The sequence below is a fragment of the Amyelois transitella genome, chromosome 31, assembly GCF_032362555.1.
Source record: "Amyelois transitella isolate CPQ chromosome 31, ilAmyTran1.1, whole genome shotgun sequence".
NCBI lineage: Eukaryota > Metazoa > Arthropoda > Insecta > Lepidoptera > Pyralidae > Amyelois > Amyelois transitella.
Genome location: NC_083534.1, coordinates 3,358,250 through 3,602,042, shown reverse-complemented (window position 1 = coordinate 3,602,042; position 243,793 = coordinate 3,358,250). Strand labels below are relative to the sequence as shown.

At 36.5% G+C, this 243,793-nt stretch overlaps 16 protein-coding genes and 2 non-coding genes across 35 annotated transcripts; 9 read left to right on the top strand and 9 right to left on the bottom strand.

Moving 5' to 3' along the window:
- Positions 1–227: 227 nt before the first annotated feature.
- On the bottom strand, positions 228–43,394 carry LOC106138958 (protein neuralized). Of its 2 annotated transcripts, none has more exons than XM_013340266.2 (4): positions 43,007–43,394; positions 6,053–6,225; positions 4,246–5,358; positions 228–3,931 (listed from the first exon to the last, which is right to left on the bottom strand). In XM_013340266.2, the coding sequence occupies exons 1-4, from the start codon at positions 43,032–43,034 to the stop codon at positions 3,503–3,505; spliced, it is 1,743 nt and encodes a 580-aa protein (XP_013195720.2). In that variant the 5' UTR covers positions 43,035–43,394; the 3' UTR covers positions 228–3,502. The 2 variants fall into 2 exon arrangements, with proteins under 2 accessions (XP_013195720.2, XP_060809272.1); XM_060953289.1 differs by lacking the exon at positions 43,007–43,394 and adding an exon at positions 30,050–30,417.
- Positions 43,395–44,902: 1,508 nt separating this feature from the next.
- On the top strand, positions 44,903–53,482 carry LOC106138940 (putative uncharacterized protein DDB_G0282133). 2 transcript variants are annotated; one of them, XM_060953215.1, is made up of 10 exons: positions 44,903–45,484; positions 45,565–45,680; positions 46,150–46,320; positions 46,910–47,009; positions 47,464–47,586; positions 48,317–48,412; positions 49,142–49,262; positions 49,835–51,538; positions 52,008–52,082; positions 53,413–53,482. In XM_060953215.1, the coding sequence occupies exons 1-10, from the start codon at positions 45,479–45,481 to the stop codon at positions 53,442–53,444; spliced, it is 2,544 nt and encodes an 847-aa protein (XP_060809198.1). In that variant the 5' UTR covers positions 44,903–45,478; the 3' UTR covers positions 53,445–53,482. The 2 variants fall into 2 exon arrangements, with proteins under 2 accessions (XP_060809198.1, XP_060809197.1); XM_060953214.1 differs by lacking the exon at positions 44,903–45,484 and having other exon boundaries at positions 45,511–45,680.
- Positions 53,483–54,249: 767 nt separating this feature from the next.
- On the bottom strand, positions 54,250–71,237 carry LOC106138967 (titin). 8 transcript variants are annotated; one of them, XM_060953070.1, is made up of 13 exons: positions 71,118–71,226; positions 69,702–69,864; positions 69,096–69,369; positions 68,379–68,534; positions 66,716–67,735; positions 65,565–66,518; positions 63,552–63,764; positions 62,633–62,775; positions 59,888–60,029; positions 59,016–59,207; positions 57,810–58,012; positions 56,078–56,233; positions 54,250–55,627 (listed from the first exon to the last, which is right to left on the bottom strand). In XM_060953070.1, exons 2-13 carry the CDS (start codon positions 69,800–69,802, stop codon positions 55,573–55,575), a joined length of 3,609 nt encoding a protein of 1,202 aa, XP_060809053.1. In that variant the 5' UTR covers positions 69,803–69,864; positions 71,118–71,226; the 3' UTR covers positions 54,250–55,572. The 8 variants fall into 8 exon arrangements, with proteins under 8 accessions (XP_060809053.1, XP_013195740.2, XP_060809054.1 ...); XM_013340286.2 differs by lacking the exon at positions 71,118–71,226 and adding an exon at positions 70,778–71,106 and having other exon boundaries at positions 63,552–63,761; XM_060953071.1 differs by lacking the exon at positions 71,118–71,226 and adding an exon at positions 70,778–71,106 and having other exon boundaries at positions 69,702–69,803.
- Positions 60,477–60,548, top strand: Trnam-cau (transfer RNA methionine (anticodon CAU)). The gene has a single exon. It is a non-coding gene; the product is annotated as a tRNA-Met (tRNA).
- On the bottom strand, positions 61,389–61,460 carry Trnam-cau (transfer RNA methionine (anticodon CAU)). The gene has a single exon. It is a non-coding gene; the product is annotated as a tRNA-Met (tRNA).
- Positions 71,238–91,481: 20,244 nt separating the features above from the next.
- LOC106138955 (synaptic vesicular amine transporter) lies at positions 91,482–115,659 on the top strand. The gene is made up of 13 exons (XM_013340264.2): positions 91,482–91,572; positions 96,164–96,321; positions 102,843–102,998; positions 103,915–104,047; positions 104,735–104,793; positions 105,471–105,592; positions 106,351–106,495; positions 107,328–107,429; positions 110,166–110,300; positions 110,721–110,812; positions 111,082–111,265; positions 112,211–112,344; positions 113,494–115,659. The coding sequence occupies exons 2-13, from the start codon at positions 96,189–96,191 to the stop codon at positions 113,557–113,559; spliced, it is 1,461 nt and encodes a 486-aa protein (XP_013195718.1). The 5' UTR covers positions 91,482–91,572; positions 96,164–96,188; the 3' UTR covers positions 113,560–115,659.
- A 3,021-nt stretch (positions 115,660–118,680) lies between these two features.
- Positions 118,681–127,596, bottom strand: LOC106138941 (transcription factor SPT20 homolog). The gene is made up of 9 exons (XM_060953095.1): positions 127,591–127,596; positions 125,559–125,639; positions 123,013–123,130; positions 122,156–122,266; positions 121,472–121,626; positions 121,004–121,061; positions 120,546–120,649; positions 119,322–119,402; positions 118,681–118,835 (listed from the first exon to the last, which is right to left on the bottom strand). The coding sequence occupies exons 1-9, from the start codon at positions 127,594–127,596 to the stop codon at positions 118,761–118,763; spliced, it is 789 nt and encodes a 262-aa protein (XP_060809078.1). The 3' UTR covers positions 118,681–118,760.
- A 1,533-nt stretch (positions 127,597–129,129) lies between these two features.
- Positions 129,130–132,023, top strand: LOC106138952 (zinc finger and BTB domain-containing protein 41). The gene is made up of 2 exons (XM_013340261.2): positions 129,130–129,413; positions 129,865–132,023. Exons 1-2 carry the CDS (start codon positions 129,217–129,219, stop codon positions 130,868–130,870), a joined length of 1,203 nt encoding a protein of 400 aa, XP_013195715.2. The 5' UTR covers positions 129,130–129,216; the 3' UTR covers positions 130,871–132,023.
- Positions 132,024–132,384: 361 nt separating this feature from the next.
- LOC106138953 (large ribosomal subunit protein mL43) lies at positions 132,385–133,945 on the bottom strand. Its single transcript, XM_013340262.2, has 3 exons — positions 133,723–133,945; positions 133,459–133,565; positions 132,385–133,147 (listed from the first exon to the last, which is right to left on the bottom strand). Exons 1-3 carry the CDS (start codon positions 133,857–133,859, stop codon positions 132,834–132,836), a joined length of 558 nt encoding a protein of 185 aa, XP_013195716.2. The 5' UTR covers positions 133,860–133,945; the 3' UTR covers positions 132,385–132,833.
- Positions 133,946–134,386: 441 nt separating this feature from the next.
- Positions 134,387–181,541, bottom strand: LOC106138959 (dynactin subunit 1). Of its 7 annotated transcripts, none has more exons than XM_060953144.1 (29): positions 181,337–181,541; positions 180,562–180,707; positions 179,196–179,228; positions 175,086–175,194; positions 173,335–173,448; positions 171,837–172,034; positions 170,575–170,785; positions 166,859–167,001; positions 166,179–166,358; positions 163,433–163,567; positions 162,818–162,950; positions 160,658–160,867; positions 159,335–159,525; positions 158,670–158,832; positions 157,337–157,494; positions 155,962–156,102; positions 154,197–154,382; positions 153,244–153,375; positions 152,479–152,601; positions 147,489–147,628; positions 145,956–146,077; positions 144,886–144,918; positions 144,432–144,467; positions 140,775–140,856; positions 139,959–140,121; positions 138,435–138,554; positions 137,147–137,257; positions 136,337–136,437; positions 134,387–135,547 (listed from the first exon to the last, which is right to left on the bottom strand). In XM_060953144.1, the coding sequence occupies exons 1-29, from the start codon at positions 181,508–181,510 to the stop codon at positions 135,457–135,459; spliced, it is 3,879 nt and encodes a 1,292-aa protein (XP_060809127.1). In that variant the 5' UTR covers positions 181,511–181,541; the 3' UTR covers positions 134,387–135,456. The 7 variants fall into 7 exon arrangements, with proteins under 7 accessions (XP_060809127.1, XP_060809125.1, XP_060809126.1 ...); XM_060953142.1 differs by lacking the exon at positions 179,196–179,228 and adding an exon at positions 177,928–177,984; XM_060953143.1 differs by lacking the exon at positions 179,196–179,228 and adding an exon at positions 177,928–177,984 and having other exon boundaries at positions 166,859–166,986.
- A 2,456-nt stretch (positions 181,542–183,997) lies between these two features.
- On the bottom strand, positions 183,998–184,788 carry LOC106138948 (eukaryotic translation initiation factor eIF1). Its single transcript, XM_013340256.2, has one exon. It carries the CDS (start codon positions 184,627–184,629, stop codon positions 184,297–184,299), a length of 333 nt encoding a protein of 110 aa, XP_013195710.1. The 5' UTR covers positions 184,630–184,788; the 3' UTR covers positions 183,998–184,296.
- A 165-nt stretch (positions 184,789–184,953) lies between these two features.
- Positions 184,954–185,630, bottom strand: LOC106138949 (protein D2-like). The gene has a single exon (XM_013340258.2). It carries the CDS (start codon positions 185,512–185,514, stop codon positions 184,954–184,956), a length of 561 nt encoding a protein of 186 aa, XP_013195712.2. The 5' UTR covers positions 185,515–185,630.
- Positions 185,631–186,017: 387 nt separating this feature from the next.
- LOC106138950 (serine hydrolase-like protein 2) lies at positions 186,018–190,977 on the top strand. The gene is made up of 6 exons (XM_060953140.1): positions 186,018–186,707; positions 187,580–187,711; positions 188,191–188,328; positions 188,923–189,082; positions 189,437–189,565; positions 190,298–190,977. The coding sequence occupies exons 1-6, from the start codon at positions 186,650–186,652 to the stop codon at positions 190,587–190,589; spliced, it is 909 nt and encodes a 302-aa protein (XP_060809123.1). The 5' UTR covers positions 186,018–186,649; the 3' UTR covers positions 190,590–190,977.
- Positions 190,978–193,081: 2,104 nt separating this feature from the next.
- Positions 193,082–194,077, top strand: LOC106138954 (probable small nuclear ribonucleoprotein Sm D1). The gene has a single exon (XM_013340263.2). The coding sequence runs from the start codon at positions 193,196–193,198 to the stop codon at positions 193,571–193,573; it is 378 nt and encodes a 125-aa protein (XP_013195717.1). The 5' UTR covers positions 193,082–193,195; the 3' UTR covers positions 193,574–194,077.
- Positions 194,078–195,783: 1,706 nt separating this feature from the next.
- Positions 195,784–199,189, top strand: LOC132903833 (uncharacterized). Its single transcript, XM_060953094.1, has 4 exons — positions 195,784–195,829; positions 196,137–196,285; positions 197,386–197,544; positions 198,764–199,189. The coding sequence occupies exons 2-4, from the start codon at positions 196,145–196,147 to the stop codon at positions 199,187–199,189; spliced, it is 726 nt and encodes a 241-aa protein (XP_060809077.1). The 5' UTR covers positions 195,784–195,829; positions 196,137–196,144.
- Positions 199,190–200,292: 1,103 nt separating this feature from the next.
- On the top strand, positions 200,293–214,775 carry LOC106138969 (transferrin). The gene is made up of 11 exons (XM_060953139.1): positions 200,293–200,538; positions 205,484–205,592; positions 206,483–206,610; positions 207,545–207,696; positions 209,166–209,310; positions 209,812–209,960; positions 210,839–210,972; positions 211,721–211,933; positions 212,619–212,813; positions 213,255–213,670; positions 214,244–214,775. Exons 1-11 carry the CDS (start codon positions 200,454–200,456, stop codon positions 214,684–214,686), a joined length of 2,169 nt encoding a protein of 722 aa, XP_060809122.1. The 5' UTR covers positions 200,293–200,453; the 3' UTR covers positions 214,687–214,775.
- An 825-nt stretch (positions 214,776–215,600) lies between these two features.
- LOC106138961 (uncharacterized) lies at positions 215,601–242,482 on the top strand. 3 transcript variants are annotated; one of them, XM_060953216.1, is made up of 8 exons: positions 216,069–216,200; positions 218,891–219,091; positions 219,640–219,807; positions 220,769–221,005; positions 221,435–221,769; positions 223,242–223,307; positions 223,824–223,892; positions 224,416–225,282. In XM_060953216.1, the coding sequence occupies exons 3-8, from the start codon at positions 219,669–219,671 to the stop codon at positions 224,599–224,601; spliced, it is 1,032 nt and encodes a 343-aa protein (XP_060809199.1). In that variant the 5' UTR covers positions 216,069–216,200; positions 218,891–219,091; positions 219,640–219,668; the 3' UTR covers positions 224,602–225,282. The 3 variants fall into 3 exon arrangements, with proteins under 3 accessions (XP_013195725.2, XP_060809199.1, XP_013195729.2); XM_013340271.2 differs by lacking the exons at positions 218,891–219,091; positions 219,640–219,807; positions 220,769–221,005; ... (2 more) ...; positions 223,824–223,892; positions 224,416–225,282 and adding exons at positions 240,452–240,618; positions 241,974–242,482 and having other exon boundaries at positions 215,601–216,200; XM_013340275.2 differs by lacking the exons at positions 216,069–216,200; positions 218,891–219,091; positions 219,640–219,807; ... (3 more) ...; positions 223,824–223,892; positions 224,416–225,282 and adding exons at positions 238,204–238,663; positions 240,452–240,618; positions 241,974–242,482.
- On the bottom strand, positions 231,054–236,734 carry LOC106138960 (uncharacterized). The gene is made up of 8 exons (XM_013340270.2): positions 236,605–236,734; positions 236,240–236,326; positions 235,559–235,741; positions 235,080–235,163; positions 234,399–234,581; positions 233,099–233,276; positions 232,132–232,215; positions 231,054–231,479 (listed from the first exon to the last, which is right to left on the bottom strand). The coding sequence occupies exons 1-8, from the start codon at positions 236,670–236,672 to the stop codon at positions 231,075–231,077; spliced, it is 1,272 nt and encodes a 423-aa protein (XP_013195724.2). The 5' UTR covers positions 236,673–236,734; the 3' UTR covers positions 231,054–231,074.
- Positions 242,483–243,793: the final 1,311 nt, after the last annotated feature.

Sequence of the window (243,793 nt, the reverse complement as noted above, 5' to 3'; positions counted from 1 at the left end):
GCTTTTTGGCTTGATGATAGAATTGAGATTCATATAGTGACTGGTTGCTAGCCCGTCACCTAAAAGAAGATACCCAAGTTTATAAGCCTATCCCTTAGTTGCCTTTTACGACATCCATGCGAAAGAGGAGTAGCATAGGAAATTATAGTGTCTGCTTACAAAACTAATACCTACTTAATATGCAGCCTTTTTCAATTGGGATGATAAATAAAAAATATTACTACAAATATAGTTCAATAACCTTTTATTCGAAAACTTAATCTAAATTCCAACATCGTTACAAAGAATGCATTTTTTTCAAAATAATTAGGAAATAAATTACTAACGACTAGACAATAACGCTGTACACGGCTAAGAAATTCCAAATGAATATTTTTTTATCACACCCTCGGCCTAAGACGTGTTGATACAATAATGAAAAATCCTGTATCAAAATTGTAGTTAGTTTAAAAAAAACCAAAGAAATTTTTAATCTGTACGAAAATGTAAAAAATAAAGTTTTTGAAATTATGTTGAAACTTTGATGTGTATGATAAATTATGAACAGGTTAAATATGTATTTATATAATGAAAAACTTGGAAGCTAGAATGAAAGAAACGGTAAAAGACAAATACATACAGTTAGTTAAATAATAAATTTATATAATTCATTTTTTGTATCAACATATCGAAACTATTCCATATATATTTACAACTTTCCATAGAAAACTTACATTAAATTTGGCTTACAACTTTCGCGATGCTTATTATTTTGTAAAGTGGTCACACTGTTTTGGTATAAAATGTTAAAAATTAAATTAGGTAGGTACATAAAAACTAATAACGGGCACTGTATTTGTGTCTAAAAATTCAGTATTTTTTAACACCGAAGTCAATTAACTTAAATAAATTACGAAAATGTGTATGAAAAGTTTTAAAAAAAATCTTGTCACTTAAGTGTTACAAAATAAATACGATCAGATATTATTATGTTACTGTTTCAACTGGCCTCGCATTGATAATTTAGATTTACAAGTTTCGGATTTGGGCGTAGATTTGATAAAATAAAACTTTACTCGGATTTTTGTAGTGGTAACAAAATCATTAATGTCATATTTGTAAGGTCGGCAAAAAAAATCTTCTAAATTACACAAAAAACTGGCTACTTAGTTTGGTATAAGATATAATTATTGGTAAACATTATCAAAGGAATGATTAAAAATAAATAATATTTACAAAATAACGATGTTTTCAGTCAAACATTCAGAAGAAGTTATCATCATAGAAAAAAAAAACAAAGAACACAGATTTATAAAAAACCCTGTTTTAGGTTTTAAAAGAAAAAAAATACTTAACGAAAAATATTGAGCAAATAAAAATGGTAGCTTACGGATTGATTTTAAACGATCACCAGATATTTAACCAAAAATACATTCAGATATTTAGTTTATCTGGTTATTATAAAATCATTCCAAAGTCACCAAATTGAACTGTCGAAGAAATAATGGAATAATTCAAACCATAAAAAAATCATTGCTCGGGTCCAATGCACAATGGCGACAAATTACCATGTAGTGTAGTTAATATGTATGTTAAAAAATATTTTAAAATGATACTTCTTTTAAAATTCCTACAACTTTTTATGCGATCTGTAAAATTTAGCACGGGCAACATAGCGCAGTAGCTTGCATCTACCGGCATATTATAGCTAAATAATGGATCGATTTATTTGAGAAAATCATAATAAAATATTTTTTTAGAACTCTTCAAGCTAGCAAATGATGTGGTAACTTCTATATTTTTTTAAATATTGAAAATCGTTGGAAATCCTTCAAATAACAAATCTCATTTTATGCTGTCATAAATTTAACACATTGCACCTATGTTTTGCAGTTGATTGTCTGTTAAAATGTTCCAAATACACGTTTATTGCTTTTGGCGCCAATATACACCGACCTCTATCTTAAAAGAAATGAATATCTGCCTATCCCGTAGCAGATTAAAACATACAAAAGCGTCATTCCGTTTATACGAAGCACCTAAATAATCGATATGTAAGATACGATTAAATTGAATACAAATATTCTGAGGCGAAACCGCGAGTGATGTCACTCATTATTACGCCTTTTTTCAAATTGTATTTAATGCAACCGGATCTTATGTCTCAGCGTATACCTTATTATGTCAAGAAACTATCATCTATAAATTATGATATGATAATAAATTACTAAATGCACTATTTCTATCACCGATATACAATGGACGCATACATTTGCAAGGATTACGCATATAATTTGTATATTAATCCTTATAAAACACATCTCTCTTTCCAATCTATCATTCTGTCTCACTCATCTTGACTATACACGATAAAGACAGCACGATATGTTTACGTGGTCGAGATGTTAAGATAAATGTCAAAATTTTCAAAAATACGTCAGCAGATGCTAATGAGCTGTTTCTATTGGACGAATGACCGTCCAATCACAACGTCCGTTCCATCTGACGTCACCGTGTTACAATAGAGTGCTATATAATTTTGAAAACCCTCGTATTAGGAAACTTAAGACTTACAATATTCCTAGCAGTGTCTACTGTTAACTATATATACATTTTAAAATACCATAGCCTCTTGTTATGTTAAAAAAAGGCGGCGTGAAGATATTGTTCAAAATGAAAATAATTAACTTTTTTAGTGACGGAAGAAATCGTCGCTAAACGACCTCAACACACGAATGATATGGTCAATCCTTTAAACAAATATTAAATTAAAAAATAAGACCCGCTTACAAAATTTGAAAATTATTTTTAATATACCTACAATTTTTTTTTCTATTTCATTAGGTACTTTTAAATTTTATTATGTCAAATGGATTCATTTATTATTTAAACTATACCAAAATTATTACCGAAATTTCAAAAATAAATAACTAAATTTATAACATATGCAACACACTCCTTGTATACAATTCTAAATATATAAATTATAATGCCGTCCTTGTTTTTATTATATTAGCTATATATTAATTGCAATTAAAACTAAAGAGTTCTTCAATATAATATGTAAACGAGAACATATTTAGATATTTAGAATTATTCCAAATTTGAAAATTAACGTCTAAAATACAAACTAATTTATTCATAAGTTTATATATTATTTTCCCGCGCTAATCAACGTCGTTGATTCGAGGCTCTCGTGACGGTACTACTTAGTGTAAGCTTATCAATAAGTTATAATACATCGACTTTTAACCGCATTTTTGGCAAAATATAACAAAAGTTCAGTGTTGCCATTTTTCGAAAATGTAAAGTTCCATTTGTGAAAAAAAAAACGTCAGATTGATCCGCCATCTTTAACGAGAGTTTAACGCAAGACAATGACGTGAATACATACATCAATTCGATCATTGGATCTAAGAATAAAATATATTTTGCGAATAATACATGTGAATAGGAACATCAGAAATAGTAGAAACTTTGAATTCACGAACACGGCAACACTGTACTTGAACGCGCAAACACATCAAGACTTATACGTCCTAATTACATCTTTTATCTGTGCTCTACACAGCGGACATTGGCCGCCCCCCTTCCCCCTCCACTGCTGTACAGCACACCTATAACACATACACATATGTCCGCACATATACAAGACGCTATCAATAGGATTTTCATAACATATAGTACACTCCGTCCCGGTGAGATTACCCTCCCCAATTACGGAGTATATAGGCTGCGGTTGTCGACTTGTGGATGGCGCGTTTTGAATTCGGTCGGCTAACCTCAAAGGTTCTGGATGGCCGTTCGGTATAACTTGTTCGTTGCAAGAATTTTGGCTGGACGAAGAACATTGGGCATCCGTCCGCGGACGGGGGTAGGGAGCCGCCTGGCACGATGGGGTAGGCAGAGGCTGCAGGTTGGTCAAGCACAGCTGTGACGTCGCTTGGATCGGCTGTAACAATTGAAAATATTGGTCAATTCTTGCTTGTGTAATGCGAAATGTAGGTATAGGATTACGTTAAACAGTTATTGCTGTCCTAAAAGTAAGTTTTAATGTTATATGGATTTGGTTCTAATAAACATTAAGTAAAAAATACGAGTAAATATTAAATCCAGTCTTTTTAACCGACTTCAAAAAATGAGGAGTTTCTCAATTTGACCGTATTTTAAGACATTCAAATCCTCAAGAAATACGCAACTAATTTAAAATTCTCATTCTAAAATACAAACGTACGATGATTAAAAAAAAAATAAAAAAAAACTCACCTCAATATAATGCGCGCTGGCGAGAGTCAGCCCCTGCTGATGGCTGCCCACGTTCTGGGCACCGTTCTGCGGCGGCAGGCTCACCACCAGCACCGTCCCGCCGTTCCCGGTGGATATCGGCGCCGCTGACCCAGTTATAACCCTCAACTGCTGCGGGGGAGTCTGAGCCGGCTGAGGAACTTGGCTGCTCAACATCCTGACCTTCTGCGTAGCGCCATAAATGTCCACGAAAGCCCACAGACGCAACGTGTGGTCCACGTGCATGACAGTCACAGGCGTCGAACCGTTCCTGCTGACTCTCACTTCCCCGTCCATGGTCAAGGTCACGGCTAACTCATCGCCTCTCCTCAACCCGTTAGCCGCATCCCGTCTCACCACCCAGTACTCAGGTCTATCCAAAAGCAGCTCAGCGTCGTCAGGCAAATCGCAAGGCCTTAGTGTACCAGGGTCGCAGGAAGTCAGCCCTATAGCCAGACTGCCCGCGTAAGCTGCCTCAGTGGACAGTATTTGCACCACAATAGTCTGTCCCGGACGCATCGGCCTAGCTGTGAAAACGTATCCTTGACAGAACTCCGCCTCCGTCCTAGCCGCTACGCCTCTATCGCTGATAAATTGCACGTTCCTCCCTTTAGTCCTGTGTAGACTTAGAGGTACTAAAGGATTGGAGTATCTTGGCGGCGGCAAGGGCTCCTCAATGGCTAAGCTCCTCATGCTACCGACCAATCTGTCCTCCTCGACCGGACTTTGGGCAGGTCTTCTAATTTGGTTTGGCGCTCTCGGATCAGCGAACTGCACCGCTGTACAGTTTCCGTAAACGTCCACTAAGGCCCACAGTGGGTTTCTCGTGTCGACGCCGGAGAAGAACAGGCCTTTGTCCTCCCCGTTGATACCGAAATGTACGTCACCAGCCGAGTTGACGTAGTAGTACAAAATATTGTCTTTCTCGCAGAACCTCTCGCCCAGAGCCTTGGCCCAGTTGCCTGGTTTGTTGGTCAGGTCTGGGCAGGCGTATTTGGGTAATGCGTGGGCTAAGGTGGCCGGGTCGTGAGTGGTGAAGCCGAAGCGGATGACGCCGCTCCAACTGTTGGAGATTTCGACGAAGCGTATGCAGACCTGGAAAAGACGATGGAAAAGGTTAAGCGTTTGTGAAGGTAAACAGTAAAACTCTTTAATATAACAGAACTATTGAGACGAAAAGAATTAAGAGACATTCTTTGGTTTTATGTACAGTCTATCTCCTATTTTAAGACCGTCACTTCTGTGAAGGTTCTTTTACCACTTAACAGGAGACTAAGTGTCTAAGCCCTCAGGCTCTTTTGAACTACTTGGCTCTTCCTAAATTCCCACTATCTAACAGTCCTTGCAAATATGTACCAGGAAACCAGACGTCATTAAGAGTTTACCAACTTTCTCATTAACGGGCACTGGTCTCTCGCTGAACGCGACACCCTTGCAGAAAGATTCGACTCGTCTCGCAATGGATCCATCTCATCTGATCTCATTTACATACATACATATGGTCACGCCTATATCCCTTGCGGGGTAGACAGAGCCAACAATCTTGAAAAGACTGAATGGCCACGTTCAGCTATTTGGCTTAATGATAGAATTGAGATTCAAATAGTGACAGGTTGCTAGCCATCGTCTAAAAGAAGAAACTCAAGTTTTTAAGCCTATCCCTTAGTCTCCTTTTACAACATCCATGGGAAATAGATGGAGTGGTCCTATTCTTTTTTGTATTGGTGCCGGGAACCACACGGCACCTTACAAGTACCAGGACAACATAAGTTATAAAGAGTGCACCAACCTTCTCATTAACGCGCACTGGTCTCGCGCTGAACGCGACGCCCTTGCAGAACGATTCCACTCGTCTCGCGACAGAGCCATCTCTAGACACCCTCACGTTCTCCCCGTGGACGCTGTGAAAGCTCAGAGGCGGGAGGTTGTTCGGAGCCCCGCCGGTGCAAGAGGTGCGGGGCGCTGGAACAATAGAGAGGCAATTATTAATCTTAAGCCTTCAGTCTCATTACTACATACGAGTACATACGCTTTGGAAGCGGTAGTAGTTATAATTAGATTTAAGTGATGTGACGTCAATAAGTGATACCTTGTATCCAATTTTGAAAATAAATCTATTCTATTCATACATACATATAGTCACGTCTATATCCCTTACGTAGACAGAGCCAATAGTCACTAAAATACTGAATGGCCACGTTCAGCTGCTCGGCTTAGTGATTGAATTGAGATCCAAATAGTGACAGGTTGCTAGCCCATCGCCTAAAAAAGGATCGTAATTTTAAAATTAAGTCTTGTTACTATGTTCGTTAAATCAAAGATCAAGGCAAGAGTGAATAGGCATTTTTAACCGTACATACATAAAATCATGCCTCTTTCCCGGAGGGGTAGGCAGAGACTACTTCTTTCCACTTGCCACGATCTCTGCATACTTCTCTCTCTCTTCATGCAAGCTCGGCGGTTTCGGGTACCCTTGACCTGACCCTTTACCAGGAACGTTTTTTAACCATCTCAGATTATATCACATATTATCTTGTTTAACATTAAGAAGCAGATTGAACTCAAACTCACTCTTATTTGAATTTTAAGCTAACAATTGGTGCTATTACGATAAGGGAAAACATAGTGGGGTGACATATACAGACAACTCAGTAGTTTTCAAGCTGGTTTATATGATTTTAATAACAAAATAACATACGTAATTCAGAAAACGTTTGAAAAGTTTCTTTAAAAGAAATACAAATTCAGTTGTTCATAATTCAATGTTCGCTATTTGAAATTTCGATAATTCTAGTTCAGAAACTTGCAGTTCAAATATATCCTTTTGAAATCTACAAGAAACAACGTTTTCGATATTTAAAATTTCAAAATCCACCCCAAGAGAGAGGGCATTGTGCGTCCCCCTCGCAATCCAAGATGGCCACCTGCGCGGCAGCTGTCAGTGGCAGCTTGCGCGTACGCATATTTTCAAAGAATTTTAGCCATTATTACAATGGTTTACAGATCGTTATTAGATAAATAATGATAAGATAGGGATGGTGTGTGTAAGTACTACAGTAATAGTAAATTTAGAAGTTAAATGTCAAGATGTAAGGCGAGTGGTAACTTATTATATTCGGATCTGCCTTAATTATATAAAATTTAAATTTCATGAATTTAATTATATTATTATAGGTATATATAAAGGTTTGTGTAGACCATTTCCAATTCCTAACTTTAATTTTTTATTTAATTTATTTAACTAAATATTTACATTTCTCAGAAAACTTTTCACAATCTATCTTGACCAACCTTTCTTAATTAACAATCTTGAAATTTCGCAAATTTGTAAAAAAAACCACTGTTCCAGTGAGTTTTGCGATAAACGACTCCCTCTATATTTGCAAAAACTCAACTAATATTACAAATGCGAATGAAAGTTTATTTGTTTGTTTGTTGTCATTTCACACGTTATCTTCTAAACCAAACATGTTGAATTTTACGTTTATATAATTAAGAGTCTGGAAAACGCGCTAATCTCAGGAACTACTGGTTCGAATTGAAAAATTATTTTTGCGTTCAATATACCATTTATCGAGGAAAGCTTTAGACTATACTTATAACATCACGCTGCAACTATAAGGAAAGCAAAGAAATAATGGAATATGTGAAAAAAAACGGGGAAAATTATTCACCCTTGAGGGCTTCAATGATGCTCAAAATAACAATTCCACGCGGACGAAGTCGCGGGTACAGCTAGTTTCTTATACCCACATCACGGTAAGTGCTTGAACTTCCTCTAATTTTCTAAAAAGAGGAAACACGTGCGCATTGTACGGTTCCCCTTGGCCGGCGATGTGTTAACTTTAGGGGAGTTAGTGACAAAATAATAACGTTATAACTAGTACTTTTAACCGAGCGGTGTTAGTACAAAATCAGCGATTTACTTGATATTGATGGTGCCGTGTGGTTCCCGGCACTAATACAAAAAATTTCGGGAAAGAATAATTACGTGAGATGAACTTAAAATCCTAGTATTTTTCAAAACGAAGAGTGTAAGTTGGACCTAAATGTGGGCGGTCTGTGCAGGTGCTAGAATCACTATGTACCTACTCATATTTCACCACGCTGGGAATCGAACTTGGAAACTTCGGAATACCACTCCCTTTTAAAATTTCCCATCATTCGTAATTTATTGGCAAAAACTTTGTTTGCGAATTCATTTGAAATAAAATCATCTCAAATATCCGGTTTTGATGATCGGGTGAAAATCGGTCCTTCCGGCCGGATACGGGGGACCGAATCAAAATGGCGCCCACCCTCGGTTTTTTTTAACAGAACCACCTGGCTCTTACACCAACCCCTATTGTAATATTAATCACGCCCGCACATAAGATTCCGAAGAAAAGTATATTAATAATTTAGTTAAGGACGTCCTGGTAAAGGGTCAGGTCAAAAGTATCCAAATGAAGCGAAGGAAGTATGCAGAGATCGTGGCAAGTGGAAAGAGGTAGTCTCTGCCTACCCCTCCGGGAAAGAGGCGTGATTTTATGTATGTATGTATAATCAACATGAATCTCATTTCTTTCATTAGGTCATACAGTTGAACGTGGCCTGTCAGTCTTAAAAAGACTGCTGACTCTGTCTTCCCCGCAAGGGATTCAGACGTGATTGGATATGGACGGATTGATGGACCGCTAACTTATGCTTTATATCAGAGGTTTTCTATATATTTGTATTTTTTGGGTCAATGTCTCATCATTTAGGCCCACACCGGAAGCTCGCACGGTTAATCGATGTTAATTCCCTTCCTGCACGATAATTATACTAAACACTGTTTAAATTTTACGGTTTCAACATACTGTCGGACAAACGAGAAGAAATATTGTTTAAATGATTTGTTTTTTAGGCTGTAAACAAAAAAAAAGAAACTAGCTACCCATTACCTAATAAAACATTAGATAATGGGTCCAGCAGGTATTAAATAAGTCATTGTCACGAGGAGTAGCCGATAATGATGGATAGCTAAAGGTATTGTCTTCATTATATCAATACTGCTTGTCATACAGTACTTAATTTACTTATAATCTTTGTAAATCATTGACAGTATCGAATTTGAATCGAAATTGTCATAAATTTCGAAATAACCGACACATCCGCCATTTTGCTAGACAATTAAACCGCCATATTGTCTTGAAAGTAGCAGTTAATAGTCTCGGCTGTTGCATATAAACGTTCTATTCGGATATCTAGATCAACTTTGACGTCAACTGGTCTAAACTTAGCCATAGGGACTGCACCAGGAAGCCTGTGACGCAGGCAGTGACATTTAAAATTCGAATCGTTCTTTTTGGCATCTGTCATCGAACGCAGCCATAGATGAAACATCCTGCTTTTTGTCGCGCGCAGATATAAAGGTATGATGCCATGTTCGTGACGTATCTAAAATGTTATTAAAGGTGAGACAATGAGGAAACGTCACTGTTCAAATATTCTGATTGTTTTATGACGACAATGAGTTTTAGAACAATCGAGTGTTTTGCAATTTCTTCGCCCGAAGCCAAAATGTTTTTGTTTACATGACTGGCCACATAGAAATTGTTATACTTTGAGGTCAAATGAAACGAATCTCTGATTCAAAGGTTATCTTTAAGGTACTCGTATATTCAAAAATGGAACATCTGCTACCATGGGTGCCTTTAAACCAGTTACAAATTGATATTAGATCTATTTGAGACTGCTGGCCACTAAAAAAGTAGAATCGTACTAAACGTCAAATAGTCAAATTATAATTTAAAAACAATATAAGGACGATATGCTGGTGGTGAAACTCTAGTTTATACCGCGGAGATGCGCCCCGTTGCGTCAGCGCATCCTCAATAGGAAATCTGATAATTACAGGAGGGTGACCAGTGATTCGTTTCAAACCAGTTGATGCGTTGAAACTGTTTATTCCTTTGCTAGTTTTAGAAAAGATTTTACATTAAGACGTTTAAAAAAAGAAAATGTGTGCCCATAGAGCAGAAAAGAAAAAAATTCTTTATTTAAAGTTTAAAATACGAATAACTTACACGCAATGGAACGCCCGACCCGCGTCGTAACTACCCTCAAATTTGAATGTGTAGTATATTCTCGGAGTTTTGCGAGGGGAACAAATTGTCCTCTCATTAGTTCCGATGTTTCACTAAATAATGGCGAGCACGTGCCATTTTGGGATATTTTTACAGACACCGCGTGTTAGGAATCTACGCTATATTTAGATTCACTTAAAGTTTTTGTGGTAGCCAACTTTAGATCTGTAATTTGATAGTAAGCTGCGAGATTTTTTTCTATGCCTGGTTTTTGTAAACGTTCTTAAACTGCATACATGTCATGTTGTACGCAGGGCCACGTCTAGCCGACTGGATTAAAAAATAATTAAATTCAGATAATATTTACTTTTAAATTAGATTAACTTACAGATTTTTACAAAAAGTTTTATTTTTTTTTAAACTTATATTCTCTCAACTTAAGCTTGTTTTGTGTCGGCCGATTGTCACGTTTTGATGGATAGCTTACTAATGGAATTGAGATTCAAATAGTGACAGGTTGCTAGCCTATCGTCTTATAAGCAACTTTGTACCAATCGGGTGAAAACGCTCGACCCACTAACCCAGAACATCACAGACAAAATCCTCAGTGCTCTGACACAAATTAAAAGGGGGACGACACACCCTTGACGAGTTATCGCATTTCGCTAATCCTTAAGGGAATTGCGGGGGTGGGCGCCCTAATAAATAGCTTCGTATGAAATTATTATAAGCTAGTTACAGACACCCTTCGGTATATATAGATATATAAAAAAAAAGCTAGATGTTTCCACTTGATTGACTGTTAGAAAAAGTTGGAAGAAAAATACCTAAGTTCGCCGTTAACTTGTTATTGTACACCAACTGTGTACCGCGACTTCGTCCGCGTGGAATAGTTATTTTGGGCATCATTGAAGCCCTCAAGATGAATAATTTTCCCGGTTTTTTTTTCACATTTTCCATTATTTATTTGCTCCTTATAGTTGCAGCGTGATATTATATAGCCTAAAGCCTCCTCGATAAATGGTCTATTCAACGCAAAAATAATTTTTCATTTCGAACCAGTACTTCCTGAGATAAGCGCGTTCATTCAAACAAACAAACTCTTCAGCTTTATAATATTAATATAGATATAATTTTATGTTATAACTTCAGTTCGTTAATATTTTTCCACATTCATTTCAAGCAAACTCGTCAGTTTATGGGATTATTTTATGAAATGCTCTCAACAATAAAACAACAGTGGGGGTAACCGTTGTAATATTTATAATATCTGACGTAGAACAGATATTTATATTTAAAAATAACCATGTTTATTCCTGTGCATTAACGCTCCAACTGAAATCATCTCTTTGATGAGTTTACGGTTCACGACTTTGAAGGGTGAGGTTTTTATAGTACCTACACACCGACAGATATAAATGAAAAGGCCTGTCATTTGTTTTAGTGAAAAAAAAATTAAAATTATAATGATAATATCACATACTAAATTAATTTACAAATAAACACGACAGAATTAAAAAAAAAGTCATAATAAATGTTAAGAATAATTTTCTTTAATAAAATTTTAAAAAAAAAACGGAGAAATTATGGGACATAAATTTTAATGTGAGAAAAAAATTTAATCTAACAAAGAATAGAACTAATTCTAATTTTCAATCTAAAAAAATTACTAAACGTAAGTTAAGAACGCATCATTGAAATTTAGAACTAGTTCAGTATGTGTTGCTAGCGTAATAAATAATAAATATAAAAGTAAAAAAAAAAAATGCCTAGAGATTACATCGGCTTAAGACTGGGTCATATTTGGGGGAAAATTAAAGATATATCCGAAGGGTCGCGGCCCGAGGGATCCATTCGATTAAGTTTAAATGGATGCGCAGATGTCCAAATTTGGAGCAAGGTATGAGTTAGTCGCCCAAATTTACAAAACATATACTCACGTCTCTATATACCCTTGCGGGGTAGACAGTGCCAACAGTCTTGAAAAGACTGATGGACCAGGCTCAGCCGCTTGGCTCAATGATAGAATTGAGATTTAAATAGTGAAAGGTCGCTAGCCCTAACCCTAAAAGAGGAATCCCAAGTATATAATAAGCCTATCCCTTAGTCGCCTTTTACGACATCCATGGGAAAGAGATGATGTGGTCCTTTTCTTTTTTTCTATTGGTGCCAGGAACCACACGGCACTTATTTTTTTTTTCTTTAGATTTTCTTTGGCCAGGTTACAAAATTCTCGGACATAATAACATTTTTACCGTGTAGCACATTTATTTGGCTTGTTTATATTGTTTTGTTTAAATTTTGGAGCTCACTGCCACAGGTTTAGCCATTTAATTTCCTATCTCACCAATTTCTTCACTTATACTCTGATAAATCAATGCTTTTAACATTCGATTAATGTTGGCAACCTTCTTGTAGGTACGCAACGGTTGCCATGATTTTGTTTAGTTAGGATAAACTTAACTAACAAATAAATATATACGGGACAAATAACACTGATTGAGTTAGCCTCAAAATAAGTTCGAGACTTGTGTTACGAGATACTAACTCAACGATACTATATTTTTATAATAAATACTTATATACATAGATAAACATCCAAGACCCAGACCAATCAGAAGAAGTTCATTTCTCATCATGGCCCTGGCCGGGATTCGAACCCGGGACCTCCGGTGTCACAGACAAGCGTTCCACCGCTGCGCCACAGAGGCCTTCAAATACATACGTCAATAACGAGGATTACCGGGATATACAGCCATAAAATAATGACGATGCAGACAATGACCCCAGAGCAGCAGCCGTGACTAAACACGAGACGTGAACGAGGCCATTTTGAAATTAAACACGCGATTTTTATTGTTACAGATTATATTTCAATCAATTCAACGATTCGTGATGGAATCTTTGGAGATTTTATTGAAGGCAATATAAGGTATAGTAAAGATCATCTATGTAGGTAGGTAGGTACAGTTGCTGATGTCACTTTGCGTTGCAAAAAACAACTTTTATCAAACATACATACATACATACTAGTAAAATCACGCCTCTTTCCCGGAGGGGTAGGCAGAGACTACCTCTTTCCACTCGCCACGATCTCTGCATACTTCCTTCGCTTCATACTATACCTACATCTATCAAAACAACAAATAAAGACAAAGCAATGATAAAAGTAAATACGAATTTGAAAGAAAAGCTAAATACCTACATGTTTTACCCTAAATTTTACTTACAGTCCAGTTTTAAAAATTAATAAATTCTAATTTTGAAATAAAAGTGAATACATATTGAATAAAGGCATACTTCTCTCTCAATTGGTAAATTAAAAAAAGAACCAAAAACGATCGGAACTTCGCGGTAATTTTATCCGAAGCGAAGAGGACCGAGAAAGATTTTATAGCGTTTAGAAATGTTTCAAATGTAACTTGTTCTAAATTCAAACTTAAATTATCGCCTTGAAAAGAGACAAAGACAACAATCAACGTCTTGTAAGGCAAAGAAATAACTACGTATACGGCTTGAGACAAATATAGTGAGTACAAATAAAAGATCATTCAACATTTATACACAAAGGGTTTTTGTTCGAGACAAGTGAATCATTTAATTAATTGAGCCTTACAAATAAATATGCCGTGTGGTTCCCGGCACTAATATAAAAAATAATAGGACCACTTCATCTCATTCACATGGATGACGTAAAAGGCGACTAAGGGATAGGCTTATTAACTTGGTATTCTACTTTTAGGCGATGGGCTAGCAACTTGAATTGATGAGGGGCCTATCAGTCTTTCAAGACCACTGGCTTTGTCTTACTGTTGTTTAAAAGGATACAAGTTTGAAAATTAAAGATGTTGGTCACATTTCAAAACTATATTGTACGATGGAAAGATTTTTTTCGAAGTTACTAGGATGTTACCATCTAAATTTGACAATATTATGACTAATGGGCTCTTTGAAATATTTAATTTATACTAATATTATAAAGCTGAAGAGTTTGTTCGTTTGAAAGCGCTTATCTGGAACTACAGGTTCAAATAGAAAAATTATTTTTGCGCTGAATAGACCATTTATCGAGGAAGGCTTTAGGCTATATAACATCACGCTGCAACTATAAGGAGCAAAGAAATAATGGAAAATGTGAAAAAATCGGAGAAAATTATTCATCCTTGAGGGCTTCAATGATGCCCTTAATAACACACAGCTAGTTAGGTATAAGTTTCGCCCTGTGAAAATTATTGTAGATGAGTGTAAATGGAAATGAAGGTATAACGTATAAGATAAAATGACACCTAATCAAAATTGAATAACATTGCGTTTAATGAGAACTACATGCATCTACAAAACGTAGTGAATCTCTCTTTGGTTTCTACCATCACCAAAGATTTAGCTTTAAACGTATATAGATGAGATATAGGTTGAAAATCTTTTGTGCAATAGAAAAACGATTCGAAATCTTATTACAAAAGCTTAGGGTTCATAATTTATGAAACAAAAGTGAAGCAAAGAAGCTTCATCAAGTATAACGATCTAAAAAATCGTGGTGCGTGACACGCTGCAAGCGATTACTACACACGTTAAACAGGGATAGACGTATGTTTTTATATGAGAAGGAAAGAGAGAGAGAGTGCGAATGTAATTTTCTCTGCTTTGTATCAGTGGTTCTTGCATGATTGTATAGTTACGTTTTCAAACGGCTTAAACATGATGAATCTTATGAGAAACTTTTTTAATTTTTCACACAACGTTGTTTCATATACATACATATGGTCACGTCTATATCCCTTGTGGGGTAGACAGAGTCAACAGTCTCGAAAAGACTGATAGGCCACGCTCAGCTATTTGGCTTAATGATAGAATTGAGATTCAAAAAGTGACAGGTCGCTAGCCCATCGCCTAAAAAAAGGAATCCCAAGTTTGTAAGCCTACCCCTTAGTCGGCTTTTACGACATCCGTGGGAAAGCGATGGAGTGGTCCTTCTTTGTACTGGTGCCGGGAACCACACGGCATAGTTGTTTCATATAAGTCATGGTTTCGCTCACGCTAAAATCTGTTCCAACACTTCTAAAATAAACTTGTTGTTGAAACCTTTGGATAAAGTGTCACAAATTATCGTCTAAAAAACCAAAAAATGTCCCCCAACACACTTTACTTCAATAAAGACTGAAGAGTTTCAAACAACATGTAATCCTTAAAACCCTAGGTGCCAGAGACGTAACAAAAACAACAATGGAGACCATAGAGAATTACAAATGGCGCACAGATGGCGCCACACGCGGGGATATGCGGGGGTCGTTGGGAATATCTTCTCTTGGCGCACATGTTCTTGTTTATTAATAATAGTTAAATAAATTAAGACAACGATATAATGAATAGATATAAAATTTAATAGAAGTAGGTATGAGTGCTCAAAATTTAGTTACTCCATAATTTAGACTACTTTAACAGACTTGAAATAAATCCTATCAATATTATAAATGCGAAAGTTTGTATGTCAGGATGTCAGTATGAATGTTTGTTACCCTTTCACGCAAAAACTACTGAAGCGATTACGATGAAATTTGGTATGTAGGTAGCTGAAGACCCAGAATAACAGGTTGCTAGCCCATCGCCTAAAAGAGGAATCCCAAGTTTATAAGCCTATCACTTAGTCGCGTTTTACGAAATCCTTGAGAAAGAGATGGAGTGGTCCTATTCTTTTTTGTAAATGTGCCGGGAACCACACGGCACATCATTGAATACACCAGTGTATGTTAAAAAACAAACAAACCCGACTGTTATTGACCAGTTTTCAATGAAAAAGTTACCTACACTCAACCACAGACAGGATGGGCGGGCGACGGAAACAGTAGAAACTTGACTCCTCCGGTCCGCCGCGGTCCAGGTTTCGATTCCGGAGGTACTTTTCAATCGATTTGTTTATTCATTCACTATATTGACGGCCTCTGTGGCGCAGCAGTAATACGCTTGTCTGTGACACCGGAGGTCCCGGGTTCGAATCCCGGTCAGTGCATGATGAGAAACGAACTTTCTCTGATTGGTCTGGATCTTGGATGTTTATCTATCTAAGTACATATTTATTATAAAACATAGTATCGTTGAGTTAGTATCTCGTAACACAAGTCTCGAACTTACTTCGAGGCTAACTCAATCTGTGTTATTTGTCCCGTATATATTTATTTTTTTATTATCTATTTATTTATATTTCACTCGTGGCTCCACCCGCAATTATAAAATTTCGATTTTGGTACGATACAAAAATGGAAAAATACGATGACGAGACGTTAAAATAACTTTATAGTTAAATGGGAATAACGTTTTTTTTAAATAACGTTACAATCGCGCTAGTCAAACCACACCTTCGCCCGCTGCGTTCTCACGGTTACACACTGCGTTTAAACGTGGGCCATTCGTAAACCAATGTTATACGTTTGGCCAGTCAATTGAAAACTAACCCCAAGTCTGCGTTTATATTTGTTTATTTTATTTTTGTTTATATTTTTGTTTATATTTGTTTATTTAACTACCAGCTGGTAACCACATCTTCGCCCGCGTATAATTTGCATTATCGTTTTTCCCGTTTCCAAGGGAATTTACAGAAAATACCACCTATATACTTACAGGGGAATAATTGGTAATTATTTCGACTTGGATTCAGAAACTGATTAGTATTTGTGTGGCTCCTCTACTAAAGAAACAGTTTTTTGTCATTAAATTCACACACGTTCAGTATTTTTTAATTAATTCGATAATAAAATTATAAAAGAGCATGACGACACTGTTGCTTTTAAAATTTAAGTATCCCAGTTTAAATGCTACGATATATTTTATTACAAATTGGCTGTAACCCTTGGTTCAACATCTACGGCCAACGTAGAAACGACAAGCCCTCTACTGGCCCAGAATCTGTGCCAGTAACTCGCCCAATGTGTAGATAGATCTTAAATTGTACTTACGTCATTTTCTTTAATGAGTGAAGCACGAATTATTGTCTGTGTATGATTAGTAGCATTATAGGGATTACAGGTTAAACGTTATAAATTTGAGCGTTTGTTACGGCCTTTTGGTGGGCGGTATATTCATTCATAATCGAGCGTGTGGATTTGTTGTTGAAACTTGACTTCAAAAATCTTCCGATGTTTTATATAAAAAAAATGCAAAAACTTTGATAACTTGCTACCAAATTAACAAAAGAATCCAGAGGATTGTGTTGTTTTTCAAATTAGGCAATTATCATATCTGTGCAGTTGATTTTCGACTACTATAACATAATAAATTAACATACAATATCTATTATTTTATAATGTTGGCAATGCTCCATTACTCTTATTTGTTGGTCGCAATGTCCAGTTATCCTGTCAACGAATATCAGCAATAATATTAAAAAGTGAAACCGGTCTGGTTTACTGATCCCTAAAGAAGAACAACGGATAGATCCGCACATTAAGTTAACGGTACCACATCCCGCTTCCCACGTAATTCTTATTAACTCTTATTGCTTATTGGCGCGCCATTTTCTTTTCTTTTTCTTTTTTTTCCGCCGCTGCGCTACCAAGACAATTTTTTCTCTATGATCTTGAGACGGCCAGTGTCGTGCGAAAATTGTTTTTCTTTTAATTGTTCCTTTTTTAAATAAGTTTACGAGAATTGGAACGGATATTGAAATGTATACTTTGCAGGTTGAATTAATAAAGAATTGCTTTACGTTATGGCCACTGACTTTAATTGTATTTTTATTACTTATATTATCTGCTTGTTTTATTCCCCAATGTGGTAAACAGAACTTCGGGATGTCCATTCGTTTAGTAGTTAGATTATAATAATGAATTTACGGTAATATTCCGACTTTACCTGAAGAACATACACGAGTTTGTCAAATACTTTAAATAGGTACGCAGATAACATTTTTGTTTTGGTGTTAGTTGGATATTAACAGGTTATCTGTGTTTATCACAAGTAAATAGTTTTTATTGATAAATAAATCAACCCGGAACACAACTTTATCTCGTATGTGTAACGTTTCAGTTTTACTAAACAAAATCTGCGTATATAATTTATGCAAATTTTCAACCACAGACACAACGATGAGAATTTGGCTAAAAGATCTCTAACACGATATTGTAAGCTTTCTCGACCATTTTGAATCATTATTAAACTGAAGAACAAGCTATAGATGAGAAAATAAATAACTACGTATCGAAGGAAACAGGCTAACCACCATTTACTTGTTATGGTGATGTCAACCGAATCAATAACTTGTTTTAAAAATAGCACCACTTAAGTTAATCGTGGCCATGATACTAGGGCACCAGGAGCAAGTGGGAGAGCCGCTCAATGAAACTAGTATTTTCGCGCCAATCCCGTGTGACAGGATGACTTTTTATTTTTTAATCGGCGCGTCGATCGTGGGATAAATTGTAGAGTTTTTATTGTTTTACCGGTAAATACGCTTATATACATAAATTGTTCATGTCTTTAAGTTTAATTGTTTTTCATTTTCTAACAAAATATTAATCCATTTTTTAAGAGTGTTTAAGTCAATTAGTGAATCATGAAATCGTATATATACATACATAAAGTTACGCCTTTTTCCCGGAGGTGTAGGCAGAGACTACATCTTTCCACTTGCCACGATCTCTGCATACTTCCTTCGCTTCATCCACATTCGTAAATCTTTCGGGTACCCTTGATCTGACCCGTTGCCAGGACGTCCTTAATTTGATCAAAATACGTTCGATTAGGTCTTCCCACTCCGACCTTTCCTTTATTTCTGTATGAAACTGTATTATTGACATTATTTCTTAAGACGCAACATAATTGATACTTGAATCCAAACGTCGAAGCCATTTTAAATGTTAGGAAGCCAAGTAATCGATTTTGAAGTGGACATACTTCGAACACTTGATTCTCGAGTAGTCCGTATGCTTATGAGAACTGTCTTTGGAGTGGGGGCGTCTACAAGACTCTTGAAGTTGAATCGATGAGAATTTAAGCTTGCTTAAATGACAGAATATAAAAATTTGACACGGATTTGGAACTAGTTTAAGTACAGTTAATACAACCCTCCTATTAATTATAATCAAATTTGACATTGAATATGACATAGACAATGAAATTCACGCGGACAAAGAAAGAAAAAAGTTACAAGTTCGTCAGGAACTCTCTTCAAAAACCGAACGCACGTTTCGTAACTTCCATCTCGTTCTAACGCGTGCTGACGCAACACCATCTTGTATCCATCTCTTTCACCCACTCGCCGCTTCTCACGGACCGTGGGAACGTCACCTTTCGACGCGATCTATCGACTGCTATCGATTTGTCATCCGATAGCGTGGTATCGATACTAGAATCGATCGGTGTGTAAACACTAAACAACGTTTCGGAAGCATTGGGCATTCTAAATTTGAAAATATAAATTAGGTCATTGTTTGTAGATGATCTTTTGTTTATTTTTTTTTATGAATGAGTTTGTTTAGAATGTATTAATAAGTTCTTCATCATGAAACCATTTCTATTAATTTTTTATTATTAGGTCTATAAAAAAAAACCATATCGTGAATGATCGCTTTTTAAAATATGCATTTCATACATGAAATTACACAATTGCAAAAAAATATATATTGATACACAGTGGAAATTAAAGACTATACTATCCTAGTACTTCTACTACTTAGTTCTGTATTTGTAAATCACTGTCCCAATTCGTCTTAATTTCCAAGAAAAATATTGTCATCGTGTAGATGTTTCAAGTAGCTACCATGTGCGTTCTTACTTATTCCAAATAATTCAAATTGTATTCATGTCAAGTCTATAACACCGGTCACCCATCACATCAAGTACCAAACAGGTGCTTACCCTGTTTCCGATCCCAATGAATAATAGCAGGTGCAAATATCCCGGAAGCTATTGCCAATACATTGATTGAATTATAAAATTGCAAAAACGCTTTATATAAACTTTAAATCGATATGTTTAGAGTCAAAATTTGATTAACAAAACACCAGCTGAAGTTGGCAGTGTTCTCGTGAATTTTAAACATTCAAAATAAGAAGCGAATTCTGTTGTGTTGGCAGCATTAGTTGGTTCTCACGCGCGTTTCGAAGAACGCAAAATTTGGAGAATTTGGCGTCGTTGGCATTCTTAAGGTTCAAAAAAATTTTAATCGTAATTTAAAAAAATATGTAAACATTTTCATCAAAACTTTTATTGACAAATTTAATATATTGAATCAGATTGATGCCCGCATTCTTGGGGTTCCAAATTATTTAAAACCTAATTTAAAATAAACATGTAAACATTTTCATCAAAACTTTAATTAACAAATTTAAGATATTGAATCAGATTGATTTGTTTATTTGGAAAGATAAGCAAAAATTATAAATATCAATTTAATACAAACAAAAAATTTGCATTAATTAGTTGTTAACATAAACTATGAAGACAATATAATAAATTTATTCACTAACGAACAAATTTACATGATTTTTTTGCGTATTACAAAGCTGAAAATACAAGAAGAGACGTGTCAAAATTTGGTTAGACCTTTTTTCAACTAACACAACTGCGTGCGTTGTCAAACAACTTATTGTAAAAAGTCAACAATTCTCAAACTGTTAATTGTTACGACTCATCGCATTTATTTAGCATAATAACTATTTACACAAAGAGATAAACATCTGTCTAACAGATGTGTGCTGACTATTGTTTGTAAAAATGAGTTGTTCGTTAAATGTATTTACAATGTTTTTTTTTTTTACATGTTAAACGTGGGTGTTAGTTGAAATATCACGAAACGTTTTAAAAAAGTAAAGAGTGTATTTTTTTTATACAAGGATTAACTTCAAAGCATTTCTGGGAGCCGAAAACATAAGCATAAAACGTGCCAAATGCTTTTCTCACGCAGATCAAGGACCATACTAACGAGAAAATCCTTGTGCTTACTCACTGTGTGAATCATGATAGGTTAGGTTTAAAGACTTTTATTCTCATTAAGACATAATTTACATCACTTACATGAGAACTTAAAATTATGACATACATTATAATTTGTTCGTTGTCACACTAAAAAAGAACAATACACAATTACCGGTCAAGTTTAGTAAATGGAAACAATGTGTTTGGCTAACTGTTTCTTAAATACTTCGAACGAGTTAATTTTTTTAATGTCAGAGGGTATCTTATTAAAAAGGCGCGCACCTTCGGTTGTTATTGTCGACCGGCCGTAATATTTTGTCCGTGCCTTTGGCAAAATGATGAAGCTCGCGCGTCGAGTGCAGGGGCGCCCAACTTGTTTTCGCTCAGTAAAGTTTATGTTGGTGCGGACTTTATTGGTCATGATAGCAAAGTAGAAAGCTGATATCTGTTTTAGGTGTTACTTTAGACAGGATATCCGAATATTTCATCAGTATGGACGTTTGTTACTCTTTCACGCAAAAACTTCTGAACCGATTACGATGAAATTTGGTATGTGGGTAGCTGAAGACCCAGAAAAACACATAGGGTACTTTTTATCCCGGAGTTCCCGCGGGTTTGATAGGGTTTCCATGCGGACGCAGTCGCGGGCGGCCTCTAGTACTGAAATATACACATATAGCCAAAACACAACTTTCGACAATCAAAGCGAAATATCCGTTGAACATAAACATTACAAAACTGCCCTCGAAACACCTAACATTCAATTCACAACTTTATTAACCAGATGAAAAAAGTTCAAATTAATTTACAACAACTATATATAATTTAAGTTGGTGCGCGTTGAAATTGTCTGTTATTACTTGTTGTGTCGGATTAATGGATTCTGATCTTTATTACGTTGGAAATAGTGTTGTAATTAGAATCAAAGTGTATAAACCTCAAATCTTGTCACGTCTTAGATCTCTTGATAGATCACCGCTTTATGCAATGGCTCTCAAACTTCATAGTCTGAAACGGATGGATGATATACATATAAACACGTCCATATCCCTTGCGGGGTAGACAGAGCCAACAGTCTCTAAAAGACCGAAAGGCCACGTTCAGCTGTAGATGAAAGAATTGTAAGCCCTCCTGTTGCTTCTCAAAGAAGATGGTATTCACCATCAGTGGACTCCACAACCGATCGAAAAGAGGAAGATGAAAAAATTAATATCTTAATCAAAATCCATAAAAAATAAAAGTTACACGAAAAACAACAGAAAGAAGAAAAGATTGAAAGATCCATTTAATTCATTGAGAGTGGCATGAAATAATTAATTCAAAAATTAATTAACCCTCAAAGCTACAATAGTTTTCATTACAGTTTGGGTACAACTGCATACTGTCATTACGACGCGTCTGCGCCGCTCGTGATCCGAATAGAATCAGATTAGAGCGGTTAGCTTTGGTTGTTCTTTTTTTTTAAATCAGCCTATATTTTGTGAGAACAGCGGTAAGTGATCGAAAACTACCATCTTCACAAATAACTAGATTATAAAATCCCGTTAATATCAATTTTAAAATATGGAATCTACATGCTATAATATCAAAGTTTCAGACTAAGCGGCTGTTCGCTGTAAATCAGACAGTCACTACAAAACGGAAGAGTTTTACATAACAATGCTAATAGTATACCTAATCCTACCTCTTATCACGTGACGATATTTTTTTAAATAGTAAATTTGTTTATTTATATGAAGTTGTACATGGATTTATTTTTCACGGAAGGGACATTGACATAATTATATGTATGTACTTACCTATGTATGTTATTATTTTCAGAGTAGGTATTACAGAAAGATACAAATTATGTCTTGTATCTTTCTGTAATAATTAGACCTGTATGTTCTACACACTTTTGTACTACAATTAGGTATTTAGTACAAACGGAGCCACACAATCCTTTACATCGGCCCGAATAATTGGAAGCTTTACATCGGAGCATCTCTGCGTCCGCGCACCGTATTTATTGCGTACCCGCTCCCACGACCTTAGACCCGAACCTTTGCGGTTTGGTTACGTGTACACTCATTTAGACGTAGGTACTATTCGCTTTCAATGAGAAGCGCTCGTTTACCAAAGAGAGAATATCAACATTTGCCAATGTATCAAAGAAACTTTTATGGTAGATCGATTATAGAAGTTTCATAATTTAAAAAAAATATTATACTCGTAAATTTACATTATTATGGCTTATCGAATAGGTAAAGCGTGAATCACGCAGTTCAATAATATATATAATTAATTTACCTACTAAACATGTACTCAATAATTTTAATCTCGGCAACATTCAAAATTCGAACTTGCCCCGCTCGAGGCATTCCATGTTTGATTCCCACGATCATTAGTAGCGACGCGAGACGTTCAGAAATCGTGGATGGTCAGTTACAACACCATTGAAACTGAAATGACCATCTAAATTCAAATTTGGAACGAGATTGTGCCGAACGCGCGTTCCGTGCTCGTTGTCAATAGAATTTTACAATTTAGTAGAACGTTTCTTCCTTTTTCAAAATTTTTCGGTTGGCAACTGATAAATTATTAGGTTTGAAAAAAGAAAGATATGCAACCAGCATCTTTTATAGCCAAGCCGTACAAAAACGTCTTAGCACACATAAGATAGAAAAGGCATAATAGTTTGGAATCAGCTGTTGTTGAAAACACCTTTATGCCAGCATCTCTGTTACTCTTCATAGGAATATCTTTTCTCTCTTTCTACAAAGGACGTGGTTAAGCAGCTGGTTGTTAGTAGTAAATTATACTTATACCTTTACCTTAAGTCTAAAAATTAAAGTTAGTAAATTCTTACGACATTATATTCGACTACATGTTGACAAGGAAAAATAAATCTGAAAATCAATAAGTTCTGCCAATAACAAAGTAAATGTTTAACATTTGTAAACAATCACGGATTTAACATGTTAATGAGGAATCTTTAAAGTTGGTACTTCCATGTTTTTAAAGATTATGTCACGGTTAAAAGGTAATGACAAATATAATAACCCATTGTATGAAACTAACAAATCGTCTTTAGTGATACGAATATAATATAACGAAAGATTTTTTTTGTTTGTGACGAATAAGTTTTTACTGAAGACAAGAAATTACAGAAAATAGAAGTCTGACCTCAGTGACCTTGTTAACAAGGGAACGAGACCAGCATTGCTCAAAATGATATATAGAGTTAAGACTTAAAAAAAGCATTTTTTTTATTTAATTATAAATTTGCTTTAACATACACATTACAACACACAAAGAATTTTTTTATCAGCACCAGTGGCTTATCATACACATGTCCTGTTTGCATCCTGCTCTGACATTCTGTAATAATAGCCCATCTCTGTCGCTCACGTTTTCAAATGTTACCAGCTGTTTCGCAACGGGATTTTGGACGTGCGCTTAGGGTTGGCATATATGTATTTTGAAAAATATTTAATAATTTCTAGGTTCTCTTTTTAAATATTAAATTAATTAATAAATGATCATTTTCAATGACCATCGGCACAATTATGTTAGTAAAAAGTTTGTAGATCATAATACAAACCAATTTTTAATATAGGAAAGTAAAAATACGAAATCTTTTTTAAACAATATCAAAATATTATAGAAAATCTGTTCAAATAAAGTAATAAGAAGGAAATTAGAAAAAATTATAGAATTTATTTTCTGCTTTTAAAATAAATATTGCACAATCGACTTGAACATCTATTTTGAAGTTCTTAAAGACAGTTTAGAACGTCTTAAAAACTCATTTTTGGCGACCCTAGCTTCTATTGTAGGAGTCAGCTGCTCACAGCTGGTCCATTGTATTTTTTTCCTAAGACGACCTTCCAAAGCGATTGTAAAAAAAAAAATTGCGAATGCGCGGCCGTTACGCTTCGGGTTTCAAAATTCAAATTTTTTTTTAAAGTAGGTAAGAACTCTGATGTGCGATTAGTGTTGTACGGCAATAGAGTGCATCTCTTTCTCTCTTATATTTAAAAAAAAAACAATATAAGAGTCGAAATTTCATTCCTATTTTTTATTTTATTACCACTTCAATTAAAATCACTTTTTTTCATATTATTTTTAGTAACTAAGTAAATAATAATTTGAAAAATTCTAATCTCTTTTGGGACACCATACCAATATCATAAAATTTAAGCACTTAACAAATCACCAAATAATACGCTGATATTTATATTATTAAATCATGTAAAATTACTACTGTTAAACGCAAAAATGAAAATGTACCACCTAAAAAAAGTTTTTTTTTTTCAAAGAAAAGTCGTGCTAAAGTAAAAAAAAGGGGGAAAAAAATAATGTGACGAATATAAAAGATCTGAGTAGGTAGGAGTACCTATCTCACACATAATTGTCAAAGCGTGAAAGTAATTTAAACGAAGCCGAGTGAAGACGGTGTGAGGTTGTATGTATAGTATAATTATAGTAAAAATCGTGTCGAACATCACGCTTGTATAATAACACGAGGTATAATTGAATTCATTGGCAAGCTTTTAACAATACACATGTATTACGCAGCAATATTCATTATAAATTTATGAGTTATAGAAAAAAAGTTTACAGGGATCGTGGCGAATCGAAAGATGTAGTCTCTGCCTGCCACTCCGGGAAAAGGTGAGAATTTTTGTATGTAGGTACTAGAGGCCGCCCGCGGCTTCGTCCGCATGGAAACCCTATCAATCCCGCGGGAACTCTGGGATAAAAAGTAGCCTATGTGTTATTCTGGGTCTTCAGCTACCCACATACCAAATTTCATCGTAATCGGTTCAGTATTATTTGCGTGAAAGTGTAACAAATTTAGGCTTATAAACTTGGGATTCCTCTTTCAAATAGTGACAGGTTGCTAGCCCATCGCCTAGATGGGCTAACCTGTCACTTTTTGAATCTCAATTTTATCATTAAGCCAAATAAATGGCTGAACGTGGCCATTCAGTCTTTTCAAGACTGAACGGCCAATATTTTGCAAAATATCGTAAAATAATAAAGCCAATAATTTCAAAATCAAAAGAACAAAATCAAAATAATTATCTAAAAAAAGAAAAGTTTATCATCGAAAAATTTATATTTCTTTGAAACCATCAGTCGTGAGCGGTGTGTTAGATCTTTCTGTCTCGCTCACTCACGCCGCTCACGAACCAATCATCAATAATGCAACGTTCAAAGCTGTTTAACTTCAACTTAACACTAATATCAATAAACAAAGAAAATAAGTTTCTGAATCACATGAAATTTTACAAAATTTGTTTATTTTTTTATACAAAGTATAAATAAAATAAATGGCTAGTAACAAAGGCAAAGAGAAAGTTTTTTTTCTACATTATTAATTGGTCTAAACGGCATAGTGATACGAGAGAATCCAAATCATCAGTAGTAATTACGAAAAATTAAATTTATTAATCATTAAATTGAAGAGTGCTTACTATGTTTTTTAAATCATCATCGGTTAATTTAACCATCAAGAAAAGAACCATCAATTGTTTAAAAAAAATCGACCATAAACAATGCGCAACATTTGGAAGGCAACGGCGTATGATCATACAGCCAGGGGAGACTCTCATAAATGGTTGACATCTGTTGAAGGTGTGCTAAGAACCGCATCTGGCAGGCTATTGCCAACTTCCTCGGTTATTGTTAGTTCCGACCGGAACATCTGGCAGACTTAGAAACACCAATTTCGGGGGTGTAATGCTTTTGAATTTGGAATCGAGTAGGTTCCTTTGTAATTACACATTTCTTATTACTTCCTCTGTTTGGGATTGTTTAGTTAGACGACGTTGTGTTTTTATGTATCATCGTGAAAAAACGAAACGAAATAGAGTACTTACATAAATGTGTCTAACATGTGCTAAGCAGAAAGGACAGCAAAAATCAAGACGTACAAAATTAACATACATGCAAACATACATAAAGCACGCCTTTTTCCTGGAGGGGTAGGCAGAGACTACATCTTTCCACTTGCCACGATCTCTGCATACTTCCTTCGCTTCAACCACGCTCTCGTCATGCAAGCTCGGCGTTTTCGGGTACTCTTGACCTGACCCTTTGCCAGGACGTCCTTAATTTGATCAAGATACGTTCGTCTAACCTTCCCACTCCGACCTTTCCCACCACGCTCTCGTTGTATATCTGTTTAATCAACCTGCTTTCATTCATCCTCTCCACATTACAGAATTAACCTAGCACATTATTTTATAACTATACATTTCATGAGTATATATTTCATTTCAAAAAAAGGTAATTCAGGTTGAATTTAAGACTATAAATTGATAAATTACCCCTGGAAACTGTTCTCACCTTTATGAGACTAAAGAAAATACTATAATAGTTGACCAAAACTAACCAATAAGTCACTTCTCAGTTTATTGGTAATACTTAATAAAATCAAAGAATACATAGCATAGGTTACAACCGTAAGATAATTGCCAATGTTCGGTAGATGAAGAAAAAAAAAACTGCATTATGTGTCCCAAAACTTTAGTGATATTATACTCTAAATATTCTCAAACGTAAATTTTCATTATTTCGCTACTATATGTTTTAAATAACACAAGAAGAACGTGCTTTAAAACAGCACAAGGTGTAGATGCAGCTGTTTCTTAAATTACAAAAAATGTATCACTTTATAGGGCAGATGGCACGGGCTGGTTCCAAATTGGCTGTAGGTAGGTATACCAGCAAAGACGGACATACATGACACGGTTTTATGCAATTAATCGCATATAATTTTTAGAGCAGGTGTTCTTGTTTTCAAGTTTATGTTGTGACGCTTTATTGAAGACCTTTAATGATTAATTGAGAAAAAAAAGAAGGATATTATTGTTTTTCTCAAAATTTTAAAGCCTGACTTATCTTTCAACAAAATGATTAGATATCTGATGATTTGACCAGTCGTTTTGCTGAAATCATCATAAAAATGATGTAGACATTTGCAAAGGAATATAATATGTATGCGGTAACTACAATATAATTGTAAGTTCCCGTACAAAGGTTATAGATCACATGTAGAAGTAGCTTCATGTAAAATCACGACTCACCTTATACTAGAATCGTGGTCATCAATACTTGCTTATTTCCAAAGAAAGATACGACCATCAGTCAAAATACAATGATATTTAAATACTTAAAATTGTAAACTTATATGCAATTGCTTTAAAATACAGTTTTGGTACATGTTCTTACTACTGTAACAATACCACATTAGAGAAGAATTAAAGCAACGTCTAATCAACAAATGACCGTTTTAAGGTGATATGCTTTATTAATATTAACATAATTATATTTCAATTTATTAATTAGTTTTACGCTTTCTATTTTTATTGAATTTTTCAAGTGGATAATCTTATTGTACTCTCAGAATCCTTCTAGTATTAGTAAAAGTTGCGTTCTCACATCTCTAGCTAGAGGAGATCTTATTGCATTCTTATATACTCTAGCTGTGCCCGCTACTCCGTCCGCGTGTAATAGTTATTATGGGAATCATTGAAGCCCTCAAGGGAGAATAATTCTCCCCGTTTTTTCACATTTTCCATTATTTCTTCGCTCCTAATGGTTGAAGCGTGATGTTATATAGCCTAAAGACTTCCTCGATAAATGGTCTATTCGACTAAGAATTTTTCAATTTGAACCAGTATTTCCTGAGATTAGGGTGTTCAAACAAACAAACAAACTCTTCAGCTTTATAATATTAGTATAAACACTAGCTTTCATTTCTGAAAAAGTAGCCTAACTCCCGATGTTCTATTCCATATATGTGCCAAAATTCGTGTAATTCAGTCCACTAGTTTTCGAGTTTCTTCGTTAAGAACATACAAATATACAAATCTTTTTCTCTTCATTATTAGTGTGTGTTAACTTCTGACTGATATATTTTCATAGCTAGCCTCAATGTCAATTGTTTTGTCAGTAATTACAATTCAAATAAGAGATTCACATCACCGCCTACGCACGTACGACCCACGTATAATTTCGTGTGAGATTACCATCTAAAATTTTGTCCATTGAAGGCCAAAACATTATTTGTTTTTGCTAGGTAATTGTTTCTAGTAACATCATAATTTTTATTACAAACATACATGCATTCAGTCACGTCTATATCCTTTGCTGGGTAGACAAAGTCAACAGTCTTGAATAGAATAGAAACTACGTTCGGCAGTATGATGAAATTGAAATTCGAATAGTGACAGGTTGCAAGTTCATCGCCTACAAGAGGATTCTCAGCTTATCCTTTAGTTGTCTTTTACGACATCCATACGAAATATATGTAGTGGTTCTATTCAAAAGTGCCGGAAACCACACGGCACATTTTAATTACAATTTATAATTATCACATTCATACTCCAATGAAGTCTTGGTTATGTTTAAACTCATATTTTTCTTAAATGAGAATTTCGGAGAATCCTCCTTTAGATTAAATCACCTTTTTTGCCACAAGTTACATATATTTGCAAAATTTAAGTTTCTTTAAGTACTTACTTACAACTTAATTTTTTTCTTTCTTTCTTTCTAAGTAAGGCTAGGACGTAGCCAGCCAGCAATAAACTCAGTAACGGTCAGTCAAGAGTTCACAATTAATTATCCACAACTAACTTCGTATGAACAAAAACAACGGTAGGTATTTCTACAATATTCTATGATTCCTTGGTAATTTACAGTTTAAAAAATTATTTAAGTACATTTTTTTTGTCTTTTTGAAACATTAAAACTGACTGTTGTACCGTGATGTGTAGTAACGAAAAAAAAACCGTTGATATTTTAAATTTCGAATAAGAATTTAAAAATCAACTTACCCAGTCCTATTTTCTTCTTTATTTTCTTCAACACCTTCATTTTTGACCCTTTCTTGTCCTTTACAGGGGTCGTTTCTGGCTCTAGAGCCATTGGGGGCAGCACGAGCGTCTGGGGAGGCATAGGAGCCCCATGTCCAGAAGCCCTAGGGCACGCGGGACAGTGACAAGGGCCCCTAGCCTGCCTCACGCTCATGCAACTGCTTACGCCCATCATTTAAAAAAAAATATTATATTCCAAACTCAAAAAATTGAAAGACGCTAATACATTTCGAGCACAGATTAAAGAGTCACAATATTTTGACACACGAAACCTACACACGCGAGTTTTTTTTTTTAAAACGCAACGCGAAGACGTCCGCTCGCCACGGTTACTTGCGGCGGAGTGAAATGCTCGGAAAGAAAATTCAACTAGCGTTCACGGTGCAGTGCGCGCGCATATGCTCCTGTCCTGCTCGTTTCTAATATAGACTGATAGAGAGAGGCAATTGTTATTGCCGACATGTAGGGAGAACAAGGGTAGGTAAGGTATTTTCAGCTCGGCAGATGCTTTCGCAGACATAAGACTGAACAAAGGGTTTTTAGATCAGTCTAATTTCAGTAATTATGCAGTTGCATTATTGGAGATGAATATATTAACTTGATACTGAATTAAGTTTTAATTTAAGCAATTGAGATACCATAAAAAATAAGTTTGACAAGCGCTGGTTGTAATAAGTGATGTAAAAAAAAAATTAACATCACAATTATCACAAACAAAAAAATGTCTACCAACAATGAAAATTAATAATTTAAAAAAGTCAATATGTATTTTTTTACTTGTTAATGTTTATACCTACTTGAGATGTCCTTGTCTGAGACGTAATACATTTTCTGTTCATATAATTAAGAATCAGTTTTTCAAGCCTCCTGGCCCTGTCTATCCCGCAAGAAATATAGACGTGATTATATGTATGTATGTAATTGAGAATCCAGGGTATTCTGTATTCATATTTTCGCCATGGCAGCATGTCTGTCCGTCCGTAGCTCAGCTTAGAGAGTCGTTATGTTTTGTCAGTCACTTCTAATTAGTTACTATCATTGTTTGTAAATTAATTGTTAGTAAAATTATTGTGTTTGTGATTTGGTTACCTGCACCAATAGAAAAAAAGAATAGGACCACTCCGTCTCTTTCCCATGGATGTCTTAAAAGACGGCGAAGGGATAGGCATATATACCTACCTACTTGAGATTCCTCTTTTAGGCGATGGGCTAGCAACCTGCCACTATTTGAATCTCAATACTAGCATTGAGCCAAGCAGCTGAGCGTGGCCTATCAGTCTTTTGATGACCGTCGGCTCTGTCTACCCCGCAAGGGATATAGACGTGATTATATGTTATGATTTCAAATTTTTCTACATGTGTAGTATCTGACTAATAAGTTATTAGTCGGATAATACAAATGCAGAAAAATTTGATAATAACATTATACATACATACATACATAAAATCACGCCTCTTTCCCGGAGGGATAGGCAGAGACTACCTCTTTCCACTTGCCACGATCTCTGCATACTTCCTTCGCTTCATCCACATTCATAACTCTCTTCATGCAAGCTCGGCGGTTTCGGATACTTTTGACCTGACCCTTTACTAGGACGTCCTTAATTTGATCAAGATACGTTCGTCTTACCACTCCCACCTTTCCTTCCACATTAATAACATTATCTCATTAATTATCTATTGAATTATTGTTACACGTTGTAGTATAATAAAATAGATACAGTCATGGGAATTATAAACATATGCATAGAGTAGACTAAAATAAAACCGTGGGGCACGTCAATTGTCTACAATCGTTGATTAAAATGTTTGTTTTGTAATGTTACACTATAATTAGGCAGTTGTTCAACCGACAACGATGGACGTGTGATAAGTAGGGCTAGAATGTGGAAACAAGTTAGCAAGCTCGATTAAGCGAGTTTTAGGGTTTCATAATGTTGAGCGAGTAGTACTTTTATCATAAGTTTTGTCGATTAAAGACAAACTACGAGCAGTGAAACGATTCCTCGCTAGCCAGCAAAATAGTAAGTAATTTACGCACCGTCTGCGGGCCAACTGCCTAATGACGAATTAAACGATTCTTCTATCGCACATTAAGTCTATAATTTGTAGACAATTGACGTGCCCCACGGTTTTATTTTAGTCTACTCTATGCATATGTTTATAATTCCCATGACTGTATCTATTTTATTATTTTTTGGTTTTTAGTACATTTATATTAAACATTGCAATGTATGTTTAACATAAAACCGTTTAAATTAAAAAGTTTTTTTACCTATTTTTATTTTCTAGTTTTTAGTTTTTATTTCGCATTCTGTTTAATTCATTTAGTGCTTCATTATTGCAAGGTTTCTTGCCCGTTAGTTTATTGCAGTCCAACTCCTCTATACGTAGTCCCTGCAAAGATCTTACTCTACTAAGAGCCACGTAGGCTTGACCTTCTTCAAACAGTTTCGCACCTAAGTATACGACTGCGTGATCCACAGTGCTGCCCTGCATTTCATGTATTGTAGAAGCCCATGATAGTGACCTTTCATTTGATACCCATGTTGATGGGATTGATAAAACCTAAGTTATCCGCCATTTTGTAGAGGCCGCCATCTTGGATTTCAATTTTTTTTAGTATATTGTATTCTGCTTGTTGAGCCCTTTCATTTGATACCCATATTGATGGGATTGATAAAACCTAAGTTATCCGCCATTTTGTAGAGGCCGCCATCTTGGATTTCAATTTTTTATAGTATATTGTATTCTGCTTGTTGAGCCCTTTCATTTGATACCCATGTTGATGGGATTGATAAAACCTAAGTTATCCGCCATTTTGTAGAGGCCGCTATCTTGGATTTCAATTTTTTATAGTATATTGTATTCTGCTTGTTGAGCCCTTTCATTTGATACCCATATTGATGGGATTAATGAAACCTAAATTATCCGCCATTTTGTAACGGCGGCCATCTTGAATTTATAATGATAATGAATAAACATAATTATATTGTCACCAAAATCCAAAGTGTATACAAAATTTCAGATTAATCGGTTGACAGGAAAAGGGTGAAATTTGAATTACTAAATTTGACCCAAGAATGAATAAAACAAACGGGGTGAGCTAAATAAAACCGTTTAATAATAAATAAAACCGTTTAATAAATAGGTAAGTACATAGTTCATGCCATGACAAACATGACGGCAAAGTGATTAACATGAAAAATAACTTTTTTTTTCTCATGTACATATATTGTGATGTCGTCTGTGTCTATGATGTTAAACAAATAATTTAATTTTAGGCTGTTTTATACATACACTAGCTGTGCCCGCGACTTCGTCCGCGTGGAATAGTAATTTTGGGCATCATTGAAGCCCTCAAGGGTGAATAATTTTCCCCGTTTTTTTTCACATTTTCCATTGTTTCTTCGCTCCTTATAGTTGCAGCGTGATGTTATACATATATAGCCTAAAGCCTTCCTCGATAAATGGTCTATTCAACACAAAAATAATTTTTTTATTCCAACCAGTAGTTCCAGAGATTAGCGCGTTCAAACAAACAAACAAACAAACTCTTCAGCTTTATAATATTAGTATCAATTAATCAATACAAGAACTTCACTATAACTTCCCACTTTCCACGATCACTGTAAACTAAACTTTCTCTTTATTATAATTATTGATAATTTTAATTTATTAGTATGAAATTTTAATAAACCGAAAACAAAACAAAAATATTAAAAAAAATACCAAATTTTTTTTATAGTTTAACGCTTGTCGACTCTTATAAAGGAAAAAAAGAAAGAAAAAAATGTCTTACAACAATTATTAGCTTAATAGCTATGACGAACGACAATTACAAGACGGGTCAAGTTAATAAGTCAGTCAAATCCAAAGGTTAAATGTTTCCTCTTAAGACGAGAAGACTTAATTAGTCTCATTTCCACTTAAATAATCTGGGGGTACCCGAAACCGCCGAGCTTGCATGAAGAGAGTTATTAATGTGGATGAAGCGAAGGAAGTATGCAGAGATCGTGGCAAGTGGAAAGAGGTAGTCTCTGCCTACCCCTCCGGGAAAGAGGCGTGATTTTATGTATATATAATATGTATGTATAATCTTGGGGCACGGCAGTGCACCCTCCAAGTCGATCTATTTGTTTAAAACGTAAAATATTTTTTAAATATTGGCATGATAATAACTTATGTAATAACTTAAGGAAGAAAGTATTTTAAGTAGAGACTAAATAGATTAACCGACTTGGTATTACACGGATCTCAAAACTTTTTACGGGCGAGACTTGGGTTTTTTTACAGGATGTTTTTGATGGCAAAAAATTATGACTGAAATAAGTTACATACATATATCATCACGTCTATATCCCTTGCAGGCTAGTGGTTACCGGTACCAATACAAAAAAGAATAAGACCGTTCCATCTCTTTCCCATGGGTGTCGTAAAAGGCGACTAAGGTATAGGCTTACAAACTTGGGATTCTTTTTTAGGCGAAGTGCTAGCAACCTGTCACTATTTGGAATCTCAATTCCCTCATTAAGCCAAATAGCTGAACGTGGCCGATCAGTCTTCAATACTGTTGGCTCTGTCTACCCCAGAAGGGATATAGACGTGACCATATGTATGTATGTAAAGACTGAAAGGCCACGTTCAGCTGTATGGCTTAGTAATGGAATTGAAATACAAAGCCCATCCTGTCTGAAAGAAGAATCTCGAGTTTATTAGCCAACCCCCTTAGTCATCTTTTACAACATGCATGGCAAAGTTATGGATCGGTCCTATTCCACAGTGTCGGGAACCGCACGGCAAATGTGTGCAACACAATTGCATTTTTTAATTAACACCATGAAATGTCAATGGTCTAAGAAAGGGACAGATGGTTTGCCACCTTGCGCGGAGCCTGCGTACGCGCAGCGCATCTGCTAAGAGCAAAGATCCTATAGCTGTGCGGACGCGGCGTTGCTTGCATTTTTAAGGAAAAGAAAACCAAGGGTCGTTATAGTGAGTCAAGGGAACCGCAAGGGCACCATCTACCTTTTCCCGAAAGGATACATACATATGATTACGTCTATATCCCTTGTGAGGTAGACAGAGCCATCAGTCTTTAACAGACTGATAGGCCACGTTCAGCTGTTTGGCTAAATTATATAATTGAGATTTAAATAGTGACAGTAAGAGGTACACTCGAAAGGATTGAACGTTTTTTAATATACGTTCTTATAGTTACGTCTATATCCCTTGCGGGGTTGACTGAGCCAACAGTCTTGAAAATACTGATCGGCCACGTTCAGATGTTTGACATTATGATAGAATCAAGTAATAAACATAAATCCTACTATCCTACTAATATTATAAATGCGAAAGTTTGTGAATATGTCAGGATGTCAGTATGGATTTGATGATGATGTCAGTCAGTATGTTTGTTACTCTTTTTTACGCAAAAAATACTGAACCGATTACGATGAAATTTGGTATTTGGGTAGCTTAAGATCCAGAATAACACATAGGCTACTTTTTATTCCAGAGTTCCCGCGGGATTGGTAGGGTTTCCATGTGGGCGATGTCGCGGGCGGCCTCCAGTGTAAATATATATGGGACAAATTACACAAATTGAGTTAGCCGCAAAATATGTGCGACTTGTATTAAAAAAGAATATATAAGTATTCACTCATACATATAATAAAATATTAAGTGATTAATGTCTGTACTTAAAAAATATACAAACAAAATCTACTAATCTAATCTAGGTTTCTAGCCCATCAGAAGAATCCCAAGTTTATTAGCCTATCCCATAGTCGCCTTTTACGACATCCATGGGAAAGAGATGGAGTGATCCTACTGTATAGTGCACGGCATTTTAAGATCAGCAAATTTTTTTTTTATACAGTTTCTGCCGAAGGCGATTTTTCTTTTGTTGACCTATAGAAGCCTTTTTAACCTGTATCACTATCAGATGTCCATAAACGCATCTTGACATTATAATCATCAGCTGTACTGTTAATTCATACATATTTGTATGAAAGTAAAAAAAAAAGATGAACAGTAATTTACTAAAGGTGCAAAAATACATACGTCTACTACAGACAGCCCTTATCATAACGGCATAAGGTTAAAAGTATTTTGCAAAATAAGAATAAAGAATTGACGCTGACAGAATTATTGTACGCTCAATTTGAATTACATGCACTTTATTATAATTGACATAAGTACGAATTTCGTTTTTGCGATGCGTAAAATATTTGCAAAATTCAAACATCCGAAGCGGTGGTATTCCAAATTTGAAAATGAACTCTAAAGTATTCGATAAAGAGTTTAAATTGGTTTTACAAAATGGCTGGCAATTGTTTCATAGACCAACACATGTTTAGAAAGGTGAGCCAATTTTTTTTTTTTCACATAATTGAAGGGTTTTGAAAGTTCACGGCGGAGAGAGCTCGAAGGGCACGTGTCTCGGAGCAGGCGTATTTTTTTCTATTTACGGTCATCGTGCAGTTGGGAACACAGTTCATAGACAGATGAAGTTTTTTTTTTTTATAATGTTGATATTAACTTCAGCAATGTTGATGAAGTCGAGTAACGATAAAAATGTCGTATTAATCAACATTTTTCTAACTAATCATACATACATACATATGGTCACGTCTATATCCCTTGAGGGGTAGACAGAGCCAACAGTCTTGAAAAGACTGATATCTACCACGTTCATCTATTTGGCTTGATGATAGAATTGAGATTCAAATAGTGACAAGGCCAGTCGCCAAAAAAGTAGAATCCCAAGTTTATAAGCATATCCATAAGTAAATAGGTTCTGTTATTTAAGATCGCTTAACTTCGTAGTGATAAAGGCCCTTATAAGTTAACTTATGGGGATGTGGTATTCGGTGAGGCAACACCCACCAAACCGTGGGTTTTAGTTCAAGGTCAATTACTCGCCATCACTGCGTCACAGTGTTAACACGAGCAACGCTCGCTGACAACTGAATAAATAACATCGTCTAGGTAAGTGTACCTACATACCACGATCGATAAGTATGTATGTAATAATCATTTTTTTTTCTCTTTTCCGGCAAATGTCGCGGCATCTGTTGATTGAACAGGCGGCTTTATTTGACTTTGGATGAGGCCACGTGCCCTTTGTCACAGATTATAAAAACTGGTATTGTTTGTTTATATCGCAAATACTATTCAAAAAAATTCACAATTTTTATTCATTTTTATAGGATACTTCTTATCGCTTAATAATTGTCTAAACGTTTGGTTTAACAACATTGGTTGACATGAAATAAATTACTTAAAACTAAATTTACTGCCGCTTCCAAGGCGTCAGAAGAAGAAGTAAATTCATACAGCCGAAGCGATGGAAGGAAGCGGTAACAAACTGCACTGCAGCATTTTCTTCAACAACGTCAACTTTACAATTATCCAAACTTAGAATAGAATGTGGAACTATTTGTTAACAGTTCAACTCTTCGCCCTTCACACCTCCTAAATATATGTTGACGTCTTAAAGTGATGTTGTGCTGTGTGGTTCCCGAAGAATAGAAAAGAAGACTATAAAGATATGCTTGTAAATTTCGGATTCTTCTTTTAGGCGATGTGCTAGCAACCTGTCACTATTTGAATCCCAATTCTATATTCAAAACCAAACAGCTGAAAGTGGCCTTACAGTCTTTTGATGACTTTTGGCTCTGTCTACCCCGCAAGGGATATAGACGTTGGTACCTAACCTACCTACATCAATTACTCAAACTGGTGCCTCCTCCTTTTTCGAAGTCGGAAAACCCCGATGACGTATCTATTCTCGGCAAAGTCTATACTAAAAAAAATAATTAAAACTTAAAGAAAATAGAATATTCTCAAAGAAATCTGACTAATGTATTAAGTACATTTCTTTTCTATATTGTTTAGGATTGTACATGCAAAGTAATTTGATCACAATCGGTCCAGCTATTTGGCCGTGAAAGCGTAACAAACAGACACATAATCTTTGAAATTTTTAATATCAGCATGAAAAAGTGGATATTATTGTACTTAATACATAAAGTGACGAACTAGACGAACGTATCTTGATCAAATTAAGGACCTCCTGGCAAAGGGTCAGGTCAAGAGTAGGTACCCGAAACCGCCGAGCTTGCATGAAGAGAGTTATGAATGTGGATGAGCGAAGGAAGTATGCAGAGATCGTGGCAAGTGGAAAGGTGCAGTCTCTGCCTACCCCTCCAGGAAAAAGGCGTGATTTTATGTATGTATGTACATAAAGCGACCGAAATGTGCAGTATTTTCCAAAAACCTGGAGGCTGAACGAACTACGGTCCCTTGCACGAAATAAAAAAAATATACTTAAACGTACTGGCACATATTAAAAAAAAAATGCCACATCTGTCGTATAGGCACGCGCTCGTCGCTGCGAAGGTGCGCTGCGCGTGCATGGTGCGTTTTGAACTTTTGAAATTCGAACGCACGCCATATTGCGATTATTCTTTTTTTTTAAATTACTGCCAGCTTTCTGGCATTCTCAATTTTGTAAGCGTGCGTACGCGTGCATTGTACGCTTAGCTGATGGAATAGATTATAATTTCACTAGTGACCCGTCCCGGCTTTGCACGGGTAGCGTTTATACATATAAAACTTCCTTTTGAATCACTATCTATTAAAACTGCATCAAAATCCGTCGTGTAGTTATAAAGATCTAATCATAAATATATACATATACTAACAGTCATCACATATATACAGACAGACTACTACTTTGCTTTATACTATGTGATGCCCAGCACCATGCAGGGACAGAACACCAACTACACATGATCACGTCTTACGAGGTAGACAGAGCCAACAGTCTCGCAAAGATTGAAAGGCTACGTTCAGTTGTATAGCAATGACAGAATTGAGATACAAATACTACAAGAATAAACCCAAGTTTTTAAGTCTTCCTTTCTTGATTCCTTTCTTTTTCTTGATCGAGAAGTAGCCGGCGCGTTTTATTCTTTTTCTTCCTCGCTATCAGAGCTTCATAGAAGCTGACAGTAAGACGAATGAATGATTTGAATGAATTAATCATTTATTACGCAATGAATGAGTCATAATACAGTTGTTATATTTGTTTTAAGCACTTGTCATTCAGCCGCAGTTACTCGGTGTAGAAGGCTGAATTGGTATGTAAGCAAGGGGAACTACCTAGATGGGAGTAATACCTAAAAGTATATTCCAACCGTCTGTAGGTAGGTATGTATATTTTGCCTTACTGATTTACTGTATTATTTTAGTGCCATGGTTCCCGGCACCAATAGAAAAATAATAGGACCACTCCATCACGTTCCCATGTGTATCGTAAAAGGCGACTAAGGGATCGGATTATAAACTTGGGATTCTTCTTTTAGGCGATGGGCTAGCAACCTGTCACAATTTGAATCTCAATTCTATCATTAAACCAAACAGCTGAACGTGGCCTATCGGTCTTTTCAAGACTGTTGGCTCAGTCTGCAAAGGATATAGAGGTAATTATATGTATGTATGTATGTTCATCCAAACTGCTAGGTAGGTATAGGGATCAGGTACAAAATCTCACGAGAACCACCATGAGAAGTGTTCTTTCTTTATGAAACATATGATTTGTACCGTAGTTTGACAATAAGAAAGGTTGCACAAAGTACTGTCTTTGTCAAGTCAGCTGATCAAAAAAAAAACACAGGTAACGCGTAGGTGCCGCCATTCAATCAGCTGATTCAATGGTCATGAATAAGTTGTACAATTTTCTTCGCGATTAAGAAATGTACCTTATAACTAATTCGATAAGGTTCATATAAGCTCGAGTATTGAATTAGACATTCTCGTATTGTTATATTTTGAACATCGAATGTGGAACTTGCCAGTTCAACATAAAGATTAAAATATTTTTTCGAGACAGCCATGTCCATTTCGCATGGAGCCTATTAATGCTGAAATGCACGTAAATTAAAAAAAAAACGACAGGTAGAGTTGCGTCAAAGCCTCGCAGCTGTTCGTCAGCTGTTCGACAAAGAAATTTGAAAACGGGCAGAATTCGATCTTCTTATTTTAAACTTAACGAATTATTTTATTTGCTGGCATGCGTTAGTAGAGAATAATAATATGCATAAAGAAAGAAGGTTTCCCATTGGCAAAAATAGACTGTTCTACTTAGCAATAAAGGTCAAAACTAATTGTAACAAAATGTATTTTCTTTATACCAAAAAGGCATAATTTATGGTTTTCAAAGAAAGGACAAATGATGGTAATTTGAATGTCTTTAGACTAGTTTTCTTAAGGTTAAATTTACGTACAGGTATCTGCCATCATGACATTATGTTCTTATCTATACTAATATTATAAAGCTGAAGAGTTTGTTTGTTTGAATGCGCTAATCTCAGGAACTACTAGTTCGAATCTATACTAATATTACAAAGCTGAAGAGTTGGTTTGTTTGAACGCGCTAATCTTAGAAACTGCTAGTTCGAATTGAAAAATTTGTTGAATAGACCATTTATCGAGGAAGGCTTTAACATCACGCAGCAACTATTAGTAGTGAAGAAATAATGGAAAATGTGAAAAAAATCGAGGTAAATTATTTCATTCTTGAGGGCTTAAATGATGCCCAAGATAACTAATCCACGCGGACGAAGTCGCGGGCACAGCTAGTTCCAACTAATAGGTGTTACAAATGCGAAAGTAAGTTTACTATTTGCCTCTTCACGCGTTATCTACTGAACCAATCTACATACTTTTACATATATATAACTAGAGGCCGCCCGCGACTTCGTCCGCGTACAATCAATCCCGCGGGAACTCCGGGATAAAAAGGTAGGTACAGCTACCTACATCATATCATACATTCATCGTAATAGGTTCAGTTCACAAAACAAAAAAGTGACTGACCAATCAATCAATGACGGCCTCTGTGGCGCAGCGGCAGTACGCTTGTCTGTGACAGTGCAGTTTGTTACCGCTTCTTCTGCACTGACGCCTTGGAAGCGGCAGTAAACTTAGTTTTTAAGTAATTTATTTGACGTCAACCAAGTTGTTAAACCATACGACAATTATTAAGCGATATAATAATATCCTATAATAATGAATAAAAAATTTTGAATTTTTTGAATTTTGAATTTTTGACACTGGAGGTCCCGGGTTCGAATCCCGGCCAGGGCATGATGAGGAACGAACTTTCTCTGATTGGTCTGGGTCTTGGATGTTTATCTATATAAGTATTTATTATTATTATAAAATATAGCATCGTTGGGTTAGTATCTCGTAACACAAGTTTCGAACTTACTTCGAGGCTAACTCAATCTGTGTAATCTGTCCCGTATATATTTATTTATTTCATTTACCAGCCAACCACACACTAAACCAAAGTAAATATGGCATACAGATAATTAATATGACGAAGGCTGCCAAGAAGGGAATTTCCGTAATACCCACGGGAACCAAAAATTAGCGGAAATTTTCATTATTGTGCCATGTGGATCTCGGCACTTAAACAAAAAAGGATAGGACCACTCCATCTCTTTCTCATGGATGTCGTAAAAGGCGACTAAGGGATAGGCTTATAAACTTGGGATTCTTCTTTTAAGTAATAGGCTAGCAACCTGTCACTATTTGAATCTCAGTTCTATCATCAGCCAAGCAGCTGAACATGGCCTGTCAGTCATTTTAGGACTGTTGACTCTGTCTAACCCGTAAGGGATATAGACGTGACTATATGTACATGTGTGTTTCGTTTAACACTGTTGGAGCCCCGAACATACTCTATTATTTAACAAAATCATTTTAATAATAAAAAATAATTATATAACATGCATTGTTCATTATAATTATGCACATTCGTAAGAAGTTGCTAGATTGACAACTAAGTTGAATTGTTCATTATAATTAATGCACATTCATAAGAAATTATGTATTACCATGCAGATTTTTTTCTGGTAATACATATAATTAACATAAAATTTTTAGCAAGTTTTGACACTGATGTATTTAAAAATTTGTTTTTACATTTATCACAGCACAGTGGTTGAGTTATCGGACTTGTAAGTTAAGAGTAATGGGGTACAAATGCTGGATAAATTTTATACTTTAAATAAACTGGCTGTGTCCTGTGACTTTGTTCCTGGATAATCTCAATAAAAAAGCTGGTCCTCCGTATTTCTCTCTTAGAGATGCAGCGATAGAATATTATGTAAACCAGATGTTAAGTTTGAGAAAGACAAATAGCAGTTTTATCTGCTAAAATAGCCTTCCAATCAAGCCAAAAGTTTTGGCGTGATGCACACAGAAATGAATAGACAGGCAATTTTTTTTTTAAATGGCAATTTTGACTCCTATTGTTTTTAATTATGTCCCATGTTAATCCATTGGTACAATTATTACATATCTTCAAAGAACAGACATTGGTCTGTTAGTTTTTCTACAAAATGAAGAAACACTTAATTTTATGAAACTTTTAGTGGTTGCCAACATTATGTTATGACTGTTTTGTGTCTGGAATGAAAAAAATGGATATAAGCACCTATGTTTTACAAGAACGTGTGAATTTAACACATTCAAACTACACAAATTGCAGGATGGAAGCTTTGTTTAAATACAGAAAATCCTTAAGGAAATATTAAATATACTTTGAATGTAAATAATATATAATCAGTCTAACAATCACTAGGTATTGTTTATAGCCAGCCTGGCTTCAGGCTTGGAATTCAAGTTTTGAAAAAAGTTGTGTTAAAAAAAAGAACAAGTGTTCTTACCTGCCAGTGTTACTATTAATTTCATCATCTTCTTTTTGTAAAAGTCAAAACACTTCACTGAATCGAAGACTTTTTTTAGTTGCCAATTAAGATAATATTAATTGGTCAAAATGTGAAATAGAAGCCGACTTAATCCTCTTACATTCTATTTACAATATCAATAACTACTTACCGGGTATTGCGCTGCCCGTCTGCCCCATAGTCTCCGTTCACGTAGTAACGCGCGTGTCTAATTATCAATTAGGTATTTGTTGTATAAACACATTTGATTGACCCAAACACTAGTCGCAGTCACGGAACACGCGGAAAACGAACTATGATCTTTACAAACTCATGTTTACAGCAATTAGTACACTAAATTATGTTATTGAAACCGCTAGTTCAACTATAGTCTTCTTATTAGAATCTGATTGGCTTTTGCACTATTTAGGTTTAATATAAATTATGATAGTTAGACAGGAACAATTTCCTCATTTATGTAATTATATTGTATCGCAAATAATGACATAATTGTAATTATTATATTAATTTTTAAAGGTGAGGGTTCGACAGCACGTATTACTTTGACAGTTGATTTGATTAGGGCCATGACATGACATCAATGACATTTCATAAAACCGTTCAAAAATTAATTGGGCCCAGCATGGGCCCAGCCTCTGCGTAATGAATAAAAAAAAATGTTGTATTGTAAATACATGTATCAAATTTTCACTGGATGTCGTTTTTAAGGATATTAACGAATATTTTTACAACTCGAGAGACGTACAGCTCCACTTAAAGAGGTTTAAGATTCCTTAGCTCAGATGTTCTAAGTCTCAGATAAAATGAGACGGCACGCGCTTATCCTAGACCATGAGTAAAGATGCGATAACCCAGGGTTCCGTAACGCGAAAACATTTATAATTTCAACATGTTCTGCACTCTACCCGTCCTTCTAGTATTTTTTACTAGGTACTCATTATCTTAGTATACACTAACTTATAAATCATCGCAAAAAGAAATTGCCACACTCAGCCAACAGCAGCAAAGAATCTCAATCGTACAAACAACGATTTCACGGATTGGAGCATAAATACAACCTCCGACTCAACATCGTCGGAGCCGCGGTTCCCAAGGCATCACACCTAGCCTAGCGGGAATCTAGAAGGACAGGTAGACTGAGGCACGTATGTGGAATGGAATGGAATTCAAGGGGTATCTCCCACAAGATTTGTGATTTGATCAAGTGGAGAGGAAATAATATGTCTAAATTGAATAAAATCAAGTGCCGCACGCAAAAAGGCGGGGCACGGTCGAGCAAGCGTAGATGCGCGTAGCTGGGCGGTGCAGTGCGGTGCTCGCACTCCAAATTCGATATCGTGAGAGCGTTCGACTGAGTTTGAGCTCCCATAGCACACATCTCCGCTACCTACAGCTCACATATCTCCGATGTGGTGGAAACCGGGCTTTATGATTCGACTTGTGAATCTGAAAGCTTGGAAGATCAATGGGTGGTAGTGATGTTGAGAATGGAGCGAAAATACTACGGACCCTTTAAACCATTAGCCTGACTCGCACTTGGCCGGCAATTTTTTGTCTCTTGCTTGGTTCGGCAGCCGGTCAATGATCATGTTAATTATAGAAATACAAAACACACTAACCCATTGTATGTAGATAAGTTGATAACTATGAACAATACATAACCAAAGAATAAATGCTATTTTCATTACAAGTACCTCTTTAATATTTATTTTTATAACCGATAATATTTTTCATAGGTCTGTTTTTCTCATGTTTTTTGTATAAAATCAGTTTTTTTTTATAAAAAAAAATCATGTGTCAACGTCACGTTGACCTTTGACGCAGTCACGAGGACAGTTGTCGGGTTGTCGATCACTAACGTAGATGCCAGACTAAGCGTTTTCCACAAAATCTAGGGAGATGTAGTTTATTTATGAGGATAAAGTACAAATAGAAAATTGGTGTGATTTAATAACTTTTTGATTACAATTATATTGAAACTTCCAGTTTTATTTTGCTCTTTCAAAGAGATAGATGCTGCTTTTATAAATAACCCACTGGGTTAAAAATATTGGTCTTCCAAGTAGCATACATACATACATACATACATAAAATCACGCCTCTTTCCCGGAGGGGTAGGCAGAGACTACCTCTTTCCACTTGCCACGATCTCTGCATACTTCTTTCGCTTCGTCCACATTCATAACTCTCTTCATACAAGCTCGGCGGTTTCGGGTACTTTTGACCTGACCCTTTACCAGGACGTCCTTAATTTGATCAAGATACGTTCGTCTAGGTCTTCCCACTCCGACCTTTCCCTCCACACTCTCCTTGTATATCTGCTTAGTCAACCTGCTTTCATTCATCCTCTCCACATGACCGAGCAAGTTCCAAGTAGCAATGTTATTTATTAAGTATAAGTTGTTCGTCGTAAAAATAATAACCCTATAATTTTTTCCAAATCTATTGAGATATCGTTTATACTTTTTAAGTTTCATCAAAATCAGACCAATGGCTAGACTTATAAATTCTGTTGAGTTTTTATAAAGCTGCGCTTTTTCGCTAGTATTATGAGCAAGCAGGAGGGGAGACTTTTTGAATAAAGCATGGCAACATCGGCAAATTTGAAATCGTTTGAAAATAAATGGCGGTTTGTTTTGTTGTTGTTTTAATTGTATGTAAATGTAAATCTTTAATAAAATAACAATGTCTTATATAAATAATGAAAAGAAAAGATTGTTACTAGCCCGGAAGGACAAATTGTTACAAGAGCTTCAGTATTATGAGAAAAGGATAGCCGATTTTCACATCGAAAGGCGAACTAACACTACGATAGAAGATGATAGGTAAAATTTAATTTTCTGAGTTACGTGCACTAGTTTCAATGATAACTCGTGCTGTGCCGTTGTAGGAAAATATTATGAAGGCATCTGCAAATTTAGGCATGCTAACTCGTGCTCAAAAGTTATGGGAAAATATTATGAAGGCACCTGCAAATTCATCCAATTGGATGTGTAATCATGATCCAAGCTTGTTAGGTGTCTCTGTTATTAGAGTGACGAAGGCCAAACTGCAGTCTTTCGTCGTAAAAAAAGCACTCGGCATTTAAGTTGACCCTAGAACTTGATACCCCCGAGATGTGCAATAGCAATTTTTTATGTAAAAAATCTGTGCTGCATTCATAGAGTATAATTTTGGTTCCATATATTAACTGGGCACACACCTGACTTCCCATCATGTACTCTGGGCTTATTAACAGAGTGGAATTGACAAGAACAATATAAGAAGATTATTTATAACTTTAAAAAATTTCAGTTCCGACTCAGACACAGACCTTCACATCACGAATAATGGCCCGTCTACAACCCAGCTGAAGATACAGCAGTCCCATCTCAAGACATCGCTCCAAGCCACTCAGGAACTCACCAGCCTGCAAATACTCCAGTCGGAAGTCACCGTTTTGGTCACGGATCCAGTCATTGTTGAGTAAGTTACTTAATTACTACGCAAACCAGGACTAATATCAGGGGAGTAATTTAATTTCCACAAATTCTAATGTCTTATCAATAGTCTAGAACAGCTATACTCAACCTGCGGCCCACGGGCCGCATGCCTTTTTAATTGGCCGATTTTGAAGTTCCCATGTTTCGTTCTATTTTAAGAAGATTTAAAAGCTTTCAGCAAGAACTGGAAAGTCAGCAAAACGTCGTGCTAAAATCTACAAAGTAAATACACCGTTACCTCTGATTCACTTATTATTTAACACCTAATAATTTCTCGCTTGTGGCCCAGGATCCCATGACGGAAACGGGTTTTTGGCCCAAGTATTAAAAAGGTTGAGTATGGCTGGTCTAGTTTGTTAAAATTTTTAAGCTAATGAACTTTACATTCTTCTTCTGGCAATCGGCTAGCAGCCTGTCACTGTTTGAATCTCAATTCCATCATTAATCGGTACAGCTGTACATGGCCTTTCAGTCTTTTCGAGATGGCTCTGTCTACTCTGTAAGAGATAGACTTGATTTTATATGTAAAATTTTGATAGCTACAGAACTAATATTATTTCTTTACGTTACAGCGAACCCCAAGTTAGTGAACCGGGTGTGTGGAGGGAGGTTATAGCAGACTGCCGCATAGACCTGGTGCCATTTGTGATAAATTTTCACATACATAACCCTGTAAGTAAAGTTATCTTTTGTATTGTGTAAATTTATTGAGTTCCTTATCCTATCCTTTACTATTAAACAAGAATTTTAACTTATAATAAGCTTTCGCTATTACACTGCGCACCTCATTCTGTGAAGTATTATATATACTTTAAACACACTAGCAGCTCATTAAGCTGATGCGTGTGAATTTTGATGCTTTGAGATTTTTTAAAGTTTGTCTAGCCTAAAATTTATAAAATTACTAGCTGTCCCGTGTTTTGCCATATAAATATTTTTTATATGGCGAAACATGGTTTTTTTTAAGGGGTATGAAAAATAGATGTTGGCCGATTCTCAGACCTACTCAATATGCTCACAAAATTTCATGGGAATCGGTCAAGCCGTTCCGGAGAAGTACAGGAACGAACATCGTGATACGAGAATTTTATATACATATACGTAAGATAAACTGTTTTTATTCCAGAATGCCAAATTCGGCGCTCCATCCTTCAGGAATGTCAAGGTTTCTCTCGTGAAGAAACCCCACGAAGTTGAGCTGGTGAAGTCTGCTCTTGCTCATGTCACCACACCGAGCGACGCTGTGGAGGTATTACAATACATATATACATACATACATAATGTTCACGTCTATATCCTTAGCGGGGTAGACTGAGGCAACAGTCTTGACAAGACTGATAGGTCATGTTCAGCTGTTTGGCTTAATGATAGAATTGAGATACAAATAGTGCCTTAGTCGCCTTTTACGACACCCATGGGAACGAGATGGAGTGGTCCTATTCTTTTTTTTTCTTGATTTATTTTCAAATTGTATACAAGGTGTCGCATTATGACGTCAATGAAACATAAATGTAAAATTTTATATCTACTACCTCTAACAAAGCGCATGTGTAGAAGAAGCGGTGGAACAAACTACATTGAAGCATTTTCACGTGCTGTTCAGCTGGTAAGGCTTTTTTATGTAATTGAGATTCAAATAGCGACAGGTTGCTTGCCCATCGCCTAAAAGAAGAATCCCAAGTTTGTAAGCCTATCCCTCAGTCGCCTTTTACGACATCTATGGGAAAGACATGTAGCGGTCCTATTCTTTTTTTATATTGGTGACGGGAACCACACGACGTGATTTTATATATGTAATACATGAAATCCTACTAATATTATGAATGCGAAAGTTTGTGAGTATGTCAGGATGTCAGTATTGATGTTTGTTACTCTTTCACGCAAAATCTACTGAACCGATTATGATGAAATTTGGTATGCAGGTAGCTGAAGACCAGCTAGTTGAATTATAAAGTACTTCATATATTATCTTCTTACAGGTTTTAAGGAGCTATTCAGTGGCCCATCGTTCCAGACGCACCACATTAGTCCGTCTCGCTGAGAAATACAATAACTTATTGTTTATGGAGCCGCTGGTAAGTGTCTTAGACTATTTTTTATTATACATGCATACATACATACATAACATCACGCCTCTTTCCCGGAGGGATAGGCAGACATTGCCACGATCTCTGCACACTTCCTTCGCTTCATCCACATTCATAACTCTCTTCATGCAAGCTCGGCAGCTTCGGGTACTTTTGACCTGACCCTTTACCAGGACGTCCTTAATTTGATCAAGATACGTTTGTCTAGGTATTCCCACTCCGACCTTTCCCTCCACACTCCTTGTATATCTGCTTAGTCAACCTGCTTTCATTCATCCTCTCCACATGACCGAACCATCTTAACATACCCTTCTCTATTCCTGTAACTACATCTTCTTTCACATCACAACATTCCCTTATCACGCTGTTCCTTATCCGGTCACTCAATTTCACACCCATCATACTCCAGCTAGTAAATATATGAATTCTCTTCTCCATAATTTTCAGGTGCCGTGCGGTTTCCGGCACCAATACAAAAAAGAATAGGACCACTCCATCTCTTTCCCATGGATGTCGTAAAAGCCGACTAAGGGGTAGGCTTATAAACTTGGGATTCTCCTTTTGGCGATGGGCTAGCAACCTGTCACTATTTGAATCTCAATCCTATCTTAAAGCCAAATAGCTGAACGTGGCCTATCAGTCTTTACAAGACTGTAGGCTCTGTCTACCCCGCAAGGCATATAGACGTGATTGTATGTATGTATGTATAATTTTCAGTCCGAAGGCGGGTACGTGTTGAAATGCGCCGGACTTCTAGAAGTGCGCTGGACGTTGCAGAATAAATGGTCGCCATTAACGCAGTTCCAACACCGTATGAGATTCGATCTTGAGTATATGGGTGAGTTGGACAATATAGGGTGTGTGTGTTTATCTATATGAGGAGTATTTATTATATAATAATATAGTATCGTTGAGTTAGTATCTCTTAATACAAGTTTTGAATTTACTTCCGATGTTAACTCAATCCGTGTGATTTGTCCCGTATATGTATTATATAGATTTACAAATTCAAATTCAAAATTTTTATTTATTATTATAGGATACTTCATATCGCTTAATAATTGTCAAAACGAATGGTTTAACAACATTGGTTGACGTCAAGTAAATTATTTAAAACTAAGTTTACTGCCGCTTCCAAGGCGTCAGTGCAAAAGAAGCGGTAACAAACTGCACTGCAGCATTTTCTTCAACAACGTCAACCTCACAATTATCCAAACTTAGAATGTGGACGAGAGAATACATTGTTCAGATTAATATATTTATATGAGATTTTAATATTAAATTTTTTTTATATATATATTTTATGGATTGCCAATTTTACAGACTTTACGAACAAACAAACAATGAGAGTGATAATTTTTTTCACCCAATTCGCTTTCTATGACCTATATATTGATATTTTTCTTTCAGACGAATCCTACATAAAAATTATAACGCAATACCACCGCCAACTGTCCGACCCGTCGATAGTAACGGACGAGCGTACGGCGCTCCTCTCGAAAATAATAAACACGTGTCTCGAAGCGAAGGGTCCCACGCAGGAACTATACGAGAGCATGGAATCTGATCCGGATACAGCTCAAAGTCTTAGAAAGAGACGCACGACACTCGATCAGGAAGCGGCTGAGGGTAAGAAGAGAGACGACGATATCATGGCGCCCCCTAAATCTCTGCCAAAGAAGATGAGGGTGAGGGCCGATAATGGTAGGCATAGGGGTAATGACAGCGCTGATAGGCAGAGTAATGTTGGTGACAGTGTAAACACTGAGGTTTTGGGTGATAATGCGTTTGGTAAAATCATTGGTAATGCAAAGAATAAAAATAGAAAGGATAATGTTTCTGAATTGCATAAAGATAATGAAGCATCTGATGGTAGAAAAGATAGTGTTGCCAAATCTACTAAAGATACGAAAGTTGATAAAACTACTAAAGATACCGCTTCAATGAAAGATATTATGCCTAATTCGAGTAAAGTCAGTGTTGCTAGTGTGAAAAATAAAGTTTCAACTAAGGCAAGTGATAAAGGTGTTGCCAAATCTACTAAAGATAATAATAAAGTTGATGAAGCTACTAAAAACATTGTTTCGACGAAAGAGTATAGTACTTATTTAAGCAGCAAAGTCAGTGTTGGCAATGTAAAGAGTACAGTTGCAATTAATCCAAGCGGTAAAGACAGTGTTGCAAGTGTGAAAAATAAAGATGCTGTTATCAAAACTAAAGGGACGGGTTCAAAAACTGAAATAAACGGCGAAGGAAATAAATTGAAGGAGAATGATGCTAGAAAAGCCAATAAAGCTGATAATGGTGTCATTTCTAAAACCAATGTTGATAAAGAAACAAAAGACGCAAAAAATCCTGTGAAAGGAACTCATAAGATAGTTTCTAATGAGAAAAATAATGAAAATGAAAAAAATTCAGCTAAAGATGAAAAAAAGAAAAATTCTATAAAAAATACCGATAAACCTATTGTTGATAATGGAGTTGGAGATAAAACGAAAGTTGACACGAATTCTCGTAAAAATACAGACATTAATAACAAAAATGGCAACTTGCAAACGAGGGTTGCTAAAAAAAATAAAAACACGGAAGACATAGCTAATATACCAGTTAAGAAACCCAAAACTGATAATGGTACAACGAATTCTTACAACGCTAAAGTTAAAGAAGTTGAAAAATCAAAAAATATCAATAACATTGATAAAACGCATAAACATACGACAAAATCTAATAATTTGAAGGCAAAATCCGGTGATGTTTCAAACAAAAATTCAACTTTCACTAAAGACAATGATACAATAACGAAAGCTGTTGAAAAGAATGAAATCGCACCAACAAAACCTCATTTGCCTGATCGCAATAAATTTAATACCAAATCTAAAATAATTAATGGGAAAATCTCAAAAAATTCCACAAATAATGCCCAATATCAAGCGAAAAATAATATAAATATGAAAAAGGGTATAGATAATAAACCCAAAATTGGTACTGGCAATACCAAATTGATTAAAACGCTGAGTGCTGGCAACACAGCGAAGGAGCCTATTACGAAAATACCGCAGAAATTGACGAAACCTATAAATAATTTGAAGAAAAACCCGCTAAGAATTAGTCCAAGTAAGTCTTACAACATTTATTTATTTATATAAAACTTCAGATAGTAAACTACGTCAAAAAGTATTTATTTATTTATATAAAACTTTATTGCACAAACAAAATGTACAAAGGGTGGACTTAATGTTTGGCATTCTCTATCAGTCCACCATTTTTCATCAAAATCGTTTCAGTGGTTTAGGCTTGAAAGCGTTACAGACAGACAGTGTTACTTGCGCATCTGTAATATTAGTACATTAGTGCCGTGTGGTTCCCGTCACTAATAGGGAAAATAATAGGACCGCTCCACCTCATACCCATGGATGCCGTAAAAGAGACTAAGGGATAGGGCTTATAAAGTTGGGATTCCTCATTTAGGCGATGAGCTAGCAACCGGTCACTATTTGGTCCTATTATATTTTGTATTGGTGCCGGGAACCACACGGCAATAGATTAAGACGTGATTATATAGATGTATGTATTTTATTTTCAGGAAAGTTATCAACGAATCTGAAGAACTCTATAGGTATCTCTAAAACAATTCAGAAACCAATCACCAGTATACCGAGTAAGTTTTAATTTATATTTAACTAGCGACCCGCCCCGTCTTCGCGCATGCAATGCTGATAATTGTAAAAAGTAAATGACAAAAAAAAATATTGTGGTATATCCATGAGAGATAGACATTTACCATCGCGTATTTTTCTGTAGACCATTTCAATGTGTACAAATGATAATTAACGACATCACATTAGAAATCTCAAAAATAACAGTATTTCTCCACTATTTAATGGATGTCATTATACATATAAACCTTCCTCTTGTATCACTCTATCTATTGAAAAAAACCGCATCGAAATCCGGTGCGTAGTTTCAAAAATTTAAGCATACAAAGGGACATAGGTACAGAGAAAGCTAAATCTAAAAAAATAAATAAAATCTAATAAAGGAAATACATAAGAATATGGACGTAATTATAGGTTATGTTATGTAACATTGAGATTTTGTAATATAGAGGACTTAATGATTTATATAAGGTGATTATTGTACACTAGCTGCCGCCTTCGACTTTGTGCGCGTTAAGTCTATAAATTTTCATAGGGATATTCCAATGTCCATGCGACATTACTCCAGAAAATATAAATTAGTTATTGCATGAAAGAGTAAGACACTTGATTACTGACTGAGACGCGTGATGACTGTCTGAAGCACGTGATGACTGACCGAATCACGTGATGATTGACTGAAACACGTGATGATTGCCTGAGGCACGTGATGAATGACCGTGACATGTGATGACTGACTGAGACATGCAGCGACTGACCGAATCACGTGATGACTGACTGAAACACGTGATGACTGCCTGAGGCACGTGATGAATGACCGTGACATGTGATGACTGACTGAGACATGCAGCGACTGACCGAATCACGTGATGACTGACTGAAACACGTGATGACTGCCTGAGGCACGTGATGAATGACCGTGACATGTGATGACTGACTGAGACATGCAGCGACTGACTGAAATACGTGATGACTTACTTATACACGCGGCGAATGACTTAGACACGTGTTTACTGACCGAAACACGTGATGACTGACCGAAGCACGTGATGACTGACCGAAACACGTGCTGACTGACCGAAACACGTGATGAATGACCGAGACACGTGTCATCTGACCGTGTCATCTGAGGGGTTACTTGATTCAAACGTGTCAATGCAATAAACGCGAATTTGTATGTGATTTGATCAGCGTCACCTAGCGGTAACGCGATGGCACTAAATACAATTCTATACAAATTCGCGTTTATTTGTTTGAACGATAAATGACTGAGACACGTCGAAGTATAAGATTTTCAAACTAAAATTAATGTTTATTTCTTTTTTTTTTCAGGATTGTTAAAGAAACCAGTGGTAAAAACATAGTGTCATTTTAATGTAATTTTTGTTTTATTAAATCAGTGATAATGTATGAAATTTAAATAAAAATTTGATATGAAATGGTTGTTTTTGTTGTTTTAGTTATAAATTCTTTTTTATCTAGTTGTTGGTCGCGGTTTCTTAATGACTTCACTGGAAAGGAGCCTGATGCCTTTGACCATGGATCCTGGATTGGGTGAGTCTGATTTTTACACGAAGCGACTCCCGTCTGACCTCCGCAACCTTTGCAGGGGAAAATAACCCGTATTGGATCCATAGTTCAAAAGTACCCGAAACCGCCGAGCTTGCATGAAGAGAGTTATGAATGTGAATGAAGCAAAGGAAGTATGCAGGGATCGTGGCAAGTGGAAAGAGGTAGTCTCTGCCTACCCCTCTGGGAAAGAGGGGTGATTTTATGTATGTATGTATGGATCCATAGTTACACATCCAGTTGCCTGAATGTGCAAGTGTTTCCCCTCACCGTAAGAGTATCGGTTAGTATTCAAACGAAAGTACATAACTTCGTCATGTGTCAACATAAATCATGTGTCGTAAAAGGAGACTAAGAGATAGGTATATACATATACTTGGAATTCTTCTTTTAGGCGATGTGCTAGTAACCTGTCACTATTTGAATCTCAATTCTATCATTAAACAGGTAAACGTGGCCATTCAGTCTGTTCAAGACTCTGTCTGCCCCGCAAGGGATATAGACGATGTATGTATGTATTTATCAATTTACTCATTAATTCACGTGCTTTAGTTAGATTGCTAACTCATAGAAATTTAAATAAAAAAAACACCTAATATTTGGTTGAAATAAAAAAATTTAAAGCAAGTCATTTATTCATTCAAAATTACAATTCAAAAGCGAATGACAATATTCATTTCTTAAAAAAACTTACATTAAGTAAATCGCTTATTACTAATTCACAATTGTAAAGATATTAAAGGACATACGAAAGTATCATACTTATATATCCTTTTACAAAAAAAAATCTTAATACAAGATTTAGGAGGACAATTTTTCATTTACGGGTGGAGCGTTGGGTGTAAGCTAGTAACATTAAAATAAAGAACTTTATCATAATTGAGTTATAGCAAAAATTATGTCCAATGCGACTTTGTGTTATAAGGGCTAGTTCATACCGAGACAAGAGAGGACGCGACATTTTACAGCGAGTAATAATTAATAAAAATTACTTGTTATCATTAGAATTATACAAATTGCATTAGGTAGCTTTATTAAAATGTCGCCTCGCATTTTATTTATTTATTTACTTAAGGTATACACTTTTTCTTTCTCCTGTCTTTAGTCCCGGTTGCATCCTCACCACTCCGGAGAGGAGCCCGGGGTATGCCTTTGACCGTGGATCCTGGATTGGGCGAGTCAGGTTTTTACACGAAGCGACTCCCGTCTGATCTCCGCAACCTTTGCAGGGGAACCTGACCCGTATTGGATCGATCATGGTTATACATCCAGTTGCCTGAATGTGCAGGTTTCATCACGACACTTAAGGTTACAATCAATAACATCGTCCAAAATTAATATAAACTTATTTTGCAAGTGTATTTAAAAGCATTTTGTAAATGTCTTCGATATGAACTTACCCTAAATGTTATAAGTGGTGATTTAATAATAAAATTGAGTATAGATCATAAAGATGCATTGAAAATAAATTTGCAAATTGCTAATTCCTAACATCAATAGGTTTACAGCTTTTTAGGATTAAACACTTAATTTTAGACACTGAAACGCCTGACAAAGAATCTTAGATCAACTTAACTTTGTAAGTACTTACGAGTAGATAGTGTGTTGTAAGATGTGTGTGTGTTTGCAAATTGTTGAGCGTAAACGTCTTAAAAAAACAATTTATTACTTGAGGCCTTTAGATAATTCATATGAATCTTTTGTTTCAAAACTCGTTATAAGAATTTCGATCGAGAAACACGATTTGTTTGAGTAATAAGTATTAAAGAAATCATCCTCACATTAATTATTAAAACTAAAAATTCAAAACACAAGCATAGTGTTAATGCATTAAGGAATTAATTGATGTCAATGAGACGATAAAAAAATCATGAAAATAATCTTAATTATAAAAGAAAAATGTCACAAAAAAATCCCCCCGAATTAAAGGAGTAGAGGGGTGGGTTTAAAGGGGTAATTGCGGTGGGTGTCGCCCATTCTGAAAAATAAAGAATAAATTATGTTATTTTGTGTCTCGAAGTCGCGGGCGGCCTCTAGTAAGAGAATCTATTAAGAGGTAAGTAAGAGATCTTCGAATCAGTCACATGGAAACTCCAGGATAAAAAGTAGCCTATATGTTATTCTTGGTCTTCAGCTACCTACATACCAAATTTCATCGTTATCTAGTTTTTGCGTGAAAGAGTAACAAACATCCATACTGACATACAAACTTTCGCATTTATAATATTAGTAGGATTTAAATAAATCGTGGTCACAGGTCAGTGTAGTAAAAGGCGACTAAGGGTATTCACACATTCATCTTGTTTATAGGCTTCCATGCCGGTGTGATACCGAAGAAAACGAACGGCCTTACAGTCTTTTCGAGACTATTGGCTCTGTCTACCCCGTGAGGGGTTCAAACGTGATTGTATGTATATATAATATTCACCCCTTAAATGTGAAAATCCTCCTGTTTCTATTCAATGCGTTAAGGCCGTTGACCTCAACAGAGGTGAGTGTTACCAAAAGCGCCTGCAAATTCTCCCAAAGATGAGAAGCTGTTGATGCCTTCACCACGACCGCGTGACCACTGTCTATTTGGTACCTGGAAGTACAAGTTTGCTTGTTTGTTTAATAAAGCCATCTCACTCTAGAACAAAAGGTACCAAAGGGCCTCTCCATGTTGGCTTCGGCCCCATGAACGCCTCCCAAATGACCGGGTCCCTATGGGCCCGTGCACATTTTACATGTACCAACATAATAATAATAATAAATTTATTGAAACAAAGAATATGTAACAAAAGCATCTTATAAACAAATACATCTTATAAATGTTTGTTTGTAAACTCTTTATTGCACATAAAAATAAATATAACAATTAAACAGTCATAAGTTTATTATCTATACGTACTAATATTTTTATTATCTATACTATAGTAATAATTTTGGTGCCGTGTGGTTCCCGGCACCATTACAAAAAAGAATAGAACCACTCCATCTATTTCCCATCGATGTCGTAAAAGGCGACTAAGGGATAATCTTATAAAATTGCGATCCTTTTTTTTAGGCGATGGGCTAGCAACCTGTCACTAGTTGAATCTCAATTCTATCGTTAAGCCAAATAGCTGAACGTGGCCATTCAGTCTTGAAAAGACTGTTGGCTCTGTCTACCCCGCAAGGGATATAGGCGTGACGATATGTATGTATGTACTAATATTATAAAGCTGAAGAGTTTGTTTGTTTTAACGCGCTAATCTCAGTAACTGGTTCGAATTGAAAAATTCTTTTTGCGTTGAATAGACCATTTGTCGAAGAAGGCTTTATAACATCACGCTGCAACTATTAGGAGCGAAGAAATAATGGAAAATGTGAAAAAAAAAACGGGGAAAATTATTCATCCTTGAGGGCTTCAATGATGCCAGAAATAACTATTCCACGCGAACGAAGTCGCAGGCACAGCTAGTATTGGTATAAACCTGTCACTATTCGAATCTCAATTTTATCATTAGGCCAAGCAGCTGAACGTGGCCTCACAGTCTCTTCAAGACTGTTGGCTCTGTCTACCCCGCAAGGGTTATAGACGTGATTATATATATGTGTGTATGTACTATTTACAGAATTCGTTCAATGGCAGACGGAGTCGACGGCCAAAAGTTAGTATGGAAATTTTTAAGAATAACCAGGAATGCAGAAATTGAAAGGAGATTAACCTTATCCGTGCCGTGTGGTTCCCGGCACCAATACAAAAAATAATAGGACCACTCCATCTCTTTCCGATGGATGTCGTAAAAGGCTACCATGGATGTCGTAAAAGGCTACTAAGGGGCTTATAAAATTGCGATTCTTTTTTTTAGGCGATGGGCTAGCAACCTGTCACTATTTGGATCTCAATACCATCATTAAGCCGAGTAGCTGAACGTGGCCATTCAGTCTTTTCAGGACTATTGGCTCTGGAAAGATGATGAGGTTTCTTGGGTAATTGTTAGGAATATTGAGTCAAACAAATTTTGGAAAGGTGCAAAAACTGTATTGTGACTAATTCAATCTTTACGAAAACTACATTGACAACATCATTACGTTTGACGTTTTGTATTTTAAAAAAGTAAGTTTAATAGACAACAGGCTCCATCTACCCCGTAAGGGATATAGACGTGACTATATATATGTATGTATGTATTTACCTTATCAGCAGCTGAGCAGGAGAAACTTTAAGGCCTGCCGCCATGACTTTTACCATGGGGTCGTCGATGACTGCTGGAACACCGCTGGTGTACTCTTTGGGGGTACCTTTTGACCCCAAAACCCCGAAACAAGAGAGCTTCACGTCCCTGGATGAGCAAAACTTGGCGAGTTCGTCTTGACTCAAGTATGGGTGGCATTCCACCTAAAAAAATATATGAAAAACTAGAGGCCGCCCGCGACTTCGTCCGCATGGAAACCCTGTCAATACCGCGGGAATTCCGGGATAAAAAGTAGCCTATATGTTATTCTGGGTCTTCAGCTACTACACACCAAATTTCATAGTAATCGGTTCAGTCGTTTTTGCGTGAAAGAGTAACAAACATCCATACAAACTTTCGCCTTTATAATAGTAGTAGGATAACGAGGAAACCCTATCAATACAGCGGGAACTCCGGGATAAAGAGTAGCCTATTAGTTATTCTGGGTCTTCAGCTACCTACATACCAAATTTTATAGTAATCGGTTCAGTCGTTTTTGCGTGAAAGAGTAACAAACATTGATACTGACATACTCACAAACTTTCGCATTTGTTTTATCTGTCTATTATATTTGACGACCTAGTAGTACGCTTGTCTGTGACACGGGAGGTGCCGAGTTCGAATCCCGGACAGGCATGATAAGAAACGAACTGTCTCTGATTGGCCTGGGTTTTGGATGTTTATCTATATAAGTATATCTTGTAAAATATAGTATCGTTGAGTTAGTATCTTGTAACACAAGTATTTTTGTACACATGTTATCGCCACACCCTAGCCTAGGTTAGACAAGTTTGTCCTGATATAAATACACACTCACAAAAGAAACTACGTGTGGCCTAGTCTTAAAAAAAATCTAGAAAAACAAAATAAATAGGTACTTGATTAAAATACTAGTTAATTAAATAAATATTATTTTTATTAAGACGATAATGATTCGTCGTTGCGAATGACCACTCTTCTTTCCCATGGATGTCGTAAACGCGACTTAGGGAAAGCTAATAAACTTCTACTTTTAGGTTATGCTCTAGCAACCTGTCACTATTTGAATCTCAATTCCATTACCAAGCCATGAAGCTGAACGTGACCTTTAAGTATTCTCGAGATACTGCCTATGTCTACCCCGTAAGAGATAAAGACGTGATTATATGAATGTAAGTATGTTTGTACCTGGTTGATAACCGGCTTGATCTTAGCCTTATCCAGGATTCTCTGGACCTGATTAGTATTGAAATTGCTCACTCCTATACTCTTGACTGAGCCGTTTGTGACAAGAGTCTCCATACCGTACCAGGCGTCCATAAAGTCAGAGGTGGAGTATTGTACGACGTTAGCGATTTTCGGAACAGGATCCGAGCCTTCCTGTTGCAAAAAAAAAAATATATATAAATTTGTAATAATTTACAATAATGAACATAAATTTCAAACTAATAAAAATTAACTTGAACTAATAACAATTAAACCTTATCTAAAAAAGATAAAAATTAAATAATCATAAATCTATATTAATTTGTGTCGGACGTTGTATATATGCTCCAATCCGTGAAATCTTTGCTTGCGCGATTTAGACTCTTCGCTGTTATTGGCTGATAGCGTCGCCTGATTGGCTGTTGTGACTTTTGGCGTAGAGATGTCGCCACACACGTGGTTTTGTTTAGTGAGAAAAATGTCAGATATATAATTTACATTTTATATTTACTAGAGGCCGCCCGCGACTTCGTCCGCATGGAAACCCTATCAATCCCGCGGGAACTCTGGGATAAAAAGTAGCCTATGTGTTATTCTGGGTCTTCAGCTACCTACATACCAAATTTCATGGTAATCGGTTCAGTAGTTTTTGCGTGAAAGAGTAACAAACATCCATACATCCATACAAACTTTCGCCTTTATAATAGTAGTAGGATTGTCAAATAATTTTATTTTATGTTGAATAATATAGTAATTTTAAACTGATTATTTCTCTCTTCTTTTATCCTTCTATCTTCTGTAGCAATAACTAACTTTGTAACTATACTTTCTACACACAGAAGCAATTCCTTTACCTTAAACGACATGGGGTTATGTATCAGATATAAGTCGAAATATTTCAGCCCCATTGCCTTGAGGGACGCGTTACATGCTTCAGGCACCAAGTCACGACGGTGGAAGGTACTCCATAGCTTGGAAGTAATGAACAGGTCTTCCCTGGGGAAAAGAAAGAGTACTTTAAAGCGATTCTTTATCACTAACGGGGTAAGAGCCAACAAACTCAAAAAGTCACGTTCAGCTGTACAGAATAGAATAGATTTATTTTCAAAATTGGATACAAGGTATCACTTATTGACGTCACTATAATTGCACGGGTTAATGATGAAATTGAAAATCATGTAGTGACAGGTTGTTAGCCCTTCGCCTAAAATAATAATTCATCAATAGGAAAGAGATATAATGGTCCAATTCTTTTTTCTATTGCTGCCAGGAATCCCACGGCCAATTCGATAAAGTATGCGATAATCGAAAAATAATGTTCTCATACACTCTCCAGAGAATCTAAATGCCAAATTTCAACATACCACGCTCAGTAGTTTCGGATGCTGACAATGCTGTCAGAGGTTTCAATTTAAATAATTCAATTTCGTCACTCATGCAACAAGCAGAGTGGCGCAGTGGAAGCGTGCTGGGCCCATAACCCAGAGGTCCGTAGATCGAAACTACGCTCTGCTAATATAATATATTTCTTTTTTTTTATTTTTTGTTTTATACCTGCGCCCATAAAACTAAAATTCTCTTATTAAAAGAAACAATTACATATACAAAAAAGTGAAGTCTCTTTTTGACCTTATATTAACATCGTGTGTCATTATAATTACACATCTTCATAGGCATCTTCCTAAATTTATTATACTAACAGCGTGAAATATTCAACTACAAATATTGTCTTCTGCATTCTTTACGGTAAGGAATAACTGAATTGAATCTTGTAAAAAGTATATAAATACTTTATTGTTCATTAAAAAAATAATATAAAACAAATATAAAACAGTAGTACGGTACAAAGGCGGGCTTATCCCTAAGCGGGATCTCTTCCAGCCAACCTGACAACAAGAGGATCGCACACAAAATTGAGGCAAGATTGAACAACAGTTCATTAACGAGGTATGATAATAAGTACTTTGCATAATAAAATTAAAAACACAAAATTAAAAAAAAAATTAGCAGAGCGTAGTTTTGATCTACGGACCTCTGGGTTATGGCCCAGCACGCTTCCACTGCGCCACATTGCTTGTTGCATGAGTGACGAAATTACTATTTATATGGTAAATCCTTACTAGCTTTATTCCCTTAAGTGAACTTACGATAATTAATGTTAATTATACATGTCTTGTATGTCAGTATGTATGTTTGTTATGCTGTAATTATAATGATACACGATGACACCTACTTATAATATTAGGTTATAAAAGTGACTTCACTTTTTTGTTAGTGGAATTGTTTATAATTATAAGAGAGTTTTAGTTTTATGGGAGCGAGTATAAAATTAAAAACCAAAAAGAAGAAATATCTTAGCAGAGCGTAGTTTCGATCTACGGACCTCTGGGTTATGGGCCCAGCACGCTTCCACTGCGCCACTCTGCTTGTTGCAAGACTGACCAAATTACTATTTATATGGTAAAGCCTTGCTAGCTTTATTCCCTAAATTTCTACTAGTATAGAAGTCTACAATTCAATTAAAAGCAAAAATTATACATTTCTTATATGTCCATATGTATGTTTGTAACGCGATAATTGTAATTATACACGATGACATCAACTACTCAAAATAGGTATCTACGCTTTTACGAATGTTATAAAGAGACTTCATTTTTTTTGTTTGTGGATTTGTTTATTTTAATAAAAGAGTTTAAGTTTTATAAAACAAAAAAAAAAAGAAATATCTTAGCAGAGCATAGTTTCCTCCTAAGGACCTCTGGGTTATGGGCCCAGCATGCTTCCACTGCGCCACTCTGCTTGTTGCATCAGTGACGAAATTACTATTTATATGGCAAATCCTTATTAGCTTTATGCCCTAAATGTGTACTTGTAGTAAAAAAATACAAACACAAAAAATATACATTTCTTGTATGTCAGTATGTAGGTTTGTAACGCGGTAATTATAATGATACACGATGGCATCAACTACTCGAAATAGGTATCTACGCTTTTACGATTGTATAAAAGAGACTTCACCCTTTTTATTTGTGGAATTGTTTATTTTAATAAGAGAGTTTAGTTTTAGGGGCGCGGTAATAAAACAAAAAATTAAAAAAAAAAAGAGATATATTAGCAGAGCGTAGTTTCGATCTGCGGACCTCTGGGTTATGGGCCCAGCACGCTTCCACTGCGCCACTCTGCTTGTTGAATGAGTGACGAAATTACTATATAAGTATATGGTGAAGCCGTACTTGCTATATTCTCTAAGTTTCATGTGACCTCACGGTTATTGCAAAGCACCCGTCTTTACCTGACCCTTTACCGTACTGGTAAAGGGTCAGGTCAAGAGTACCCGAAACCACCGAGCTTGCATGAAGAGAGTTATAAATGTGGATGAAGCGAAGGATGTATGTAGAGATCGTGGCAAGTGGAAAGATGTAGTCTCTGCCGACCCCTCCGGGAAAGAGGCGTTATGTTATGTTATGTTATGTTACGTTACGTTTCGTTAAGTTTCGTTACGTTACGTTTCGTTTCGTTAATTTCGTTATGTTACGTTACGTTACGTTTTGTAAAGTTTCGTTACCTTACGTTACGTTACGTTATGTTATGTTTCTTACCGTCTCACAGTCCCATCTTCAATCTTGGCTCGAATAGCTTCGCCGATTTCCTTCTCATTGCCATAAATATATGCTGTGTCTATGGCACGGTAACCCATGTCAATTGCAGCTTTCACGACAGGATTTGCAAGACGTTTATCCAGCTGGAAATTTATGAGTTGGTTAAACTCTTCATTGTACACTAGCCATGCCCGCGACTCCGTCCGCGTGGAATAGTTATTTTGGGCATCATTGAAGCCCTCAAGGGTGAATAATTTTCCCCGTTTTTTTCCCATTTTCCATTATTTCTTCGGTACTGATAGTTGAAGCCTTCCTCGATAAATGGTCTTTCAACACAAAAAGAATTTTTCAATTTGAACCCGCAGTTTCTGAGATTAGCGTGTTCAATCAAATAAACTCTTCAACTTTATAATATTAGTATAGATAAAAAAACAAGAAACAGTACAGTTGCCTGGAATTTAAAAAAATATGTACAATATGGCGAACTTATACCAATTGGGATTTCTTCCAGTCAACCAAATGTAAAGCGTTAATAATAAATAATATCCCAAATCAAAAAGGTGGCGCAGAAAAAAAGCATTGGAGTGCGCTATAATTAATTGTTTCAATAAACATACATACATATAGTCACGTCTGTATCCCTTGCGGGGTAGACAGAGCCAACAGTCCTGTTAAGACTGATAGGCCACGTTCAGCTATTTGGCTTAATGACAGAATTGAGATTCAAATGTAGACAGATTGCTAGCCCATCGCCTAAAAGATATAGCCCAAATTAATAAGCCCTAACCCTTAGTCGCTTTTGACGACATCAATAAGTGGTCCTATTCTTTTTTTTTTATATTGGCGCCGGGAACCACACGGCACAAACTTCTGTACGTAAAAAAAAAGTACCAGGAGTGCATAAATTGAAGTAGCTTACCAGAGCGGTGCCTAGGGCCAAGACGGGCATTTCTACGCCATTACCCAGTACCATGTAGGTCATGTTCTCGGCTCTCCCATGCACCAACTTAGCGTTGGCTAGTTCAGTGATCCTCGCCTGTAACTCCTCATCGTTCGCGTCCGGAGGTGGAGTGGTTATTTTGGTCGTCACAGGTCTTTGGGTGGACGTGGGTTCGGTCCGAGCGGATTTCTGCTGTGGATGTTAAGGGACAGTTTTATAAATATCAGGTGGTTGTTCCTTACGAGGTAGACAGAGTCAAAAGTCTCAAAGGCCAAGTTGAGATAGATGGATTGATGAAGGAATTTGAGATTCTGATCGTAGGAGGTTGATTACCCATCGTCTAAAAGAAGAATCCTCAATGTTTTACTATTTCCTTGGAATCAATTACGTGTTATTTTAATATAATTATAACATACCTACATCATTTAAAATTAATAACACTTATTGCTAATTATAAAGCTGAAGAGTTTGTTTGTTTGAACGCGCTAATTTTAGGAACTACTGGTTTGTATTGAAAAATACTAATAATCCCGCAAGGGATATGGACGTGATTACAAATGTATGTATAAAAATTAAATACTGAGTATGCACCTTATCTACTTAAATTTTTGAACACATTTTATGAGACTTATAAGTTGAAATAGTTCAAGATTTTGCACGCTCCGCGACGCTATATGATGTAAGAATAATTTATGATAAAAAAAACTTACCATTGTTATGAAATAGAGGCACAAAATTAAATTAAATCTCATTTTGAATGTTGATGCAAGACATCACCGAACTAAAAGGAATGTTGGTTTCCTTGTAATATTTAAACTACCCTCAAAAGTTGTTTGTTATACAATTGACACAAAATAATCCCAACTTATAATGTAAATGCCGTGTGGTTCCCGGCACCAATACAAAGTGCCGTGTGGTTCCCGGCACCAATACAAAAAAGAATAGGACCACTCCATCTCTTTCCCATGGATGTCGTAAAAGGCGACTAAGGGATAGGCTTACAAACTTGAGATTCTTTTTTTAGGCGATAGGCTAGCAACTTCTCACTATTCGAATCTCAATTCTATCTTAAAGCCAAATAGCTGAACGTGGCCTATCAGTCCGCTCAGGACTGTTGGCTCTGTCTACCCCGCAAGGGATATAGACGTGATTATATGTATGTATGTTATAATGTAAATTCGAAGGTTAGTTTACATACATACATATAATCACGTCTATATCCCTTGCGGAGTAGACATAGCCAACAGTGGTTCAGAGGCGAGAATTCGACAATAGCGCCAAAAAGGCTGACAAATAAAACAAATATAAAAGAATTATAAACAAATAAAACAGCATTGACATTCAAAATACCGCTAACTTTCTGGGCACACTCCTACAAGTTAATGCTTTTCAGGGACTGTACAATTTGTAAATTGATATCAATTATCTATAATTATATAATACTCGTATATATATAACTAGAGGCCGCCCGCGACTTCGTCCGCATGGAAACACTATCAATCCCGCGGGAACACTGGGATAAAAAGTAGCCTATGTGTTATTCTGGGTCTTCAGCTACCTACATACCAAATTTCATGGTAATCGGTTCAGTAGTTTTTGCGTGAAAGAGTAACAAACATCCATACAAACTTTCGCCTTTATAGTATAATAATATATAAGTAGTTTTTGTTTGTAATAATTTAGGTTATTTACATATTGTTATTGTTTCATATTGTTGAATTTATAAAAAATCCACGTGTCGTATAAGGTGACTGAGGGATATGCTTATATACGTGAGATTCCAATTTTAGGCGATGGGGTAGCAACCTGTCACTATTTGAATCTCAATTCTATCATTAAGGCAAACAGCTGAACGTGGCCTTTCAGTTTTTTAGATAACTGTAGGCTCTGTCTACCCCGCAAGGGATATAAATGTGATTATATGTTATGTTAAGGTATTCACGACCGGTTTTTATCTTTAAAAGAAAAGAAAAGAGAAGTGATGTAACTCACCTCAAACAGAGCTATGATTTTGGACACAGATTTTTTCCTCGGCCTCTCTCTAGGGTCTATCACTTTTTTGTTGGTCTCAATTTTCTCAGTTGAATTCATTCTTATTATCATTTGATGCACTTTCCCCTTAACAGCGTCTCCAAGGTCCATTTCTGCTAAACTCTTTGGTCTTTCGCGTTTAACTTCTCCATTTTCCTTAACTCTTTTTATAATCTCTACTTCATCATTCGTAAATACTTCATCTGCATGTACATCATTATAAATTTCTAGCGATTTGTATTCTCTGTCTCTCTCTATTTGAGTTTCTTTTTTGTTAGGAATTTCAATTTTAATGTTATTGTTATTAGGCTCATTTTTGAGTTTATCAGAAATATCATCGTGTGAATTGTTTGAAGTTGTTTCTTCAATAATAATAGGAGCTTGAATTTCATATTCTGAAGGTTTATGTTCTAATGTCTCAATAACAATACTTCTTGGAACTTTCTCTTCTATGCTTGGAGGTGGTGGTTCTAAAAGTTCTCTATTGGTCCATTTCTCACTTCCTAATTTGTTAAAGTCGTTAATACTGTCGTCTGATTGGATGTTATCCAGTTTAGGAGTGGACTCAAGAATAGGTTCATCAATAACAATTCGATTATTTACTTCGGGTTTTAAAATTTTAGTATCCCTAATGTTATCTTTTGATTTGTTTGTATCAATGATCTGAATTTCTTGATATTTAACCTTATTTTCCACTATTTCTACCATATAATCTTTTGTAACGTTGTTATCAAACTGCAAGGAATCATTATTTTTATTAACATTTTCAGGAGAGTAAGTATTTTTTTCATCCTTCAATAATTCATCGACTATTATAGGCGTTCTATCTACAAGGATTTCTTTCGTTAGATCTGATTTTAAAACTTTCGGCTTAATTGACAATTTGGGTGTTACATCGCCTTTCAACTCTTGCCTCTAAAACAAAACAAAAACATTATTACTTAACATGATTATTTCAACTTCATTTATTTTTATTACAATCCATAAGTTTATCGCATTTTAATCAAATAAAAAACCTCATTTAAATTGATGGAACCTGAAATTTTCATTGTTATTATTTGTACAAACAATTTATTAAAAACGTTCAATAACGTGTCACAATGGTTACTTACTTCAAACATTGCGATCTTCGAGAGAATAGATTTATTCTTCGGCACATCAATTATAATATCTTTCTTAGATTCAGAATTGTTAATACCAAATTCCTGAGATCGTAATCTTTGAAGCAACCTGCTAACTTTACCAGGCGTATATTTGACGTCCATAATCTCAATCTCATCTTGATTTAAATCTGTATGACTATTTTGTTTCTCAATAGTTCCATTAGCTTTCGTGACAGTTTCAATTGCTTTGCCTAATTCAAGCTGAGTGTTTTGTGTTACTTCAGATATTGTTTCCGGGTTCGTTAATTCTGTATTGTCAAGATTTTTCACAATGTCTTTTTCTTTGTGATTTGCTGTATCAATTTTATTGATAACGACTTCTTCTATTTTTGTTTCAACTAATTTTTGTGTTGTCATTTTTACAGGTTCGATATATGAAATCTCATTATGGAAATAGTTTTTCTCGCTTGGAGTATTTATTGCATCCTGATTATTATCAGCAATTTTATTTAAATTTTCATTATTCGGTTTACTGTTACTTCTAGCGAAACTGTATTTACTTCGTATTGATCTATGTGGATCATCTTTAGGAATAGGTATCTTCGTATCAATATTTTCAACTTTATTTTCATCCTTTTTAGGTATAGCTTTTTCATCGACTTTAGGTATTTTAATTTCTTGTTCACTTTTGCGCTTCGATAGCGGTATTTTTGAGTATCTCGGCCTTTCAACAGGCACATCTACAGTAATAGGCTGCACTTTGTTATCTTCGTAATCGTGTATGATTTCCTCGAATTTGTTTTCAATCTTTTCTGGGTCTTCTACTTTCACGTTATCTATTTCAGCCATAATTTCTTTCGGTTCGCTAACAACAATTTCGTCGTATATCTTTTCAAATTCTTCCTCCGGTTGGGGTGTTTCCGCTTTTATGTCACTTTTAGAGGCACGCCTGTCTAGTGGAGGTGGTATTCTACTGTCTTTGAGTCTTGGTATAGAGGAGCGTTTCTGCATCAGCCTCGTTGGTGGGACCTGAAATGAGATTTGTTTTTAAAAGATACATTCATGCATACATATAGTCACGTCTATATACCTTGCGGGGTAGGCAGTGTCAACATTCTTGAAACGAATGAAAGGCTACGCTCAGATACTTGGCTTAATGGTAGAATTGAGATTCAAATAGTGACAGGTTGCTAACATTGCCTAAAAGAGGAATCCCAAGTATGTATATAAGCCTATACATTAGTCGCATTATACGACATCCATGGGAAAGAGATGGAGTGGTCCCGTTTTTTTTTCTATTGGTGCCGGGAACCACACGACACCTATTATATAAGATATTTTTTGCAATTGTGGTCTGCGTAAGACAGGTCATTGCTACGAGTAATTACAAAGGGTACTTATATTTGTATATGTAAGTTTATATATGTCTATTACTAATTAACTGGAAATTAATTTATTATTATAAAGCGACTTCAAAGCTTTTTATGTGCGCTTTTTTTTGGTTGACTGGAAGAAATCCCAGTTGGGACAAGTCCGCCATTACACATATTCTTCTAAAACCAATGACTGTTTTGTAATTTTTTTACTTTTTCATTATGCTATAAAGAGTTAACAAACAAACAACCCAGTTTATTTAATTCAAACAAATTTTAACAGCAGGTCAAACACCTACCTCATCATTCTTATCACTGAATCCTCTCCTGTCTCTGATGGCTTCCACCACCTGCTTCAGTTTTGGAATCCTAGTCCTGATTCTACCATCATTATCCATCACCCGTACTGGTTGATGTTCCTTTATCACGTCAGAATGAATTTTCGGATTCTCTTCCTGTAAATTTAATTAACAACTTAGTATTTTTGGACGACTGACCTACCTGCTAGGTTGATTTTAATTTACGATACAAATTACACCGTCTCTGTCTTGTGGTTTCCGACATTTTAGAATAGAATCACGCAATATATTTCACATTGATGTTGTAAAAAGCTACTAAAGAATAAGGCTTGAGATTCCTCTTGTAGGTGATGGGCTATGCAACCAGTCACTATTTGAATCTGAATTCTATCACTAAGCCATACAGCTGAACGTGGCCTTTCAGTAATTTCAAGACTGTTGGCTCTCTCCACCCCGCAAGGGATATAGACGTGACTAATATGTATGTACATTAACAAATGTAGTTTCTATCAAAAGCATTTATACCTGCATTTGGAAGTATAAAGGTTATTCTACATTAAAAAATTAATATTTAAAATTGGCGCGAAAGGAGGCTCAAAATTAAAAAAGTTTTTCAATCACAATCAATTTATTTTAGTGTTTGTACTCATACTTGTGTACAGTCGTCGCATGTTTTCCTGGTACCGATTGCTTCTTGAACAGGTGTTGGAAACTTACCGATATATTTTCCGTAACGGAAACTTTTTGCAGTTTTAAATCTCCTTTAGTAAATTCTGCCTCTTGCTTCGTCACTGTTATGACCGGGGATAGAACATAGTCTTTTGGATTTTCGACCTTGTCGTGAAGAGCCACGGTTGAGTTTTGCATGGCTTGTTCTACAGTTGCGTCGTAACCTTCTCGCAACTCCTGCTTGCCTGGTACTTCGCTTTCGATGTTAGATGGGGTTATGTTCTCGAACTCAATTTTGAAAACCGGTGTTGCCATTTTATTTCTGTAATTTTTTAATAAATAATTAAATGGGAATTTAGAAATATTTTGTTTTTTATATTACATTAAAATTACTTGATCCTATGTTAAAATGATTAAAATTAAAAAGATCTTGTAGTTATTTAGATAAAAACGAACTTAAAAAAGTAATTAATTGGGAGTGATATGTGAACTTAAAATAAATCAACAGGTTTTTTTCATTTTTCACTACGACATGTGCTGTATAAAAAATATATAAATATACACGTAGACAAAATGTCTCTCTTTTGCAGTTCATTCATTAAAAATATAAATTAAAAAAATAAGAGAAAGTTAGGAAAACAATTGATAACTTACAATTTATTTCCATTGACGATGAATTTAAGAAGGCGACTGTGGCCGACATTTTCCATTAAATCATTATTATTATCTTGAGATAAGTTGATTGCAGCCGACATGCTATCTTGTGCATCGTATTTTGATATAAAAAGTATTATTTAAAAGCATGTAATCCACATACCTGAATAAAAACAATAAGTTGAAGAAAAATCGTGAGTGATCTGTTTAATCAACCATAATCCATTATGGATTAGCCTTTGCAAGGCTATAGAGATCAGACGAAAGTATACTGTCATTGCAACATATATTTTCATACTCAGGAAACATACATACCTATAATCACGTCTATATCCCTTGCCGGGCGGACAAAGCCAACAGTCTTGAAAAGACTGAAACGCCACGTTCAGCTGTTTGGCTTAATGGTAGAATTGACATTCAAATATTGACAACAAAAAAAAAACTCATTAAAAGTGTGAGAAGTTAAAATTGTAATGTTAAGTAGGTAAAAATATTGTTAAATGAAGAATAATTGCTGACATAACCTACCGATAATAAACTTTGAACCGAATACCTTCTTCTTTCTAGGGTCGATCCAAAAAAACATCTTGATCTCTCTGGAGAGGATCCCGAGGTGCGCTTTTTTACCATGATCTTAGATTGAAGAAAATGCTGCAGTGCAGTTTGTTACCACTTCTTCTGCACTGGCGCTTTGGAAGCGGCAGTAAACTTAGTATTAAGAATTTATTTGACGCCAACCAATGTTGTGAAACCAAAAGATATTACGATTATTAAGTAATGTTTGTAATGTCCCGCATTGAATAAAAATTTTGAATTTGAATTGGGTAAGTCAGGTTTGGTAATGCGCGTGGCCGTTTTGCTTTTCTCCAGAGAGTCTTTGGTACTCGTGCCGTAGGATCTGAACAATGAATCACATTTTTTTATTCTGGGCCTTAGCCGTTCAAGAATCGATGCTAAGAACATATTAATTTTATGAACTTATAGGGTTAGAGTTACTATGAAGATCTATTATACATACAAATTTAAGACGTTGTTGTACTCATTTTATTCAAATAAAAATTTAAATCAGAACTTACCCAACTGTTTATCAGCATTTATATGTTCGTAACCAATTTTTTTGTAAAATGGCAACACTATAACTCAATTTTTGTTTGTTTTTCACACACTTTTGTATATTGGGCCAATTAAAACAACCGTATTAAAATATTCAGAAAACAATTTGATAATTTAATAACAAAATGCAAAAAAAAATATTGAACATTTATGAAATAAAATTGAAGTTTCAATCACTACAATAATAAAAAAAAACTATTTTCAAAATGTCTTCAATTCAATGCACGTTCTATAGGATTTTTTTCATAATTCATTTCATTTGCACAGATTAAATATATAATTAAAAAATAAATTGACACTTACGCAGTGTTTTGAAAAATACATGAATATGTTTTATTTTATTCTTATTGTTGTATAACTTACGCGATTTAACACTTTGTCAATGTTAAGCATACTGAATTGTGTTTTTGCTATCTACAGATAAAAATTGATAATTATTGATTAGTGATTGGACGCTACCTGATAAAATACTTTTGTTATTACGAAATTGTACGGATTCTGTCTATTAAAAAAAAGAATTATGAGTTACTAGCTGTAGCCCGCGACTTTGTACGCGTGGAAGAGACTATCATGGTTTTTCTACGTTGTATGCTACACTAGCTGTTCCCGCGACTTCGTCCGCGTCCAATAGTTATTTTGGGCATCATTGAAGCCGTCAAGGATGAATAATTTTCCCCGTTTTTTTTCACATATTCCATTATTTCTTTGCTCCTTATAGTTGCAGCGTGATGTTATATAGCCTAGAGCCTTCCTCAATAAATGGTCTATTCAACGCAAAAAGAATTTTTCAATTAGAACCAATAGTTACTGAGATTAGCGCGTTCAAACAAACAAACAAACTCTTCAGCTTTATAATATTAGTATAGATTTAGATTTCTCCATCCAAACGATGCTCTTACGGTGAGGGAAAACATCGTGAGGAAATCTGCACATTCAGGCGACTGGTTGTGTTACAATGATCCAACAAGGGTTAGGTTCCCCTGCAATAGTTGCGAGAAGCTCAGATAGGAGTCGCTTTGTGTAAAAACCTAACTCACCCAATCCAGGATCTCCGCCCCCCTCGTCCATACCACGCCGTTCCCAGCGCCCGCGCAGAGGACCGCCCGTGCGCCTCATTGAACAAGTCAGTCTTTAAACAACGCGCGGACCGGTGCGGTATGCACTTCTTATTAGCGAGCGAGTTTTGTTATTTCTTTTTATAAGTTACCGAAGTAAAGTTGTTATCCCGTAGTTGGCTTTTACTTCTCGATCTCGCCCCGCTATATTGGCGCCCAACGTGGGGCCGTGTGCTCTTTTAGTGATTCGCGTGTGTTGTTTGTTGTTCACGTGTTCTACGACGGCAAGACGCCGTTTGTCACGTAGTCACGAAGACTCAAAAGCTGGACATAGTTTCGCAACAGAAGTGTCTGTTATATTCCGCGAACAGCATAATTTATTTAGGTTTTGTATCTAAACTGTTTTGTGTACCTATCGTGACAGCGTGTCTGTTTGTTCCCACGATAGTGGACAGTTTACGAACCTAAATACCGTTTTAATAATACAAAAACTTACCAAAAATAGTTTCGTGTACCATAAAAAAAGAACCGTTGTTTGGGTACGTGAACAGTTAACGTACCTAAATACTCTTTTGTGTTGAGACTTTACCTACCTGCAGTGAACAAAAACTTACCAAAAAGTTTTAGTGTACCCAAAAAAAAAAAAAAAACCGTTATCGCGACAGTGTTACTGTTTTGTCTCGCGATACATGTGTAGGTACTACAATAGTTACGACTTTTTACGCGGCCTGACTTTTTTTAAGACTTTTTATACAACTATTGTGTGTGTTGGACATTATTTATAAAGACTGGTAAACGTTGTGATAGTGCGTCTGGACTTTCGTGAACTCTTATTTCGACATACACGTATTGCTTCATCGTGTTACCATGGTGCTTACGAGATCTCGCGCAGAGAGTTCGTCGGCGGGCGCGGCCCAAGCTAATGTGGTGGCGTCGCCGCCGCCCACTCCGGAGGCTGTACAACAACCTGCACCTGCGCCAGAGGCTGTTCCATTGCCTCCGCTTGCTCCGATCATGATAACAACCGAGCAGCTGAGATTTTTAATGGAAAGGGTAAATGGCCCACCAACTGTAAGTAGTTCCTTACATGGTAATTTCGCAAAATGCACAGCACGATTCGACGGCGAGAAGTCTAGCAACGTGGAATCTTTTGTAGACGCCATAGAGGTCTATAAAGATTGTGTTGGAGTAAGCGACGAAAACGCCTTGCGTGGCTTGCCTATGTTACTCACCGGGTTGGCTGCGACATGGTGGCAGGGTGTGAAGGATCATACCCCAACCTGGTCTGCCGCCATCGAAGCACTCAAACAAACGTTTGGACCAAGGTTGCCCCCACACAAAGTTTATAGAAAAATATTTGAAAGGGAACAGCGTAGTAACGAAGCTACAGACCTTTTCATATGCCCCATCAGGGCATTAATGTCACAGTTACCACTTCATTCCCTGTCGATGACCGTGCAATTGGATATGACGTACGGTTTGCTACATCGACGTATTCGTGAAAAGGTTTCGCGTTTGGAATTTTCTACCTTCGCTGAGCTTATTACTATGGCCCGTCGTGTCGAAGATATTTTGGATGAAAGCCGAACATCGACCAGCGATGTTAAACCGTTATGTTTGACGGCAAAGCCTACTACTGTACCCATTTCTCCGACGGCTTCGCAGTCGACAATATCTTATAAGAATAAATCTCGGCCACACTGTAATTACTGTAAAAAGTATGGTCATCTGAAATATGCCTGTAAAAAGTTAGCCAAACAGAAACTTGGCACTGATGGAGAACCACGCGTCTCAACTATCACGTGTTTCGGGTGCGGTGCGCCTGGCGTGATCCGATCCAACTGCTCGACTTGTAAAAAGACAAAACCTGTTCCGTCCGTATCAACTTCGTTTCAATCTGTTTCTGCAAATAGTGTTAATATAGATTCGCGAGTGCGACCTTTGTTAGAAATAGAAATTTATGGTGAACGTGGTAAAGTGCTTATAGACACAGGTGCTAAACATTGTATAGGCAGTGTTAGTCTTAGAGCTCATTTAGTTAAGTATGGCCATAAGTTTGAAAATGTATTTACTGAGCTTAAATACGCGGACGGGCGGGCAGTTGCGCAAATTGTTGAACGTACGCAAGTTAGGGTTAGGGTACGCGATGTCTCTTTAGATGTTATGTTTATAATGTTGCCCAATGCTACTGAAAGTGTGTTGGGAATGAATTTTATTCAGGACGCTGGCATGGTATTAGATTTTTCTCGCGGTGTATGGTTTACGAACCACGATAGGGTCTCTCAGCCCATCGTCTTTGAACCTAATGGTGTAAGGTCATACGAACCTTTGCATTGCTCGTCTGTGGGTTTTCACGAGGATGAAGGATTCCACTTAGGTAAGGACGAACGACAGCAGCTGTCCAACCTTCTGAATGTCAATGAGGACATTTTTACTCCAGGGGGAGGACCCACTCAGTTTGCTGTTCACCAAATTGATACCGGAGATGCCAGCGCCTTAACGCGTTACGTGGGTAAATCTCCTGTTATTGCGCATCAGCGCCATCGCGGTAGACCAGCCAAGTCACAGTCGGGTCGACCATGTAACTTGGAGGGGGAGGATATAGCGGGCAACATTGTAGGCTCTTCCGGGGAGACATCGCGTCACTCTCCGCCCCCCTCGTCCATACCACGCCGTTCCCAGCGCCCGCGCAGAGGACCGCCCGTGCGCCTCATTGAACAAGTCAGTCTTTAAACAACGCGCGGACCGGTGCGGTATGCACTTCTTATTAGCGAGCGAGTTTTGTTATTTCTTTTTATAAGTTACCGAAGTAAAGTTGTTATCCCGTAGTTGGCTTTTACTTCTCGATCTCGCCCCGCTATAGTATTCAGAGATCGTGGCAAGTGGAAAGATGAAGTCTTGGACAATATCTATAGTAGGGGAAAATAATTTATTCTCATTATAGACAGACCTCAGTACGTGGATAGAATAAGTAAATATAGAAGGTCTACATATTTAAGACTTCGACTTCGTCCGCGTGGAATAGTTATTTTAGGCATCACTGAATCCCTCAAGAATGAATAATTTTCCCCGTTTTTTTCACATATTCCATTATTTCTTTATAGTTGCAGCGTGATGTTATATAGCCTAAAGCCTTCCTCGACAAATGGTCTATTCAACGCAAAAATAATTTTTCAATTCGAACCAGTTGTTCCTGAGATTAGCGCGTTCAAACAAACAAACTCTTCAGCTTTATAATATTAGTATAGATAAAAAAAATCTTAAAAAGCTTTGTTTTAAAGCAGTTTATTTAAAGCATAAAAATGCAACTACCTTAAAGGCGATTAAGGGAGAGGCTTTTTCGTTTTTGCCATTCGGTTACATATGGAACCCTAAAGAATAAAGATACTTATTATTACTTTCCTACTAGAAAATAATATGTAATCAATTTTCTTTTAATCTTTGCCCGGAATGAGGTCGCGAATAATACTTGGCACGTTTTGTACAACTCGATTCACATGCTGCCGCCATTAAATTATATATATATAATGATATGAATTTGGTGAAATAATATTCTGATGTGTTGCTCTAAAAAGAGAAATTTATTATTGAAAAGTAGAACGCAAGACAAAACACTAAAACAAAAACAACTTAAAAGTAATATTCTTACCTAAAAAGAGAAACGACATATAATGCAATCTAAACTAACAAAATATGGAACTTATTTATTTTAACTAATTTATTTATGATATTTTGTAATTCAATTTTATAGTCTTGAGAATATTTGAATTATTTTTACCGGTTAATCAATTGACAGTGACATACGTCACAAATATTCTAAAATCCTATGATGAACCAAAGAGTTCAACATATCTGATGAACCAAAGAGTTCATTACATCTCCCCTAAAAAGTGCTTTCTCGGATCGGAATTAGTTTAGTGATATGGAAAATATTTGATTCACACTTTTTATGACCTGTGTCAATTCTATAAATTGATTTAGAAAGCTTCTGTAAAACTTCATAAGGACCTATTTTTAATTCATCTAACTTTTTCCTGTTCAGTCGGTTACCATTTTCAACATAAACCAAATCTCCGACTTTCAAGTCATAATTAATTCTGTTTTTATCAAAGTAAATTTTATTATAATTGTGTGATTTTAAAGTATTTTCTAATGCAATTTTTCTATCTTCCGTCAAATCATTACAATTATCATATTTTAATTCCTCCGGTAAAATATCAGTATTTTTCCCTTCTAAAAGATAACTTGGGGAAAACCCTGTTACCGTGTGTTCTGTTTCATTATACATTTGGGTACATTCATGAGCAATAGTTGTCCAAGAAAGTTTATTTTTCTTCTCATTTAACCTACATCTTATTTTGTTAACCAAAGTTTGGTTTAATCTCTCATTTAAACCATTTGAAAAAGGCGCATTTACAGCAGTGAAGACAATAGGTATATTTTCTCTATTTAAATAATTCTTAAATTCTTTGGAATTGATACCCGGATATTGATCAGAAAGAATGAGACCAATCTTATTTCCCTGTGGAACTTTTTGAATCAGTTTTATAAAGTCAGTTGAATTTTGTGTTTTTGAAGTCAATATGAAAGCATATCTAGAAAAATGATCTACCAATAAATGTAAATATGTTTTAGTGGATCGTGAGCCACCAAATCCGCCCACAGTATCTATTGACACTATCTCAAAAGGATAAGTAGCAGGACCCAGGTGAGACATTAGTCCAAAATTGTACTTTCCTCTTGATTTATTCTTTATGCAGGTTTCGCAGTGTTCACAAAATCTTTGTATGTTGTATGATAAATTTTTGGCTGTATAGAATCGTTTGATTTTATTCTTCATTTGTTGTGTCCCGATGTGACAATATTTATAATGAACTTTCCCTATAAGTTTTTTACTGAATTCTTCTGTTAATACTATTTTGTCTTTTTTTCCAACCTTTTGATAATATATATTATTTCTTTGGGTGAATTTCTTGTTATTCAGGTTTACATCTTTATTCTTCTCTTGATCACTCTTTATATCCTCTAATGTAATAAAATTTACCAATTTCAAAATATCTTCTTGATTTTCATATGGTTCCAGAACGGCATTTCTGCTTAAACTGTCTGCTTCTATGTTATATTTTCCTGGAGAATATATAATTTCAAAATTAAACTGAGATATATAATAAGTTAAATCTCCCAAATCTTCATCTGTTCTAGCTTTTATATTCATTTTCTCTAGTGGCTTATGATCTGTAAAAACTTTAAATCTTTTTCCAATAAGCCAATATTGCCAATATTTTAATGCTTCTTTTATTGCTAAACATTCAATATATATAGCTTTCTTCTTTTTTTGAGAGTCATTTAATTTCTTTGAAAAATATGCACATGGTTTTTCTTCTCCATCACTTTGTGGTTGTTTTAATACCGCTCCTAAGCCCAGTATACTAGCATCAGTATAAATATGTATAGGTAAATCCGGATCAAAAATTGCCAAAACAGGTTTCGACCAAAGAATTTTTTTAGTGATTTCGAAAGATTCTTGACACTTTTCTGACCAAACAAATTGCTGTCCTTTTTTTAATAAATTATGTAATGGGTTTAATATTATTGATATATTTGGTATATACTTTCCATAAAAATTTATTTTACCTAAAAATTGCCTTACATTTTTTTGTGACTTCGGAACCGGGAATTCTTTTATAGCAATTAAATTATCTTTTAATGGAGTGATTGTTTTGTTTTCGATGATATGACCTAGGTATTTCACTGAATTTTGAGCAAAACTACATTTCGAAAATTTCAATCTAAAACCTTCCTTTGAAATTGCCTCTAATAATAACAATAAATGTTTAATATGATCCGAGAAAGTCTCCGAGAAAACCAGAATATCGTCGATGAACGTTACAGTAAAATTTGATAATTTATGTTTACGTATAATGCTACTTAGAATTCTCTGGAAAATCGCCGGAGATGTCTTTAAACCAAAAGGCAAACAAGTCCACTGATAATGTCCTTCTTGTGTAACAAACGCTGTCTTCTCTCTATCCTCAATTTTTAATGGTATTGACCAGAATGCTGAATTTATATCAAGCGTTGAAAAGAACTTACATTTGGTTGTCTTTACCATCAAATCTTCTATCCTTGGAAATGGTTGTGATTGTGGAACCACAATTTTATTTAACTCACGAAAATCTATACATAATCTTGTTCTTTTCCCATCTTCTTTTTTATAAGCTAAAGTTACTGGCGCAGCAAAAGGACTATAAGACTCTTCTATCAATTTTTCTTCTAATAGTTTAGATACTTGTTCTTCAATTTCCTTTTTATCTTGTATAGTGCATCTGTATGGTCTCTTACTACAATATTTATCCACCATTAAATCAATATGAGCTTCATACCCCTTCACAGTGCCTATATCATATTTATCTTTTGCGAAAAGGGACTTATATTTGCATATCAATTTATCTATTTCAGATTGCTTTTGAATATCTAAATGATTAACAAATATTACAAATTGGTCTTCTTCAATATGTTCATTAAAGTTTATCATATACTCTTCTTTGTTTTTCATATTTCTTCCGTTTTTGTTAGACTCTTTAATCATTTTTCCTATATATTCTTTATCTTCATTTGTTTTTAAATTGAGTACAATTTGAGCAATTTCTAACTTTTCATTTTGAGCTAATTGAAACTTTTTTATACAGTCTAGACCAACTAAAAAATTATACTTAAAATTTTCTTTATCTATTACAAAAACATCCATATTCTTCTCGATATCAAAAATCTTTATCTTCAATGTTACTATCCCTAATGTTTTTTTCACACCATTAATCGTTCTTAAATTTGCAGTTTTAATAGAAATATTATTGTTGCTTGATAGATTTTTTAAACATAACAATTTTGAATTTATCAAGGAAACATTTGATCCCTAATCATAAATACCAGTTGTTTGTAGAGTATCGTTCAACAATAATTTAATCTTGATTAATGGTGGTACAATCAGTTTTTTGGATCAATTTCATTTAATTCGGTTTCTAATTCAGAATTATTAACAGTTCTTATGTGTTCTCTTTTATTATTATAGCTATTATTTTTAAACCAACATAATGATTCTGGATGATAACGAGAGCCTTTGTTTTCCTTTTCACAAATTCTGCATGGTTTATAATTACTATCCTTTTCTTTATTTTTATTTCCCAAATTTCCGGCGTTATTATTTAAATATTTTTTATTTGCTAGATGTTCCAATCCCCGTATATTATTAAATAAATCTTTAGTTTCTTTTATATTACATCTATCAATCTTGTCAGCAATAAAATTTGGGAGTCCAGTAGCAATTAAATCAATAAGAGTTGATGAATCCATTGTTTTATTTATCTTCAATAAAAGCTTTTCTTTTTTTAAAGCATACTCCATTAACGACCCTTGCCTATATTTAAACAAAATTGCATATCTTACTGGAGACCACCCTCTATCAGCAAATGTTTCACAGAAGTTTTCTTTCCAAGTTGACCATTCCGAATTTAATGTATATTTTATAAGCATAGAACTATACCAGTCAAGACTAGAATCTTCTAAGAATAACCTTAATGCTTCAATTTTAACAGAGTCTTCCGTTATACTCATACGAGTACATTCCATTTCGAATATGTCCAACCATTGTGTTACATTTGAGGTTTTTTTATTAAATTTCTGCAAAACAAATTTCTCTGTCAATTTCTTTATATTATAGGATTTTCCAGTCTCTTTGTTACAGGCGTTGAAATTTTCAAAGAATTTTGTCATTGCTTCTTCTGAAATACAGGCCGCAGGCTTTTGTATGTCACATTCCTCTAACAAATATCCTTTAAACTGCATATTTCCATCCTCATCCATATATGCTCCTCTTATCTCCGGCGTTACACGTATCCAAACTTGTCTTTTGTCATGTCTTTTATGTATAGTATCTTTTAATTTCAGGTAAACTTGAGTTTTGATCACTTGTTCATGTAATCTTGTTGGTTGAAGTTTTTCAGGTATCAAATAAGTGTGTTTCTCAAATTCCAATGAAGTAATGCAAAGTACGTTTGTTTTTGGGTCATTTTCCATCGCTTTTATTACGAATTCAAATCGTATTCTCTCCATTGTGTAAAGGTTAGCGAATATGTCGTTTTATAATGATATGAATTTGGTGAAATAATATTCTGATGTGTTGCTCTAAAAAGAGAAATTTATTATTGAAAAGTAGAACGCAAGACAAAACACTAAAACAAAAACAACTTAAAAGTAATATTCTTACCTAAAAAGAGAAACGACATATAATGCAATCTAAACTAACAAAATATGGAACTTATTTATTTTAACTAATTTATTTATGATATTTTGTAATTCAATTTTATAGTCTTGAGAATATTTGAATTATTTTTACCGGTTAATCAATTGACAGTGACATACGTCACAAATATTCTAAAATCCTATGATGAACCAAAGAGTTCAACATATCTGATGAACCAAAGAGTTCATTACATATATATTTATATATTAATCAAATTAAGGACGTCCTGGTAAAGGGGTAGGTCAAGAGTACCCGAAACCGCCGAGCTTTCATGAAGAGAGTTATGAATGTGGATGAAGCGAAGGAAGTATGCAGAGATCGTGGCAAGTGGAAAGATGTAGGTAGTCTGTGCCTACTCCGGGAGAGAGGCGTGATTTTATGTTTGTATGTATGAATGTATATATTTTAAATTTTAAACCGACCTCGAAAAATATGTTCTACATTCCGGCATTTATAATCCGATTTGATTTATATTTTGCATTCAAATGAGTAAAATGTCCGTGTGGTCCCATAGAAATTTGATGAGGGTCTGGTCATAAATGTGGGAGATAAGTATTCCAGGGAACACCTCAAAATTTAAGAGAATAAGATATGCAGTTACGTTAAATCGTACTAATATTATAAATGCGAAAGTTTGTGAGTATACCAGGATGTCAGTATGGATGTTTTTTGCTCTTTCACGCAAAAACTACTGAACCGATTACTATGTAATTTGGTATGTAGGCAGCTGAAGACCCAGAATAATATATAGGCTACTTTTTATACCGGATTTCCCGCGGGTTTGATAGGGTTTCCACGCGGACGAAGTCGCGGGCGGCCTATGGTATCTATACTAATATTATAAAGCTGAAGAGTTTGTTTGTTTGAACGCGCTAATCTCAGGAACTACTGGTTCGAATTGAAAAATATTTTTGTGTTGAATAGATCATTTATCGGGGAAGGCTTAAAGCGATACTATAAGGAGCGAAGAAATAATGGAGTAAAAAAAAACCGGGAAAAATTATTCATCCTTGAGGGCTTCAATGATGCCGAAAATAACTATTTCACTCTGACGAAGTCGCGGGCACAGCTAGTATAAAATAGAGTAGGTTAATTGACAATAGTTCAAATCTTATTTAAATTTTTTTTAACATACATATATATATAATCACGACTATTTCCCGTGCGGGGTAGGCAGAGCCAACAGCCAGGAAAAGACTGATAGGCCACGTTCACCTGTTCGGCGTTCTTTAAGATTGTTGCCTCTGTCTACCCCGCAATAGACGTAATTATAATGTATGTGCATGTAAATGGTTTATTTTTATATTAATAAATATAAATATATACGGGACAAATTACACATATCGAGCTAGCCTCGAAGTAAGTTTGAAACTTGTGTTACGAGATACTAACTCAACGATACTATTCATATTTTATAATAAATACTTAGATAGATAAACATCCAAAACCCTGACCAATCAGAGAAAGTTCGTTTCTCATGGCCGGGATTCGAACCCGCGACCTCCGGTGTCACAGACAAGCGTATTACCGCTGCGCCACAGAGGCCGTCAAAGAGACAATATTTTACTCGTTGCTCCATGTGAGCCGACCATTCCACTCAACAGGCCGAGGGCGGCGGCAAATTGAATTCCTCTCACTTATCTGTGGATGGCGTGAATGAACGAACCGTTTTCAATATTTCCCCTCCCAGCTCCGAGTACAAAAACCGAGTTCTGGAGTATATTTTTATGTAATCAGTTATCTAATAGGAGAGTCTATTTTTAATCCCTATTCGAATCTCAATTAAAGGCTTATAAACTCGGGATTCTATTTTTAGGCGATGGCCTGTCACTATTTGAATCTCAATTCTATCATAAAGCTGAACGTGGCCAATCAGTGTTTTCGAGGCTGTTGGCTCTGTCTACCCCGCAAGGGATATAGACGTGATTACATTTATGTTTGTATTTTTATGCTTTTATGCTGCAGTGCAATTTGTTACCGCTTCTTCTGCACTGACGCCTTGGAAGCGGCAGTAAACTTAGGTTTAAGTAATTTATTTGAGGTCAGCCAATGTTGTGAAATCAAAAATTACTATTATTAAGCGATATTTAGGATCCTACAATAATGAATAAAAAATTTTGAAATTTGAAATTTTATAGGTACTACATATTTACTTTTTTCTAATATCATACATACATATAATCACATCTTATCTCTTACGGGGTAGACAGTGCCAATAGTCTCGTTCATCAATTAGTCGCCTTCAACGACATCTATGGTAATTAATGGTTTTATATTTATTCCTTATTTAGATAGTGCCAAAAATCTTTTTTTGAATCATTATCTCATGAAAGTTTATACATACTGGCCGGCAAATAAGAAGATCCTAGAATTTGACAATTCTGGGATGCGCAGTAGCAATTTTTCATATAATAAAATCTTCTGCGCAGCGTCCATTGAGTTCTTTGTTTTGTAAGTAATTCTGTTTTCAAATATCCTGTTCTACTTTTGAAGTTGGCTCTAAATTGAGTCGTATGAAATTAAAAATGAGCGCCATAATATATTTTTTTAATAAGGTACTCTCTTATATCAAGGCAATATTTTTTTAAAACCCCGTTCTTATTTTGAAGTAGGCTCATAATAACTGAGTCGTGTGGATTCTCATCAATATATTCATAAATACACCAAGGTATTATGAATGTGGATGAAGCGAAGGAAGTATGCAGAGATCGTGGCAAGTGGAAAGAGGTAGTCTCTGCCTACCCCTCCGGGAAAGAGGCGTGATTTTATGTATGTATTGTATGTATGTATAACTCAGAATTCTTCCACTGGCATATTCGTATCAGCAGTATTTTGTAATTAGAATGAGGAATGTTTTTCTTTTTTTTTAGCATTGTTATAGGCAATGCTCGATGGTTTAAGATATGAAATTCTATTTTCGAATATCCCGTTCTATTTTCGAAGTAGGCTCTTAGTTGAGTCGTATGGAATCGCATCGTTGGGGCGCCATCTCGCGCGTGCCCCGACTCCGCTCGACTTTATTAAATAACTGGCGGACGTTGAATTCTTTCGTTAGGGTGACTATATCGTTTGTGGAATATTCGGGAAATAATTCTATAGGAACATCTTAATTCTTTTGGGGGGTAGACAGAGCCAACAGTCTCGGAAAGACTGAATGGCCACGTTCAGCTGTATTGCTTTATAATGGAATTGAGATTCAAATAGTGACAGGTTGCTAGCCCATCGCCTACGAGACGATTCCTAAATTTAAAAGCCTATGCCTTAGTTGCCTTTTGCGAATTCCATGGGTAATATATAGAGTGGTTCTATTCTAAAGTGACGGAAACCACACGGCAATAATTGTACTTCTTATAATTACGAATATTTATATTAAAGATCTTACTAAAAGCCTTTTTGATTTGCAAGATACGAAAATGAGTATGTAAAACATAAAATGTATTCGTGTGCTACATATAAATTCGGTCAAATGTAGATAAACTCATTCATGAGTACTCATTTTGTGATACAAACGCCAGGAGGATGATGGATCTAACAAAGCCAGTGGAAGAATTCTGAGTTATACATACATACATAAAATCACGCCTCTTTCCCGGAGGGGTAGGCAGAGACTACCTCTTTCCACTTGCCACGATCTCTGCATACTTCCTTCGCTTCATCCACATTCATAACTCTCTTCATGCAAGCTCGGCGGTTTCGGGTACTTTTGGCCTGACCCTTTACCAGGACGTCCTTAATTTGATCAAGATACGATTATTCTGAGTTATATTTATGGTATAGTGTAATTCGCAAGACAACAATTAGAAACAATGGTCACCATAAGAATCATTCAATAAAATTATGCGCACACAAAATTCCACTCTATGCCTATAATCTTAAGTTATAAATCACCTTACAACTTATTTCATTCTAACATCTCAATAATACTGGCAGACAACGCTCGACTTTAAATTAAGAAGTAAAAAAGTCCTTTTTTCTTCATTATCTGTGGCCTGTCAATTCAGATTGTCATTAAAATATTTTGAATGTTAGCGTAATAGATTTAAGACTGATTTTAGGTTAAAAAAAATGTGTGAAAGAAAATGGCGGTTGAAAATTTCACAATGCAATAAGAAATTGGGATAAATTATTCGTTAAACAGGTTACAAGTGGGTATTGTTTTGAATAACTTTATTTCGTTCTGTAGTCATCACTTTTGAGACTCTAAAATGTCGGCTTATTTTTAAGTTTGACTTATACATACATACATATAATCACGTCTATATCCTTTGCAGGGTAGACAGAGCCAACAGTTCATCCGACTTATGGAAAAGCCGTCTTAATAAAAGTTGTTTAACCTGATAAGAATTTTCTGTTACATACATTCATACATATGGTCACTTCTATATCCCTTGTGGGGTAGACAGAGCCAACAGCCTTGAGAAGACTTATAGGCCACGTTCAGCTGTTTGGCTTAATGATGGAATTGAGATTCAAATAGTGACAGGTTGCTAGCCCATCGCCTTAAAGAAGAATCCCAAGTTTATAAGCCTATCCCTTAGTCGCCTTTTACGACATCCATGGGAACGAGATGGAGTGGTCCTATTCTTTTTTTTATTGGTGCCGGGAACCACACGGCACCTTGACTTATACATATATGTATATAATTAATGCAAACATAAAGCGTAGCAAGTATGCAGGGATCATAGCAAATATGTATCTAGTCTCTGTCTACCCCACCGGAATGAAGAGTTATTTGAGTAAAATCTGCTCGAAATCAATCATGCCGCATTTCCCGCCTAAATGTACTGAAACTTTTTTTTTTGTTGTATAGCCTGACCAACATATACTTATACTAATATTATAAAGCTGAAGAGTTTGTTTGTTTGAACGCGCTAATCTCAGGAACTATTGGTTCGAATTGCAAAATTCTTTTTGTGTTAAATAGACCATTTATCGAGGAAGGCTTTAGGCTATATTACATCACGCTGCAACTATTAGGAGAAAATGTGAAACAAAAACGGGGAAAATTATTCACCCTTGAGGGCTTCAATGATGCCCAAACTAACTATTCCACGCGGACGAAGTCGCGGGCACAGCTAGTATAGGATAAAATAATGATGAGTTATTTGTGTAAAATCTGCTCGAAATCAATCGTTCCGCATTTCCCGCCTAAATGTACTGAATCTTTTTTTTTGTTGTATAGCTCTTATCATTCCGAATTTCCCGCCTAAATGTACTGAATCTTTTTTTTTTGTTGTATAACTCTTATCATTCCGCATTTCCCGCCTAAATGTACTGAAACTTTATTTTTTTTGTTGTATAGCTCTTACGCCTGACCAACATGTAGGGTGAAATCCAGCATTCGAGAAAACTAAACAAAATCAAGTTCACAATGATTAGTTTAATAATGTTAAAGTCACGACTGTTGCCGCGTGTCGACGATCGATCTTTTATAACTCCGTCACACGGATTCGCTTCCGTCGTCTTCTTCTGTCAAAGTTTTATTGCCATTTGGAATTGTCCACATTCAAATCTTCGTGTGAACGGAAAATGTTACAAAATATAAAACTGTTTGTTACCAAACTGTTGGATGAAGCGAAGGAAGTATGCAGAGATCGTGGCAAGTGGAAAGAGATGGTCTCTGCCTACCCCTCCGGGAAAGAGGCGTGATTTTATGTATGCATGTATGTTGTTGCCAATAAATAATACCAATTGTGACCACATCTTCTCTTTCCCATGGACGTCGTAAAAGGCGACTAAGGGATAGGCTTATGAACTTGGGATTCTTCTTTTAGACGATGGGCTGGCAACCTGTCATTATTTGAATCTCAATTTTATCATCAAGCGAAAAAGCTGAACGCGGCCTATCAGTCTCTTCAAGATTGTTGGCTCTGTCTACCCCGCAAGGGATATAGACGTGACTATATGTGTGTATAAAACCGTAGATTTAACCAGGAATGTTATGACGTGCCATTACATTCATATAATCACATCTACGAGATAACAGTCTTGAAATGACCAAAAGGCCACGTTCAGCTGTTTGGCTTGATGATAGAATTGAGATTCAAATAGTGACAGGTTGGTAGCTCATCGTCTGAAAGAAGAATCCCAAGTTTATAAGCCTATCCCGTAGTCGTCTTTTACGACGTCCAAGGGAACGAGATTGAGTAGTCCTATTATTTTTTTTTGTTGGCATCGGGCACCATACGGAATTTATAAATAGGGATATGAATAAAAGCATAATAGATTTATGTTTTGGTCACATTTCTCATTAACCGACTACAAAAAAAGTGGGAGGTATTATAATATATATAATAATAAATTCGACAGTATTTTATTTTATTTTTTTATATATTTACTTATCAGGTCGTTAGTGATGCAAATACTTAGCTATGTAATTTCATCTTCTCCGCTCAGATCTATGACGTATGATGTGTTTTGTCTCTTTCACACTCGACGCTGACCGGTGGCCTCTCTGTCAGACACTTAAGAGACCCTTACGGATGATAAAGGGAACAATGAAAACTGTGGAGACGCTTGTAAAACTTTTACGTTAAACTGTGCCGTGTGGTTCCCGGCACCAATACAAAAAAGAAAAGGACCATTCCATTTCTTTCCCATGGATGTCGTAAAAGGCGACTAAGGGATAGGCGAACAAACTTAAGATTCTTTTTTTAGGCGATGTGCTAGCAACCTGTCACTATTTGAATCTCAATTCTATCATTAAGCCAAATAGCTTAACGTCTTTTTAAGACTGTTAGCTCTGTCTAACCCGCAAGGGATATAGACGTGATTATATGTATATGTATGTATGTAAGAAATAAACTAACATAAACCTACTGATGTTAATAAATCTAAAACAATATTATCATATAATTATTTACGAGTTATATTATATTAAAAATAATATCATGCTGGTTATGTCAACTCCACAGAATCTCTGTTCCGCCTTCTGAGTACATCATTCTGCACTATACGTTAATCACGGCTAGTGTCAGTGTTAGGTTGTGGACACACTGAGTGTAGAGGGCAGTAGGCGTAGTGGCAACTTTATTACCTGAGTTCCAAGGTTCGATCGGTGGTAAAATATAATAAGAAATCAAATTTGAAAACTAAAGTTATCAAATCAAATGTTTTAACAATTTTCTATGTTTGTTACTTCAAAGTGCCGTCTGGTTCCCGGCACCAATACTAAAAAGAATAGGACCACTCCATCTCTTTCCCATGGATGTCGTAAAAGGCGACTAAGGGATAGGCTTACAAACTTGAGATTCTTTTTTTAGGCGATAGGCTAGCAACTTGTCACTATTCGAATCTCAATTCTATCTTAAAGCCAAATAGCTGAACGTGGCCTATCAGTCCGCTCAGGACTGTTGGCTCTGTCTACCCCGCAAGGGATATAGACGTGATTATATGTATGTATGTTACTTCAAAATAATTATTGAACGTAATCCCTTCTTATATTATAGATGCAAAAATGACTGTCTGTCTGTTACGCTTTAGCTTAAACTACTGTACCGATTTTGATAAATTTGGTAAGTACAGAGTTAGAGTTGACCTTGAGGCATAGCCGAAATTTATTGCGAAAAAAGGGGTGGAGGAGATAAGTAACATTACTGATTTTCTGAACTTTAACCCCTATTTAAGTATTTTAGGGGTTGAGTTTTGAAAAATAATAACATCCTATGTAAAAACGCGGGTCATTAATTATACGCATACTAAATTTCATTGGAATCGGTACAGCGGTTTAGCTTCAATAGCGGAACAGACAGACAGATAGGCAGACTATTGCATTATTAGAATGTCTACAAAAACTTATTTTCTTCTACGTCGTAGCAAGTATCGTAGCTATTGCGCTACGACTTGCTACGACAGCGGACGCTGCTACGGCGTAGCTTCGATATTATTCGAAACATAAATATCATCAGAAACATCTATATATATAAAACTCTTCCGTTACTGAGTGACTGACTGACAGACAACGCACAGTCGAAACTACTGGTCGTAGACAGCTGAAATTTGGAATGTAGGTTCCTTGGGATATGTAAGGGAGCACTAAGAAAGGATTTTTGGAAATTCAACCCCCAAGGGGGGGAAAAGGGGTAAAAACGTTTCTATGAAAAATCTTATTCCTTGGGTTTATAAACTTGAAACTTGGCATGAACACGTACATAGGCAAGTAAATATGTTTGACATTATAAGTTTTTTCAAACTACCCTCCAATCGTGATTTAGGGGGTCCGATTGGGTGACTGATTTATTAACGCACAGCCGAAACCGCTCGGTATAGGAGTCTGAGATTTTGAACAGAGGTTCCTTTAGTAACATAAGTGAGCACTAAGAAGGGATTTTTGAAATGTCAACCCCCAAGGGGGGGAAACGGGATAAACTGAGCCGGGGCTGCGGGAAAGTTCTAACGAGATACCGTGGCCCCGGAACGCAAAGGGCAACTGAAGGAACGAGGTGGGTTTTAGTCAGTAAAAGTCTGACACTCCCTTCCGTTCCACCCAGAGCGGGAGAGGTCATTTGATGATTTCCCATCCTTAAAAAAAAAGACTTTGTATGACAACTTTCTACTAATATTATAAAGAGGAACAATCTATTTTTTTATATGTTTGTTTGTTTACACATGTAATCGATAAACTCCGAAACTACTGAATCGATTTCAAACATTCACCATTAGAAAGCTACATCATCCCTGAGTAACACAGGCTATATTTAATTCCAGTTGTAACAAGATTTCAGCCTGTGGAAGAAAAAGCCCTGTCGAGATCATTAAAAAACGCTATATATAACCGAATTACACGTGGGCGAAGCCGCGGGCGGAAAGCTAGTACATTATAATCGCCTAAAAGAATATCCCAAGCTTACAAGCCTATCCCTAAGTCACCTTTTACAACCTCCACGAGGAAAGAGATGGAGTGAGGCACTACAAACATTAATATCATCAGATATATACATACATACCTACATACATATAATCACTTCTCATCCCTTGCGGGGTAGACAGGGTCAACAGTCTTGAAAATACTGATAGGCCACGTTCAGCTATTTGGTTTAATGATAGAATTGAGATTCAAATAGGTGACAGGTTGCTAGCCCATCGCCTAAAAGTCAATCAGCAGATAGTCACGTCTTTTATCCCTTGCGGGGTAGACAGAGCCAACAGTCTTAAAAAGACTGAAAGGTCACTTTCAGCCGTACTGCTTTATGATGGTATTGAGATTCAAATAAAGATAGGCTAGCACATACATTCATATAATCACGTCTATATCCCTTGCGGGGTAGACAGAGCCAACAGTCTTGAAAATACTGATAGGCCACGTTCAGCTATTTGGCTTACTGATGGAACTGAGATACTAGTCCCTCGCCTAAAAGAAGAATCCCAAGTATATAAGCCTATCCCTTAGTCGCCTTTTACGACATCCATGGGAAAGAGATGGATGGTGCTATTCTTTTTTCTATTGGTGCCGGGAACCACACGGCAAAAGTCCTGCCTAACCAAATCTTAGTGTGGATCTAGTATATAAATAAACTTTAAGGATTCTGCGGCTACCATCTATACGCCACAAGTCACAAAGGCAAAATCACGCGACGCTATCAGTTGAAAAACAGCGAAAAGTCTAAATCGCACAAGCAAAGATTTCACGGATACATACACATACATACATACATATAGTCACGTCTATATCCCTTACGGGGTAGACAGAGCCAATAGTCCCGAAAAGACTTAATGGCCACGTTCAGCTGCTCGGCTTAATGATGGAATTGAAATCCAAATAAATAGGTTGCTAGCCCATCGCCAAAAAAAGGGATCGCAATTTTGTAAGCCTATCCCTTAGTCGCCTTTTACGCCATCCATGGGAAAGAGATGGAGTGGTCCCATTCTTTTTTGCATTGGTGCCGGGAACCACACGGCACCATTTCACGGATTGGAGCATATTTACAACCTCCGACACAACATCGTCTGTCGCGCGGTTCCCCAGGCGTCACTCCAGCTTACAGGGAGATCTTCCCTTTGGTGGCGGTCGAGCCGAATCATCGCTCCAGCTATAGTTCCATACGTAATGGGTACCGTAATGGGTACCATAATGGAACCCTAAAATTTTACACCGTCGGGGACCCAAACCTGCATTCAAAGCTTCGTGAAAATTGCTTGCTAGGTATATAGCATACGGTCTCGGCTTTAAGTGTAGAACGTGACAGAGCTACTTAATACAAGCAGTTAGAGAGGGAGGGAAGACAAAAATTAAGGACCTCTTTGATGGCACCACCAGGAGAAAGTCGTAAATGAATAATTTTTATTTTTATTGCTTAAAGCAGTTAAATTGGAATTTATTTGTAAAATCTTGTGCGTTTGGTATTTTATCCGATTGTAAAAAGGAAGCTTCTCTTCAAGACTGTAGGCTCTGTCTACTCCGCAAGGGATAAAGATGTGACTGTATGTATGTAAAAGGAAGGTCATGATTTTCGAGTTTTCTAGAGGAATTTTACCATCTTCCGCTTCCTCCTGGCTTTAGTCCCGGTTGCATCCTCACCTCTCTGGAGAGGAGCCCAGGGTATACCTTTGACCATGGATCCTGGGTTGGGTGAGTCAGGTTTTCACACGAAGCGACTCCCGTCTGACCAGCGCAACCTTTGCAGGTAAACCTAACCCGTATTGGATCCATAGTTACACATCCAGTTGCCTAAATGTGTAGGTTTTCCCACGATGTTTTCCCTCACCGTAAGAACATCGGTTAGTATTCAAACTAATGTACATAACTTTGGAATAGTCATTTCTACACCCGAAGGGGTAGGCAGAGATTATATTTCCTTTCATCCACATTCATAACTCTCTTCAAAAGCTAGGTTCTATCTTTAGGGGAACACTTAATCTGATCTTTCGCCAAAAGATAAGACTTCAAAACCTTATCGAAGGAAATAATTTTCATTTACTACTTTTTCCTTTTCCCCCAAACGAGCATTTTCAGCGTGACCGTAGCGAAACCTGTAGCTCTTAACGGTAACACAAAAAAATCTGATCCTAACCTACTACTGAATAAAGTTCATAATCCTTTAAAGATTTCCACCTTGCGTGAAACCTATAATACATACCAAAATAAACCTTAACGACAACGCCATACGACCAGTTTCGAATAATAGGCAATATTGTGGGTTGATAAGGCCAACCAGTTTAAGATGGCCTACCTCGACCCCCTTGGTGTCATTCAAATAGCGAACTAAGGGGAGAACAGCGTTTATATCAGAGATCAAGCTATTCTGGACGTTTGAAGTCAGACTTCGAATTTTGAAATTCGAACGCAGTTGGCTTGTCGACTCCGCGGCGGTGTCACGTTCTTTTATTTGAAAGTCAGAGAATATTTTTTTAATTATTTTTTCTATTGAAGATGGACGGAGACCGTCGTGAAGATTAGTATTTAAGAGTAAGTATTCTTTTTAAATATCTATTTAAATCAAATTTTTAAAAAAGGAGCCCTGTGGTTCCCGGCACCAATACAAAAAAGAATAGGACCACTCCATCTCTTTCCCATGGATGTCGTAAAAGGCGACTAAGGGATAGGCTTACAAACCTGGGATTCTTTTTTTAGGCGATGGGCTAGCAACCTGTCACTATTTGAATCTCAATTCTATCATTAAGCCAAATAGCTGAACGTGGCCATTCAATCTTCAAGACTGTTGGCTCTGTCTACCCCGCAAGGATATAGATGTGACCATATGTAGATATGTATGTATGTATTAAAAAATTATTGATGTGTTGAAAAAGTCAATCTTCTATATTGAATCTCAATGCTAAACAGCTGAACGTGGTCTCTATCAGTCTTTTCTAGGTTGTAGCCTCTGTCTACCCCGCAAGGGATAGGGACGTGACCATATGTTTGTTTTTAAAAAGTCAATCAAAGGAAAGGCTTTACACTGATTCGTCCTGAATCTATAACCGGTCTTAGAATATACTTATATTCCAGCATTAAGCCATTTTTAACGGTGACCTTTGATTCGTGATATGAATTTTGACTCTGTCCACCCCGTGAAGACGAAGAATAATGAGAATGATGTATATATTAAATATTATTTAAGTCGTGTGCATTTAAGAAAAGGACCATCTCTTTTAAACCCCGACGGAAAAAGAGGTGTGTTAAAGGTTTGACGTGTCTGCTGTCTGTGTCGTCATAGCTCACAAACGGACGAAGCTATTTCAATTTAGTTTTTTTTTTTATTAACGATGATTTACTTGCGTGTCTTCTCAGACATGTTCGATCAAAATCGGTTGAGCCGTTTAAAAATTGTGGGATTTGAAAGTGGTGATGGAAAATCGAATGTCGGCGAGTATACTCGAGTGACAGCGCATATCCTACTACTATTATAAAGGCGAAAGTTTGTATGGATGTTTGTTACTCTTTCACGCAAAAACTACTGAACCGATTACCATGAAATTTGGTATGTAGGTAGCTGAAGACCCAGAATAACACATAGGCTACTTTTTATCCCAGAGTTCCCGCGGGATTGATAGGGTTTCCATGCGGACGAAGTCGCGGGCGACCTCTAGTTGTTGATAATTCGTATAAGTATTGTTATAGAGAATATTGTTGATTTTAATATAGTTCCCGTGGGATTTGCGAAAAACCTATGTATTTACTTTGTACATACATACATACTTATTGCCACGTCTATATCCCTTGCGGGGTAGACAGAGCCAACAGTCTTGAAAAGACTGAATGGCCACGTTCAGCTATTTGGCTTTATGATAGAAATGAGATTAAAATAGTGACAGGTAGCTAGCCCATCGCCTAAAAAAAGAATCCCAATTTTGTAAGCCTATCCCTTAGTCGCCTTTTACGACATCCATGGGAAAGAGATGGAGTGGTCCTATTCTTTTTTCATTGGTGCCGGGAACCACACGGCATTTTGTAGGTGGCGCTAAATTCGCGCGGGTGAAGTTGCGGGTAAAAGCTAGAGAATCTATATAAATACATCGTATATTATGTACTTAAAAAACAAATAAAAATTTAATAATTATTTGTTAAAATATTTATTTCTTTTAACTGACTTAAAAAATGTGATGCCCAAAAATGCAAAAATAATTGATTACTTTTGGCGCAAATAGATAAATGAATTAAGAACTTACTTGTTTTTGAAATGATATATAATCACGTCGATCCCTTGCGGGGTAGACAAAGCCAGAAGACTGGAAGGCTGATAGGCCACGTTCAGCTGTTTGGTTTAATGATAGAATTGAGATTAAAATAGCGACAGGTTGCTAGCCGATCGCTTAAATGAAGAATCTCAAGTTGATGAGCCTATCCCTTAGTCGCCTTTTACAAAAACCATGGGAAAGAAATGAAGTGGTCTTTTTTTTAATGGAACCACACGGCACATCAAAAAAAATATCTGTGTGAATACATAATTTAAAGTGATTATCCTTTTATCCGTACCAGTTTAGAGAAAAAAAAACAAGCAAGTTCTATGGCATTGGAGGCCTATATATTTAATCTGTTCCTTAGGTACATATTTTTTTTTATAAATACAAGAAATGTTTCACTTTTCAAACCCCGACGAGATTAATTTCATCTTTTGCGCATTTCTGCAATCCTAGTCACATAAAACAGGATTAGCACGACATCTGCTAAGTGATACTTCCTCCTTCATGCTTCCTTGTAACAAAGACGTTGATCTTGACTTGGCCATTTTATTTGTTGATTGTATGATTATGATCAGGTTGCTAATTCTGTGTGAATCGTGGTCAATAATGACCACACGAGAAGTTTATGAACATGTGTAAGCCTTATTTAACATACGTACATACATATAATCACGTCTATATCCCATGCGGGGTAGACAGAGCTGACAGTCTTGAAAAAACTGATAGGCCACGTTCAGCTATTTGGCTTTAAGATTTAATTGAGATTCAAATAGTGACAGGTTGCTAGCCCATCGCCTAAGAGTAGAATCCCAAGTTTATAAGCTTTTCCCTTATTTGCCTTGTACGACACCCATGGGAAAGAGATGGAGTGGCCCTATTCTTTTTTTCTATTGGTGCCGGGAACCACACGGCATATACATATGTTCATACATACATATAACCACGTCTATTAATGTTTCTTTACTTAAGCTCCAATAAAATGGCTGTGACATACGGACATACAGACAGACAGAAACTACGAAACAGGACAATCCAGGATGTGACTTTGGCTTTAAAATTGGCGAATTTTGCTCATGAAAAGGGAGATATTATCATTTAGGAATCACAAAAGATCTGGCTGAATGTAAAAAATATTGCCTCAATTAAAAATAAAAATGACAGCTGACAATGGCGCTCGAAATTCAAAATGGCCGTCGGAAATGAGCGCGAGCGCTAACGAGGACTTCCAACTTCGTTCCGTTTTCGAATGTCAATAGGAATTTAATGTTGAGCCTGTGGTTTACTTAGCAATTTCAGTTCAAAGAGTTTTTTTTATTATTTTGCCTTGTTATAGAGCCTTAGTTTCATCAATATCGAATAAGTGGTTATTCACGAGCTTTTAATATGTCTCATCAGGTATATCAGTGTCGAAGAGATAGAAAGAAAGATTAAATATATTCGGGAAAAGCCCAACAGCAATATTGAAAAAATGGCGACCTGCAAATTTCGAACGTACATACATACATACGTATATACATATACATATCCCTTGTGGCGTAGACAGAGCCAACAGTCTTAAAAATACTGATAGGCCTCGTTCAGCTGTTTTGCTTAATGATAGAATTGAGATTCAAATAGTGACTGGTTGCTAGCCCATCGCCTAAAAGAAGAATCCCAAATTTATAAGCCTATCCCTTAGTCGCCTTTTACGACATCCATGGGAACGAGATGGAGTGGTCCTATCCTTTTTTCTAATGGTGCCGCGAACCACACGGCAACTTTCGGACGTTTCGGATAAAAATCTTTATCGAAGTAGGTTAAAAAGAGCTGAACTGAAATAATGTATCTTCGCATTTTATGTTGAAATCCCTGATTGCTTAGCCGATTAAACGATACCTGATTTCCCTGTAGACGGTACTTATACTAATCTTAACGATTATTCTGAGTGGGATAAAAGAGGAACGATTCCCTATGTTAACTTCTTTGTTATCTATGATTGCCTAGTATACTTGAAATGCGTAGTGATAAGGCACAGGTTAAAATCCCACCTTGACATGAACAACTATTTTTGAAGACGTTTAAGAATGAGATTTTTTTTTTCAAATAGCGACCCCTATCTTACTTAAGTGGGGGGTGAAAGTTTGTATGAAATTTATCATAAATGGTACGAAGCCGGGTTGGGTCGCTAGTGCTTCATAATACTTCTATTCGAAGGCTTTTATTTTAGGAAACAGATAAATCCCGTTAATTTCTCTTCCTGTAGGCCCAGGTGGTTAGACGGTGCGATAATTTATAAGTCAATCTTTGTCGTAACCTTTTCCTACTTTCTACGTGGGGTCGGCACAGTACGAGTATGTTAGTTTTTTCCAATTACTTCTGTCACTTGCTATCTCCCTGGTCACTCTCCACTCCACTCTCCACTCCACTTCACACGCTCCCTTTCTACTCCTACTGTCCTTTACGCCTTCCGTCCATCTCTTTTTCGGTCTTCACCTATTTCTTAAACCTTTCATTTCCATATTTAAGGCTCTTTTTGTAACATGACCTTCTTCTAATTAATATCAATAACTAATTTGTAAGTCAATAGTATACATATACATACATATGATCACGTATATATCCCTAGCGGGGTAGACAGAGGCACCAGTATTGAAAAGACTGATAGGCCACGCTCAGCTGTTTGGCTTAGTGATAGAATTGAGATTCAAATAGTGACAGGTTGCTAGCCCATCGCCTAAAAGAGGAATCCCAAGTTTATAAGCCTATCCCTTAGTCGCCTTTTACGACATCCGTGGGAAAGAGATGGAGTGGTCCTATTGTGGTCCGGGAACCACACGGCACCATTACAAAAAATTGTAAGTCAATAGAAAATTATATTTTTACTCTTTTTTTCGCAGGTACCCTCAAACCCCTTCTTCCACCATGGGCGTGGCGAGCGACGGCTTCGGCAGCAGCTGGCGCGCCAAGATCGACGCGTGCCGGGAGTCCAGGAAGTTGGTGCTGGTCATCGTAGCCATAGCTCTTCTACTGGACAACATGCTTCTCACGACCGTCGGTGAGTACTCTTAGATGCTTATGGTGCCCTGGTACTTGATCTTATATATGAATGGTACAGCTACCCATGCAACTAATATTGTTTGTTACGAGACAGCGGCGCTCAAACTTGCGGGTTGTGTAATAAAAGATTCCATCGTTAAGGCATTTTATTAGCTAATCGTCACCGAGTTTTGTCACAATCGACCGAGTTTGTGTCTTCCCCGTTAAGGAAAGACGGGATTATTTTTTAATCACAATAATTTGTCCTTGAATATGGTTGTCTTAATTATAATTATACTAGCTGTCCCGGCAAACGTTGTTTTGCCATATAAATAACTTTTAAGTAATTTCTAGTTAAAAAAAATGTTAAGGATGGTCAACCCTTATCAGTAAGGGGTATGAAAAATAGATGTTGGCCGATTCTCAGACCTACTGAATATGCTCACAAAATTTCATGAGAATCGGGCAAGCCGTTTCGGAGGAGTACAGGAACGAACATTGTGACACGAGAATTTTATATACATATAACATTTAGCGCAAATACACCTTATTTGTATCAGAAGTGGGATGAACACTTCTGTTGAAGATTAAGTAAGCCCAGTTTTCAAATTCCTGACAAGTTAACAACAATTTATTCGTTTTTTAATTTTGATACTTTTAATAAGCGGGTAAAAATCTGTGAGTAACTTCGTGGTTACATATGGCCGTCTCTGGTAATGCGAGTTGATTGTCTGTCCTCCTAGTACCGAATCGATACTGAACTCCGTCGGTGCGTGAAAAATCAAAGATCTAATGAATTACAGATGAGGCACTCGTCTTATTGGCCGCCATCTTGAATGTAGGGAGACTTTGTGTATTGTAGGTGAGAGAAAAATTATGCTTTTAGGAATATTACCCTATAGAGTTTATTTAGAAAGGTGTTCCCTAAGATCTAACATTAAGCCAAATAGCTCAATGTGGCCTATCAGTCTTTTCAAGACTGTTAGCTCTGTCTACCCCGCAAGGGATATAGACGTGATTATATGTATGTATGTATGTTCCCTAAGCTCCCCTTTAGAGGTGAAGCTGTACCGGAGAGTAACGCCGTGAAAAGGTTTTTATAAACAAGACATCTTCATAATTACCCGTGTCGTGAAAAGCAACTAAGGGAAAAGCACTTTTAGTGTACTGCTAGACTGAATAGTAGTATAAGTAAATTCTGCCTACCCTTCGCAAAAGACGCTTAAATAAATATAAATATATGCGGTTAAAATCTAGTAATTTATATATACTTAACTGTTTATATTGTAGCTGCCTATATCGAAAACACACTCCTATTCCGTGCTAGTGAGTTGATTTAGATCAATGTGCTTAGGTAGTTAAGGTACACGTCGAAGTCGTTTTAATCAAAGGCATTTAGATAAGTAGAAGATTTAAATAAAAGTTGTATTGAAGTCAAAAATTGATAGTTGCTTTTTTTAAAAATATTTATAGGTCTATTTTTAACTATTAACACATGGTACGTCATTTTATTTTAAAATAAAATTCGAATAAATAATTAATTTTAAACACCAGACCAGAAAGTACGTTCCATCTAAATTTGGGCGAAAATTTCGAAAAAAGAATTAAAAGCATCCCTTTTAAACTTCCAGCACTTTCGCATTGTTTATGAATTCCTGGTACCTGTTGTAATAACCCCTAACCTTTGACCAAAGTTAAAAGGAAGCCGAGGTACAAAGGATTATTGGACGGACTTGTAATAAAAACGTCTGAACATTCATGTAACAATGTTTCACAATAGCTGTTTAAAACTTTCTCGTTTATTTATACTAATATTATAAAACGAGTTGTTTGTTTGAATGCGCTAACTCAGGAAAAAAAAGTTCGAATTGAAGAATTCTTTTTGTTTTGAATAGACCATTTATCGAGGAAGTCTTTAGGGTATATTAATCACGCTTCAACTATTAGGAGCGAAGAAATAATGAAAAAAGTGAAAAAAAAAACAGAGAAATTATTCACCCACGAGGACTTTAATGATGCCCAAAATAACTATTCCATGCGGATGTAGTCGCGGGCACAGCTAGTTTTACATAATATGGAAAATATACAAAGTGAGTATGTACCTCGGGAACTGTATTTTTTTTTATTTTTCTCTTGCGCTTTTTCAAAATTAAAGAGAGGGACGCAGTATTTTTTAAATATACGATATCCTAATCCCAATATAATGCAATAAAAGTCTGTTTGTGTCACTTTTTAAAGTTAAACCACGAAACCACAGGAACTGATTGATGAAATTTATAACAAAAATGTATACTTAGTTGAAAAAGAACAAAGTTCCTTTTTTTTGGTAATTTCTACGGGAACTTGATTCACGGAAATTTTTGTTTAACGCGAATGGAATTGTAAAAACATTAATTAAGCCACCATTTTACCTTTTTCATATATCTACGTTAATGAAAAAGGGAAGGGGTAACGGGGGGTGGTTTGACCACAAAGTACCAAGACTCCATAAATATAGAACATCTTCATATCAAACGTTATCTTTGCAGTCGAGCGAGCATGCGGGCGCGACGGAAACAAAATGGCTGTTTCGCCCCGATGACTTTATTAATTTATGGACTTGTTGCGTCATTGAGCTAATGATCTGTAGCGTGAAATAATGACATCTTAAAGTATTTAAGGAGCATGTTTAACAGATGAACCTGCATGAAAAGATTGATGAATGTGGAAGAAGCAAAATAAGTATGCACGGATCGTGGCAAGTGAAAAAATGTGTTTGAAGTAAAAGCGTCAATATTTTTATGTAAGTGCGTCAGTTTAGGGCCTTTGACCTGTCTTTTGCTCAGAATGTTCCCGATATGATCAAGGTATGTTCGCCTAGGCCTCCCCTTTCCATGTGAAGTTTTAACTCTTAGATTTGATTAGATACTTGCTTTTATTCATCCTAACAACATGACATAATCATTAAGCATTTCCTTTTCTATTTTCCTTTTAATTTCTAATTAGTGAAACCACGAGCTATCTTGAATAGGAAAAATTTAAAAATTTAAAAAAACTGCTATACCGATTTCGATGATATTTGGCAGACAGACGGAAAAAACTATATTAAACTACTTTAAGCAAAAGCTGGTTATTAATTTTAAAAAAAAAAACATTATTACCGACACGTCAGAATCGATAAAAACCCGATTCAATCAATTGTTCGATTCGAGTACGTTCCCACCACTATTCGCAAATGAGCTGTCATCCACACGCGCGCTCGAGTGGCCGCCAATGTCTGTTCAATTTTCAAATATCGAATGTTGATTTGCGATGCCCAAATACATTTAAATTTTTTTTATCTTCGATTAAGAGAAAATGCACATTTACCTAGTAAAAGCTTCCTAGCTGATATGAAAACATAGTACGTGCCAACGGCTTCTCTATAAAATTATATCTTCTCTATTCAAAATAACTATTTCACGCGGACGAAGTCGCGGGCACGGCTAGTCCATAATAATATTATAAAGCTGAAGAGTCTGTATGTTTGTGTGAACGCGCTAATCTCAGAAACTACCGGTTCCAATTGATAAGTTCTTTTTGCGTTGAATAGACCATTTATCGGGGAAGGCTTTAGGCAATATACGAGTAACAGCACGCTACAACTATAAGGAGCAAAGAAATAATGGAATATGTGAAAAAAACGGGGAATATTATTTATCCTTCAATAATGCCCAAAATAACTATTCCACGTGGACTAAATCGCAGGCACAGCATGTTTAATAATATTGCGTAGGGGAAGGCCTAGACGAACGTACCTTGGTCAAAACGGGAACGCCATGCAAAAAGGTCAGGTCAAGAGTACATGAAACCGCCGAGCTTGCATGAAGAGAGTTATGAATGTGGATGAAGCGAAGGAAGTATGCAGAGATCGCGGCAAGTGGAAAGAAGTATCTAGTCTCTGTATTGGTTATGGCTGTTGAAACAGACTAATCGTATGAATGGTTTAATTAATTTTCTGTTAACTGTATTTTCAAAACTTTGACAAACTTTGTTACGTCGCCGCCGCAGTCGCTAAGAGACGCGAAACTACATCCAATGTGATTTTAACGCGAACAGTCCTTGCTGAAGGTAGTGTAGTGACGTCAAGACATTTTGTCGATATCGATAAAATTACGATTAAACCTTAAAATAGACTAGGTATATTATAATCTAAAATACTTCACTTGAACATTTCATTATTTTAATTCTATATCTGCTAATCTAATTAAAACCACGAACACTAATACACAAAACAGGTTTTTGATTTGCTAATCCTTGCTATACATTTATGCTTTTAAAGCCGCGGAATAGAAATTAAATTAATTTTTGACATATCATATTAAGTAACTAGAACTTCAAAAGAATGAATTCAAGGAAATAATGTTTCATCATAGTAAACGGCTAACAGAAAGGCTTATAAAATCCCAAGATTAGATTTCTACGACATTCATGGAAAAAAATGGGGGATACAAATTAATTGTGAAAAATCTTCTTATTAATTCATAATCATAATGTTAGGATATCGGATTTTAAAATATCGATAAAATTAATTTAAACACTGCCGCATCACTACCGGCGCCTTTGACGAAGGAGCTAAGTGAATTTCGCTTTGATCTAGCTCCGGGGAAATTGGCTCGCTTCCGTATTTAACCGACTTGCAAGTGGGAGGTAATGACTTAGGATTCGAGGTGACCTAGATGTTTTTAATGACCTGTTAGGTCACGTGATTAACCCCTTCTGGGTGAGTAGAATAATCGTGACCCGGGAAGAGATTTCTTTTGAAATAAGCAGAACCTTTGTAATTTTGTTTCTTGTGTTTATCAGTCTCGATGTTTTCTGTGTAAATAAATTAGTGAATAAATAAGATTGATTATTATTTTTTTAGTTTTTTGCGAATTCTTAAAGGTAAAATGTCGTTATATTTTTATCTACATAACATAGGTAAGTCTAAAGCTGCTGAGCAAGGGATTTAAGGGATAAATTTGTAATAATGTGTGGTTTTCGGCCCCAATAAAAAAAGAAGAATAGGACCAATCCATCTCTTTCCCATGGATGTTGTAAAAGGCGACTTAGGGATACGCTTTTAAACTTGGAATTCTTGTTGTAGGTGATAGTCTAGCAACCAGTCACTACTTGAATCTCGATTCCATCATAATTCCAAACAGCTAAACGCAGCCTATCAGTCTATCCAAGGCTCTGTCGACCCCGCAAGGGATATGGACGTGGATATATGTATGTATGTAAATATGTAATTGGTTAGTGAGTGTTTCATAGATCATTCCTCTTTTATGGAGGGGTAGACAGAGATCCTCTTTCCACTAGCCACGGTTCTTGCATACTTCTATCGCTGTATCCAAATTCATAACTCTTCATGCTAGCTCGCCGGTGGATTAGTCCTAATACTATGAAACCGCGTAGCAAGTTGTTTTATCAGCTACGCCGTAGCGTACATCTACCGACGTAGAAAAATCGTAGCGTGCTACGATCCTCTACGACGGCTACGATATCGTAGGCGAATGATGAGTTGTTAAAAAAAATGTTTTAATTAATTACATACATACTGAACACATACATATAATCACGTCTATATCCCTTGCGGGGTAGACAGAGCGAACAGTCAGTCAACTGATAGGCCACGTTCAACTGTTTGGCCTCCTTGACGGAAGAATTTAATGACATTGATAACAATATACATATTTGGGTTTTATCTAGCTACTATTAAGAATCAAGGCCCTAAGTCGGTGGTTAGATGGTAACAGTAATAAACATCTATAATTTATATATACGCTGCTTATTTTAAATATATGTACATAATTCCGACGCCTTCAAAGGTAGATTATGTGTTAAAAAACAGAAACTGTAATTGAATATCTATGATTTTAAGACCTATGTATTTATGTATATTGTAACCATATTCAAGGAATAAATGATTATGATTATACATACTGTTAAAGACGGTAAAGCACTCTTTAAAAGTAAAACTTAGATATGGAAATAATCTGGGGATGCTCTTGGGATGAAGTAAAACTGCACTTTGGTTTAACTTTAAATATGCACTGTAATAAACCGCTGAACTTATTGATGATGTTTAAAACAATTTGATTTGTACTAGATATTATTCATTGTATTTTTACAATCAAATGCACACTTAAACATTTTCTTTTTCTTTTTTGTAACTGGCCAGTTATGACACATTCTGAATGAAATAGAAAAAAGGTCGCACAATACAAATTATATTGAACACATACATACATACATATGGTCACGTCTATATCTCTTACGGGGTAGACAGAGCCAACAGTCTTGAAAAGACTGAATGGCCACATTCAGCTATTTGGCTTAATGATAGAATTGAGATTCAAATAGTGACAGGTTGCTAGACCATAGCCTAAAAAAGAATCCCAAGTTTGTAAGCCTATCCCTTAGTCACCTTTTACGACATCCACGGGAAAGAGATGGAGTGGTCCTATTCTTTTTTGTATTGGTGCCGGGAACCACACGGCATTATGATTATGTTTAAATAAATATATCTTTGTTCAGTGCCAATCATCCCGGAGTTCCTGTACGACATCCGGCACCCCGACGCCCCCCTCTCCCTGTCCCTGGACGAGATCACGACCACCCCGCCGCCGCCGACGCCATATTGCCCCTGCCTGGAACGCAACACAACACTAGTGGTCGAGAACGTGACGCATGGTGAGCGCCTCTTTGATACTTATGTATGCCTGGTAGCTATGGGCGGAGAATGTAAAAAAAATTAGTTGTCTGTAAATTGGTTTCTGACGATAGTTCAACGTGACAACGTCTTAAGAAAATAATTAGGAATGGTAGCATTTTTCAAAAGAAAATTTTAATTTAATTTGTTTTATCGTTTTATAGATTTGTATGTACATAGAGAAGGAGGTATGTATACGCTGCCGAACGGGAAGGCCGATTGTGCCTCTTTGTCGCTTGTTCCGCGCTCTCACTTGCACTTCAAGCCTTACATGGAACGCCTCAGAGCGAGGTAACGCCGCATGTGTCATGTTTTTTCGTGCGTGCAGCCGGCTCAATCGAATTATAAGACGTTGTCACGTCAAAAAGAAAATTAAAAATTAAGTCTGTAATGTAATCGTCACACACACGGTGACATCTCATCAATGTTTATGATTGCCTGGTACTACAGGAAAATATCCATTCCACGCACACTACCGGGCTCTGTCTTGGAAAGAAATATAAAAAAATAATCGACGCGTGGTGAGTGCTCTTATATATTTATGTTGCCCAGGTACAAACAAAGAAGAGAGATGAAAACGTTCATTTCCGGAGTCTTCTACATTTTTATTTATATCGGAGGGACATATTCCTTCTGGGTATTTATGTCGCCTGGTAAAAAGAAGAAAGATAGAAAGATAATAATGTAGATATCGCAAAGAAGATAAGATGCTTAATCTTCTTTACCAAAACTATTGGCCTCTCTCGCTCAGAAATTCTGATCGTAATGCATAAAAGGTGCATTACATAAAACCTCTACCTCCTCCACCCTAATCATCCAACTCTAGATTGCTTCTGGAATTGATGAATTGATAAAAACTTGTCTGAAATCATACAAAATTATATTTTTCTTACACAGTCAACATAACAGCTGAGAAGGAATACCGCCACAAGGAACTCATCCAGGAGACAGTCGCTGTTGGCGTCATGTTCGCGAGCAAAGCCATCGTACAGTTACTAGCTAACCCCTTCGTCGGACCCCTCACCCATAAGTAAGTCCTGAACTTCTATAATTTTCTGGTGTCCTGGTACTTCAATCGCAAACTCTACCGTCGGCTGCTTCACTTCCCATGCAAATTGTAAAAGTCAATTTAATGAAATAGCTTGTAAACTTGGGATTCTTCTTTGCCGCTGACCTACACTATTCTGAAACTCAATTCCATCATTGAACCATAACAGCTTGGCATTCAATTTTGTTCAAGATCTCTGACTGCCCCGTAAAGGAGAAAGACGTGATTGTATGTAGCCACGTGTGATCTTTAAATGGTATGAATAAAGTGGCAATGGGCCCAAGCAAAGATAGACCTATGGTCTTTTTCACATAAAACAGCATTTGTTTTCAGTCAGGCAAACTTCTTACCAACTTACAATTTACAGGCGAGAATGTCTGTCTGTCCATATAAATATAGTTCTAATTACCTGTAGTAATTGGCTTAAAGATACAAAAAAAAAATTCAAATATTCAAAATTTTTATTCTTTATTATAGGATACTTCATATCGCTTACTAATTGTCAAAACTTTTGGTTTCACAACATTGGTTGACGTCAAATAAATAACTTAAAACTAAGTTTACTGCCGCTTCCAAGGCAGTCAACGGCAGGTGATCCAAGTTTCTCCCAGCCCTGAACTCTCGGCATGGTAATAGTAATGGAATTAAATAACAAATTTCCTCCAACAGAATCGGCTACAGCATTCCAATGTTCACTGGATTCATTCTGATGTTCCTTTCTACTCTCAGTAAGTAATCTACTAACTACATTTTTCTACTATAACAAATTTATATTAGAGTCAAAGTGCCAAATATACCTTATAGTTGAAAGAAATGCCGTGTGATATCGGGCATTTTAGAATAGAAACACTCCATATAATGTCTAATGGATGTTGTAAAAGGCGTCTAAGGGATAGGCTTATAAACTTGGGATTCTTCTTTTAGGCGATGGGCTAGCAACCTGTCACTATTTGAATCTCAATTCTATCGTTAAGCAAAAATGGCTTATCAGTCTTTTCAGGACTGTTGGCTTTGTTTACCCCACAAGGGTTATAGACGTGACGCATGTATGTATGTATATGCGCTCATCTCGAAAAGTTGTGGACGAATTTTGTTCCTGCTTGAAATATTGGAAAAAGGGTTTTCTTAGGAAGGTTGAGGGCTCGGGACGGGTCGCTAGAATTTTATACTAGAGGCCGCCCGCGACTTCGTCCACATGGAAACCCTATCAATCCCGCAGGAACTCCGGGATAAAAAGTAAGCCTATATGTTATTCTGGGTCTTCAGCTACCTACATACCAAATTTCATCGTAATCGGTTCAGCAGTTTTTCCGTGAATCAGTAACAAACATCCATACTGACATCCTGACATAAAAACTTTCGCATTTATAATATTAGTAGGATTTTCAACGTATTTTTCCTACAGTTTTTGCTTTTGGACGGTCATATGGAGTACTTTTCGTGGCTCGAGCCCTTCAAGGTATAGGATCGTCGTGTTCCTCTGTCTCCGGAATGGGAATGCTTGCTGAACGGTACCCTGATGATAAGGTAACTCTTTGTTTTCTATGTTACCCTGGTACTTGTCTCTTTTCTCCTCTTAACGGAGCGAGGTAGAAAAAATAGATTTAAAAAGTCTTGAATATGCTATCCTGTCACTTTTCTAGAACATCAGGCACTCCTTCCCATCCCTTTCTTTTAGACTATTATTTTAGCAAAGAAGAAGAAGAGAGACAATGAGATAAATCGATGTTGGTCTTTTGTAAATAACACGCGCACATCAAACAAAGATATAGGTAGTACTAGTTAGTACCCCTGTTACCCTAGTACACTTCAAAATATCTAGAAGATTCTTCTTTTCTCTGGCGCGATTTTGATAAATATATATAATATATATATATTATATATTATATATTATATATATGTATATATTATCGCATCTGATGGTGCACTAACGGACTGGAATTAGGTTGTTTTCTAAGAAATGCAAAGAAGATAGACCAGCCAAAGAACGAGGCCTAGAACGATTGTACCAAGATATCAGAACCATCGAAGAGTTTTTTATATATTGGTGGTCTTCCCGCCTTTGCGAGACTGTTAGCTCTGTCTATCGCATATACAAGAAAAATTCCTTCATATGTATGTACCTGTCACTATTTGAATCTCAATTCTATCATAGAGCCAAACAGCTGAACGTGGCCTGTCAGTCTCTTCAGGACTTGGCCCTGTCTACTCCGCAAGGGAAATAGACGTGACTATATGAATGTATGTATGTACCTCTACATATGCATAATCTATATCGGTTTCAGGAACGTGGTAACGCCATGGGCATTGCTCTTGGGGGTCTGGCATTGGGCGTGCTTATCGGACCGCCATTTGGGGGCCTCATGTACGAGTTTGTCGGCAAAACCGCGCCGTTCTTGATGCTGTCGGCGTTGGCTTTGGGCGACGGACGTGAGTATCGTGTGTTTCTGATACCCTGGTAACTGAACGCGGCTAAAGCCCAATTTCTTAACTCCTCACGGGTTTACTGGAATAATCTTCTCGAAATATTGCATTTTATATAAAACTGCCCGCGACTTTGTCCGCGTGGAACAGTTATTTTGGGCATCTTCGAAGCCCTCAAGGATGAAAAATTTCACCCGTTTTTTTTCACATTTTCCATTATTTCTTCGCTCCTAATACGTAGTTGCAGCGTGATGTTTTATAGCCTTAAAGCCTTCCTCGATAAATGGTCTTATTCAACGCAAAAATAATTTTTCAAACCAAAACGGTTGTGCTTCGGGCATTTGGCTTTAACCAACTACAAAAAGGAAGGTTCTTTAATGCGACCGTGTAAAATAATATGTTTGTCAATGTGGCCTTAACTTGTCTGCGTACTGTGGGTAAGTAAATAAGTGATGTTGGAACCGTTTTGATGCGGTTTTTTTTTGTACATACATACATATAATAACGTCTATATCCCTTGCGGGGTAGTCAGAGCTAACAGTCTTAAAAAGACTGATAGGCCACTTTCAGCTGTTTGACTTAAAGATAGAATTGAGATTCAAATAGTGAGGGTTGCTAGCGCATCGCCTAAAAGAAGAATCCCAAGTTTATAAGCCCATCCCTTACTCACCTTTTACGACATCCATGGGAAAGAGATGGAGTGGTCCTATTCTATTTTCTATTGGTGCCGGGAACCACACAGCTCTTTTTTTGTAAATAAAAGAATATACCAATAAACCCTCCTTAGAGGTCACCATACTTAACCCTTGATAATTTTAAAGCAATGATTTTATTTCAGTGTTGCAACTGATGATTCTACAACCTGGCGTGGTGAGGCAGGAGTCGGAGCCACCTTCGCTGAAAGACCTAGTAATGGATCCCTATATCATTGTCGCTGCTGGTAAGTACTCTTTGTTGGTTATGAGAGCCTGGTAGATTATGGTATATATGTAGTAGATTTAGTTAAGCAAGCTAAACTTGAGATGATTTCTTTTAGGCAATGGTTTAGCTACCTGTTACTATTTGAATCTCAATACTATTATTAAGCCATACATCTGAACGTGGCCTTTCAGTATTTTCAAGACTGTTGGCTCTGTCTACCCCACAAGGGATAAAGACGTTATTATATGTATGTATGCTCTTCACCATGCCATTACATCTATACATATAATAAATCTATAGAAAGGTCAATTCTGTACATTGAAAATATTGAAAAAATAAATAGCAGGGGGTGTTACTGGATCGATACCAAACACAAAAATGCGATTAAAAAAATTTTTGTCTGTCTGTCTGTATGTTCAGGCATCACGTGAAAACTAACGGTTCGATTTTGATGAAACTTGGTATAATTATACCTTATTATCCGGGGCGTAAAAGAGGATACTTTTTATCCCGAAAAAATACGAAGAAAAAAAATCTTAATTTTTCAGTTTATCCATAGACGTTGTTCTGTAGAACCGCGAACACACGTTGCGTTACCCGCAGTGGATTTAGCGCCGTAACCTGTAGCGCCGAAAGTCGGCTTTGGCTTGAACCGTTTGCTGCACAAGCGGGCCGCTACTAATTACTATGAAAAAAGTACTACATAGCTACATTAATTCCCATCAATCTGAAAATGAATATAATTTTTTAAAACACAATCAAAAGCATTATTTCAAAATTCCCCATGATTCCGGTTTAAGGAAAAAAAATTACTCACGGTCAAAGGTAAAAAATGGGTGTATCGCAATTTTCTTTAAAACGGTAAGTTTTTCAAATCGGAAAATTACCTCAGACATAAATTGTAGATCATAAAGTTATCTATAAAAAAGGTATCAATAATTTTTTTCAACAAAGCTACCGTTTCTGAGATATAACGATGCAAAAAGTTGCATGCGTCATAATATGCATCCGTTTCCTTGCCACCTCTGAGGTAGTGGTACTATTAGCGCGTTTTTTTTAACATTTTTATTATTAAACTTGAAAAAGTCTGAAATAGGTTAGAATAAACACGTGTTTTCACTACGCAGTGGCACTCAAGACTAACTTTCGCATTTATTATTTTAAAAAAATAGAATAACCCTAAGTGAAGAAAATCATCTTAGGACAATAATAGAGATTACAATTATCAAATTCAATGCAATAATCAAATTAAAACTAAAACTACTTATAAAAAGAAAGAAAAAAGATGACTACAAACTAAAATTTAATTTATAAATTGTACAGTCCTTGCATAGCATCAACATGCTGGAATGTGCCCAGAAGGCTGGCAGCATTGCCAATTCGAATGGCAATGCTGATTCTCTGAGCCAGATAATTTCCAGCCCTCCGGTCAAGAGATACCTCAATTAGCTTCTTCGACAATTGTCGGAAAAGCTGATGGGCAGATAGGACTCCCGGTCCCAGAGTTTCTACCCCAAAAGGTTCAAAAGTCTAGATATTACCGATAACTACATATTTGCGCCTTTTGAGGTTTTTTGCCTTATTTGAAGCAGAACGGCCTTAGATTTAGTAACCTGAAGATGAGACGGCGCAAGTGTGTCGACACAAGTAGCATCTCACACCAAAGGCCGCCCCAATCTCCAGGGTACCAAAGTCATACCATCCGGTCTCTTGGCATCATCCTGAGCTAGACCGTTTGGTTCTAGAACGGCTGGAATATGGATGGTGGCAAGAGCACGGAGGATTATATTATTTAGGGCGGCATGGCGCCCTAAACGGCCGGCACTCCTAGGGCATGAGGGGCCGTGGTGTCCATGGCCGTCAAAGGTATCCCCGCAAGGACTACTATTATTAAAGACTAACGGTATTTCAAGTGTTGATCATTCTGAGATAAAGCAGGTATGCGACCCAAGCCATGTACACAATTAAACAGAGAGACAGATGTTTTTGCATCGTTATATCTCAGAAACGGTAGCTTTATTTTAAAAAAATATTGATTCCTTTTTATAGATAACTTTATGATCTACAATCTATGTCTGAGGTAATTTTCCGATAAAACTTACCGCTTTGAAGAAAATCGTGAAAAACCCATATTTTACCTTTGACCTTGGGTAATTTTTCTCCTTAAACCGGCATCATGGGGAATTTTGAAATAATGCTTTTGATTGTGTTTTAAACAATTATACTCATTTTCAGCTTGATGGAAATTAATGTAGCTTCATTCTTATTTTTTGGTCTAAATTGACCGGACTACTTACTACAGAACGCGAACATAACAGCAGTAGCTCAATAGAGATATCTCCTTAATAATTATAGGCCTAGCCGTAATTGGGTCCAATAGATATTTATAAGATGTCATTGTCAGAGTTACTCAAAATGGAGAAATAAACCATCCACGCGAAGGCCAACATCCACGCGGACGGAGTCGCGGGGGGAAGCTAGTTTATTTAAATAAAATGTGACTATTACAATTTCCGAACTGTACTAATAAATAAACTTAATTATAATATATAAAATATAAATAAACTTAATTAAATAACATAAACTAATATGAATTATTTAATAATAATAAAAGAACTATTCTAAATTTACAAACTAAAAACATGTACATATTGTAAGTATGTATAAAATTGTTCTTATTTTGGTGTCCCATTAAAATGTTATCTTCTCAATACGAGTAAAGTCACTACAATGTCATAACCAAAAAATTTTTTAGGTGCCATAACCTTCGCAAACGTGGGTATAGCTATGCTGGAGCCAAGCCTTCCTATCTGGATGGCAGACACCATGGAAGCCAGGCGGTGGCAGCAGGGCGTCGCATTCCTCCCGGCCAGTATATGCTATCTCATTGGTAAGAATCTTCATCATGACGTCAGTGCTGGTTCAGTTTGGGTGGAGGCCCAAGGTCTTCCTACAACCAGGACCCTCGATAGGAGTTGGTTTTTACCAGGACAGTTAGTTTTAGTTGGGTTTCGGTGGAGCCCGGGGTCTGTTTATGATGAACTTGAAACACTTTCCTTCGAAGGTCCACGTATAGTTTGACGACGTAATTCTTCAGTCATCGAGAGAATGGCTGGACTTTTCATCTTTGACGGATTTGTAGGAATCTATAAATCGACAAATAGTTCAAAGATACGTCTCAGGATGAAATATGATGGCGTGGAATGATGGATCAGAGAAGAGTTTCAAATATGACATTTCTATGACAACGATCTGAATATAAGTCAGATTTTTAAAGGATAAGACAACTAACAGGCTTTATAATTTACAGGAACGAACCTTTTCGGACCGCTCGGACACAAGATGGGTCGGTGGCTAGCAGCTTGTTCTGGTCTGGTCATCATTGGACTATGTCTCATTCTGGTAAGTAGAAATTATTCAAAAGTGTCAATGGTCGGACGGTTAAGCTCGGTTAAGTTATTAAAATCTTAATACCTGTGTACTCCTACTGAGTCGATTACCAATGATAATTTTCTGAATTGTGTACCTACATTAGTTTTATTGCTAACGAATAAAATTTTCAGAATTATGTACCTACATTAGTTTTATTACTAACGAATTTGAACTATCTTCGAATTAGCAGACAAACAGACTTATATAATCCAAGGGTTTTCAATGATATTACTGTTCAGATCCCCATGGCGCGAAAACTAGAACACCTGATCATCCCCAACGCTGGTCTTGGCTTCGCCATAGGCATGGTGGACTCTTCTATGATGCCGGAACTGGGTTTCCTGGTGGACATCCGCCACGCTGCAGTCTATGGATCCGTTTATGCTATTGGCGATACAGCGTTTTGTTTGGGATATGCTGTCGGTGAGTATAATTAACGGTTTATTTAAGTAAATAATAATATGATCTTTTATCTTAAATTTCATATTATTATTTTATCTTTTATCTTTAAAATTGAAGCCATGATTGATCTCATAATGTTATCCAAAATCAAATTTATCCTTGCTTTCGTCATAAAAACGTTGTCCACAAAATTGCTATAGAAATGCTCGACAGCTTGCGAACGCAACTACAAGGCTGCCATGAAATACTAGCACTGAGAATTTTATTAAACCTACCCCGTTGACTGCTTTGTGGCTAAAATATAAGGAAAGACGAACTAAAATACTAGGGCACCATAAACTACTAAGAGCGTTTACGGACGTCTCTCAGAAATTAAAAATAATTTAAAAATAGAAGAGAAATTAAATTAAGCAACCTCTGTTGAGAAACTTAATGTTGCGACTTTTTGGCGGGAACTTAAACGTCATGCTGTTTGTAACATACATATAAACATTGCCCCACTAAACACTGGCCAAATTAAGTTTATGAATAAGATTGATTGCCATAACAAAAATAAAGAAACTGCGAGAACTCTCGTTCGAAAATTGGGTACATACATAGTACATATGGTTACGTCTATATCCCTTGTGGGGTAGACAGAGCCAACAGTCTTGAAAAGACTGATAGGCCACGCTCAGCTATTTGGCTTAATGATAGAATTGAGATTTAAATAGTGACAGGTTGCTAGGATGGTCCCATGGATGTCGTAAAATGCGACTATGGGGCAGGCTTATAAACTTGAGATTCTTCTTTTAGGCGATAGGCTATCAACCTGTCACTATTTGAATCTCAATTCTATCATCAAGCCAAACAGCTGAACTTGGCTTATCAGTCTTTTCAAGACTGTTGGCTCTGTCTACCCCCCAAGGGATATAATAGATGTAATTATATGTATTTATGTATGTTAATTTATTTCGATGATCCCAGGACCCGCCTTCTCCGGCACGCTGGTGAACAGCATAGGCTTCGAATGGATGCTGGTCATCATCGCCATCTTGAACTTCGCGTATGCTCCACTACTGTTGCTCCTAAGGTCACCGCCCGCCAGGGATGAGAAGCAGGTAATCATCACCTATCTTGACGGCCTCTGTGGCGCAGCGGTAGCGCGCTTGTCTGCGACACCGAAGGTCCCGGGTTCGAATCCCGGCCAGGGCATGATAAGAAACGAACTTTCTCTGATTGGCCTGGGTCTTGGATGTTAATCTATATAAGTATTTATTATAAAATGTAACTATCGTTGAGTAAGTATCTCGTAACACAAGTTTCGAACTTACTTCGAGACTTAATATAAATATAAACTTAATCTGTGTAATTTGTCCCGTATTTTATTTATTTATTTATTCACCGTCATTATTACATGGCGGTAACTCTGTATAATACAATAACTTTAACAATAAATTACAGCAAATATACAATCATTTCCAAAAACAAGAAAATAACAAACTAAATATTTATAAGTCAGGCGTTAGCCCGTTGCCCAAAAGAATCCCAAGTTTATAAGCGTATCCCTTAGTTGCCTTTTACGACATCCATGGTAACGAGACGGAGTGGTCCCATTCCAATTTTTTATTGGTGCCGGGAACCAAATGGTTTTATATTTATGTGTCTTTATTTATGTTTTAAATTTGTTTTTGTGGAAATTATTTATTTTAGTTAGTTACCAGCAAGATCTTATTCTGTTTATACTATAGCGGTACATTGTTGTAATCGATATTCGAGGTGATTTCCTATCCAGTGTACCTTGACATGATTTAATATTATTCTCAATGAATAATTCACACACACTGTCCGTTGGAGTAGACAGAAGTCATTAGACCGAAGGTCACATTTGTCTACATCGCTGGAATACATAGATACATATATTCGCGTCTATATCCCTTGCGAGGTAGAAAGAGCCAAGTTCAACTGTTTGGCTTATTGATAAAATTTCGTTTAAAAGAAGAATCCCAAGTTTATTAGCGTATACCCTTAGTCGTATTTTACGACATTCATGGAAACGAGATCGCTGGAATAGAACGAATAGTCCCGTTAATTCCCGTTTCCGCGGGAATTTTGGTATAAGGCCATAAAAGGCCAAATTTTAGACCCAGCGATTTAGTCTGTGCGTTTTTTTATAGAAATAAACTGTATAAATTTTTTTGATAATCTGTCATACAGATTAACGACATTTAGCAACCGTATTACTAACTTTTTTTAAATTCTACTTTCAGAGCCTTATTATAAGCGACAAATCATCTGTGAGGTATGTTAGTTATCAAAACGAAGAAGAGGAGTGAAGATAGTAAAAATACCGCCAAAAAAGGAGCCCGCCATCTTTTTTTTTATTTTGGACAACGGAAATGCCTGATTATGTATATGGGGTATGCTTAGAGAATAAGAAATAAAAAAAATACGTCTACCAACATATGTATATTTTGTCCGCTGTATTATCGCTAATGGTGTAGAAATAAAATCATATTTATGTAGAGACCAAATATATTTAAACGTTTATATACTGTAGTGATTGCCCAAATAATTATAACTATTTATTTACTTGTACCTCCTAAAATATTTTGTGAACATCTATTTATATTTACAATTGTGTAGTGCGCGTATCCGACCAACTTTTCTAAATTTTTTTGTCTTTAACTTAAGTTTTTAAATCTAAAATTTTGTAAAAACAAATTGATAAGTGTACTTTTTCTTATTTATTATGCTTTTAATAAAATCTCCTTTTGATCCATATCTCTTTTTATAATTCTTGTTTATTTTTTTTTATTAGTAATAGTTTCATACATACCATCACGCCTGTTTCCCATTGGGGTAGGCAGAGACTATGGATTTCCACTTGCTTTGATCCTTACAGACACTCATTACTCTTTTCATGCATATTCGACGATTACGGATTAAATTATAATTGTAACACCTATCTTATATATCTTTCATATTGTTTATTATCGACGATAACATATTAATTGAAATTATAAACAATTTATAGGTACGCAAATTGAATCAAAACTTAACAGTATAATAAATAAATTGAAAAAGTTCACTTATTCAATTCAGATTGCCACGTAGTCAGGGTTTAAATCTTATATATTTAATATACAAAACATATCCAATATGTTTCGAATAATATAAATTATAATCACCTAATATATCATTATTCTAAACCTTATACGCTGTATTGCATTGTCTTATTATACTTATTTAATTAGGAAAATATTAAATGGTGTGTTTGAAAGACTGCTTGTATTGCATGAATATAATTTTGCGATGTGACTTTGACAATATGTTTTGTTTCTTTTTTTATACATATATAATTTTTTTTTAGATATAACTTTTTTGGCCGTAGACAATAATATGAACGTGTAAGTTGTGTAATTTTTTTGATGAAATATAAGTTTACAATAATTAGTTTAAGAAGTATTTTTTATTGAACCAGAAATATGCCTTCACGTTATATTTTTGACTAAGTACCTACTTAGTAATTTATTTGAAATATAACTTAATATATTTGATTTTAGTATTAAATAAATATATATATTTCAATGACGTTTCCTTTTGAAAGGAATGCCGAATTGATGTCAAAACCCAATAATGATAAGACAATAATTTTATTATCACACGTTAATTGCGCACTTGTAAACTAAAAACATTTATATTTACATTGTAAATTTACCACAAGTTCAGGAAAAAGGACCAAAGTTGTAGAATTTTATTTGATGATATTTCAATAATTCAGAGCTTATCTTATTGCGTGTAAATATTTCATTGTAATTTCATTAAATGTACAAATAATAGTACAGTCTACATTTATTGACTTTTCAGAATATTGACAATGTTTTTTGAAATTTAATGTTCAGTCATTTATTTTAATAGGTAGTTACATACTAAAGAAATTAAAATATTTATTTATTATAAATATATTAATAATAATTTAAGTTAAGTTCAATATAGAAAGAATCAACATTTTACATTATTTTATCTGTTTATTATTATAAAGGTGTTCTAGTGAGTATAACATTTTTTCTAGTTTTTAATTAAATACATTTTTAAAATGTCATCAAATATGAATGATTATAATAGGTTTAGTTAGCACATTATTCTCATCAAAAGCTTAGATAATCAATAATACTCAATGTTTGGTAGAAACGTAGTAAGTATGTTATATTACAAAAGTATATCCAACAGTTAGATTTATAAGCGTCAAGATTATTTGCAATTTTTTGGATTATTACAAATTAGTAATTAAATATTTTTCTTTTTTATTAACATTGTTGTATTAAAGAACAAAATGATTTGGTTTGATACATTATTATTTTAGTTATTGTGTTCTGTTATTGTCGTTAACAAATATTATTTTTTTTTTTAATTAAACATTTTCTTTGTATAGGTGAATTCGGATACCATTCAAATCTTACGTTAATAAATTGCAATTAATTTTAATAAGATATAAACTATATATCTTTTTAAAATAAATATATTTAAACATTGCAATAAATCACACTGACGCACATTTGAAATAAAAGTACTAATTTTAAATAAATTTTATTAAAACATTATTATTTATGTCTCTTGTACCTTTAATATTTTTTCAAATATAATTCATATCTTTCACTGACATTCTTACCATCAGGTATTTAATTTAATAATAATGCGCACTTATTAACTCTCTATGTATGGCTGCATAGATGTAGGTTTGAAAAGTATTCCGAAATGCCTAAAACGAGTAATTGTTTTAATATTTTAAGATATATGCAATGCAATTTTAAATAAAGACATAATATAAACGTAAACTTTAATAACTTATATCTCATTAGTAGTTAAATGATATAATAAAAAATATCGTATTTCTATCGCACAACCCATTTTGACATGAAAAAAAATATATGTATAATCACATAATCTTCCAGTGTTAGGTTAGATTGTAGTAAATTAGAAATTGTATATTAAATATAATAAAACATACTATAATGATTAACATATTTATGAATAATATAATATGTATGAATTTTACTATACAGAATTTTTTTATTGGCAAAAATCATAACAACTTTCTTTATTCTAAACATTGATATCTTCTGCGGCTGAATCAATACATTTTTTTTTTTTTAATATTTACTTGTCACTATAAAATGAGCAATAAATTAAAAAATATTAGGCTTTTACCAATTTAGTCATAAAATATATTAACTAAAATTTAAAGGTTTTTAGTGAGTATAATATAATACTCAAATCAGATTTCCATTATTAAGATGTCACGTAGTTAAGTATAGAAAAATATTCATATTAAAATATTTGTTATAATAATCATTCATGTTTGGTAGCATTTTATATTAAAATATACTTACTTAAAAGTAGTGACTGCTTTGTCGATAGCAAATAATAAAATGTGTTATGTTTTTCTTATGTCCTATTTATTATTACGGTTAAATTATATTATTTCGTTGTAACATACTTACTAAATAACTAAAATTTCTTAAAGTTACTAATATTTTTTTAAGAAAAATGTACGTTTTAACGAATGATAAATTTATATTAGACATAATTTTTTTATTAAAAAAAAAACAAAAAGTACCCATTAAATATTTGTAACTAATTTATACGAACATTTTAATAACTGGTTATTTTTTAACTTTCCAAATAATATTTAACAGTAGCTGCTTAACCAAATGTACTCGTAGACTTATCACATTTTTCCATAACTTGATTGTAATTTTAGATTATAACATTAGTATAGCATCATGGCGGAAAGCTGCAAGTGTATCTTAGTAATAAAAATGATTTTTGTAATATATTATATTAAATTTCATACTCTTATATTACATACATATATATATTCATATACTTTAGGTAGCGGAATTTTTTCCTCTCCATATAATATCACAATATCTCTACAATAAAATAATAAATGTGATAGTTTTTAGTGATATTTTGAAGCTTTTTTAGTGTTAAATATTGTAGAATTTAAATCTATACTAATATTATAAAGCTGAAGAGTTCGTTTGTTTGAACGCGCTAATCACAGGAACTACTGGTTCGAATTGAAAAATTCTTTTTGCGTTGAATAGACCATTTATCAAGGAAGACTTTAAGCTATAAAACATCATGCTGCAACTTTTAGGAGTAAAGAATTAACGGAAAATGTGAAAAAAAACGGGGAAAATAATTCATCCTTGAGGGCTTCAATGATGCCCTAAATAACTATTCCACGCGGACGAAGTCGCGGCCACAGCTAGTGAAATATAATTGATAACTGTAGATTCGCTTTCCTTATAAAATGTGATATGAGTTTTAGAATTTTTTTTTATGTTTTCGGTTACTTATTTATTAAATTGTTATAATATTGTTTTATTAATTCTAAAAATTAACATTTAGAAAATAATAACTACATTTATTATAAACATCCTTTTTTATACATTTGTTGGAACATGTTAGACATTATTATTTATATACTGTGTATTCACATATTTTATATTATAAAACCTAGTCCTGCCTCATTAAATACCTTTATAAATGTATCGTATAATACCATGATGTGTTTCGTTGGAGTGTTGTTTTATTAAAATGTGGGTATATGAACTAATTTTCAGTGTTTTTATTTAAATCGCATCTCAAATTTCTAATTCACATCCAAATTTTATTTTAATATTTTTTTTAAATTCAATGAGTCGTTGTTGAAATAACGTTTTAATTTCCAAAATAAGAATAAATGTGGACGAGAGTTATGATTAATTGATTTAAACGTTAAAATTTTTAATTTAAATAACAAGAAATATAATTACATGGAATGGCAAATTTAAGTAAATTGATGAACATAGTGTACTGAATTTTTATTTAGGTTCAAATCAAACTACAAATCTTTAATAGGTTCTACTGAGTAAAAAACAAAATATAAAAATAAAATAACGAACACACCTATTTCATATATATCTTTTATTTATAATTTAATATATACATATTTACATCGATTAAATTTCGCAATATTTTATTACACAAACGTTGCTACTAAATAGGTAATAGTAAGTTTAATTAAACTTATAAGTAAGTAGATCATCTTTAAAAAAAAATAAGTTTTTTAAATTGTCTATTCAATTTTTTTATTTTTAAACTGAATTCAGTGTGAATTGGACATTGGACTTCAATATTAGACAGCACAAAATCATGACCAAAACTTTTGACTTTTAAGAATTAAACACTTAAAATAACTATATTCAATATTTAATTTAATATAGATACCTACATATGTAGGTAGGCCATCTTAACAATGATAATTTGTATGTCAAACCAAATAAATAAAAACATAGTATTATATTACACGGAAATAAAATACGTTTTTTTTTTTCTAATTTCCACTAACACACGACAGAGCTTCTAACAATACTAATTATTTTTTAATTTATTTTTCATTATAATGTTATTATTTATTTATCATTATTTGAAATACAAAATATCTTTAACCTATCATCTGGTCAACGTGTACAAAGAATCTTAACTACCCTTTGAAAGCAAATGCATATCCTTCGCCGAACGTGTGGGGTCCTTTATTGTACACGTCATTTTCACGATACTGAAATAAAAAAAGTTAAATTAAAAAAAAATTACACGTACGCACAAATCACAATGATCGAGCAATCTAAAGAAGAGTTAATTATACACAAACATAAACTAAGACGTGTGATTCCCGGCACCGATAGAAAAAGTACTTATACGATCACTCCGTCTGTTTCCCATGGATGTCGTTAAAGGCAACTCAGGGATAGGCTTTTAAATTTGGGGTTCTTTTAGGCGATGAGCTAGCAACCTGTCACTATTTGCATCTCAATTCTATCTTAAAGCCTAATAGTTGAACGTGGCCTATCAGTCTTTACAAGACTGTTGGCTCTGTCTACCCCGCAAGGGATATAGACGGGGTTCTTCTTTTAGGCGATGAGCTAGCAACCTGTCACTATTTGAATCTCAATTCTATCAGTAAGCCACACTTAGCTGAACGTGGCTTATCAGTCCTTTCAAGACTGTTGTCTCTACCCCGCAAGGGATATAGACGTGATATTACCTGGCCATCGTCCTCCTGCCCCTCTCTCCAGCTGTTCTGCTGGTAATGCTGCTGCTGTGACTGCTGGCCCTCGTAGTTCTGCTGGAAAATAATAATCAATTAAAGATATATTACATTTATGAGGTAGAACGTGGACTATCATACTTTTTAAGACGGTTGCCTCTGTCTACCCCGCAAAGGATATATACGTGATTATATGTATGTTACTATACATGTGGTCACGTCTATATCCCTTGTGGGGTAGACAGAGCCAACAGTCTTGAAGAGACTGATAGGCCACGTTCAGCTGTTTGGCTTTATGATAAAATTGAGATTCAAATAGTGACAGCGGTTGCTAGCACATCGCCTAAAATAGGAATCCCAAGTTTATAAGCCTATCCCTAAGTTGCCTCTTACGACATCCATGGGAAATGTGATGAAATGGTCCCATTCTCTTTTATATTGGTGCCGGGAACCACACGGCAGTTCTCTCTAAGAATCAATTTAAGAAATATAAAATTAAATTAAAAATAAATAAAATGTTAATACAATAGAAAAAAACTAAAATATTCAAATTTCACTGCAATATTTCGCGGATGATTTTATGAAATAAATGCTGATAAATTTAAGAAACAATACATTTATTAGGCAGAACGTAGGTTATGATACTTTTCAAGACTGTTGGTTCTGTCTACCCCGCAAAAGATACGTGATTATATGTATGTTATTATAAAATGAAAGTAGTGTCGTTGAGTTAGTATCTCGTAAAAACAAGTCTCGATCTTACTTCAAGGCTCTCGAAGTCAATCTATGTAACTTGTCCCGTATATATTTATTTATTTATGTCCAGTGCCGTGTGGTTCCCGGCACCAATAGAAAATAGAATAGGACTACTCCATCTCTTTCCCGTGAATGTCGTAAAAGGCGACTAAGGAATAGGCTTATAAACTTGGGATTCTTCCTTTAGGCGACAGGCTAGCAACCTGTCACTATTTGAATCTCAATTCCATCATAAAGCCAAACAGCCGAACGTGGCCTATTAGTCTTTTTAAGACTGTCAGCTCTGTCTACCCCGCAAGCGATGTGTCATATAGGAATTTATGAAATAAAACACATCTCTCTTGACAATGACATTGACACTCGTAGATAATTAATCATATGACACAAGGGATATAGACGTGATTATATGTATGTATGTATAAACTAAGATAAATTGCCTGACTGAAATATTTAGTAGGTACCTACCTGATTTGGTCTCCAAGTCTGCTGTTCAGGTTTCTGCTGGTTGTACTGCTGCTGGATCTCGTATTGTTGCCTCTGTTGCTCATACGCATGTATGTAATGTTGGTCTGTTTGTAAAACAATAAGTAAATTTACCCATTTTACATACATACATAAAATCACGCCTCTTTCCCGGAGGGTAGGCAAAGACTACCTCTTTCCACTTGCCACGATCTCTGCATACTTCCTTCAATTCAATTACAGGATACCCATTTTACATTTATTTTTTAAAGCTTTCACGTGATTTTATGTTTATGTATCCGACAAAGTTTGAACAATTAACTGTTAGTTTTGATATTTTAAATTAATCAGTAAATACCACCCAAAGGTTGTTGGTTGAGGCGTGATTTTATGTACCTATGTATTAATGTAGTTAGAGACTATATGGACATATAGAAATCGTATTTAATATTGAAGAATACCTTGATTTAATGGAGGAACGGGCTCTGGCTGCTTGGGAAGATGACTGCCTTCCAGGATCTGGAATTCCAAAGCATAATTGCTTTAAAGAAACGATTGAAAGGATGATATTTAAGTGATAGACCACGTTCAGCTGTTTGGCTTCATGATAGAATTGAGATTCAAATAGTGACAGGTCGCTAGCCCATCGCTTACAAGAGGAATTCCACGTTTTTAAATCCAACCCCTTAGTTGCCTTTCGCGACATCCGTGGGAACGAGATGGGGTGGTCCTTTTCTTTTTTCTATTTGTGCAATTATAACTACTACCGCATCCAAAGTACGCTTCAGAATTTCTTCAAAATTTGACGTCAATAAGTTATACCTTGTATCCAATTTTGAAAATACATCTATTCTATTCTAAAGCGCACGTGTAGAAGATGCGGCGGAACAAACTACACTGGCATTTGCTGTGTAAAAGTGATGAATTACCTGGAAACCTTCCTTCCCGGCCTTGTACTTCAGCTTGACGATCTGCCCGCTAGGATCCTTGTACTGGTAGGAGCCGACCCTGGACCCGTCGGGTTGAATGACCTCACCAGCCGCGAGGCCATTGTCTGAAGCGTACTCGTATTGGAAGCTACCCTCTGGAATATCGCATTAAATTATGTGTGATAGATAGATCGATAAAAACGTTTATTCAGTATTATTTATCTGGTGTTCAATTCAACTCAATACTTAAAACGGGGGTAGAATTTTGACATAACGTATCATAAAATCACGTCTACATCGGGTAGACTGAGCCGACAGTCTTGAAAAGACTGAAAGACCACGCTCAGTCGTTTGGCTCGATGATAGAATTGAGATTAAAATAGTGACAGGTTGCTAGCCCATCGCCTAAAAGATGAATCCCAAGTATATAAAGCCTATCCCTTAGTCGCCTTTTACGACATCCATGAGAAAGAGAAGCAGTGGTCCTATTCTCTTTTTTTCTTAATATTTAATTTCAGCATTAGTTATTAAACTTAGCGGCCAAAGAAATAAAATTTCAGCTTTTGCAAATTTCAATTTGATTTTGCTTTCCGTAATGGATCGATCATGGTTACCTACACATACAGTTGCCTGAATATGTTACATTTAATCTTTTATGTTCCATTTAATAATAACAAAATGTACCTGAACTAAGAGCTTGCTTGTGGTGAAGAATGGCCGCTTGCTGTTCCTTGGAAATGCTGTAAGGGAGCCTCCAGGGCTCCGGCCTCGGGGCACCCTGGCTTTGAGCGGAGCCTGTCAAAGAAACCATCATTAGACCTGTCATGATCATCACTCATTGCTATTGTGGCGACATCATATTACGTCACACGCCATCAACCAATAACAGCGAGAGTACGTCGCGCTCAACCAATAGCAGCGTAGAATCCATTTCGACATCTCAAACGTCATACGCCATCCGCCTATCACAACGCGTATGCAACATTGCGCAAGCAGCGAATTGACGGATTATACATTTATTTCATTCATTCCAACATTTTGGTTCCGAAAATTTTTTAGAATAGAATATAATGGATTTATTTTCAAAATTGGATACAAGGTATCACTTTTTGACGTCACATTACTTAAATCTAATTATTAGTACACTTAAATCTAACTACAGCTTCCAAAGTGCATGTGTAGAAGAAGCGACGGAACAAACTACACTGCAGCATTTTCATTGGACATCAATTTACAAATATAGATCTCTTAAATCTAAAATAATGGACGAATGCACATTTCGATTTTGTAACTTAAATACCAACAGAGTGAATGAATGAATGAATGAAGGATTTATTTGAAATAACTCAACGTACACAAGCTTCTTAAATACATAACATAAAATAAATAAAATACAACTCAACTCTAGATAAGCATGTGTGCAGTCACTCTTTCTCGAACGGTTAAGCAGAGACTACATCTTTCCACTTTTCCAGTTCGTTTACACATATTTTCGTGACGCGGCTTTACTATAAACAAGACACCAAAGCATGCGCACTAACCTCCCCAAGATTCGAAGGCAGGTCCTATTTTGGGTCTCCATGGTTCGACTATTGTACTCTGAGGGGTGACGTCATTATTGGCAGGTGAAAATAATCCACCGCGGTAAGAGGGCTCCACCTGTTGACAAAAGGGGAAGATTAATCAGAGTTCAAAAGGGCAATAGGCTTGTAGTGGGAGCGATGACTCGGCTCGACCGCCACCAAAGGGAAGATCTTCCGCCAGGCTGGTGTGACGCCTGGGGAACCGCGCGACAGACGATGTTGTGTCGGAGGTTGTATTTATGCTCAAATACATGAAATCTTTGAAATCGCGATTTAGATTCTTCGCTGCTATAGGTTGAGCGCGTCAATTTCTTCGCGATGATTGACAGTAGTTGTTTGATTGGATGTTGTGACGAGTGGCGTAGAGATGTCGCCACAGTCTGATTACACGGTCACGCCGTCATTTCAACCCGCGAACTCTGCTTACATACATATTATCACGTCTATATCCCTTGCGGGGTAGAGAGAGCCAACAGTGAAAAGACTGACAGGCCACGTTCAGTTGTTTGGCTTAATAATAGAATTGAGATTCAAATAGTGACAGATTCAATGTTACATCTTGCGCCAAATAAACATTTTTCTTTCTTTCTTTCTTTCTTTCACCACGAAAACTAGTGTGAGTCCTCAAACAGAAACACTCTTGTTAATCAAATAATCATTTATTTTAAATAAAAAATAGGACCACTCCATCACTTTCTCATGGATGTCGTAAAAGGCGACTAAGGGATAGGCTTACAAACTTGGGATTCTTTTCTGGGCGATGGGCTAGCAACCTGTCACTATTTGAATCTCAATTCTATCATTGAGCCAAATAGCTGAACATGGCCATTCAGTCTTTTCAAGACTGTTGGCTCTGTCTACCCCGCAAGGGATATAGACGTAAACATATGTATGTATGAGTGTCTAAAAATACATAACTTCGTCCATCTGACTTGATCCCTTGACACATCCCATGGCTGAACCGGGGCAAAGAGTGGACGCACCACCTGAAGACAACATGTATTTGATTCACACACGTCTTTAAATAATCACGTCTATATCCCATGCGGGGTAGACAGAGCCAACAGACAGTTGTCACCTCAATTTGAATCCACCTGAAGGCAACATGTACTTGATTCACACATGTCGTTTAATAATCACGTCTATATCCCTTGCGGGGTGGACAGAGTCAACAGACAGTTGTCACCATTTCAATCTCAATTCTATCATCAAGCAATACAACTGAACGTGGTCGTGCAGTCTATTCAAGACTAAGAGATAGATATAGACGTGATGATATATATGTAAGTATGTAATTCCGAAAAAGTTATTAGCCTTACATTGGTCGCGATGCAATTTACATGCACAAATTACATATTATATCCTACTAATATTATAAATGCGAATGTTTGTGAGTATGTCAGGATGTCAGTATGGATGTTTGTTGACTGTTGTGTCTACCCCGCAAGGGATAAAGACGTGATATGTATGTATGTATGATGATGATCGATCGTCCACTGTCGCGAATACGCCTCTTTCCCGGAGGGGTAGACATAGACTACCTCTTTCCACTTGCCACGATCTCTGCACACTTCCTTCGCTTCATTAACATTCATAACTCTCTTCATGCAAGCTCGGCGGTTTCGGGTACTTTTGACCTGACCATTTACCAGGACGTCCTTAATTTGATCAAGATACGTTCGTCTAGGTCACATTTATAATATTAGTAGGATGTTTATGTTTGGTATGTTTGGTTTCCTCATAGACATTCAGGTTGGGCGTATAACCATATATTTCATAGGTCAGTATGTCGACAATCACTCGACCTTATCTGGTATTTTAATGATAGGTACATTACGTCAACTCAGCTACAAATATCCAGTCAACTGTGAAGCGAAGCAAGGTGCAGTTGCTTAACTAAGCTAATTGTTTAATTGTATTGTGATAATTGATCGTGCCGTGTGGTTCCCGGCACCAGTTAAAAAAAAGAATAGGATCACTCCGTCTGTTTCCCATGGATATCGTAAAAGGCGACTTAGGGATAGGCTTGTAAATTTGGAATTGTAGGCAACCTTCTTGGTATACGCCATAGCAACGGTTGCCATGATGTTGTTTGTTAGAGATATGTCAAAAAAAATTATTGTCATAGGTTTCTTAATTTTTACGTTGAATAATATAAACATTTAAAACTGATTATTTTCTCCTCTTTTCTCCTTCTATCTTCTGTAGGAATAAATAACTTTATAACTATACTTCCTACAGGATTCTTCTTCTAGACGATGAGCTAGGTATCAACCTGTCACTATTTAAATCTCAATTCTATCATCAAGCCAAATAGCTGAACGTGGCCATTCAGTCTTTTACACTGTTGGCACTGTCTACCCCGCAAACGATATAGACGTGACCATATGTATGTATGTATACATAATTATCAGCCATTTAAGACTGCTGGATCTGTCTACCCCGCTAGGATATTATATGTATAAATATGTAGGTATGTAAGAAGATGATCATGAATTACTCACCTGTTGTTTGAAAGTCTGCGGCGCGTAAAATCCATCATCCTGCGCAGTCGCAGCCACAAGGAAACACCACAAACATATAAGCTGAAAGTGATATTTGAAATTTAACAAAACCCAAGATTTTAGTATTTTCGACTGAAATGGATAGAGGGGCAATTAGAATGAATAATAGAAAGCAAAAATGGTTTTTTTTTTTAATTCTTTTGTCTGTCTGTCTGTCTGTCTGTCTGTATGTATGTGTATGTATCACGCTTATCTCCGAAAATACTGAACCGATTCACCAATTGCTTTGTTTTAACTCGGAATAACATTTAAAGTTTGTTTCATCGAAATCGGTTCACTAAAAAAAAGTTAACGTCATTTGAATGAACTCAAGGCATGAGTGTGCCCGCAAATAAGTTTACGCGGAAGAGTTGCAACAATACAAAAAGGTCACAACTCAAGGAATTTATTGCTATAGAGCAATACGCTGATCTTCAGTTATGACCTATGATAAAAGCTTACAAATAGAAAAAATGAGGGGATTGTACTTTATAATTTATATATTATATACTATAAGTATTTATTATATAATATAGTATCATTGAGTTTGTATCTCGTAACACAAGTTTCGAACTTACTTCGAGGCTAACTCAATCTGTGTAATTTGTCCCGTATATATTTATTTATTTACTTATTATTATAAAGCAAATTCTGTATCACTTTTAAGTAGAAATTACATCTTTCCACTGCCATGATCACTGTAAACTTTTTTCGTTTTATGCACATCCTACAAATATTATGAATGCGAAAGTTTGTAGGATGTCAGTATGGATGGATGTTTATTACTCTTCCACGCAAAAACTACTGAACCGATTACGATGAAATTTGGTATGTAGGAAGCTGAAAACCCAGAATAACATAAAGGCTACTTTTTATCCCGGAGTTCCCGCGGGATCGATAGGGTTTCCATGCGGACGAAGTCGCCGGCGGTCTCTAGTTTATAATAATTCAATTTTATACGAATTCAATACAAAGTGATTTTATTTTTACTATGTACTAAAATTCCCAATAAAAATACCGTAGAAGTGCGAGTGGAACGCGCGCATTTACTTATTTCTTGTTCCATAACGTCATTATATCTACATACATATATACATACATACAATGTATTCTCTCGTCCACATTCTATTCTAAGTTTGGATATTTGTGAAGTTGACATTGTTGAAGAAAATGCTGCAGTGCAGTTTGTTACCGCTTCTAAAGTTTTTGCATTTGAGCATTGATGATGTAATAATAGTAGCATGTAGCAAGAAGCCCGATCTAAATAAAATTGTGAAAAAGTGTCCACAGTATCAAATATCGCAATAAAATATATTTTTTCAATCATCTTCTCATCAATGAAGTAAATCACCTCTGATTTACTTTTTATTTAGGTATCACCTATAATGATAATTTGTTTGTTGTTATTTATTTATTTTTATTTATTCATTATTTGTTGTACTCGTATTATGCAAATAAAATTTGAATTTCTCGCTTGGGGCCCGGATCCCACGACGGAAACGTTTTTTGGCCCTAGTAAAAAAAAGGTTGAGTATAGCTGGTCTACAAGCTGTGTAACTCATGAACCGTAATAGTCAGACGTAAAGAACCCTTCCTGTGCTCATCCGACTCGCACTTAGCCAGTTCAAATAAATAAATATATACGGGACAAATTACACAGATTGAGTTAGCCTCAAAGTAAGTTCGGGACTTGTGTTACGAGATACTAACTCAACGATACTGTATTTTATAAGAAATACTTATATAGATAAACATCCAAGACCCGGGCCAATCAGAGAAAGTTCTTTTCTCATCATGCCCTGGCCGGGATTCGAACCCGGGACCTCCGATGTCGCAGACAAGCGTCATACCGCTGCGCCACAGAGGCCGTCAAAGCTAGTCCTGTCATTATCTAAATCAAAAATGTAGTACCGAGACCAGATCTTGTCTCTGCCTATCCCGTTACGGATAAATACTTGTATCCATGAACTTTTTTTTTCGTCAAAGTACATACCCTCATGATCACTGCACAGCACAAACAAACACACAATGCGGTCCATAACTGCATTTCATTCTTTATATGCACTTTTGCAATACCCATCCAACCGATGCAAACAAAACTGGTCCAATTATAATGTAGGTACCCTGCATTTTAGTACATGACACCCGCGCGGTTTTGCTTGAAATGAAACAGAATAATGTCATCATCTTTTTAAAGTTAGCACCTATCATTTTTTTGAGGGTTGATACTTCTTATATCAGTGCGACTGTTGGCTGTGTCTGGTCGCAAGGGATATAGACGTGACTATATGAATGAATATTTTTTTAAGCATCTTGAGATCACTTTAAGAATAATAAATATAAAACTATGTATCATGAAAGCGCGTCGGTTTCGGGTACTCTTGGCATGTTATTGTTAACCGACTTTAAAAAAGCAGTAGGTTCTCAATCCGACCGTACATGAGGTAGCTACCTAGTACCTTCTTTATATAATACATGTACCTATTATGCACACGAAACGTACCTTTTTCTTACCGTGGACGTTTCATTTACCAAGGGATCATTGTAATCTATACTAATATTATAAAGCTGAAGAGTTTGTTTGTTTGAACGCGCTAATCTCAGGAACTACTGGTTTGAAAAAAAATCTTTTTGCGTTGAATAGACCATTTATCGAGGAAGGCTTTAGGGTATATAACATCACGCTGCAACAATAACGAGCAAAGAAGTAATGGAAAATGTGAAAAAAACGGGGGAAATTATTCATCCTTGAGGGCTTCAATGATGCCCAAAATAACTATTCCACGCGGACGAAGTCGCGGGCACAGCTAGTACCTATGATTAATATAATGCAACGCGAACCCTCAGTTTAAAATCATTTACCTAGTACAATTTCTTTTAATTGTCCTACAGCCTATCTACTGAAAAAGATGTCTTGATGTGTTCACATTCTGAGATGTGGGTCACGTAAAGTATGCATTCGGGATATCTCCGCCACATACGAGAATGATATAATTTTCTATGTGGCTCAGAGTACCTACACATTGTACCTGTAAACGTCTAACAATTACAAGGCCTGTACATGTTGGATCTATCTCCATACCAGGCTATGAACCGTGCATATCAACAGATTAAGTTTAAAATTTGATTACTATTTTAATTATATACAAAAGTACCTGTATCATTTTCCCATCAAAATATCTAATATAAAACATATAGAAAAAAAATATCGTCGCTAATAAATTATGTTTGGAACTAATCATTCGTACTTAGGTATTTTTTTTTTTATAAATATTATAACCATCTGTCTAGATGTTTTAGCGCATTCACAGTAGACAGACACCACTCATCTTGTACAAACAAGGGCAGCGTTTTTTTTCTTCATTCTCTGTCTACCTAGACAGTCTACAGAAACATGACATCTCTTTTTTTATTTGTGTGAAAGATTAAGCAACATGGCACAAATACCTTTGCAAAAGAAAACAATTTTAAAAAGTTGCAAATAATGTCAACTATTCAATTGTCACTGCCAAAACGTGTAAAAACAATTCAAATTTTCAAATCAAAGGATATAGGACGAAAAATCAAAATATAAACAAAGCAAGTTACACGTTTTGCTAAGCGATTTCAATTTCAAATAATGGATTTTTCATATGACTGTGATATAAAGGAAGAAACGGAATTCGTTGTATATCTGGAGGATTCAAATGAGTTGTGTATAGATGAGGAAATTCGAAAAATAAACCAGTTTGGGATAGAAGAAATTGTCGCTGTAGGCTACAAGCACTTGGATGATTTGCAAAGGTGCTTTCGTTGCAATAGACTTTTTATAGACAGGTGGGTAGATTCATCTTTAAAGCAGTATGCTAGCAACGGTCTTTGAATTTAGCTATACATATATGACATACAAGTCTTGTAACTAAAGACTCTGTCCACCCCGTAATGGATTAACACGGGATACATACATGTGTGTGGTATAAATTTAATCCTGAACCTGAAATTTACCTTGCAATGAAATATTTTATACAAGTACCTAGGTCCGAATAAAATATTCATTATAATTATTAAACCTACTTACAGCCTTTAATTTCTGGCTATTAATCACAGTCTTGGTCGCTCATTGTACAAAGTTTCAGAATTGACATGTGTAATTTTACATACCTAGTAAAACCCAAAAAAATCTTTCTTGTTACAAGTATCTTACAAAATCAATAATGTTACTTGTGTTATTTGTTGACAAAAAAAAATCATAAACCTTAGCTACTACCTATTTTACTTATTGTTACAGCTACAGCCTACAGCGACATAACATAACACATTTATTTGTGCAACTAGTCAAATTGCCCGATGAAATATTAGGCTCCTATGGATCATTAAACATTTTAAGGGTTGAAATGAACCAAACAAACTTACAAAACAATATAAAATTGGAACCTGTAACAGGTCCTGATGATATAGTAATAAAATGTGAATATATTGAGTTTAATCCTGAGGACCAATGTATTGACAACATTAAGAAATCTGATAATAATAACGAATTTAGCTCAAAATGTATTAAAGAAAATGAAAAAACTTCTATAAATGCTGAAATTAACACAGTTGAAGACATCAAAAAAGAAATAACTGAAGACAATAATAATTTAGAGCATCAAGTAATTATTAACAACTACGAAACTACTGATAAAATTTCCGAAACGAATAATATCTCTAAAGATACAGAACATCATACAAATGAAGATTTAAAAAAAATAATAAGCATAGACAATAACAACGAACATCTACCAATAACGAAAAGACCACACCAATGTGTAATTTGCCATAAGACTTTCAATTACAAGCATTGGCATGCGCATATGAGTGATGTACACTCGCAACGAACATATCAATGTGACATTTGCAAAAAGATATATAAATGCAAAAAGAATTTGAAAAGACACCCGTGTCTGGTTGGTAATAAAATGAAAAGAAATAATAACGAAAAGAGTGCGAACAAGAAAATTGAAATCGTAAACATTGGGAAAGCCGAATGTAGACAATGCGATGCTACTTTTGACAGCAAAGATTGTATGCAAAAACACGTAAGGAACGTACACAGTAAGCCTGTTCATTGTGAAATTTGCAATTCCAGATTGGCAAGTGAAGTTTATTTAGCAGCGCACATTAGGAGAGTCCATTACGATGACGGGAAAGTCCATAGTTGTGAGCTGTGCGGAAAGATATTCAAGTCCCCTAGATACGTTACTGTTCATATGAAAAATAGTCATTATGTTAGCTCTAAGAAGAAGATAAGGTAGTTCAAGTATCGAGCCAGTCAATACTGCACACCCTGGTAACTTAGTTTCCGGTGTAGGAGGAACTAGGGCCCAGCAGCTCCACTCCGGAATACCCGAGAAATGGGCCAGGCGACCCTTGGAACATTCAGTAAAATTGCCAAGGATAGGTGTGATCAAAATGGCAACATATTATCAAATCTTCGGTTTCATATTGGTTTAAAAAATCAATGTAATGTAAGCTAGCTCCTATTACTGTTCTTTCTTTCTCTCTCGCACATCTTTTCTCCTGTTTTCTTAATTCTCCACTTCCTGCTACATGGAAACATCTGTCAACGTTTGTAAATAATGGGGTAGACGTCTCACTTTTTTATTTTGTACATCTTGTCTAACATTGGTGCTGCGTGGTTTCCAGCACTAGTAGGAAAGCGAATAAGACCACTCCATCTCTTTCCCATGGATGTCGTAAAAGCCGACTAAGGGATAGACTTATAAACTTGAGATTCTTCTTTAAGGCCTGTCGCTATTTGAATCTCAATACTATCAGTAAGCTTAACAGCTCAACATGTCCTATCAGTCTTTCAAGACTGCTGGCTTTGTTGTGTCTTCCCCGCAAGGACGTGATTATATGAATGAATGTATGTTGTTGTATTGTTATTGTTGTGGATGAAGCGAAGGAAGTATGTAGAGATTGTGGCAAGTGGAAATAGGTAGTCTCTGCCTACCCCTCCGGGAAAGGCGTGATTTTATGTAATGTATGTTATCTAACATCTTGCTCACAAGATCTATGCAGAAGGCAACCAACGGACAATATGGCTTTTCTTTTGAGCACCACGAATTTAGTGAAATCATCAACTATTTATGACTCTGAAGGTAGTTATAGCCAACAGGCTTCTACAGGACATGACCGTTCCAGCGTGGCTAGCGTGGTGCGCGCGTTAACTTTTTATTTCCCGCGCTTAACTATCGCTGTCCCATTACACGTCATAATAAAAAGCGAAACAGCGATAGTTTATCGCGTGCTATGCTACCCCTGTTGAGTAGGAAATTTTATGTCACCCATGAGAAAAAATGATGTGCTAGTGAAAGGTATTAAATTTTTCTTAATGTTTGCATTTCTTGATTGTTTCAGTGATTCTTTGCAAATAAATTTCTTTTACATTAAAGTTTAGCTCTAAGGTGTTACATTGTTAATTTTGTTGAAATATTTAATAAATATTTTCCAGTTAAAATGCTTATTTGATTGAAGCCCTCAAGGATAAATTATTTTCCCCTTTTTTTCACATTTACCATTATTTCTTCGCTCCAATAGTTGCAGCGTGCCTTCCTCGATAAATGGTCTATTCAATGCAAAAAGATTTTTTCAATTCGGACCAGTCGTTCCTGAGATTAGCGCGTTCAAACAAACAAACTCTTCAGCTTTATAATATTAGTATAGATTTACACTCCATTCACGTTAGCAAATTTTGAAAATTTCAAAATTTTTAAAAGCGTTTCTCAAATATTTCGCAACCAAAACTCAGAAAATAAAATACCAATTTTATTCTTTATGCTTTTTATTTTATACATAACTATCTACAAACTTACAAAACTATAGACCAGAGGCTGTTATTATCACTGGTCAGAATTTTTGTTGAGATTTGGTTTATTTCCATTTTTAATATGTTATAACCATTACTTTAACTTCTTTATAGAGACAGATGGCCCATACAAAGAGTATCTTCAAGTGTAAGGTGTACGTAAAGTCAAATCTTCTTCGTCAGGTCTTCACTTCATAGCATAAAGCAAAGTTGCTTTTTTTGCGTTTGCCTCTCAGTATGTGCATGCTAAAACTACATGACCAAATTTGATGCAATTTTTTTAATAGACAGGCTGATTTAAAATTGAAGTTTATATGTATAAATGCTAAAAGTGCGAAACCGGGGCAGGTCACTAGTTCTAAAGAAACTGATAATCCTAGATACTCCATATCACTACTCAGTCTAATCTATTCAGCCGTAGGTATCTCTTTCTCACTCAGTTTCTGCTTTTCAAACATGATCCTCAATTGCTCCGTAGCGGATAACGGAAGCCTGTCATTTCTTCCAAACTTCTCGCTAGGAAACTCTGCGGTGTTCAGCTCAGGTTTCTTGAACGTCCACGGCGTCCAGGGTCCTTGAATGGACGGATGGTCCGTATATTGGTATTTCCGGAGACGTGTGGCTGAAATGTCCCCTTGTTGCGTCCTCAATGTCTCGATCCATTTGGTGATTTCGGAGTGGGTTTTGTTGTGCATGCTCATCCATACGCGGTCACCGTTCACTGAAATTTTAGAGAGTGATGAATTCAATGATATTTTACTGGTACTCAACATTTGCATATGCATTTTTTCATATCCATGATTGCCTTTTTTTATAAAAATAAATGAAAGAAAGAAAAATATTTTATTTCATATCACAAACTTAACTATACTAAGTAACAGGATTTTACAATTTGTGCGTTTTTGTGAATATCAAAAATGGAAATCTATTCTTTTTAAAATATTAATAAGGAGTGTATTATAGGTATTATAAGTATAAGTATAGGAGTGTATAAGAGTGCTGGTTATAAATTTAATATAACAAACTACTTACAATACTCGGCCACAACTATAGGACTGCGGTGACGGCGCGGTTTGAGATACATCACTACCCCGGGGTTCTGCTTGGCAAACTCCACCATATCTTGTTCAATGAAATCTCTGAAATTTGTATATACAGTTTGAAATTGTCTTTAACGAGAAGCTGGAAAGTATTACGTTAAGAAAAAGTTATCTTAATCACTCTGCCAATGACGCTCGATGCTAAATCACGAAGTTATTCTCAGTATACGGACACCTTCATAATATACCTGCTTACCTGATGCCTCTGCTTCCTCCATGAGTTTTGCAGAATTTGAGAACTATTCTTTGAAGCTGACAAACGTAACGACCGACTCCATTTTGTAAAGGCGCCCGGACGAAGCCGGATTTCATGAATATATTGCTATTAGACATATTTAAAATTCTATAATCTCGGAAGATTTTTTAATTTCTATCATACATTATTTCTTAGCAAATTTTTTAGGTTAGAATTTGTATTTGACGTTTTTTAAAGGTTGATACTTGACGTTTACTACTCACTTTGCCATTGACAAATATTTTTTTCTTTCATTATGTTTGCTTTAAGGTCACATACATATATCACGTCTTCATCCCTTACGTGAAAGGCAGCGCATATACACAAAGACCAACATGCAACGAACATGTCTCCTATCTCGAGTCAGCTAGAAGACATTTCTTTAGAAAAGAACAGAACTATTGTAATTTTGTTTCTTGTGTATATCATTCTCGACATTTTCTGTGTACATAAATTATTTATGTACACAAAAAAAGTTTATGAGATACAGCGTGGTGACAGACGGACAGCGGAGGCTTAGTAATAGGTTCCCGTTTTTACCATTGAGGTAAGGAACCTTAAATAGACCCTATATTTATTCAGGATTCAAGATATAGCTAACCATTTTAATAAAACATACGTGAAATACAAATCGAAATAAATCATTTATTCATAGTAAGTACAGGTTATATAGATACATTGCTTCACTATATACAAATAACATATGTTTTGCATAGAGCTAATTAAAAAAAACTACTTAATAACCAGCAAATTTTTTGGTCAAAGATAGTCATATTATTATAAAAACAGCTAAACTACACTGTCATTATACTGCAACAATTTCTTTTTCTAGACGACAATTTATGACTTTATTTTTTTTTTTTTTCAAACTTGTATGTATAATAACATACTTTTAACAGTTAATATTAATTTATAAAATAATTGTTACTAATATAAAACTGTTAATATTTATTTATTACCGACTTCAAAAAACGAGGAGGTTCTCAATTCGACCGTATTTTTTAAGGTGTAATTTTGATTAATTATAATTTTTAATTTTCAGCCATTATGTTACCCGCGACTTCGTTCGCCTAATGTAGTTTTTGCGCTGTTTGACCTGGGCCTTCAGTGCCTTTATTTCAAATTTCATAAAAATCCGTTCAGCCGTTTAGCCGTAAAATTGTAACAGACATCCATCCATCCAGACATACAAGGGGTAGACAGAGCCACAAAAGGCCATAAAAACCATGTCCAGCTTTCGCATTTACGAAAATTATATTTAAGTGTTAATTAGACTAAATAATTTCAAAAGCGAAGCAAATTCAATTTTCAGCATTTTTTTTTATTCAGCATTAGGAAAAAAAAACCTGTGAGTTATTATTGAGATTAAATTTTAATGTGATAAATAATAGAACGAGGTTAATACAAATTAATTTTATAAATAAACAGCACCTACAAATACACAACATTTTCTTTATTACATTAATTAATCAACCACAGTATGCAGGCGAGTATGCAACCGGGACTAATGTCTTGAATATATTGGTTTAGAAGCCGTAAAGTCGACTTAATTTAAAATAAAATTCATCGAGGTTTATATAAGAGATATTTAAGAGAATTCTGGAAATTCTTAAGAGACGAAGCGTAATAATCCGCCATTTTGAAGTAAAAACAAAACGTTTTCCCTCCAATCCGTTGTTTTTTTTAAATGTAAATTTACGCTGCGCAGACGCTGCTTCTGTCGTCCATCGGCGCCAGTTCCAACTTCACATCCTCAGATTGCAACTCGGCGACCAGCTCTCGTAAGCTGATAAAAATAATATAATAATTGTTTGTTTGTTTGTAAACTCTTTATTGCACATAAAAATAAATAAAACAAATTGCAAAACAGTTATTGGATTTAGAAGAATATGTACAATGGCGGACTTATCCCCAATGGGATTTCTTCCAGTCAACCAAAATATAAAGGAAAATCCATAATTAGAAGGCAGCGCACATAAAAAGCATTGAGATGCAGTAAAAATAATTTTAAATAAAACCATGATTTCTCATGAACAAGACTTCTACAACCTTCTCCTTTCAGATCTTATAACCGTATAACCGACCAATTTCATAACTTCGTATCTCTTCAAACCGTGACATTGGCAGAATCACAGTAAGTCCGGTGGAAGAATATAGAAGAGAAATACTTCTTTATAATGTATACTAATATTATAAAGTTGAACAGTTTGTTTGTTTAAACGCGCTAATCTGTGCCCGCGACGCGTGGAATAGTTATTTTGGGCATCATTGAAGCGCTCAAGGATGAATAATTTTCCCTGTTTTTTTTTTTAGCATAAAGCCTTCCTCGATAAATGGTCTATTCAACGCAAAAATAATTTTTTAATTCGAACCAGTAGTTCCTGAGATTAGCGCTTTCAAACGAACGAACAAACAAACAAACATACTCTTCAGCTTTATAATATTAGTAAAGATATTGCGATGTACAACAGGGTTCATATTGTACCTATTTCTAAGCAGTAACTGTAATTCAACTGATGTACTTTATGATATCGAATAAAGATTATGAATTTCAATTTATAAAAAGAACACATACTGTGCTAGCTGCGCAGGAGTCACGTACACGGTGTCGGCGGCCAGCGAGGGCGGCGCGCGCATTTGGAGGGTGCCCACCTCCACTGACGGCGTGTTCAGAGCCTGGAATCATATCAAAAATTTATGTTATGTGCCGTGTGGTTCCCGGCACCAATACAAAAAAGAATAGGACCACTCCGTCCCTTTCCCATGGATGTCGTAAAAGGCGACCAAGGGATAGGCTTACAAATTTGGGATAATTTTTCGCCTTGGAAGCGGCAGTGAACTTAGTTTTAAGTAATTCATTCGAGGTCAACTAATGTTGTTAAACCAAACGATTTGACAATCATCAAGCGATACGAAGTATCCTATAATCTATCCATACTTTAATAAAACAGTAAAAATATTTTGTCTGCACATTTAGTATTTTGACTGAAATGGATAGGGAATCATTTTTTTTTTTTTACATTTTTTGTCTGTCTGGCTGTATCCGACTGTATGATTAAGATTCAACTCAAAATTTACGCGGACCAAGTCGCGGGCAACAGCTTGTTAGTACCTAATGAATGAAAATATTGAATTTGACAATTTATATGAGCAACAGAAGAAGAAAATGCTGCAGTGCAGTTTGTTACCGCTTCTTCTGCACTGACGCCTTGGAAGCGGCAGTAAACTTAGTTTTTAAGTAATTTATTTGACGTCAACCAATGTTGTTAAACCATACGTTTTGACAATTATTAAGCGATATATAGTATCCTATAGTAATGAATAAAAATTTTGAATTTTAAATTTTTGAATTTGAGCTGTCTACCCCGCTGGGAGTGCTACACACCTGCGCCAGCTCCCTGGTGGGGAACTCCGCGAGGTCGGTCTCCACGCAGCGCCACGGCCGATGCGTGAGTAGCTGGTGACGCACCTCACTCTGGAGGGCCAGCAGGCGCTCCTGTGGAAACATGTCATTTATTTTCTAAAGGGAACATGTTATTTATGTATAATTTTATAATATCTTATCGTTTTTAATTATCTACTTTTATTATTTACTTTTATTATATCTTAATTTTATCGTATATTGATCAAATTAAGGACGTCCTGGTAAAGGGTCAGGTCAAAAGTACCCGAAACCGCCGAGCTTGCGTGAAGAGAGTTATGAATGTGGATGAAGCGAAGGAAGTGTGCAGAGATCGTGGCAAGTGGAAAGAGGTAGTCTCTGCCTACCCCTCCGGGAAAGCGGCGTGATTTTATGTATGTATGTAAGTAAAAAGCGACTAAGGGATAGGCTTACAAATTTGGGATAATTTTTTAGGCGATGGGCTAGCAACCTGTCACAATTTGAATCTCAACTCTATCACAAAGCCAAACAGCTGAACGTGGCCATTCAGTCTTTTCAAGACTATTGGCTCTGTCTAGCCCGCAAGGGATATAGACGTGACCATATGTATGTATGTATGTATACATATTATAGCAGGGGCGATGATACGGGCTCGACCGCCACCAAAGGGCAGATCTTCCTGCAGGCTGGTGTGTTCCCTGGGGAACCGCGCGACAGACGATGTTGTATAATATGTCTGTATGTATGTTTGTTGAAACTGTGGCGACATCTCTACGCCACTCGTCACAACATCACGGCCACTGTGGCGCAGCGGTAGTACGCTTGTCTGTGACACCAGAGATCCCGGGTTCGAATCCCGGCCAGGGCGTGATGAGAAAAGAACTTTTTCTGATTGGCCTGGGTCTTGGATGTTTATCTATATAAGTATTTATTATAAAATATAGTATCGTTGAGTTAGTATCTCGTAACACAAGTCTCGAACTTACTTCGAGGCTAACTCAATCAGTGTAATTTGTCCCGTATATATTTATTTATCCAATCAAACAACTACTGTCAATCATCGCGAAGAAATTGACGCGCTCAACCAATAGCAGCGAAGAATCTTAATCGCGATTTCAAAGATTTCACGGATTGGAGCTATATATACAACCTCCGACACAACATCGTCTGTCGCGCGGTTCCCCAGGCATAACACCTAGCCTGGCGGAAGATCTTCCCTTTGGTGGCGGTCGAGCCGAATCATCCATCTCCCGCTACAAAACAATGAGAGAAATGGATAGGAGTACAATACCTCCAACTGCCGCCTGATCTCCCTCTGCTTCTCCTTGTGAGTCTCCATCGCCTTGGCGTACTTGCTCGGGTCATCAGGGAACTTGACCAGGCCAGATTTGGCAACGTGCATTGTCCAATCCTGCGGACAATAAATAAATATATACGGGACAAATTACACAGATCGAGTTAGCCTCGAAGTAAGTTCGAGACTTGTGTCACGAGATACCAACTCGACGATACTATATTTTATACATACATACATACATACTTATAGTCACGTCTATATCCCTAGCGGGGTAGACAGAGCCAACAGTCCTGAAAAGACTGATAGGCCACGCTCAGCTGTTTGGCTTTGTGATAGAATTGAGATTCAAATAGTGACGGGTTGCTAGCCCATCGCCTAAAAGAGGAATCCCAAGTTTATAAGCCTATCCCTTAGTCGCCTTTTACGACATCCGTGGGAAAGAGATGGAGTGGTCCTATTCTTTTTTTTATTGGTGCCGGGAACCACAGCATGGCACTATAAATAAATAAATATATACGGGACAAATTACACAGATCGAGTCAGCCTCGTAGTAAGTTCGAGACTTGAGTCACGAGATACCAACTCGACGATACTATATTTTAAAATAAATACTTATTTAAGATAAACATCCAAGACAATCAGAGAAAGTTCGTTTCTACTTCATGCCCTGGCCGGGCTTCGAACCCGGGACCTCCAGTGTCACAGACAAGCGCACTACCGCTGCGCCACAGAGGCCGTCAATACATAGATATAAATAAACTCTCACTGAATGACTGACAAAGTACTGACAACTACTTCTACTTGCCTCTCTGTGTTCAAAAAAGGGGACAAGTGCGAGTTGAACTCGCGTGAAGAGGGTTCCGTACGATGTTACCTATCATGTTTTTTTAAAACTGACCCAAATTTGTTTGTTGTGATGTTTGAGTGATTTATAATGTTATTTTAATATCATGGACTTCTTATAGGTTTTCCTATAATCTATAAGGAGAAAACTAATTTCTGTATTTTTTTCAACATTTTAGGTTCAGTAGTTTCGGAGATAAGGGGGGGAATGGTCAATTTTCGTCTATTTTCTTGAAAAACTTGGAAACTATTTATTTTAAAATTACAAAAAAATACATTTAAGATCTTTTCAACAAGACCTTTCATTTGATATGCCACACGATGCAGTTTTCAGATTTTTTTTTTTAATTGTCCCCTTCCCCCCCAAAAATGACCCCCCATATACAGATTTCATCTGCTCACGTCACACCTCTGTGTTTGGGTCACAGGAATTGATATGTGTACCAAATTTCAACTTAATCGGTCTAATAGATTCGGAGATAATTGACTGTAAGCGACGGACGGACAGACACACGAGTGATCCTATAAGGTTTCCGTTTTTGTATTCAGACGTACGGAACCCTAAAAACAGCAGTTTGCTACATTTACTACAACCTGACACGTCTCTTACAACTTTTGGCCTCGGTGGGGTGCTCCAGAGATCTACCAGCGGAGCCCTACGCTCTAAACACTTACAGCCTGCAGTTTAGCCAGCCCCCGCTCCAGCTCGCCGGCGGCCTGTCTCCTGGCCTTGGCGGCGGCGGCGGTGGGGTGCTCCAGAGGTCTCAGCTTGCGGAGCGCCTCCTGCGACGCCTTGTTGCAGGCCGCCACTCGGGCTGCGCGCTCGCGTTCCACCGTCCTGGTTGAAAAAGTATTATATTTACATACATACATACATATGTACATACACACATATGGTCACGTCCATATCCCTTGCGGGGTAGACATGTATTTATATTTACTTTAAGCTTTATCACGCGGTGCTTCGATGATAATTTCGGTATAATAATATGCGTACGTTATTCCCGAATGTCTATTCTATTTGTGTACTAAATTCCGTCAAAATTGGTTCAGTTCTTTCTGAGTATATTCTTTACAAACTAAAAAAATACAAATATTTTCTCTTTATTATTAACAACATCGACAGCGCCATGATAAGTGGACACGCGCCGTGTGGTTCCCGGCACCAATATTAAAAAGAATAGGACCACTCATTGAAGCCCTCAAGGATGAATAATTTTACCCGATTTCTTTCACATTCTCCATTATATCTTCGCTTCTAATAGTTGCAGCGTGATGTTATATAGCCTAAAGCCTTCCTCGATAAATGGTGTATTCAACACAAAGATAATTTTTCAATTCGTACCTACCCGTAGTTCCTGAGATTAGCGCGTTCAAACAAACAAACTCTTCAGTTTTATAATATTAGTATAGATAAACAAAATCACTCACACTGTTCACACACCACGCACACACACACACACACACCAAAACAATCAATCAATCACTCACCAGCTTAACACCTTGAGCTGATGATGGAGTGCCTCGTTGACTTCGCCCACGGTGCCTGAAGACACCTTCACGGGAGTCTCCTCTGAATATTAAATTTATATATATAAATATTATAATAATAAAATGCCGTGCGGTTCCGGGCACCAATATAAAAAAAAGAATAAGACCACTGGCATCTCATTTCCCGTGGATGTCGTAAGAGGCGACTAAGGGATAGGTTTGTAAACTTTGGTATTCTTATTTTAGACGATTTGCTAGCAACCTGTCACTATTTGAATCTCAATTCTATCATAAAGCCAAACAGGTGAATGTGACCTATCAGTGTTTGCAAGACTGTTGGCTCTGTCTACCCCGCATGGGATATAGACGTGATTAACATGTATGTCTTTTGTTTGCCTTGACTTTTAAAAGTGTTATTATTGATATTTAATTCGATACAGATAACGTCGCCATCGGCTAAAAGAAGAATCCCAAGTTATCGACTTGCCTAACCCTCAGTCGTCTTTTACGACATCCATAGGAAAGAGATGGAGCAGTCCTATTCTTCTTTCTATAGGTACGTAACGGTTTTTTTTAATCACAATATCTTGTAATCAAACTTGTTAAACGTTAAAATTATGAAAATAATATTATTAATAAATAATTAATTAAAATTAATAACACAATAACCACGTCCACATGACAATGACAGTTAAACAGTTATAACGATATAGACAGACAGACAGACCAATCTGAATGTGAACCAACTAACTGTTCTTGAAAATTTTTAATGGAAGCAATTTAATTTAAGATGAATTACTACATAGTATAAAGCCAAGTCGCTTCCCGCGTCTGTCCCAATGTGTGTATGTATGTATGCTTAAATCTTTATAACTACGCAACAAATTTTGATGATTTTTTTAAAATAGGTAGATAGAGTGATTCAAGAGGACATTTTATATGTACAAATGCTACCCGCGCCAAACTTATCCCTTAGTCGACTTTTACGACATCCATGGGAACGAGGTGGAGTGGTCCAATTCCTTTTTCTATTGGTGCCAAGAACCACACGGCACATAACTCATTATAATACTCGTCTTTATACATCCAGGTCTGTAAATACATACATATAATCACGTCTATAACCCCTGCGGGGTAGAGAGAGCCAACAGTCTTATGAAGACTGATAGGCCACGTTCAGCTATTTGTCTTAATGAATGTCAGTACGTAAATAAAAGAACAATTATTCGCAAATTAAGGTAAACTCGATCTTTGCTACGAAATGATACAGGCATAGCTTCATATAAAAATTTCACATTTCAGATTAGACGTGTCTTTTTAGGAAAAACTAACTTAACATGCAACATTATGACGATACGGTCACGAGGAAAATAGTACCAGTTCACTAAGCGCGTAAGTTTCATTGACCACGGATCATTGTAACATGTTTGAACATGTCCGTTATAAAATAAAGGTACGTCACGTAAATAGTTTAGAAATAAGCCCGTAGGCAGCCTGTGGGTGGATTCTGGATTGGGTGAGTCAGGTTTTTACACGAAGCGACTCCCGTCTGACCTCCGCAACCTTTGCAGGGGAACCTGACCCGTGTTGGATCGATCATGGTTACACATCCAGTCGCCTGAATGTGCAGGTTTCCTCACGGTAATAATCTTTCGATCAACTTATGTACACTTATGTATAAACGAAAGTTTGACTGGTAGAGAAAATAGAAGTCCAAATATAAACATACATACATATAGTCACGTCTTTATCCCTTGCGGGATAGACAGAGTCGACAAACAGCCTTTAAAAGACTGATGTTCAGCTTTTTGGCATGACGATATATTTGAGAAATATATAAATAAAATAAATAAATAAATACAAAACTGGTACTATTTTCAATAAAAAACATTTGATTCGTGAAACGTTAAGTTAAGAGTGGATTCAAAATGGCGTAACAATTGCTGGAACACGAGTTTAACGGCAGAAATCTATTTCAATAATTCACGCATAAATTACAAAATTCTTATTTTTCCAATATTTTTTTATATTACAAAAATTAAGTAAGTTACAACTTACATTAGTTATTATATTATTTTTTTTACTTTTTATGATCACATAATCGATTTAGTTTTTTTTTAAGTTTATATAAATATTTAATACTTAATATATTATATATTAAAAAAAATTACTGCCAAAAAATATGTAACAGAAATTATTTCCGCCATTTTGCATTCCACTCCCAAATATTTAGTACAAGTGACGTGACATATATAATAATTGTACAACGATCATGCTTAATTATTGACGATGTATCAAGGCATGTAATTAGTTCCATTCCTGTAAAGAAAGCTTATTTAAATTAGTTTTAGGCGCCTTCCGCTTACTCAACATATTTAACTCTATGGTTCCTATAATGTTCATTATATGGTCATTGGTCAATTTATTGTGGAAGAAGATTAGATTATTATTTTTTTAATGTTCATATCTACCTATTTATTTTTATAAACTGTATTTCTTACGAACTACTTTCGACGCTCGCTATATGTTTAAAATAAAATATAGATCAAATGTAGAAAAGATGAACAAATCCCTACATAACTTGTACTTTAAGCGATATAATATGTTACTTAAGGAAAGTTAAGAAGAAAAATATCATATTTCTTTTGTGTAGACGAAAATAAATAAATTATCTTAACAATCATGCTTATTTTATACATTCATATACACACTACTTGGTAAATTAACGAAAATAAAAAAGGAAACCTAAAAACAAAATCTCCCGCATTTTGGGGAAATATGTATTGTGATGACCATGCAACAATGAACGGACATAGAACATCGACAATTCCAAACAAAAATATCTTACGGTTAATTTCTTTAGGCGTTACGGCTGGAGTCACCACCGCTATGCAAAACGTACAATATGTTTATAGAATTAGAAATAATAATATTTTTTTGTTAACAAAATTTTACAAGTCTATAATGTAGATTAAAAATATTAAAGCGACGAAAATACTTTTAAAAGTAAATAACATTGCGTCTAAATTTTAGTACAAATCTAATCGTTCATAAGTCTGTATACAAGCAAGCGGGATGGTCATAGAGCTCTTAATAATGAGAGGCGGTCGCCGCAATATATATAGCTATGGGTGGAGGCCGAATCAGCGGCATGCTTTTCAAGCCAATAAAACACTAATATTGTAACTAAATAAAGTCATGATTGCTTTGTACAATTTAATTTTATTGAAGCATTTTTTTTTCATTCAATACTTTTGGTTTTTCGCATCGCATGATAAGGTATGTCTAGGTGTACTAAGTACATTATTTATTATAAAATATAGTATCGTTGAACAAGTATCCCGGCACACAAGCCCCGAACTTACTATGGGGTTAACACAATCTGTGTGAATTGTTCCGTATATATTTGTTAACGTACCCCGAGCACCGCTCGGTCGCCCAGGTATCATTTATTTATAAATCAATTCATTTACACAGAAAACATATAGGAATGATATAAACAAGAAACAACAGTACATAGTTTCTGGTCTATTTCTAAAGAAATCTCTTCCGGCATACCCGAGATAGGTTTAATGATTTTTTTTAAATAAAAATAAACTAAATTGCATCCTATAATAAGCAAGGGAAGGCATGTTAGCGCTGAAACATTAATCTTACGTAAGAAATCTCTGACGGACACCGGAACGGGCGATGCTGTATACAAAATGTTATACATTACATGTAGGAAATTATATAAAATTCACTATACTTTGGCGTAAAAAGAAATCTATAAAAATTAAAACACTATATTATGTCATTGAAACATGACTTAAGGCTATATTATCAAAACTATATATGTGCCGTGTGGTTCCCGGCAGTGCCGTGTGGTTCCCGGCACCATTAGAAAAAAAAAGTCATTAATACACGGCCGCGACAGTATAGAAGAGAAAAAACTTTAGAAGATAAACTAGATTAACTTTAATAAATTTGACTTAAATTTAAATAAAGCGACGGATTTAAGCAATATTGACATCTATAGTTTTTTTTTTTTAGAGAAAATAATACGACAATTTCGAAGCTCTATGGTTGGTAAGGGAAGGCATGCATGTTAGAGCGAGACAGGTAATCTTACGTGAGTAGTCTCTGGCCGGCGTCGTGGCAGTAGCTGCACACACAACGTAGTTTTAAAATTTTCGGCACGGTTCGCATAAAGATCGTTTCGCATAATAATTGTTTGACATAAAAATATTAAGAAAACTTTTGCCCGCGCATTTCACTTTGAAAATTCTAAAATATGAAATGTATAATGATGTGAATTTCCATTTTGTTTTAGAACAGAATTTTACGCCATTATATACATATGTACAAAAGAATTTAAGATAAGAGACTTCAGCTATTTTTTTAAGAAAGTCGGAAGATCAGTCATCTGTTCCTTATATACTTATTGAAATAATCTTTATGCATGCCGACACTAAATCATTGTAACACTCAGATGAAAACTAACGTTATAAACACACTCTCACAACTCTTTCCATAGACATATATCAAAATTATAGAAAAATAAATCTATGGTAAGATTTGCATTTTTGTTGTTACAATTTTCACTCAACAAACGACTTACTTAACAACGCCAGATCTATAAAATAAAATTAACTTTATATATTAACATAATCCATCAATTAATTGGCAACGAAATACCTCTTTCATCGATTGTAATAGAAATTAAGAAAATTGCTAGAAAATATCCATCAGTAGGTATTTAAATCTAGTTTTTACATAAAGACAAAAATAAAACCAGCATAACATTTTTTTGCATAATTTTCATTACGCATAACATGATGTTTCACACATAAAAAAGTTACGCGCAATACGGAGACAATTTTCTAGTTTAAATTTTTCAACTGTTTCATTATTTTCAGTTGTCAGTATTAAAATAAATTACATACAAATTACTCTAGTATTCAAATTACGCCATCAAAAATACATACATACATACATAAAATCACGCCTCTTTCCCGGAGGGGTAGGTAACTTTTTCTGATATATATACATATATATATGTATATTCATACATACAGTCACGTCTATATACCTTGCGGGGCAGACAGAGCCAAAAGTCTTGAAGACACTGTTAGGTCACGTTCAGCTTTTTGGCTTGATGATGGAATTTAATAATAAGCACCCAATATAGAAACAACTCACCGTGATGAGAACCTCTCTTAGCGTACAGCTTCAGCTTGTCTCGTAACGCTCCACGCTCCAGCTCCAGGGAGTCAATGTCCTGCTGGAGGTGGTCCATCGTCTCCTCGTACTCTTTCTCTTTGCTGTGGAGAGAGAGAGAGAAAAGAGAACTTTTACGTCGCCGTGTTTTTATACTGTACAAAGTACAATTTACCGTAATTGACGATATCGAATTTTCTGCTTAATTTCATTTCATTTAGTTCACGATTACCAATTCAAGTGTGCACACGTCACTTTGTTCCTTTATTAATAAACAAAATATTGTTCTATATATTATCAAGTTTTATTTATCAAGATGATCAAGCTATCAAGAGGAGTCTCTGCTCCTAGATGTACTCTTGCAAAATAATATAAGAACAAATTAGGGATAGATTACACAGATTGAGTTAGCCTCGAATTAAATTCGAAACTTGTGAGAGATACTAACTAAATAAGAGGAGAGAGAGTTGGAAATCGGTTGGTAAGAGAAATGACCTTGTAGAGGGCTTGACAGCCACAAAGGGAAGATCATTCATATACATATATTTTAATGTAGACAATGTGCATTCATCCACGATTTAGACTTACATACATACATAAAATCACGCCTCTTTCCCGGAGGGGTAGGCAGAGACTACCTCTTCCACTTGCCACGATCTCTGCATACTTCCTTCGCTTCATCCACATTCATAACTCTCTTCATGCAAGCTCGGTTAGCTCGGTGGTTTCGGGTACTTTTGACCTGACCCTTTACCAGGACGTCCTTTAGACTTAAGAGATCTTTATTTGTAAATTGACGTCCGGTGTAAATGCTGCAGTGTAGTTTGTTCCGCCGCTTCTTCTACACGTGCGCTTTGGAAGCGGTAGTAGTTATAATTAGATTTAAGTGATGTGACGTCAATAAGTGACACCTTGTATTGTGTGGGGCATACCAAATTGTGAGAAAGAGGAATGGGCGAGAGAAATTACCTATCTATCTTAAATAACACCGATATTCGTTGTTAATTCAAGACTTGTTAAGGCTAATACACGTTACGGAATAAATGAAGGTCAAAGGTGTCAGTGCTAGTTTTACTCGATAAAACGCGTCGAGCGAGTGATCACGAATTTGTATGGAAATGCATTAATGCCATCGCGGTAACCACTAGGTGGCGCTATCTGTATGTATGTATGTGTATGTATGTATGACGGCCTCTGTGGCGCAGCGGTAGTACGCTTGTCTGTGACACCGGAGGTCCCGGGTTCGAATCCCGGCCAGGGCATGATGAGAAACGAATTTTTTCTGATTGACCTGGGTTTTGGATGTTTATCTATATAAGTATTTATTATAAAATATAGTATCGTTGAGTTAGTCTCGTAACACAAGTCTCGAACTAACTTGAGGCTAACTCAATCTGTGTTATTTGTCCCGTATATATTTATTTATTTATTATGTATGCATGTATGTATGTGTATGCATGTATGTATGTATATGTATGTATGTGTATGTATGCATGTATTAAATGAATATCCTACCGTTTCAGCTGGTTAGTGGCGTCCTCCAATCTCCTCTGCAGCTGTTCCGCTCTCAGCTCGGAGTCGCGAGCGGCCGCCGACAGTTTCCTCTCGCCCAGCTCCCTACGAATCTGCATCTCTGATAACTCTTCTTGTTTGGCCTGATATACAAAAGATATTTATTTTTATACACTATAATGATTAAAGAACCATATGCTTAAACTAAATTTTAGCATCAATACAAATTCTTCTACACATGCGCTTTGGAAGCGGTAGTAGTTATAATTATATTTAAGTGATATGTGACGTCAATAAGTGATACCTTGTATCCAATCTATACATATAATAAATCTGTAGAAAGGTCAATTCTGTACATTGAAAATATTGAAAAATCTATACATATAATAAATCTGTAGAAAGGTCAATTCTGTACATTGAAAATATTGAAAAAATAAATAGCAGGGGGTGTTACTGGATCGATACCAAATACAAAAATGTGATTAAAAAAATTTTTGTCTGTCTGTCTGTATGTTCAGGCATCACGTGAAAACTAACGGTTCGATTTTGATGAAACTTGGTATAATTATACCTTATTATCCTGGGCGTAAAATAGGATACTTTTTATCCCGAAAAAATACGAAGAAAAAAAAATCTTAATTTTTCAGTTTATCCATAGACGTTGTTCTGTAGAACCGCGAACACACGTTGCGTTACCCGCAGTGGATTTAGCGCCGTAACCTGTAGCGCCTAAAGTCGGCTTTGGCTTGAACCGTTTTCTGCACAAGCGGGCCGCTACTAATTACTATGAAAAAAATACTACATAGCTACATTAATTCCCATCAAGCTGAAAATGAGTATAATTATTTAAAACACAATCAAAAGCATTATTTCAAAATTCCCCATGATTCCGGTTTAAGGAAAAAAATTTACTCACGGTCAAAGGCAAAAAATGGGTGTATCGCAATTTTCTTTAAAACGGAAAGTTTTTCAAATCGGAAAATTATATCAGACATAAATTGTAGATCATAAAGTTATCTATAAAAAAGGTATCAATATTTTTTTTCAACAAAGCTACCGTTTCTGTGATATAACGATGCAAAAAGTTGCAAGCGTCATAATATGCATCCGTTTCCTTGCCACCTCTCAGGTAGTGTACTATTAGCGCGTTTTTTTTAACATTTTTATTATTAAACTTGAAAAAGTCTGAAATAGGTTAGAATAAACACGTGTTTTCACTACGCAGTGGCACTCAAGACTAACTTTCGCATTTATTATTTTAAAAAAAATAGAATTTTAAAATAAAATAGAATAAGTGAAGAAAATCATCTTAGGACAATAATAGAGATTACAATTTTCAAATTCAATGCAATAATCAAATTAAAACTAAAACTACTTATAAAAATAATAGTTTAAAAAAAACTAAAAAACTACGCTTTTATTGCTAATCAAACTAAATAATCAAACTAAAAAATAGAAAATAAAAATTAATGACAAAGGAATTCAGTAGTAGCAAGTCGAACAATCAGTTTAGTCAGTTGTAGTAGTAATTACCTCGGATTAAAATTATAACAAAATTAAATTTATAAACAAAACAATTTAAATCAGAGTAAAAAGCGTGGGGTGCCTGATGTAGTAAATATTAAAATCATTCTATTAGCATATATTTATGACAAGAGAGTTATGAAAATGAAGTAAAATGCACCCCACGCTTTTTACTCTGATTTAAATTGTTTTGTTTATAAATTTAATTTTGTTATAATTTTAATCCGAGGTAATTACTACTACAACTGACTAAACTGATTGTTCGACTTGCTACTACTGAATTCCTTTGTCATTAATTTTTATTTTCTATTTTTTAGTTTGATTATTTAGTTTGATTAGCAATAAAAGCGTAGTTTTTTAGTTTTTTTTAAACTATTATTTATTTTCTATTTTTTAGTTCGATTTGCAATAAAACGGGTAGTTTTTTAGTTTTTTTATACAATTATTTTTTGGAAGTAAACACTTCTGGTATAACTATCTTACTAGAAAAGACTTTCGCAACCATGCGCCCATCGCCGGAGGTTTTCACAACTAACTTTCTTAAAGTTATATGTGGCCTGATTGGATTAAATCTCATAATATTCTCATGATCATGATTCTTTTTAAGGCGATGGGCTTGCAACCTGTCACTATTTGAATCTCAATTCTATCTTAAAGCCAAATAGCTGAATGTGGCCTATCAGTCTTTACAAGACTGTTGGTTCTGTCTACCCCGCAAGGGATATAGACGTGATTATATGTATGTATGATGATTGTTAAACCCAGTTGAAAAGAATTTTATAGTGATAAATCACTGTTAATAATATTTTTGACTATCCAGCAAACGTAATAATTTTCGATTGTGGCCTTGCCAGGAATCAAACCACAAGATTAAGAGGCAGATTGATACAGGAATAAAAATATTTCAAACATACCTCCACTGCCTTTACAACCAGGAACGCAACAAAGTTTATCTGAAGACATCGTGGCACTTTTGTTGTAAAATCTGTCTTTCACAAAAACAAACACAAACTTGGGACTCCTATCTCAAATAATAAGGTACTTTTTACAGGAGTCCTATCTCAAAATATCTGCACAACACAGTAAACACAGTCAGAGTCCAATCTCAGATGATAAAATCACACGAATATCCGGAAGAACAAAGCTCGACTCAACGGAAGATTCCAAACTCCAAATAACGACAAGTTATCAGCACAAAACAAAGTGCAAATAGGTAAATACACAGGCACCGGTAAAAAACAACAGAAAGAAAGTTTACAGGTGTTCGAATCGAATTCAATCAAAACTTACTGCAAAACTTATTTGACATAAAAAACTGTCACTCATTTTCCAAACGAGTATTACAGTGTTGCTATTATAAATAGGCAAAAGATACCTAATGTTAATTCAAGAATTGCATTAATATGTTAAATACGTATTAAATATCGCAAAGTTCAGTAGGTAGTAACTTTATTCTTGTATTTTTGTAAATTTAGTTGTTCAATTTTCATTTATTACTTTTGTTTTATTACTTATATATTTTTTATTGTTTTAAAATATTCTACTAATTCTACTATGGTTTCTAATGGTAATTCTAAATGGAGCAATGCGATGAAATAAAGAAGCCTCAGGTTAATAGTAACATTATATGGAAATATATTACATTTTTTTTGGACTCCTTATACGTCAGAACTTCTCGGTTTCTTGTATGGAAATGGCTAGCTCTGTCTCTCTTACTCTCTTACGAAGGATCTAAAAATGAATTTATTAATCCTGGCAGTTTTAATAAGGATAATGAGAAACTCTTATCAAAATATTGCATTGTCATCGGTCCTTAATACGTGTGCAAAGTTCCAAGTTGATCAGACGTTTAGAAACCAGTGAAAATTAAGGTCAAAGATTCCGTTACATACATACATACATACATACATACATACCTACATACATACATACAACCCAAGCTAATAAAAAGCGTAGTAAAAAGAAAGAAAAAAGATGACTACAAACTAAAATTTAATTTATAAATTGTACAGTCCTTGCAGAGCATCAACATGTGGGAATGTGCCCAGAAGGCTGGCATCATTGCCAATTCGAATGGCAATGCTGATTCTCTGAGCCAGATAATTTCCAGCCCTCCGGTCAAGAGATACCTCAATTAGCTTTTTCGACAATTGTCGGAAAAGCTGATGGGCAGATAGGCCCCCCGGTCCCAGAGTTTCTACCCCAAAAGGTTCAAAAGTATAGATATTACCGATAACTACATATTTGCGCCTTTTGAGGTTTTTTGCCTCATTTGAAGCAGAACGGCCTTAGATTTAGTAACCTGAAGATGAGACGGCGCAACCAGGGTACCAAAGTCATACCATCCGGTCTCATGGCATCATCCTGAGCCAAACCGTTTGGTTCTAGAACGGCTGGAACATGGATGGTGGCAAGAGCACGGAGGATTATATCATTTAGGGCGGCATGGCGCTCTAAACGGCCGGCACTCCTAGGGCATGAGAGGCCGTGGTGTCCATAGCCGACAACGGTATCCCCGCAAGGACAACTATTTTTAAAGACTAACGGTATTTCATGTGTTGAGCATTCTGAGATAAAGCAGCTATACGACCCTAGCCACGTACACAATTAAACAGAGAGACAGATGTTGTCTCAAGGTTTCACTACAGTATAAATGAAGGGACTGGGTTTCATTATACTTATGTATATTTTATATTTTGAATTCAAGTTAAAATTGCCGACAGAACAATATTTTTACTTATATTACTGCTACATAGAGTATATACGAGACGTGCTTATGCATATTATGACGCTTGCAACTTTTTGCATCGTAATCATCATCATCTTCATTTTCATCTCAGAAACGGTAGCTTTATTGAAAAAAAAATATTGATTCCTTTTTATAGATATCTTTATGATCTACAATATATGTCTGAGGTAATTTTCCTATAAAACGTTTTGAAGAAAATCGTGAAAATCCCATTTTCTTACCTTTGACCTTGGGTAATTTTTTTCTTTAAACCGGAATCATGGGGAATTTTGAAATAATGCTTTTGATTGTGTTTTAAACAATTATACTCATTTTCAGCTTGATGGGAATTAATGTAGCTTCATTCCTATTTTTTGGTCTAAATTGACCGGACTGAAAATAAAATGGAGAAATAAACCATCTACGCGAAGACCGACATCCGCGCGGACGGAGTCGCGGGGGAAAGCTAGTTTTGAAAATAAATCTGTTCTATTCTATGCAAAAATTTATTGTTCTACTAGAGGCCGCCCGCGACTTCGTCCGCATGGAAACCCTATCAGTCCCGCGGGAACTCTGGGATAAAAAGTAGCCTATGTGTTATTCTGGGTCTTCAGCTACCTACATACCAAATTTCATGGTAATCGGTTCAGTAGTTTTTGCGTGAAAGAGTAACAAACATCCATACAAACTTTCGCCTTTTAATAGTAGTAGGATTGTCCGGGGAATCGAACCCGCGCTCACCTTGAGCGCCTTCCTCAGCTCCTTGACGTCGGCCTCCTTGTTCTCCAGCTTGATGGTCAGCGTCTTCGTCTCCTCCAACTGCTTCTTCACCATTTGAGCCCTGATCACCACCGGTGGAGTAGGCTGGGAATTCAAAGAATTGTATTGATTAAATCCATTTGCAAAACGTCATATATTTAGGCCATGACTCTTTTTTTTTCTGATATATACATATATATATATTCATACATATAGTCACGTCTATATCCCTTGCGGGGCAGACAGAGCAAATGGCTTGGCTAAGTGATAGAATTGAGATTCAAATAGTGACAGGTTGCTAGCCCATCGCCTAAAAGAGGAATCCCAAGTTTATAAGCCTATCACTTAGTCGCCTTTTACGACATCCGTGGGAAAAGAGATGGAGTGGTCCTATTCTTTTTTGTAATGGTGCCGGGAACCACACGGCACAGATTTATTATTTATTTATTCTATTTATATAACTTACAAAAAAAGCGACTAAAGGATAGGCTTATAAACTTTTAATTCTCCTTTTAGGCGATGTGCTAGCAACCTGTCACTATTTGAATCTCAATTCCATCATCAAACTAAAAAGCTGAGCCTATCAGTCTTTACAAGACTGTTGGCTCTGTCAAGCACGCAAGGGATATAGCCGTGACTATATGTACGTACATACATACATACATAAAATCGCGCCTCTTTCCCGGAGGGGTAGGCAGAGACTACCTCTTTCCACTATATGTATGTATGTATGTATGTATAACTCACCTTCTCCTGCACCACGTTTGTATGTGACATCATATCGTACTCCTTCTGAGTCACGAAGCTGGCCAGCTTGCCGACATCGGCCGAGACAGACGCGAGGGAGTGTTTTATTGTGCGTATAGGGCCGTGGTCATCCTGTAACAAAAATTCATAAAATTCAAAATTTTTATTCATTACTATAGGATACTATATATATATCGCTTAATAATTGTCAAAACGTATTCAAAATTCAAAATTTTTATTCATTACTATAGGATACTATGTATATATCGCTTAATAATTGTCAATGTCATGGATGTCGTAAAAAGCGACTAAGGGATAGGCTTATGAATTTGTGATTCTCCTTTCAGGTAATGAGCTAGCAACTTGTGACTATTTAAATCTCAATTCTATCATCAAGCGAAAGAGCTGAACTTGGCCTATCAGTCTTTGCAAGACTGTTGGCCCTGTCTACTGCGCAAGGGATACAGACGTGATGCTATGTATGTATGTAATTTCTTAATGTAAATCTGGCTTAATGCACACAATTTTGAAAACAGTCATCGGTACATAACCGAGGTGGAATTCGAACCTGTGCGTTATTGCGTCACATGCATTTAATACCTGCCACTTTACCGATCCGACTGTAGGGATCACATTTTAATAGAATAGAATAGAATAGATTTATTTTCAAAATTGTATACAAGGTATCACTTATTGACGTCACATCACTTAAATCTAATTATAACTACTACCGCTTCCAAAGCGCATGCGTAGAAGAAGCGGCGGAACAAACTACACTGCAGCATTTTCATCGGACGTCAATGTACAAATATAGATCTCTTAAATCTAAATCATGGACGAATACACATTGTCTACATTAATGAATGTAGAACTAGTTATTTCAATACGAATTCGATATTACGTCATATAGTATATATATAAAATAGTTGTTAACAATAGTATAGCGACCATACCTGTTGGTATATCTTGTCCACGGCCGCCGCCCACACGGCGAGCAGCTGGTGCGCGGGCAGCGGCGCGGCGTCGCCGGCCGCGCCCGCGCTGGCGGCGCAGGCGCAGGCGGCGCGCGCCGACAGCCACGCCGCGCGCGCCGCCCGCCACAGCGCGCGCGCGCACTCGCCGCGCAGCCGCTCCACCAGCTGGCGGGAATTTATTTATTTATACATACATACATACATACATACCGTCACGTCTATATCCCTTGCGGGGTAGACAGAGCCAACAGTCTCGAAAAGACTGAATGGCCACGTTCAGCTATTTGGCTTAACGATAGAATTGAGATTCAACTAGTGACAGGTTGCTAGCCCATCGCCTAAAAAAGAATCCCAAGTTTGTAAGCCTATCCCTTAGTCGCCTTTTACGACATCCATGGGAAAGAGATGGAGTGGTCCTATTCTTTTTTGTATTGGTGCCGGGAACCACACGGCACACAATTTATTTATGTACACAAAATTATATACAGAAGCATTTATAACAGTAATACTAGTTAGTACAAAGGTGCTACTTATTTCAAAAGAAATCTCTTCCAGTAGACCCATGAGAGGAGAGATTAATTTTGGAGCGGTATGGCGTGTGCATAAATAACGTGAATGGAATACACTGGAATGGTGATACTCCAAATTATCGTATCGTAGTAAATAACTTGTATGGATAAATAAATAAATATGAAAATGAAAAAATATTTATTAAGTAACTCACAAGCGGGTAACAAATTAGTGGCAGGAGCCTCCATTTAAATGATATATACGGACAAATTACACTGATTGAGTTAGCCTCGGAGTAAGTTCGAAACTTGTGTTGCGAGATACTAACTCAACGATACTATATTTTATAATAAATACTTATATAGACAAACATCCAAGACCCAGGCCAATCAGAGAAAGTTCGTTTCTCATCATGCCCTGGCCGGGATTCGAACCCTGGACCTCCGGTGTCACAGACAAGCGCACTACCGCTGCGCCACAGAGGCCGTCATGGATATCCTATCTATAAAAATGTTGTTCGATTTTTGTTAGGTATATAGATGACGTAGTTTATCGACTTGAATTTACAAATCGCGCTATAATTTTGTTTTCTAATCAGTCAACTCGTTTGACTTCGCAATTTATTGCCATTTCCACAATTTATAGAACTGACAATAAATTGCCAAAAGGATTTTGAACCAGAATTTTACTATCCTCAAAAGAAATGACACTTACAAAGACTCTGATATTTTAGATTAGAAACTGACTGATTGACTACCATTTATTTATCGTTTTGTAAATAAAATCTCTCCCATGGATGTCGTAAAGGCGACTAAGAGATAGGCTTATAAACTTGAGATTCTCCATTTAGCCGCTGGGCTAGCAACCTGTCACTATTTGAATCTCAATTCCATCACTAAGCCAAACAGCTGAACGTGGCCATTCAGTCTTTTCAAGACTGTTGGCTCTGTCTACCCCGCAAGGGATATAGTCGTGACCATACGTATGTATGTACGTGTATGGGAATTTATGTATGTATGTGTATGGGAATTTATGTATGTATGCATGTGTATGGTAATTTATGTATGCATGCATGTATGTATGTATATATGTGTATGGTAATTTATGTATCTATGTATGTATATGTGTATAGTAATTTATGTATGTATATAAGTGTATGGTAATGTATGTATGTATATACATATGTGTATGGGAATTTATGTATGTATGTATGTGTACTATAACTGCACATTACCGCCAAATCCATGTCGACGGCGTCCAACCGCACCCCGGGCGGCAGCCGCCTGCGGATGCTCTTCAGCTGCTGCTGCAGCGATGTCGTAAAGGTCGTGATGTCGTCGTGCAACTGACCGATCTCCAGCTGACGGTCGGACGGCTGCGAGACGAGTCGGTCAGTTAGTTGAGTCAGTCATTTTATTGAGCGCAACGGAATGAGAACGGGTGATTTCGGGCGCTTAAGAATTGAATTTCACTTTTATTATATGGATGTTGGGAGTGATCGTGTAATCAGACGGCTGCGAGACGAGTAGGTCAGTTAGTTGAGTCAGTCATTTTATTGAGCGCAACAGAATGAGAACGGGTGATTTCGGGCGCTTAAGAATAGAATTTCACTTCTATTATATGTATGTTGGGAGTGGTCGTGTTATGATGTAGTCTCTGCCTACCTTTTCGAAGGAAAGGCGTGATTTTATGTATATACTATACTGGCTGTCCCGGCGAACGTTGTTTTGCAATATAAATAGTTTTTTAAGTAATTTCTAGTTAAATAAAAAATATTAAGTGTGGACAACCCTTATGACTAAATACATTCATCCATTGTAATTCATAACCTTATTATTGTCAAACTACCTTAATCAGTTATAACAGTTCAGTGTTATATTCAAGCATGTGCAGTTTTACTTTTACCATCATAAATTCTCACCGTCAATTTCTCAAAATCAAACCAAGATCATCTTTAACAGCCAGTATCATCCAGTATCAGAGTACCTGCAGCGGGACCCCTTTCATTCGACTAATTTTTTTTGCCCTATTTTTGTTTGGCATAACGAGTTACGCATACTATTTTTTTGTCATAATAGTTTTTTGGCATAATTGGTTTTGGCATACTATTTCAATAGGCATAAATATAGTTAAGACTATTTAATTTTTTGCGCGGAGCAGATGTAGTGTAATGCGCTATAAGGCGAGTACTTCTTAGGTTAGGTTAGGTTATGCTAATAGAAGGTATGCTTAAAGAAATATGCCTAAAAAGTTATGCCAAATTATTTTAATACAAGTAAATTTAACAAATATTATCAAACTTACATCAAAATGATCCTCACAGAAATACATTTTACTTTGTGTAGATACAAGTGCCGGATCCCGACGGGCTTATTGAAGCCAAATAATATTATGCGTAACAATTATTAGGCTAAACAAAGGTACCTATGCCATGTAAAATAATGACACAAAATTAACAATTATTAGGCTAAACAAAGGTAACTATGCCGTACTATGTACGTAAAATTATGATTCAAAATTGAATGGTAACAGATAGAGAAGCAACTGCCATACTATGTACGTAAAATAATGACAAAAAATTTTATGCTAATAGATAGAGAAGTACCTACCTGCAGCACGTGCGAGAGCGCGGTGACGTCGGCGTGCAGCGCGCGCGCCAGCGCGGCCAGCGCCAGCGCCGCGTGCAGCGCGCCGTCGCGGCACGGCGCGCGCGCCGGCGCCAGCGCCGCCCACATGGCCGACAGGTAGCCCCAGCAGCGCTCCACGCCTGGGGCACGCGCGCAATGTCATTGTTCAACATACATGCATACATATAATCACGTCTATATCCCTTGCGGGTTAGACAGAACCAACAGTCTTGTAAAGTAGGCCACGATCAGCTGTTTGGCTTAATGATTGAATTGAGATTCAAATAGTGTCAGGTTGCTAGCCCATCGCCTAAAAGAAGAATCCCAAGTTTACAAGCCTTATCCCTTAGTCACCTTTTACGACATCCATGGGAAAGAGATGGGGTGATTCTATTCTTTTTTGTATTGGTGCCGGGAACCACACGGCACATTCATTGTTCAAAGTGCCAGCTAGAGGTGCTCGTGCATGATGAGAAAAGAACTTGCGACGTGACAACGTCTTATAATTCGATTGAGCCGGCTGCACGCGCGAAAAAACATAACTCATGCGGCGTTACCTCGCTCTGAGGCGTTCCATGTAAGGCTTGAAGTGCAAGCGAGAGCGCGGAACGACCGACAAAGAGGCACTGTCCAAATTAGTAATCCTAATTTGTATTCTTGATGCGTTCTTGATGAGCGTCCAACAGATCTTAACTCGCTCTCAGGGGAGATTCGGGGCTGCAAAAGCCCAGGACATTCCTATAGTACAGTTTTCACCATGATCCAATACAGGTTAGGATCCCCTGCAAAGGTAGCGGAGGTCAGACGGGAGTCGCTTCGTGTAAAAACCTGACTCACCCAATCCAGGATCCATGGTCAAAGGCGCACCTCGGGCTCCTCTCCAGAGTGACGATGTAACTAATTTTTTTTTATAGACAAATCACACTGATCGAGTTAGTCTCGAAGTAAGTCCAAAACTTGTGTTACGAGATACTAACTCGACGATATGATATTTTATATTAAAAAAATTCAAAATTGAAATTTTTTATTCATTATTATAGGATACTTCATATCGCTTAATAATTGTCAAAATGAATGGTTTAACAAACTTGGTTGACGTCAAATAAATTACTTAAATCTAAGTTTACTGCCGCTTCCAAGGCGTCAGTCAAGCAGAAGAAGCGGTAACAAACTGCACTGCAGCATTATATAATAAATACTTATAGGTATAGATAAACATCCAAGACCCAGGCCAATCAGAAAAAGTTCTTTTCTCCGTTGTTGTTGTTAATTGTTGAGGAAAATTGTAGATGATATGTCAAATTGATTAACTCACCCTCAAGCGAGCAGTTCTCATCGAGTTCGTTCGCTCTGAGCAGTTGAGCGAGCGCATCGAGCGAGCGCTCCTGCTGAGCGGCGTCCGGGAGGGCGGAGGTTGCTTTGAGGAGATTTTCAGGGCTGCAGGAGTCCAGGGCCGAAGACCACATTGACACTATGCACTGAGGGATGAAACAATAATTATTAACGACATTAGTATTAAGTTTTAAGAATGTTTTCAATGACATGAATGTTTTGAGTGCCGTGTGGTTCCCGGCACCAATACAAAAAAAGAATAGGACCACTCCGCTCTCTTTCCCATGGATGTCGTAAAAGGCGACTATGGGATAGGCTTACAAACTTGGGATTCCTCTTTTAGGCGATGGGCTAGCAACCTGTCACTACTTGAATCTCAATTCTAACATTAAGCCAAATAGCTGAACGTGGCCATTCAGTTTTTTCAAGACTGTTGGCTCTGTCTACCCCGCAAGGGACATAGACGTGGCCATATGTATGTTTTAAGAATGTTTTGATAGAGATATACAGTCGAGAGTACAGAAACCTTACCTCAAGTAACAGTTATAATTTTTCTCAATTCACGGCCGCGAACCGCTCCCGGGTTTCACCCGGGATGATGTCTGACTCGTCAGTCAGTCAGTATCCTGGTGTAATATATACAGATACCTGTATCATGTGAAGCTGGTACTCCAGCTGACAACGGAAGCTGTACTGCACAGCCGTGTGTGACTTGGTGACCGCCTCCCGGTCCCACACGTTCACGGCCGGGAACCGTTCCCGGATTTGACCCAGGATGATTTCCGACTTGGTGTACAGCCGCTGGAGGAGGAGTATCAGCAGGATCGCGTCGTGGTCACCTTGATGTGAAATCATTAAATCTATTAATATACAGGTCTACCACTTTTTTAAGTTACATCGGCATTGTTCGACGGCGCAGAATAGTACAACCGACCGCCGAATCTGGCCGAATGAAAACATTAGTAAAATAACGAACTTATTGCTACTACATAGGATTTTAAATCCCAAAACAACAGGAGTCGTGTATCTCGCTCATTACCGACTACTGCGACGCTGTGCAGTTGTGGCGCTCCTGCGAACTCCAGACTTAGCCAATAGCGAACGGTTTTGATCCCGCGTTCAAATGGCGCACTATGATTGGCGCAGATTTTTTGCGCCATGACAAAAATTGATTTCTGCGCAGGTACATCGGTGTAACTTATTAAAGTGGTAGTACTGTATTGGGTGGTAACAGTAACAGGACGTCCTGGTAAAGGGTCAGGTCAAAAGTGCCCGAAGTACTAGCTGTTCCCGCGACTTCGTCCGCGTGGAATAGTTTATTTTGGGCATCATTGAAGCCCTCAAGGATGAATACCTAATTTTCCCCGATATTTTTTACATTCTCCATTATTTCTTCGCTCCTAATAGTTGCAGCGTGATGTTATACAGCCTAAAGCCTTCCTCGACAAATGGTCTATTCAACACACAAAAGAATTTTCAATTAGAACCATTAGTTCCTGAGATTAGCGCGTTCAAACAAACAAACTCTTCAGTTTCATAACATTAGTATAGATGAACCATAGACTAACCTACGATTAACCATAAATTCTATTTAATGCCAAATTTTAATTTAAATTAATGTAACAATGATATTTTATTTTTATGACATTTGGAAGTATTTCATTGACTGTAGTTATCATATTTATTTTGACATTAATGAATTTTACTTAATTTTTTCTCAATTTAATTAATTTTCAATTTCTTTTTTTTTTAATTATAATATTATAATTTGACAAATTTATTATTATTTGACATTAAAATGACAAAATGGTAATAATAAGACAGAGCCTATTACGCTGCTTATTTAAAATACATGTATATATACATAATTCCGACGCCTTCAAAGGTAGAATGTGTGTTAACAGAAACTGTATTGTGAACATATTCAAGGAACAAATAAATGATTAAATGATTAAATCAAAAAAACCTCACCAGATGGCGACATAAAATGGTCAGGCAGGCAAGCGGCCAACATATCAGCTCTCGCCCTTGCCTGACTCAGCTCCAGAGCCCTCAGCTGAAGGTCTATGGACCTTGTCGAAGCCTTGGACAAGTGGACCAGTGAGCCCAGTTCCACGGGAGGCGAATTACGAGTGGAGGGTTCCGAATTCGATTCCTGCTCCGTACTTGGCGCTGGGGAACCTGTGATGGAAGATAGTATTATAAATATAGATACAAGTGCCGTGTGGTTCCCGGCACCAATGGAAAAAGAATAGGACCACTCCGTCTCGCTCCCATGGATGTCGTAAAAGGCGACTGAGGGGTAGGCTTATAAATTTGGGATTCTTCTTTTAGGCGATGGGCTAGCAACCTGTCACTATTAAAATCTCAATTGTATCTTAAAGCCAAATAGCTGAACGTAGCCTATCAGTCTTTTTGAGACTGTTGGGTCTGTCTACCTCGCAAGGGATATAGACGTGATTATATGTATGTATGTATGTATATGTATGTATATAGATATAACCTCACAGTTTGGTGATATCTTCGTCTTCATCAGGTGAGATGTTAGACGAATGCCTAAACCGATATTGAATAAAAAAGAATTGTTTTAGGCGACATAGAGATATAACCTCACGGATTGGTGATCCATCTAGCAACCTGTCACTGTTTGAATCTCAATGCACTGAAATCCTTATATGAGGATTCGAGTGCTTGTGTCAGGATAAACGGAGCGCACACTGAGTGGTTTAAGATTGAGAAAGGCGTTAGGCAAGGATGTGTTGCGTCACCGTGGCTGTTCAACCTATTTATGGATAGCTGTTTGACAGATTTGAAAGAGTCTAAAAGTGGATTAAGGATGAATGAGTTACTCGTCAAATGTCTGCTCTATGCCGACGATCAGGTTATACTGGCGTCATCAGCGGAGGAGTTACAGGAGATGGTAAACTGTATGCATGAAGCTTTAAAAGAGAAAGGAATGAAAGTGAACGTAAGTAAAACTAAAACACTGGTTTTTGAAATGGAGAAAGAAATGACAGCATGTAATATTTTGATTGGAGGAGAAAAAGTGGAGCAAGTGAAAGAGTTTGTATATCTAGGATCAAAGTTTACATCAGATGGCAAGTATGATAGTGATATTGAAAGGAGAGTGAACGCGGGGAACATGGTGAATGGAGCTTTGCATGCCTTTATGAGCAGTCAGAAACTATCCAAAAAGGCTCGACTGGCTGTGCACAGGGGCGTGTTGGTCCCGACATTAATGTATGGGAGTGAAAGTTGGGTATGGCAAAAGAAGCATGAAAGCAGAATAAATGCAGTGGAAATGAGAGCGTTAAGGAGTATGATGGGTGTGAAATTGAGTGACAGGATAAGGAACAGCGTGATAAGGGAATGTTGTGATGTGAAAGAAGATGTAGTTACAGGAATAGAAAAGGGTATGTTAAGATGGTTCGGTCATGTGGAGAGGATGAATGAAAGCAGGTTGACTAAGCAGATATACAAGGAGAGTGTGGAGGGAAAGGTCGGAGGGGGAAGACCTAGACGAACGTATCTTGATCAAATTAAGGACGTCCTGGTAAAGGGTCAGGTCAAAAGTACCCGAAACCGCCGAGCTTGTATGAAGAGAGTTATGAATGTGGACGAAGCGAAAGAAGTATGCAGAGATCGTGGCAAGTGGAAAGAGGTAGTCTCTGCCTACCCCTCCGGGAAAGAGGCGTGATTTTATGTATGTATGTATGTATGTTGAATCTCAATTCAATCGTCAAGCCAAAAAGCTGAACGTGGCCTAAACGTCGTCGAACGTCTCTTAGTCGCCTTTTACGACACCCGTGAGAAAGAGATGGAGCGGTCCTATTCTTTTTTGTAATGGTGCCGGGAACCACACGGCACACATGTACATACATACATATATGTAACTAGCTGACCCGGCAAACGCTGTTTTGCCAATTATTTTTATATATTATTACGGAACCCTATTTTTTCCAAAATAAAATATAGTCTATGTTACTCGTGGATAATGTAGATTTCGAATGGTGAAAGTATTTTTAAAATCGGTCCAGTAGTTTTTGAGCCTATTCATTACAACCAAACAAACAAAGTTTTCCTCTTTATAATATTAGTGTAGATAGTGTACATAAAAAAGCATGTAGTCACCTTGTTTGGACTCGACCTGGTTCTTCAGCTCCTGCAGCTGCTCCCCAAGCTTCTGCACCAGCTCCCTGAACTTCACTATGGTGGTGTCACGGTCCATAATGGTCTCCATGGCGGCTTCCCTCTCTCTTACAGCCTGGATAAATAAATAAATAAATATATACATATATATATACATACGGGATAAATTACACTGATTGAGTTAACATCGAAGTGAGTTCGACACTTGTGTTACGAGATACTAACTCAACGATACTATATTTTATAACAAATACTTATATAGATAAACATCCAAGACCCAGACCATTCAGAACAAGTTCTTTTCTCATCATGCCCTGACCGGGATTCTTCTTTTAAACGATGGGCTAGCAACCTGTCACTATTTGAATCTCAATTCCATCATTAAGCCGTACAGCTGAACGTGGCTTTTTTCGTGAACTGTTGGCTCTGTCTACCCCGTAAGGGATACATGCTAATATGTAAGGGATATAAGGAAGAATTATGAGTACGCCACAACGGAGTAAAGAAGAAGAGAAAAAGAAAAACCAACATTTGCAGTTACCAACCAACATTTGCAGTTACCAACCAACATTTGCAGGGCAACCTTCGGGTACCTACCTCCCTGGTGGCGGCGTGCGCCATCTCCAACTCCTCGCGCAGGTCCATCTCCAGCTCCCTATTGGACTCCACCAGCTGCTCGTGCACCTCCTGCAGGGCCTCCAGCTCAGACACGTCCTGCTTCAGCTGTTCCACCTGATGTGACGAAATACAGCATGAGACAAGTAGGTACTGCCGTGGTATAACTAAAATGCCGTTATCTGACATCAGGATTTACACCCTTTTTTTTTACCAGTAAAATAAGAAAAAAAAATCTCTTTCGATCTGTATATACGACTTTTTGGTACCTACCTTTAAGTAATAAATAGGCGTTCTCATTGATGAATGGCATCAGTTTGAATTTTTACCGCAGTTTTTGACGTTTTACTTAAAAACAAGGATTTGGCAGATTTTATTTATTTATTTAATATTATTAATTTATTTTATTTATAACGGCATTTTAGTTATACCAGGGCAGAGTAGGTGATGTTGTCTAGTTAGAGCCAAGTTAAGAGACGTGATAATAATGCGACGTAATGCAAACTTGCTGAATTGCATTTTTATGTAGAGCGAATGGCGAACGAATCCCCTCCTTTTCTAATCGTCTCGTGAACTTTATCGGTTACGCGCATATACATATGTATTGTAAATTATTCTATTGGCAATAAATCTATCAGGAAGTTATTCGTTTCACTCTCTAAGCCCCACCAGCACCACCCGACTTAAGATAATGCCGAAATACGTGAAAAGGCGAGATGTCAACTAAACCGTTATTTGTTGTTTTTATATTGATAAACCTGATCAATTTTCAAGGTTGATTTAATTGAATACATATAAATTTGGTCGAGCGCTTGGTCAAACAGTTACTAATTTCGTGTGTCTGTCTGTTCCACTTTCACGGCTAAACCGCTGGACCGATTAGAATTAAATTTGGAATGCATATAGGTAAAACCCGCGTTATAACAAACAAAACAATTTTTTTAACAATTCATCCCCTATAATAAAAAAAATGGGGGGTGAATGTTTGTTTGAAATTTATCATTAATGCGAGCGAAGACGAGTCGGGTTGCTAATCTAAATATATATAGAATAGAATAGATTTATTTCCAAAATTGGATACAAGGTATCACTTATTGACGTCACATCTGTCAAATCTAATTATAACAACTACCGCTTCCAAATCGCATGTGTAGATGAAGCGGCGGAACAAACTACACTGCAGCATATAAAAGAAGAAAGTGAATGACTGACTGACAAATCAGCGCACAGTCTGAACCACTTGGTATTTTTCTTCGAGGTTAGTAACCTTCACTTAAATCTTCTTCAACAGATTCTCTCCTAGAAGACCTATCTCCCTCTCACCTGGTCCTCTAACGCCATCTTCTTCTCAGCCAGCTGCTCCACCATCTCCTCAGCACCGAGGGCCGCTTCCACCTGTTCTCTGAGGTCAGTAACCTTCAACGCCATCTTGAATAGCTTCCCTTATAGAAGACCGTTATTTACTCCAATAGCGAGGCTCCTAATAGACCTATCTCCCTCTCACCTGGTCCTCCAGCGCCATCTTCTTCTCAGCCAGCTGCTCCACCATCTCCTCAGCGCCGAGGGCCGCGTCCACCTGTTCTCTGAGGTCAGTTACCTTCACTACCATCTTCTGCAATAGATTCTCTCCAAGTAGACCTATATCCCTCTCACCTGGTCCTCCAGCGTCATCTTCTTCTCAGCCAGCTGCTCCACCATCTCCTCAGCGCCGAGGGCCGCTTCCACCTATTGCCTGAGGCCAGTTACCTTCAATACCATCTTCTGCAATAGATTCTCTCCTAGTAGACCTATCTCCCTCTCACCTGGTCCTCTAACGCCATCTTCTTCTCAGCCAGCTGCTCCACCATCTCCTCAGCGCCGAGGGCCGCTTCCACCTGTTCTCTAAAGTCAGTTACCTTCACTACCATCTTCTGCAATAGATTCTCTCCTAGTAGACCTATCTCCCTCTCACCTGGTCCTCTAGCGCCATCTTCTTCTCAGCCAGCTGCTCATCCATCTCCTCAGCGCCGAGGGCCGCGTCCACCTGTTCTCTGAGGTCAGCCACCTTCAATACCATCTTCTGCAATAGATTCTCTCCTAGAAGACCTATCTCCCTCTCACCTGGTCCTCTAACGCCATCTTCTTCTCAGCCAGCTGCTCCACCATCTCCTCAGCGCCGAGGGCCGCGTCCACCTGTTCTCTGAGGTCAGTTACCTTCACTTAAATCTCCTTCAAAAGATTATCTCCTAGTAGACCTATATCCCTCTCACCTGGTCCTCTAACACCATCTTCTTCTCAGCCAGCTGCTCCACCATCTCCTCAGCGCCGAGGGCCAAGTCCAAGTGAACTCTGAGGTCAGTTACCTTCACCGCCCTCTTGAATAGCTTCCCTTATAGAAGACCGTTATTTACTCCAATAGCTTGGCTCCTAATAGACCTATCTCCCTCTCACCTGGTCCTCTAGCGCCATCTTCTTCTCAGCCAGCTGCTCCACCATCTCCTCAGCGCCGAGGGCCGCGTCCACCTGTTCCCTGAGGTCAGTTACGTTCACTACCATCTTCTGCAATAGATTCTCTCCTAGAAGACCTATCTCCCTCTCACCTGGTCCTCTAACGCCATCTTCTTCTCAGCCAGCTGCTCCACCATCTCTTCAGCACCGAGAGCGGCTTCCACCTGTTCCCTGAGGTCAGTTACCTTCACTACCATCTTCTGCAATAGATTCTCTCCTAGTAGACCTATATCCCTCTCACCTGGTCCTCTAACGCCATCTTCTTCTCAGCCAACTGCTCCACCATCTCCTCAGCACCAAGGGCCGCGTCCACCTGTTCCCTGAGGTCAGCCACCTGGGCTTCAAGCTCTTCCACTCGGCTGGAGAGCTTCTCTTTAGTGCGACTCAGCTCGGCTATTTCTGATTTATATTGCTCCAGATCCTGGTAAGAATTATTATGAGTTCCGTTTAAAACAGTTTTTTTCACAACCTTTGTTCGTTATTTATTCAAAATTTGTTAGAAATTCTGATAATAAATAAGTATTTAATGATTTTTATGCCTAACGGCGCAGCACAGCGAGCTAATATTTTATTTTAATTTACCTACCAACAATTTGTTACTTATGTCTGACAAAAATAAATTGATTAGAGTAATTCTGGCCAGTAACAACAACCTTCCAGTTCAAACCTTCCAGTATTCAATACGAAAATTAAAATTTCAATTGTTTGAATTTTTGTGTCTTGACTACTAAAATGCTCCAAAAAAAAATACCTACTGGTATACACAAAAATACAAAGCTATATTAAAATTAATAATTAAATTTTACTACGAGTATTTCACTAAGATTCTCAAATACTGACCGTAAAAAAAAAAAAAAAATTTTCTTACATTGCCAGTACCTATTAAAAATTCTCCACCAACTATTCCACCATCAAACTTACCTTGTTCATCTTCATTATCGCGTGCTTATCGTGAGCGGACAGATCCCTCAGGCGGACCAGGGTGTCTCTCAGCCGCACGTTCTGCTGCTGCAGTTGCCGCATCTCGTAGCCGGTGGCGGCGCCGTCCTCTGCGTACGGGTGCTCTATCAGAGCGCACACACCCGCACGCTTAGTTAACACGTCACACGTGTAGAGTGTCCGTCTGTCTGTGTCTTGTGGGGGTCTTAATTTTGGGAGGGAGGAGAGTTTTAACACGTGGTGGAGTTTGTTAAGATAGTTGTGGAGTTCTTAACACGTGGTGGAGTGTGTTAAGATAGTGACAAAGTATGTTAAGTTGTGGACGAGGGTATTAACACGTCATACGTGTAGCGTGTCTGTCTGTCTGTGTCTTGTGGGGGTCTTAACTTTGGGAGGGAGGAGAGTTTTAACACGTGGTGGAGTTTGTTAAGATAGTGACAAATTATGTTAAGTGGTTGTGGCCGAGTGTTTTAACACGTCACACGTGTAGCGTGTCCGTCTGTCTGTGTCTTGTGGGGGTCTTAACGTTGGGAGGGAGGAGTGACTTAACACGTGGTGGAGTTTGTTAAGATAGTGGTGGAGTATGTTAAGGTAGTGTACGAGTGTGTTAACACGTCACACGTGTAGCGTGTCCGTCTGTCTGTGTCTTGTGGGGGTCTTAACGTTGGGAGGGAGGAGTGACTTAACCAAGGTGGAGTTTGTTAAGATAGTGGTGGAGTATGTTAAGGTAGTGGACGAGTGTGTTAACACGTCACACGTGTAGCGTGTCCGTCTGTCTGTGTCTTGTGGGGGTCTTAACGTTGGGAGGGAGGAGTGACTTAACACGTGGTGGAGTTTGTTAAGATAGTGGTGGAGTATGTTAAGGTAGTGGACGAGTGTGTTAACACGTCACACGTGTAGCGTGTCCGTCTGTCTGTGTCTTGTGGGGGTCTTAACGTTGGGAGGGAGGAGTGACTTAACCAAGGTGGAGTTTGTTAAGATAGTGGTGGAGTATGTTAAGGTAGTGGACGAGTGTGTTAACACGTCACACGTGTAGCGTGTCCGTCTGTCTGTGTCTTGTGGGGGTCTTAACGTTGGGAGGGAGGAGTGACTTAACACGTGGTGGAGTTTGTTAAGATAGTGGTGGAGTATGTTAAGGTAGTGGACGAGTGTGTTAACACGTCACACGTGTAGCGTGTCCGTCTGTCTGTGTCTTGTGGGGGTCTTAACGTTGGGAGGGAGGAGTGACTTAACACGTGGTGGAGTTTGTTAAGATAGTGGTGGAGTATGTTAAGGTAGTGGACGAGTGTGTTAACACGTCACACGTGTAGCGTGTCTGTCTGTCTGTGTCTTGTGGGGGTCTTAATTTTGGGAGGGAGGAGAGTTTTAACACGTGGTGGAGTTTGTTAAGATAGTTGTGGAGGGTGTTAACACGTCACACGTGTAGAGTGTCCGTCTGTCTGTGTCTTGTGGGGGTCTTAATTTTGGGAGGGAGGAGAGTTTTAACACGTGGTGGAGTTTGTTAAGATAGTTGTGGAGGGTGTTAACACGTCACACGTGTAGAGTGTCCGTCTGTCTGTGTCTTGTGGGGGTCTTAATTTTGGGAGGGAGGAGAGTTTTAACACGTGGTGGAGTTTGTTAAGATAGTTGTGGAGGGTGTTAACACGTCACACGTGTAGAGTGTCCGTCTGTCTGTGTCTTGTGGGGGTCTTAATTTTGGGAGGGAGGAGAGTTTTAACACGTGGTGGAGTTTGTTAAGATAGTTGTGGAGGGTGTTAACACGTCACACGTGTAGAGTGTCCGTCTGTCTGTGTCTTGTGGGGGTCTTAATTTTGGGAGGGAGGAGAGTTTTAACACGTGGTGGAGTTTGTTAAGATAGTTGTGGAGGGTGTTAACACGTCACACGTGTAGAGTGTCCGTCTGTCTGTGTCTGGTGGGGGTCTTAATTTTGGGAGGGAGGAGAGTTTTAACACGTGGTGGAGTTTGTTAAGATAGTGGCAAAGGAGTGATGATGATAGTGGGTCAGGTCAAGAGTACCCGAAATCGCCGAGCTTGCGAATTAAGTATGCCGAGATCGTGGCAAGTGGAAAGATGTAGTCTCTGCCTAGCACTCCGGGGAAAAGGCGTGACTTTGTATGTAATATGGGGAATTGAGAGGAATGTCGTCATTCGTCGCGGACATTGCAAAACAAAACAACACAATAAAAAATAAAAATAAAACATTCACTGTTTTTAAAGAATATAAATTATTTCCTACAGACATGTCTCGTTACGATCAATATCATAAAATCAATTATTTTCTTTTTTTTTTTTTACCAAATTGAACCGGCGGTATATTTACGAACGTTGATAAGATATATGCCTTCTTACTCTTTCTAACTTATTGGTTAACCTTGGAGTTAGAAAGAGAAGGAACTTATGACATATACTTCGTCAACTATCGTATAATTATGCATAAATAATAATAAAAACAGTGAATGCTACAATAAAATAACAACAAAAAAATAATTTAACTACAACTAAATATGACATAAAAAAAAAACTTAAATATTATATATTATATATATATATATATATATATATATTTGATACTAAACACACATCTATATATATTATATGACTGAATGGAGAAGACCAAAAATCTGATTAAAAAAAACTATGAAAATGCATTTGTGTGTCAGGCAATATTTATACAAATGTTTATGATATTACAACTGACTGAATAACCCAACCGAAATATAATTATATACGTACAGGAATAGGCAATTTCTGTGCTTTATTTTTATCTAAAAAATAAATAAATATGTCAAAAAATAAATAAAATATGTAAATAAATTTAATAAAACTGTTATTGGTAAATTGGTAAATGGTCGTTTAATAACGATAAATGTGCAGGTTTTAATCAATATATAAGTTATCATATCATATATAAAAAAATATTTTTATAAGGCAAATTACATAGATTGAGTTAACCCCGAAGTAATTTCGAGACTTGTGTTATTATAAGATATTCGATTAATTTTAAATTTATATATATATATCGAAATATGAAGATATTATACTATGTTTCAAAGATAATATTGGAATACAGGAGTATAAATATATATAAACATCCAAGACCTAAATAAAAAGATAATAAATAATATATGTTTTATAAACACATATAATAAAACATAGTGCTTTGAAGCGAGTAGAGTGTGTGCCCTGTGTTTTTATTTATTTATTTAAGGCAACATTACATATTAATATTTTATTTTCCAAGCGTAGAATTAGCGAAAGTGCGAGCGAGGATTTCAACGTATAACGTATATAACGATAACTAACGGTTATAAAAACTGTTAACTGCCGTGTGGTTCACGGCACCGATAAAAAAAAAGGAATAGGACCACTCCATCTCGTTCCCGTGGATGTCGTAAAAGGCGACTTAGGGATAGGGCTTATAAACTTGGGATTCTTCACTTAGGCGACGGGCTAGCAGCCTGTCACTATTTACTGTTTTACTTTGACGTGGAACAGGACATACTTAGATAGTTTTTCGCGCGATGAAAACGGCGTCGCGCCGACCTTGCTACGTGGGCTATCTTTTAAAATATTAAAAAAAAAACACGATTTTCGATTTTGTTATCTTACACATTTTTTTTTTCAAAAACCGATTTTTTTTTATATAAATTTTTTTTTTTTAAATTATTTTCTAACAAAAAAAAACACCAGAAACTCACGTATGTTCCCGCCCGCCTCCATTTCCGCCCTCATGAGCTGCAAATCCAAAGTGGCCTCCTCCAATTTCTCCCTGCACTGCTCCAGCTCCAGCTGCAGGGCTTCCGCCCTCTCCTCGGCCATCTCCTTGTCCAGCGCCGCCATTTCGGCCGCCTCCTGGAGCTCCGCCGTCTCCTCGTTGTGGACCTCCAAAGCCTCTTGGGCTTCCCGGACCTGACCAACGACGAGGCATGATGACTAATTTTTGTTTTTTGGGTGTTAAAGATATTGAAATTTTTGGCGTTTTTTTTTTTGCGATTCGGCACCGATCGAAAAATAATAGGACCAGTTTATCTCTTTCCCGTGGATTTTGTAAAAGGCGACTGAAGGATAGGCTGGTAAGCTTGAGATTGTTATTTAAGGCGATTGGCTAGCGACCTGTCACTATTTGAATCTCAATTCTATCATTAAGCCAAACAGCTGAACGTGGCCTATCAGTCTTTTCAAGACTGTTGGCTCTGTCTACCCCGTAAGGGATAAAGACGTGATCATATGTATGTATGTAAAATTTTTGCGTTATTTTTTGCCGTGCTGTTCCCGACACCGATTGAAAAATAACAGGACCACTTTATCTCTTTCCCGTGGATTTTGTAAAAGGCAACTGAAGTATAAGCTGATAAACTTTGGAGTCTTCTTTTAGGGGATGGGCTTGCAACCTGTCACTATTTGAATCTCGATTCTATCAATAAGCCAAATAGCTGAACGTGGCCATTTCAGTCTTTTCAAGACTGTTGGCTCTGTCTATCCCGCAACGGATGTAGAAGTGAAGTGTCGTTTTAAAAAATCGAACCGATTGCTTTGTCCGTTCTCGTACTATTAGCCAATTCCAAATTCAAACTGGCGCAAAGACACACATAAACACACCTTTTCGCTACTGGCAACTTACACTTAAATAAATATATGTATATATACGAGACAAGTTACACAAATTGAGTTAGCCTCGTAGTATGTTCGAGACTTGTGTTACGAGATACTAACTCAACAATACTATATTTTATAATAAATACTTATATGTATAGATAAACATCCAAGACCCAAAAAAATTTTTCTTTTCTCATCATGCCCTGGCCGGGATTCGAACCCGGGCCCTCCGGTGTCACAGACAAGCGTACTACCGCTGCGCCACAGAGGCCGTCTCTATTTCATTAAGATAAGTCTTATTTATTAAGATTTATTTAGGATTAGTCTCTATAAATAAAAAGAAAAAATAAAAATAATATCAAACCTCCTGCTTCGCCCTCTGCAGATCCCTTTGCAATTGCGCTTGCGACTCCATTATCCTCGTCTTGAACTCATTAGCCTGTTCCAGCTGAAGTCTAATGCGTTCCAATTCACGCAGCTTCTCCCTGTCTTCGGCGCGGCGCACCTTGAGGGTCTCCAACTTCTCCTTCAGATCCTCCACTTCCGATTTGAGACTGGTGATCTTAAAATTATTATGATCTGGTTAATAATGACAGGTTTATTTGAGTGAAGACAATAGATCATCAGATGAGCGCAGGTGGTTGTAATGAAGATAAGGTACATTCATACATACATGTGGTCACGTCAATACCCCATGCGGGGTAGACAGAGCCAACAGTCTTAAAAAGATAAAAAATAATAAAAAATGTATACCTACGAGACAACTCACACAGATTTTTTTTCTACGTTTATTCATTTATCTCACACAATTTGTACAGTTATCCTTAAAACTAGGCAAATACAAAAGAATGGAATTGGAAACTGTGAGAGAATAGTGTCTGAAATAGGTTTAAAAAAAACCTGAAAAAGATCACCACTACATATAAAGTTAGCCTCGAAGTACCTAAGTTTATAAACATACTTAGATAATCATCCCAAAGAGCCAGGCCAATGAGATAAGTTTCGTTTCTCATCGTGCCCCGACCGGGATTCGAACCCGGGACCTTCAATGTCACAGAAAAGCGCACTACCGCTGACACACAGAGCTAATCAATATATGTATATCCGAAAAATATCCTTGTTTATCAAGAAGATAATAATCTGTCAACACTAAAGAAATTCCCTTGTAGCATAAATAAGCTACATCAGAGATCAAGGTTCGCTAACCTGACCCAGGTATTTTGACCAGGACTGACTTCTGACTGACTGACCACTTGTTGTGCCGTGTGGTTTTCGGCACCAATTAAAAAAAGAATACTCCATCTCATTCACATGGATGTCGTAAAAGGCGACTAAGGGATAGGCTTATACCAGGGTTCATTATCCAATCTAGTTAACTTGCAGACCCCGGGCTCCTCTCGAGGAAGGACGCGACCTTGACTGACAGCTGAACTATCATCACTAAAGATCGGAATGGGTAGATTGAATTGGGGTCAATGAACTGAAACGTATATATTAATATGGACATGACTCCGTTAGGGATAGCGGGATTTATAAATTATTAAGATTTTTCCGGAATTTTTACTAGTGGGATGAAGAATATATCAGTGGTAGCTGTTTTCCCCCGACTTCGTTCACGTAAATTGTAGTCCTATGTTACCCGCGGACAATGTAGTTTACTGTAAGTACTGAAATGGAATCCCGGAAAAGAGGCTTATCCATGTTATGCTTTCTACGGGTAATTCATGATGCAAATACATAAAATCAATCTACCTATTCCGATCTCTGATCATCACCTTCGAGCGAGTTCCTGGCTGCAAGCTCAATGTTCACCAACTTACCCTGGCGATAAGACGAGGAAGACTGACTTCTGACTGACTCACCTCTTGTTGTGCCTGCAAGTTGGCCATCTTGTCTTCGGCTGATGTCGTCGGCTGCGGCGAGGTGATGCTCTGCCCCGGGGTGAACTGAGGAGTGAGGGTCCCCACGAAGCCGGTCTGCCAACAGGGTATTTAAGGTTACATACATACATACATATGGTCACGTCTATATCCCTTGCGGGGTGGACAGAGCCAACAGCCTTGAAAAGACTGAGTGGCCACGTCTAGCTATTTGGCTTAACGATAGAATTGAGATTGAAATAGTGACAGGTTGCTAACCCAACGCCTAAAAAAGAATCCCAAGTTTGTAAGCCTATCCCTTAGTCGCCTTTCAAGACATCCATGGGAAAGAGATGGAGTGGTCCTATTCTTTTTTGTATTGGTGCATTTTTTATTTAAGGTTTGAAACATTTATCTAAGGCCCTGCCGCCACATTGAAGTCAATTGGAACTGTTCCAATGTGAACGGTTATTCCTTTTGACTCCAATAAAACAAATCGCAATACATACATATATACATAAAATCACGCCTCTTTCCCGGAGGGGTAGGCAGAGACTACCTCTTTCCACTTGCCACGATCTCTGCATACTTCCTTCGCTTCATCCACATACATAACTCTCTTCATGCAAGCTCGGCGGTTTCGGGTACTTTTGACCTGACCCTTTACCAGGACGTCCTTAATTTGATCAAGATACAAATCGCAATACATTACTCGTAAAACATCACCTAATAATTGTCAAATCTTATAGTATACATACAACATTGATTGACGTGGAATAAATTAATTAAAACTAAGTTTACTGCCGCTTCCGAAGCGTCAGTGTAGAGGAAGCGGTAACAAACTGCGCTGCCGCATTTTCTTCAATAAAGTCAACTTCATAATTATCCAAATTTAGAAAAAAAAATTGAATATGAATTTTGAATTTGGAATACACAAAACTGTTTATTGCACCACAAGAGTAAAACATGCAAAACAGCACAAAACAGATGGAAACTGATATGGATATCATTAATTGCAAATAACAACGCTTAATAAGCAGAGCCTTATATATCTATCAATACATGGGGTGGTTTTATTAAAATCTATAATCAAAACGATTCAATTAAAATAAAACGAACCAAATGTCGTTGCTATAAAAATTTCGAATACCACTCGTATGACAACATGGTCCTGATTAAGCGCCAATTGCTTTGCCAATTTTTAAACAAAAGAAAATTGTTAGTAACTAAACTAATTTAATGTTATCCTACATACATACAATCACGTCTGTTTCTCTCGCGGGGTAGACAGAGCCAACGGTCTTGAAAAGACTGATGGGCCACGTTCAGCTGTTTGGCTTGAATGATAGAATTGAGATTCAATTAGTGACAGGTTGCTAGACCATCACCTAAAAGAAGAATCCCAAGTTTATAAGACTATCTCTATGTGCTCTTTATAATCATCAAAACGCACTGAACGGTCAGTATGACGAAAATCAAATATTTTTTAATCATTCTGTTGTTAATGACTGTGATTGGCATCAGTCTGCTGTCATTCGCAAGTGATATATTAGATTTTTATCATTCTGGACCATCAGTCCGTCAGTCAACCGGTTAGACGATAACTCTTCCATCATTCTGAGCTAACTGATGGAGTGAAATGACGCCAAACTGAACAAGCAACCCTTGTTTAAGTCTTGTAACAAATGCAAATCATAATCTCTACCTACACCAAATGAGAACTGGGAAGAAGATATACCTATATTTGTACTTACCTCAACAAAAGATGCTCTCTTGACCAGGTCAGGTGACGACGCCCTCTCGGCAGTGGGGGAAGCGTAGGAGGTCAGCGACTGCCGACTGCTCGCTAGGGACGTCCTCGAGCTACAAGCATCGATATTTTTTTTTTTTATGTAATATCTTGTTGTCGCCTGAAGGGCTTTACAACTTAACCGGACTTTTTAGTGGCGGGGCCTGAAGGGCCTCCTGCCGACGCAGTGGCCGCTCAAAGGGTTCCCAGTGTGGGACGAACCTCGGCTTTGACGCCACCCGTGTAGGTTGAACCTAGTGTTCAACTGCCATAAGGGCCTGACAAAGTGGCGGATCCATCGGGGCGGTACCTAGTGAACCGGCCACTAGTCCTACTTCTTTGCGTTCGCCGGCGAACGCGTAGTATGTACGCGAGAATGTCGGCACGGTGCCTCTGCTGGGACGGTAGGGGGTCTGAGGGGGGGAGCATCGTTACGATGAGAAAACGACAGTTAGAGTCGAGCTTAACTGTGTTAGTACAATGCTCAGCGAATACCTCGGCCAATCGGAACGCGTCTTTAGCAAAAGGAACAAAGTGGAGAATTTAAAATCTGTGTTCGCATTTTCTAATTATTAGCTACAAAAGCTGCTTTTTTTTTGGTGAATTGACAGGTAATTCCCACAGTGTTTATCTTAAAAAATATAGTTTGGTGATAATGAAAGCAATTAACGCGTCATTTTTATTTATTTATTTTTCTCTAATATTCTTTAACATAATATGAACGTGGCCTTTCAGTCAATACGAGACTGCGGGCTCTGTCTACCCCGCAAATGATATAAACTATATGTATGTATGTATGTTCAAATAGCTGTTCGTAAACATTAAAAAGTAAAATGATCTTTAAAATGACACGTCAATTGCTACTATACGTATTATTTTGTGATCATGATTAATTTTATACAATAACAAACGTTAAATTAAATATAACATCACTTTAACATCCCCTTACACCGCAGACAATAGCAAAATCCTTTGCGATTTATCTCAACCCTGTCACTCGTTAGAACAAAGCAATAATAAATACAAGCATATTAAAAAAAAATGCCGTGTGGTTCCCGACACCGATTAAAAATAGGGCTATTCCATCATATTACCATGGTTGTCGTAAAAGGCGACTAAGTGATAGGCATATAAACTTGGAATTCTTCTTTTAGGCGATGGGCTAGCAACCTGTCACTATTTGAATCTCAATCCTATCAGCCAAACAGCTGAACGTGGCCTATTAGTCTTGAGACTGTTCGCTCTGTCTACCCCGCAAAGGATATAGACGTGATTATATGTATGTATACGTGTTAATGAAAACACTGTGTGTGTATAAAAACAATAAACAAAGTCCATCGCGGTTCGCTACAATACAATACAAATACTTTACATACATACATACATACATATGGTCACGTCTATATCCCTTGCGGGGTAGACAGAGCCAACAGTCGAAAAGACTGAATGGCCACGTTCAGCTATTTGGCTTAATGATAGAATTGAGATTTAAATAGTGACAGGTTGCTAGCCCATCGCCTAAAAAAGAATCCCAAGTTTGTAAGCTTATCCCTTAGTCGCATTTTACGACATCCATGGGAATGAGATGGAGTGGTCCTATTCTTTTTTGTATTGGTGCCGGGAACCACACGGCAGATACTTTACAAATACTTTATTTGCTATAAATGCGGAACTGTACTTATATTGTGAGGAAACAAGCACATTCAGGCAACTGAATGTGCGTCATTTAAGTATGTTCGTGTTACCAAACGGCTTACCCAAGGCGCTTTCATAAACTTGGTATAATTAGTGATATTTTACTGCATAATGCTTTTATTGACATTATCATCATTTCGCATAACATGATATGTATAAAAATGTATATATAACGATAATTATGCCAAAAATAAGTTATGCATTCTTTAAATATACATAATACTGATAAAAATTATGGGATGGCACACCGGTAATAAAACGTCAGAAAAATTAATGTGCGATTAAAATAATGCAAAAATGTTATGTGACGCGAAATTGTGGAATAAAATCGAAATGTAATCAACTGTTTCTTTTTTTAAAATTATAACTAAGTTTTATTTATTTATATATATTTATGTACATCAAGGAAGAAATAAGAATAGAACTTAAACTAAAGAGAAATTTAGTACAAGGGTACTGCTTATTTCTAGAGAAATTTCTTCCAGTTGGCCCGCGACAAGAAAATGAAATGTTTACACGTTTATGTATATGTATTTCTTACAACAAATTAAAAACATTAATTCTTGACTTCAGAAATCTAAAAATATATTTTAATCATAAAATGTTTTATTACTATTGTTAGTTTAAGAATTGGTAGAAAGCATTTAAACACTAAATTAAATGTACAGTCAACCGCATATCAAGTTGCCCTGAATAAAACTCTATGGCGTACACAGAGGCAAATTTGCAGTGATTTTGAGTAGGTTGATATCTGTCACTGTACTGTACAGGTAAAACTATATAAAAATACAAATGACAAGCAAAGTGGTATAGTAGGTTCAGGGCTGGTGATTAAAAGAACTATGAATACAGCCGTCATTGCAACTTATGTGCTGGTACAATAATGTTACAAGACATAATACGAACATTTTCTGTCTCTGTATATGTCAGATTTGCTGTCAAACGCGATTTCAAATTAAGAACAGACATATGACATTTCCAAATTAAAAAAATTAAACAATAACCAGCCAGATTACATTTCGAATTTGGAATTATGCGTTAGCGGTTACGTGGGTATACAGTGCGTACAGTGCTTGAAAGCTGTTTATGGTTTTCAATTTTTTTTTTATTACCTCGACATAGACAACGTTCCGGACTTGGTCTGCGCCGGTGACGCCTTCCGACGCACCCTTCAGTGTCCCAAAATGTTAGTCATGTTAAACATTATTCATTCATTAGCAAGTTAGTTAAATAATAACAGTATTACCAGTTTTAGAAGTCGCCTCGGCAATATTAGATGGCGCAGAATAGCGCAACCTACCGCCGAATCAAACCGAACGAAAACTCAATAAAATAACGACCTTATTACAAGTACGTTAAACTTAAAATCCAAAAACGAAATTTCTCCCGCTATCTCGCTCTTAATAGATGTACAATTGCGGACAGTTCAGTTCGCGCGTTCAAATAGCGCGCTCTGATTGGCTCAATTATTTTCGCGCCATTAGAATTCTGCGCCATTCATTGACGTAACTTATAAAAATAGTGATACTGTATACATACTCTCTTACACTTATAAACCAAACAGATTGTACTCGGCGATAATAAATGCGATGTTTAGAAAGACAAGATTTAAATAATGTTGACACCTCACTTATTAAAGTTCAGATATAGAATTTATATGTGTATATCACATGTAGTTTTGAGAATGGATGTCCTGCCCATACTAGTCAACGTTGAATATATGGCGAGAGAATTCAACTTTTAATGTCATTTTCATGAGACAACGATGACATATTAAGTAATTTCATTACAACTATTTGAAATACCAAACAGATGAACTCTTTCAAAACTCCGAATTTTAATACCGCCAAATACATTACAAGCTTTCTTCGTGAACTGTCAAAATAAATTTAAAAAAAGGGAGCTTCATAAAAAGCGAATTCTGTCTCGTTCGAATAAAACTGTTCGTTAAAAAAGGTTAAAAAAAAGTGTAATAAGCAAACACATCATGCTGGTTTGTTAACTTTTGAATTTGATACGATACATTGAAATACATTGGAAGTATTTCGGTACCTGAACAACTGTACGTTCAGACAAACAGCATAAAATGCACTACCGAAACACGACATCTTATTTATTAGGTAAATACCATCTTAATTAAATGTATCCCACAGGATTTGAACCCAAGACAAAATAAACAAAAGAACGAGACTACCTAAATTTCGTTACTGTATTAATCATGATTTTAAAAACATTAACACACATAATACTAGTACTGTAGCGCATTAAATCTATTTACAAACTGGCTAGAAAAAAAAAAAAAGAAAAACAAAAAACAAAAAAAAAAGAACAGAAAGTGCACAAAGCAAACAGCGGTGCGGTTCTACATGACAATACTCACGTGGTCGGTCTAGATCTCTGGGCCACAGTTATACTAGCAAGAGAAACAAATCTCGTTAAACACGCACACACTCTAATATTAAAATGTCGGTAATGTGTTGCATGCACACTACATCACTACTACATACAATAGATTTTACTTCAAAAAGTTTCAATGGCGTTGGATTTTGAAATTCGAGCATTTGTTAAATTTGGATATAACCAAGCGCCAAATTTGACAATTTTTCGTTTCCAAATTCAAATAAAATGTGGGTACATTTAATGCGCCATGTTTTATTTTTCTTTCTATTGAAGATTCTTTTGACAATATTAATATAAAACTGCAAAAGATTTTTTGGCATAAGCATCATTTCTCATAACTTTCCACCGTGTAAAACGTTATGCGAAATGATCATTATGTCAAATGTTATGCAGTCTAACTTTGGGGTATCATGACGACTTAGCGTGGGAATATTACTTGGTTTTGTAACAAAAACAAATGAACTAGCATAGTAATCATACTTCACTTGCATTCTGTAACGAATGTATACTGTGTACCCTGTGATAGTCGGGCGCCGCTCCGGGCTTGGACTCGGTGTTGCCATTTGAGGACTTATCACACAATTAGTAGTTATTTATTTAAACTTTATTGTTGGTACACACATAAAGTGGATACAATATTTGACAGTAACTTAAACCACAGTTCCGGTAAATTCCTGATACCACAACATATTTATATAACAACAATTTTTACAACTAAATTCAAATAATTAAGTTTGGATTAAATTATGGTCCATTGCAAAAATTATTGAAAGCTGAAAATTATTTCAGTACATTTGGTTTGATATTATTTGCAAGGGAATATTTCAGTAAAGAATTATATTATAGAACAATTTATTTATATGTTATGATTAAACTATAATGGCTAATCTATAACTAAATATGTCAATAAGTTAGTATTAGATTTGTGATTAAAAAAACACATGCTTCTCTTTCATTTGATAATAATTTTAAACTTACACCTTATGAAATTGTAACCTTGAAATTAGTACTATAAATGAATTAATTACCGCCCAAACATTTGATAAACTATAAACTAAAGAACCATAAAGTTTTGCCAAATAGATTTCAATCAATGTTGCCAAAAAAAGAAATAGAATATTTACATAAAAAGTGGAGTAATGTAGATATTTTTACCAATTTTAGTAGCTTAAACTGATTTTGTCATGTTTATCTACACAGCGGAATTGGGTCTTACAATATTTGTGTGACTATTAGCTTCGCTGGTTAATGTTTTGTGAAAGAAAACAAAAAGGTTTTTATTGTAAATATTCTTTCTTTTTGTTGGCGAAATATACCCAATACCAGACATCAAGACAGTAACGTACCTGCTAAGTCGACGATTCGAGGCCGTAGCCCTAGGCTCCTGAGTTGATGACGTCATCGAGGACATTGACGTCTCCATCGGATTGTCCTCTGCATCCAGCAGTTGGATCTGGGTCTGACGTACGAAGACACCATAGTTCTCTTCACACTGAAATTGTGGTTATAATTCATGAAAATATAAAATTAGCATTCAATTCAGCTTCGCAAAAGTGGGAAATATTTTTGTGAAAAATTTCATGAAAATGAGTCTAGGAGTTCTTGAGTTTATTTGTTACAAACATACAAAAATAAAATGTTATTATATAATAAATGTCTATTTATTAATAGTGTGGATGAGATGTATATCATAAAGGGTATCATCATGGAAAGCTACTTAATGTATATAATGCGAAGTTGCTTCCTGTGTCTGTCCCTCTGTCTGTCTGTATGCTTAGATCTTTAAAACTACACAACAGATTTTAATGGACTGTTTTTCATAGATAGAGTGATTCCAGAGAAAATACCCGTGCGACGCTAGAGCAGGTCGCTAGATAATAATATGGTATGCTTAAAACAGCAATTGAGAATTTTGCCATTTTTTTAAAACAAAAATGGATTCAATTGTTAAAATTTTCATCCTCTACTTTAACACGCGTTAAGGAGTGTAATTCGACACAAGTTAGTATGATATTAAACAGCACAATATGCTACACTCTGTATAAGAAAACTTTTGAGCATTGCAATGGAAGAGATATTAGTTGAATATTATAAATTATTTATTTCCAAAACAAAACTCACATTGAAGTAAGCGTGTCCCCGCACGGTGCCGTTGTTCTTGCCCTTTGGCTCGTCCAAAATCACTCCAATCCATTTGCCAGTAGCGAACGTCGGATATCCTATGTAAGCGACAGAGCCCTTCACATCTTTACCTACTACGATTACACGCTGCCCTAAAGTTAGTTTTTCTGACATGTTCACTACTTATTATCCTTCTGACTACACGAAAACTGAAAAATACAAGGGAAAATCGATCAAAATACGCGAATATTAAATTTTTTAACGTTCTAGCCAATCGTTGTAAAAAACAATAAAAAATTTATATATTGCCTACCTATACGAAAGAATAAATACTTATTTCATAAAGATTTCACTGAAACATCATTTTAACGCGAATAAACGATTACTTTAATATTTCTATTGTTATTAATTTTTGATTTTACAACAAAAAAAATTACTAAACTTAGTCGTAAAATGTCAAAGTGACGTTTCGGTTCGCTGAAATCATCAGTAGCGTTTTGTTTTTATCGTAAACATAACGTAACTTATACACCTAGTACAAACAAAACGCTACTCAAGTACATAATCAGCTAACAAGGAAATTAGATTCCTAGTAATCAACTGAGAAGCGTTGTGTTTAAAAGATTAGTGGCTGGACTGAAGCAGATGTTTGTGTAACCGCACAAACATTTGCTCCCTTATTAACATCTCTCTTTTTTCTACTACTCCAGTTAAGTTCAAAGGACGTAAGAGAAAGAACATAAATGCTTACTTTAATTGATGATTCCTCTTTTTTTAATTTCACCTATCAAAAATACTTCCTGACGGTGATAACAAATTTAATTTCCACAAATCAATATACGGGAGCATATTGAGGCAAAGACTGCGGTCGCGTGCATTTAACTCCAAACTCCTTTCTTGTTCTTTCTCCTGGCGTTAATACCGGTGCCATGAGGTTCCAGGCACCAGTACAAAAAAGAATAGGACCACTCCATCTCTTTCCCATGATGTAAAAAGGCGACTAAGGGATAGGCTTTCAAACTTGGGATTATTTTTTTAGGCGATGGGCTAGCAACCTGTCACTATTTGAATCTCAATTCAATCATTAAGCCAAATAGCTGAGCGTGGCCTATCATTCTTTTCAGGACTGTTGGCTCTGTCTACCCCACAAGGGATATAGACGTGATCATATGTATGTATGTATGTTAATACCGGTTACATCCCCAGTCAGTTCTCTAGAGAGTAACCGGTAGCTATAACCTATAATCAAGATCGGGACTGAGTAAGTTGACTGTTGACCAGTTTCAGAATCTTCTTGAAATTTTGCATATAACTAAGAGGCTAGAGTAGGATAAAGGGTAGAGATTTTTATCCCGTTAAAAACTCAGTTCCTGTGGATTTGCAAAAAAAAAACCCTGTATTCCTTTGTAGGTGGCGCGCCATGCTAGTCCCGCTGAGCGTGGTCTTTTGTCTTTTCAAGACTATTAGCTCGATCTACCCATTGATTGAAGCTCTCAAGGATGAATATTCCCAGGTTTTTTTTTTCACATTTTCCATTATTTCTTCGCTCCTAAGAGTTGCTGCTTGATGATAAATAGTCTTAAGCCTTCCTCGATAAATGTTCTATTCAATAGAAAAAGAATTTTTCAATTCGAACCAGTAGGAGTTTAGCTCGTTCAAACAAACAAACTCTTCAGCTTTATAATATTAATAGGTATAGATAAGAAGTTACATTTCGTAACTACTTGGAATCTAATCACATTATTATAATTATACTTTTATAATTAGCTAAGTAGGTACTTATTTATTTACCGGTAGATTACTAATATTACCCAGTGAAGGCCGTTGTGTTGACTAATGCTCTTGAGTATGATAATCAGACGCGCCTAGTAACACAAATAATGCTGATTCGCATGCCGCATGGTATTTTAGAATTATGTTTTTAGCATCATATTTTTCAGTCGGATTTAAATAAGAGATTGCTACACATAATAAGTTACTATTTTTATTGCTTGTAAAGGAATAAGGAAGTTAAGGCGAAAAGGGGGGATACGGGAGACGATTAATTTACTATGGAGATACCTAATAAAACTAGCTGTGCCCTCGACTTCGTCCACGTGGAAAAGTTATTCCTCGCTAAATGGGTCTATTCAACGCAAAAAGAATTTTTCAATTCGAACCAGTAGTTTCTGAGATTAGCGCGTTCAAACAAACAAACAAATTCTTCAGCTTTATAATATTAGTATAGATTTTTACGATTGAGGAAATAGGTAAGAGATATTAATCGCTAAGTTCCAGCTATAGACAGGTATTTATATTTTGAAAAGAGCCCAACAGAGGGCGTGCGCGACCAGCATTATGATTATTGGAATTTATTCATCAGATAGAAATAACAAAACAATACAAATACGTCATTCATACCTCGTTATTTTAATGTATCACAAATTGGCCTTGGCTAGATTGATCGATCTTTATTGTATTAGGAAAACATAACCTAACAGAAAAATCACAGACAATGACTCAATAGCTGCGAATGAGTCAACATTACGATTGTTATTAAGAATTTAACACAAGTGGAGTGGAAACTTTCACTGGCGTTGGGTTGGGCGTGCGTTGGCAGTCTCGCAAATTTCCCGTTATGTAGCTTGTTTGCCACCACAGCAAAAAAAAAAAGAGCACACATATACAAAAACATATTTATTAATTCAATCATTACAGAAATTTAAAAAATACAATGTCGTAAAAAAACGTGTATTATTTATTATATGTATGTATCCTCGTTCGGTTTGAAATTGCAACTAAAGACTTTAGACGGCGTACACTTTACACATGGGAGTAACGAAGGCACGGGGCGAGGGCCTGAAAGGCCTGCCAGTCCTCTCTCTGTAAACGTCGATGCTTTCTAAATACATATTCGAAGGGTTTTATTATAACACGCGCGTCATCGACAGACTATAATGATTTTCATGATATAGATTGGCTTAAAAGCCGTGCACCTTCAGTTGGTCGGGCTTAACCAGACCAGACTTCGTCAGCCACTGGCAAATGTTCTCTCGTTGATCGCCCTGCAGTTGTAACACTTCGCCGTACTCCGGGTGCTCCACAACGGTCCCGTTGCACGCAAACTCCTTCTTGCATGCCCGCACTATCTTCTTCAGGTCATACTCGGATGACAGACCCTGCACCGTAGTCAGCGTCTTGCGCCCGCTCCGCTGCTGGATTCGGACGTGGACTAAACCATCTTGTACGTCGTCCTCCGAGCTTTTAATAGCATCGGCGAATGGATCGAATGTGTTGAGATTCTGGATGGACATACGATTGAACGTGCCTTCTCTTTGTTCCAACGAAACACTGCGATACGACGCACTTCAACTTTGTAAGCTGTCACTGATAACGCGCGGCGCTTGACGACTGTACGCAGTCAACGACCAATTTACTCAAAACTCCAAAGTGTAATGGCGGAGCGACGGGCCGAAAAATGAAATTGTCACGCGGAGGCGGAAATATCGATCGGCCATAGACAACTTGACGTTAGCTTTGGATGCGTTCACACTAAAAAATTATGATGAAAGCGATGAATCGATCGATTTAATTTTTTAAATAGAAACCAATTTTTTTTGTTTTTATTCAGGTATTATTTAACCTTTTAGTTTAGCGTACAATTTTGGCACATAGTCATCATATTGTGCAACGTAAAAATTTCCAGCTATTGGCACTCCAAGTTTAAACTGCTGAGCGAATTTTGAGATCGAAAACTTGCCTCTTTTATCACCAGAATTATTGGGCAACTTTGGAATTTTTGAGAAGTTGCATTTTTCTGGTTGCTTGTAAAGCAAGTATACGTAGCGGTGGAGCCCAGTTCCTTTGGGTGGCCCAGAGCCAATATAATCCGACAAAACCTCTCCTTTCTCTAAATTGTTTGCGAGAATATTTCCTACAAGCCAGTGATGCCATTCTCTGAATTTAGGATTCTCACGACTTGGAGCATCGGGGTCCACCATAGCCAAAGTATAATATTCAGATTCCTTAGCCGCCCACTTCACAACTGGTTTATCTTTTACTTGAGTAGGAGTCAATTCCTTGCCTATTTCGACGCGAACTCCACTTGTATATTGAACGTCCAGCAATTCAGAAGGAGCCATATTTATAACATCCGGAACGATGCAATGTTCCTTGAAAAGTCCTTGTACATTCGCCATAGTGGGCTAAAAAATAAGCGTAAAACCTTTGAGATCACCACTATTTTCCCAAATTCCTATTTTCGTTTGAACTCCTGTTTTTTAGCTAAACAAACCCAGCCTGGAAATAAAGACGATATGATATATTCTACCGCCCAACTGAGCTGCTAGGCAACATACAAACGAAACTGCTTAGCAACGATTATTTTTCTAAATCCTAAAGAAAAACGTGTCGGGCTTCATGCTGATTGCTATTGTGAATGCCACTATCAATGTAACTTTGATGTCAAATAAATGTCATATATGCGCCAAATAATGATTATTCTTTTCAAATAAAACCCCAGCTTATCTCGGTGTATATCTTATACATGCTGCCAAAATACTTACACACTTTAACACTAAATTATTTTTAAAAAGATGTATCCATGGCCGTGAACATCATCGCTTAGCGATAAAAAAAAAAACAAAAAAAAAAGAGCTGAGAACTTAACGTGACGTCATTTCAAATTTTTATCTGTGTTTTTATAGTTTGATTGATACATTCATGCATTTCATGATCAATCAATTCTACGCAAAAATACTAGCATTCATTCATAAACTAGTACAATTCAAAAGTAGATAATTGTTTTCAGTTTTATCGACAAGTTCGACAACAGAAAAGCGTAAATGAGCTATATATGCCCGATAACAAAATAAATATGACGAAAACCTTCCATTCGCCTTTTGACTTTAACCTTGATAAAAACATTCACCTGTACAAATTCCAAATAGCAAATGATTTAGTTGATAGTTAATACTGTCTGGATATACGCGATTATCTCTTTGGCGAATAATAATTAGATAAACGTAGATAATAATATTTTATACATTCATTATTTGTGGTGTGCGTGATGTGATTGTATTATGTTGAGACAAACTACATAAATATTAAAAGTAAATAGGTATCTAATCTACCGACTAAAGTATACGTAAATAAGAAAGTTATTGTTTTTGCGGGGTTAATAAAATAAGCTCTAGTAGGTATTATTGAACAAAAACAAATACAATGTGCAAAAGAGAAACTTAAAAATAAAAGTGTAAATTAATTAATTCAGCAAATTTTAAAATATTACACTACTTTATGTACTTCAGTCTAAGATAAGAAACGGATGCTAAAATGAAAGCAAAATTAACTAAAGAGTGGTTTTTAAATACAAAATGGGGAAAAATTGCGAGTAAGTATTGCCAGCATAATTTTAATTTTATTTATATATTTTTAATTTAGTTGTTTAACCCAAATTATCTTCAGGTACCTAAGTAAATAATTGTAGTCCTTTATTAAAGTGCTTCAATTTAAGACAGGCTTTTACATTTTATCATCATTTAAAATCAATCATTTTTGTATGTTACGGTAAATTTCTACATACAAACCATTTCACGAGCAAAATTTTGTAGGTACCTACTTGAGTTTGTATGATCGCTATGGATCGCTAGTCACGAAAAGTGAAAAACAATTGAAGTGAAGATTTAGACTCTGCCTGCCTACCCTTCCTGGAAAGCGGCGTGTTTTTATGTACCCATGTTTCTGGTTTGTACCGTGTGGTTAGAATATGTCTCGTCCATCTCAACTTCGGGGTAGGTAGATGTTGAGTATGTTCTACATCGCACGCTACGACATTTTTATCGCGCGATAAACAATCGCTGGTCCGTTTCACGTCATAATTAAAAGCTAAATAGCGACAGTTTATCGCGTGAAAAAACGGCGACTAAGGAGCGAAAGAATCTAAGGATATACTCGTGCCCAATGTATGTATGGGCACGAGTATGTAAATAAAGGCATTGGCTTGTGAACATCATTAATAATATATAAACTTACTGATATTAATAAACGTAAAAATAGATGTTGGCCGATTCTCAGACCTACTCAAGATGCTCACAAAATTTCATGACAATCGGTCATGCCGTTTCGGAGGAGTACGGGAACGAACATTGTGACACGAGAATTTGTATATTTGAGTTAGTATCTCGTAACGCAAGTCTCTTACTTCGAGGCTTACTCAATCCGTGTAATTTGTCCCGTATATATGTATATTTATACTTATTGCAGTAATCAGCTGGGGAGACAGGTACAAGCCAGGAGTTCTCCTGGTACACGGCTACATGGACTCGGCGGCCACCTTCGAACCTTTGGTGTCTCTACTGCCGGACACGTATCACTATGTCAGCTTCGACTTTCCTGGTGAGATCTGATGAAAATGTCCTTTATTATAGGTAGTTAAAATAACTTTGGTAAAAATAGAACCGCCTCCAATCGAAGTCCTGTTTTTGTGAAGTCGGTTAAATTTTTTATACTTTCTCCTAAGTGGAACAAACACTTTCCTGAAAACTGCATCAAAATCGGTTCATACATTTGTAAGTATACCTAAGTAATCATTATAAAATATGTAGAGTTAGTATCTAATGACACACAAGTCTCGAACTTCAAACAATATAATTAACACCTCCAAAAAAGGTGGTTCTCAGTTTCACCTGTATGTTATGTATTATGTATGTTTGTCTGCTATTATCTCGCGTTTCGCTGAACCGATTTTGATGCGGTTTTCAGGAAAATGTTTATTTAGATACACTTAGGAGAAGGTTTAAACCGTCTTAAAAAAGGAAGATATCGATTGTAAGCCGTTCTCTTTCACAAAAGTTATTAATTCGTCTAATTTTCAGGGCACGGCAAATCGGATCACGTCGCCACCAGTCTGCTAGTCCAGCAAGCCTTCGTCGTGGAAACCATTAAGGATATAGTTAACCATTTGCAGTGGAGGAGCTTCATGTGTGTGGCACATTCCATGGGATGTTTAATTGGTAAGGCTTTCATACATATAACCACGTCTTTAGTGCTTGTGGGGAAGACAGAGCTGAAAGACCGATAGGCCACGTTCAGCTGTTCGGCTTAATGATAGAATTGAGATTCAAATAGTGACAGGTTGCTAGCCCATCGCCTAAATGGAGTATCCCAAGTTTACTTGCCTATTCCTTAGTCGCTTTTTACGACATCCATGGAATCCAGATATGGAGTGGTCCTTTTCTTTTCTGTATTGGTGCCGGGAACCACACGGCACTTTAAAAAGGATCCCCACATCTTTATGGTTGCACCTGCATTTTCAGTCAGTTATGCAGGTTTATTCACGATGTTTTCCCTCATCGTAAGAGCATTGGTTGGCACTTAAACTAATGTAGGTACATAACACAGCATAATTTGAATCAATACCTCCACGTGCATTGTTCACGCATTTTAACCCTCGACGGGAAAAGCGGGGTGTTATAAGTTTGTCGTGTTTGTCTGTTAGTGGTATCATAGCTCACAAACGGATGAAGCAATTTCAATTTAGTTTGTTTTTTGATTTAGTAAGGTGCGAGTGTTTATGTTGTACAAATTATTTGTTATATTTCTTACAGCATCTTTGTATCACCATCTTTACCCCGGTAAAATCAAGAGGATCATCAAAATAGATCCTCTGCTAGCGTTGACAGCATATTATTATCTGAACGAAGCCCACGCGTTCTGGTTTAAGTGGTGTCATGAATATTATTACGACCATTATCATTTGTACAACGGGTGAGTTGATAGATTTTTTTTTAAACTTATTTTTTTTTTCATAGTTACACAAGAAAATATTGGAGCAGCGCTGTGCTGTGTGGTTCCCGGCACCAATACAAAAAAGAATAATACCACTTCATCTCTTTCCCGTGGATGTCGTAAAAGGCGACTAAGGGATAGGATTACAAACTTGGGATTCTTTTTAAGGCGATGGGCTAGCAACCTGCCGCTATTACTACACCATCTGAATTTTTCAATTCGAACCAGTAGTTCCTGAGATTAGCGCGTTCAAACAAACTCTTCAACTTTATAATATTAGTATAGATGTACTCCTTTAGTGAACAATAAAGCATTTACTTATTTACATTTCAGGGCACCCCCAAGGTTGTTCTCGCGCGATCAGCTCATAGAATCCACGATGAGCACTCGCAACTTGACTCGGCAGCAGGCCGAGACAGTGCTGTCGCGGTCCATGGTGGCAGCTGAGAACGGACTCGTCAGGTAAACGCCGTGCGGTTCCCGGCGCTTAAGAATGTGTTCAATACGTCTTTCCCATGGATGTCGTAAAAGGAATAGGAGCATATTCATCTGGCGCAAGTTTTAATTCTGGTCTTGTAATGAAGAAAAACATGGCATCATTGTAAGGCAATCAAGGAAACATACATACATACATATAAGCACGTCTATATCCCTTGCGGGGTAGAAAGAGCCGACTGTCTTGAAAATACTGATATGCCACGTTTTGCTGTTTGGCTTACTGATATAATTGAGATTCATATAGTGACTGTTTCTGAAAGTGGCTTTTCAGTCTTTTCAAGGCTGTTGGCTCTGTCTACTCTGTAGACTATAAAACGTAATAGAATCGATCAAAGAAATTATAGATCAAGAAAATTGAAAAATAAATAATGTACAGCTACAGGAAGGTTACTTCATGGCCTCTGTGGCGCAGCGGTAGTACGCTTTTCTGTGACACCGGAGGCCCCGGGTTCGAATTCCGGCCAGGGCATGATGAGAAAACTGTCTCTGATTGGTCTGGATCTTGAATGTTTATCTATATAAGTATTTATTATAAAATATACTTAGTATCGTTGAGTTAGTATCTCGTAACACAAGTCTCGAACTTACTTCGAGGCTAACTCACTCTAAGTAATTAAAAAAAAAAAAGTGTAATTTGTCCTGTATAGAAAAAAATCCTTTGGAAGCACATTCTAAAAATGCAATTTAATTTTACAGAACATCAACCCAACCCATCATGCGTCGGATGCTCAACATCCCGGCTTTCAAAGACTCCCTCGTCTACATTCTTCAACACAGGCCTCCGCCCACCCTCAACATTCACGGGACCAAGACCAAAATACCCAAGGAAGAGAGGGAATATGTCCAAAAACACTTCGTATTCGATAGTCCTACAGTATTTAATGTGTATATAGATGCGTATCACGATTTGCACGTGACACATCCTGGAGAATTGGTGCCTCACATAGTCGAGTTTATGGACAGAAAGCATTTTAGAGCGAAATTATGATGATATTTGATGATAGAATAGAATAGATAGATTTATTTTCAAAATTGGACACAAGGTATCACTTATTGAAGTCACATCACTTAAATCTTATTATAACTACTACCGCTTCCAAAGCGCATGTGTAGAAGAGGCGGAGCAAACTACACTGCAGCATTTTCATTGACCATCACTGCCGATGAAGCTGTACTTTGCAACGTAATGCTATAGTAACACGTTTCACAGCGCTCTGCTGGTCAAGTACGCGTATGACCAGCGATGAAACCAGCCGTATACATGTCATGTTACAGGGTTGACACAGACAATATCCTATCTACCAACCTTCCAGTTATACAAGCTGAATCAAACGAGGGGTGCACTGCTCTTGCATTTACTTGATAGAGCCAATTCAACAATCAAAAATAAATCCGTTTAAAAATTTTTGCATTTAATAATTGCGGTTGTATAAGGTGGAATGTATAAAATTAATAATATTCTTATTATTAAAATTAATAATTTTGTGTTTTATTTTTTACATACATACATAAAATCATGCCTCTTTCCCGGAGGGAATATACACTACATTTATTTAATTATTTCTTTGATGAAAATTGTTTATGTCCAAATATTTATATCTGCTAAATAAAATATATACTTTAGCCATAACATCCTCTATAAGCAATCTTTCTGGGTAACCCACCTAACCCAAACTGGATCATGTTTACAAATCCAGTTGCCTGAGTTATGGTACAGTGTAGTTTATTCCGTCGATTCTTCCACACTTGCTCTTTTAAAGCGGTAGTATAACAAGTTGTGTTCAAGTCATTTAGTGATAATTTATAAGTTATTTTGAAACTAAATTTATTTCTTTTTCCATACATGTTGCGTCATTTTTACTGTCACTGTAATTTATAAACCGTTGGTTATCAAACAAACATATGTACATACCTTTACCGATATATTTTAGAAAATAGTCATTCATACACAACAGCATTAAGATTAGAATTCGTGCACCATCCTTATTTAGTCAAACACTTTAACAGTTCAACCACCAGGGTTTTAAAAATATGACATTAATTAAAATCACCAGTATCATTTTAAATTCTTTAATTTTGCCCTCGCCAACATTACATCGGCTGTAACAGGTTCCATCAGCTTACTGGCAACATTATCATTCTTCATCTGTAACACCACTTCCTGTGTAGCTTTTAATCTTCTCTTCAAAATCTCCATTTTCTGTTGTCGCTGCATAATTTCTGAAGTAAAATTTTCTATCTCCTTACATGTATCATCTAATTCGGTTGGGACCGTGTGTTTAGGCTTGAATCGATGATTTGATATAGTTTCCAACTGTAAATTCAACATCTGATTTTCTACAAGCGACGCTTTCATTTCATATTCGACACACATTTTGCCGAATTTTTTTCGCGTATCAACCACAACGTTCATGAGCTGTTCGCATTTCTCGTCTAATAAAAGGTCTGCCATATCTGTGAATTTACAAAAAAGAACAGAATATAAATGTTGTGATCTATAAATCTATGTAAGTGCAATGTTTATTGTACCAAGTACCTACTTAATTCGATTTTTAAGCACTCACAGAAGTTGGCTTTGTGTAAATGTGCAAAGTATTCCACTTTATGATAAAATACAAGAAACAGAAATAATGCACTAAATAATCTTTATATAAAACCAAAACATTAATTTTATTATTTAAGAAGTTAAGTAGGATGTAACGATAAATTCGTTCAATTTCAAATAAAAACAAAAATATAGGCACAGAGGGTGAAGAGCAAGGGGCAGGGAAAGTGACAGCGGCTGTCTGATTTCATAGACAAGGTGTATCTTTTGTCTTACTCACAGGCGCAGGTGAGTAATACAAGCATAGTTAGGGTTTGCCGGCGTGCTTAAGTTACATACATACATACATATGGTCACGTCTATCTCCCTTGCGGGGTAGACAGAGCCAACAGTCTTGAAAAGACTGAATGGCCACGTTCAGCTATTTGGCTTAATGATAGAATTGAGATACAACTAGTGACAGGTTGCTAGCCTATCCCTTAGTCGCCTTTTACGACATCCATGAGAAAGAGATGGAGTGGTCCTATTCTTTTTTGTATTGGTGCCGGGAACCACACGGCACAAGTTAAGACTCATTAGTCTTGACTGGGCCACGACAGTCAAGGCTTGGACGTAGTAGCTATAAACGAGACTATGTAATTAGTGAATCAACGTCTATCATGCAATATGTTTCACTATTAAAAATTCTACAGAGTTACTCAATTTTCCAGTATTGAATGTAAGAGTGTTTGTCCAACTTAGACTATAAAGTCAATTACCAATATATGTAATATTTACAAACCTGCATCACGACAATTTCAGTCTTGGCTATAGTGAGACTTGTGAGTCTTAACTATGGTACGACGGCCACGTCAACATCAGATTTCAATAGTGTTTAAAATTCTATGCTATAAAAGGCAAAACCATAGACGAAGATAATTAATAAATAAAGCGAGAGAAGCGACAGCCATATTTATGTTTCACGAGTTGAGGTTATAATTTTGGTGATCGTAAGAAAGAAACTAACTTACTTGTTTTTGTTATAGTCCTGTAACAATTCCGTATTAAAAATGAAGCTAGTCAGGTTTTTGATGAAGCTCAGTCATGAAACAGTTACAATAGAGCTAAAAAATGGAAGTGTTGTACACGGTACAATTACCGGCGTCGATGTCGCCATGAACACGCATTTGAAGGCTGTTAAAGTTACGCTGAAAAACAAAGAAGAGCTTCAGCTGGAAACTTTGAGTATAAGAGGAAATAACATCAGGTATTACCTGTTACCAGACAGTTTACCTTTGGAGACGTTGCTGTTAGATGACGCGCCAAAAGGTAGGGCGAAGCGGGAAGGTTTTCCAAGAGGCGGGTCTCGAGGCGGAAGAGGCAGAGGCCGTGGTGGTCGCGGAGGTCCTAGAGGTGGACGTGGAGGAAGAGGTCGGGGCCGTCGTTAAACTCACCATTCCTGTTTCGCTATGCGTAATTCAAATCCGACATCTGTGAATTATAGTTTTAAGTGCTATTCTTAAGGTCTGTCATTCTTAATTAAAAGATTGAATAGAAAATTGTGTTTTGATACAATAAATTTTAGTATAATTGATCAGAAGATTCCTTATGACTCAATTAGTTTCATAAATCAGTGTTGATGGTATATTTTTTTTAAATCACACGGATTTATGCATCTCAGCATGTATAAGATAATGTTTAAATCCATATAAGTGCCTGTTTTATAAACAAATTATTGATATTATTTTATGAAACATAGTATTTCTTCCAAGATAAAAAATGTGTGCCCGAAGGATGTAAAACAGGCATATAAAGTTTCCTGTTACTTACCATAAAACAAAAAATTGTAGGAAAAGATTGCACAGCTATGTTCCAAATCTTTGTGTCCAAAATGTACTGTATTTATAAGGTTACTGTGATAGCCTTTTACTGAATAAATAATAACAATAGAATCTGTTATTATTTGCTTTCCGAAGTGTGATTTCCACCCTCTCTTAGCTTTTTTCAAAAACTATAACACTCCTCTTTTATACTTACCATTGCCTGAATGTCAAGCTCATGTCTAAATGTGCAAGTTTCCTTCCTCTGATGTTTTCCCTCACCATAAGAGTATTGTTGAGTTATTATCTCTTAACACAAGTCTGGAACTAACTTCAAGGCTTACTCAATCTGTGTAATTTGACCCGTATATATTTATTTTATATTTATCGGTTAGTATTCAAACTAATGCACATAACTTCTAAAATAGTCATTGGTACAATGGTACATGGTCAAGTTGGAATTCAAACCTGTGCCTTTCTGCGCATCATGCATTTAAACCGAGCACCTTACCAACTCCATCACCATGATTTTTGTGAAATGGCTCTTTATTTGAAAATGAATAATAAATAAAAATATAAAAAAGAATAGGACCACTCCATCTCTTTTCTATGGAAGTCGTAAAAGGCGACTAAGGGATAGGCTTATAATCTTGGGATTCTTCTTTCTCATTTCTATCTATCATTAAGCCTAACACATGAACATGGCCTGTCAGTCTTTCGAGACTGCTGGCACTGTCTACCCCGCAAGGGATATAGACATGATTATATGAATGGATGCAATGTTTTTAAATCTGTTGTTTTACGGATTATAATATAATAGTGCCGTGTGGTTCCGGCACCAATACGAAAAAGAATAGGACCACTCCATCTCTTTCCCATGGATGTCGTAAAAGGCGACTAAGGGATAGGCTTATAAAATTGCGATCCTTTTTTTTAAGGCGATGGGCTTTATTAAGCAGACCCCGCAAGGAATAGTTACGTGACTATATGTATGTATGTACGGATTATAATGACAGCATTATGTTCACTCTGTGCTGTTAATAGACTTTTTCATTTCATTTTTTTCTGATTCATTTTTAAAATACAATTTGACAAAACAAGCAGTAGCTATCAAAATCACTTAAAACAAATTGGAGAAGTAAAATGTAAAAATTCAGTCGTTCTCATTGAAAATAAAAAGTAAAATATTAAAAATAATGTTAACTAAACCATTGTATTGATCGCTGATATTATTTTTACTAGAAAAGTAAGTTTGCCGACTTATATTTTAAGCTAGCATTATACAAGACGTTACTCCCGTATATACCTCGACTGGGATCATGGTAAATTAATATTCATTTATTTTCCAACTAAGTATAGGGTAATTGGTCTTAAAATTAGGAACTTATAACTATACAACCTTGAACAGTCATGGCAAATAGACGGCGCCCAATGTATAATAAATAACATATTTTTTACTTGAATTAATTTACACTAGTACCTATAGAAATAAATAAATAATACTTATAATGAATGTGGATGAAGAATAAAACACCATCTGGAATTTACCTAAGTGAAATATGTAGGTAGTGCCTAAGTTTAGGTATTTTCCCTTTCCGTTAAGAGAATCGGTTAGCATTCAAACTAATAAACGTTCTTTTAATTCAGAAAAGAATCATTAGTAGGTATCTACGGATAGGATTTATATTCGAACCTACCCCGTGCTACGCAGAATGGCAAGCGCGTTTATATTAGTTGGTCCACGAGTAAAACATGATTTTTTATCGCGCGAAAAAATATCGTTGTCCTGTTCACGTCATAATATAAAGGAACACGGCGATTTAGTTTTTCGCGCGATAAAAGGCGTCTCGCGTGCAATGCTACGCCGCCGGCTAGTTAGATAAGGTTCGTTAGAAAAGACTAGCTGTGCCCGCGACTTCGTCCGCGTGGAATAGTTATTTTGAGCATCATTGAAGCCCTCAAGGATGAAAAATTTTCCCATTTTTTATTCAAATTTTCCATTATTTCTTCCTCGATAAATGGTCTATTCAACATAAAAATATTTTTTCAATTCGAACCAGTAGTTCCTGAGATTAGCGCGTTCAAACAAACAAACAAACTCTTCAGCTTTATAATATTAGTATAGATATGTTTCGAGACCTATCCAACAATGTGTTTTAAACTTTGTTTTTCATACATATAAGTGTTTTAGAGCTAAAAATGTCGAGGCAAGATGAAAATGAAGAGGCGTCTGCCAGCGCGTACGCAGTTCCAAGCGAACACGATGACGTAGTAACCACGGTGTGCAGGATCGTGGACGAGGACTTACCACAGCCGATGAAAGGCATGAGGAAAGCTAATGTTAGTAATCCCGGTATTTTTAAAAACCTTTTTTTTTTTTTTTTTTTTTTTTAAATAAGGACAAATTACACAGATTGAGTTAGCCACGAAGTAAGTTCGAGACTTGTGTTACGAGATACTAACTCAACGATACTATATTTTATAATAAATACTTATATAGATAAACATCCAAGACCCTGGTCAATCAGAAAAAGTTCTTTTCTCGTCATGCCCTGGCCGGGATTCGAACCCGGGACCTCCGGTGTCACAGACAAGCGCACTACCGCTGCGCCACAGAGGCCGTCAAAAAGGGACTACTCCATATATCGTTCCCATATGGGTACCTAAGGCTAATAATCATGGGATTCTTATTGTAAGCGATGGGCTAGCAACCTGTCACTATTTGAATCTCAATTCCATCATTAAGCCAAATAGCTGAACGTGGCTGATCAGACTGTTGGCTCTATCTTCTTCACAAGGGATAAAGACGTGACCATATGTATGTTTGTACCTAATTAAGGTACTCTACTACTACTTAGACTAATTTTCGTAAATTATAACAAAATCATATTCATTTTCCAAAAAAAAATAATAATTTCATTGTCACACTAATTAACAAAATATAACAGCAAAAGTTCAGTAAAATGAGATTATGCGCTCGGCTAATTGTCTCTTGAATACATCAAACGAGGTAATATAATTTGTTACCGCTACCCATACCGGTATAGTAACGATACTGACCGCAAAATACCGGTACCGGCAGTGCAGATACTACATTTGGTATCGGTCTCACATCAGGGTCAATACCTGTTTCCAAAAATCCGGTATTACTAGCCTTGCCTCATACCTCAATTACATCCTACTAATATTATAAATGCGGAAGTTTGTGAGTATGCCAGGATGTCAGAATGGGTGTTTGTTACTCTTTCACGCAAAAACTACTGAACCGATTACGATGAAATTTGGTGTGTAGGTAGCTGAAGACCCAGAATTACACAAATGCTTTTTATACCGAAGTTCCCGCGGGATTCCACGCCACGATCCCTGCACACTTCTTTCGCATCATCCACATTCATAACTCTCTCATTCAGCCCCAAACTACTACATCTTAATCTTAGCAGAAAGTACCAAACGCAGCGGACCAGTTCTCCGCAAATCACCATGGGGAGTACGAGGCCAGGGGGCGCCGGAGCGCCAACAGGATAGACCGGGTCCATCGCCACAACCAGGCATGTCCGAAGTTGTACGACGAGCTAAACAAAAGACCTTCTGCCTCCAGGGTGAGTTTGAGGAGGAAGGCTTCATTCGTATAGAACAAACACAAATTCCTCATATGAGCAGTTCTTCTTCATCGATACACTCCTGACAGATTGTCCGTGGTCTTACAGTGTGGGAAAACGTTGTGAGGAAACCTGCACATTCAGGCAACTGGATGTGTAACTATAGATCCAAGCGGGTTAGGTTTACCTGCAAAGGTTGCGGAGGTCAGACGGTAGTCGCTTCGTGTAAAAACCTGACTCACCCAATCCAGGATCCATGGTCAAAGGCATACAACGGGCTCCTCTCCAGAGATGAGGATGCACGGACTAAAGCCAAGAGGAAAAGAGGTGAAGTGGAAGGGGCAGAAGCACTCCACACGATGCTTCGCTATTTTTCTCTACTAGAAGACATCATACTACTAGTTAATGTACCGGCCCATTTATTTGGTCGGTGCAAAGCGTAGGCGACCTCCTACTTTGTTTCAACTAGATTCGATATATCGTGTTATTTAGCAGTAAGCAACCATGTACTTCACAATGTGCTAAAACTTAGTTGTGATCAAAATGGTGGACATTTAGGACACGATAAATAGAGATACTTATACCCGTCTATTGCATTAGTCCCAATGAGTTAGTTAGTTTTTCCCTTAGTTAGTCCCTTGGTGAGACGCGTCGTCATGTGTCGTTTGTGAAAAACCCTACGTGACTATAAGGAAGTTCTCATCAACGATCTTCTAACGTAATAGCAGATCAAATAGCAGGTATCCATCAACGCAATCCTCTCTACACGAATAGCTGTACACCCAAACAAAGGAATTCTTGCCAACTAAAAATTAAAAGCTCTTAAAAAAAAACATAGCAAATTTTAATGTAGGTATTCAAAGGACTTCCATATTGCCTGTGGAACGTTTCCACGCGAAGAATATTACAGCACTAGAGGCTGCCCGCTACTTCGTCCGCATGGAAACCCTATCAATCCCGCGGGAACTCTGGGATAAAAAGTAGCCTATGTGTTATTCTGGGTCTTCAGCTACCTACATACCAAATTTCATGGTACCTAATCGGTTCAGTAGTTTTTGCGTGAAAGAGTAACAAACATCCATACAAACTTTCGCCTTTATAATAGTAGTAGGATATATAAGTATTCTATATGGGAGCTTAGACTGACGATAATAGGGACAAAAGGTGGTAGACTGCTCTAGGCGTTGGTGGTCATTCTTATTTTTACATTATTTTACAGGTAATAGCTGTAACTATGTCAAGAAAAGACGCTCTACATTTGACTAAAACGGACAAAAGAATAAAAATGAGAGACGCTCCTACTCCGAAATACACACATCGTCGCAGCGGCCGAAAGAAAGGGAAAGAAAAATCACAGACCATCAAGAATCGTTTAGCGAAACGTAGAAATCCGAAGCGGAAAGTATTATCGTCCCGATTGTCCAAAATATGGAAGTCGAAAGGCTGTCAGTGTCAAAAAATTGGCGCGGAAATTTCTGACGAAACAAAAGATGATGTTGTCGTTTGGAAAAGGAAGCCTTATAAACAGCCAAGCCGTTCCTCTCAGCAGAGTTTTGTATCGGAAAGACATCCCGGAACAACAGAACCGTCATTGAGCAGCTACCATAGTTTTTCGTCTATGGAACACGAACCTATGGTATCGTAGAAATTCGCCTTATTCGGTTTTAAAAACCAAACTTATTACTGCATTAATGTTGTGAAAAATTTCTTGTTTGTGTAATATAATTTTATTTACATTTACATATCTAATAAAATCATATTAAAAGTCTTATGGCAAATTAATTCGTTGAAAATGTTCTTTCAAATTTAAACACAATGGTACCTATCATAATTTAACTTAGGGCACAATTAATAAATTAGGGTAGGTACATACTTCCGAAGAAAATATAGACCGTTGAGGTAATTCCCCAAACAAATCTTTTTATGTTACGTAGCACATGCTATGTCTGGAAATCGTGATTTACCCACCTAAATGTAACTAAGTAACTACTTTAAGTTTTTTCCGACACGCCACTTACTAGCCATTATCCTGGTGTTCTGGTTAGGTCCTCACTCTTCGGGAAAGGAGCGCCTTATTTCGAATCTAAATGGGCCATTGGATAAACCTGTGCATCATCACGCAATATTGTAGTACAAATGTGCTACTTATTTCAATAGAAATTTCCATGGGTCTACCATGTGAGGAAAGATGAATATTGAGTACCTTAACCATTAGACCACAGACTCATGCCCTCGCCACACAGGTGTAATTGATGTAGGTATATGTAAACGATATTGATCAAGATCAAAAAATAATCACAAACCACTTTCTTATCTTTATTTTGTAGGTACAAGTTTAGGGCAAATTCATCTGTTCATTAAATAAACCAACACAATTGTTTGCCAGATTTATCAACCTCTGCATCTAGTTTGTATGAACAATGGATGACGCTATTATATACTGCAATATTTGATTGTTTAGACAATTCGGTAATCAAGAGGCAGTTAAACTGCCTACTTTTATACCGTTTTTCGTTATTATTTATTGAAATGCTCTCTGACTTGCTTACATCATTAAACAGTGATTAACTATTACGTCAAAACTAATTTGTATTCGAAAAACCCCAAAATATTGCAACAAAACTGGTAAATTCAGGAGGCTTTACCTTAACTTACTCATGCTTATCTTTCTGCTTAAACAAGCGACCTTTTAAAACAGGTTGTATTATACCTTTTTGTAATATTGTTGTTTCAAGACCATACTGCCTTGAATACATACTCAGTTCGCATTTAATATAAGCATAAGGGCGACGTGTGGCTTCGTCCTAATAAAAAGTTAATCAATTAAAAAAATATTTACAAATGACGTGACTTTTGGCGCGAACTTGAGAACTTTTTTTTAATCAATTTTTTTTTAATATTCTGCGAACATGCCAAAATTAGCTGTGATATTTTTTGTGTATTTTTTGAGTGGTGTTCATTCACAAGGGACCGGTTCAGGAACTAATGGAAACTGTAAGAATATACCATTTTTGAAAAACCTACCTACTAATAAATTAAAACAAGGAAATAAAATGACACTGCTTAAAAAACTTGAAAAATTTAAAGTAAACTTTTTTTTATAGAAAACTGTAAACTGGTATAATACCTATACTTGAAAATTGTGTTAATAATTATAGGTATACACGTTAGCCTAGGGCTAATTAGGTATTATACACTTTTATTGCCTTCATCCATATCCACACCATTAATAAAGAGAAAAGATTTGTACATATTTTTGTATGTTTGTAACCAAAAAAGGTCCAAAACTACTGGACTGATTTTCATGAAATATGGCACAGATATAGAAAAAATTGTGCTTTTGGTAAAATCTGTGGTTACTCAATATTTTAATCACCCATACACTGTTCTTCTTCTTGAATTTTTAAATTAGGAATCGGATACTGAAAAGTCAGCACGTCCGCCAAAAAAAAAAAAATAACGAACGTAAATAATACCGAAACTGCCTTATTTAGGTAGATACTATCTAATATGTATATAATTTTGTAATTATTATTTTTTTAACAGTATTTCGAGAACAAATTTATCTAAAAGTTTTAAATGTTTTAACATGTTTTTATTTTTTGTCATTATAACAAAAAAAAAAGAGAAAAAAGAAACAAAACTCATAATAAATTTATAAATTTTGTAGGTCCTGTAAATCGTAGATACCTAAATGATTTATTTATTTATTTATCTCCTGAATTTTTCCCAAATTCCAATAAAATATTGACGTAATGAATTTATTTATGAGACAACCTTGGAAGCCGCTCTTGGCCTTTATTCCTTTCTAACAAAATATAATTTGGTAGTTATCAAAATCGGTTTATACTTAGTTAAGGCGAATATGCGGGTAAAAAAAATACGTAAAATCAAACCAAGTTCTTCGTAGGTAAATTAAAAATGAAACATTATATTTATATTATATATACATATATATACATACTTCTGTGTGGATTAAGGGAAAGTATGCTGGGATCGTGGTAAGTGGGAAGATGTAGTATCTGCCTACCCCTCCAGGAAAGAGGCGTGATTTTATGTATGTATGTAGAAGATTTATCACGACAAACCACTATTGTCTTAAGGAAATTGAACACACATTATTTACTTGTGAAACATTGTGAGGTCACGCGGCCACCGCCAAGGTCACAAAACCGGACTGTGGTCATCTTTTTTATATAATTTTGCATCAATACGGAGTATCTTACATAGCACTCGAATAATATAAATTGATTGCTACTTAAAAACTTAAGTATTTTAATTTATTTTATAATAGCAAACACTAGGGGACACCCGCATTCAACAATAAAATCACCATAATACACATTCCCGCGGGAATTTTGGGAAATCCTCTCTTAGTGCAGCCCTAGACCTTATACACGCCAAATTTCAAGTCTAGACCCAGCGGTTTCCTAGACCACATATTAGAACCTACACGCCAAATTTCAAGGTTTCTAAACTCAGCGGTTTGAGCCGAGTGTTAATATGTCAGTCAGTCATTCACTTTATACTTTTACTAGCGACCCACCCCGGCTTCGCACGGGTGCAAAATTCGGAAAAAATTATACATAAAAACCTTCCTCTTGAATCACTCTACCTGTTACAAAAAACCGCATCAAAATCCGTTGCGTAATTTTAAAGATTTAAGCATACAGACAAACAGACTAAAATAGCGACTTTGTTTTATACTATGTAGTGATATTTAGAAGATAGATAACTTATTGAATAAAGAAAAATAGCCATTAAAAATTTTTAACTCAAAATAATCGTCTCCTCCCATCGCGAGGAAGAAAACCTGCACATTCAGGCGACTGGATGTGTAACCATGGTCGATTCAATACGGGTTAGGTTTACCTGCAAGGGTTGCGGAGGTCAGATGGGAGTTGCTTCGTGTAAAAACCTGACTCGCCCAATCCAGGATCCATGGTCAAAGGCATACCCCGGCTCCTCTCCAGAGCGTTGAGGATAGAACCGGGACTAAAGCCAGGAGGAAAAAGATTTTTTTCCCCACACTAGTCAAAAAAGAAGTTTTGTGGTTGTTTTAAATCCTTTCTATAAGTAAAGTTTTTAATTAAATAAGGAAAAAATTTTCATTTCTTTCTAATTTTAAATGCCGGCAACCTCAAGGCATAAGGAAAGAAGGATTATTAATGAGGAAACTTGTTTCACAACACACAAGTTGTATGGGGAATACCTGCGCCCGCGCCGGTTACTAAACCTTGTTACGAGTATGTTACTCAGAACTGTAATTTTTTGTTCCAGTTATTTACTGAAAATATGAGGAAGCTTGTCTTTTTGTAGCACATTTTAAATCATTTACTTTACGAGCTGCGCTAATATTTTCAGGACTATTGGTTATGTCTACCCCGTTAGATATAAAGATGAAACTATATAGTTTATTGACCTTTCCCTTCATTATACAATAATACATACATACATATAATCACGTATACTTATATCTCCTGCGGGATAGACAGAGCCGAACAGTCTTAAAAAGGCTGATAGGCCACGTTCAGCCTTTTAGCTTGATAATAGAATTGAGATTCAAATAGTGATAGAAACCCAGGCTGTGTGTGACGTGATATTTTTAACGTGTCAGGAAAATATATGCTAATAAGTGTACTTATGTTTATTTTTGTCTACAATAAGTAAATTCGTTTGAATCTTGACTAGCTGTGCCCGCGACTTCGTCCGCGTGGAATAGTTATTTTGGGCATCATTGAAGCTCTCAAGGTTGAATAATTTTCCCCGTTTCTTTCACATTTTCCATTATTTCTTTGCTCCTTATGGTTACAGCGTGATGTTATATAGCCTAAAGCCTTCCTCGATAAATGGTCTATTCAACGCAAAAAGAATTTTTTAATTCGAACCAGTAGTTCCTGAGATTAGCGCGTTCAAACAAACAAACAATGATAATGATAACTTTTTGATATTCACAAAAACGCACAAATTGTAAAATCTGTTACTTAGTATAGTTAAGTTTGTGATATCAAATAAAATATTTTTCTTTCTTTCTTTCTTTCAAACTCTTCAGCTTTATAAAATTAGTATAGATAATCTTTACTCCACAATAAATAAAACTTACCACAGAAAACATCGTGAGGAAACCTGCACATTCAAGCGAGTGGATGTAACCATGATCGATCCGATACGGGTTAGGTTCCCCTGCAAAGGTTGCGGAGGTAAAAAGTAAAAAGTAAAAGTAAAAGTAAAAAGAATTTATTCAAAGAACACCAGGTCCACCAGGAGGTCAGACGGGAGTCGCTTCGTGTAAAACCCTGACTCACCCAATCCAGGATCCATGGTCAAAGGCATACCCCGGGCTCCTCTCCAGAGTGGTGAGGATGCAACCGGGACTAAAGCCAGGAGTTACAAGAAGAGGTTGAGTTGACCCTGATGAAGAACGCCCTCATTTTAATTGCAAAAAAGGGGGAGAGGGGCTTAAAAAGGGGGTGACTCTCCAGAGTGATGAGGATGTAACCCGGACATATTACAGGATGATGATTACCTCTGGTTTTACCTACATAGGTGATGATCACGTGACCGTTGAATGTTTTACCCAACTATTTCTAGTTTACAAGTAATCAAGTTGTCAAATAAATTAACTCGCATTTATTTTTCCTGTTTCCTTCCTTCGCGTCATTGCAAATGCATATATAATCACCTTTAAGTGCTTTTCAGCTATTTGGCCTAATGATAGAATTGAGATTCAAATAGTGACAGGTTGCTAGCCCATCGCCTAAAAAATAATCCCAAGTTTGTAAGCCTATCACTTAGTCGCCTTTTACGACATCCATGGGAAAGAGACGGAGTGGTACAATTCTTTTTTTCTACTGGTATTAAACTAAGTACCCGGTTGACCGAGCTTTGCTCGGTCTGCCAGAGACGGGCGCTGATATAGTTTCTCAAAACGCGGTTTTTAAAATGATTATATGTATATCTTGGGAACCGAGCTTTTCTCGAACCTAGGACCTTGATAAATCGATTCCTTGAACCGAAAAGCCCCTAATCTGTAACTTTCATGAAAATCGTTGGAGCCGTTTCCGAGATCCTGATTATATATATACAAGCATTGCAAGTATGTACTGCATTAGTACACAACAAACCTTTGTGGTTTTAACCTAATGCATTATGTGTACCATTGTAATTGATGTTTTTTTTTTGGAATGATAATAAATAAAAAAAAAAAGAATTGCTCGTTTAAATATATTAGATAGATAGATTTCCATTTCGCTGTAAATTAAACTTCTAAATTAATAATTGCATTATGTATGAGCAGTTAAAGATTACCCAATCATTTTACTTTGTAAGTAGGCGATGCTAAACACATAATTTGATCGATTAATTTACTAAACGATTAGGGACAAGCGTAGGCGATCAATGGATTATAATTTTTTACCTGTCAAGCTAAGACAATAGTGCAGTATGAATGAATAAATGAGGTATCTACTTAAATCCGTTCCAAGGCTGTGTAGAGGTTTTGGGTCAAATTTTAATTAATTTTTTCATATAAATACTATACCTACTTAAATGCCTACATAATTATTAATTTTGACTTAATATATTTTTGGCCTTGACGAACGCACTTTGGGGTAAAGGTGTCTATTATAAATCCTAACTAATAAGTATAAATGCAAAAGTTATTTGTTTGTTTGTTGTCTCTTTATAATTAACTACCGATTGGATAATCGCGAAATAAATTAATTAAAATTATTAAATTTTAATTAATTATTAATCATTAACCAATAATTATAGCATTTCAATAAACATTATTTTAATTAATTCATTAAATTTAATAATTATAATAAAAGTTATCAGACCACAGTTTTACTAACAAACTAACAAAAATACTTTATTTTTCTATACAAATTAATCAATAGCTCCTGCCTATGATTTTTTTTATTTTTTTTTTTAATTTCAGTGCGACTATGCGTGGTCGAAGGGCGAGGGGCGTACAAGCGCGCGGCCCGGCACTGTCCTGTTTTAGATCGGGAGAAGTCGGGTATCGAGTGTGTGCTTGGAACAGACAGGTTAGTACTGATATCTGTTGTGAACTATTTTTATGACAACCTTTTTTGTTTCCCTTATGTTTTCTTTAATTTTTTATGTCTGTCACTAATGTCCAATAAAAAGTACCATTTCGACTGTTCACAAGTTTTGTCATTTTTCATTATAATATCTAATTTTATTTAATCTAATCATACAGTCCACCTTTTCACAACAATATCTTTGTATGTATATAAAATTCTCGTAAATGTTCGTTCCCGTAGGTACTACTCCGAAACGGCTTGACCGATTCTCGTGAAGTTATGTGAGCATTTTGAGTAGGTCTGAGAATTGGCTTATATCTATTTTTCATACCCCTTAGTGATAAGGGTTGTCCACCCATAACATTTTTTTTTAACTAGAAATTAAATGGCAAAAAGGAAAGGTTTTTACGGTATTTGTTTTTATAGTGCCGTATGGTTCCCAGCACTTAAACAGTTTTGGGGGCTGGAGACCATGGTCATCCATAATTAAATTAACAATATAAATAAAAATTTAAAATTTGCCGTGTGGTTCCCGGCACCAATACAAAAAAGAATAGGACCACTCCAACTCTTTCCCATGGATGTCGTAAAAGGCGACTAAGAGATAGGCTTACAAACTTGGGATTCTTTTTTAGGCGATGGGCTTGACGTCCGATAAAAATGCTGCAGTGTAGTTTGTTCCTCCGCTTCTTCTACACATGTGCTTTAGAAGCGGGATAGTAGTTATAATTAGATTTAAGTTATGTGACGTCAATAAGTGATACCTTGTATCCAATTTTGAAAATAAATCTATTCTATTCTATCCTTTCCAGAATGGACTATGTGACATCAATAACTAATACTTTGTATCCAATTTTGAAAACAAATCTATTCTATTCTATCCTTTCCAGACTGGACTGCCTTCGTCGCATCAGCAAAGGTTCAGTAGACTTCGGAGTGTTCAGCCCCGAAGACCTGGTGGCAGCCCAGTGGGCGAAGATCGACGTGCTGGTCACAAACGAAATGAGGAGCAGGTCTAGTGAGTACGAATCCTATTTATATTACAAATGCGATAGCCAAACAGCTGAACGTGGCTGTCTTTTCAAGACTGTCCAAATGCGATAGCCAAACAGCTGAACGTGGCTGTCTTTATGGTAGTCTTTTCAAGACTGTCCAAATGCGATAGCCAAACAGCTGAACGTGGCTGTCTTTATGGTAGTCTTTTCAAGACTGTCCAAATGCGATAGCCAAACAGCTGAACGTGGCTGTCTTTATGGTAGTCTTTTCATGACTGTCCAAATGCGATAGCCAAACAGCTGAACGTGGCTGTCTTTATGGTAGTCTTTTCATGACTGTCCAAATGCGATAGCCAAACAGCTGAACGTGGCTGTCTTTATGGTAGTCTTTTCATGACTGTCCAAATGCGATAGCCAAACAGCTGAACGTGGCTGTCTTTATGGTAGTCTTTTCAAGACTGTCCAAATGCGATAGCCAAACAGCTGAACGTGGCTGTCTTTATGGTAGTCTTTTCAAGACTTTTGGCTCTGTCTGTTTCATATAGTAATTTATGAAATAAAACACATTCGAGATTCAGTCGCATGATGACGCCATCACAAACTGTTTTATTATATCTCCGTTACAAACTGTTAGTCTATCTCTCTTGACAATGACATTGACACTCATAGATAATTAATCATATGACACAGTGTCTGCCCCGCAAGGGATATAGACGTGACCTTACGTGTGTATGTATGCCTTCGATCAAGTATAATGTTTTTTATACTTGATAACACGCTTCATTAATAAAAAAAAGTGGTCCTATTCTTTTTTTATTGGTGCCGGCAACCACACGGCACCAATAAATAAGATACCAAGTTTATTAGCCTTTCCCTGTCGTCGCTTTTTACTACATCAGTGGGAAGGATACGAGAACCACACGGCAGAAATAAAACTCTCCAATACTCCCTTTCCAGGACCGTACGCCCGCACGATTGTGGCTGTCGCCAACCGTCGTATTCTTCAAGATGGTTCTACTTATCTCGCAGCTGTGCTGAGGAATGCCTCCCTTTGCCATCCAGGGGTTGGAGTTGATGATATCAGGCCCTTGAGCGATACGCTGTCAGGGGTATGTATGTGATTATCTATACTAATATTATAAAGCTGAAGAGTTTGTCTGTTTGAACGCGCTAATCTCAGGAACTAATGGTTCAAATTGAAAAATTCTTTTTGTGTTGAATAGACCATTTATCGAAGAAGGCATCAGGCTATATAGTATCACGCTGCAACTATGAGGAGCGGAGAAATAATGAAAAATGTGAAAAAAAAACTGGGAAAATTATTCATTCTTGAGGGATTCAATGATGCCCAAAATAACTATTTCACGCGGACGAAGTCGCGGGCACAGCTAGTGTTGACTAAAGGTTGACTGGAAGGGATTGCATTAGCGATAAGTCCGCCTTTGTACCATCTCTATCTGCTTTGTATGTTTTACTCTTATGGTTCAATAAAGAGTTTGAAGTGTTTAGAATGCGGGTCCTGCGCTAACTGGGAGATCGGGAATAAAAAAGGAAATATTATTCACTACTGCCGTGTGGTTCCCGGCACCAATACAAAAAGAATAGGACCACCCCATCTCTTTCCCATGGATGTCGTAAAAGGCGACTAAGGGATAGGCTTACAAACCTGGGATTCGTCTTTTAGGCGATGGGCTAGCGACCTGTCACTATTTGAATCTCAATGCTATCATAAAGCCAAATAGCTGAACGTGGCCATTTAGTCTTCAAGACTGTTGGCTCTGTCTACCCCGCATGGGATATAGACGTGAGCATATGTATGTATGTATGTATTATTTACTGCGCAAGAACTGCACGTAACCGGGCGACTGAATCGCTACATGTGGGAACTTATTGTCTAGATTTTTATGCTACCTAAGCACAAAACACCTTTACCCCTACAAGTTTTATTAACCTAGTGTTTATCTATGTAGTACTAGCGACTCGTCCCGGCATCTCACTGGTACCATTTTCAGATACAAACCATTTTCAGAAAACCCTCTTGTCAACATTTGAAACGGGAACAAAATCCGTCATTAACTTTCCGAGATTGGTGCGTACATACAGACACGTATAAAAGGATGACTTTATATTATTATAGTGATAACTAGCTGTGCCCGCGACTTCGTCAGCGTGGAGTAGTTACTTTGGGCATCATTGAAGCCCTAAAGGATGAATAATTTTCCCCGTTTTTTTTCACATTTTCCATTATTTCTTCGCTCCTTATAGTTGAGGCGTGGTGTTATATAGCCTAAAGCCTTCCTCGATAAATCGTCTATTTAACGCAAAAATATTTTTTTCAATTCGGACAATTAGTTCCTGAGATTAGCGCGTTCAACAAAAAGCTCCTCAGCTTTATAATATAAGTATAGATGTGCACGCGTGCATGCATATAATCACGTCTTTATTCCTTGCGGAGTATACCGAGCCAGCAGTCTTCAAAGACAGACATGCCAAGTTCAGCTGTTATGCTTAATGACAGAATGATATTAACATGAGTTGGGTCTGAATTAATAACATGTTCTTGATTTTCCTCCAACAGTACCTGGAATCGCTAGTCCTGGAACGAGCGTGTGACCCCGAGCTCTCCCTAACTGAGAACAGGATAAAGGCGCTCTCCCAGTTCTTCGGCAACTCCTGTAAGGCTGGCCCCTGGCTTCTGGACAAAGCCAGAGATGCTGAATTAAGTAAGATTAGAAATAACATACACATATATGGTCACGTCTATATCCCTTGCGTAGTCTTGCTAGCTATCTGTCTGTATCTGTATCTACTATGTATGTATGTGTAATAATAACGCAAAACCAAATGTATTGGTTTTATTCTAGTTAAAACACAACTTTGACAGTAACAATAAAGACAAGATTATTTTTAAAATATCATAGATAACATGTCATTTCCCCCCCCCCCCCACCCCTTAAATAATCCCTTAAAAAAGCTGGTGGTCGGCGATCTCTATTGGAACGGCGTAGAACAGGTTCTCCACACTCTGCTGTCCGTTCTTCATTTGACACGTCAGGTTCAACAGTGTCATTTATAGTTCCCTATGCATCTGGCTCCATATCAGCACTTTCTTCGCTCTCCTGATTAAGTTGCGGCAAAGGAGCTAAATGTTTATTAGACAGCGTTCATTTTGGCGGGACACGCTTGTTAACGCCAGTTTTGACATTATTTTTTTTTATCAACAGAACGACGTTACCCCACGTTGTGTGCCGCATGCAGTGGTCGTTGCGACACCAATGACCCGTACTGGGGCGACTCTGGGGCGTTGGCGTGTCTGGCGTCCCACGGTGACGTCACGTGGGGCGAGCTCGATGACGTCAGAGCTTACTTTGGGGTGAGTCAGATGATTGATTAAATATATCAAGTCATTTATACATATTTATTTATTTAAACTTTATTGCACAAAAATGTACAAAAGGCGGACTTAATGCCGTTTGGCATTCTCTACCAGTCAACCAACTGACCAAACAGAAAAAACTTTAAGTTGGCGGTGCGATAAAGTGCACATGCATACTGATATATGCCAGTTGTAATTAGATTTAGGTCATGTGACGTCAACAAGTTATACCTCGTATCAAATTTTCAAAATAAATCTATTTTATTCTATTGAAATAGATTAGTTCCTACTAGCTGTCCCGGCAAACGTTGTTTTGCATTTTGTGGTTACCTATGTGGTAATAGTATATGCCATCAAAAACATCCTGTAAAAAAACCCAAGTCTCGCAGCTCAGTCTTTCTACCGTAAAAAGTTGTGAGATCCATGTAATACCAAGTCGGTTAATCTATTTAGTCTCTACTTAAAGGACTTTCTGCCTTAAGTTATTACATAAGTTATTATCATGCCAATATTAAAAATATCTTTTGATTTAACATACTGCTCCAATATTCATCTCTCCTCTCACGCGTCTATTGGAAGAGATTTCTATTGATATAAGAATTCTTAAAAGTGCCGTGTGGTTCCCGGCACCAATACAAAAAAGAATAGGACCACTCGCATCTCTTTCCCATGGATGTCGTAAAAGGCGACTAAGGGATAGGCTTATAAAATTGCGATACTTTTTTCAGTCGATGGGCTAGCAACCTGTCACTATTTGGATCTCAATTCCATCATTAAGCCGAGCAGCTGAACGTGGCCATTCAGTCTTTTCGGGACTATTAGCTCTGTCTACCCCGTAAGGGATATAGATGTGACTGTATGTTAAATTGTTACAGCTTACATCAAAAGAAGGGCACGCGTCAGCTGATCGTTTCGCGTATCTGTGCCTAGACGGAAGCTACCAAGACCTGGATGAACCCAATCCTTGCATCTGGCTGCATAGACCCTGGCCTGTCATCGTTGCTAAGAGGTGAGCTATTTATCTTATACTATAGAGGCCGCCCGCGACCTTGTCCGCGTGGAAACCCTATCAATCCCGCGTGAACTCCGGGATAAAAAGTAGCCTATATGTTATTCTGGGTCTTCAGCTACCTACATACAAAATTTCATCGTAATCGGTTCAGAAGTTTTTGCGTGTAAGAGTAACAAATATCTATATATATAGAGTAATAAATACTGACATCTTGACATACAAACTTTCGCATTTAAATAGATAGGATATAAAACTAGCTGTCCCATCAATCGTTGTTTTGCCATATAAATAATCTTATATATAAAATTCTCGTGTCACAATGTTCGTTCCCGTACTCCTCCGAAACGGCTTGACCGATTCTCATGAAATTTTGTGAGCATATTGAGTAGTTCTGAGAATCGGCCGACATCTATTTTTCATACCCCTTAGTGATAAGGGTTGTCCACCCTTAACATACATACATACATATAATCACGTCTATATCCCTTGCGGGGTAGACAGAGCCAACAGTCTTGAGCGGACTGATAGGCCACGTTCAGCTATTTGGATTTAAGGTAGAATTGAGATTCGAATAGTGACAGGTTGCTAGCCCATCGCCTAAAAGAAGAATCCCAAGTTTATAACCCAATCCCTTAGTCGCCTTTTACGACATGGAGAGTTAGAGTGGTCCTATTCTTTTCTCTATTGGTGCCGGGAACCACACGGCACATAAAGAACTAATTCATTAAATTTTTTTGTCTTCCAGAAAAGCATCAGAAGCAGTCTCGAATCTGGCTTCCAGCCTAAGTGACGGAGCGATCTTAGTGTCCGAGAATTGGCACGGCGCTTTAGCTGCGTTGCTTGAGCTCCACCAGGGTCTACCACAGCCATTGGCGCCTCCTCTGGTGCCTTTGGACTACTTGGCGAGGGCCAGAGGCTTCAGAGAGGCGTATAGCCAGACGGGATGCCAACCGCCTAGGTATGAGCTGTCCTTAACCTAATTTCAAGTCCAGAATGCTGGTCTCTGAGACCTTCTCTACAAGCTGGAGCTACACCAGGATTTATCTCAGCCTTTGGCGCCTCCTCTGGCGCCTTTGGACTACTTGGCGAGGGCCAGAGGCTTCAGAGAGGCGTACAGCCCCAGACGGGATGCCAACCTTCTGGGTATGTGTAGTTCTATCGCTGCCCAAGTTATCACTCATCACACTGGCTTCAGTTTTAAGACCGACAGCCTGCCTGACATCAACCCTCTTTAGTTGTGCTTTTGTGGCACCTAGATGTGTATACTCCTGTACCTTAGTCGTCTTTACTAGGCATGAGCAGTCTTTAACCTAATTTCAAGTTCCGAATGCTGGTCTCTGACATCTTCTCTACATGCTGGAGCTAGACCAGGATCTATCTCAGGCTTTAGCGTCTCTTGTGGTGCCTTTGGACTACTAGGCGAGGGCCAGAAGCTTCAGAGAGACGCATAACCTGGATGCCAACCCTCCAGATTTTGAGATTTGTCTGAGTCAAGTCCAGGTTTCACACACGGATATTTTATGCAGTTTAAGATATACAACAGTGTTAAAGATATCAATAAAGTTTACACTTTCGCCAATCTCTCAGTCAAATGTGACGTCACAATGTGTCTGTTCGTGCATAACTGCTTTCTTCCTTAACAGGCACATAACCCTCTGCACGAGTAGCCTGATCGAGTCGAACAAATGCCAATGGTTGTCAGAAGCTGGGGCTGTGTACGGGATAGTGCCCCCTTTGCAATGTTCACTGCGCTCCAGTGTCGAGGAATGCCTCCGTGCGGCTAGGGATGGCAGTGAGCTGGTGGTGGCTGCTAGCGATTGGCTGGTCAGGGCTATGAGGTAAAGTGATCTTTATTACTTTTAAGAAAGGGACGTAACGATCTCTATTATCCCTCTTTGACGCAAGGAAGGAGATGAATTGACGAAGCTGCACTTAGCTCTACCGACAAGAAGAAAATTTAAGAAGAAGAAGAACGCCAAAGTGGTTTCTCTAGGTGTTCGTCGCTTAGCTTTTAATCTGTGTCGCGTTCACAACCGCTTTATTTTTTTTCTATCACTTCGGTCATCCCCAAAGAAAAAACAGGACCCTTGCAAGGTAGACAGCGCCAGCAGTCTTGAAAGTCTGATAGGCCACGTTCAGTTGTTAGACTTAATGACAGAATTGATATTCAATTAGTGACAGGTTGCTAGCCCATCGCCTGAAAGAATCCCAAGTTCATAAACCCTAGTCGTAGTAATTCATTGCCATCTTATCAATATTGCTTTTTGTTATGCTTACAGGGACTACTCCGTCTCCCCAGTCCTTCACGAAGCAACTCCAATAGTCGACCACACCAGTACCGTGGCGGCCATTGTCCAAAAATCTTCGGGGATCACAGACATAACCTCTTTGCGCGGGAAACGAGCCTCTTTCCCGAGTTACGACGGCCTGGCTTGGCATTCCGTTTTCAAATACATCAATCGAAACGAGAATCAAAACTGTCAATTCAAAAATTTCTTTAGCGACGTGTGCGCCCCTGGCGTTGAAAAACGGAACTACACCCAGAGCGTTAAAGATGCGTTCACGAATTATTGTTTCAAAGAGGGGGATGAGATTGTTAGCGGCGATGAACAAGCCTTAAGAGCAGTTGTTGAGGGAAAAAGTGATGTGGCGTTCGTTAGTTTGGCGACGTTCAATTTACTGAGAGGTAAGCTAAATTGGATTGATTGATGAATTATTATTACTTACTTCCCGCGGCTTCCCTTCAAAAGTACCCCTATGATCCTTCTTCCCACTATATGTTTACAAAATTTCATGGAGATCGGGTTTGATGTGAAAGGCGGACAAACACACTTATGGATTAAGAATTATTAGTATTTGAATAACGTTCCATTACGCACGTAAGAATAGGACCACTCTATTTCTTTCGTCTGTTGCAAACCTTGGTGGTTAAAGACGACAATTTGATTTAGTGCCAGTTTTCTTGAATAGTCAAGATAGCCAAGAAAAAACACAGATAGTAACAGTCATCGTATACACGAATTAGGTGCTCTTAAACAATATTCAAAATCTTTTTCTTTACTCTCTAGTAGGTACCTTCAGCAGGTTAAATAAAAAACTTTACGCATACATATATTCACGTCTATATCCTTTGCAGGGCAGATAGAGCCAACAGTCTTTAAAAAGACTGAAAGGCCACTTTAGCTGTATGACTTTATTATAGAATTGATACATGTAAAGTTAAGAAAAATCCACATATGAATAAATGCATTCATTGTGGCTTTTTAACTTTCAGCACAAGAACCTCAGGTCTACGAGACGTTGATGCCAATATGTCCTAAAGAAAACCCAAAGTACTGCTTCCTGAGTTGGGCAAACATAGGCCACATATTGGCCGCGAAGAACATAACAGCAATGAGGCGCCAAGAAGTCATCAACGTATTTACAAAACTGGACCAACTGTTTGGCAAACATTATCCTTTCCACAACGCCATGTTTTCCATGTACGGCCCATATAATCATCAGTTAGATATTTTGTTTCATAATAATACGAGAATATTAGCAACTGACGAAATGCTTAACAGCCATCCCTATGATAAAATTCCTTTGAATTTCGAACGCAGCCTTTTCAAAGACAGCTCATGTGACAACTTTGACATAAATTTTGCCGCGAAAACTACGCCGCTGGCATTATCTTTAATTTTCTTCACTCTAGTCCCATTTCTGTTATAACTTATTTTAGAATTGTATTGTAGTAGGTAAGAAGGTAAAAATAATGAATAAATCTTATTTTTAAATACATATTGTATCTACTTAACTAATGGAATTTGTTTTATTTTATTGCGTTGCGTTATTTGTTGCGTCCTGTATTTACACACACTGATCACGATTCATCAAATTAGTAAAAAGGTAACAAAGTGGAGTGACTGCCAACTGACCTCCGTTATCAGGGAAACTTCTTTTTTGTCGTCTTTTCTCTTTGGTGCTACCGTGATCGTATTGATTTTGAGCGACCAAACAGCAATGTACTGCACAGCACTAGGCGTTAGTATAACGTAGTGATTACATTCTATTGGGCGTTAGCGTAGCGAGCGTCTTCATTCGTTGACCCATAAACCATATTGCCAACTATCATAAATGACAAAGCGCTAAATCTGTTTTTAGAAGGCGCCAGATTGCCAAAAACTAGCGCCAACGATTATAAGGAGAATTTGACAATAAAAGAGTTTTAATGATTGAATTGAGAATAAAAAAAAAACACCTACGTCTAAATGAAATCCAAAAAATTTTATAATATGATTATAGCAAACCATGCCATTATTCAGTTTACAATATGGCACTTCTTGAACTTTCTTCTTTCTTAGCTAATTAATTTTACAATATTAGTTTTTTAGTTTACAATATTCATTAAAAAAAAGTAAGCTAATACTAACGCTATTAAGTAGTTAGTATCGTTTTTTACTCCTTTCCTTGTGTTACGCCGTTATTGAAAAGGTCTGCTATATTTCTGGTCCAGCTTCACACGGAGAGGTCGCAATGGTTTTATTTTATTGTTCCAAGTTTTGAGAGCACTTTGTCATAATAAAATTACAGCGGATTTTTACCAGAGACAGTTGGCAACATAATAACATTAGTGAAGTCGCCCGTCGCCATCTTCTTAGTTAAATAACCTCGCTCGTTTCTACGCGTCCGTTTTATAACCTAACAAAACGATAACATAATATAAATAAGATCGTTTCGGTCGTTTTCTTATTAATATAAACTTTTATCGTTATTGTGGTTTGTGTGTGCTATGGAGGAAAGTATGGAAGACGAGAAAAGTGAAAACACAGAGAAGAAGACCTTGTGGGACTATTTCAACAAATGCATTAGTAATGACAACGGGAGGCGAGCTCAATGTGTTATTTGTAATAACGTTTACAGTTACATATCAACTACGCATAACTTAAAAACGCATTTATTAAAAGTACATAAAATCTCCCTGGACGAAACTGATTCAAGAAGAAATAAAAAACCATCAAAGCCCAAGCGTTGTCTTAAACCCAAAATATTCAATCATTTCACCGTCAACGATGACGACAAAGTGGCGACCTGCAATTATTGCGGAAATGATTATTCTTATAAAAGTACTTCGTGTAATTTAAGCTCGCATTTGTCTCGCAAACACCCGGCTGTATTCGCAAAATTATTTCCTGATCGTGATGAAGAGGAGGAACTCGCTGAAACAGATCTGTCTATTCTATATGGTAAGTGTATTTTATTTTTAAATTTAGTTAGGTCTAGCTGTTGCCCGCGACTTCGTTTGCGGTAATAATTAACTGACAATCTCAATATCTGACCACCCGTTTGCCCATAGAGGGGTGGGGAAAAACTTTTTGTAAACTAGTTTTAAGTTCGACCAAACCTGAACAAATCGGATAGGTACTAAATAGTTTTCGCGTGGTGCGAGTAGGTAGGTACAAAACCCATAGGTATACATATATTGCAAAAATCTCATTTAGAGAGGTAGAGAATGCCAAACGGTAGTCCGAATTTTGTACATTTCTTTGTGCAATAAAATTTTAAATAAAAAAACAACGCGGGCTTTCAAAACGGAAGTTATCCTTAGGAAGGTGTTTTATTTTAGCTATAGATATGGATAAAACACATGATCTAAAGCCTTTCAGTCAAGATTTTTGGGCTCAAACAGAGCTTTGAAAGAATTTGAGCATACAGCTAAATGAAAGGCCACTTTCATTTAGCTGTATGAATCAATGATAGAATATTAATGATGTGTATAGGAAAGCGATGTATGTATTTCTATTGTTTTTATCGCCTATTTATCTTGTCCCAAACTCCCAATACCTAACAGCTAATAGTCCGTTTACTTAGGTACCTAGGTTGGTATATTATCTACCTTCCAACGGACATTAGGGTGGGCCTGTTTCAAAAAGAGTATTTCATCTTTTGCATTTGAAACCTAAATTGTGGAAATTCCGACGAAATCGGCAAATTACGTTAACGCTGACAAAGCAAGTGGCGTACTCTTTATGCCTACCTTTTAACAGAATTTGTTTTTTTTTTTTTGTAATATTGCACAGAAATGTACATAGTAACAAGAAATATTACATAGATATGCAAGAAATAAATCACTTGCAATGGCGGACTTATCCCATGAAGGGATCTCTTTGATGTTTGACTTCCGCCTTCATGACTGAACTGGGATGGGATGGGAGGTAGATATTGTTAAAATTTTATTTGAATCTTTATTCCTCCTGGCGATATCCTCCTCAGGTACCTATCTGGAGAGGAGGCCGCCCGCTTATAACCTAAATTTTTGCAATCAGTAGGTATGTATGTGGGTTTGATTGGCCGATGTGTGATAGACAGCAAATCCAAACACCAATCCATCCATCCACATTTCTATTCTACATACATATGATCACGTCTATATCCCTTGCGGGGTAGACAGAGCCAACAGTCCTGAAAAGACTGAATGGCCACGCTCAGCTATTTGGCTTAATGATAGAATTGAGATTCAAATAGTGACAGGTTGCTAGCCCATCGCCTAAAAAAGAATCCCAAGTTTGTAAGCCTATCCCTTAGTCGCCTTTTACGACATCCATGGGAAAGAGATGGAGTGGTCCTATTCTTTTTTGTATTGGTGCCGGAAACCACACGGCAGACACGTTTCTATTCTAAGTTTGGATAATCGTGAAGTTGACGTTGTTGAAGAAAATTCTGCAGTGCAGTTTGTTGACGCCCCTTCTGCACTGACTCTTCGGAAGCGGCGGTAAACTTAGTTTTAAACAATTTGTTTGACATCAACCAATGTTGTGAAATCAAAAGATATGACAATTATTAAGTGATGTAGAAATGTTCCATAGTAATGGATAAAAGTTTTAAATACCTATTAAAAATCTCACCGTGTTTCAAGAAGTTTTGTTGATACGAAATACGATTTTGCCATTTAAAAGCAGTCAGGCTGTCGCTTTGCTTGTACTTACAAGATAGCTAATAATCCCGCCAGGTACGCTTTTAAACACGATCCCGGATTGGGTTTGGGTAAGTTAGTTTGTTTTCATGATTTTTTTTTTACACAAAGCGTCTCGATTGACATTTGCAACGATCGTAAGAGAACATAATGCCTAGATCACATACATACATATAATCACATCTATATATCCCTTGCGGGGAAGACACAGCCAAGAGTCTTGAAAAACCTAATAGGTCACGTTCAGCTGTTTGGCTTAATGATAGAATTGAGATAGATAGAAATGAATTCAAATAGTGACAGATCGCTAGCCTGTCGCCTAAAATAAGAATCTCAAGTATATAAGCCTATCCCTTAGTCGTCTTTTACGACATCCACGGGAAAGAGATGGAGTGGTCCTATTGCTTTTTCTAATGATGCCGGGAACCACGGGAACCACACCTACCTACCTAGATGAAGAGCCCTTAATGCCCACCTAGTTATCATGAGATTGATGGTGGAATTTTTCAATAAATTTTTGTATAAAACAATAATAAGTGATACTTTTGCCAGTATGTGATACTAGTGCCTTTTTTCAGTAGTGCATCGGTAAGCAATCTCGATAACCCAGAAAAGAGTAATTCGCAAATGCCCACTGTTTCGACACTGTCACGCGACGCTACTTGACTGATAGAAAAAGAAAACCTCCGATAACATGATTTGTAATAAAGTTAATTAATATAAATAAAGATATATTTTTATTCATGTATTCGTACAAAAAGGATACATGTACATATTAACATAAAAAAAAAAATTAATAAGCATAGGCCAAAAATTATGTTCTATATATTTTTTTTTAAGTTACTAGTCATACAGATCGGCCAACCTCAAAATAAGTCCGAACAATTTCTATGGTTCGAGTTTTAAAATAAAAAAAACAAAAGCATGCGAACGTGCGTTCCATTGTGTTGTCATTGTCATTAGTTGTCAGTGCAAGTGAACGGGCGGTTTCGCGCGCTGCCGTCGCCGCCATTTTGTCCGTGGCGCGTCGCGTCTCGCACAGCGGGACGGAGCGCGCGACGTGCCGTGCGGGGGGGTCAATTCTGTTCAGTATCCACGCTGACGGCGACGCGACGCTTCGCTTAGTTCAACGGAGTTTCATACATTTGTGATTTATGTAAAACGGTAAGTACCTATGTATTGCATTATGTTTTTTTTTTATTCTTTTGCATGCTTATTATTTGGTAAGTTTAACAAGTAGTGGGGTGTTTTTAAATGTGATATCTCTTGAACCAACAACCTTTTGATCGGTTGTGTTGCGTTCTTTTGTTAACAACTTGAAGTCTGCGTTCACACATTGCAATGTGAACCGCTCGTATGCAGTGGTCAGATTTTAACGCAACGATTTGCAACTTTCTGAATATTGGACGGTTAGTGATTAACGTATAAATTGTTATCATAACTACTTCATGCAAATGCGATCATTTCTATCTAAACTCCTTTACTCTATCACGCAAAATCTGCTGAACAGATTTGGTTTAGGCAGAGACTATATCTTTCCACTTGCCATCTCTGCGTACTTCCTTTCGTCGGTTTCGGATACCCTTGACCTGACTCTTTGCCAGGACTTTTCTTTGCTACCAGACCAGCATGGACAGCAAACTTACAGCATTATGTTGACAGTTATTTTTTTTTTTGGCAACGAACTGATGATTTTAGTTCTTTTTTTTCAGGAATTTCCAGGCGAAGGTAATTAGATAAAATGACGAATATAACGGAAAGACTGATAGAGTTTGTCAAACAACAACCATGTTTGTACGACTCGTCTCACAGGGAATACAAGAACGTTGCGAACAAAACCGAAATATGGGAGGCCATCGGCAAAGAGCTCAATTGTACTGGTGAGTTTTGTATTAATACTAGTTTCTTTAGCGCCATCTACGAAAAGCGACGAATTAAAGGCCATCTAAAAAAAACTACGATATAACGCAATCTACAAAAAAAAAATGACGATATAACGCCATCTACAAAAAAAATGACAATATAACGCCATCTACAAAAAAAAAACGACGTATTGTGCGCCACCTATGAAAGAATACAGGTTTATCGCAAATCCCACGGGAAATTTAGTTATTACCGGGATCGGAAAGGTTACGAAATATCACGACTCTTAATTATAAATATAGATACGTGGTATTTCGAAGAAGATATATCAGTAACCCGTGAAGAAGTAACAAACAAATATATAAACTAACTTTCGCATGTATAGTACTTACAAGTTGGGTTGTGTTGTGATAGTAGGTATCCATTCCAAACGCTTCCACTTAAAACACCCCTCTTTTTTCGTCGGGGGTAATAACACATTTTTTTATGCAATTGTCTCGTGCTATCTAGATTATTTTTGGTGATTTACAAAAAAAAATACTTGTAGTGCACAAGTATTTTTTTTTCTTAGTAGTATATAGTCTTGCAAAATTCAAGTCTAAATTAAATTACTTAATGATCTTATTTTTAAGCTTATTCGCGGAACTTCAACATATTGTAACATACATATCGTCACGTCTATCTATATCCCTTGCGGGGTAGACAGAGCCAACAGTCTTGAAAAGACTGAATTGCCACGTTCAGCTGTTTGGCTTGATGATAGAATTGAGATTCAAACAGTGACAGGTTGCTAGCCAATCGCCTAAGAAAAGAATCCCAAGTTTGTAAGCCTATCCCTTAGTCGCGTTAACAACATCCATGGTAAAGAGATGCAGTAGCCCTATTCTTTTTTTGTACTGGTGCCGGGAACCACACGGCACTATATTATAACTACCTAACTGAGCTAATAAAATACAAGTAATTACCCGCCATTTTCAGGTGAAGTTGTGAAAAACAAATGGCGGACATTACGCGACGGGTACACGAAGAACAGAAAACTGATGAAGGAGAAGGGCATATCGAAAACATACTTCTGGGCGCCTCAATTGGCGTTCTTGGAGAACCACCTCCAAAGGCAGCCGGCATTGAATGCGACGTCGTCACCCACTCCGTTCTGTATGGACTTGGATACGAATGCTGGTGATGAGAGTCGAGCGTCACCTGTTGAATGTAAAGGTGAGTTCACGAATTTGTGGCACATGAAATGAAGAATAGGACCACTCCATCTCTTTCCCATGGATGTCGTAAAAGTAAGGGATAGGCTTACAAACTTGGGATGCGCCGACCGCGTGGAATAGTTATTTTGGGCATCGTTGAAGCCCTCAAGGATGAATAATTTTCCACGTTTTTTGTTTCACATATTCCATTATTTCTTTGCTCCTTGTAGTTGCAGCGTGATGTTATATAGCCTAAAGCTTTCCTCGATAAATGGTCTACTCAACGCAAAAATAATTTTTCAATGCGAACCAGTAGTTCTTGAGATTAGCGCGTTCAAACAAACAAACTCTTCAGCTTTATTATATAAGTATAGATTAGACTAAAGATATGTTGACGTCAATACTTTGTATCCAATTTTGGAAATAAATGTATTTTATTCTATTACAGTAAATACAGTTGCAGAAATACCTTTGGAGGAACCATTATTGGCCGAAGATACGTCCGCACCAGATATAAGACCAGCCAAGCGGAAGAATCCAGAAGACGATGATGACTTAACAAGAATAATGAACTTTCTTAGTAGAAAAAAGAGAAACGAAGACGCGGTCGGCCATCTTTTTTCCAGCTACGCGGTAACATTCAGAAGTTTCCCTGCGCATGAGCAGATCGCGCTTAAATTGAAGCTAGCGGAGCTGTTTTCGAATGTAGAACTGAAATTGATTGAGGAAACGGAAAGGAGGCAGTGTATTTTGTCGGGCACTGACGATCAGGGTTCGTTGAAGGTAAAATCTTGTGCTTTATAGATGATGTTTATTTATTTATTTATGTACACAAAATTATATACAGGAGCATTTATTACAATAATAGGGTACCGGACAACTTTTCAGATTGTGTTTAAAAATAATCTTTATTTATTTATATATCCATAAAAAATATTATTTTAAATAAATAAATCTTTTGGAGTATTTAAAAACGTCAAAAACGTAATTTATTTAAAATTGCCGCGAAAACAGCACTTTACGTCAATTCAGATCGCGTGACGTCATATGTTTGGAAAACAAACTACAAGCCCTATTACAAGTGATCAGTGCTTGGATAATTTTAGTATTTTCTCGCAGATCTAGAAACATGCAAAACCCATAAATATCTAACCTTTAAAATCATAGAAAAAAAACATATGTGAAAATAACTTTGTAAACAATGAAACTAGTTTTAGGTTATGTTTTCGTTTGTTATTTCTTCAATCATTTCTGTTGTTAAGATAAACAAAAAGAGGTTGAAATACTTACACAAATGTATTCACATTGCTAAATTCAGCAAAATAAAAGTCGGTATTAATGGCAAAGAAACTGCCGACCATGAAAATATCAATCTTTTGGGAGATTTCTATTGTCGACAAGGTTACAACCTTGTTCCATGATAAAAGCTTGATAGGCGGCTTCAAGCACTTGCGACAACTTCTGTTATGAGTAAAGTCCTTCAATTCGTAACTAATTACAATTAAATATTTTTAGAAAAATGCAAATAAGTCGTAGAATAACTCGAAATAACATACAAAGCAGTGGTGTTAACTTATCACTCATGACGTATGACGTCACCCAGTGTGATTGGTGTTTGGGTTCTTACGCTGCACAGATAAAAAATATTGGATTTTTGCAACTTTATTTATTGATTTAAAATTATAAATCATTGTTATTTCTTAAAAATCTTTATTAAGTGATGTTCTTGTATAACAAACTTTATTTTAAAACACAACTTAGATTTTTTTTCGATTACTGTCCGGTACCCTATTCTAGTACAAAGGTGTTATTGTATCTATGCGGCTAACAATATCATGCTGTTCCTTTTAATATTATGCAAAAGTTTGTAAAGATGGAATAGAATTCCCTTTATTGCAAACTAGCTGTGCCCGCGACTTCGTCCGCGTGGAATAGTTATTTTGGGCATCATTGATGAATAATTTTCCCCTTTTTTTCACATTTTCCATTATTTCTTTGCTCCTTATAATTGCAGCGTGATGTTATATAGTCTAAAGCCATCCTCGATAAATCTTCTATTCAACGCGAAAAGAATTTTTCAATTCGAACTAATAGTTACTGAGATTAACGCATTCAAACAAACAAACAAACAAACTCTTCAGCTTTATAGTATTAGTATAGATAAAAAAATTATAAATACCTTATATCTTATCATATCTTTATGCTAAGGTTATGTACAAAATAATGTGTACATGATATTTGTTTTAATATTTCAGGCAGATGACTCTATAATTAATCAATCAATTAAAGTGAAGGTAGAACCAGTGGATAGGACTGATATTGTAAGTACTTACATACGTAACATCACGTCTATATCACCTGCGGGGTTGACAGAGCCAACAGTCTTGACAAGACTGGTAAGCTAATAATAATATATAAGAATAATCAAATATTATTGTTTTAGCTGTTTTTTTTAAATTAACATAGCTTGTAATCGCAAATAATGTCCTAAATCCTAACTATGAACGAGTTTTCATGATGGACTTTAAAACATGAATTTTATTTTAAACATACATATAGTCACGTCTTTTTCTCTTGCTGGGTAGGCAGAGCCAACTGTCTTGAAAAGACTGATAGGGTGCTCGCCCATCACCTTAAAGAAGAATCCCAAGTTTATAAGCCTATCCCTTAGTCGCCTTTTACGACATCCATGGAAAAGAGATTGAGTGGTCCTATTCTTTACTTTTATTGGTGCCGGGAACGACACGGCAACATTTTTAACGTTTGATAAAAAATCTATTGTTTCTTATTATAACCACACGGCTATATTTTTATTATTGCTTTTGTTTTTATTATAGTACCATGAAGACGGTCCGTTTGCACATAACACAACAGAAGCCAATTTAGCAACCAGCGCTGATCAGGAAGTGAGTTTTCTCTCTTTTGTGAGCGCTATGAGCTATTTATTTATTTGCAAAAACTTTATTGCACAAAATCAAAAATGTACAAAAGGCGGAGTTAATGCCGTTTGGCGTTCTCTACCAGTCAACCAGCTGACTTAACAGAAAAAACTTTAAGTTTGTGGTGCGATAAAGTGCACATGCATAGGTACTGCAAAGTACATACTTTACAAAAAAATGCATAAATACATATTATACAATATACATAAAATACATGTGGGAATGAAAGTAAAACAGTGCGGAATTATATCGTAAATCTTCTTATTTTATTGGACTTCTTAGAAACACATCTTATAACGTCTTACATCGTACCATAGACTCACTATTCTATTTCTTAATGTTATCAACGTAAAAATAAGTAAGAGGTCAGCTAACAAAAAGGATTTAAATAAAAACAAAAAACAAAACTTCTCCCACATACATATAATGAATAGCATATTTACTTTACGCCAAAGTTAAGAATCACTTAAACACATATTTTCTTCAACAGAAAATTCTAGAACTACTGAGGCAACTCCAAGAGAAAGATGTTGAATTAAATAAAGCGAAGGACCAAATAGTCGCTCTCAAGAACGAAGTGGACGCGCTTAGGACAAGGAACCATAGTCTAGAAACAAGAAATGCTAGTCTGGAAGCGGCTGTTGACGACCTGAAGATAAGACTGAACGTAGTTTAAGCAGGAAGATATATGTATAAATATATATACCTACATACATATGATCACGTCTTTATCCCTTACGGGGTAGACAGAGTCAAGTCTTGAAAAGACTGATAGCCTAGGCCACGTTCAGCTGTTTGGCTTAATGATAGAAATGAGATTCAAATAGTGACGGGTTGCTAGCCCATCGCCTAAAAGAAGAATCCCAAGTTTATAAACCTATCCTACTATATATATATATATAGGCGATGGGCTATCAACCTGTCACTATTTGAATCTCAATTCCATCATAAAGCCAAATAGCTGAACGTGGCCTATCAGTCTGTTCAAGACTGTTGGCTTTGTCTACCCCGCAACGGATGTAGAACGTGATTATATGTATGTATTATATATATGTTACTGGAAATGTTATAAATGGTATTTAAAAAATATGTTTAATACGAGTAGGAACGTTTTTTTTTATTGAAAATTTTGTTATGGCTCTTGTTATTATGGATGATGCATGTTATAAATAAACCCTCTGTGCTGCGTTTTGTATAATATTTTCTTATTCTTCTCATCGAGTTCCGGAAGATCTTTGTCAGAGAATACATTTCCAGTGACATATATTAACAGAAGTAAATTAATTTTTATATTGTATATAATACATATAAAGAAAAGTACAAATTAAGTTTACATTTAAATAGATAATAAAAAATCTGAACGAAAATATCTTTTTTTTTTCTGGTTCTCATTCCGTCGTTTCTATACTTTTCCCCCGAGCTTTTTTCCATTTTTTTTGGTACAGAACTAAAACTTTAGTCTATAGTAATTGGGATTGATAACACTGCAAACAAAAAACGAGTAGCAAAAGGTACGCCTAGTTCTACAATACCTACTTAGTATATTCTGAGACGCGTTCCAACCACGTAGTATTTATGGAATTAACCGATACGACGGTAGTACATAAAACATAACATAGATGGCGATACTGTATTCTTATAATGAATTTGGGATTGAACAATGATTTGGATTTCCACATACAAAATTAATACGTAATGTTGTGACGCATAGGTACTTTTTGCGAAATATATGCAAATTTATTAGTAATGTTTTCAAATTATATCGTTAGATATTAAATGCTTTTTAAAATAGACATATTGGACTCGAACTAACTAGAATTTATCTCGAATTATCCAGAATGTTTCGATATGAATCATAATTTTATTTTATAATTACGCGACAATCGGACACGTACTACTTAATAGGTATAATGGTATACCTTTGTGTGTTTGTGTTTAAACTCTTATCACGCAAAAACTACTAAATGTACTGGAAATATCTTAATGTAAATAATAAAAACACGTGGTAAATTATACCTACGCAAGCCACGCCGCATGCGGACGCTAGTGCTGTTATATATCCACCTATATCTACTCGACTTGATATAACTTTCGGACATATAAATTATCCAATAAAAATTAAGCAATGGTATATATATAAAGTGACCATACGTCCCGCTTTCGGCGGGATTGTCCCGCTTTCAGGCTGTCTGTCCCGCTGTCCCCAGCGAGAGCAAAAATGTCCCACTTTTGCAAACAAACTAAATTTTTATACTTATTTTATATCAACATTGCACTCAAATCTCGCTGACGAGAACAGTCAGTCAAAAATAGTAAATGTACCTACAGACAAAATATTTTTACTGTTTTAAGTATTATATGTATAGATAATTATTCATAATTAACTTATATATTAAGTATAAAGTATATTTTTTTATTTACTTATGTACAAAATTCAGAAAGCGTCCAGCTCTGACGCAAAAAAAAATGGTCACGTTATATATATATGAACCTTCAAAACAAACACATCCAATTAGAAAAAAATAAGTGATACTCAATATTTTTCACACTTTCTCGGACTCTGGTTTCTGAGACACAAGGGGCATGATTTAAACTTGGGAAGTATAAATCCTAATCCTAGTAATAGTAGGATTTAAACTTGGGAATTATAATTGCTACCCAGGGCATGATGAAAATCTTATGTTTTTTTTTATTGCTCTTGATCTATACTTATTGGGTAAATACCTTACTAGGTAGTCATTGAAAATATATCTGAGTTAGCAGGTATTCCATAATATTGTCTTTGGGGAGAGCTTATAGAAATCTCACTTACTGCCTAGGTTCTATAGATGAGAATTTGTGAAATGAACTGAATCTGAATGAAAATCATCTAAATCGGTCTAATAGTTACTATGAAATTCCACTTTCTACGATCCTTACAGACCCCCCATTTTATTTAGGGAAATACTCCCTTCCTACCAATTTTTTTCACGAATAAGTAGGTATAATTATTTTTAAAGGGATTTCAACTGACTTTGTGAATCCATATTTTTTGCATTTCAACGCAATCCTCGCACTGGACTATACGCTACGAATCAAAACAACCTATTTGATCTGACGATTCGCACACGCACATCGCAAACTTGCGTCACGCGCGCACGGAGCGGCAACAGCGCAAACGCATGAGCAGAATAACTTTCTATGTTAATTCTGTATTAGTATCGCAAGTTGTGATCAAAATGGTAGTTATTAAAACCTTAATAACCAACCTATATAGGTACCTAACAAAATAATAACACCGCTTAAATAAAACTGATAGATTTTTATAGAATAGTTAGGTATGTACAAAAATTTGGTTATGTTTAGTAGGTCGTCCCCGCCATAGAAACTCAATCAGCTGATTTATATAAACAACTTTCACTTCGTAGATTAGGATATTGTATTTTTTTAAAATAAACAACAGATTTTAATAATTCAACATCAAGGGAATGGCATTAACTAGGTATTTTTTAGCCGATCGATTAGGAACCACATGTCTGAACGTGGAATAAAATTATGGATTCCTATTTTACTGACATTGAGAAAAGAATAAGATTTCTAAAATTGCTAAGTACATTTATTATTTGAAACTTAATCGGTAGATAGAACACCTTATTGCACCATAATATTAAAAAAAATGGCACAAAAGAGACAGAGATGGTACAAAGGCGGACTTATGTAAGTACTTAATCCCTTCCATTCCAGTCAACCTTTGGGTGGAAGAAAACCTGACAGAAAATTGACTTACACTTTGATATTTTTTCCATTTATTGCATGAAATTATGTACATTTTATGTTTTTTTATTAGACGACATAAATCTGTATTTTTGCATACGCATTTGAGATCAAGGGGTCGCCTCAATTTCATTTCCATCAATTGAAACTTTTTTGACAGCTGTTTGGCGCAGAACGAAACACGGATATAGAAAATTTGCTAAAATTCAAAAAGAGGTATAATATTGCTTTTCAAGACATATCATTTTTCTTTTGTAACGCTATAACAGAGTTCATTTGTGCACTGTATTGAATACCTAATAAGATCTAATTATACATCAAATGAAGCAATAATATTTTTTTTTAATTAATATGTAGGTGTGGTGGCCGTGGGAATTTCACCGGATAATAACTTTTTTTATTTTATTTAAGTAATTCGGTCCAAAATTTAAAAAGACAGACATTCTCAATACCTGTATAGACTACACTGACTACACGTTTAAGGATAGAAACGTGTGACTTGTCAGTTCCCACTAATTTATTTCGAGCACATGTCTCAAAACCTGAGCTTAGCCATCAATTGAATATGTTACCAGATTGTTACCATATGAATTGTAGAATTAAATATGTAGTAGGTACATATTTAACTGACTGTTAGATTTTTTTTCTTTGAAAATTCTCGAATCCCCAACTTGATTCATCATTTTACGTCAGCTATGATCTTGCAATGATTCATCAACACCTCATTTTTATCAACAATATTTTTCATCATAACTAAGTAGTTTATATGTAGGTACCTAAGTATTTACGCAGTTAACATTGCTGAGCGAAAATATCGTGAGGAAACCTGCACATTCAGGCCACTGAATGTGTAACCATTGATCCAATATGCAATTCAAATCATAGACGGGTGACGGGATTCTCTTTGTGTAAAACCCTGACTTACGTGATAGCTAAAAAGCTGAAATTTTCACTTATCATGTAGGTATTTCTGTTGCTGCTATAACAACAATTACTGAAAATCATTAAAAAAATACGTTAAGGGGGATCCACATACAACAAACGTGTTCTTTTCGTATTTTTAACAGTAACTGTGATCAATATTAATAATGGTTTTCTTTTTGTAAAATCTATGCAAAAGATTGTTAAAAGAGTACTTATAAGTTTTGATAGATATGAATGACCGTTCTATGAAAATTTTATGTAAGTACTTATACTGTTTTACTTTCCATAAGCACTCTAAAACGAGAAGTGAGTCACGAGAACTATTTCCAGCCACGTAAACACGGGTATATTTTAATCTCGGTGGGCGGACACTTATGGAATTATTTCGAGATGAGCTAACGAGTCTTGAATTAAACTTTCTTATTAGGGCGTTAGGATGGCCACTTGGTAATGGCAATTTTAACAAATTATCCGTATTAATATTATAAAAAGGAAAGTATATTTTTCACAGAGACAAATTTAAAACTGAGGAGTGAGACAGGCTTCATTGCTGGATATTGCCAATTAAGCAAAAGCCCCGCACAAAACTAGCACTAGTTTACGATAACGGCGGCGAGTTACGGGTGCAAAAGATCAAACGTTGTCAGAAGTAGGTACGTTATTTTATTCACGCGCACAGACATATTAATATGACGACTTTATCTCTCAAAACCATTACATAATTCAGTCGATATTCTCAAACACAACATAATTATGCCACGTTTAGAATTGCGGTAGGATACCTACAAAATAATCTATATTAATATTATAAAGCTGAAGAGTTTGTTTGTTTGAACGCGCTAATCTCAGGAACTACGGTTCGAATTGAAAATTCTTTTTGTGTTGAATAGACCATTTATCGCGGAAGGCTTTAGGCTATATAACATCACGCTGCAACTATTAGGAGCGAAGAAATAAAAGAAAATGTGAAAAAAAAACGAGGAAAATTATTTGTCATTGGGGGCTTCAATGATGCCCAAAATAACTATTCCACGCGGACAAAGTCGCGAGCAAAGCGACAGTCTCTTTAGAATATTAGTTTAGATTTTATGTAAAAAATCTTGGCATCCCTACGCGGCTATGTCTACTGTATACTATATACAATGTTGTTTATCAACTCAATGCTGCGCGTGGTCACGTACGCACGTATCTACCTAAGTATACGTACATTTATATAGTTAGTTACTGAATACAATACCAAGGAAAAATATGGAGGAAAAACAATTTGGGTTTGTTGCATTGAAGTACTTTATCTTGAATAGCAAACCCTTTCGGGGCAGACAGAGCTATCAGTTTTTAAAAGACGAGAAGAAATAAGACATAGTGACAGGTTGCCAGTCCATCACATAAAAGAAGAATCCATTTATTTTTTTAGTTTATTTTCTTCGGAGAACATACAGTCAACAACAAAAAGTTAACTAATAAACATCTAAAGAGTAATTTCATATTCTCACATATAAAAATCTAAATAGCTTGTCTAAAGAAAAAAAAACCTAAAAACAGCAAATAGAAAATGATAATTAGTTATCAAATAATTACGTATTTTATTTTATTTTTTATATTAATCTAATTCTATAAGCTATTTAAACAAGGTCTAGACATGGCACTAATGAACATCCTAGGATTTGAATTAAAAAGTTTTTTCCTTTATTTACTTTAACGATCTGTCAGCGCGGGAAGAAGTGGAGGGGGCAATAATACAATTAAGTGGGGCTATGGTGTTTCTTAAACCAATATTTACACAAAATTATATTGTAGGTACCGTTAACAAATTTCGATTATTGTTGAATCTGCATACATACATATTGTCACGAATCTATCCCATTCGGGGTAGCCAGAGACTACAGTCCCCAAGACTGAAAGACCACCTACAGCTGGATACTACATATTATAAAATGCCGTATGGATGGTTCCCGTCGAGTTATAGTGCCTCCGTGGCGCAACGGTAGAGCGCTTATCTGTAACACACGAGGTCCCAAGTTCGAAGCTCTGAACTCTTTCTAATTGACCTGGATTTTGCATGTTTACCTATATAAGCATTTATTACAAATTTCTCATTACACAAGTCTCGAACATAATTGAGGCTAACTTAAACTGTTTAAGTTAGGCACAAACAAAAAAATTATAGGACCACTCCATCTCTTTCCCATGGATGTTGTAAAAGGCGACTAAGGGATAGGCTTATAAACTTGGGATTCTCCTTTTAGGCGACGGGCTAGCAACCTGTCACTATTTGAATCTCAATTCTATCATTAAGCCAAATAGCTCAATGTGGCCTATTAATCTTTTCAAGACTGTTGGCTCTGTCTACCCCGCAAGGGATATAGACGTGATATGTATGTATGTTAAACTGGGTAATTGGTACCCCTATAACTAGATAACTAGTTTGTGTAATAATAAAAAAACAAAATATGCATAAAATTAATTTATTATCTACTCAACAACATGTTCTTCTACAACGTACTGATGATCGCTGTTATTCCGCGGCCCGTTATTAGCTATCGTTATTTGATAACTGTTATCTGTATCAATTGTTTGCGTATCGCTCGCCAATCGCGCGGTCATGGCTTGCTTCACAAAATCCAATTGCAACTTATTCGATATGTTGTCTGGTAATTGCCTCATAATGGATACCAGGTATTTGCCGAACTGATCCAAAGTATCGCTCTTTTTACGCGCGTATCGCTCCCGATACGTGATCTCGTCTGCACTAGTGTCGTCACTGTTCTTGGTGTCGTGTAATGTTATTTTTCTTCTTTTGTTCCTCAGCCCTTTGCTTTCTAATACGTCTTCGGTGTCCACATCTTCTATATACACGGAGTCGATATCTATAACGGGCTGTAAAATAATACATACATAAAATCACGCCTCTTTCCCGGAGGGGTAGGCAGAGACTACCTCTTTCCACTTGCCACGATCCCTGCACACTTCCTTTGCTTCATCCACATTCATAACTCTCTTCATGCAAGCTCGGCGGTTTCGGGTAAAATAATATATATATGTATTTATATATCAACTCAATCAATCTGTGTAATTTGTCGCGAATATATATACGGGACAAATTACACTGATTGAGTAAGCCTCGAAGTAAGTTCATATCCTCGAAATAATGTAGAAAAGATAAAATTTTATTATTTATTCTGGAGGTCAAGTCAAGTCAAGCGAAACTGACGCGTTTGCGTGAAGACTTATGAATGTGGATGAAGCGAAAGAAATATGCAGAGATCATGGCAACTGGAAAGATGTACGGTCATCCCTTACGGGGCAGACAGATCTCTTTAATTCAACTCGACTATAGACTTATCCGCAATTTTCCCGCTAAAAATAATCGCCATTTTGAGGCTGATATAAATATTGCGCAAGCGTCTGAAACTAATTAAAGAAACATAATTCGCATTTTGGTTACTAACAAATTTTACATTCTACACACTTATAAGATTTATTTATTAATTTGTTTGTGAATAATTCTTTTTATATAATTCCATAATACCTGTTCATCATCGTTGACGAGATGTTCCACTTTATCATCTATCTCGTACAGATTCCCGTCACTGGAGATCATCAGCCTTTTATCCTGTAAAATCATCTTCAATTCACATCAAACTGAATGAGAGAATCGATCGATTCACACAATACATGGTCGAAAAAATAAAACACAAAGTTAAAAGGGCGGACTTAAAGCTGTATATGGCATTCTCTACCAGTCTACCAGCTGACCAAACAGAAAAACTTTAATGTTGTGATGCGAAAAAGTGCACACATTACAAACAAAATACAATGTATGTATGTATATTTCATTAAGTAGTTACTGTCTATTTAAAAAAAAATTGTTTCGATAAATTGATATGTAATTGATACATATCAATTTATGGAAACAATTTTTTTTTTAATAAATATTCCTTATACGGGACAAATAACACAAATTGAGTAAGTAAGGTCGAGACTTGTGTTACGAGATACAAACTCAACACGATACTATTATATATAATAAATACTTATATAGATAAACATCCAAAACCCAGGCCAATTAGAAAAAGTTAGTTTGTTCAATCAGAAAAAGTTCCCTGTCCGGGATTCGAACCTGGGACCTCCGGTGTCACAGACAAGCGTACTAACGCTGCGCCACACAGGCCGTCGTTTATTGTACATACATATAATCACGTCTTTATCCCTAGCGGGATAGACAGAGCCACCAGTCTTGAAAAGACTGATAGGCCACGCTCAGAGTTTGGCTTAGTGATAGAATTGAGACCCAAATAGTGACAGGTTGCTAGCCCATCGCCTAAAAGAAGAATCCTAAGTTTATAAGCTTATCCCTTAGTCGCCTTTTACGACATCCATGGGAACGAGATGGAGTGGTCCTATTCTTTTTTTTTTTTTTTTAGTTGGTACCGGGAACCACACGGCGTTTATTGTTTTTACAAAAATAATAATGAAAATTTACATTGAAAACTCACATGATCAATTAAATCGGGATGCTGGTTCAACACATGCCTCCGTAGGTTATTGATAGTCTTGTAAGACAGCTTCTTCTTGCATACAAGACACATAGCTATCTTTTTCATGTGGTCGATTTTTTTGCAGAAATGCCATATTGACGACCTGGTCATACCCTCCCGGGTGTGATTCCTTGGCCTAAAGTTGACATGACAGTTTTGACAAGATGTAAACATATTATTGTACATATACAGGGTGACTTTTAATTCAACTGCATAAATTTAACTGTTAAGTGTACTCATCTAAAGGATATTTAAAAACGTTGAAAGAAAAATATTGGTTCATATTTCAGAAAGTACGAATAAAAATCCACGATCCTAAATACGTAATATCACCCCGGCCGTAAGATTCAGAGGTCAACGACACAATTCATTGAGCTGAGCGATCTCAACAACTCTGTACTTTACTTGATCTTGATACTAGAAAAATAATTTATTTTTCAGACATTTATTTACATGTTTAGTTTTAATTTCTTTTTGTAGTATTGGTCTTTAATAAAGCGTGTGACGTAGTTTTTGAGGGTTTTTTAAATGTGAAAATGATGAGGTTTAGGTTCAAACGGCTCAGAAGCATGGGTATAGTCTATGTTTAAAAGGATGCAGTTGTTTTAAATGTCACCCTGTATAAAAATTTACCCTAATAAACATTGTGAAGAAACCTGCATATTCAAGCTCAACTGGATGTGTAACTCATTATAGGAAACTAGAGGCCGCCCGCGACTTCGTCCGCGTGGAAACCCTATCAATCCCGCGGGAACTCCGGGATAAAAAGTAGCCTATATGTTATTCTGGGTCTTCAGCTACCTACATACCAAATTTCGTCGTAATCGGTTCAGTAGTTTATGCGCGAAAGAGTAATAAACATCCATACTGACATCCTGACATACTCACCTGACAAACTTTCGCATTATAATATTAGTAGGATATGCTGAAATAATTAAAATTTAACCATACATACATATAATCACGTCTTTATCCCTTACGGGGTAGACAAAGCCAACAGGCTTGAAAATACTGATAGGCCACGTTCAGCTGTTTAGTTTACCAATAGAATTGAAATACATATAAAGTGACAGGTTGTTAGCCCGTAGCCTAAAAGAAGAATCCCAAGTGCACAAGCCTATCCCTGAGTCGCCTTATACTTCATCCATAGGTAAGAGATGACCTTTTCTCTATTGGTGCCGGGAACCACACGGCACATAACCGTTCAATCACTTATTCATTAAATATATTTTGATTTGATTCAAACAAAAATACCAACTGGTCTTGTGTGGACATTGACAGGCCCAATCCGTGCTTCCTTCGCACGTGCTTAGTCAGGTTGCTCACAGAACTGTATGATAACTCCCTTGAACATATGTTGCATGTAGCTATCCTCAGCTCCCTGTCCTTCACTTCGAAATATTTCCATGCCAAACTTACGTTCGGACGTCTTGACTCCTCTCTGCAATATAACTAATGCGATGAACAAGTGAATATAACTTTTTTGTTTATTTTAAAACTCTTTATTGTTGCACATAACATTTGATACATCACTTGCAACCCGCTCCAGTTTTGTACAAGTAGCACTTATATGTATAAACCTACCTCTACAATCACACTATCTATTAAAAAAGTTTAGTTATACAAATTGCCGTGTGGTTTCCGGCACCAATAAAAAAAGAATTGGACCACTCCATCTCTTTCCCATGGATGTCGTAAAAGTCGTCTAAGGGATAGGCTTACAAACTTGGGATTCTTCTGGCAATGGGCTAGCAATCTCTCACTATTTGAATCTCAATTCTATCATTAAGCCTAATAACTGAATGTGGCCATTCAGTCTTTTCAAGACTGTTTTATGGTCACGTCTATATCCCTTGCGGGGTATACAGAGCAACATCACGTTGTTGTTGGAACCAAGATTATAACCTCAACCAAGGGATATATGTACAACATTACTCACGGTTTCTCCTCCAGGTATTCCACAAATTCTTCGCTGTTTGATTCCTCATCATCTAACTTTATGTTCTCCGTATCAGAATTGGCTCTGTCAAAATTTATTTAATATTATAATGGAATTCATTTGGAGGATTCATGATGTTTTTGACTTTTTGTGGTTATGTATCAAAAATACCTGATTAAAATAAGGTATTCCATTTTACTGACAAGCGAAATAGCATGTATTAATTATTTAAAAGTCATTCATACATGACCACAGTCAGATTTTAACCTGTTTGCCATGTCCCGTTTATATAAAAATTAACACTTATATATGTAATCAGATGGATTTATTTATTTACTGATATATGTACACAGAAAACATCAAGACTGATAAACACAAGAAACAAAATTTTAGCTTATATCAAAAGAAATCTCTTCCAGCAGGCCCAGATGGCTGTTCAAATAAACTTTATTATGTTCAAATATGTAAGAAATACTAACTGCTCTTGTGTGGACGTTGACAGGCCCAATCCATGCCTCCTTCGTACATGCTTAGTCAGGTTGCTCACAGAACGATATGATAGCTCGTTTGCACATATCTTGCATGTGGCGATCTTCTGCTCTTGATCCTTCAGATCGAAATATTTCCATGCCAAACTAACATTTGCACGTCTTTGAAAATTTCTACAATTTGAACAAGTTTCTTTTTTTACATACAATAAAGCAATTTATCAGTAATTATAAAAGTTTGTAATTACAGTGGGCCAGAAAAAGAAATACCTTTAAGAAAGGTACTTTGTATATTTATAATACCACACCACCCCTACATCCACCTCAGTTTGCTCCAAAGGTTTGAATGGCAGAGAATGCCTTGTGGCATTAAGTCCACTTGTTGTACATTTTACGTGCATACCTAGTTTCAATAAATAAATAAATACAAAAGTAATGCAGAAACCTTCCTGTGTATTGTTGTTTGTGAAGTCCATTGTACCAAAAATAAATTTATTGTAGAAATTTATACATTTACCTAAGTAAATAATCGACTTAGAGTTTGTCGTTAAATTAAGCTTCGTAAAAGGAGGTACGATGATAAGTTTATGAAACAACAAACTTTATGATTAATTTTGAGGTTATTGTCTTGACTTACTTGAGGTTATTGTAATAAATGAAAAAATTACTCACGGTTTCTCATCCAGGTATTCCACATATTCCTCATTATTGGATTCCTCATCATTAAATTCTTTGCTTTTCTCCTTATCAGACTCGCCTCTGCCCAAATTAATTCAATTTTATTCAGTTTACACATAATAAACCACAAAAGAAAGCACATTATTATTATTCACTAAATAACAAAAAGCAAGCCTGGGATATTACTAATAATAAAACATTGTAAGAATTGGATTCCTTAAATCAAAAAACTTGGAATTCAGTATCATATGACAGAAAGGCACGGTAAACAAAGTTATTGTAGAATAAGTATTTAGTACAGTATTAGGTTTTCTAACAGGTATTTGTATTTCAAAGCTAGTACCAATTCTAGTACGTACCCGGTCGACGCCATTTTCATTACAGAGTTAATACTCTGTGCAATTGGCAACACTAACGTTTTGCTCATCGCTATTCCATTATCGATAGGTTATCGATAGTTGAGTAAAAGCAATAGTATCGATAGGTCTATTGATAGTTTCAATAGTGTCGATCAAGGTGTAAATAGTATCGATAGATCAGTTACCGTCAATACTATTGACAACTGTTGCGGTATCCGAAATACCTATGTTGCACATAAAACACGTAGTACATACTCAGCGAGGTTTTCCCATTTCTCATAATTTACTTTAGTATATACCGGTTTATGAGCTGTTGATTACTCGTAACGTAATAAACCATTCATTCATCCTTAATATTTAACTATACCGGAACTGTGACTTAATTTACCATCATCGCCTTATCTGGTTATTATTGCGATGGTATACAATACGATACTCATCGATAGTATTTAGTCTCAATATCGAAAGCACAATCGGTTGTATTGATTCTATTGCCGCTATCGATATTGCATTTTATTTCCAAGGCCCATTTCAAGTTCAGCAACGCTACAAAGTATTTTTCTATTCTTCCAGTATCTATCTAAATATGAGGTTGCAGTGGTGTACAAAATTTTAGTGCTGTATTTATTTAAATTCTTTGTTCTTTGGTGTTTTGGAAGAGATTGCTTAGCAATAAATCCGTCTTTGCTCAACATATTCATAATGTATGTTTCTACTACATACATACGTATTTTTTTTAGGTACTACGTTTGTCTCTGACTCCCGGCCAGAGCATGATAAGACATGAACTTTTTCTGAATGGCCTGGGTCTTGGATGTTTATCTATGTAAGTATTTATTATAAAATAAAGTATCGTTGAGTTAGTATCTCGTAACACAAGTCTTGAACTCACTCCATGTGTAGCTAAATACAGATTTACAAATCAAAAACAAATAATACAGATTGTTTGTCCCGTGTATATTTATTTATTTTCAATGGTATGCACTAGCCTAGTAGGCGCGCTCTAGCTTTGGTAGTTATACATTTATCGTTACATTCCTACGGTATTGTGTATATTTCAGTGTTGCATAACATAATCACTTCTTTATACGTTACGTGGTAAACAGAGCCAACAGTCTTGCAAAGGCTAAAAGTTCTGCTTTATTAATTTATTCATATTGTGACCGGTTGATAGCTCGCATGTTCATACGCCTATCCCTTAGTCGCCTTTTATTACATCTGGGGGAGAGATATAGAGATCCTATTCTCTACCACCACACGGAATAAGTTAAAGTTAAAAACAGCAACAGAACTAGAGCGTTTGATTTGATGATATCGTTTAATTAAAAAGCATTATATTAAGCGTGCTTCTTTAAAAAAAAACGTTGTGCACCATGTAGTGCGCTCGGTCAAAATTGGCGCGTAAAAATAACGTTAAGTTTTTACGCGTTAATATTGAGCGAGTAACGGTCGGTGACACCGACTGACACGGCAATGCGCTGTTGCGTCACTTCGTATTCTTTCTCTTTCACTCATAGATAGATAAGATGAGGTAGACAAAGATACTGAAGTGTTTATAGCGACACAAGAACGGCAACGTCGTAATACTCCATGCATTTGATACTCGGTCGAAGCGTTGTTCGTTTAAAAAAGCATTAGTCAGTGGGTACGCTTAATTCTGTCAACGATAACGCGTGTTGCTTGTAAGCCGCGCTATTTTTGTTGTATATTTTGCGGTGGTGCGGTGTTGTATAATAAACGTTAAATTTGTGTATTATTGAATTTACGTTTAAATAAACGTAACTTATGGCGTCTAAAAATAGTAATTATATATTGTGGGACTATTTTAATAAAAATATAGATTTGGAGAATAGAATTGCAGAATGCAATTCTTGTCACAAATACATTTCTTACAAAACTACAATAACTAATTTGAAACAGCATTTGAAAATAAAACACAAAAGAGTATATGATGAGTTTTTGGCGCGTAGCTCAGGGTTGGTCGGTTCTAGCGCCGAGTTGAACAAGCGCGCTATAACTACTAGAAAATCAACGGCCGGAGCAGTATCAGCATCATCAGGTAAAGCAGTGGCGATGGTGGTGGTTTATTGATATAAAAAAAATTGACGAATATGAAGAGCCGAGGATTTCATTTACCACGTATTTTTCTAAATAATTTTTGAAAAGGAATAAACCCGTTGTTCCGTGTTTTTTTTTTTTTTAATGTGATCCAGTGTCCTACATCAAAGAGAATGAGTGTTAAAGGAAGTTCCACATAGGCTCCCACCACCCTCTTCCTAAAAATCGACGATCCATAATGTAGTAGGTATATTTTTAACCCGGATTATATGTATACATCATAAATGTTTATTTATTAAACTGTCTGAAAAATTATTTATTTCCAAACAAATAGATACCTAAGTTTATGCGTATAGAAATTTTTGCAATCACGGGTTTTGCAATTGATTTCACGGGTTATTGAGAGGCTTGCGTGGGGATATAAATCCAACACATAGAGGCCCTTTGGAGAAGTTGATGTTAAATAATAATTGTTCTCCTGCCAAAACCCGTTCCCGGGCATATGAATAGATGTGATATGTCCAAGAACAGGTCTCGGCAGGAGGTGGAGTTATACCAAAATATGGAAAAAAATGATGAGTTATGGAGTTGACGTTTGGATGGATTTGCAATAGGCTATTTGACAAAGTTCTAAAAACTATCTAAGGGTATTTATTTGTTTATAAGGAGCCCTACAAAAATACTTTTCTGCCTTTATTACAGCTATTTCATTAAAAAATCGAAAAAGAAAATGAAATATTCAAATATGCCGCCAAAACGCGACTTTTAGCAATATGGCGGCCATAGCATGCAGTGACGTAAATTTCGTGTAAATATCATACAAAGCTTGTTGGTGTTTCGAAAAGTTTTGATTTCCTCTTGTTTTATTTAACTTGTGCCACGTCATATGTGTGAAAATTATTAAAATGAGTTCCTATAAATGTTGTGCAGTTCCTCAATGCACTAATACAAAAATAAAATCTCCTACGAAACTACGAACTTATTTTTTTTCTATGCCGATGGATTTGAATATTCGCAAGAAGTGGTATCAGATCATGATCTAAGATCAGTGGTTACCAAGATATACTTACATTGATGTTTTCACATTCCTCAGTTCGGCAGCATAGAAATCTGGATTGTCTTTGAAGAAGACAATCCAGATTTCTTCTTTCAACCATTATTGCGTCCACTTTTGGTTGGTTTCGACTGTCAGCTTTCGCGGAATTGGTTTCCATTATTAAATACCTATGTTATCTGAGTAAACCTGAGCGATCAAACACTTATAAAATCTTGAAAAACAATAGCGAACACTAAGGAACGGTACGATCCACAGTATGTTTATGGATAATTGACGTCATAATAGAAATAGCCAATCACGTTCGTTTTTAGTCACGTGACAGCTGCATATAAAAACCTAATTTTCTGAGACGGTTTTTGTTTAAATAATGCAATATTTTTATCTCGCGTTATTACAAATCGCTCCAAAAAAATAATATTAAGACTGATGACATAAAAGAAATGTATATTTTTACTACAGTCAAATAGCCTATTGAATAAGGTTTTAAAATGTATCCGAAGTTGTCTGTGGTAAACACGCCCGCGCCAATTTTAAATTTTGGAACTCTGTATTGGTCCGCGCGTAAAGAACTAAGCGCGCCAAAATTTTTCTCTGCGTTAGTTTTAATTGTTTAATCAGTCTATTCTGTGCAAAATAAAGTAATTTTCAAACCAAATCCGTTTGTTTTACCTGGCTTGCCCATTGGTCGTTAAAAAAAATTCTTTTTCATTTAATTTTTTAATTTGTCCACAGATGCTGATTCCGATGACGACACGAAAGTTTTCGAGGTCAGTTCCTTCTTCGACCAGGAGAGTAGTGAATGGGCCATGTGTCGCATTTGTAAAGCCACCGTCTCCAACAGAGAACAAGCCCTGATGAAACATATTGAGAAGCACCCGAAATTATTGAAAGGCGTACAGGTAAGTTGGCTATCTCACGACTGGTGAATCGCGTTTCATATTTAAGGACATAGTAAATCATGAACACGCTTAACTTTATAAAATATACATACATATAGTCACGTCTATATCCCTTGCGGGGTAGACAGAGCCAACAGTCTTGAATAGACTGATAGGCCACGTTCAGTTTTTTGGCTTGATGATACAAGAAGAATTGAGATTCAAATAGTGACAGGTTGCTAGCCCGTCGCCTATAAGAAAATCTTCCAAAATTCTTAAATAAATCATTCCAAAAAAAAAAAATTAAACTAGCCAGTATTTTACTCACTATGTACTTAAAAAGTTATTAAGACATTGCACAAAGTTTAAGAATATTTGGGCACCGCGTTAATGACTCGTCCTTTGAGTTTGTGAATTTCCATACTTCATTTTTTTTTGTTTAATTTATTGTTTTTGTCGGATAATGTAGGGAAAAGGGAAACCCATTATTTTTTTCTAATTATTTCGAACAAGAATCAGGTACGGAGTACCCTCTTTCAATATGCAACGCGATTTACCAGTCATCTTGTATATCACTTTTTTTCCTTTACGAGATCGACAGAGCCATTAGTAACAAGACTCGGAAGGAGTTGTATTCGTATGAAAGACGATTTGGCAGCCCATCGCCTGGAGGTTTTAAAGAATTTCCCTTCATTGACTATAACAGTCTGCAAAGCAAGAGTAGTAACTGCCACATACTGTGTATCACAAACAGTTGCCTATCAGAAGCTTTTACGTCTAAGCTAGACCGATTTAGATGAAATGTTGTTTATGTCCACTCCATTTCTTTACCATGGATATCGTAAAAGGCGACTAAGGGCTTATAAACTTAGTATTCTTCTTGTGAACCTGTCACTATTTGAATCTCAATTCTATCATTGAGCCTAACAGCTGAACGTGGCCTGTCAGTCTTTCAAGACTGCTGGCTCTGTCTACCCTGCAATAGGTATAAACGTTATTATATGTGACATGACGTATGTATAAGTTGTACATATGTATAATTTTTATTAACCGCAGATCAATCGTTGGCATTTTATCCTAGACACTACATACATACATATAGTCACGTCTATATACCTTGCGGGGTAGACAGAGCCAACAGTCTTGAAAAGGCTAACAGGCCACGTTCAGCTTTTTGGCTCAATGATAGAATTAAGATTCAAATAGTGACAGGTTGCTAGCCCATCGCCTAAAAGAAGAGTCCCAAGTTTATGAGTCTATCCCTTAGTCGCCTTTTACGACATCCATGGGAACAAGATGGATATTGAATACGGGTGAAGCTGCAGGAATAGTATCACTATCAATAGTGACGTGTTAATGACGACAATTTCTTCCAGGATTCAGACGCTCAAAACGATGATGATGAACAAGAGACCTACACAGAAGTGGTGTACCTTGATGACTTTGATGGTAAACGGGACAAAAAGGAGAAATCACAATGGCAAGCCGACACATCGAGGACCAGTAAGAAACCATGGAAGAAGAGGCGGAGACGAGTCAGTTCTTCATCGGAAGACGAGCATGTGGAGAAGAAGAAAAAGAAGTGTGAAAAGAAGAGTGAGATCACGATATTCGGAGAGTACATAATGTGTTTGATAGAAAAATTACCACCGGACGTGTGCAAAAGAACGCAAATGAACATCATCAATGTGGTGATGAACGCGTACCTTGAAAACGGCAGTTCCAGTGATAAGGCTTCGGAAGTGATGACGCAGGACAATGTTGCACCGGAAGTTATTCTAACTGAGAACGGTGTAGTGCAGGAAATTCAAGTTGATGAATGCAGTGATAACGCGTAGGAGCACAGCACCATGCAGAAATATACATACATACTATCACGTCTATATCCCTTGCGGGGGATACAGAGAACAGTCTTGAAAATACTGATAGGCCACGTTGAGCTGTTTGGCTTAATGATAGAATTGAGATTCATATAGAGTGACTGGTTGTTAGCCGGTCGCCTAAAATAAAAATCTCGAGTTTATAAGCCTATCCCATAGTCACCTTTTACGACATGCATGGGAAAGAGATATAGGTACATACATACATACATATGATCTCGTCTTTATCCCTTACGGGGTAGACAGAGCCAACAGTCTTGAAAAGAATGATAGGCCACGTTCAGCTGTTTGGCTTAATGATAGAATATATATAAGAGATATTGTGGTCTTATTCTTTTTTCTATTGGTGCCGGGAACCGCACGGCAGAAATGTAGGTACGACATGACGAGACCTTTTTAGGTCTCCTTACGCACTCTTGCGCATCGCTTGGCTCGTCTTGGTGACGTCACGTCCGTGCCCCACATTGAAGCTGTTTTCAAAAATTATCCCGTGTAAAAAGTCCATCACTTTCCACAATAATAATATTAACTAAGAGAGTGTGATTTCCGGCACCAATAGAAAGAAGATAAGAATCACTCCATTTTTTTTCCAATGGATGTAGTAAAAGGCGACTTAAGGATAGGTTTATAAGTTCTACTTTTAGGACGATTCTAACATTAAGCCGAACGTGGCCTATCAGTCTTTTGAAGACTGTTGGCTCCGTCTACCCCGCGAGGGATAAAGACGTGATTATATACAGCCTTGGCCAAAAGTATTAGGCACCCCATAAATATACACAATGCATGTTTACTATTGAAACAATGAATAAATACTTATCTTTAATGTATTGTCAGGGTTATAAAACGTTACCTGGCACAGTAGGCGGCATATTTTGAGGTCAAAAAAAAACCCTGATCACCAAAAACAAAAGATTTCGGTTTCTTGTAATCTCATCAGTCATTATTTGACCAGTTGTGTTCTAGACTTAAACTAGTAAACAAGCTATTTTTTCTATTGAGCAAGAAATTGATATCATAATCATTCTAAAATGCCCAAAAAAAGTAATATTACTATTGAAAATCGAGTGAAAATTGAACTTTTACACGAACAAGGGCGATCCCAGAAAGAAATCGCCATGTTGGTGAAATGTTCGCGTTGCGCTGTACAGTCTGCCATCAAACGGTTTACTGAGACCGGTACCCACGACGACAAACCACGAGCAGGCCGAAAACGTGTGACTACGGAACGCGAAGGTAGAAAATTGGTTCGAGAGTCACTGAAAAATAGGAAAAAAACTTCATCCGAGCTAGCTGCTGCCTTGTCAGATGATGCCGGA

Excerpts from the sequence above, each read along its gene's own strand:
- LOC106138969 (XM_060953139.1), top strand. The coding sequence starts at position 200,454 with ATGCCAAAATTAGCTGTGATATTTTTTGTGTATTTTTTGAGTGGTGTT. Across the intron at positions 209,961-210,838 it reads ACGTCAGAGCTTACTTTGGG|CTTACATCAAAAGAAGGGCA; the intron begins GTGAGTCAGATG and ends AAATTGTTACAG. Across the intron at positions 211,934-212,618 it reads ACGGGATGCCAACCGCCTAG|GCACATAACCCTCTGCACGA; the intron begins GTATGAGCTGTC and ends CTTCCTTAACAG.
- LOC106138950 (XM_060953140.1), top strand. The coding sequence starts at position 186,650 with ATGAAAGCAAAATTAACTAAAGAGTGGTTTTTAAATACAAAATGGGGA. Across the intron at positions 188,329-188,922 it reads TTCCATGGGATGTTTAATTG|CATCTTTGTATCACCATCTT; the intron begins GTAAGGCTTTCA and ends TATTTCTTACAG. Across the intron at positions 189,083-189,436 it reads CATTATCATTTGTACAACGG|GGCACCCCCAAGGTTGTTCT; the intron begins GTGAGTTGATAG and ends TTTACATTTCAG.
- LOC132903833 (XM_060953094.1), top strand. The coding sequence starts at position 196,145 with ATGTCGAGGCAAGATGAAAATGAAGAGGCGTCTGCCAGCGCGTACGCA. Across the intron at positions 196,286-197,385 it reads AAGGCATGAGGAAAGCTAAT|AAAGTACCAAACGCAGCGGA; the intron begins GTTAGTAATCCC and ends TAATCTTAGCAG. Across the intron at positions 197,545-198,763 it reads AAAGACCTTCTGCCTCCAGG|GTAATAGCTGTAACTATGTC; the intron begins GTGAGTTTGAGG and ends ATTATTTTACAG.
- LOC106138958 (XM_060953289.1), bottom strand. The coding sequence starts at position 30,263 with ATGATGGGCGTAAGCAGTTGCATGAGCGTGAGGCAGGCTAGGGGCCCT. Across the intron at positions 6,226-30,049 it reads AAAGAAGAAAATAGGACTGG|CGCCCCGCACCTCTTGCACC; the intron begins GTAAGTTGATTT and ends CTATTGTTCCAG. Across the intron at positions 5,359-6,052 it reads CAGTGCGCGTTAATGAGAAG|GTCTGCATACGCTTCGTCGA; the intron begins GTTGGTGCACTC and ends CGTCTTTTCCAG.
- LOC106138954 (XM_013340263.2), top strand. The coding sequence starts at position 193,196 with ATGAAGCTAGTCAGGTTTTTGATGAAGCTCAGTCATGAAACAGTTACA.
- LOC106138949 (XM_013340258.2), bottom strand. The coding sequence starts at position 185,514 with ATGGCGAATGTACAAGGACTTTTCAAGGAACATTGCATCGTTCCGGAT.
- LOC106138948 (XM_013340256.2), bottom strand. The coding sequence starts at position 184,629 with ATGTCCATCCAGAATCTCAACACATTCGATCCATTCGCCGATGCTATT.
- LOC106138967 (XM_060953070.1), bottom strand. The coding sequence starts at position 69,802 with ATGTCGGCTGCAATCAACTTATCTCAAGATAATAATAATGATTTAATG. Across the intron at positions 66,519-66,715 it reads CGAAGATCGCAATGTTTGAA|AGGCAAGAGTTGAAAGGCGA; the intron begins GTAAGTAACCAT and ends GTTTTGTTTTAG. Across the intron at positions 60,030-62,632 it reads GAAGATGGGACTGTGAGACG|GGAAGACCTGTTCATTACTT; the intron begins GTAAGAAACATA and ends TCTTTTCCCCAG.
- LOC106138952 (XM_013340261.2), top strand. The coding sequence starts at position 129,217 with ATGGATTTTTCATATGACTGTGATATAAAGGAAGAAACGGAATTCGTT. Across the intron at positions 129,414-129,864 it reads AATAGACTTTTTATAGACAG|CTACAGCCTACAGCGACATA; the intron begins GTGGGTAGATTC and ends TTATTGTTACAG.
- LOC106138940 (XM_060953214.1), top strand. The coding sequence starts at position 45,541 with ATGTCTTATATAAATAATGAAAAGAAAAGATTGTTACTAGCCCGGAAG. Across the intron at positions 49,263-49,834 it reads ATTCGATCTTGAGTATATGG|ACGAATCCTACATAAAAATT; the intron begins GTGAGTTGGACA and ends TTTTTCTTTCAG. Across the intron at positions 51,539-52,007 it reads CCCGCTAAGAATTAGTCCAA|GAAAGTTATCAACGAATCTG; the intron begins GTAAGTCTTACA and ends TTTTATTTTCAG.
- LOC106138960 (XM_013340270.2), bottom strand. The coding sequence starts at position 236,672 with ATGAGCAAAACGTTAGTGTTGCCAATTGCACAGAGTATTAACTCTGTA. Across the intron at positions 236,327-236,604 it reads ATGAAAATGGCGTCGACCGG|AGGCGAGTCTGATAAGGAGA; the intron begins GTACGTACTAGA and ends TAATTTGGGCAG. Across the intron at positions 233,277-234,398 it reads TCAATGTCCACACAAGACCA|GCCAAGGAATCACACCCGGG; the intron begins GTTGGTATTTTT and ends TGTCAACTTTAG.
- LOC106138961 (XM_013340271.2), top strand. The coding sequence starts at position 215,747 with ATGGAGGAAAGTATGGAAGACGAGAAAAGTGAAAACACAGAGAAGAAG. Across the intron at positions 216,201-240,451 it reads AGATCTGTCTATTCTATATG|ATGCTGATTCCGATGACGAC; the intron begins GTAAGTGTATTT and ends ATTTGTCCACAG. Across the intron at positions 240,619-241,973 it reads AATTATTGAAAGGCGTACAG|GATTCAGACGCTCAAAACGA; the intron begins GTAAGTTGGCTA and ends AATTTCTTCCAG.
- LOC106138941 (XM_060953095.1), bottom strand. Across the intron at positions 121,627-122,155 it reads CAAGCAAGCTCTTAGTTCAG|AGGGTAGCTTCCAATACGAG; the intron begins GTACATTTTGTT and ends GCGATATTCCAG. Across the intron at positions 121,062-121,471 it reads CCGGGAAGGAAGGTTTCCAG|ATCCTGGAAGGCAGTCATCT; the intron begins GTAATTCATCAC and ends TTGGAATTCCAG.
- LOC106138953 (XM_013340262.2), bottom strand. The coding sequence starts at position 133,859 with ATGTCTAATAGCAATATATTCATGAAATCCGGCTTCGTCCGGGCGCCT. Across the intron at positions 133,566-133,722 it reads GGAGGAAGCAGAGGCATCAG|AGATTTCATTGAACAAGATA; the intron begins GTAAGCAGGTAT and ends TACAAATTTCAG. Across the intron at positions 133,148-133,458 it reads TATAGTTGTGGCCGAGTATT|TGAACGGTGACCGCGTATGG; the intron begins GTAAGTAGTTTG and ends CTAAAATTTCAG.
- LOC106138959 (XM_060953142.1), bottom strand. The coding sequence starts at position 181,510 with ATGTCAGAAAAACTAACTTTAGGGCAGCGTGTAATCGTAGTAGGTAAA. Across the intron at positions 152,602-153,243 it reads CAAACGTGGTGCAGGAGAAG|CCTACTCCACCGGTGGTGAT; the intron begins GTGAGTTATACA and ends TTGAATTCCCAG. Across the intron at positions 146,078-147,488 it reads GCCACTAACCAGCTGAAACG|CAAAGAGAAAGAGTACGAGG; the intron begins GTAGGATATTCA and ends CTCTCTCCACAG.
- LOC106138955 (XM_013340264.2), top strand. The coding sequence starts at position 96,189 with ATGGGCGTGGCGAGCGACGGCTTCGGCAGCAGCTGGCGCGCCAAGATC. Across the intron at positions 104,048-104,734 it reads GTCGGACCCCTCACCCATAA|AATCGGCTACAGCATTCCAA; the intron begins GTAAGTCCTGAA and ends TTCCTCCAACAG. Across the intron at positions 105,593-106,350 it reads AACGGTACCCTGATGATAAG|GAACGTGGTAACGCCATGGG; the intron begins GTAACTCTTTGT and ends TATCGGTTTCAG.